This window comes from Acanthopagrus latus, chromosome 4, assembly GCF_904848185.1.
Source record: "Acanthopagrus latus isolate v.2019 chromosome 4, fAcaLat1.1, whole genome shotgun sequence".
Taxonomy (NCBI): Eukaryota; Metazoa; Chordata; class Actinopteri; order Spariformes; family Sparidae; genus Acanthopagrus; species Acanthopagrus latus.
Genome location: NC_051042.1, coordinates 10,841,297 through 11,129,654, shown reverse-complemented (window position 1 = coordinate 11,129,654; position 288,358 = coordinate 10,841,297). Strand labels below are relative to the sequence as shown.

Below are 288,358 nucleotides of genomic sequence, written 5' to 3'. Positions count from 1 at the left end.
TGTCGTCACACACATGGCTGGAAATTGTCCTGCAGTCTGCTTAAAAATATCCAGTGGTGTGACACAATCAGCAACTGTAAACACTCTTCCTCTTTGCGGATTAAATGAAGAATAGCCACTTACAAAGCTTCAATAATTCAATGATAAACAGGATCAATTTCCTACAAATTCGTAACAATAAAAGTCTTCCCGTTATGAAGTTATTCAAATGCTTTTATTGTAAAGCAGCAGATCTGGGAATTGTTAGGTTTCCACCAGCAGTTACTCAAACTGGAACTACAAACTGTAGTGCAGCTACAAAAGTACTGAGAGCTGAACCCACAGAGACGCCTCCTGCACAAACATGAGTAATCACAACAACACGCGAGACATCACTGCTGCCAAGAAAGGTTATGTTTTGGGCACAGCTCAACTCAACTTGGTACTACAGGAAAAGCCCAAATAGTCATTTGTTCTTTCATATTAATCAGTCTAGCTTTAAAGTTTTCGATGGGAGTTTCTCTGATTCCACTATGTTGATTTATCATGACAGCAGGCAGGCAGGCAGGCAGGCAGGAGAATTTGTGCATAGACAGTAAAAAGAGAGCGAAAAAAGGAAACACACATCAAGGAAAAAAACAATTACATCTGAAATTATTGAAAGTTTAATTCACATTGGATTGGACTCCGTTGTTACAACACAGTGGGTAATTTGAGTTTTTAGTTTCACTCAGCTAATGTGACAGATGTGATCACGATCTGAGCCACTGACAATCATGTGCAGCTTTTACAAAGGAACATCCTCAGGCAATATTAATTATCATTGATAACAGCCCAGTCATCAGAATGAAATGTTATCAGTTATATATATTTGTTCCCTTTGTATGTCATAGGTAGCTTGACATGATCACAAATTGTTTTATATCACGTTCAGATTACATGTTTATGAGCTTATTTTCTTGTCAAAAGGTGGAGGGGAAAGTGGAGGAGTTACAGGCTAGAAGGCTGCCAAGCCAGTGACCACAGTTCAAGACTGTGTTTCAATATTTTTTAAATGTTCAAATACTGGTTATTTTTTAAGAGGACTTAATTTCCAGCCATGCTAGGTGACCAAAACAAGTATTTTAAGGCAGAACATGATATTTTACAAACCCTGAACAAGTGTTTTTTTGGTCAAACCAGATCATAAGCATTGAATATTCAGGTCAAAGAATTGTAAAGTTGCAACTTAAGGAAATGTAAAGTTTACATATCTGTCATACGTGTGCGTCTCTCCCTTGTAAGATGGTCCGATACACATCTAGATACAGGGGCTCGGCCACGATTCAGGGACAATACATTTAATAACATTTATTTATTTACATTTAATTTAATACGGGATGATTCTTACAATTCGGTGCAATTTGCAATATCATTTTTCATGATAAATTAGAATATACTATTTCCATAAAAGTGGAAGTACATGGGGTTCCCTGGTCTTTTCCTTCATAAAAGGGCAGCATTGAGAATAATGATTAGTTGCACTGTCACTATTGTCCACATCAGGAATATCCTCCACCCACTGGCTGTTGCCAATAATTAAATTTGATTATAACTTCTGTAGTTCACAGACAAATAGGAATTGCTGCATGCACATACATTTTTACAATATTTAATATATAAACGCATCATATAAATTGTCTCACAGAGCCAGACCCAGGCGCCTTATTGGCAATTTTGGGTGAAATATTAAATGATTGCCTTATGATGACCTCAGAGCTTGCGGAGTTGTAGCAGGAGAAACTGTCTGATATCTGCGTCTGTGTCTTGAGTTTTCTTGCTTGTGTAATCCATCCATCCATCAGTCCTTGTTGCCTGCATATGTTTCATCACACCGTCTCTCCAGGTGAGTGTTTCCAGTGAACTTAATCGCTGGTCTACAGACCTCACAAACGACAAGACTTCTGTCCAGTTTTCCTTCCTTCTTTAAAATATAAATGTCTTCCAAATGTGCACGATGAACCATTAAAGCAATGTCAGCCCTGTTGGTTTTGGTTATGTAACACTGATCCAGTTAGCAACCAATGACGTTCCGATAGCAAATGAGGCGGTGCGCTAATGTAACTCTTGTTAAAGTAATGCAGGAGCCTCACTCTAAATTGTAATTTTGAATGAGATTTTGAGATGCCGTGCAGAATTAGCAGCCGATTATTAACAGTAGAACTGGAATATCATCCAATTCATGGCACATTTACATCGATGCAGGGCCAGCACATCGACATACTCACATTTCTAATGATATAAAACAATTTCTGATTCATCTGTCAATCCTTACATCCACAATATCTGTGGTACATTACTGACATTTACTTAGGTTTGGACCAGGACAAAGAGCCAATTGCCATTAAGGTGTTACATGAAACAACTACATTCATGGCTAAAGAAGTGCCTGATGTTCAACCACATGTTTAGTAATTCACCATTATGTAATCTTCTCCAGCCAGCTGCCGTTGTAGAATAACATATCCACTGGAAGCCTTTTTCTTACCCATTACAGTCCCAAAACCTCTTAATATGTCACATTTTTGTCATTTGAAATTAGAGTTTTTTTTTTTTTAAAACTACCCTATTTCAATGCAATCTTTATGTTCACGACTATCATTTGAAGCGGCACATGTTTGGGCACATGCAAGCCCGTCTTTGATGTTTTCCACAATCTCCGATGGCACATGAAAAAAAACAAACTTGAACCTGCATCTCAGTTTTCTCAAGCTGTCTGCTACATTTAAAATGCTAATATAAGACTAAACTGATTAATAATTAAACAATTACGGTCATGAATCAATAACTTCTGCACATATTTTTCATTAGTAAATTGCACAGAGTAAACAAAGAAGCAGTATTACCAATTCAAATGTGGATGAAGGGGGGTGGGGGGGGGCATTCTAATCGTCCTAACTTTGATGAAAAATAAACATTCGAGACAGTCACTCAAACAGTAAGGCCTCTGGTACAATTTTCCAAAGTAGATCATGTTGTTGCTTTAGATACACTTAGTTGGTTGATTATTCAAGTAAACATGGTTGGAACATTTTTAATGAAGTAGTCCAATATGAGAAATTCATGATAAATCTGGTGTGTGTCGTCAATGTACAGAACATTTGGACAGATTTGATGCCCATCTGAGCCTCCGTAAAGTTGAGCTGATTTCCGTGGCAATCTGTCTCTAGTTTGAGGAGCTGGGGTATTGCAGTACAAAGGAGGGACTTCCACAGCGAGCTCAGCCACAACTGTTAACGTGTTTTCTGATTAGTACAATGACTGCTTGATTGACTTAGCCGTGTCTGTCGGAGGCTAAATCCGCTGTAACATACAGTTTTTTTTTTCTCCGCAGCACAAAAACCACCGCGCTCCTGTCGCTTTTATCCATCAATGTCAGAGCGACACGTTCATGGATCACCCGTGTTTGTGGCTCATCGTGCACATACGCAATTTACCGTCTCCCTTCCCCAAATGCCAGCGTGGTAATAGCTGATGCCATGGCACTAAGTGTAAAGCCTGAGAAACAAGGATAAAAGCATAAACAAATCTGTGATAAGAAATATGACATGGCTATCAGCATGCAGAATAAGCCTGGCCCTGCGAGCACAGGCACCCAGATTAATGATAAATTACGAGGACCTAGGCTTGTTTATAGCACTCATTTTCCCTGCTGCACCTGCTCATATTCTCTTGGCCTAGAGCAGCCCCCTCTCTCTTTTTCTATTTTCTCTCTCCATCTCTCATACTCCTTCACCCCCCCCCCCCCATCCCCACCCACCCCTCCACCCTTTTTTTTTTTTTTTTTTTTTCCCTTTTCTCTGAGTAGGTGCTTATTTAAAATGATCCTGTGTTCCTAAAGCACTCTGCAAAAACCGGTGGGACACCCCGTGAAAACATAATCTGTGGGTGCATAACTCGTGGTAAAGGGAGGGAGAGAAAATATTAGAAGGTTAAGGTAAAGGTTAAGTAAAAAAAAAAGAGAGAGAGGGAGAGAGAGGTTAAGAGCAAACGAGAGACAGAAAATGAGACAGAGGAAAAAGGGGCGAGCAGAGAGAAATATTTTGATGCGTAACGTAAGAGAGAGAGAGAGAGAGAGAGAGAGAGAGAGAGAGGGGAAAAAAAGATAAAGGCAGAATGAGATGAGAGCAGTGGGCAAGCATAGCGGCCTTTTGGTAGCAGCTCTTGTAATAATACACCACCCGGCATCAACGCAATGCTTAATTTTAATATTAATTACAAATATCTCTCCGCACAACAAGGAAATAATTTGACAATCACTTTGGCCCCGAGTACTGTATTAAATGCAAAGTGAGGCTAAGGGCGAGAGCAGTCATATTGACTAGAGAACTAAAGTCTGAACCCCCAACCCTATCCTTTTGCGCCGCCCCCCCCCACCCGCCCGCCTTCCCCTCCATCCCCTCCTTCCCCTCACCTCATTACATGAAGTGTGAATGTTAATTCTAGTAGGTTTATTAGTTAGAATTAAGGAGGGAAAAAATGAGAAGAGGTTAGCATTTTTATTGTTCATTACAAGTGTCTCTCTGGTGGTACCTGGGATTTTTTTTTTTTTTTTTTTTTTTTTTTTTCATGTAGGGGCGAGGCGAGGGCTGGGGGATTTCTGTTAGGCCATGGGTGTGATAAAGGGGCAGTGGGTGGAGGAATGTTGTAGGGGGGGACTACGAGTGGCTATTGTCTGATTCATAATTATATTTTTATTATTGCTAAGCTCGGGGGCCCCCTCACACTGTACAAAGCAATTTCTAGTAGAGAGCGCTACGAGGGCAAAGTGTTTACATACCAAATTATAAGAATATACTGACAGCGTTTGGTTGTTAATAAGCCGTAATCACTTCCCCTAATTTAATCCGGTTGCTATGGTAAACAAATGACACTTGAGGCTGATGGCGGTGAAGGAGGAGAGGAAGAGGTGTGCCCAGTCGGAGGAGGGAGAGAGGGAAAAATAGCTGATGAAAGAAAAATGACATGCACGCGTGCACACACACACACACACACACACACACACCCTCCTCTGACAAGACACCTGCTGTCCTCTTCGCATCATCCTACATGTTAGGAAGGTTGTGTGTGATCTCTTCTAAGCATGTGAGGAGGGAGAGATTGTGCTTATATTTGTGTATGTGTGCCGGTCAGAGGCAGCTGTTTGTGCAGTCAGCAATGCTGCTCTCCTCAGAAAGCAGAAAATTGAGCGGGAATTGGGCTAATTGTACGGAATGACTGATGCTAGTGGAAACTACAGTACATTAAAAACACAGAAAAAAAAAAAAAACCGCACACGTAAGTGCGGGCGCAAACATGCACACACGTATGCATGCACACACACATACACACACACACACACACACACACACACACACACACACACACACACACACTGTCTGCTGCAAACAGCCCTTTCCCATAAAAAGGTGCACAGTTAAGACAGTGGTTGTCACAGCGTGTTGCTCTCCTGTTATCTTTTGTTCTCTCCTTTTTCAGGTGCTGTCACCATCTTAAAAGAGGACTTCATTCGGACTTAAAACATGTTAACGAAGTATGATACCGTTGATTTTAGAAATGATGACAGCCAGTAGTTGCTGTTTCGTATTAAGCTTCATGAAACAACAGTTTAAACACACCAGAAATGAATCAGTCCGGCTTTTATGTTGGTGAGAATATACTGTTGAAAAAACATCAACAAAATATGTGTTGGAGAAAAATATAAAATGAATGAAACAAAATGTAAGGTGATTAAAGGTCCTGTTCGTAAGAATAGCTGATTTTTGAGTGTCGTTCCTGACTCGTCAAATACCAACGCTTTGGGTTTTCCCAGCTCATCAATACTGATGCATTGGAATTGATACCGATCCATCCTATATTCCCAAAGTGTACCCTACATGATGATTTGGGAATGAGAGTCAAACATCGGAATTCTTAAGAATATGACCTTTAAAATATAAAATGACTATCGTCAGGTTTCCCCCCGACCCATCCTCTTCGTTTCATGTGTTTCTAGAATAGATTAATTAGTAAAGATATTACTGAATTGACAGAAAATTAAATGACAACCATTCTGAGAAATGATTGAACGTTTAAACTCAAATTGATCTATTTACTGCTTCTCTCCATTTTTATAACTTCGGAAATGTACCCTCTGAGGTTTTGGACATTTGATGATGTCACCTTGGCCTCTGGACAATCAGTTAATCAATAAAACAAATGAATTAAAAAGTAAACAGAGGCGGAAGAATCGATTACCATATGTCAGAGACACAAAGACTTAATGTGAACTACTGCTTGATCAGAATGTCCGGTCGTCCGCCTAGATAGTTAACTCAGTAATGCCGCTTGGTAAAGTTTTGTGTTTCTGTGACTTCTTCCAGTAAGAGACATGCTTTGTAACCCGGCTGCAATGACACGCCGAGGCGGTGATTGAGAATCAGTATGTGCTGATGAGTCTGACTTCACACGTGAGACAAACCAGAGAGACCAGAGACAAACTGAAACCTTTGGTAATGTACATTCACACGCTGATGTGCACTATCTCTTGTCACTTCCTGAACTTGCAACCAGCGCACCACGCTGTTTCTGTTACACGAGACACATTACTTAAAAGCGAATCTCCATGCAGAATGAATTGACTATTAGGATGCGTGTTCACTGCTGTCAGGTGGCGGTCTGTTTCTGTTTGGTCATGACTCCGGACCTTGTTCCTTTTTTTTCTTGGGTGTAAAAAACATCAAGTAGAATCCCAGGTAGTGTGCTCCATGGGCTTTATCTCCACAGAGTGGCTCCGGCTGATTAAATTTGACGAACCTAAAGGAAAATCTCCACTTCTACACTCTAATCCAGCAAACAAGAGAGACTGAAGAGAAAGGGGGGTTGAATGGTTGACAATGGCTTTCACTTGCAAACCCTATCAGAGGAGAAAATCCTTACCTGTCATTCTTTAGTACATGTTGCAAAGGTAAGATAATTACATTGCAATAGCATCTCTGTATTGTAAATCCAGCCTCCAGTAGGCCAATAATCAGCCAATCTTTAGTATTTCCTCGCAAGATTGCTCTTTTGATAGAAAGCAAGTTCTGAGATAGTTTAGTGGTGCCTTATTGGTGAATGCGAAACTTTACACAGAGGCCCGACAAATCTGGATCTATTGGACAAGAGAGACACAGAGTGGAAGAGAAGAAGAGAGAGACAGAGAGGACAGTCGTCTTTGTGGCTCTGGTAATGGTTTTCTTATTCTCTCTATCTTCTCTTATAGATGCATATCAATACATATCGCGGCGTCTGCATAGAGCCTGCCACATCCAATATCGCCTGGACATTTTACATAATTATTATTTTCAGGAGTCATTGGGGTCTCATAGAAGGGAATGTAAGTGACAGGCATTTAAAATGGTTTTTAAATCATGCGGGATAACCAGGGCCTTTCAGAAATAATTGTGTCAAACTGCTTTTCACCTTTTTCGCCAATCAATATGCACACTTATTCATGGGCCGACGACTATCCATCAAAAGGCAGCGCTGCTCTTTAATATACATTCTTGCATTTTAATGGGCTACTTTAACAACAATACCGGAGACAACAATGTGTTTCTGTGTAATATTCCTGTAAAAATTGATGATACAGCCTCTTTTTTTTTTACGTAAAGGCACGGCACGGGCTCTCTTGCTCTGGTCCCACGCACATATGCATGGGATGTACACACACACACACACACACACACACACACACACACACACACACACACACAAACACACACACAAGTCAACGCGTACATGAGGTGTGCGCACACAAACACACAGACATTTTGTTAAGTGGTGGCCTAAGTCGATGTAATCACATTCACTTTGTTACACGGCTCGTAAATGATTTAAAACTAGATTTCATGCATGCTTTCATACTAATTCACTCACTCGTATTTTTCATTTTGGCTGGAAAAACTCTGAGAACAATCAAGAATTACCCCATTCTCCAATTAAGCCTCTAAACAGGACCAAGAGAGGGGGAATCTATTCATTTTCTTTTGATTAAAATTATCGCCACTTGCAAGGAGCTTTGGGGTTTATATATTAAATAATGCATTATTTCATAATTATATAGAATATATAGATTTTTTAAATAGGATACTGGGCAAAACGGTGACTTTAATTAGATCGGTGTGTAAGACATCTCGGGGGTATGATAAAACAATGTTAAATATCTCACAATGACTGTAAAATATGTTCCAACAGATAATGAAACACAAATAGGGTTTCGCTTTGCCATGGCTCCTATTTGTCGAAACATCCCCGCATGCATTTTCAGAAAATTCATAATTACATTGAAAATACGATCAGTGGAAAACACAGCTAGGTGCTAAATATGATGCTGTCTGTCCCCCCCCCACCTATTCGCGGGCATACATTATCATCCTATTACTATAAGAACAAATTACTAGAGAGAGTTGACTATATTGCGCGCTGAGCGGGGAAGACGGGAAGGCAAATTCATGGTAGAAGACTCCCTTAAGATGCCGCGTTTGGTCCCCTGTCACACACACTCCCGCTGACAAACACACACACACACATGCACGCACGGTACATGTGAGCTAATAAACAGGTCTAGAAGGTCATTGGCGGCGTAATATCCACACAAAGAGGAGCTAAGGTCTAAGATTAGCAGAGAACTAAAGAGCACTTGGCAGAGTGCGAGGGGGTAGAGACGCTTTTACAATTAAAGCAGAATTAAAGATGCACTAAAACAGCAACACTTTGCCAAGCAAACAACGCCTGCAGCCTCTTTCAAAATTACAGCGGGCTAATTTGAAATGAAGGACAAACAGTGGCTGTGTGTGTGCATGTGTGCGTGTGTGTGTGTGTGCGTTTTCCCAGAACCTTCTCCTATTATGATTGCAGGCGTACAGACCCCTCATTTTGGTCTATATATAAAGTATGTAAATGTCGTCTGGCTGCGACAGTCAGAAGCGTCAATAGAAGTTGACAGCTGAATTATAACCGCAGCCGAATCCATCAGTCTTTTGTTTTAACCGGAGAATGGAGCGTTTTTAAAACTCAACAAAGGCCTTTAATCAAATTCTCAAGGTTGTTGGCTTTAGCATTGTATTAGTTTAATAGTTTCTGCTGCACCATTGATGTTAATGACACATTCCTATGTAAATATAATGTGGCTCCCAGAAGCCATCAAAACATTTTAAGGTCCAATGAATACAGTTGCATTTTTTTTTCTCCCTCTCTCCTCCCTTCCTCCCCATACAGAAATGTCTTTTTATTTAGCAATCTCCGCACAGTGCGTGGTGATACAATAAAAAGGAGGGGAGATTGATTAATGGAGACTTTAAGGTAGTGATGCGCAGCACTGATACAAATAACTGTGGAGAGACAGAGAGGAGAGAAGATTGTGCCTCCCTCCCTTCTCCCCTCATCTCCACGCGCACGCACACACACACACACACACACACACACACACACACACACACACACACACACACACACACTAATCTACACATACATGTAGACACAGAGTTTTAAAGAATTCACATATGGAACTACACACTGGGCTCGAATCACATATGTGGCTGTGCACACACACACATGCGCGAACACACACACACAGAAATCTAAATCACATGTACAGTTTAGAGGCCTTTGGCACAGATTCATCACCCACTATTGAAAGATAATGAAACTGCATATTTTCACACCATTCAGAGACTGATGAAAGCATTTAGAGCAATATAGCGGAATACATTAAAGGCAGTATCATATTTTGAGAAGCCTCATAACATGTTTCTGTCTGGGGGAGAAAGAAATGTGAAGACATCTTGACCCATATCTTAAGATACTGGTGATAAGCAGCCTTTTGTGTGCATTCATTTCTTAATCAACTCTTTGTATTTAAGTGGTTGCTGGTCATTCAAAAAAGGGGAGGGGGGGGTTGGGGATGAGATACTCGAGAGCTGGCACCACATTTGCAAATATGCTTGAACACACAAAAGTGAGCTAAAGGGGAGGGAGAGACGTAATGGAGATTTTTCATGCTAGACATGTATTTATTAGCTCGGAATCAGCATTCAATCATGACCTCATGTTCCGTTTTCTGGATTTTCTGTTTTCTTCATCCATTGTTTACTCGCCCAACAGACTCAAATTAGCTTCCACGTGTCACGTGTAATGGTCTGCGCCGCGCATTCTTTAAGCTCTGTTTCTAGCAATCCGTATTGATACATTCACACGATGACATGTCATTCATTCAACGGCCTCCCCGCAAGTCTGCCACGGAGAGAAATATTCATTCGTTAAATTCAAACTTCATTTTGAATATACATTTTATATCGAACTAATAAAATCATTTGAAAAAATGATTCAGATTCTTTACTTAAGGAAAAGCAACAGTGTCACACTCTAAAAATAATCAATTACAAGTCAAAGTTCTGGAACAAAAGTATTCCCAAAATGTACCAAAAGTAGTAAGTGCACATCATGCAGCTGAGTGTGTTAGGCGTGTACTATTTTTTGTTTTTAATTATCATTAATGAATATTAAACATGTAAGCAGGATTTTAATGTTGTAGCTAGTCATAATGCTAATTTTAACTATTTCTTATGCTGTTGGACACATTTATCTTTAACCACATTTTTATTTTGACTCGTCAAATTCATGATTTCAAGTATAAAGCTTCTTTTTTAAAAAATAAATAAATAAATAAATAATAATAATAAATCAGTTCATTTCACGTCTATTTTACCAGGAGGTCCCACTGAGATCAAGATCTCTTTTACGAGAGAGACCCGGCTGAGGGAACAGACATGCAGAATCACAACAGTGAGATGCAACATGTGAAACATGATATACAAACGAGACATGAAACCTGCATCATTTCATACATGTCCACAGAGTGTCAGAGTCTTATGGAACATATAGTTGTGACTTCGCCCCACAAAATATTACCCAATAGTTATGTCATTGTTCAGCATGTAAAGCATTTTACATTATGTACAGATTATCGTGATAAGAATTTGCCCATAATCCATTTAGAAAGAGCTTATTGTGCCTTATAATAGCATGTGAGCACCACTTGGAGAAAAGTGCTACCAAATAAAAGATCAAGTGCATTTGAGCATTTCCATTTTACACACACACACACACGCACACACACACACACACACACACACACACACACACACACACACACACACACACACCCACACACGCACACAGACTTTTACACACATTGCACAGATTTCTCATGCATCGTCTTCCTGTGTGCTCTGGGCTGTAACATTTGCTTTCTTAGTCAAGGAGAACAATCTCATTTGCAGGGAAACAAATTAGAAAAAAAGATGTAGCTGTGACAATACCTCAAATTCCATCGTACTTTTTTTTTCCTTCCCCTTTCTTCTTCTCCCTTTTTTAATTTACAATGCAAAGTGCAAAAATAAACATTGAGGGCTCAATTTAGCGTGGTTTTCAGCCGTGGCATCGAGGGAGAGATAGGTGGGCAAAGAGGAGGGTCCTTTTTGCATTTTGCGCGCACACACACACACATACACACACACACACACACACGCCCACGCGCTGCACCCTCAGGCCCCTAAGGGAGCCTCAGCAACACATACTGTACCCTAATCACACACACAGATTCTCATTAGCTATAAAGGCGTCCCAGAAACAGAAAGGTGCTCGGGAAAACACACACAACTGCACCACACACCACCGTGGAGAAATTGGGGGAAAGAGCAAGTCTCACATGCAAACAAAAGAAGAGTTTGTTTGTTTGACAAAGATCTCCACGCCGACAAAAACAAGTTTAAAAGCAGAACGCGGTGCACGAACAGGTGAAGGAGTGCCCCTGAGCCATGTGTGAGTCTTTAACCCTGTGTCTACTGTAATTCGGTTCATCCGAGCACATTTTGTGTGGCCTCGTGGAGCTAGATTCACTGCTTTAACAAAACAGAAGTTGGAGGGGGAGGGGGGGGGGGGGGGGGAGAATGTGTAATGTCAAAGTGTTTGCACCTCCTACACCAAACGTGAACGCGTGTGTATCACTAAACCAGACATGCCTGATTGTAGCCTGTTAGTCGCATCAGTCGCACGACAGGCCCCTGCACACACCTGAGCGCTATCCTGTGTGATCAATCATCCCCAGCAGACAGACAGGGAAGAGGAGCGAGGCAAAGACAGTGAAGTTATAGATAATCTTTTTACTTGCTGTTGAGTAAACATACAGTGTTTGTTAAGTCTGTTGCCATGGCCGAGCCAAGCGGAGAATGACGGATGCGGCAGCGTTAGCTGGCTGATTAAAGCCCTATCTTCTTCAAAGTAGGGGGGATTTTCACTCTGACATTTAAAGAACAAACACAATGCTCAGTTGGGTGGCATATTTGCCTTTTGTTCCTTTTTAAGATAAAACTTCTGTCCATGTGGAAGTTTAAATCTTCTTGGGTAGCTGTTGTGTGAATGTTTTTCTTTATGTCTGGACGGCTCAGCGCCTCTGTTCCCGCGCCTGTGTTTCTATATAGATGCTGTACATGGGTGTGTGCGTGCCCATGTGTGTTCCTGCATATAAACCCTCATTCAGATAGACCCCGGTCCAACTTTGGCGGTGGCCCGCGGCCACATGGAGTGGTCTGATAGAGCACTGGAGTCTACGGGAGTCGCACACACTGCTGTCGAATGGCGGGGCCTCTCTTATCGGAGCCGCCAGCACGGTAAGCTAGGATTAGCATCTAGATCTGCGAAGACTGGACGTCAGCATAGGGGACAATGGTGACAGAAGAGAGGAGGTAGCAGGACGAGAAGATGGAGATAGAAGGGGTGGGGGTTGGGGTGTTAGAGGGGATGGAGGGATGTCGTACTCACCAGCAGGGTAAAGAGCAACATTTCTGACATCTCTGGTGTGAGCAGTTCTTTCCGTGTCCTGCTCTTTTAAGCAATATTCTTCTGATTTCATTCACTCCTTTTGTCCCTGTGGACAAAGTGCATGAGAGCAGCATGTGCGTGCCCATGCCTACTTGGGCTTTTTTGGTGGTCTGATGTGGAGGATGTACTTCAAAACCACAGAAACATCACACTCATGGAGCAGGCTAAGTGGGCCCTGTTTTTGAAGTCTTTCTTTGAAATAAGCGAGGCAATCCCTTGGCCCAGGGATCATATTCTATTTACGTTCTCTTTGCCAACGACACAGGCGACGCTGGCCAAATTCACAAAAGAAGATCCACATTGGAAAATCCGGCTAATCCCTGATTGAAAGTTCATGTGTTGGCTTCGATGGATAAGCTCTGGCAGATTTTCCCAGGAAAGTGGAGTAAAGGGAAAAAAAAAAAAAAAAGGCAACAAAACTGGGATCCTTTTTGGTTAAAAAGTGGAGTCAATGTCAGTGGCAGGCAAGCAAAGCTCATGTCCGCTTGTCAAGAGCTGCCTTTCATGCTTATGGCCGCAATGGGTTCTCCCTTCCCAACGTGAAGGGAGAGGTTATGTCTCCATCTTCAGAAGTGGTTGGGGTTAGCAGGATGTTTTGCTAGGATCTTCCAAAGGTCGACCTCAGACACGGCAGTCAGGAATGACGCTACCTTAGTTTACTTAGCTGTTTTTCCTATTTTTCCTTTGTCCATTTATTGCGTCCTCAATTTTGCATCCACTCCTTCCTCTCTCATGTTCCCAGTCTGTCTCTCCTTCTTTTCCTCCATCCTTCCCTCCCTCCCTCCTTCCCTGGCTGCCTCTACCCTGCTGCCTTTCTCCTCTCTCTCTTCCAGGGGTGGTGGCTATGGCTAGAGAGCCTGCACAGATGGCAGGCCAGCTTGCCTTCAGGGGAAGGGCTCCACAGCTTAAACTTCCTCCATTTTTCCTCTTTTCTTCTTCTCTTTTCTTCAGCTCAAACTTTTGGCCTGCAACTTTTCACGTCTGGTGAGCCTTTATCTCAGCGTGCATGATGTGAGAGGGAAGGCAGGGTCCTCGAAGGGGGCGGGATATCTCAAAACGCATGAGCTGTCCTCAGATCAATAGGGGCCATCAGTATCAGTGAAGACCCAACAGAGAGACCAGTAGAGTGTCAGCGCAGGGCCATTGACTAGCCGATAATCTGACACTCGAAATTGTCACATTTCAAACCTAAATCCCATCATTCAAAGCGGTGCATCTTCCACTCCGTGTCGCATTGATTGAAAAATAGTACGGGCGCAAGTGAGGGCTTTCTGCTTCAGATTATCACATCCTGTGATTTTTCTTTTTTTTTTTCCTGCTTCTTAACATGCAAAAGCTTCACTTAGTCAGACAATGGGGGCATTAACAAGCACAAGTATTATTACAAGTCAGAGTTTCCTACTCTGTGTTAATAAGAATCCTCTAGATCAATGTCTTCCAAAGATGACCCCGTGATAATGGTGATATTACCTCTCGCTATCTCTCCACACATCATTTCACACTTGAGTCAGTGTGAACAATGTTCCTCTAATGGTTTGCTATACTTAAAGCTGTCACCGCCATAAGTGGTCTTGTTAGCCGTGGCCCCTTGCCTCTTCATGGGATCAGCCTAACAACTTGACCTGTGTCAAGTGATCAGCTGATAACCACCCCTCTGTTTTAGCCCTCCTCCCATTAAGCCCCGCAAGAGTCGTTCGACTCTCAGAAGTTCTGACGATGTACAGCAAATGATTTTAATTCAGTCCTAACTGAAGATGCCCTCAGACTTCACTAATGGTATGTTGTTTGTGTGTGTGTTTAAAGGCCAGGATTTACATTTACTACAATTTTATATGGAAACAACTACAGTTTAGGATTTAAATGCTGTTAAATGTTCAGTTATGCTAAGAAAATGCTCCTACATCTGAGCTCTAACTGAACTAAAGGAAAATCAAACTCATCACAGTTAAAGATACGCAGCTTTCCTCCTTTCATGAGGCGATGGAGCTACCTGTCTGCCTGAGGAATGCCTTATCTGCGGGGTGAAATAAACCGTTGAATGCTGTAGCAGCAAAGCTCATGTGTGACTAGGATTTCAGGCAAACATGTACATATAAAGGCTATATACATACATGTTTTTTGGAAGGTCAGCTAATCTGTTAGTCATAGACATTGCATTTTTTTTTTCTTTTACAATAAACAGAACAAAATGAGAAAAAAAACACAGGATGCCGAAAACCTGAAACTAAACACAATGCATAAGATCAAGGTTTGAGCTACTTGTCTAATAATTCTGCCTCCAGAACAATAGATGCAAATGATGAATCAAAATAGAACATTTAAAAAAACAAAAATGCTCATCAACACCTATGAGTAACACTCACACCTCCTTTTCTTTAAACCCATGACTAGTACTTTCACCTTTTGCATGTTTTATTTGTAAGTATTTCTGCTCTATAAAAAGTATTCTAAAGGTTTTTTTTCTTTCATATTTTTTTTTTCCAAGCTGTGTTGATCAATACAGCAGCTGTGTTAAAATAGATGTTAAGGGCTATTAACCGTGGGGTGAATGTGAGAATAAAGCCCTGAAAGGGAGGCCAGCACATAAGGAGATTTTGTTTCAGCCATCCTGTTTTTGCAGGGTAACGTCTCAGGCCTAATAATAATAATAGTACTTTTTAGCAGTTTTCATTAATCTAACTGTGCTAGTGTTGTCATTATGCCGCAGATGAGGTTTTGTGTGAGAATTAACACTCACCTTGACCTGTGACTCGCACTCTCAATTACGCATAAAATTCTAATTATATAGAGAGATTATAACGTTTTTAAATATGATTGCAGCATTTAATACACTTTAAAAGTTGTACGTGCTGGTAGACTGGCTGTTTTTTTTTTTTTTTTTAGCACGGTTCCTAATTAAAGCTTAGAGAGGATTTGTCATCAGTGTGCTTCAAGCATGTCCTAATTCTCATTTTCATAAAACATCTGTGAAATAGTCTATATTTAACGCATGTGATGGTTATTTAATGCACTTTTTATGCTTGTCTCACGGACATCTTCATGTGCTGAATGTGTACTATCAGCACAGCCGAGGGACTCGAGCACCCTTTTCAAACATCGATGAGCGTAGAGAGGTAGCTCCTGCGCTGATATATGAGAGACCGGCCGACAGAGAGAAAGAGATAAAGAGAGAGACAGACAGGGAAGGGAGACGAAGGGGATGAAGGAGAGTTGAAAAATGAATCCGGACTTCGTCAGAGAAATCAATTGAGGAACACACAGACACGGGCAGCAAATTGGGTGATAAGGCCCTCGTGTCCTCCCCCTCCTTAATGAGGAGCACTGAAGCATGAGGGTAAATAAAAGAGACATCTCTCTTTTTCTATCTTTCTTACATTTTCTCTCTTACGAATACTCTTGTTCAAGCTGCTCTGTCGCTCCCTCTTCTCGTGATTCTCTGTCTGTTTCGTTAGGTTGTTTTCTATCTCCGTCCCTCTTTATATCGATACATTAATGCATGTTAATCACAGATGACGGGACGGCAGGACCCTGCTCCGACTCCCGTCGCTGCACGTGCACACATTGTGCATGTGTGTGCAAGGATATAATGTAATCTGAGAGGCCTATCCTCTGTTACCAGGTTTGGGCGAGGGCAACCAGGGGTTGTGGCGGCATATGCCTGTACTTTGTGTAGAACAATGCAAGCAGGCAGGCAGTCGGAGCTCGGAGGTATTCTGCAGGTGTCTCAGAGAAGGACCCTTCTGTAGCAGTGTGTCTTGGACCCGATCTCCCGAAAGCTGTCTCTCTCGCTGCCAGATGGACCCATGCTTTTCCCCACACTCTTGCTCTCACAGCTAAGACCTAGGCTTTTCTCCCTCTTTTTTTTTTTTCTCCCCCTCCCTACAAAAGAAAAGCGCTTTGGCTGAAAGAAAACCACAGCTGAATTTTATGGTGCCGCTTCTTTTGCCAAGCTGATTTTACAATTCAAAGGGACAGAGTGCATGGAAATGCTGTTTTCGCGCTGCGTCGTCGCTACGCCTTTTTAGATGCAAGTTTGCATTGGCAGATATGTTTGCCACACTAATATTTCCCTTCCCAGTGTGAAATCTTGATAATATCCAGAGTTGCAGAGAAACACAGCTCGGTGTGTTTAGAGTGTGCTCGGAGCAGATCTTCTGGGGTGTAATTCCTACAAGGCCTCAATAAGGTGACAGCAGTGTCAGCGCTAAACGTGATCACACAGTCTACAGACATCATGGGTTACTGCGTATATGTGTGCGTGCGTGTGTGTGTCTGTGTGTGATTGTGTATTGTGCTGTGTACGTGTATGCCAGTGAATGTGCGCCAGCACAGACTAAATACTGGCACGCATTCTTTGGCACATATATCACCAAGCACAAAATTCATTAAGTTTTAACAACGCCCTCCCCGTACCTTAAGTAACTGAATGAGATGCAACACAACTTCAATCGCACGACCCCGATACAGCTACACCTCGCACTGAGCAGAGGGAGCACTCACTTACTCCGGGGACAGAATTAACATCCAATTTCCCACTTCTCATTACAATTCAATAAAAGCCAATCTGCTTTTACCTTTAGAGCACTGTTTTGGGTGGATGCTTTCAGGGGGCCCCACTCCACTCTGAGCCCAATTAAGAACATTTAAACATATTAAAATCTCCCAAGCTCTTCACTGTCCTGATTACTGCTTAAATATAATCTGCTTTTATATCCTCTCTCTGCCTCTTTGACTCATTTTTCCTCTAAAATTATATCCGTCAGTGATGATTTTTTTTTTTTTCCTCTAGAGGGGATTCAGGGTCAGGCGAATGAGTATCTCTACCTTTCATGCAAAGATATTGAATTGCCAAGTGGAGAGTGAACTCTGTCTCCCACTTTCTCACATATAGTCTTCCTTTCTTTACAATCAGCCCCCTAATGCACAGGACACAATTACACATTGCTTAACATCATCTCACATTCATCCGCAGCTCCTGCCTCTCATCTATTCCTAGCCTTGAGGATATGTAGTGTGTTGAGTAGGTTCATGGATAAATATTGATGTTTATAAATGTCTCTGCTAAAAAGGCCCCACAATTGCTCAGTTGTTCTGTCACATCCATCATGGCAAATCTACTTTGCTCATCTCCACAAGTATGCTGTCTGATGGGCATGGCTAAATGGGCCACGAGTAACATTCAAGGGTGGAGTCAAACCGAGTGCTCACAGAAATCTATGCTAACCTCTATACATACAGTACATGATACAGACTGTGGATGTCAAGTGCTTTGTAAGCTTCCCTGATAATAGTAACCCTGTGCTTTGAAGATACTAGCTTCATTCAGTAAGCAAAATGGCCTGCAGAGGTGTAATTCCACAAAAACACACAATACGATGATTCTTTAAATATAGGGACACAGCCATCTTTTATGGTACAGTCACACCAGAAAGTGGCACTGCAGAGTTCATCTCTATGTATATATGAAGTACTGTTGTTGACAGGCAATAGTCACTTTAAACATTCTAGTAAGCCAGCAACATGCTAGTTCTAGTCACTCACAATAACTCTCTGAGCTTTTTTCTGTTTTGCTTTGTGCTGTTTATTGCAACTTGGCATTTTTCTCTCTGGATTGTACATGATTTCATTATTTCATAGGGTGGAAAGTTTTCAGAGCTAGTTATTGACCATTAGCAAGCTTGTTAGAATGGTTGCTACTGGGACAGTAAGTTCACAGAATTTATTCACACAAGAGCTTCCTCCATTTTAGATTCTGTAGCTCTCTGTTCCTTCAAAGGTCAGTACTGTTGAGACAGCTTGTTATTGGTCAGTGTCATGAATATGCAAGTCAAAGTTCACTGAAGTTGGACAGACTTACTTCAAAATTTGTAGACTTACCTAATCACCACTAATCCAGGGACCAGGGTGATTACCTCATTTTCAACTTCATTTACATGCTTATTTTTTGCTGGTTTTAATGTTGGCTTGACCTTTTGATGATTTTAATGTCGGTTTGACCTTTCAACCTTTCCCACATTTTCACATGTAAAACACAGGTGTAAAAGTGATTATGTTTTTTTTTTTTTTAATTCCAGAGCCAGACTAAGACTAAGAACATTTCACAGACCTATGTAAATTGGCCAAGAAGTTTAGGGCTGGGTTTGACCCATGGGGGTTCAGCCAGGCACAGCCTGAAAGAAATACATGGAGTTGCCTCTTAGTTAACACATCACCAACAAGGATAGGCATAGGGATTGGCGACATTGAAGGCTGGGTGAAGGACAACAGCAGGTACCTGCACCACAAAAGTGGCTGAGATGAAGGCTGGAACCATTGTTTGTGCTTATGCAACAGCAAATCAGAGTGCCTGGCCTTAGTGGAGTCAGTGGTTCGTTGTTGTGGAAGGGACAGAGGAAGGTAAAATGTCTTGGCCAGAACAAACACCATGTTTGAACAGAGTGTGGTTCATGACTGTGCTTGGTGCCACCAGGGCAAGCTATAAAATGTATATTAAAATATTACTTGGATACTTCAAGAGGCTTCAGTTTTGTGAGACTGGCAAGAGTTAAATACTCCCCGTCCAGGATGTAGCATTACACAATGTTCTCACTTTTAATGTTCATGCCTATTGAGACATCCAAGTCTCCTGAACCTTCCTCATTAAAAAGGTGACCAGTTCTCAAGAAAATTTCCTTCACAATCACCACCAATTGTAAATTGGATCAGATGGTCTGAGACCTGGAAACCCAAACGTGTAGTAAGGATAAGCTTCAAGCATCTGGCGGACACCCCTGTCCAGTAGGTCCAGAAGAATCTCTCCCACAACTGGGGGAGGTTGGAAGCATGGAATCCGAACAGGCTGTGTTGAACCCAACCAACATGTCTATTGTGGAAGATTCAGGGGTGGGAGTGTCCAGTTTGGGGTATTGGCTTCATCAGACCACTGACTTCAGCACTGGGATGGTTTGCAGGTGAGTGGGAAGTGATTGGGAAGACACTAAGAACCTCCAAGTCTCAGGTCATCTTTGTCTCCCTCTCCGTTGGAAGTGAGTTTCTGGAGTTTAAGTATCTCAGGATATTGTTCCTGAGGGAGGGTGCTTGTCCATGAGTAAGGTCATGGCAGAGCTAAAGTGGAAACAAAGCTTTAGATTGACTAGTCGATGTATGTTCCAATCCTCACTTATGGTCACAAGTTTGGGGTAGCCACCAAAAGAATGAGATTTCGAATGCAAGTTTTTTTTTTGGTAAAGTGACTGGGCTCACCTTTAAAAAGAGGGTAATGAGCTCAGACATCTGGAGGGAGTCCAGAGTAGAGCTGTTGCTCCCTCATGTTAAAGAATCAGTTGGGGTGATTTGGGCATCTTATCAGGATGTTTCCTGGGAGCCTCCCTTTGAGATTTTCTAGGCATGTCAAACTGGTGGCAGACCCAGAACATACTAGAGGGATTAAAGTGTCTCATCTGGCCTGGTACTTCGCCATCCCCGAGGAAGACTTGAAAAATGTTGCTGAGGAGAGGGACACCAGCAATGCAGTGCCTGTTGCGACTGCAGCCCAGCCAAGGATTAGCCGAAGAAAATGGATGGACAGAATTCCTGGGCCCTTGTTTATTAGAAGCTGGTCTTACTTGAGTTGAAGGTAGCCATAATTACTGCTGTTAGTGACACATGGGCTTTTTCTGATATGACAAGACAAAATATAATCTGTAAAATCAGCTTATATAGAAAGTTTTTTTTTTTTTTCCCAGGGGTAAGGTTCACATGTATTTTTTGACACATGTGTTGGCAGGAATCATAAATTATGGTACATTCAGTCCATGTATATCACCATGTGCAGGGGGTTTTAGTTGACAAAGGATTTGATGCTGTTTTATGTATTAAGAAGAATATGTTGATTGCTTGTGTGCCTTCCCACTTAATGGTAATTTCACTGCAGTGCAAGTAAGCACACAGACTGATATTTCAGACGACATTCTCCTGTGGTGGATGGAGAGGGGTGAATGAGAAAAATTTGCACATAGATGTGGATTGTGACTTAAGTTTTCTATTGTTTGTACTTTCACGTCTTATTTAATGATTCATTCTTGTTCACACAGAACACTCAAATCAAGGAGATTAAAACTGCTAACAACCCATAACATCTGGGACCAACAAATACAAGTTCAGTGTAAATGTACTTCTTAATGTAAAATGGTATATGCATGAAAAAAACAAGAACAAATAGTCATGGTCAAAATTACATATAAAATCAGGTAATCAAAAGTTATGCTTACTACACTGACAGTTGTTGGGATATGACCCATATTGTGGCCCCACTGAGACTTAAAACAACATTCTGCAGGTAAAATCTACTCATGCAAAGACAGCAAAACTTGGGTTAGTGTAATTCAGAGCTGTGTGTATGTAAGTCAGGCATGGAAAAAAAAGGGCATCTTAAATTATACCATGCAAACTCCTGAGTCTCATTAATATTACAGGGACTATTCTTTGACTTCATTTCATTTAATTTTTCCGTCTGAGTGGGGACAAACGTTGAAGCAAGGAGGAATTATAAGGTGTGCAAATCACATTTTCGGGTTCAGTGTACAAAAGAACTACCAAATTGTTTTAACCTCTCCCTCTCCACTTCCCACGAACAGCTTTTAAAAAGTACTTATTTTTTTCTTCAAGACCATCTCTCAGTGAGAATCCCTTGTTATCATTATTCTACATTTTTTACGACAGCATGCCAGTCCAAAATGTTAAATCATATGTTCTGTACTCTTTTTTGAACAAGTTTTTTTTTTTTTTTTACATCTAGCTACATCAGCTATTATAAATTAGAGTAAGCCAATTGTATAAAAATACCATTGCTTACCCTCAAATAGGTATTTCATCAAGACCTAGGAAGACCAGGGAATTCTTTGTATTTTTCTTACCATGTCAATCTATCACTGTCTTTATCTTAAAGGTCCCATATTATGAAAAACGTGTTTTCTCTGGTGTCTACATATATAAGCTGGTCCACCCTTAGACTGCCAACTCCCAGAATGAGGAAATCAAATGATTCCTGCATGGTCTCCGCAGCCCACCCACTGGTAAAACAGCGCTCCAACAGGCTGTTCAGATTCAGCTCCTTTCATTATGTAATGAAAGGTGTCATTTTCATAGGCCGGCCTCCTCTGTGCGATGATAGATGATATCCGAGAGGGGGTGTTCATCCCTGAGATGAAGCTTGGTGTGTCCAGCAGTAAGATAGCAGTGTTTCACAATGTCGTTGCTCAGAGCTAGACACACAGATTGCTCTGTTGTTGGTTGTAAAAATCAGTACCTATATTCTGTCCCAGCTACAGAAGAACAGAAGAGACAGTGGTTGCATTTCAGTTTTAACGACAACGTGCCAGCTCTTGTAACTTTGTACCTGTGTGCTAACCACTTCACATCGGACTGCTTCAGCAACAAGGGTCAATACAAAGCTGGCTTTGCCTCGACACTGACCTTCGTTAAAGGATCAGTCCCAACCATATCGGATCCAGCAACTGCACCCGAGCCACAGGTAAGTGTAGCCACAGTTTGATAGTATTTACGGTTGCCTATGAGTATGGGCCGTATGGGTCAGCTGGAAACTGGCTAACTAGTTAGCTCCACTTCGGTCCGCTATGCAATGGTGTTTGAAGCGAGTTTAATGTTAATAATATCATGAGGGAGCTTGGTAGTCACAGTAAAAAGTCTGGAAACATGTGCAGACTGGAGAGAGGGACAATGCTAACAGTGTCCAAGAGTTTGGAGAGTGTGTTGGAGACAAACACAGCTTTCGCTAGCTGTTAGCCATTAGCTACATGGTAGTAACTGTAACAAGACATACGAACAAACTAACATTATTCAGACACACTAACCATTCTGAAATGTCCTGCTGCAGCTGCAGAGTCTGTACTTCTTCAGGAGCCTCTTCTTCTGGTTCCGACTCTGGGTCAAACTGGTATGGTTGAATGAAAGCATCTCCGCGAGCCATAGCAATAAACATGTATACATCCACCATAATATTGTACATGCTACCGCTAGCGTAAGAGGCATTGTCTTCCTGAGAGTGATGCGTCGAAGGCAAGGCTCTCCAAGTAGGCATTGACAGACAGAGCTCATTAGCATTTAAAAGTACAGACACAGAAACAGCCTGCTCTCAGTACAGCCCACCTGAGCGACTTTTAGACAGCTGAAATTCAGGACCACGGATGGGCCACAAGTGTTTACTACTGATGTCAAACTCAACAAAAGAGTAGACATTGATGGTTAACAGTGTGCAGTACTACCAGCAGTCACAGAATACAGCTAACAATAGCAACACGTTCAAAAGCAGACATGTCGTGAGTCCAGGTCCTGCGACATGATGACCTGTGACTGTCAAAACTGTTCTGACTGGAAAAAATGTTTAATCTCTGTGTCTTTTGTATTGGGTTTTCTTGCTAGTGTTAGCTTAGGCTTAGTCATATCTTTAACTTTAAACCAAATTTGCTAATTGTTGCACCCCTTAAGACTATAGGCTATTCAGATGGAACTCATTGATCAGCTTAAAAACCTAAGTACACCTTAACTTGATCATTTCAGATTGTAATGGTGTGGTCCTCATTCTTCAACACTTCTGCTAGCAAAGTGCTGTCCGAGCCACTTACATGGCTTGTGAGTAGTGCCAGGAAGATTGAGTGATGTGCTGCCACCTTATTCCCAATTTGAAGCACTAAAAAATATATCTCTCTGTTTTTTGAGTAATGGGCATTACACTCCTTTCAGGCCACAAGAGTGCCGTTATATATACATTTTACAGCAACTGTGTATCTTTTGCCCCCCAGTAAACAAATAGAAATTTTACCTACTCTTATGCATGTTTTAACATGACAGTAACAAGACAAGATTTATGTATTTAAATACATTTTGTGGATTTTTCACCCATTCAGTAATGAGCAATTTTTGCCTGCAGATTCTTCAAACTTAGTAACTCTCTGTTAACAAATAGTTAGATTTGTAATTTATTTTGTATAATCTGTGAGAAATCCTACATTTTTAGTCACTATTTGGTATGAACAAGATCACTGAAAACAAAGCAATAAAAGTGACCACAAAAAGACAATAAACCAACTAATGACTCCAAGGGGGCAGCTTGTGTCTAAACATTTTACTCATCATTATAAAAGGCTTTTATTTCCTTGTGGCTTTTACTCTATATATCAGGGCTGAGGTCATTGGCTCTCACATTAAAGATTCATAAAACCAGTACTAGGGATATGGAGAATTTATGAAACACTCACTCTGCATGCTTATAACTGTAAAATTGCTGATATGCCAGTGGGTGACAGTATAAGAAAACGATGATACATTTTTCTGCATACAGACGCGACTGGAGATGCAAAAGAGTTGTGTGGAGCGCTCAGTAATGGGGGGCATCCAAGTAAGCGGATAAGTATTTTGATGCTAATATTGCCAACCTGACGATCTCTCACATACAATACCAGTTTTACACTCCCTCACCGCCACCACTGTCTACGGAGGATCATTATGCATGGAAATGACTGGTGTCTGAGGGAGCTTGTTTAAACTGAGAGAAAACGGAGGCGAGGCTGTGCTGAGGAGAGATGGAAGGATGGAATAGATGAAAAGACTTAACCATTTACTGTCAATAAGGTGAGATAAATCCAGTGTCCAGAATTCGAAGAAGATAGATAGGCAGACAGATGAAGGGAGGGAGGACGCTGATAAGTTAAATGACCTATATATATGTGTAGTCTTACTGTTTATGAAATGGAACTAATGGTGTCAGAGGTAGGATATTCTGTCTTCTCTTCGATATGGGAAATTTCTTTTTCTATTCATGAAGACAGACTGATGGTCTGTGTGTGTGTCCAGTTCTATGTGCTCTTACACACTTGTGCGCCAGTGGATACTGTAGGTGTGTGTCCAGCTTTGTTTCTGAGCGTATTTGTGCCCATTGTGTGCAAAAGTGTGTGTGTGTGTAAAAATTAATCAAAGCGGGGGCGATGATGAACAGTTTCTGTAGAATTCTGTCAAAGGTTAAGAGCTAGTTATTTTTAAGAATGACATGAATCTCGGGGAGACAGTGATTGCCTAAATGACCACTGTAATTACCAATTACTTCTTGAAGCAGAGAATATATTCACGGCATGTAGCCAGCTAAATACAGACAGGCATTAGCCCATTTACGTACTAATGCACATAATTTAGATCCTGAAAAGGGCAGATGGGAACACAATGGAAGATATAATAGATACAGTCTAATATCATTCCAAAAAGAATATTCGATTCATAGGAGATGAATATTACTTTGTGTCAGATTGTTTTTCCATAAAACATTCAAAATATATTCCATCTTTCTTGCTCTTCTTCTTGCTTTTCTCCCTCCCTCTCGTTCCCCTTTGTATGCCGCCACCGCTATGCTGTGATCATTAACGAAGGGTACTGCAAAGGAGACTTGTGTGGAGCCACTTTCCGGTTCGGCAGCCTGTTATCCCCTCCTGCATTAAATGACAATGAGGACTTGACACATCTCACACAACTAGCCTGGCATCACGCGGTAGTTACCTGCCCTCGTCTGTGGCACACAGTTCAGAAGTTAAACTTTCGCAGTGATGCCTACAAACAACAAAAAGGGCGCAAATCAGAGAGAATATATATCGTTTCGGATCCAGGCTTGATTTCTCTCTGTCACCCGGCGACTGTGGATGGGGGGAAAACAAGGGAAGCTGAGGAGGAGATGGAGACGGGGGAGAACATAGGGTGGAGAGAAAAACAATGGCTGACAGGCCTGACTGGCGAAAGGATATTTACTAAATTAGACATAAACTGCAGCGCTCTGCATCTCCGTCAAGGAACTTGTAAAGTCTCATAAATAAGTAAAGCGAAACGACAGAGATGGAGCACGCAAACAAAAGTGGTGTACAAAATCTGACTGCGAGTGCGAGTGCGAGTGCATACTGTATGTGCGCGCTTGGGATGTTTTTGGGGTTTGGGATAATGAGTTGTCGTTTTGCTGCTCTTCTCCGCTCAACAACAACCTTCTCCCCTCTCCCTTATACTACATATTGCTCTCTTCCTCTCCACCCTCATTTCTAACTCTCACTCTGTCACCTCTGCTATTGTCAGTCTTGCGAGTCCCTCTTTGGCAGGATAATAGGGACACATATTTGCTCTCGACGTTATCTTGTCTGTGTTCTATCTGATAAATACTTGGACGAGAAGCTGATTATTATAGTTGGCGGTGGGGATCAAAGGGAGATGTGCCGAGAGAGGGGCGAGTGTTTTGAATCCAAACTTTGAGCATATGACTTCACCCTCCTCCTCCTCCTGCTCCCCTCGCCACATTGCTCACTCGTTACAAAGTCATGTCCGCGCCGGCCGCGACCCGTTTGAAAGGGATTAGCTTATTCCATGTGGGGTTTTTCTTTAGCAAGTGCTGGCACTACATAGAAAGCAAATCCATAGGGGCCCCGGGATTCACATTGTAATGGTAGTAATAGCTATGGGGAAAAAACACACTCTTGCTTCTGAGCTGTTTGAAAAGCTAGCCCTCTTTCCGCCAATATATTATCTCACACCCCTCATCCATACACAGCCCCATCACAGAATGTGTCAGGATTTAAAAAACGGGACAGGATATTTTTAAGTAGCAGAAACAAAGTGTGTTGACTGTTTATTTCTTTCACTTGCTTCCTGTCATCTCTTGCCAAAGCTGTTTAGCAGCAGCATTGTCACTCCTCTCTTCGCCACCGGCTCCATACTCTCACTTCTTCTTTCTCTTTTTTTCTTTATCTTTAAACAATACCTGCATTTTACAGTAGCAGCACTTTTTTAGCTGTGTCTTTATTTTCCCTTCGCTTTTTTTTTTGGCATCATCACTTTTTTTGGCAGTTGTCTTCAATAGTTAATGCCTCAATGAAAAAAAAAAAAAGGGGGGGGGGGGGGGGGGGGGTGAAAAACAACAAACCGTTGCAAAAGAGAGGTTTATTTTGGAAGTGAATTTGTCTTTCTACACCATGTGCATTAACCCTGTGCTAGGTGCCCTTTGGCGTGGAAAAGTCCACTAGAGGGTATCTGAAGTGATCACTTTACGTACAAGAGATTTTCTTTGTGCCGTTGGGTTAGGGTTAGGGGTGTCGTTTATGTTTTTATATCCCCACTACTTTTTTAAATTATCAGTTTTGTCCCGATCAGTTTTTAATTTGTGAAAAAACGTGCTTCTACAAATGTTTAAAACATAAAATTTGATGAAAAGAGTACTGAATCAGTCTACTATTACCTGACAATCCCCACATTACATCACCTTAGATATTTAGGACCATCTAGAACAGTTGTTTTTTTTTTTTTTGGCCATTATGTCCCCTCTACTTCTCAGCATAACGTGACGCCATTGCATTCCACCTTTGACCTTGGCCTTTTTTTGTTTTTGTAAGTATTTTTTTGCAGTAAAAAAGCACATTCTGCTTCTTACAAATTAGAAGTTCAATACAACACAGTGAAATAGACTCTGTCAATTCAACACACTCAGGGGTTTTTACTTCTGCAGGCTCGGCTGGAATGACCAGTAGTTTATCATGGCTAATTTTGGCAAATGTAAACTTTAGCCACAATACAAGGAAATAAGACAGTTTACAGATTTTTTTTCATAGCAACCAGAATGACGCGAGTCCCCTTCCACCTCTGAACCTTTTGCCTCGTGTTGCTGACGGTGTCATTTATGCATTTAAACCAACCCTAACCCTAACACGTCCCATAGATAGCAGCCAAAAACCTTGCTTGGAAAGGATTTGTTTTACAAGAGAAGGTGGACTACAATTATTATTACTGGATTGTGTCATTTCAGTCCACTGTGCAGAAGACAGTCTGCCACCAATGTTCACAGAATGTGTGAACCACCATCAGTGAAAGTTTTGGGACACCATTCCCTAGTGAAAATTGGTCTCAAAGGTGAACAGCAATGAAGATTTCAAAATGTGCACACCTCAATAAGTATTAGATCGATGTAGGCGATCAATGGGCATTTTTTGTGATTTTGTTTTGTTGGAATAACATACATCATGACTTTGGGAACATGTGATGGGCATTTCAACAAAGTCTATATATGGAGAAAATAATCAGCAGATTAATCAATGATGAAAAACAATTACTAGTTGAACTAGTTGTATGAAACATAAGCCATTTTGTTGAACCTCATTAATAGTTAGATTGAATTAGATTAAAATGGCAATTCTTGAAAAAAAATATGACAAAAAACTAAGCTTGACAGACACTGGTTTTCTTAGTACAAAACATCAACATCTTTCTGTCCATTTTCTCAACAATTAATGATTTTTGTATGTAATTATCTAGTGATTTGGTTTCGTGATCACATTATTGTGACTTCTGCATTCTCATCAGTTATCTGGATTTCAAGCTCAACGTTTGTACCCACTATACAAGATAAGAGTGTCTGATAAATGCAAATATGAGCGAATAAAGATCACTTGAATGCAACTCATCTAGAAATCAGAAAAAAAAAGTGAGAACACTGTTACCACCGCGGATAAGCGCGAGTGCAAAATGCTAACCCTGATATCCATGAGCACAGAAGTAAGTGGTGGCTGTGAAGCCATGGCATTTGAATGACACATTGATGGCCACGGCTTGTACGTGGCATGCCAAGAGTCCAGAAGATAGAACCAGTCTGGATCGAAGCAGGCCAAGAGCTTAGTGGGGAGTCCACAAACTGCTCAAAGCTGACATTTGTGCCTCCAGGAGGTACGCAAACAGGGATAGACAGACAGTCAGATCCAACTACCCTCCAACACCCGCCCCTCCCCCTGTCCCCCATCCCACCCAGTTGTCTTCATCTCTCCATCAATCTCATTTAATTGTTTTTCCATTGGAGATGTTGTACATAAATAACTCACTGTACATTATTCCTACTCCTCCGTTCTCTCCAGCAGAAGTGCCATTTTGAGAGCATGCCCTGTCTTTCGCTGTCTGGGGGACGGTGGGGAAACTGCTGATGTGCTGTGGATCGTTTTTCCTCCAATAGCGCTGGAGTTCATTTAATGGGCTCAGGTTCTTGTTAAATCACGCAGACTGATTGCTTTTATGTACTACCGCACTGACTTTTCTATTTTGCCACAAAATATATGAAATGTTTAAATGTGGAGTGCGTGGGGCTGGAGGGGGGAGGTTGTGCCTGAATATTAGAACATGGACAATTATAAAATTTCAATTTTCTGAGTAGAGCAAAAGGAATCATCAACGTATATTTAATGATATCATCATATCCCCAAACTCACACCAGTGTATTTTATGAGTGCAGGACACGGGGACTAACGCAAGGGATTATATTTTACTCTGAATCCTCAAGTTTTCTGCTCTTACTTCAAACCCAATTCATAGAACATTTATCAAAAACACATTGTGGCTTATTTGCTACCAAATACCAACTACAGATGACAGTGGGAAGACAGCTGTTGAGTACTTCAAGTATGTTAAACCTTCTAACAACTCATTTGTTATTAAGACCTAATAAAAGCCCCCCTGTCAACGCAACACATTATCACTGATAATATACACTTCACTAATGTTCAGACAAACACAGGTTATCTTCAAAAAAAAAAAAAAAAAAGCAGCTGTGATGTTGATGTAAGCCACCAGGTAGGGTCCATCTTTACCTACTCAAATATGGACAGACTGCATTTAGATTTATCCCTTATCCATTAGGCTCAAAAGGTTTGACCTCTCTGGAGATCACTGTATCCTGAGAGCAGAAATCAGTCCTGTTCCTACAGGTGAGCTCTGACAAGTTGACTTTTACAGGCACAATTACTGACAATGTCGTCGTAAAGACATGTCATATAAGATGTAAATTTGCCCAGGTCAGGGTGGAGTTCATTTCAACTTGCATAAAAAATTAGGCGAGGAAATCTGAAGAACAGGATTTTAAACCGGTGCCTACGTCATATATTGTATGAAATTAAGTTGCATATTGAAGTGGGCCTCCAATAACATGTAGGGTGGACTACAGTTTTTGTTGTAGTGTTTAAACAGTAGTTGTAGCATGGCTAATGTTAGTCATGTAAGCATCACTTTCTCCAGTGGTTTCTGAGGTTAAGGTTATGTCAGACTCTTAAAGCTGCTAAGATCAGGATTTGTTTGTGTGCAGTGGGAAGGCGTAAACTCATCCTTTACGCCCGAGTCTATTGACCCTCGTGAACATGCTAAATTCCGCCGTGATGGTGCATTTTGAAAATCATGGAGGTGGAGCCTCGTTGATTCCTTTGAAAGGTGCACAGTGGTGTTTTGATGCCAAATGACTTTCCGAAGATTATTGGAATGAATGGCTCAAATTGTGATATTAAAACAAGTCATTTCTTGCCTGTGTGAAGTGGGAAATGGGGTTGATAGATTTTAGCAGGTCAGCCCACTAAAAAATGCTTGTGTAGACCTGCTAATTTTGGTGGAAAAGTGATATTACTTGATACATTACAAACAAACAAAAAAAAAAAATCCAGTGTACAATCTGGGCCAGTATGTTTCAGTAAAACATAGTTAGCTGACCAGTTCATCACTACAGATTGGTGCTACACAGCTATTTAGTGCATGGTAAGGTTAGCTTCATCACATGATTGCATGAGCGCTGTTATCTGTCGTCAATATGTTGAACTCCTATTAATGTGTATTTTCAGACACATTAAAAAAATTGTAAAACATCTTAACTTTCAAAATAATATCAAAGAACAATTTGTATGCCCCCTACTCTGAGGACCACCTAGGGGTTTGGAGATCGAGGTTTTACCCCCGAGGGTACAAAAGTCAGTTTTTTAATGAAACCATTCTTGTTATTATCTCAAAGCTAATGGTATGATATGACCAGTATAATCTATTCTGAAATTCAGACCAAATCATGTCGCTGTCGGTGCAAGAAATACTAAACAGCATCAGAGTTGAAATAAATCCCCTATTCCTCATCACCTACACTCTTCATTCCCCCTAATTCCTAGCCATTGTGCGCTCATAAGATTTTGTTTTTCCGCAGTCCTCAGTTAATACAGACTGACGATGGACTCAGTGAGGGTTCAACAGAGTGGGATCTGTGTGATTAACAAAACTGTTCTGCATGGTGCCAGCCAGCACTGATGACTTTCATAAGGATGCTTTCCAACCAAATTATGCAGTGTGCCATCAAAGTGGTATGCATCCACTTTATCAAGGACTCTTTGTTTTAAGCTGTTGCTCGCCATGTGTCATTGACTTTAATGCCTTATAAATACCATTGATATATTAAATTGGTATTACACTGCCATATTTTTATCATCTCTGAGCTTGTTTCTGGCACTTTTATATCAAGAGGGAATGAGAGAAAAGAAGAAAAGATGAAAAAGGCTCTGCCAGTTTTTCCTTTTTCTTTTTTGTCAGAGAAGGCTGATGGTGAGTTCTGTTCATTTCACTCAGGGCACTTTGTGTTGATAGCTTACTGTGCACATAAGAACCGTGCAGTGCTAGAAATAATTGTTCTTTTCATGGTAAGAAAGGCCATATCAATTAAGGGTAAATAGTCTCCTTAGTTATTACAGTACAGCTCAGTGGTATGCCGTCAATTGTACTCTGTTTCCCTATTTTTTTCTTTCCACTGTCTATGCACAAACTGTATTTAAGCCTTGTGATGTTGTTAAGAGCATTTGAAATAAAACATACGCACAAATATGTGCTTATTTGTGAGTCACTGTGTAACGGCCATGCATAGAAAAGGAAGAGATAAGAATCTTTTTAAAAAAGGGTTCAAAGAAATTATTCATTTTCTACTTGTGGATGGCATTCTTTAACCAATTACACAGCAGTAACAGTTGGTCTGTCTATTGAAGGTTGAGTCTGCCTTTATATTTTCCATTTTGCTCTGAAGCTCAGGGGTACATACTGTAGGCCTATTATTTCTTATTGCCTGGGGAATTGATCTTGAAAGGAAACAGCCGTACTGTGTAGAATATAAGCAGCTAGAAATCATCTGGGAATATGGGGATATGTTTGAAATATCTACAAGTAGGTTCCCTTTTTGACATGATGTGATTATTTTACATTCTCAAGCATTTGCCGTAAAAAAAAAAAGATTACAATACCTTTTTAATCCCTCCATTTCACATTCTTCGCTTATGTATTTCATAATGAAGATGCATCACCATTGTTCCTCAGGCCTGTTGTTTGATATTCTAGAAAATGTTTAATGTATGTGCGGAGTGCCTAAGCTTACACCATATCATAAGTAAGACATCAGCAACCTGAACTAAACTCAATCCACTGTATAATCGAGCCACAATGGACATAACATTAAGCAACTAGAAAAGGGCAAACAAGCTCTCGTCTAATTGTTAGAATTGGGTCATACATCAGTCAGAGCCGCGATCTCAGGAGCAGGATGATGATCATTATTACTCGTATTAATGGATGAAGAGGAGTGATAGTGTTTCATGATGGTGATGACCTCTGACCCCACTTTTGTGTTCCTGTGTGGAGCTGGATCAAGATGAGTGGTTTGACAGCCTCGTGTGGGAGGAGGAGAATCTGAGTGATAATTAGAGGACAGAGAGAGAGAGAGAGTGATTCTGAAATGCTGATATAGTATAATATGTAACTTTAGCCTTATTTTGAAATTATGATTAATAAAAATGTCTGCAAGAATTGCGTTATCTGATTACTTCGTATAACATTGCAGTGGTGGAGGGAATCTGTCGCTTCACTTTAAATGACACCATGTCACTTAAAGACAAACACTGTACGACACACCCTCATTCTCTTCAATGCACTCAGGGGTTTAGCTGTTACAGCCTTATTTGGTCTGGTGTGACGGGTAGCTCGTAGTGGCTAACCTTAGCTAATGTTTGCAAACTACAGACAAATTTTGCTGTATTAATGACTTATTGAGTCAGTAAAATGATTTTATGGCTCTTCTGTAGTCAAGTTCATAGTTAATTCAGTGGTTATTGGCCGACTGTCCCTTGGACATAAGTCCAGCATTCAGCGCCATCATCCTACAAGTCCTGCACTCTATACCCACTCAGCTCACTGTGCCAGCTCACTGCGCCAACCCTGATCTGTCACTGGATCAAAAAAAAACAACAAAAAAAAAAAACGTCCTGACAGACAGGAAGCAGCAGGTGAACAAAACATCCATCACCCAAACAATCGGCACTGGTACCCCCCCCGGGTTGTGTGTTCTCCCCACTGCTCTTCTTCCCCCGATTACTACACCTCGGGTGACCTACCATGCGACATTCCCGAAGTGTGCAGATGAAACACCCCTAATCGGGATGGAGATGCGTCTGGATACAGACAGGAGGCTGAGCAGCTGGCCCTCTGCTGTGGTCATACAACCTAGAACTGAATGCTCACAAAACACAAAAGACACAAAATCTATTTTCTGAACTGTAGTGTTTTGAGTGACTATTGTAATTTTAAATCACCCCGAGTGCATTTATTCTGTATGTTAAACAATAGATACCATAGACCTACCTGCCTTTTAAATGTCTGTTGATTAATGGGTCTCTTCAACATTTTCCACGCATATTGGTGGATCATGGATGCATACAGTATGTCAAAGATGAGGCAGATGGAGAATTTTATAACTGATATTCTAAGAGTCAAGGGAGAAAGAAGGTCAGGGATTAGAAGTGAACAAGACCTTACTCTCATCACTAGATTGCTGTCCAACTATTGAGCCTGCAAGCACATGATTGACTGGTGCCAAGTGTGGCCTTATGCTTTCTGTCGTCGTGCCAGCTGCAACATCCCCTGGTAGGCCCCAAAATGATGCATCTTCTTTGATACATTCTTAAGTACACATCAGACACAGTCAAATATTAATCTGCCATGCTCGGAGGCCAAACAACATCTGTCTCAAAACATGAACTAACATTCCCAGTTTTTCTTCTCTGGCTCGCAGAAATATGCCCCTCCAACTTCAGAACATCCATCTGCAAAGCCGTGCGTACATTTGTGCATTTATTTACCAATTCATAAAAATTCAAATACTCAGAATAAAATGTAGCAAACACAAGAGCAACCATAAGCATGAAAACACATCAGATTTATTCTGCCTGCCTTGTTTACCGGTTCACGGAACACTGCATGCAAACAGAATGCAAATGCATTTGATTGAATCAGGTGATGCTGAGGTAATTGTATTTGGAGAAATGTCCAAGATTTTTTTTTTCATCATTATCGGCGGGGGGTTTTCTTTATGAAATCCATCTTAAACAAAAGCTATCATCACTCCCGAGCCTTGTGATCTTCCTTTGTCACATGCGGATGTGGATGCGTCTTTAATTTCCTTTCAATTAAAAGTAAATATACGCCTTTATTTTTTTCCCCCACTGTGAAATCCAAACAAGAGGAGTCAACATGAGCAGACAGGTGAGGAATATTCATTTATATCTGCCTGCCGGTTTTTTCCTTTTTTCATTGTTGATGCTGATGATGTGATTCAACAGGCAACACCGTGCCTGCATGCCTTCTATCAAACACACCCACGAGTTTGTAAACGAAGAGAAAAAAAAAAAAAAAAAAAAAAAAAAAGGAAAAGCCTCTCTGCCGGCTTGTCTTGTTCAGAGCTGGATGGGGAAGACAAACAAACACCAAACAAGTGCAACACAACACAAACTTTACTTCATCATTAAATGGCTGTTAATCCATGTCTCCTGTAGCTACAGCTACTTTGATCAGAGCAAAATTGTCACAAAGAAGCAGCTTTTTCATTCCTCATTGTCTAGTTACTTGTCACTGTAGATATAATGCAGTGACAGCAGTATTGCTTATTGACAGCCCACTGCTGTGAATTAGTTTAAAATCTGTGTTATTTTCCATCAGCCCAGTGTGTCGGATGATTTCTATGATAATGGGTAGGAAGGTTTTTTTTTTTTTTTTTTCAGAGAACAAATTTGTATAGTATTTACACAACATATTGAGAAGAAAATGTTATTTTCATTATGCTAAAAGTAGCAGTGCAACTATACTACACACAGTGCAGTTCCATAAAACAGTGGGCCTGCTGTGTGTTATGTTACTGTACTGTAATAACTGGTTTTCTCAACTGATTACATTAATTACATGTCTACTGTCTTATTTGGAGTGAGAGGCATCTTTCATATCGATTTAGTTTATGTGCAGTGCGTACTCATCTGGTCTTTGTTAGCACGGTGTCGTCGTTAGATCCAGGGTTTGGTAACTTGGAAAGGGGACTTGGTTGATGTTGGCACGGCTGCAGCCAGCGGACAGTGCCAAAGAAGTCGTACTCTCCACGGATGACAAAACTTAAGGTGAGGCATGGACATCTTCCTCATCATCTCCAGGTAATTGATTAGCCAGCTTGATGTGTTTTTGTTGGAGATGACTTAATTAATGGATAACTATTTTTTCAGTGTGGCACCCTCCCACCAGCACCCATTCGGTCAGTTGACGCCAACCTCCCGCCCCCCTCCCCCACCGGTGGTTTCTTTTCTGAAGCATCCACGAGTATTTCAAACAGCGCTATGTAAGTTAAATGTATTATTATTATAGTAAGGCTTCTCTCCTCTTGCCTCAACTTGAACTCACATTACTTTTAAAGCACGGGGACCACCATCTTCTCTGTAACTCACTCTTTTTAAATGTGCAGTTCTTCCCATTAGGACAACAGCCGAACTCACACTTTCATATCACTTCACCATCGACATCATCCTTAGCCTTAAAGGGAAGGTGCACCACATTATGCACTCCCTGAGGACACAGTGTAATGTATGAAATTACCATTTATGCAGATATTCAGATATCTGACCAAGGAATGAAAAGAAGTTATCACCAAAATGAAATGTATTCATTTTCAACAAAAAAACGACATTTTTGGCCTCGCAGAGATTTTAAGGTACAGTTAAAATAATACCAGCAGAAAATTCCAGGTATCTATAGCTACTAGTATTAGTTCAAATGTACCCAACCTGAATTCCAGAAACACAAATTCAAATGCATGTTAAGCTGTTTTGGGTCAACACAATGTGCAAATAGCATTTTTTGCGTGCTTCAAATGTGTGCAGCCTCTTTGGTGTTGTTTAAAGGTGCCTTTGATGGAGCTTTGCAAGCTATCAATGTTCAATTAGTTGTCATTTGACATTTTTTGAACAAAAAATCAGTTGCGGTCACTCCATGCTTCTCACACTTACAACATACATACAAATATCTAGTAAGAATAGGATAAATACAGCAAGACACTAGCAAAATTTACAATTACTTTACATGGATCATTAACACTATACACAGTATACACACATGCACTACATGTAGGCCTACAATATGTGCAGTGTCACTGTCAAGTGCCATATCATTTGTTTAAGGTAGAGTGCAGAGAATGAGTTGAGGATTGTCAGGGAAAAAGCTGTTCTGAACTCTGGTGGTACGGCACTGGATGCTTCTGTATCTTTTGCCAGATGGCAGCAGGGTTAACAGACTGTGGTAGGGGTGGGTGCTTGGTAGTGACCTTTGGGGTCTTTGCAAGCACCTCATCCTAGGACTATCAGTGATAAATGATGTAAATGATAAATGATGATCCAAAACACATGCACTTGCTGGCTCGATCATGATCTTTACCTCGGAAGACGGTGCTGAGTTTATCTACACGGGCCGTCGAAATCAACCAAAAGTTTCCTTTTAGCTTTGCTTTAAATAAAACAATAGTATTCGAAACAAGAAGTAATTACTGGTGATTTTACTGCTAGCGCTACTGCTGCTATTGCTATCATTAATCCCACCAATTCCACTGGTACTTCTGGAGCTAAAACTACCACCATTCTTTCTTGACCTATGCAGCTGCTAATATTTTCACTTGAGCAACCACTGCTACTGCTGCCGAATGTAATTCACTTCTTGGACGGCGTGTGCCAAATGCTTAAAATTTTTGGTGAAATCATTTTCCAATTTGGCTTCCGTCACACAAACTCCACAAATCCATGGTTAGAGCAGTGAGCAGAAAACAACAACACTGTATTCAATTATCTCATTCCACATCAGGAAGGACACTGGTTTACCTTAAGTAATACTGAGTCAAGGACTTGATTGAATTTCACTGATGTCATTACGAGGTCACATTTCAGTGTGTAATATGATATAAATTTAGTTATCCCACCCCTCCTCTCTCTGTCTCTCCTTGCCCTGTGCAGGGGACTCTTGTTTGTGCTTTTAAGCTAGCCTGGTTCCTTGCACCCTGTACAACATGATGGATGGTCCCATCCTTTACAAATGTTTTATTGCATCTGTCATTAGCCAAAGGTGGCGCAGGCATACTGTAAGAATATGTGTGTGAACCCACCACACTGCATGAAGGCTGCTAGGAAGACACACACACACACACACACACAATTCAATCTCTACTCTTTCGCTAACACTTTTACAGGTTTGCAGCCTTTTGTGAAGACACACTTAAAGCCGTACTTTAAATGTATTCCGTGCACCAACAGCGGCACACAAGGCTGTTGAGAGATCGAGGGCTGATATGTGCATTATAACAGGGGTGGCTTAATATCTCGATGCAGACAGGATTCCTTGATAAGTCACTGCACTGTGCTGTCCCAACTGTTCTTCAACAGGGAACTCCACTGATTTTTACACATGGCATTCAGTCCATTAGTCACGGGGAATCCTGCGTAGTCTGTGAAAAAAAAAGAAAAAAAAAAAGAAAGAAAGTGGACTGTCTTCTGCGGTTCCATAGGAGCTTCATCCCCTCTGAGAAAATAACCATAATGATGTCATCAGCTCGGGCTTGGAGGCTACAAATCTATAACAGCAAGAACGAGCTGCAGACAAAAGGTATGGACTTGTAAAGAGATGAGGCGGGAGGGGCTATTCAGTTGCATCATTGCAAATGTAGGATCCAGTTTTGCTGGTGTTTGACCCTTACTAGGGATTAATGCTGGGATTTCTTGGTATCTCTCGCATCAGTTTTGATAATTCAATTCAATTACAAAAACTTTATTTTGTCCCCAGGGTGCAATTGAAGGCATGTGAAGTAGTTGTACGTGGACAACACGTTAAGCACACAGTCAGAAATTTCTCAGTCTCCTGCGAGCCACTGATTTCTATGGCATCGCGGTACTAAATTGCCGGAATACCCCTTTGATAAATCGTTTGCCTTGCCTTTCATTACTTGCAGGGCACTATTTGACATGTCAGTGTCACCTAACATCAGCCATATCCAGCACTGAACAACAGTGCTTTCCTGTGAGGTGAGCCAAAAGTCACTTAATAAATAAAAAAAAAAGAAAAAAAAAAAGAGGAAAAACACTGGCACATTTCTGCCTGGTCCGTAAATATTATTTGTAGGTGATCAAACTAGAATTATTTCAACCCCAGATGGTCTTCATCAGTTAAAGAAATGAAGAGAGGCCTGTAATTATTTGTGACACTTCTTTACTGAGACCTGAAAAAGATTTGTATTAAAACATATCAGTCATGTCCACATTCCTGTATGCTATCACACCGTTAGCGTGGATATTTACATTAGGCTAGAAAGCCGGAACAGTTGCAGTAGTTTTGAAGCATGATATACTGCATGTACGTATGATCAAACTTATTACCACAACAGACACGCTTACAGCCCTCTGTCAGTGATGGGTTCTCTGATGTTCTACCGACTTCTGCAGCCCGCTACGCTGTGCACTGTTAAATCATCTGTAAATATTAGCGATTAGGGATTTGTGCCATACCCCTGCTGCTTTGTGCGGAGTCACGTGGAGGCGTGGCCGTGGCAGGATCGATGACAGGGCAACGGCAGACCTGGGGCCAGCTGACCACTCGCCTTGCAACAGAATGTGCACAAACACAGGAAATAACAAAAATAACAATTCACGAAGTAAATGCAACTCATTACTACCACCCCTCTGCCCTAAGGACGCTAAAAACCAACATCCACCCTCGCCTGCTGCTACCTGGCAAAACATGCGGAAGACTTCTGCTGCCGTACCACCAGACTACAGAGCAGCTTCACTCCTCAAGCTGTGAGACTCCTGAGCTGAACTCATCCTCAACACTCCACCATAAAAATAGTTGTTCTCCTGCTGTGCAAGGGGGCTGAAACTTGCATTTTGTTGTACAAACCTCTGTTGTACTAATAACTGAACCAGGAACCATGAATTATGACTGCTGGCTTTAGCACATGGCTAAAAAAGCCAAAAAAAAAACATGCCTGGAGATAATTTTTTGCCTTAGAGCACTTGGGACTTTGTATCTAGTCTTCTTAATACATCCATGACCCAGGCTCAGTGGGGTTAAAGCTCACGGGGAAGAGAATGTGTTTCTGCTTTCAGTCATGTCAATAAAAGGCACGGAATAAATACAAATTTTTGGGCGATGCAGCTTTGGCTTTTGCGTACACAAATCTAATAAAGCCATCCTGAGGTCACCGCATGGCCTTATGAAAGACTAGTAGACATGTGAAAGTGGAAACCAGCGGTTAGCAATAGAGATTTGGCTAAGCGAGAAGAGCTGGGGTGGCGACTTGTCTCCTCTTCCGACCTTTTCACTCCCTCTCTGTCTTTGCTCTGTCGCCGTCTTTAAGGCTGCTGCAGTAGCCCAAGGTGAGTTATAGAGTTACATGGGCCGCTGCTTCCTCCTTGCTGGTGGTTTGTTGTTCTGACCCCGCGCCGTCTGAAGAATTTTTGAATAACAGATCTTGCCGCCCTCGATGTTTTTTCAGGGGAGGCCTCATGCAAAATGAATAGGGGTGGCACATTTTATTGAAGTTTGATTTAAAGAGAAGGGGGAGTGGGAGGGTGGCGGAGGACGCACAGAGGAAGAAAAGGCATGAGAAAGAGAAGGATCTTGTCATAAATTATTTTATTCATATCCAGCGCTGCGATGTATGTTGGATTGGTAAATAATGCATCGCCCCAGCGCATAATTAGGACAACAACACTATTCTTTTCTCTCACTCACGCTTCGCGGATAACTATGTAGCTGTTGTTGATTCCCCCCTTCCTCTTAATGGACTTCAAGGCCACTTGATTGATCTGTGAAAAAAAGCTCACTAAATGGCCTTTAAGTGCTGCCGCTGCTCTTGCACGGTGTGTGCGAACATGCATCGCTTTCTTTCTTTTTTCAAATTCGTGTTCAGAACTAAATGATATAGGTTATCATGTGAATGCTCATTATCATTTAGACACCAAATAAGCGAAGGTAATGTGTCCTGGAACACAGGAGGCTCCCCGGTAATGTTTGTCGCCAATGATGTACATGTATATTGGCTTCGCAGATTCATTACTGCCTGAGCGCCGCTGCCGTTGAGTCTAACGCAATGTGACAAAATGCAAAGCGCAGTTAAAAGAAAGGCGGGAAAAAAAAAGACAGGAAAGAGGAGGAGGTTATTATTTAATATATGTGTCTGGGTGAGTGTGTGTGTGTGTGTGTGTGTGTGTCTTCCTCTCTCGTCTTTCTTCAGCAGGAGATAACACCTTTTGGAGGAACTGCCTTGAAGCATTATCCCCTAGACAGGATACATGGCTAATCTTCGGCTTTGAGCCATTACGCTACATTTATCTGTGACCCCCTCTCTCTTTATATCATTACAGTTAAAGTCCATAAAAGTGTGTTTAGACAAAGATGAAGGCATTACCTGCTCAGAAACCCCAAGTGCTATTAGAGGCTTAGGCCCTGGCCGATGTGCACTGGATATTAAATATCCTTTATCTTAAACTCTCTCTCTCTCTCTCACACAGCTCTCTGGGTAAGCTGATATCTCACCCTGCCCTGCCTTATATTGCCATAGGCGTAATAAATACACAGATATCAATGGGCCAAGTTTGTCCCGGTCTCAAACGATTATGTGAGGCATGCCTCCCCTTTATGTAGTGGGAGTAGCAGGAGAGGTTTTATTTATTTCCGTGGGAGGGTAAGGACAGACATAGTTACAAAGTCAGACAGAGTGGAGAAGCAGAGCAGGTTATCTGCTCAGCTGAGAGGGGCAGGGCGAGCCAGCTTGCAACTTGGGCACACACACACACACACACACGCACACACCACACACACAAGCATGCAAACAGCAGAAAAAAAAAAAAAAACATGCACACATTCGTACATTATTGTAATATACACCAAATCTTCCCCAGTTAATGACACTCCTCTCCAGGGCGTGGAAACTCGAGAAGAAGTCTTTCACCCCGTGACGTTATCCAACTGGAGCACTTGAGGATGGGGACCAAAGTTATCAGATTAAAAATAACATTAAGGTTTCTAGTTTAAGGCCAGTAGAATGGTGCACCTGGCCGACTGTTCAGCACATTTTTCTCTATTTTTCACAAGGACCATGTATACCATCGCTACGGAGGTGGAATGCCAAGTTTTTCTTACATTCTTGGAAAGCACAAGTGATGTGCTGCAGACGAAAACATTTCCCCGACAACATTTTCCCTTTCCCTTTTATTGTTGGGAATCAATAGGAAAAGGGGTAAACCAACCAACCATAATACTACCATGTAAAAAAACAAAACAAAACAAAACAAAACACATAAATTCTAACAGTGAAGCCTATATAAAAAAAGTCTGATAAAGACTCTACTGATAGACTCATCGATACAGTCGCAGCCACTTCAAAAAAGTCTTAGAAATGCTTCCAGGGCTTAAACGTGCCCGTGCACCGGGGCTTCACACGCCTTCAGCGATCAAATTCAATTACTGGGAAAAGCAGGTGCGACTCCACGCCTTGCGCAGAAAAGTTGGGAATAGTATTGAATTATAGATTTGTCTTATAAGTGCTAAAAAACAAACACGACAAGAGAGGAAGGAATATATCATGCGCACAGACATGAGTAGACAAGACCTGAAGTTCAACCCCTTTTCGCTTGGAGAGCGAAGAGAGGAGATCGCTGACAAGGCGCACTTCAATGTAGAAAGCTGCTGTCAAACGGAAATTTAACCAGATAAACCCTCGAAATGTTAAGTTGGATTCTGCCGCTGCGCCCACATAGTGAGAATCATATTTGTTTGGATGGAGCAGCTTCACACTGTTGCTAACTGCAAGTCACATATTTTCTCCGAGATCATTATGTAAATTCGGTTTTAGGGTGGATGTTCATTATGCCATAACTGTAAAACCACTGTCTTTCTTTCACTCTAATAAGGCTAACAAAGTAGACCCACTTTCTTCAGGTTTCCCTTCCTTTTTTTTTTTTTTTTTAACTCCCCCTCATTCTCGCTCGTGCTCTCGTGTGCTCCCGCTCCCTGCCGCGCGACGAGTCACTTTCACAACTTTCATTACCTCTCTGAGGGCTGGCGGAGCAAGCCGGCAGGGGAGGTGGGTGTGTATCTCCTAGCTATAACCCATCGTCCCCAGAGTGTGGAGGTCAATGAGATTAACCTATAGCTCCTTTTTTTCCCTTCATTACACACTCCAAATTACACCCACTTACAGACGAGAGGAAGAAAGAGGGAATCATATATGGGCTGATATCTATTTAAAATCTAATCCCTTTGGGTGAATTGCTCAGCCTTTCCATTTCTCTTATGTTTCTGCCTATTGCCTCTGGGCTCCGCTGTGCCATGGTGCGCTGCGGCGCCGTTCAGCAAGGTGCTATAACCTCGCCCCTGTTCGTATTAACTTTAGATTCATCTGCACTAATATAGGAGACACTTAAGATTATAACTCCCTCTTTTCTGTTGTTATTGCTCAGTTAAACATTAAAGACTCGGAGCCTATTGCTCTGTTGCCACAAAGCTCACCACTCAACTTACTCTGATTATTTACTGTGGATTCCTCTGGCTGCACCTTGAGGCACTAAAAGAAACATTATCAGCGTCAAGGCTCTCTTTTTTCATCCTCAATTTACTGCGCGGAGTTAAGTGATTTCGGAATGGCCAAAATAGTTGATGAAAATGACATATTTCTCCTTGTAGGTGAGGTTTTTCATAGCATTTGCTCCTAAACAGGCGGCCACACTGAGACATTTTACAATCGTTGACCTTTTTTTCCTGTATACATGTTCTATAGCGTGCGGTACGTGTGCATCCCCTGGCCTTTCACCACACTATTTGTTCTGTTCAATTCCGGCACGACGCTTCAGAGGCTATATGCTAATCAAATTTCAAGATTCCGACTTGGAATGTGGCTCGGTATAAGAGTAATGTTCTTCATGATGTCTTACAAATACATATAAACTGTTCTGACAATAAGGTAAACAACGTGCTATAAACAAGGTCTGGCAACCACGCTTTGATGTGCAGGTTTTCAAATCAACATGTGAAGGATAACAGAGCTTTGACCAAATCATCTGTGCCCAAACTGCAGGTGCACTGGTCCACGCAACTGCAAGTATTTCATATGTCATGGGCAGCAGTCTGGAAAATGACAGCATTTACAAAACAAGGGAAAACTGCTTAGAGAAGGAGGAAGTTGGAAGTAACCAACAGAGATATGACAGATGTACATTATATATACAGTGGATGGGGGGAATGACAACTACTGCTAGTTGGTGTGTAACCTTGCATAATTTGTTTTGCAGCGCTTGCACCGATGATTCACTTACTTCAAAGTCCCTCTTCGAGTGTTTACATTAATTTGTCTACCTCCTGTAGTTTATTTAAAAGGATGTTTATTGAATGCATTTGCGCATACTTACAGGCAGAGCGGCCGCAATGCCGCACTCTGATTGGCTGATTCAAAGGAGCCAAACCTGCTGACTGGAGGCTTTCCAGATCAAATGCTCCGAACTACCTTGGTTCAGTCTCAAAGGGTTCTCCAGTGGCCAATCAGGAGCAAGTCCAGCTGAGAGGTGTTATCCCCAGAGATCTCGGAAAATACGCAGTGACAGTTTGAAACTACAGATGCAGTTTAAAATTAGAATGAAAGCGCAGACTTCTGTCAAGGCCCAGCAATCCCTTTCACTTCAATCAAGCCCAATCCAACGTTATGTTATGGGGGTGATCAGATGTGATGAAATAAATGTCTACGGCCAGAAGTGGTTTGTAACTTAGTGTGTCATGTGTATTCACTCAGTTTGGCATTGTGCACCAGTTTAAAACACATTAGTGGGTGCCAACGATCACTGTAGGACGAGCATGCTCGACCTACTGTGGCAGAGGCATGACTGCAGATCAGAGGCAGAGCAGAACGTGCCTGTAGCTGGGCATGTTATTTAGCATGACTAAACACTACAGATGGAACACAAGGAACATATCTCCGTGTAGTGCTATGTTTCACTTGTGATCACTCAGTTTGGTATTGTGCCCCAACTTAAAACACACAGCAATGCCTCGCATCCTGTTTGTTGACTATTATTTCCGTGTGTTGATGGGGCTAACTGCAGGGGTTCCCAACATGTCACACATATGGACCATGCATTGACACTCCCACACCGCTGGATATGGCCTGGATCTACCATAACAGCCAACAACTAGGATAGTGCAAAATGACAACCACTGTTAAAACATACACCAATCAACATTAAAGCCACTGAGAGTTCAAGTGATTTACACTCGTCATCTTGTTACAATACAATGTATTCTCCTGCTCCCTGATGGCAGCGCCACCCAGAGGGACAATTGGACCTTAGATCGGGCCCAAAAAATCAAGCCCAGCCCAACCCGAGCCCGGCCCGGCCCGACAATAAATGTAATTATGAGCCCAAGCCCGATTTAAACCCGACATTTTTTAAATACGTGGGCTGTTCTAACTGATGATATTTTTGCTTTCTTCTTGCATCTCGGGGAGTGATGTCACAAGTCAAGTTTTCACCATGCTGACAAGTCACGTGTAAGACCATGCAGTGAGACAAATGCAAACAACAATGGAGGCAGAAGAGAGCTGCATGTTTTCTAGCTGGATATATAGTCATTATTTTGAGCTAATGAAAAAAACAAAAAAACAAAAAAAAAACACACTCACACGCAAATGCTTGTTCAAGGGCCCAGCCCGGCCAAACCAGGCCCAAGGATAGTGGTGGGAAATATTGACCTGACCTGGCCCATGGTCCGGCCAAGACCCATCCTCCATATAAACATGAACATAATCTTCAAAATATTCTTAAACATGTACTTGTTCATGTTCATGTACATGTACTGTTTATGTTAACATTACTTATATTACTTGAGATACACTACATTAATTATCATTATATTACATATGATAAGATAGTCATGTTTTTGGTGTGATGGTTAGCAAGATTATGGAAGAACTACAGGCCTGATTTTCTTAAAACTTGGTGAAATGGTGTTTTTCAGTTTCCTTAATGTTGCAAGGTAGAGCATTTGGCCTCGGCATAATGATTGCTTAAACTGAAATCTGGAACCTGTGGATGACAATGTGGTAATGTTAATAATTAGATCAGATGACTTGGGCAATGCAAGTTTTCACTTGTGGTGACCAACCCACAGAGAATTATCACCTCACTTCAGGTACCCTTAGCCTTACAAAGTGTTTTTAGCATCTCTAAAAATTGGATTATTCTTCACTCCCACTTATCAACCTGACTGCAGCAGTGATCCTCCATTGTCGGGTGTTTATGTACTGTAATGTTGCTGACTAGAGCTGAAGGGGAAATACTTGTTGGATGTAACATTACAGAGAGGAAACGGGGAAAAGAAGAGAGACAACCAGAGTCTCTAGTGAGTGCTGAAATCACCAAGTGAACTGTATGCAAACGCACAGATACACTTGCCCGCTGTTGCTTGCTGTTGCATGCTATCATACGGCCAATGTACAGTTATGTGATCTGGCTGTTGGGGCAAATAAACACTCATGTGGGGCAATGTGTATAAACCCAAATGATCCAGCAGTCAAACTTGCTTCTCCGGTGGTGAATACACCGTTAAACAGCCACCAATGCCAATGAAAATTCTTCTGACATGACTCACGTACAAATGTTCATAGATAAGGTCATGTTTAAATGCTATTCAGAACACGTTTAGTCTTCCTTCACAAATCTGACTCTCCTGGACAGGCGAAACACACTGTTACCTTGAGTAAACTTACTTTGAGTAAACAAACTCTTGGTTTGAACATCGCTGGAGACATTTATGAAAATCAAAGTACACAACTACTAACATGACAAAAGTCTAGTTGTTTTATTGACACTATAATTCAAAATTCCAATCTGTTATCTTAAAAATGCTTATTATAACCCAAACAATGATCAAATCCTGAAACTTACTTAATGGTTTTATTGCTTAAACTTAACCAGACTGCTGCCATTCCACAACCATGAAAACAAAGTTCAACTGACTATGGATCTGCTGGACAACAAACGCTGGTGAGAAGGATGGGCAGATCACCTGTGTGGACAAAGTGAAAGAGTGAAGTTGTGTCATTTGTACGCAGATTGAAAAAACTGGGTTTCTCAAACTTAACGCTCGAGTGCTAATGTTGGTCCGTGTCTGCTGCATGTTTGAAGGCAGCTGTGACAGGCTTGCCGTTTCAGCCTTATGATATGATAATATCACGTCATTGATCTGTAGGATTAACATATTAAATAGTAGTTACAGTAACCACTAGTAACAAACAGTGCTGCCAGATCAACCACAGCTCCAACCTTCAGGATTATAACATCGATTAACAATTCTTACCATAAACACTGTCTGAAGGAAAGATACATTTTCTTATGGGGATTTTTAACTCAGGAAAATAGTTCTATCATGAGCTGTGGCACACTGCATACCTCGGCCTTAGTTAATCATATGCTTTCAATCATATTAGTTTCTTTATCTATTCCTCTTATACGCTCATAGTTTAAGGATCTCATATCGATTTCTTTCACTTCATATAAATTTCATGTAGGCCCACTCATATGGAAGCTGCATCCACTTGTGGCATACACAAAACCAAGGCTTCCTCCAACAGAATGTAAAGTAACTATCGCCAACAGTGCAGGTCAGGGAACAACCCAAATCAAAAGCCGCCAGGAAACAATAGGAAGCGATGTTCAATATCATCTTCACAAATTAGTTTGCCGTTGAGCACATCTGGTTCATAAGCTGGAGGATGGTGTGACGGATAGAGCGTCATTTTGGTTGGTGTGACGGAGTAGGCAGCAACCCAGCTCATGTAACTTCCTGGTTATGAATAGCCTCTGTGGAAAGGTCAATGCCATGACAACCCTGTGATGGATGTCACTGACGTCCAATTAAATTCTTCTAAAAAAGGCGCCTTGGAGGCTCTTGTGTGTCCTTATTAAATATAAAACAGCTAAATCAAAAGTCTGAGGGCCTTCCTCTCTGCGCTTAAAGCCGACCAGGACAACCAAGAGCATTTCTTATTCCTCAATTATTCATGTTTTTGATGAGGGGGTCAATAAGGCGAAGAGCGCTCATTATGAATGTTTGGAGCTAAGCCCAAAGGTCACAATGCACAAACACACACAAATGCACATCTTTTTCAGATGTTTCGAACTTTTCTTCCCCTCTGCTCTATCTCTGGGTAAATAGAGGAGAGCAAAGAACAGTACTCCCGTGCTTTGAGGAATGCAAATATTTGTTGCCAGGTTGTTGGAGCTTTCTTTCTCTGATCTATCTCTTCTCGCTTGGTCCCCCTCTCTTACAAACACACACACACACACACACACACACACACACACACACACACACACACACACACACACACACACACACACACACACACACACACACAACCACACGCACACACACACTCACTCGCTGCTTTGAGGAAACTGGGACAGACAGTCAAGCCATGAATAAGAGGATGCACGTTTTCATTTGTGTATTTTTTGGCCCTTTGAAAACTTCCAGCACATCCACATGTGTATAGACACACACATGCCCACACACTCCAATCAGACATCCTCAGTTTCCTTACTCGAGTGCACCAGTAAGAGTCTCTCACTTTTTAAGCCTACCTTTGGTTGAACTTATACTTCTCTTTTTTTTCCCCATGTCTTGTGTATCCACTCTGAAATTATAGATGGGGATAATAATAATAATGTCATTTTGTACCGGAATCTTAGTCATTACCTGCAGTAAAGTGCTTCTAATTGATACCACCAGAGAGATAATGATTACAATGCCCTCCAGGAACATATTATTGCAATATTAACCTTTGTATATACTTTTATGCAGAAGACTCTGGCACATTAAGGGATCTCTAAATCTTACTTGTGCGGTGTAATGCCATTACAAAAGAATGGATACTCGGAGGTGTGCCCTTTTCCTGATTAAGTGTGTCCAGGGGTTTGCAGCCATCTCCTGGAGATGGATGACATGGAAGTGCAATTTCCAGTGTCTCTCTCTTGTTTTACTGGCTAAAGCTTTCTTTCTTTCACATGCATCTCTTTATGGCTGTGCACTGGAGATAACCTTTTTTTGTAATTCCCCTGTACATGTGTTTGTATGATTCTTATGTAGGCATCTGCACGAACGGTATCTTTTATTGCACGTGTTTGACTGTCACATCGGTGCTTATTTCTGTGAGCATCCCCAATATTTGACCAATACACGGCACAGCTGATGTGCCACACTCAGCTGGAACCCTTTAGCCCCCCCCCCAAAAAAACAAAAAAAAAACAGGACTGGTTCCAAAACAAAGGCTGTTTTTGGATACGATGCCTTCGCCATGATAATTGGCCCAAACTGAGGCTATGACGCTAACCATTAACCACACTGCAACCTTCCTGTCTTAATATAGCACGGGGTACCGTTGTGCATATGTGAAATGCTATGCCAAAGACAAAAAAAAAAATGCACATACTGTGTGATTCCTCGGCACACTGTGGTTTATGGCTGTTTGACCCAATATCTTAAAGAAGCGAGAAAGGCAGCAATAGCAACAGCAGTGAGATGATCTGGAAGATGAAATCCTGTGTGCAGATAGAGGGACCTTTGGTTCAGAGATCTTTTACACAGCAAAGACCAGAGTACTGCTGACAGAGGGCAAATGAAAACAAATTAATTCAGTGAGGACTGCGGTTATATGTCTGTGTTGGTGTGTGTGTGTGTGTGTGAGAGAGAGAGAGAGAGAGTATGCGTGCACTGGTGCGTGTGTCTAACTCATGACACAGTCCAAAACGGCTTCTTAAGACCTGATGACACAGGACAGGAAATTGGGATATCCGAATACTCTGGAGACCTCTTGGCTTGGCCTCACACACTCTCCCACCCCCGCACACCACCCACCTGCAGTAGCAGGTTTCAGCCTCTGGTGGGCATTGTACAAAGATAGGCCTGAGAGGATCACAGCGATATAGTCTTGGTACAGACGCTTCTTATTTATGTAGAGCAGTCTCATGTGGCAACTTTATTTATATGAAGCAGACATTAAGTTATTTTCACACACCATAAGTTGCCTCTTAAGCACCGAAAAGTTCTGGCAGTGGAAGACTTGTCGTGAAAGACTCTTTGTTACAGTGCATCTCTCTCACAGTATCTGGCAGTATCTGTTTCGCATTTACCACTGCTAAACGTATACTGTCCTCTGTGTCCAAGTAGAATGACAGCATCGGTTGTTTCGCCAGGCGTCTCAAAACAACATGCGTTTATGTTCCACTGACAAAGTCCTCCAGCAGTCGTAGCACTTATAAGCAAGGGGGAGAGTAAGGTGATGAGAGCATCAGCAGAAGGATAGTGGATGGATGGGTCAGAAATGTAATTTAAAATGTAAAATTTGGTTTTGATTGTTGGAGGTTTTAAATAATCCCACTGAACATTGGCGCAGTCTATGTGCTGCTTTCAGGGACTGGCTAAAGTAATTGAATATTACCTTTAATATTGTTGACAGGTTTGCTTGTACAGCCAAATGCCAAACAAGTGGAACAACACAACGACTAAAATTCAGTCACTCTCTCCTCAACAACAACTTCCTCTATATTCTTGCCTCTGTCACGATGTCCCCAAAAGCAATTTAATTTACAAGGTTAATTTCTACTTTTTCCCGCTCCTGGCCCCAAAACGTCCTCCAACTGGCGGTCCAAGGCTCCTGTGCTACCAGTCGTCAGTTAGATGGGCTAACTAGCTAGCTTCACGCTTCTTGTGAAAGATCGTACTTGCTCGACCGAGTTACATAGTGCAAGAACGCGGCGCTGACTGGGAGTAACAGAGGCACCATTCTGTCTATTATTATGAGTTAGTGTACCATCCGAGGTGAGTTTGAAGCTGTCATTGTACGGTAAAACAGTTCCATGAATGTTGCTTTAATAATGTACGAGATGACGTTGTGTAATGTGAATGGCGTGGCTTGCAGTGATGAAGTCACAGAGAATTCTAACTCAACTCAACGCACTGCTCATCAGAACCACAACAAACAGTTGAACACAGCTTTGAGTGCAGCTCAAACTGGCGGTCTTAAAGGGTTATAAACCCCCGTGTGACCCCGCACAAGACAACCAGCTACAGGTAATGGATTGATGAACCATGTTCGCTTTTTTTTTAGCTGTAGGAATACTGAAGGCTATCAACACCCATGAAACTTGACATTGTTTGGATTGCAAGGCTTAAGATGCATGTTGTCACTGTTTCTAATACACTGCTTAGCCTCATCAGGTTTAATCAGATATTGTCTAATAACCATAAACCTGCAGCAGCTTCGGTGACACACAACCTTGAAGCAAGGTGTGAGTCTTTGACCCGCTTTTGGGTCCAGTTGGCTCCTCTGGGCTTTTTTTTCCTGAAGACCTTGACTGTACAGCTTTCACAACAGACTGACTGAGCACCATTGCTCTTTTTTCAGCATTACCATACTGTGCTACGGTGCCAAGCCAGTGACATGGTCAAGGGTACAACAGCTGTATTTATTGTGTTGCTGGTAGTGCCAGTAGCATTTGTCCAGCAGTGTTTACTCTCCACTATATGTCCCCACCAGCTTCACTCATCTTCAACTCAATTGAGCAAATGTACCTGTTTCTCATTTTTCCAAGGCTAGAAGATGGCCTGGAAAGATAGATAGTTGGCCAGGAATTTTTTTTTGTGTGTGTGTTTAGTATTCATCTCATAGTTGTAACACAAGGCCCACTTGTCCTTGAATGCTTGTTACAAATAACCCACATAATTCCCACAGGCTCAGAGATAATTCACTGATAATTTAAGGCACTAGTACTGTGTAGCATTTTCCCCGAACACAAAAAAATCAGCACATTCCTTTGTTGTTCTCTCATTGTTTCCCTGCTGCTCCTGAGCTGACACTAACCTAGTAAAGCGTCTCTTTTGTTCTCAGTAACGGGAGACTGTTTCTGAGGTGTACACAGAGGTTAGTGTGACTGAGCCCTTTTGTGGTGTGGCAGCACCTTGCGCTTTATCTGCCGTTTAGCTTCTCCTTTCACCGCGGAGCCACATTATCTCCTGATTTAAGGAAGTGCCGCTGAATCAGGTCAAGTAGGTGCTGGCAATTGTCAGCAAGGTAAAAAAGGTGCCTCAAGCGGCAACACTCGCGAGCTTTTATAAAATGATTAAATCTATTCTGACACTGAAACCGTTTTTATATCCACAATCAGACCTCACATATGAATGTAGCGATGAATAATCTCTCGTAATGCAATTTTCCCAGGACCCACAGTATGGTGGAGTATTTTTGTACTAGGGCACCATAAAGAGATTAATTTTAGTGGTAGTTTTCTCACCAGGGAGTCAATGTAATCCTACAGAGATGTAGCGAAAAAAAAGAAGACAGGAAAAGGAAAGGAAAGAAGGGGAGAGTGCAAGAGAGTATCGGAGAACACAGGGGGAGAGGAGTAATCACGTGTGTCCGGCGGAGGTCACCACTGGTCTGCAGGTTCTAATTATGTGCTAATAGCCACTGAGGAGGTCATTTGGAGCCATTAGCCAGCGCCTGTAGGTAGTTAACGGCCCACAGCATAACCCAGCCTCCTTAATGTTCCCTGCGAGGCCGTTAGCGCTCTGTCACCAGCCAGCTCGCTGCCTCGTTACTGCGATTAGAAACCAATTGATAGGTAATAGTAAAATATGATCGCACACTATCCAGGAAATATGGACTGTGGTGGAAAGGTGAGAGGACAGGAGACGGCGAGCGGCAGTGCATGGGAGCGCCTACCCAGCCCAGACCGGGGGGGAAACGCAGACGTCGCTCTGAAGCTGAGGGCAACAACCGACTGATTGAAAAGTTGAATAAGATCTGGAACTACACTGAGATCCCCAGAAGACGAGAGTGTTCGAATGTTGACACTGCGGGTGAGTTGAAGGCATGTCGGGGTGAGTCCTCGTGAAGATGCAGTATGACATTTTACTGTTGGGGCTTCGAGTGCTGTCTCAATTGTCAACTCAGGGCTCCAACTAAGGAGGTCATCCTTCACAGATAAGTTTCACATTTGATGTTACGCTCTGTTGGCACCTTAAAGAACACAGAGACGCAATGCACATTTTCACAAATGATGTGGGTGATGTGTAGCCCCAGTTTGTTATTTTTACATTTGTGTTAAAAATGCAGTTCTTGAGAAAGACAGTTGATTGTTGAGTCCCACACCCATGGCGTCAAACACCGACATGCTTGGTTGCGAAGTGGAGCCAGCCACTAACCCAAAGCCTCACTTATTGACTTAACAATCAACTCTCTGCATTTTTACACCTCCAAAAAATAAAAAACCAGGGCGGTTATATTTGGAAAAACCCTAAACTTGGTACTCATTTCCCAACTGCTGCTCTGGAATAATTTCCGTTTGACCATCCAGCCAAAAAATATAATACTCTTTTGCACAATAGAAAACATTTTTAATCAATTTCTCACCTTGCAAATGTATTGACTGTCGTGATAGCCTTAATTCCATATGGTTTTGGTCATACGGTCACAAGGAAAATACTGCCTCATTATGGAAAATATGAAATATGGAAAATTAACAATCATACATACCAACATAGCAAATACAGCAGCCTGGTCAGTGGCCTTAAAGAGTTAGTCAGCACTAACTTCACCAGCCGGGAGAAGGAGCACTGTACTCCGTTTAGGTGTATGTGGCAGTTACAGCCACACTTGCGTAGTAAAAAAAGGACGCTGTCCGGTTTGGGGGAATTAGGTGCCAAAGGAAAGGGCTCCTCGGCCAAGTTAGCAACAATGCATTATATGCTATGTGCCACCAGACTAAAAAATAAAGCTTAATTACAACAATTCATTATGACATGTACGAGGTGTAAATTCACGATACTGTCGACTTCTGGTTTCACAATGGACGTGATCAACGGCCTCCTTGATGAAATTCTTGCGTTTGTTTTAACCAGCCATCCTCTCCAAGCTCTTTCCTTGTGTGGACACAGTCTCTTTTTACACCACATCACCTAACTCCCTCCTTTCTCACCGCAATAATTCCTATGGCCACCAGACGTCACTGCCTAATCGTAGACACACATTTATGTCTGTAATAACCTCTTTCAAAGTCTACATATATGGTAATCTGACGAAGATGAGCTGGTTAAACAACCGTCTCATTTTTCAAAGAACGCAATTTAATTATGTCTCGGAAAATCCGAAGCTTAGCCCTGTGGATGCACTGAAATGCTGTGGTAATGTGTGAGAGACACAAACTGTAGCTAAGTAAAGATATACAAACACGTCTATGAACACACACACAGCATTTCCTTTTCCCTTAGTGTAGTCATGAAATCAAATCAGCATCAAACTAGGAGTTTCTCGACGTACTATGCAGAACATTGTTCTTAATCAATTAGAGTCAGATGTTTTCATTTAGATATATTTCATTTCTGCTCTGGGCTGATGTTGATTCATATGATTTAAATTAAAATCACACTGGTTATAGGTCAAAGGCAGTATACTTCCTGCTGCTCCACATTCATCAAGCCCGGACAAGTTTGATCTTGAGTTTATGCTCTGTCCTGGCAAATAAAGAAATACAGCGCTTCAAGAGGAATCGCAGATTTGTCCGTGATGAAATCTCCAGGCTGGGTTGTAAATATTTGCCTGTGCTGTATTTGTGTGAGCGTTTCATTAACGATCAGAGCTGACAAACATGCACACTCATTGACCCCAGCCATCGGGGGAGAGCCTGAGACAGTAGTGTGTATTTAGTGTGTATTTGTTGAAAACGTAAATGCCTCACATGAGGGATTGATGTCACCAACGGAGGAGACGACGGCAGTGGAAATGAATCTGGTGTGGTAAACCTTTTCCGCAACCGGCGCTCCTGGCTCTTATTTAAGGCCATGTCAGAACTTGAAAGTGTAATTGATACAAATTCTAAAGTTTAATTTTTATAGTTTATAGCCACGGAGGGTTCGGGGCCTCAGATTGTTTAAAATTGCACTCACTCCCTTTTCATTAAAGAAGGATAGTCTGAAAACATTTGTTCATCAAAGGGTTGCTACAAATTAGACTTTGAGAAACTCAATTTGAAGTAAAGAAAAGTATTTCTTTTCCTCGGGGGGAAGCCAAAGACTCGGCTGTGTTTGCATTTGAATATAAACAGGGCACAATATCTGGCTTTAAAAGATGCATGCAGTCATCAAACACAAACACGCAGACACAAACTACACTTGCCATATGCACATTCGCACCCCCCCCCCCCACACACACACACAAAACTATATAATTTGGTAGCTCCCTCTAAACTGATACAGACAACAGCATGAAAACCCTGCTCATGTTGCGCCCATGCTCTTAGACTGTTGTGTCTACTCGCTAATAGTTGAAATTAGCAGTAAGGCCTCTGGAGACGCTGAGGAACAGGCTGGCATGTTGTAAATGTGGGCCTGTTAAACGGGGAGAAGAGAGACTGAGAGTCAGATAGAGATGGCCAGAGCAGTGGAATAACATCTTAATCTATCTGAGAAGTGAACAGTGGCCGGTCTGTTTTTGGAGCACGCTGTCTTGGATGACTCCCAAGCAGAGGGGCAAGGAGCAGAGCCATCTTCAGCTGCTAGTCACTAACATGGCAGTAATAAGGCAGTGATGACCCTCCCAGGACTGCCGGCCAACACTCCCTCTGCCTCCTATCCGTTCAGCGCAAACACACACACAAACACAGGCCGCGCACTTGAACAGATCCGCAGTGCAGCCCCAAATTTCTCTCTCTGTGATATATTGACTTCCCCGCCTGCTGACCAATTTCCACCCGTTTTGAATGAAATTTGATAGCGCGCTGTAAAGCACAGCAAGACAATCGGTAGGTTGAAATGTGGGTCACCAGCCCTGTCGCCGGAATAGTTGTTGGCAGGGTGTGTTTCTGAGAAACCGCAGACATGTTTAAACTTTGCTTTCCTTCGCTTTGTGTTTTTTTTCGGGATCAATTTTCAAATTTGTCTCTTGTCATGATGCTCCGCTCACGGTTTGGTTAGGGTTTGGGTACAAAAACCACTCTGTTATAACACACTGTGTAGACATGTCAATATGGCACGTACAAATGTGAATGTATCAGAATTGATCCTGTTTTTTTGTTTTTTTTGGTTTTTGTTTTGGAACACTGAATAGGGCAAAAGTTGAACAACGTTAAAATATGTTGAATGAATGTATTCACTGAAGTACAATCAAGGAGAGGAACACACTGGTCATCATAGTTTATAATCCCTCTGCACATGAAGAGGTGAAAGTGTACCGACAGAACAAATGTGTGACGTTGCCGCACCTGTTGCAGTCCCCCTGTCAGACCACTCCATAACTCGTATACAGTGCTCTACAAAATCAAAAGTGAAATACAGTGCTTTCTTGAATACGGTGTCACGTAGAAAAAACTGAAGAACTTTGGGACTTTACTTTTAATCTAAGGACTCTGTGGACTTTTATTAACATGCTAAATGGCAGATAAAGCTGCACACTCGCCTTCAAACGCAAATAAACACAACTGATTTGTGCAAAATCAATGCTGAGAATTGTTTGCATCCTCTTTGGTGGCCAAGTCCATTGTCAGTGTTCGTGAGGGGACAAAAGGAACCACTGTTCTTGCGAACATGAATCATACTGTCATAAAATGCATTTGTCTTTTATCGCCTTGTGTAGCTTAAATTACTTGAATTCTACTCACTCTGCAGAGTGAGTAAGCTAAGCCCCTCAGATCCATGTTTTTGCCTGTACAGAACTGCGAGCAAACGGTTCTGCGTGCCTACTTACACATACACTATATTACCAAAAGTATTCGCTCACCCATTCAAATGATCAGAATCAGGTGTTCTAATCACTTGGCCTGGCCCCAGGTGTATAAATTCAAGCACTCAGGCATGCAGACTGTGAAACAAGACATTTGTGAAAGAATGGGCCGCTCTCAGGAGCTCAGTGAATTCCAGCGTGGAACTGTCATAGGATGCCACTTGTGCAACAAATCCAGTCGTGAAATTTCCTCGCTCCTAAATATTCCACAGTCAACTGTCAGCTCTATTATAACAAAATGGAAGCGTTTGGGAACAACAGCAACTCAGCCACGAAGTGGTAGGCCACGTAAAGTGACGGAGAGGGGTCAGCGGATGCTGAAGCGCATAGTGCAAAGAGGTCGCCGACTTTCTGCACAGTCAATTGCTAGAGAGCTACAAACTTCATGTGACCTTCAGATTAGCCCAAGTACAGTACGCAGAGAGCTTCATGGAATGGGTTTCCATGGCCGAGCAGCTGCAGCCAAGCCACACATCACCAAGTGCAATGCAAGGCGTCGGATGCAATGGTGTAAAGCACGCCGTCACTGGCCTCTAGAGCAGTGGAGACGCGTTCTCTGGAGTGATGAATCACGCTTTTCCATCTGGCAATCTGATGGACGAGTCTGGGTTTGGAGGTTGCCAGGAGAACGGTACATTTCAGATTGCATTGTGCCAACTGTGAAATTTGGTGGAGGAGGAATTATGGTATGGGGTTGTTTTTCAGGAGCTGGGCTTGGCCCCTTAGTTCCAGTGAAAGGAACATTGAATGCTTCAGGATACCAAAACATTTTGGACAATTCCATGCTCCCAACCTTGTGGGAACAGTTTGGAGCGGGCCCCTTCCTCTTCCAACATGACTGTGCACCAGTGCACAAAGCAAGGTCCATAAAGACGTGGATGACAGAGTCTGGTGTGGATGAACTTGACTGGCCTGCACAGAGTCCTGACCTGAACCCGATAGAACACCTTTGGGATGAATTAGAGCGGAGACTGAGAGCCAGGCCTTCTCGACCAACATCAGTGTGTGACCTCACCAATGCGCTTTTGGAAGAATGGTCAAAAATTCCTATAAACACTCTCCTCAACCTTGTGGACAGTCTTCCCAGAAGAGTTGAAGCTGTAATAGCTGCAAAAGGTGGACCGACATCATATTGAATTCTATGAGTTAGGAATGGGATGGCACTTCAGTTCATAGAATGAGTAAAGGCAGGTGAGCGAATACTTTTGGTAATATAGTGTATATGGCGGTGTGTATGTGAGCGTGCAACCCTCAATGCTATGTATTGTTAGAAATTTGCATGCTTAAGTCCATATGGCAACTTCCTTTTGACCTGCTTTCCCATCCCAGATGCATTGTCAGGGCTGTCAGCCGATAAAGAATCACTTGACTTGCTATAACAAGTTCAAAAGGAGCTGATGACGCGCTGTTGATCCATGGAGAATCGGCAAAAGGAACACCCCTACTGCTTGCTGCTATCACTCCCATAGAGATAGCCATATTATTGATGGGGAATGGTTATGCTAATTTCTTTAGGGGAGGAAAACTTTTTTTTTTTTTTTTTTTTTTGTATTATTATTCTGGAAAATGCTCAAAAAATAAAAGAAGGGAAGAATAAAGAAGAATTTCATACACATCAAACCGAATTCCATATAACCATTTAAAGGAGCAGCATGAGAATCAGATTTTCATAGTGCATAATGAATGTGGAGTATCTTTTAAAGAGGGAAATGTGTTTTGTCTGGGAAGGGGAAGAAAGCAGATATTAAGGCTATCTATTAATGTCTCACAGAACACACACGCACATGCACACACACACACACAAACTGACTCAGCACTGTGAAAATATCTTTAAAGTAAAGCTCAAATATTAATTTAAGTTTCAACGGAGGGGAGAGCAAAAAAAAAAAAAAAAAGAGAGAGACAGTTAATATCAAGCCACCTTACACCTTCACACGGCTTATGATGATTGTTTACATGTGCAAAAAAGGTCTTTTTGATCATACAATTTGATAAACACACGGCGATGCATTCCTGAATCTGAGTTAAATCGTCATAATAATAATAATAATTCTAATAAGCCGCAAGGTGCGGATTATTTTCACCCACAGATGGAGAGTCATGTGCTTGTCTGTCAGAGTGACCATTTACATGTGTGTATCTGCCCCTCTCTCTCTCTCTCTCTCTCTCTCTGTCTCTCTCTCTCTGACACATACAGCATGGCACAAGCAGGGAGGGGGGGGGTGACGAGGGCGGATGGGTGGGTGGGAAGGGGGGGGGGGGGGGGTTACGCACAGGGCTGCTATGAATATGACCCCGAGATATTCCATTGTGGGCCCATGTCCGGTTCTGAGGACATTCGATAGCATCTCAGTCAGTGGCATTAATGTGTCTCTCGGTTCGACATTTTGAATAATCGGGGCTGTCTGCCGTCATCCTGCCACTAGCTGTCAGCAGCACCGTCTGTCTGTCTGTCTGTCCGTCTTATCGCACTCCTCTACTCATGCACTTACATTATAGAAAACAAGCTGTCCGTGCAAGAGAGCACTTGATACTTTTTTTTTTTTTATTATTACCAAACCGTTCCCATAATTACCCCATAATCATTATATAATCCTATAACAAAGCCTCTATTGAAGCCCTGTCTTTTGTCAACGCTGGGACACTGAATCTATAATTGCATTATTCAGTCTCTTCCACCCCCCTATAGAAGCATAATATATCAAAACCATCCCACAAGGAAGGTTTTTTTTTTTTTTTTTTTAGTTGCGTGAAACGCTTCGGCCTATGCGGGACGTCTTTTTCTGGTCGTGCGTGTATGTGTGTGTGTTTTATTTCCTCTCTCGCGTCGCAAAAAGTTGTGCCAACTTAAAGTTTAGAGCTCCTGTTGGAAATATTGAGGGGGAAAAAAAAAAAATCACCCTAAAAAAAAAAAAAAAAAAAAAAAGTCTTTGCAGGGAGAGAGCGCTTTCTAAAGAGGTGTGTGGAAATGCATTCATTCACAAACCGGACCGGTCGCATTATTGATATATCATATTTTTCCAAATAATTATCTTCATACCCTTTTTTTTGCGCTCCCAGGCAGTGAGAATACATACATAGAGGAGGGGGGGGGAAACAGGGCAAAAGCGAGTCCCTGAGGAGCGGTTCTGCGTTTGTATGCATGGGGATTGGCAACACAACGCGGCTTATTTACATTAAATACGCCACAAGGTTACAGTGCAGATAGATGAGCGTCATTTTTATCACTCATTACTTCTCTTAAGCGGTGACTGACGCTCAGGACGCACGAGAGGCAACACTCATTTATCCTGGAGTTTTTTTTTGGTGTGTGTGTGTGTGTGTTTAAGGCGAAGAGCAGGAGGAAAGAGACTCGAAACAGTTCACTAGAAAGGTAAGCACTTCTACTTTTTTTAGGGGGGTAGAGAATTTTGTGACCTGGGTATCTTTTTCTTCTTCTTCTTCTTCTTCCTCGTCTTCTTCTTCTTCTTCCAGCGAGCCAGTGTTTAACGCGCGGTGCTCTAAGCGGCGAGGCTGCCTCTGTGAGAATGCCTCTGTTACAAGGGGGGCACGATTTGTAAAATAAAAAGAGTGTTTGTGGGCAGTTCAAGGTCAGAAACAAAAGTAAGGTGGCTGGGAATCGGCTTTTTCCCCCCTTCTTCTCTCGCGCTCTGGCCACGGCACCACCAGCGGGAATGTAACGATAGGGGGATTATTTCTTTTAAACGAGGTTCAGTACACCGCTGGGCACACCAGCTGATTTTTTTTTTTTTTTTTTATCCCGTCAACGACGAATACCGCTAGACTCGAACTGTATCCAGCCACTCCGCTTTGCTTTTCTACAATGGAGTGCCTTTTTTTTTTCTTTTTTCTTTTTTTTTTTTTTTAACGGTACAATGCATTTCACCTACCAGATAGGGGGAGTCCAAGCTGAAAGATGAAGGGAATATGCTGATGCCTGGCGATCGGCATCAATGCAAACGTTTACCTTTAGAAGGCGAGCGACAGGGAAGCGAGCGAGGGGGGGAGACAAGTCAGAAAGCCGTATTTTTCATTTCAAACTCGGGATGCGCGGCGGGGAGCAGTAGTAGGGACGGGATCGAGGAGTGGACAGTCTTTAACAGGTCCGAAGCGCACTTTTCAACACCCCCGTCATCCGACAAGAATATGATCCGGTCACATCATATGGACATGCCTCATTATTCAATGAACACTATCTCTCACAACGCATCGTTTACGCGCAGGAGTTAGCCGGCGCTTCGCCAAATTTAAAAGGTAAGAAGAAGTGTGGCGCTTATAGTACACGAGTGGGTCTTTTTTTTTTTTTTTTACTGGAGGGAGGGGAGGGGAGGGGGGGCTTGGAGTGTATTACTCGCTGGGAAGTCAGTTTTGTGGAGGATTGGGGTTGTTTGTGCGGGTGCATCGCAGCGGGGGCCCCTGATGTCTCCCCAATCATGATTAGAAAATAACAGTGCAATTATCCGTAGCGAGTGACGATCGTAAAAAAAAAGAGAGAGAGAGAGAGAGAGAAAAGAAGAAAAAAAAAAACGGCGACAAAATAGCAGCTGGGACCAAGACACGGGCTGCGATGCTCGACACCTTGCAAACTCAACGCGACTCCCCCCCCCCCCAACCCAAAAAATAACTAGTTATTTGTTTTATTATTCCAGCAGAAAATGGTTAAGTTTTGTTTTGCCGCTGCATGTTTGGCTCTACACTAAATGCGTGAAAAAAAAAACCCTAAACAAAATAACAAACAACAACAACAGTAACAAAAAAAAAAAGGACAGGGACGTTCGGGGCGCACGGCTTTGCAGTATCGCTGCGTGCACATCAGCGATACAGTGCGAGACTTTGGAGGAAAGAAAAAAAAAAAAAAAAAGTCCAGCCGTGTTTCCGTCCAAAGTGTCCACGGGAAAAAAAAAACTTTCTTCCGCACTCGTGCTTGAAAGAGTGCGGGGAGGCGAGTCAAGTTTACCGGTGCCGTTTGCCACCATGTGTCAAAAAGAAAGAAAGAAAGAAAAAAAAAAAAACCAACAAACTTGTGAGATGGAAGAAGAGCCGGTGAGACCTGCCATTTTGTGCAGTGATCGACCTCTCTTATGAATAAGCAGCCCCCTGCACTGTGCTTTGAGGAGACGTTACGATGGCATTCAGACGAGAAGGGGTAAATATCATGCGTCGAGACACAGACGAGCAGCGGGGGGAAATTTGGCTTTTTTTTTTTTTTTTAGGCGAGGAAAGGGGGGGGGGGCAGATGCCACCTTTGCTCGGGTGGCTGGTGGTGTTGGTGGGTGCGGATGTGAGTTTTTCTTTTGACAGAGGGGGGATAAAGTTCGGGGCGAGTCGTTAAAAAAAAGGCTACAGGAGGCTGATAGACATCCCTTACAGTGGGAAATCTAAAATGACGGAGCCCGTCAGCCGGTGGTATTTCTTTTCTTTTTATTATTTATTTTTCCTTCCAGGGGGATGGAAGAGGTCGGGTGTGTGACATGCCAGCGCACTCGTGCTTTCGGGACTTTTGGCGTTTTCTTCTTTAAAATTACACCAGACTGTTCCTTTTTCCACGATCCAGCAGGTTGAGCGCGTTAAAACAACTGAAACCCCGGTTGCAGAATTCCCACGCCGAGAGGGAAGCGATGTCAGAATTTGTGCCTAAACGATGGGGGCCAGTATTGAATTATCAGTAATACGTGACAGGGACGAGGCTTGTAATCCCGTTCAAAGCCTCTGTCTCACCGTGCGTCTCGAGTTGGGGAGGACCCTTCTTTTTTTTTTTTTTTCTTGGAAGTCGAGCTGACCCCTGAGTGATCTGACCTGGGTGATCCAGCCGCTTCCAGCTGCTTACCAGCGCTGCACAATGGCCGTGAAGACGCATGTCACCCTTCCTAAAATACCCCACAATGTTCTGCCACGTCGTTTCCCACTGTTTCTCTAACCTTCCCTGAAAGTTGTCTCGAGCCAACAACAAGAAGGGGGAAAGAAGACAAAAAAAAAGAGAGAGAGAGAGAATGTTGCCTCTTCCTCAGATTCATTGTGCGAGGAGAAGGGATAAATAGATGTACTGTGCGAGTTGAGATGCTGTCATTGTTTAATGGTATGCACAGGGCGGATATTATGTCTGAAATAGTGTCTGGGCGTAAACCCTTTTTTGTCAACTCCTTGCATTCCCTTATTGGAGATGAAATAGCGACTGGATGACTGTCCCCCCCCCCCCCTCCTCTGACAGTTCAGACCTGCCTGCCCTGCTCCTGCACCTCTCTGCGCTGCTACAAGTTGAAATGTTGTCACCCTCTCTCGGGTTGAAAATATTTGGTAAGACAAACACTGTGTTTAGGGGGGGAAAAAAACAAAACAAAAAAAAAAGGCCCTGCTTTGCTCGCTGGCCCGTCAGAGGAATTTGTCTGGTGAATTTTTTTGGCGTCAGGGCCTCGATGGATTGTTCAGCACGTTTATTTAATATTCTTTAGGCCCACTTTGGATCTGTTCGTATTTCTCTGCAAGTCGGGATACTTGTTTTTTTGTTTGTTTGTTTTTTTTTTTTTCAAAACACTACGTTACGACCCCACTAATGAATTATCTAATTAAGTGCTGTCATTAAAATAATTATTCTAATAAAATATGCAGGCATTATTTATCTTCACTTCATGGCAAGTCGGATAGATAAATTCACAATGTTTATGGATGGGCTGTTTTATTTTGAAGTCGGCGTGAGATTTATTGCAGCAAAAAAAAAAAAGAAGAAGAAGAAGAAGAAGAAGAAGAAGAAGAACACACACATGCTCAGCGCAGGTATTCAGACGCTTTCCCCTCCTGTGCTGTACTTTCTCACCGACGTGGCTCCGGATCCGTTTCTGTGGCAGTTGCTGTTGATCTCGCATTAGTTGCCTTCCCACCTGTGCCCGTGTCAGCGTTGCTAAGGGGGCTGCAGGCCGTGACTGACTGTGGTGATACACATCTCTGAGCTGAAAACGAGGGGAGAAGGCAGTGATGAGAGAGGAAGGGTGGGGGTGGGGGTGAGTGGCGGCGGGGTGGGGTGGGGGGGGGGGAGACAGAGAGAGAAAGAGCATGGCATGCAAAGGATGGCATCAAATCAGTCCTCTTTTCACCAGGCTGTCAGTCAGTCAGTCAGCCACTCGGTTCACCGTGGAGTAGACCCACTCGACTGAAGCCGCCGCGTTGTCAGTCCGACTCGCTGTGAATCATTCGCACGTTGACATGTACACAATCAGGTTTTCTTAAAAAAAAAAAAGGGGGGAGAGGATAAAAAGGGGAAAAAAAAACCCCCCAAAACAAAACGGGATGAAAAATCACGCACTCGTTTAACAAATGCGCATAAGGGGAGGCGGACGTCGCAGTGCCATCGCGAAAACACACAGACCCACAGTGAAGCGGTCGCACAAATTACATAATGGAGCGGCCCGGGAAAATACGTGTGTATAATCAATGGGACAGCACATAATTTAAGCGATTCCTGTACCGTAGTGGTGATATATGCATGTGCGACGTGGTGCGGTCCACGGTCAGATAGACAGCCTCACTGTTGATCCCCTTCTCGTGTAATTATAGGGGAGAGGGCTCCAGCTGTACAGGCTGTGAGGCCAGGGCTCCCAGTCCGCTGGGATCAGGGCGGTGGTGGGCAGGCCAGATCAGGCCAGCTCTGCTCATCAGCCAGCCATTAATTGATATGTGCAGTCATTGTGAAAGCCCCCCCCCCACCCCCCACCCCTTACCTACTGGGTACAGGCTGTGGATACTGGCTGTGTCATTTCTTCACTTCCATTCTGCCTCTAATCTGCTCTCTCTTCTTCACACGGGCAACAGGGCAAGGCGACAGCGTGCATGTATTCCACTGTGTGTCTCTCTCTCTCTGTGTGAGTGTGTGTGTGTGTGTGTGTGTGTGTGTGTCCCGCGGGGGATGAGGAAGGTGTCGAAGGGGCTGTAACACACAGGCGTTAGTCTGGGTTGAGCCTTGTAGCTCCATGACCTTGATCTCCAGAGTTCAAGCCAGAGAGGGGGAAGATGTTGGCGAGCCGGGCTTGCAGTTGCAGCGCGAGGCTAATATGACAAGCACTCTCGTGCACGCGCACGCACACACACGCACAATTGAAAGCACCGAATCAAATGCGGGATGTGAACTCAAGAGGAGATCACTCTGACCACAAAACATCACACGCTAGATTACACACATTAGACAGAAATCTCAAACGACGAGATTTTTTATCACATGTGTTTGAATTTCTGTCATTGAATATGTGAGATTGGATTTATTTTCTTTTTCCTCTCACCACTACGAGCCCAGGGGGTGCGACGCCGAACGTTTAAGATGGAACAGCAATTGTGATTTATTCCGCTGTGGTGATAAATGGAAGGTTTGCCTGAATGACCTGGAAGTTTCATGAAGTTAGTGTCTCTGACCTTTGCTCATTATTAGGCCTTTTTCCGGATCTAATTTGGTGAAATGAATTTGTAAACTGATGGGACATAATTTATCCATCCTCTGCGCGGCACGACGGTGTCCGACAGCCGCGTCACACGTTGTGCTTGTTTTTCTTTGTCCGACTTTAAATGCACCGCTTTGCTTTTGTTAGGAAAGAGGAAAAGAAACTGTGACAGGATGTAAAGAAAATGCATTACCTCTGACTCAGTTATTGAATAATAGAAAAAGCAATAGAAAATGTGTAAGATGTCATTAGCCTGAAATGAATATGCTATCAATTAAATCTAGCTGTGTGAGTGATCAGATTTACTGGATCATTGTTTAAATGAGAGTTTATGTTCAGTTTTCCCGTCGCCGCATGGGTTACACTGTGCGAATGTCTCATCCTTTGCTTGTGAGCTGGAGTGGCACGGTATCTCCCCCCCCCCCCCCACCGGTATGTTCTTTTGCCTCCGAGAGCTCGATAAGGATTGGGAGTTAAAGGGTCGGGGGAGCAGTGGGTTAGATTGGTTTGGGGAGCGGTGGTGGTGCGGGGGTAATCGCGGACGTCATTTTGATCTAAGAATAAAGGGTGTAGGGCAGATGAGGTGCTGACAGACAGGCTTGACTCGAGTCCTTTCATACCGGGGTGCCATCGCAAGGAGCGTCTGCTTGTCTGGGCAGCCAGGGGAGCCGGGCTGGGGCGGTGGGGGGGCAGCTGGGGTTTGGACGGTTAAGAGAGGAAAGGGAGAAATCGAAGTGGTCTTGGAGGGAGAGATGACAGCGGAAGTGGGCGCGAGAAGGAGGGGGGGGGGGTCTTCTGTTTTTTGTTTTTTCTTTTTCCCACTTCCAGACTTTGATTAATAAATGAGAAGAGAATGTGCATGCGTACATGTGTGAGCAATTGCAACAATTTTTAGAACAGTGTGTACGTGAGCACCTGAACCTACACAGTGTGTGTATGTGTGTGTGTGTGTGTGTGTGTGTGTGTGTGTGTGTGTGTGTGTGCGTCAGCCTTGAGACAGTCCATCGTCCAGGGCGATGCTCTGGCCTTGCCCCTTCTCCTCCCCCCCAGTTCTGTGGAATCAGTTGACGCTCACGTAACACCAACAAGGAATGTGTCTTGGAAAAAAAATGCAATGAAAAAAAACAAAAAAAAAAACACCTTATCCTCACAACCCGTGATACTCCTCCTTTGTTTGCCCCGGCTTCCCTGCTGAGCTCCCTTGGCATTAAGGCATTATTGAGTTTGGCTTTAGTTTGGTGTTTTTCTTCCTCGAAGTTCATTAGCATTTTGGATTTGAGGATGCGTCATGCAATGTCAGGACCGTTTTCCCTTTTGATGTGTCGGAAAGACGCTGCGTTTTCAGCTGTGTCATTTCCGCAGACAACAGCTTAACACAAACGGGCAAGCACACATCAATCAGAGGTCCTGAAGCAGAGAATTGTTACTGCTTAACATTCAGTCACGCTCAGCTAAGACTGTGGTAAATACCTCCAGTGTTGATGAGATGGAAGGTTATACATGTGCGCGCGGCAGGTTATGTCTATTACCCACTTCACATATACCATCGCTGACTGCATCGCGTGTCATGTCTGCTCTTTAGCTGGTCCACCTCTCGGATGTGACCTCTGTAAACTTCCCCAGACCTCCGTTAATGAGCACGCCAAAAGGAGCACAAGATGGAGGGAGAGGAGAAGAGGGAGAGAGAGAGAGAGAGAGAGAGAGAGAGAAAAAAAAAAAAAAGGAGGGTGTGAGGATGCTGGGGAGAACTCCTGCACCTTTAATTATGATCAAGAGGTTTTCACCAAAGGATGGAGGCGTTGCAGTACTGTTGCGCTCGTAAATCTGGCCCCGGATGCCGTATATTGTGTCGAACGATTACTGTACACCATTATAGTGCATATTCAACTGCCTCTCCAGCACCTGATTTGCATAATTGGATCTTTAATGAAACTTGCCTTGTGGAACAAAAAAAAAAAAATACAAAATACAAAAAAGTGAGATGAAAAAAGTGGTTTGGCATGAGGGCCGGGGGGGTGGGTGGAGAAAATAACACGATGTAGATGAATGCCCCCTCAAATATTTATTGGACTTGGGAAAGGTGTTGATAGCTGGAAGAGTCAGGTAGACGGAGAGATAAGGGGGGAAAAAAAAAGAAAAAAAAGTGTGGCGGTGGGGTGACCTGCTCTGGCCCAGGCGCTCGCACATCAGCGGCAGTGCTACAAATAGGATGAGAAGTGACTGTGAAAGCTGTACATTCCCCGCCAGGTCTCGCGGGTTAAGACTACAATAGCGGGATATTCTCTAGCCCGGGGGGGATTTCGGCTCCTCTTCTGTCGACACTCATTGCACCAACTTGTTACTCAGGGAAGATGGCTCTTTTGTAGAGGAGCCGATTCTGCGCTCGCCTAGTGGAATTCCTCCGTCACAAATATTTTGACAATGCCTAATCAGGAGCCGTCATTTCTTCCCCCCCCCCCCTTCCCGCTCCTTTTCAGGGTTGCTGTGGGTTGCTCAGAGCTTTCTTGCAGTCACCGAGCGCGACTTTTTCTCACATATGTGTCCTTCTTCTTCTTCATGTGAATTAGGAATTTCTTGCATTTCTAGTAATCATTTAAACAGATTTTTTTCTAGGGTGCATCTGTGTGTGTGTGTGTGTGTGTGTTTGCCCAGAAATATGACGTCCACGTTCCCCGCCACTTCTTTGCGGCATCCGCCTGATTGCTTAATTGAATTCCAACGCGTTTGATGTTTCTCTCGGCCTTAAGGAGGGGCAGGTTAAACCCCTCCCGGTGCCACTTTCACGCCAGTGCGAGGGCCTCGGATAATAATAGCAGGTTATTTATCCTGTCCCGCTGAAGGATCCATTGCCTCAAAGTGACAGCGAGAGACAGATAAAAGGAAGGGAAAAAAAAACGAAAAACAAAAAAATGTTTTAATCAACGTGTCATGAGAGCAGACTATTAGGTAGCGCTCTTGTTTCTGCTCTGAGTGGCCCTCCATTCAAAAGTGGGACAGCCAGTTGTTAATCGAGTGCTAATGTTAAAAAACAAACCCCGACGCTGATGATGCGTTAAAGCATCCGTGCGCGCTTAGCTGCCCGCGAGCAGCCGTTTCTCCTCCCTCTCTCTCTCTCTCCCTCTCTCTCTCTCTCTCTCTCCCCCGTCTCTCCGAGTGTGTGTATGTGTGTTTGTGTTTCCACTCTACATCCGTGGGAGTGGATCATGTGTCAAAGCGGTTTACAGGTGGCCTGCAGGGCAGCAACTCTACAGAGAGGTGGAGGAAAGGCAGGCAAGGTTCAAGTACCTCAGAGGCTCTAACGGCGCTGAACTGAGCAATCGCAGCATCTGAGAGGACCCTTCAAAGGCCTCCTTATCACACTCCTCGCTCCACCGTTTCACTCTCGTTCCTGCAGCCTCTCTCCATCCTCCGTCCCACCCCCCCCTCCCCAGCTCTCGTGTCTTGTTCTTCCCAGCGATCGTTTCTTTTTTCCCCCCTTCTTCCTTTGCCCTCACTTCTCATTCATGCCATCTGCCGTCTCCCATTCACGAACCTCTATCATCGCTAAAATGACAATAAGTTGCCGATTAGTTATTGAGCGCCACACCCTGCAAGCTGTGATTAATTTTTTTTTTTTTTCTTTTTTCTCTCGACTTTACGAAATTGGCCGGGAAATCGCAGTAAAGTGCTCAGGAATCCAAACACTTGTCCTGTGACTGGAGAGAATTAAAGAGGGGGAAGCTTTTCCTCCATTTCCAGGTAGCCTAATTGTGAGATCAAATAATAAGAAGAAAGTTGTATTTGACGCTCTTTTAGCTGAAGAAGCTGGTGAGTTACTTTCTGACAAGCGTGCTGGTGTCTTCTTTTAGCACATGTGAATTATCTCCCTGCCGGTTGGGATGATTCACCAGTTTCAGTCTCACCTTTTTTTTTTTTTTTTTGACTAAAAATGAGACAATCGTGACGTCTTTTCTGGCCTGCCAAAACACTGTTAACTACCACCAGAGCCCCAGCGGAGTGTCGGTGGAGAGTTTGAAGCGTCCCGCGATCGGTGTGAGCAATACACACAAAAAGATTTCCTCTTTAAAATGTTTTTTTTTTTCTTCTTCTTTAAATTGTTCTTAACTCAATGCGACAGTTGGCAGCCAGCAAACATCCGTATTAGCCTACAAAAGCACGGCGCGCTCGTGGAACGGTGGATCCAGAGAGAAAAGAGATAAATACACAGTAGGCAGAGCGATGACAGGACGGAGCGGGGAAAAAACACTCGCAGAGCGAAGCAGCGAGCAGAAGGGGAGAAGGAGTGAGACAGAGAGGAGGGATGATGTACTTAACGGTATCTGTAGGCTTCCCTCTGAACAAGCTGCTGCCACAGATCCTGGGAGCCCGCGTTGATAAATTCGGTTTGATAAAAGTCACTGAAATGCCGGCCTGTCTGCACACCTCTATTAAGCGCTGGTACATTTGTCACAGCCAGTGGAAGTCAACCAAAGGGTTTTAATGTCACATCAGGCTGAATTAAAGACTCAATCGAAAGCCCTGAAAGGTTTAGGTTTTTATTTCAAGTGACAGAAGTGGTGGTACAGCTGTGGCTGGTGCTAAAGATTACTGGGCTCAAGTTGATCAAGGCAGTCATTTTACATTTCATATTTGGCTATTGGGAATTTTGTGATTATTTGTTGCTCATTTTAGCCTGGATGCTCATTTTGTATCTGATGACTTTGAGTGCGCGAGGCGGGTGGGGTGTGTGTGTGGGGGGGTTGGGTGGCGGTGGGGATGCGTATGTGTGTGTGTGTGTGTGTTGGGGAGTGAAAGGGGGTGGGGGGTGGTCGGGGTTGAGCTCATCTCAAGTCTGGCATTATTTTTCTAATTCATGTTTTTTAATCAAGAGAAATTAGATCTATGTTGCATTAATCATCCGCATTCCTTAATATAGCAAACTGAGGGAGCATTTAAAACAAGGCTGCATTTCAAAAACACACAACTTTCCCCCTGAGAAGCCCCTTTAATACCACAGTACTGTTCTCCATTTATGCAAAAGTAAATAAGTAAACCCAAAAGGCAAATGAGCATTCCAGGCGTTTAAACACACAGCCTTCTGTAAACGCCTGGTGCAGCCGCGACCACATCTCTGAGGCATAGCTGCCATGAGAAGCAAAGGGTTGCTACTGTGCTTTTTTTTTTTTTTTTTTTTTTTTTTTTAAAAGGTAAATATATGTCTACTTGTTTATTCTTGCTCTTATTTGAGGAAAGGTTATACAAAAACAAGTCCCTTTTTTTTAATGATTTTTATTTTTCTGGAATATTAGAACGGTGAGACAGTGAAAGGCCTCTGTTTAACACTGGAGAACGTTGGACGAGCCTCGCGACTGTACACAAGTCACTGGAGAGGGGAGGGGGTGTAAATCTCATTTTCCAAAGTTGGAAATACATAAATAAATAAATAAATGTGGCAATGCTTTATGATAACCATCATTAATACATGGTAAGCGAATAGTTGATACGCTGTTAATAGCAATGAAATGCTTTACAAACTATTTATCTGGTAGTTGTACAGGTTTATAAACACCAGTCGCCACTTTATAATGTTTAGAGATGAACCGCGCAGCATTTATTAACCGTTTATAAAGCATTATAAACATCAGTTGCGACTATTTTAAGCATTTTAAGCGACACACAGTTGCCTGGTAAATGGTTTATAAAGCACTTAATTGTTTGTTAACTGTGAAACAACAATTAGCTGTTTAATTAACGATACACGGAACATTGATTAATGACGGTTGTTCTTGCGTGTTACCAAGCACGGTAACACCCTTTCCCCCCCCACCCGATGTCTCTCAGTAACATACAGTAGTCATGACGGGGCGCCATAATAGTTACACCTCACCTCGCGGATACAAAGCAAAAAGTGATGCTAAATGTTGAACAGTTTACAAGTTTATATGAAACCCTTTGCTTCACTTCAGTTCTGTGTCTGTTATGCCGACCGGAGCGGCCGTAAATGTTTTCCTTCAGAAGCCAATAACTACCTCTACGCGCATTGTGTGTTTGCACGACAAACATCTGCGTCGTGCAGCCTCTTACTTTTCTGCACCTACACCTACCGTCAGTGACTGATGAAAGCGCCAATAACAAATACGCACATGATGAAATTCAGTCCCAGAAAATATTTGTGCCTTGCCTTCTCTTCATTGCGTCTTCTTTTTGTGTCCGTGCGCGTGCACACACACACACACACACACACACACACCGAGACGCACACAAACAATCAGTCGATCCCACCTGGTGTTTTATTTAATTAGGTATAACACACATTACATGTACATGCGCCTGCTTGTGTGTTTGTGTAAGTGCATTTGTTCGCCAAGAGCTGTCAGTCTTTCATGAACTACTTTAAAAAGTGTTGTTCAAGGTGGGAGCTAAATACTATTTATCTATTATTTATCTGCCTTATTACTGGGGTTGAATTCACAAAGAGAGCTCTCCGACGTGGGAGAATTCCCCCGGCGCCCGGCTCTTTCCTTTAATACCTCTTTTTAAGTCATAAGATGCGCTCCCACCCCTGCTGAAACAGAAACCTTTAACAGATCTCCTGCAATTTCCAACAGTTTTCTCAAATCGTCTTTTTTATTTCTATTTTCAAAGGGCCTACCTCATCATCTTCTCTCTCTCCTGCCCCCACCACCTCCCCCTCATCTGCCTCTTCCTCTTTTGTTTTCATCCTTGTCTTTTTAAAAAAAAAAAAAAAAAAAAAAAAAAATATTATTCTTGATCGTGAGCTGCAGTTGTTTTCTTTGGCTCAGAACTGCATTTCATCTCTTTTGTTGTGTCGTTCACACCAATCGTTGTAATGGGGAAAGAGTTAAGTGGAAGTGCCCGGGCTCTTGTTCGGCTTGTCTGCCGGCTGCTTTGGTAAACAGGACTGTCAGATCTGCACAGAGAGAGACGGGGGGCATTTGCATCCATGGTGTGGTTGATGACACTGATAGGCTTGAAGGGTGGGAGTGAGATCACCCGTTCACAATGTGTGTCCCAAAAACTGGAGGGACATTTTGAACAGATTCGCTGTTTCTAACCTTCTGTCACTCTGTGACACCCATTAAAGGAAGAATTGGAAGAGGACATGGAAGACTTGAATTTGTTTATTACTCCGTTCTGACCGAGCAGTGTATAATAGTAAGTCAAAATTGTGAGAGCTTTTGCACCGAATAGGCAGGAGCATCGCGTTTTTAGAGTTTTACATTTCAAGTTCAAGTTCACGACAACTTTGATCTCATGTTGGTCTTCCAGCTGTAGGTTGTATGGACCAAAGTCATTTGCTGAGAACTTGGAGTGAGGTGACATTGTTAAAAAGAAGTCAGACAAGGGGAGAAACCTGAGCAGTCAGACAACTGGACAGGTTTTAAACAAACCTACTGGGCTGTGTGTAGCATGGTGAAGCAGCCCTGCTGCCAAATGGTCTCAGTAACCGAGCACAGTAGTGCACCAACAAAATCCCTCATTGATTAAAAAACACAGAACACCATTGTAAACGCCACATATGTAAAATGTTGTCAATACACTTCAAAATACTAACAAATTAAACCATTATCTCTTGTGTTATTAATGTGTTGCCATGCATGGCAGTCGGGATGGCAATACCGTTTGATTGGTCTCAACAACTATTATATTCATGATCCCCAGAGGATGAAGCCTATCGACGATGACGATCCCTTGATTTTCCTCTAGCATCACTGATGTTTGTTTTTTGTGGAATGTCTTGAAAACTATTGGATGGACTATGAGGCTGTTCTGGAGCTGAACTTAGACATTAGACAGGAAATGCTAGGCTCCACGCGATGGGGTTGTAAATTTCGTAAACGCGGGTTGTACATGTAGGCTCTGTGCCATGTATACCTCCAATGTCATGCGACCGCACTGACACTGCACTGCCACAAGCTACGGAACACACCGTACATGCGGGGAATGAGTCCTCCAAGTGGCCTCCAGAGACTAGTAAACCGAACTACTGCGTGTCTGTGGTGTAGGTGAGAAATTACTTTTATGTGTTGCTGCCATCTCGATGTAAAGTCTTGTGTTTTCATCGGAATGATTGGATACTTGCTGCACTAGTAAACGGTGCGGGATCACACCATCGTTTCAGCTGTGCCGAGTATTTGTTGTTTTTAGTTTTAATTGAATTTTTTTCTCATATTGACAATTTATTGACTACTGATGTGTCTAGTTTTTGACTTTCTGCAAGTTCACCGATGTCCAAATTTTATCATAACAGAAGAACAACTATGGAAATGAGATTCTAAAACCTGGAATAGTGATTCTTTCAGCCAGAATTGTAAACTGCTGGAGGATTTCTTAAATAGTTGAATACTGATAAACTGTATTCTGTGCCACAGCACAGTAACTTGCACGCTTATTGCCCGCTTCCTGTCCCAAGTGAGCGCCTGCACACTTCACCCTCCCTGTGACCCCCGTGACCGAAACTTGCTCTGTCACAGGAAGTCCTTCAACTCTGTGCTCATATCCTTGCAAACACCCCTCATCCTGCCTACACACCATCAGGACGATCTCGTGGCAAAGCTGCTTCGTATTAGGCATCGGAGAGGTTTGCTCCACAAATCTGATGTTGAGGTGGAGTTTATTTCTCGCTCTCTCTCTCTCTCTCTCCCTCATAGCCTCCGTCTCTCTGATTGCCGATCAGCCCCCGAGGGCTTTGAGGCGCTCTTGCTGGATCCCTGTGATTAGAGTAAATGGCCTCCCCTCTGCTCACCGGAGATCAGGGTTGGTTTGCGGGATGGGAGTGAGGCGGACTGAGGAGGACGAGGTGAACAGCGCAGGAGAGCTGTGAGGGTCAGGATGTGGGAATTGATGGAGGGAAGGCAAAGAGTACAGGGATAAAAAAAGAAAGTGTTGGTCTGACAGCTGGTCAGTGTGGAAGCTCTCTGGTGACGGGATCCTTTAGGTGGGTATAATGCCATGCTTGCGTGATATCAGATTTGTGGTCAAACTGGCTTCCAAGTGAGGGGGAAAAGACATCACATCAGCCTTCTAGTGGTATTTTCAAATTGGACATTTGGGGTTTTCATAGCTCTGCTGTCTACCATGTAGTGTTACAAATGCTGTGGCCTGCAAGAATCAAACAAGCCAACAAATACAGCGTACAAGTATACGGAACAGCTGCTTGTTGTTGAGTAGTACATTAGATTGCAATTGATAACTGACTACCATCCTGGCGATCTTTTCCTCAAAACTGTCTCGAAGGTGGCGGCATGTTTGGAGTTATTTCAGGCTGGTGGATGGGTCTCCTCTCCGTGCAGTGTAGCTAGCTCTCCGTGTGTTTTTCCGGATTTGTGGCCTGTAATGAAACGTAACCCCTCAGATGTCGATTCCCCTACGTGTGTGTGTGTGTGTGTGTCTGCCGCTGCCTGCGAGAAGCGCGCTCTCCCTCCGTTCGCTGCCTCCCTGCCTCTACAGCATGTACCAGTACCTGTCGTGTGTGTGTGTGTGTGTGTGTGTGTGTGTCTGTGTGTGTCAGTTACTGCTGGGAGGGGCATTTGATCCAGCCATGGCTCGTGTTCGCGTGGAGCCCGGAGGAGAGCAGCGGAGGTCAGTCTCCTCCTCAACACCCCTTTTTCATCCAATTTCTGTGGCTGCGGGCGGCCGCTTGCCGTGCTTTTGTTGCCGGAGGTAATCTGTGAAGTGATCTTAATTATGGAGGTTCGGCCCGTTCCTCACTTCCCCCCCCCCACACCTCTTCCTCCTCTCTCTCTCTCTCTCTCTCTCTCACACACTCTCTCTCTAACTCTCTCTTTTCATTCTTTCTCCCTCTGTCTTCCTCTCCGTACACGCTTTTAATCTAACAGCGTAGTTAGCTCGTAATGAGGGCGAAGGGAGCACGTGCGCTTCTGCTTACACATGCTGTGAGGCTTCGAGGACGAGGAGGAGGAGGAGGAGGAGGAGGAGGAGGAGGATGAAGAGAGTGAGGAAGGATGAGAAGGGTGGAAAGACAAACCATTATACAGTTTCCATGACAGGTTTGTCAAGAAAATTATACAGCGGAGCAGAAATCTGGAATTTATTTTGAATTCTGTCAGACCCAAAAGTGAGTGGTATGAAAAGTACTGCTCAACTTTACATACCAGAATAACAATAATGACGATATCAATGTCTTTTGTTAAAGCCGATGCTCGGCGCTGTATCTACACAAATTTCATTAAAAATCAATGAAATTAATTTGACCTCGCAACGGGGCTTATCAGGGTGGAGAACCCTCTGAGACCACGTTCCAGTCGAGGTTTTCAAAGTTGCACTTTTTAACTCAAACATTAGCTCTTCGGTACGTCTTGCCTTTGTATTCATAACAATATTCAGTTGGTCCTACTTTTCATGGCCCTGACACTGCACATAACATTAGAACTGTATCTATGATATTGGAGCTTATTTAAAAGCTAAAATAAAATAAGGTAAAAAAAACAAGGTATTCCATTGAGGAGAAGTAATAATGGTTATGAAGGAGGGAGGAGGGGATGTTTGGAGACCCAGTGGGGGGTGGGGGGGGGGGTGGGGTGGGGGGGGGGGTATAAAGAGCAGAGGGGGCAAAGAGGAGCATGGCGTGGGGGGGGGGTGGATGGGGGGGGGGGTGTTGATGGGATCCATTACACATAAACAGCCTAGGCATTGATGAGATGATCCGACGAGGATTAGGCCGACAATCCTGATGGACACTGAAAAGGTGACCACACGGGGAGGGGCGTGTGTGTGTGTGTGTGTGTGTGTGTGTGTGTGTGTGTGTGTGTGTGTGTGCGCGCACTTGTGAGAATGTGTGCATGTGTGTGTATGTGGCTTTTTGATCACAATAGTATATGCCGAAGGCCTCTTTATGATACCACCCCACCAACACCACCACCACGCATATCCTCCTTCCAACTCCGCCGCCGTCGTTGCTCTTTAAGGTCTCGCTGGGGGCCATTTCCAGGTCACAGTGACTCCAAAGGGCAGCAGCTGCCAATCAAAGCACATGCCGCATGGCTTTGAGATGTTGCTGATCTTCATGTGTGAAGCGTGTTATGATATCACTTACATGGTTTCGCTTTGTTCCTTGCTTTATGAAGAACAGCTGAAACTAACGCTGCTACAATCGGATTAAGCGACAACAATTTTGGCGATCAGTATATATAAGTATTTGGGTTTAGTTTCTTTAATGTTAGCATTATTATTGTTTTATAGTTTTTTTTTTAAAAAAACATGGTCAATTGAATGTCTTAAGGTTTGTTTGAAATATCAGGCCATCTGAAGAGAACAACTTTGACTGTTAATAGATAAAAATAAATAAATATATATACATATATTATCATTGATCAATAATGAAATAATTAAGACCTGGGAAAGGTAGTTAATTTATCAAAACATTTTTTTGACAATCAACAAATCAATTGAGTAAAAGGAAAAAAAAAAAAAAGACCCAAAACTTATTAGTTCCAGCAACTCAGATGAAGTTGTTTTCTTCATAGTTTTTTTTTACTCCAAACTGAATATCCTCGGGTGTTGGTGGCCGTTGGTTGGAAAGAAAAACCCCCAAAATATTTAGATATGTAAACTTGGACTGTAGAAACTTGCGGTGACTTCTTCTTCTTTTTTTTTTTTTTTCTTTTTTGTGACCAAACAATTAATTGGCAAGGATCCTGTGCAGCTGTGAGTCATGTCAGAGTCATAGATAGGAATCTTATTTACTCTAAGGCTCACACAGAGTGGTCATGAAAACAGAGGTAAAGCAAACTTGTCGTGTGACTCTGTGGGCAGAGGGAGCTTTTTTTTCTGTCGGCAAGCTAGTTTGTGAGTTGTAAGTTAAATGAATGTTTGTGTGTTGTGTGTTGTGTGTGTGTGTGTGTGTGTGTGTGTGTGTGGGGGGGGGGGGGTTACAGTGAGGCTGGTAATTCCTTCAGGGTCAAGGGGAGGGGTCGGGGTTAAATGGTGTGACGGGGAGGTCACCAGTGATTAGCTGCCATCTGAACTAATGGCTGGATGCTGAAGAGGACAGGAGACGGAAAGAAGAAGAGAAGGGGCACTTGCATTTGGGTTACCACTTGGTTGAAATCTGTGTGTGTGTGTGTGCGTGCACGTGCGTGCGTGTGTGTGTGTATGTCATTGTTTGTACTCGTTTGTTCTCACCCCCACCATCCCCTCCTTCCCTCATGTCCTTATATTATTAAAGGTTGCCTCCGTGCTTAAGTAAGGCAAAGCAGATGGCCCTTTTCATAAATCATGCTTATAAGATGATTATAGGCGTCGCCGCCCACCATTCTCCCCTTCACTTACGATACAGTAGTGCTTACAGTTTTCCTCGAGGCCTGTTAATCTGGCTTTTTTAAAGCACAAAGCAACTGTTAAAGCTAAACTCAGATTATTTAACCGACCGGGGTAAAGGCCACAGTTTTAAACCCGGAAAGCAGCGAGAAAAAACAAAACAAAACAAAACAAAACAAAAAAACCTGCAAAAGGTGACAAGTCAAGAGGACAGAAATGCAAAGATAAGATCCCCTGCCCTGCCGGTGCTGCCGCCTTTCTCCCCCAGACTCTCGGTGTCACCCCCCCCCCCCCCCCCCACTTGTTATGTTCCAGTGCTTGGCGCAAAGTTGCTCAGAACAGGATGTTAAATATATAGCGCGGGGAGAGAGGAGAGGGAGAGAGATGGAAGAGGAGTAAAAGGAGGGGTGTGCGTGCATGTGTGTGTTGGATTATGTCTGTGCCGTTGCACTATTCCTTGATGTATGCACCATGTCAGGCAGTCATTGTCTCCTGGGTAAAGAATGATAGTTCAAATACCTAGCATCTCTCCCCTGGTGCTCCAAATGCTCGCCTTTGAAGTTTTTATAATCCATCTGTCATCTGCGAGCAGGGAGGGCACATGTTCTGTACCACTCAATTACCAAATTCTCTTTTTGCCAGCTACAATGAGACAGGAAGCAAATAATATGGGCGACCCTGAAAAAAGAGAGGGAGGGGTGGCGGTTGTGAGGGGGGGGGGGGTATAGAAAGAGAGAAAGAGAAAGAGGGAGGAATTGCTTGAAATCCTGCGTTCCTGGCTTTCTCACGCACTTGATTGTGTCCCCTCGCTGCCTCTCATAACAGGAGAACAAAGCCTGTTTGTTGTGGGTGGAATGCCTAAAATGTTTCCTACTGTTACAATTATGAAGAATTTGATTGAATGTGTATTGTTTCAAGGGCTTGGTGATTTTGATCATTTTTTAAAGTGCCTTAGATTGTTATTCTGCTTCCCTACTAGCAATAATAACCTACTAGCAAGACTCACCTAATCAAATTCCATTTGATATAAACATTTAATTTGTCATAAGGGCTGCTAGATGTCGCAAGTGGCTAGCGTCGGAGGGGGGGAGGAAAAAAAAAAAGTGTGTTTTGATTCTACATTATTCATTACTAACGCTTAAAGATGCATTCTGATAGGCTTTTTGTCAGCGGCTGGCTGGAGAATCTAATGAAGTTTGCCGCAGTTCTTGGTGTAAAAATCGTCTTTAATTGGCGAGCGCTTTGTTGTGCGCCGCTTTAAAGCTGCACTGAGGCGACCAGGAAAACTTCAGATAACCGTCTGAAAAATAACAACAGCAGCAGTTGCAAATTACGCCTCTGAAACAGATTTCATTTACATACGCCACAGGCCCCTTTTAAGGCGTCTACCTTTTAATTCTTTTTCATATTTAACACTCAATACGAAACAATAAAAAAAAAAAAAGCCTCAGATCTCTGTCTGTATCCTCGTTTACATTGAAAATCCCCGCCAGCCCCCCCAGCCGCCCCACTACCCCCGCCAGCCCCCCCCATCCAAAAGCATCCTCGCTGCGAAGAAGATGAAAAGATTGTTTTGAGAAACTCGAAAAGAAATTTGACATTCTTTGGTTGCTTCTGAAACTTCCAATATTCTGCCGTAATTGTTTCATACACGTTATATATCTTCATTTGGGGAGAATGGGGGAGATGAAGAACACGTCGGCTTCTTTCTTCCTGAATAAAAGGCAACAGAACCCATCTGGTTGGGTGAAACACGGCTGGCCCTCTCGCGCTCATCGCTGAAATAATACTCCCTCTAATGACTCCCACATATTCTGAAATCTCCCTTTTGAAATTGGTCTTGGCAGATTATTTGCAGGTACTTGAGTTGCATCTGTTTGCAATTTTGCAAATGTGGAAGACTTTAATGCCGGGCAGGGGCGGGTAGCAGAGAAAAGTCTATTTTAATCCCTGGGATAACACCGGCTGCCAGTATGAACGCGCCTGGGTAGCGGCCTGCACCTAAACCCAATTCTTGACCTGTCTTTAGGTGACAATATTTTGATGCCACGTTTCTCTTCGTTTATGATTCATAGCTGTCCGTACATGGGACCAGGACTGGTTTTAATCTGAGCGTCCTTTGGGGGCTTCAAGCGGGTGGTGTTTGCAGGTTAGTGTGAAAGCAGGTACAGTGCACTAAGAATACAAAAAATGTTCAAGCAGAAGGATCGGTGCATCAAATCAAGTCGTTTTTAAGCACGAGTAGAAAGAGACTAAGCACTTAACTTAAGTGCAAATTGGAGTGTTTTACCTCAGAGGGAAACATCTCACTCCGCTCCACTTTTTTGACAGCTGCTGTTGTGGCTTTCCTATGAAAACCACGTATCTCACTGGTCTGGTGATTTTGGATTTCACTCAGATAGACTGAGGAGATCCTTCTTAGGTTGAGAAATGTATCCAACTTCTTAAGTTGAATAAAATAAAATAAAAAAAGAAACTTCATTTCCCGACACGTGGCGAAAAAGAGGAGATACATGGTTTTCACGGGCTAGTGATGAAATTAAGATTGCATATTAAAGTACAATCAATTCACAGCATAGAATGCATTATGGCAGTGTATCACAGTATATGAAGTAGTTCCTCCACTCGACCAGCAGCAACAATAAATTGCCACTTACACATTAATGCACTAGCAATAATAAGGTAATAATATAGGATAACACCAGCTTTGAGTACTTCATTTTGCAGCTAATACTTACATACTTTACTGTAACATTTTGAATGCAGGACTTGAAATTGTGTATTTTTACCACAAAGTTTACCTTCCAACTTCATAAAAAAAGACACAAAGCACCTCCAGCCCTGCACATCCGTCTCACACACACACAGTCGTTTAACATGTATCCCGCAGATGACACGGCGCGGCAGTGTGTCAGGTGTTTGTATTGTCCGGTATAAAGTACAGTGATCAGCGAAGCTAAACCAAAGCTGAAATGATTGTGACTTCAGTCCTTATTATTTCTACCATGTGGTGAGCAGCTGACCGGCTTAAGCCTCCCCCGTTTTTTCAGCCCCGCGTCTCCCTCCCTCCCCCTTTTAAAACTGTAATAAGGTGCCCTATTGTCCTATGGCAGGGTGTACCGGGGCCACAGCCGAGCCCACCCGGCTGACTGTAATTGCATAGGTGGTTACAATTACATTAATTACATATTTCATCAACACTGTTTATCCAGCCGCACGGTAAATGAAGAAGCCAAACTTTTAACTCTGTCTTTTGTTTTCTGGCCCCCCCCCCCCCCCACCCCCCCGCGCCCCCCACCTTTTTTTTTTTTTTTTTTTTTTTGTGTGTGTGTGTGTGGTTGTTTTATTAGGAGCGAGGGGAGGGGAGGTGCCAGAGGAGGAATTATGCTGAAAGTGTATGCCTTGCAACTTTTCCCCTCCCTGTTGGAAATGTTTATTTGAACAGTAAGCTCATGATTTGAATATTTGTAATCCATGCTTAAATTTACAGGCCAGATGAACTTTTTGGCACAGAATGGCAACCATAAGTAGGATTTTGAGAAAAGCTTTACAAAATTTTAAGCCATGTGCAAGGCTTATATAATTTAGAAGGGGGGAAATATGCACAAATAAAACAGGCTCTGTCTTATTTACTTTACACGCGCTGAAAAAAACTGCATCATATGGCGCCTGACGTATATATGTTAGTTATGTCCTTCTGTCCACACTTCCAGAAAACAGAATCTAAAGCTAACAAGCAGTTGCCTGTGAACGCTTGACGGAAGACGAAAATGCTCCGGAGGCACGGGCACTTGAGTCGTTCTCCTGTGTCAGATGTAAATGAGCGTACTTCATATTGACTTGTGCTGGCGGGGATGCCACCCATATTGTAGGCCGGGTGGGTGGGTGGGTGGGTCAACCGGGCGAGTGGCAGAGAGAAAGCGGGAGAGAGAGAGCGAGAGAGAGAGAGAGAGAGAGAGAGAGAGAGCGAGAGAGAGAGAGAGAGAGAGAGGTCGCTGAGGCGGGCAGAGAAAAGGAAGACTTTCTTAAATGATGCTAATCAGTCCGGAGGGGCCTGGCCCTCTCTCCCTCATCAGCCTGCTGTAATTCAGATGTGCCGAGAACCTGGAATTAAATATGTCACTGTGAGCCGCGTGTGTTCCCGTGCATGTGTGTGTGTGTGTGTGTGCGGGCGTGTGCGTGCCGGCGTCTGTTTGCCTTGTGTCCACTTCTGTGTGCGTGCATGCACGGGGTGTTTAGGGGTTAAGTAGAACCAAATTAGTCGATGGGAGAACTAACAGCAGCAGTAGCTTTCTGTGTGGCTACTTCTTGGTGAATGTCAAGATGATTTAGCTGCTCTTCTGCTCGCCGTCTGTCTCTGAGCACTGGCCCTCCAATCACCGCTCGGAGCTGTCTGTTTTGTGGCCCTCCTTGCAACAAATGAATATTAAATCTGCGCTGGGCAACTTCACACACTGGCAAGAGGTTACAGACTGAAATATGAGGACGGCGAAGCCCAGAAATTCTGCAAGGTAACATCAGTAAACTGTCTTCTTCCGTGGTGTCCGCCGCCAGTGAAGGAGGTACTGCAAAGAGAACAACTTAGTCTGTATTTATCCGGTCTGGTTGCTTCCTGAGTTTCGCCCGTCAGGTCAACAGGGGACTCCCTTGACTTTTGCATGCATAAACCTGTATAATCCAGCTCATGGAGCTTTAACTCATACAAACCACACTAGATCAGTGCTGACCAGGGCTGGAACTTTAGCAATGTAATAATATATAGTCTAAAATTTGCAAAACCCGTGATTTCGATCTCAGTAAGCACTACATGCTTTTCCGCAAGTTTCTCCACATTTCATTCTTGAACAAAAACATACCGAGGTTCGATGAGGAGCTCTAGCGTCGATGAGTGCGAGCTCACGAAGGTGTCTGTGCTGTCTCTCTTTTCTTTTTTGTGCCAGTGAAGGGTGTATGTGTGTATTCTTGCTAACATATTGTGTGTGTGTTGGGGGGTGTGTGTGTGTGGGGTGGGTGGGAGTGTGTGTGTGCGCGGGGACGCCAGTTGGGCTAACAGCTGAATCATGGCTCAGCCGCTGCCCCTCGTAGTCCTTGGCAGTTAGCGGTGTGAAAAAGCCTTCTCTTTGAGGGCATTATATAGATTAATGTGCTGTGCCTCAGGCAGAGACACACACACCTCGCCAGGGAGGGATCCTGACCGTGTGTGTGTCTGAGTGTGTGTATTGTGTGCATTGGGGGGGTGTTAACAAGAGACTAGGGGAAGGTACCGTGAGTAAGCTGTGCGTGTGTGAGTGAGCGGGCACAAAAGAGCGAGGCAGAGAAAGAAGCCTGGGTGGCATTCAAATGTATTCCCCGTGAATTTTTGAATGATTTCTTGATATATTTTTCATGGTTTTACACTTGTTTGTGGTGGAAAAGTTATGCCGTGATAATAGAAATGATGCAATAAATAACACATTCCGTCATAAATAAGTAATGGCGGAGTGTAAAGTGTAAAAGATTTTACTCGTAGCCCGGCTCTCTGATGCGGCTGTACCTGTCTGCTTCACTTCCTTAACCCAGAAATGTGGCTAAATTCGCAGATATCAGAGTGCGTCCTCGCTTTCTGCTTGATTAAACTAAGAGTGTGTGGGCAATAAATGCACCGGAATACTGCACTGAATGCACTTGTATTAAACCTGCTACCTTTTTATACACCTGAATCTACATGTGTCCAGGGCTGCTGGGTGTCTGCAGGGGCAGATGGGGAGTCGATAGCTTTCCATCAAGGTATTTTTATGTGAATCGGAGGGGTGTTTATGAGGCCCGGGCGACCTGAGAGGGGAAGTCTCTCCTTGCCCCCTCTTTCTTACTGTCCCAACACTTAGCTGAATTAGTTCTCGGCTTAACCAAGTTAAAATCAGGGTGTAGCTGAGCTGATAAACGGTATCACAACAAACGCCGCAGCTGCTGGAAGCAAATGCAAATGGAAAAGTACAACGCAGTTGCCGCTCAAGTTAAAGCAAAAACCTTGTAGGGCTAAGCAGGACACTTTTAAGGCTTTTCTTTCGCTCTCTTGGTTTTCATGATTGCTCATATCTTTTATGTTTCCCCGTTGCTCATTTTCCTTCGCTTTGCTGAGAAATACAGGGGAGATTTTCCTTATCAGGATTTTAGCACATTCCATTCAAGGTTAGGAACATCTGTTGTTTTGTGTATGTGCTGGTGCGTGTGCGAGTGTGTGCATGTGACTTCAAGTTCTGAGGTTACTGGTTTGAGATTTTTATTTATTTATTTATTTTTTGCATCTTTGACATAATACTGTAGCTGCATAGCACGTGTTTACATGCACATACATGTACGTGTGCCCATGTATGTATGCGTATGCACATGTGTGTGTGTACTAATATGCAGCTCTCTCCAGCCAGCGGTCTAAATAGCCTACTTTTGTCTGACAACGGCATCAAGTCATGGAGGTGCACATATGCAGAAAGCTACTTGGAAAGGCCTCCTCGTAGCTGTCAGCTTTTATTATGCGCTGAGGTGTCATGTTTGTTAGGAAGCTGAGTGCAGATGGCAGAGTGGAAGAAATGGATCACTAATTTTAACAATGATTAATGAACAGAGATGGAAAATGAATTACATCGGACTATTGGAGGCAAAGAATATTTTCTCTGAAAATGTTAACTTCGGCTGCCAGGCAGCCGGCCGTGTTGTGGGAGTATATTGAGGAGGGGTAGGGAATGTGTGTGTGTTGGTGTGCATGTATGTGTGTTTGTTTGTATGTGTGTGTGTGCGTGTGTGTGTGTGTGTGTGCGAGCTAAGGTGCAATTTTCCCCCTGCATCTTTTGTAGAATCAACACTTCACTGCTCTTGCCTATTACTTTACTGTTCGCCTGCTTAAACACTGCCGGCTTTATACACATTGTTTTCCCCCTTATGTGTATTGCACTACCAGTTAAGGCACACACTCTTTAATAAGGTAAACACAGGAAAGGTTAGACTGTCTTAAAATGTTAGCTTTTCCCATTACTCTGCAGTGGGTTTTGATATCAAATCATCGATGTAGCAGATTCAATCAAGTGTCAGTAGCTTTTACAAGGTATTTCACTCCGGTAGAACAATAGCCAGCCTATATGTATATATATATATATATATATATATATATATATATATATATATATATATATATATATATATATATATATATATATATATATATATATATATATATACACCTTTTAGTGTTTGCAAGCCGTTTTTGTGACTCCACATTTAGTTTTGATCGTAAAAAAAAACCAGCAATAAAGTATGATCAGATCATCTTTTTTTTTTCTTCTAGTTTTCAAGGCAAAACAGCCTTTTGCGCAGTGTCCAGAAAATCAACCTGATGGATTCTGAGCTGTTTGATTGACTGATGGACACCTCATCAATCACACCGCATCGCCATGTTCGCGCGGGTTCGACATGACAGAGGAAATCAGTGTGTTTACCTTTCATACATCAGTGCTGCGATATCATATGGCAGTATAAAAAGCCGACGTGACATTCCTCATTGCTTGTGATCTGAGAGGAGTTCCTCATAGTTGCTCTTCTCTTCCTACCACTTTCTTTCCTTATAAAAGACAACCTGTCTCTTTGTTCCCCCCCCCCCTCTTCTACCCCTCCACCCCACCCCGTCACCCTGCCTGCCTGTATTTGTGTCTCTTTCAAGGTTTGCCTGGTGGGCGGTTGGTGCAACACGGTTTAATAGGTAGATGTGAACTATTTTGAATTTAATTAAGGGCCTGGTGGGAAATACGTAAAGGGAGAAAACAGAGCAACTTCTTGCGATGTTGTGTGTTTGTGTACATGTGTATGTGAATGCAAGGGAGACAGAGAGAGAGAGAGAGAGAGGGAAGGAGAGAGAGAGAGAGAGAGAGAGAGAGGGAGAGATCTCAGGTTACGGCAGCATATGCTAAGCACTCAGAAAACATACACAATGCCTTTGGTGAACAAGGTAGTCGGTATGCCCTTGGGAGCCAATTTAGATTGTGACTTAAGGCGATGTCGTGGCTTTGTGAGTGAGCGCGCGTGTGTGTGTGTGTTCTCTGCATGTGAGTGTGAGTTTTACTCTTAACGCTCCATTGAAACGGTAGTGGTGGGTAGGTCTGGGTGGCCCTCCTGCAGACCCTCCACATCTGTGTGCCTCCCCCCCCCCCCCCCCCGCTGCAGACTTAGCCTGCCTCTCTCCGTGACTGGCTGCCGCTCCACATCCACCAGCAGTCGCGTGAATCCAGTAAGATCCGCGCTTCTTTGCCGCTCGGAAAAATTTCAGCGAAGGCGCGCAGGAAAGAGCCCCACCTATAGGGCGTTGCGGGAACTCACCAGCTTTTTTCTGTCAGGGGGAACCGGGGCCCCCGGAGTAGCCTGATAAACACATCGTCCCTGCCGCACCGCATCGCTGTCACTGCGACTGACAGTTTGATCTCTGGGTAGCAGAGAGCAGAAACAGCACCGCGCTGAACACGTAACGCTAAAGGTTGAAAGCAAACACACATAGGCAAGGTCTCGCAGGTTCACCATCCGAGCAAACTTCGACAGATTTGAGCAAACGTTCTCAAAAGACGGAGGGTCAATCAAATCAGTTCTGCTTCAAAATGCTTCTTCAACAAAGACAGAAAAAAAAAAAAGTTAAACTTCTTCTGCTTTAATCAAACTTGAACACGTTTTTTTTTGCAGGGTTTATCTTTTGTAATTCCCCCCCCCCAAAAAAAAATCATGACTCATATTTAAAGTCAAAGCCCAGTAGCTGTCAGTTTCTTTACATCTCTCTGCGAAGCTTCTGCTCAAATGCTGTGCTACATGCTTGTTTTAAAGGGGAGTGGCAGTATCTCACTGCACATACTTTGTGTTGGCTTGATTATTTTTCTGGTGTTAAGCGGCCTGGCTTCAAGGCTGGAGCAGATAACATCCTGTGCTGTGCTGCGTAGGCTCTAACAGTTTTCTGCTCATGCTTTCTGAGGTTTTTTCTTTTGTTTTGTTTTTTTTTTTTTTTTCTTTTTCCCTGAACATTGCGTTTTAACACTCAATTGATAAACCTTGGCATTCTCGGTACGTGTCCCAGTGTGATTCCCTCGCCTTGATCTGGATATTATAGTGTCAAATTATAAAGTAATAATAATAAGAAAATGAAAAAGGGTTCGAGATTGATATGCACAAGCAATTATAGTTCATATATTTGTTAGATTACTCCGGGATGTGTAAATGACATCACGTCCTCACAGGAAGTCCTGAGGAAAAATAAAGATGTTGGGGGGTTTTGAGGGGGGGTGGGAGGGGGGGTGTAGAGGATCAGCGCACGATATTTTAATGGGCATTTCTCCTCTGTCTGTGTGGCAAACTTGTCAAGCTTCAGATGTGGGTAACTGTGAATTTCCTGGTGTGTGCGCTTTGTTTACAGGCTCTTGTCGTCCTACCTTCTGTGGAGCTGTCGGCACTCTTCCTGACATCCGGCATTCGTTCGAGCGGCGGCAGTCACACAGGTACGATCACACCAATTGATCACGGGGAATGGGGAGGATATTAAAGGTGTCTGTCACACTTACACGCCCGCATCTTTTGTTTCCATTTAAATCTTTGTTTATCCGGGAAAGTCAATTGAGCGTGCAGTTGTTAAGCAGTGCCATGCTTCCCGCTAACACTGCCGAGACGCTCGTATGTGGGAGCTGCCCCTTACAGCGTCCGTTGGTAGGTCAGCGGCTCGCTTTGGAGTTTCACAAAAAATAGTGAAAAGAGAGTTAGTTACCATCATCACTACCTTTTTTCCTTCCAGGCAGATTAAACTGAATGGACATCCAGCCTGTAATAAACCCTTGAGGCTTCCATCACACAAGGCATGAATGTTTTAAGTGTTAGAATAAATATTGGCATTTCACATTTCTGCAAAATGACAGATAAAATGAAACTTTGCATTTGACGTGTTGAAACACAACATTTACTTGGTTATAGGGTTCAGAAAACATCATGTTTGAGCATACCTGATTATGTTGCTACAAACGCAGCTGGGAAATGTCGCAACATTTTGTTTAAAATATCCACTTTTGGTGCCACAAACACAGCTGGAACATTTCCCAACGTCTTGGAAGAAAATATCCATTGGACGCAAATGTAAAAAAAAGTTATTCAGTCTTTTTCTCGGCAGCCTCCCTCAACTGACTGTAACGCCACATGACAAGTGTTGTAGAAATGTTATTATGTTTCATGCGGATTTGAATCGTGGCTCGATGTTTGAATCCTATGTTTAAGTTTCAGTTTATGTTTCAACCGATTTCAAGAAACTCATTTATTCTATGATAAAACTCAAATGTTCAGTTGAGTTGCTGTTCACACCTGGTAGCTACAACCTCAAAAAATGAGATGAAATGTTGATTCAGTGTATCAAACAACAAATGACAGCTGTGGACTACTTGCTTTTAAAACATTATTTTTCATGAGCTATTTGCTCCAAATATCGGATGTCTAGATTTGAGATGATTGGTTTGGTTTTAGGTCAAATTGACACTTTGTTGCTCTACAGAGCCACCTTGATTTTCTTCAGAATTTTACTCTGAGCGGTAATTTATGACGCTGAACACAATGTGATATGGTAAAATCCCAATTCATGAAATAATGTTGGCCTCACCAGACCCAGCTGTTATTTTTCTGTAAACATCGCAGGTGGGTGAGCTAAGTAAATCACTACAATGCCCAGTTTTTTGTTTCTACAGGTCTAAAATATGACGTGGAAATAGAGCAGCTGTTTCTCTTTTCCGCCCCAGTCATTGCTAGGCTAAATGTGTCTTGTGTGACCGATCACCTCCACTGAACACAGTCCTATCATCTCAAGTCCAGTTAATACAATGAGCAAGTCATGAAAGGTCTGATTTCGAAATACTTCTACTGCTCAATGAAATTAATATATGCCGTCTTGAGTGTAAGATGAGACTTCAAAACCTTCATTTTTTTTTTTCCACAAGTTGACCAAGCGACACAAAGTACTGCTCATCAACACATGACAACACATTAAGTGACTTCCAAGGAATTAAATACCATTATCCAGAATATAGTGACATTTTGACATGGGAAGCAGGATTAGGGCACGCAATAATATATAACTCCCTTTACTACTATAATGTCCTTTTCACCCACGTGTTTAAGAAATATTGACAGGTGTGTCATAAAAAATAAACACTAGTGTCCTTGTTTTCTCACTTCCGAGATTCGGTGCCAGTCGTTTCGGCACATATTGACTAAGGATACCAATGGGCAACCATCCCACCACCCCTACACACACACACACACACACCCACCCGCCTGTCGAAAAAGCCACAACACCGTCAATTCCTCTCCGTGTAGCTCAAGGAGACAATTAACAAACAGAGGTGACATGGTAAACAGGTGCAAGCCATTATTCCTGGAGCTGGAGGAGCGTGGCCACCCCATCTCTCACGGTGATGGGCTGTTATGGTGTGTGTACTGTACACGTGTCTATGTGTGTGTGTTGGTGAGTGATGGGGGATCACATGACAAGCACAAGTGAGGGATACGTCTGCTTCGTGGGGTTAGAATGCTTCAACCGCCTGGTTGCCTGTAATCAGTGTGTTATCGTCACCATCACTATCACCACCACCGTCATCATCATCATCATCATCATCATCATCATCACTGCTGTCACAGTGCCCATGCAACAGGAATTGGACTTTCTCTCGCTCATACACATCCCTCCAACATCAGTCTGCTTCTTTTCTTCCTCTCCTATTAACTGCGCCTCTCGCTCCTCTATACTGTTTTAATTCATAAACCGTCGTCATCCTGAGAGTTGGCTTCCTGAGAAAACACAGAACGAGACGAGGGGGTCAAGCGGGTTTGTAAAAATTGATTGCTTGCAAAGTGCTAATCAATGGAAACCTTTTCTCTCGAAGCTGGAAAATGCACGTTATAACATTTATTAAAGGATTCGGAGCGGCAGGGACCGAACATACTGTATATGGCAGCTGTCCTCTGCAGGACAAGCTGAGACGATGGCCTGTCTGAATGATCAGCCGGCATCCACATGTGCCTCACTAAAATGAAAAAAAACAAAAAAAAAACAACAAAAAACGAAAGAAAATGAATACATATTTAACTGCCAATGTAACATTCAGATGATGTCATTTCGGATCATATCTGGTTTCACGCTCCGCACTCAGATATTTTGTCTTCTTACCTTAATAACGATAATATGATTCCACATGTCTCCAGACAAGCCATGCCTTGGAAATGGTCTGTTGTTTTGAAACACATTTCGCCGGCTGTAGTTTTATTAATCAAATATAGCATGGGTGAGTCATGTCGTTTTGGCTTGTGTCATATCAGAGGTATGTGCCACAGATTTCCCTCATATTGGAAGCAGAGCTAACACATGCTCCCCTTGATGCATTCTCACACCATTTCTCACACGAAGTGGTCACACACAAACTCACAGATGCATACATCCAAACACTCGCGCACACACACGCACACACACACACACACACACACACACACACACACACACACACACACAGGCAGAAGACTTGTATAGTACGGGATTCATAAACAGACCTGCTCACACATACACACATGGTTGAGCATTAACAGACACACACACACAACCGAGCCACCACTGAATCAAAGGGGACCGGCTGTTGCTTCCACTGTATGTGTATCTATAGCACAGGTCTGAAGTCAAATCTAAATACATTTGATAAATGACTGTACCTGTCACGCGTGATCTCAAAAAAATGTTGGTCACACCATAAAGGTTCAGCAACAATAATAAAGTAATTAGTATAGTCTCAGATAACACTGACATGGGTCATTCTGCTGCAAAATGTGGACAAACTATTATAGGCCTAGATTTCTGAAAATTTCTATATTGTGTGAACTAATATTCAGACTGTCGGCCTTTGACTTGAAACAGAGTCATTATATATTGTGTTATTACGACTTTTACTTAACTATAAGCAGCTGGAAAATAAGGTCACCAAAACACTGCTTGAAGTTTGAAAGGTGGCGGGGCCTGCCAAATAAACATGTGTTTTATGGTCACTTTTTTTTTTTTTCAGTCATGAAAAGTGACTAAAGAGTTTCTTTACTTGGTTTGTTGAGGCATAAAAAGATTATCAGTCGATGAAGATCTTTCTCCTCTGATGAAGAAATGTCTTCCCCTAAACTATATAGTGCACCTTTAAATAATGTTGATGTTGTTTGGGCTTTTAATGATAAAGTGTAAAATACTATTTTGGTGTACCCACACAGCCACAATTCTCTGTGGTGATGTCCCAGATTGCCTTTTAATGCCCCCTAAGGAAAGGGTGTGAGCCTTTTTGCTTCTCGTATTTAAGTCCATATATTAGTGTAGGTCAGTAGTCAGCTAATTTGTGAAGAATGGAGTGATGTTTTTCACGATCACTACTTTCACTCAAACACGGCTTTCTTTCTGGCTGCCGTGCATTTGGGACTGTTTCTCTGAAGTTGATTTCCTCCAGTGTCACTTTGAAATTTTGAACCAAATCTGGTCGAGACAGACATATTTCCTTTTTTTTTTTTTTTTCCACACCAAAACCTGACATCAATTACACTGCTGGAAATACCAGCGTGATTTCAAACAAACTACAAATTGTAACCTACACTCCATTGTAAGCTGTTTTTTTTTCTCCTTCCCTCCGAGAAGATGTAAAAAGAACAACATAAGGTGCAGGGGTGGTGGGTGGAGAGGGGTCAATTTTCCCACAGTTTCCTCTTCAGTGTTGTTGGTTAAGATTGTCACTGTTGTGTGCTACTCTACCCCGCTGGTATAAATAAGACATGATTGGCATCACAGCAGAAGAAAAAACTCTCTCTCTCTCACTCTGTGTCTCTCTTTATCTCTGTCTCTCTCTCTGACAGCCTTCATTTGCTGGAGGAGTGGCAGACTTGGTGGGAGTTAATGATTATAATTATTTAGCTTTTTTTATTTCTATTTTTTTTACATTGTGGGATAATTATTTAAGAGGTTCGTGTAGTCATTGTTGTAATCAGTAAAGAGAGATTACAGAAAATCCGCATGCCAACAGATGGCATTTGGCTGTTGTTGTTGCTTCATATTAGACCCAGTGCAGCACACGCGGTAGCAGGCAGGCAAGAGTGAAGGGACAATCAGAAAGGGCCAAATTATAAAACAATTTGTCCTTCATCATAAATCAATTTATAATATCACTCCATCCCAGAAAAGAAAAGGAATCAAAAGTAGTTAGCCTTCTGTGTGCGTGTGTGTGTTCAATCGCACACTCATCTTCCCAAAGTGGTTGGGTTTGGGGCACGGTGGTTGTTGGTGGTGGGGTTTACAAAAAAAAAAAAAAACAAAAGCCCTTCAACGCAACAAACAGTATTTAACCAGAGAGCCCAGACCCCATGACTTTATCTATTAACACCACAACACGCTGCCATGGTCGTTCACACGCAACCCAATTCACAAAGAAGGTCAGCGCTCGTTAGCTTCGCTCCTCCGGGACACCGGCTGCTTCATCCACCTCCTGGACTGTAAGCTGGTGCCACTTTCACTTCATGCATTACATTTGCATATTACTCCTGTTTTTGTTTTTTTTGTTTTTTCTTTTCCAACTCTATGTCTAATTATGTAGTTCTATGTATTCCTTGACAAGTGAGAAAGAAAGAGATAAATACAAAGTGAGACGAGGGCACTTGCTATCCAGGGTCGGGGAGCAGGAGGAGCACCAAGGCCGCTGGCCTACATTCCTGACTAATTGTATAATTGGAAAAGCTCTCCAAATGAGCAAGCAAGCCCCCCCTCGAACCCCCCTCACCAACCACCTCACCCCTACTCACTTAACACCCCACCCCCCACCCCCACCCACTCACCCACACACCCACACACACGCACGGCCTTCAAAGCAAATCACAAAAGAGCATTTTGGGAATAATAATAATTTCAAAAAGCGTCCATTATTAATCCCACACACTAGCATCCCTGGCAGCGGCAGCTAGGCTGGTTAGCACCGGCAGCCCCCACCACCCCACACCATCCCCACACAATCACAATCATTATGTTAAACAGCAGTTCGATCTCAGCTGGCGTTGCACTAGTGTTAAATAAAGTTAAAACGACGATGTCCACTGAGAAAAATCATCAAACCCAACTTAATTTATCAAAATGTTCAACAGGACTAAAAGACAGTTGGGTTTGTGGCAACCGAAACAGGTAATTCAAGCCGAAATATAATCTTTTCCGAAACCCGAAGAAAGGCCAGTTTGTGCTAAACCTAACCAGCCATTAAGTACAGTTGTCACAACCTAACATATATAATTAAGACTTTAGTAGTGCAAAAGTTTCAACATATATGTGATACATTTCCAGCATATATTCTGGTGACTGGCTTGCTGTATTCACAGGCTCTATAGCACTCTAAACTGTACTCAGCAAACCAAATTGAATTTGAATTTCATGTGTAAAATTGTTAGAGGAACAAAGCAAATTGTTTTGAAAAGGGTGAAAAAGAAAAAAAACAACCTATGTAAACTTTCTTTTCATAAATAATATGGGATGACCTACCTGTGTGCTGTGTTAGCGCTCCTATTTTACTGTTAGTACTGGAGCTCATGGTCAAATTGGATTTCCTGATTTATGGCCCCTGCCACGCGCCGTTCATTTCCATGGCTACTGAAGGAGGGGTGGTGGTGGCGGGGTGGTGGTGGAATGATTTCTGAGGTCGACAGTGGTGTCTAACGGGATTGTGGGGTGCCGTTAAAACGAAGCCGTTAATTAATGCTATTGATCAGCAAAAAATAGAGGCAAATGTGATTTGCATACAGCCAAAGTGATCAATGCATTAACCGATTTTTTTTTTCTTCTACCCCCCTCTGAAATCTGATTTCCTGAGTTTTCAAAGTGAAAGAGAGGGAGTTCAGACTAATGTGGATCGATCGGGCGTCTCTCAGACAAGAATACAAAGCATTTTATTAGCCGGTGAAGGGTGAAACATACCGGGAGGGAAGACGCAGGTTGAAGTTGGGTTATGTATTAATGTCTCACTTCAACGAGAAGACATCATCTGCCTTTACATGTTGGTTTAAACTGTTATCAACATTGTCATGTTTTGTTTTTTTTTTTCCCTTTTCGCACACTGTACAGACAAACATGGTAATAAGGTGATATTTCTGCAGGGCTAAACTCAATCTGTTTTCTAAAAGGCAACAATGTAAAAAAGAAAAAAAAAACACATTGATGACAATAACAACAGGGGCTTGATAAAAAAACAAAAACACAAGAGGTGTTAAAAAAGCAATATGTTGTTTTCCCCCCCTCCTCCTCCTTTCTCTCCCTCTCTGTCAAGAGCAGCTTATTATAGCGTATTGATTTATAAAGCTTTAAATGTGATCCTTCATGTCCAAGTCAAGGGCAGGGAGTGAAAGAGAAAGGGAGAGAAGAAGAGAGGGAGGGAGAGAAAAAGAAAGGGGAAAAAAGGCAGAAAGACAGAGCAGACTGAGGCGAAGGGAAAAAGGCGTCTGGAGACGGATAGAGATAGAAAGAGAGCGTCCACGACATGGGGAAGTGACAGCAAGGCATTTTCAGAGCCGCTCTGGAACACAAAAGGGTAATTGTTTTAGCCCAGATGTTGCTTTCGCACAACAAGCAGGATACAATGTTCCTACTGAGCTGATGAGCCCAATCAGTGAAATGATTAAAAATTGATTTTGTCCCTGTAATTACAGTATGTAAACTACTTAGCCGGGATTGCAAAGGAAGTGATTTTCTAATTACGTATATACTCTGGTGTCTAATGATTGGTTTTTTGAAGTAATGAAGAGAGGGTCCTAACGACTCCACTGTGTTCTGTTGTTGAAGGGAGAAGGCTAGAGAAGGGGAGTGTGGGGGGAGTTGGGGGGGGGGGGGAGCATCGTTAGGGCAAGACAGCAGGCTTGGATACAAAAGGGGGATGAAAATTGAATTTTTGCCAGCCAGTGCTAGCACGCTAACACGGGGGCCCTGTGTTCGTTTGCATGGGATCTGGAAGCTAAATGGAGGCTGTGACTTCTCATGGGGGTCACCAGGCCCTAACCAGCCCCGGCAATCTGGACCCTGCAATTATAACCTCATGGGGGGGGTCAGGGTCGCACAGGACACAAGCACACAGAGATAAGAATACAGTCGGCCACTTCTGCTCTGTGTGTACTTCAATCGAGTAACTTCTGACAGGAACCGACTCCTCAGGATTAAAGCCCACAGCGGCAGCACACTGAGAACGATGCTGCAGTTGGAGCTGCGTCTGTGTCCTGTGATGTACATGTACAGCGATACAGGTTTCATTTTATTGCGATTTACACGTCTGTTAGACTGATCTGAGTCTAAATGTTCGGCAAAGTCCAACCATCTACTGGCTCCAGTGTTATATTTAGCACACAGGCACGAGAGTGGTATCAATCATCTTATCTAACTCTTGCCAAGGAAGCAAATGATCTTATTTCCCAAAAAAAGTTGAACGTTTCCTTCAAGAACTAAATTGAACCCTTGCCCATATCGATGCCGCAGCACTATCCTTACTTGGTCTCGTGTGACGAGCACCTGACGGCTGCTAATCCGAGCTAATATTAACATACTTCATATAAATCTGTGTGACTGGCATCACTGAGTTTTGCTGACTGACTTCGTGATGTACTCTTATGCTATGTTGAAACGCTCACCATTATTCAATAACATCGCCGGATGAGGAAGTTGTATAGGCTGTTCCATATTATTTTAAACCTCCTTCTAAAACTGAGCAATTTTGATTTTTCTTTCCTTTTAAATGAATAAACTTCAAAATTAACTATATATAAACTGCACATTGTTTCGAAAATGCAACCACACATCGCTTCTTGTCTAAAACTCTTTGAGATCCCCAAATCAGGGATTGCATTCAAAAAAAGAACAATACAATTTAAAGAAAAAAAAAATACCTTGTTGTGCCTCTAAATGTTGTTCAATATCACCAAGTCAGATTCTTTTTTTTTTTTTTTTGGATAATAAACAGCAACAAACAGAGACCAGGGCCCTAGTTCCTGATATTGATGTTGTGAAAGCAGTGAAACGTCTTAATAAAGGAGTGCAGGCGCACGCTGCCAAGAGCTTCTTATCATTTACTGTCCGTGATACTGGAGATGACACACGAATACACTGAAGTGTAAAACCGAAAGATAAGCAAGCAAATCTGACGCCGCCGTGTTGTTTTTAATGCAATTGTTAATAAACTAGCGTCAGTCATATTCTGGTGTACACAGGGATGTTGTTGTTTTCTTTTGTGGTACACTATAAAATTAAATTGCATATGTACCACTAAGTTGTTATAAAACTTTTTTTTTTTTTTTTTCACAAAACGGCATATGCAACAAATTGTAGTTGTATAAACAACACAAGAGATAAAGAGATAACAGACCTAAAATAAGGCAGTGGCACTTCCTGCAAGTCTCATAGAAAAATCAGCGACGAGTAGATTGTTGAACATGTGTATTTTCACTTTTACTTATTCAAACATTAGCACTCATTTTACATCAAGCGCCAACTCAAGAACGTCGTGCGTGTGCTCACGCCAAAAGTGTGGACATAAAAAAGTGAAACAATGAAAAATTAAAACAGACGCCTCAGACGCCCCTCGCCTCCTCAGAGTGCTTATGATCATTTCTCAGAGTATCAACAGTTACGTTGCTTTTGGGAAATACCTCCGCAGCTTACGATGGTTCACGAGACGGATTTTACATTCATTTTAGCGTTAAGATGCTTTTGGGGAAACAGGGCGGCATAATGTCTGAAAATCGCGCTTTCAAGAACAGTAACCATTTTAATTAGGATAATTCATTTTCGGCCTCAAAAAAGTGAATGATTGACTTCCTTTATGAAGGAAAGCGTCTCCGCAACTCTGCTTCTCTCACGTCGTTTCTCTTCCCTTCTCTTTTCCCCGGGTTCTTGACGCAACCTTTGACTCGGGCTGTAAATAAGAATCAACCGTCGAGTCCAGTACACAGTGTTATTTTGGTGATGCATTGAGACAAGTAAGGAGTCACTCTATCAGACAGGGAATATAGAGATAAACTTACAGGGTCGCAGAGCACATAAAGAGCACATAAATCATATCACACAGAATGAGTCACTGCCTCAACCAGGGCTGCACTCGCCCCTCTTCTTCTCTGCTCTTAACATATCTAACAGAGCCGGACGTATTTTCTTATCCTTATCTTCTGTTCAATATTCAATATTTAATTATGACTTTTTTTTTTTTTATGAAGATTTTTTTTTTTTTTTTTTTCTGAAGAAATAAAAGGACCTGAGTTAAGCCTATGATTATTGGGAGGGAAAGATCTGTGGTTTTTAGTTCCTTGGGAACATTAATAAGTGACAGAAAGCTAGATTAAGAAAGCCGGGATGCGGCTGGAAAGAAAAACGACAAAGCTTTGAAATGCTGCCAGTATCACCAACTGCACTCTTCTGACACAGCTGATTGTAAGAGAAGCCGATAGCGCAGACGGCGTAGCCCTTTAATAATTCATTTAGTTAGGCTATGATCTATCATTTTGTACCTTTTGACATGCGATATTGAAATTTAATATTGCATCAATACAAATGATATATTGCCAGTCGTCAGAAGAAAGGATGTGGATTGCAGAAAGATCTCTGCAAATGTCTTTTCACTCCTCTCTCTTTTCCCTCTCCAAAGCTTCATTGTACTGTAGTAGAAAGGCATAAGAGAAACATCTGTCTCCCCCCCCCCCCGCTTCCTTTTCTGCCCGCTTTGATATGTGTGTTTAAAAAAATGACAACTTAAAATGCTCAGGGAGAAAGTCTCCTGCTCAAACCAGAGTCAAGAGAGGCTTGGAGAGAGAAAAAAGGGGGAGTGGGTGAGAAGCAGACGGAACATGACAGCAGTGGCTGAGGGAGACGTCACGCGTTGTCAAGGTCTTTGACATGACTCTTTAGTGCGGTGAAATCCCACAGGCGATATTCGGGCTGCAAGCGGAGCGTTAGGTGCTGGGAACCAAAGGCTGCTGTTGTGGTGTCAGTCTAGCCTGGCTCACAGACTGCTTGGTGTACGCAGTCTGCGCAGCGAGATAGGGATGCATCGATAGCAACACTGGCTGATGTCAGTCTGAAGTAGATTATATGTGTCAGAGGATTTCCTCTCCACTAAATGCTGCTACTGAGGGAGACAAGGCGAAAAAAAAGAAGAAAAAAGAAAGAAAGTTGATTTTCCACATTTTCTGCTCTTTCGCATAGAAGATAAAGATTTCCGTCGTTTTCCAGCGATAACCGCTCAAAGTTCAGAACTTACCGCACCGTTCGTGTTGACCAGGACGAAAATGATCGCGAAGATTTGCGTGAGAGCTCCTTCTGGGCATCGCTAATGTGAAGGTGCTAACACATCCGCAAATCCTTTTCTTTATCCTGAACTGTGTTGATGATGACAGTTGGAAAGCGCAGGTCTACAGTCAGCCCAACCTGCAAACCATGGAAATGTTGAAACATTTCTTGTTCCTCTTGTCACAACACTTATGGTCTGGTTAGATTTAGGCAGAAAACAAAAAACAATCCTGGGTTAGGGTTAGGAAAAGATCATGTTTTGGCTTAAAATACTTGCTTTGGTCTACACAAACATGGATGGAAGTTGCCCGAGGTCGCCCTTAATATATCACAAAATTTCACACCTACAAATGCTGAAACGCAGACTTGAGCCGCGGTCATCAGCTCAGGGGTAAAGCCAGCGTCTTGTTATCTGAAGGCCGCTGGTTCAATTCCCCTGGTCTGCACGTGGGCAAGATACTGAACCCAAACTGTTCCTGATTTACTGGTCGGCACCTTGCATGGCAGCCGCCGCCATCAGTGTGTGAATGTATGTATGAATTACTGTAAACCCAAACACCCTCTTTATCTCTCATCCTACCAGTTCATTTTTTTGATTTTCAGACTGAAACATCATTATGCTTCAGTCCCCCCCTGCGCATTGTATTGCACCTTCTGCGGTACCCGTGCATGCAACAGTATGGTTAAGGACCCAAAAGATTTCGGTTGCGCATCTCTTCTCACGATATGCAAATGATGAACTGAAGTTCTCCGTGCTCCTGAGCTCAACTAAACTGCCGAAGACAGTGTTGGTGTGAACGTATCCTAACACCGCTTCATCACCATCCACTGACTGCCCATGTCACACTCATTGTAAAAAAAAAAAAAAAGAGAAAAAAAAAATATGGCTTCTGATGGGCTTGATGATTACTAATGACGGTGTTGATGATGATAGTGATGCTGTCAGTGGCGGTGATGATTACAACAATATAGGAGGTTGTCATTGCAGTGATCCTTTGAATCATTCTTCACTCGTGAGTTGTTGCACATTCAGCTAAGACAGACCTAACTTTTACAGCTCTGACGCGTTTGCTCTGTAGGTGCAAATATATTTCGACGGACGGCTCAAAATGAGCGCGTGTAATGTGTGTCTCCATGTCGACTCGACAGCATCTTTTCACGAGACTTCGGGTGAATCAGAGACGTTGACCTGTTATTATGTGTGTTCGTGCAAACCCCGTGTCACTCGTGTTCCAGAGAACTGATGAGTGTGTGCAGCTGTGTCATTAACACCATGTTTGTCTCTGTATATTTGCATTTTTACCACTGATATACGGATGTCAATTAAACAGGAGGAAGGAAAAAACAGTTTAGGTGACGATCCCCGCATGCATTTGTGGGGCTATTTATAACAGCCCCTCCTTCATTTCCTCATGGTCTGCTCCTCGAGAAACAGCACTCAACACTGTTTCCGGTAAGGTTGTCTGTTTGACGCCCACCGATTCCTTGTTGATTGCTTTTAAAAAAAAAAAAAAAGAAAACAAAAACCTTGTTTAAAACTGCGTAGTGTAAGATAAAACACCACATTGTTGTTAACTTCTTCACAGCTTCCAGGAATGTTGACCTTTAGCTGTGCCCTGACACTGCCCGGAACAAGTAGGAAGTCTGCCATGGTTGTAGGTGTCTGGGTATGTTAACAGTGGGGAAGAAAGACATAGTGAGAGAGAGAATTAGGTGCAGTTAGGTGGTGCCTTGGGTTGCACTGGGTCGTGGTGTGCCTCCCCGCACTCTGCCTTATGTCAAGGCTTTATTATTTCACGTGCCAAGGTCCCGACCTGATACGCTGGGAGCTGCCTTTCTTGCACTTTCCAAGTGACAGATTGTTGGAAACCTGTGTTAATGCGGGACACACCGAAAAATATTGGACCATCATTGACAGCGTTCGTTGTAGTGCTAAAGGAATAACTAAATGCGATTTGTCACTTGAGGACAATTAAAAGTGGTTTGCATAAGGCAAATACATTTTACAGAGAATGTTTTGAAATAAAATTGTCAAAAGAGAAATCAGTTTAGATATCAGTCACCTTGGGCGGGAAATTTAAATTTGCACCCAACATTATTTTCTAACATTTTGTAGACTTAACAATTAATGTATTAATTGAACAGAAAAAAAAAAAAAAAAAAAGACTGATGAATCAAAACTGATATGAATGCATTACGAATGAATCAGCGCGTTACTTGAAGCCCTCTTCCATGGTTTGTTGAAATTGGGAATCGCTGGAAAACCCTTCCTGATGTCACTTTGGAAGAGGTTCCAAAGCTAATAGGACTTTCTGATTACCCATGATATCACACTCGCACAATTTCTCTTGGATTATATTTGTTATCCTCTTGATTGCTACTTCAGTCTTTGCTTGCCGACTCGTTCGCCTTCTTTCTCCGTCTTCCCGTCCCTCCTTCTTCCTCCCTTTCTTCCTCTTGCCTCAGGGGTGCGTTCGGCAGGTCGACACCTCAGCAGGTGGGTTGTTGTGGGCCAGGTGACCTTTGTCTGTCATTGTTTTGCTCCTCACACCTCACCCAGGGAGAAAGGGAAGGAGCTTAGTGCCTTACACCTGCCACTGGCTTTACTGTCATAGCGCTGGGGTGTCTTGATTGTGGTGTGCCAAGGATGATAGAGAGGGTCCCACATGATTTATGTACAGAGCCAACAGATATCAGAAGCCTGGTAGTGGGTTCACTTCATGTATACTGTGGATACACACAATCTGATATCAGCCTGTTGGCGTTGGTGCAAAGTTATTGTTACTCCAGGACCATTATTTCATCTGACCAATCTGTTTTTTATAATGCCATAGCTAAAACACACCTGAAAAAAAAAGCACATGGGGCAAGTTGTCTTTTCAAGCACGTGCTTGAATTTGTGATAAACCATGTTTTCCTAAACCGGAACGAGTATTCTTGTAAGTACATCTTGTTCAGTTGAAATGGTGGTGGACGAAAATGTATGATGAATGTAGGAATGACACCAACACACTGGTACCAGACACTGCCTTTGGATACAGTGGCTCGAAGCCGATCGGATCCGGTGGTCCTTGTATCCGTTGTTTGCTCAGAACGACGCTCCGCCATGCTGAAAAGAACCGAGACGAGCAGCTGCTATGTAGACTACCACGACGAATGTGACGTTAGATTCAAAATGCGATTTTGCGCTCATGCGCGTGAGATAAATCAAACGCACCTCAAGTGAGTAAGGGGATGGAGATGAAATGAAATACCCAAATGCTGCCTCCACTGGGGCCTGATTGAGTTCAGGTGGCTGGAAAGTGTCTCACCCAGGGCTAGTTGTCAGTGAAGTATCTGCTGTCTTCTCATCTGTCTGTGCTGCAGGGCTAACTGCTGAACATCGGGTGTGTTGCTTTGACTGATGTTTGTGTGCCTCCTGTGTTGCGGGGGGACGGGCCGTTGACACACTTCATATTTCAAAGGCAAGGTCTGAGGAGAAAATGAAGATTGATGCAGAAAAATGGCGCGGCAACTCATCGCCCATTCGATACATATATTATCATTTACACATACGTGACACCTTTGTGCTTGTCTATATATCTATATATACATATGCATGGGTGTGATCCAAAGGCGCCACACATATCCACATGGGGGGGGGGGGGGGGTTTCCTCTGTTATTAGAGCCATGTGATATAATTGCATTTGATCTCCAAATAAACAGGGAATCAGTCCATCTCCTTGGTGGAGATGGCAGATGTGATGGACGAGCACATTAGCGGCGAGGACAACATTAGATTTGCTCAAAATTATTGATCTTTTGTTTGTGAGCCAAGTCGGCGATAAATAACAGTGCATGGGAGATGTGACTCATTATCACCGTGCCAAAAGCCCGACAGACCTCTGTCAAAACACACTCTCCTTCCCCCCCGCCCCCCTTCCTCCTTCCTTTCATCTCCGTCACTACAAACCAATTTAATCTGTTTTTAATCCTTCCCTCTTTTCTGTCGCCGGTGCCTTTAATGCGAGGCCTCACTGTCACTATCTGATTCCCTTAAAATTTTAATCCTGCACTGATAACCCTGTATTATTACATGCTACACACACACACACAGGCGGCAGGACACTCGCACGTTCATACACATATACACATGCAAATATGTACACACAGCATTTAGTGGCTCTCTCAGTGTTTTTATTCCTTTTTACCTTCTTAGTGAAGAAAAAATCCTTTTATCACACAATGGGTAATTTATATCCATTACCAGCGTTTTCAATCCTTTTCAGCGCGGCTGTCACTGCCTTTGGCGCACTCATGATTAATGTGATCTAATAATAGTCTGCCATTATATTTCCTTTAGTAAAACATGTACCAACATCCTATTCAGCTCCACGAAATTCATTGCCCCTTAAAATATTTTTTCCCCTTTTCGTTTGAAAGACAAGATTGCTGTTTTTTTTTTTTTTTTTTTCCCCCCCCCTCCATCTCATTGCCTCCCAGGAGGTGATTATTTGTTGGGGAGGGAGGGTGAGTGAGTGGGGGGGGGTTGCATGAGAATGATGAGAGGTGCCATGATTCAAAGTGGTTTGCACGGATGCATTTGCGTGTGTCTGCAGGTCGGTGTGTCGGGAGTGTGTGGTCCTCACGCATGGCCACATTGTTGAGGGTGAGAACAGTTTTAGCGAAGTAAGATCTTGGTATAAGTTTATCTCGGCAAACTCAAAAGGCTTATATAAGCCCACATTTGTTTCACTTTCACATGGAAATTCCTTGTTTTTGCACTTTTTTAAAACATTTTTTTTTTTCATGAGAAATGCATGTGTCGTGATTGATGTGTAAGTGAATCATATAATTATCACAATTTTAGTCCGTAATCACTGATTTTCAATATTAATATAACAATTTGACTGTCCAAAGCCCAGATCATAAATAAATTCTTTTTTTTTTTCTTTTGTCTTTCTTTCATTTTTTTATTTTTTATTTTTTTTATTTGAAAGCAGGTAGTTTGGACTGGGTGATGGAGAGGGAAGATTCTCCCCATGGAATGTGCATAGGATTAGGTGTATGTCTGTGTGTGTGTGTGTGTGTGTGTGTGTGTGTGTGTGTGTGTGTGTGTGTGTGTGTGTGTGTGTGTGCTCGTGGCGCGAGTGTGTGTGTATGTGTGCGTGTGTGTGCCGGGGAGGTGGTCCAGCAATGGGCTCTGTTCCCTCCCAGCCGGACAGCCTGAGCCAGTCTGCCACTCATGGGGCACGTTTCAGACGGGGCGGTGCCAACCCTCAACACACACACACACACACACACACACACACACACACACACACACACACACACACACGCGTGCACACACATGCATGTATGTATGAAGTTGTGCGTACACACACACACACACAATCCTGGCTCCCTCCCACAAAGAGGGTTAACCCTTACTGGGTTCTTAGACTTGTATCCAGGATGAACAGGTGGTCCCACAAAACATGGGCATCCATTTCCTCATGACTTATCCCAGTGTGTGTGTGTGTGTGTGTGTGTGTGTGTGTGTGTGTATGTGAGGAGGGAGGGTTAGACAGAGACACTGGGGGGGGCGGATAGATGGAAAAAAGAGTAGACATGAGTGCGCAGCTTTAATACACCTTTTGTATTATGTGACGGTGTTGCTCGGTACCGGGACGGGTGGCACGCAGAGCAGCTTGTGGTGGGTCCCGTCGCTGTGTGAAATTGACATCAGATGGCCGTCGTGACAAGAACAATATTACATCCAGCTTCCATTTAGCAGGGGACGGCTAATATATGTGTGCCGTTTGAACATTTGTTTGTGTGTGTGTGTTCCTCAGTACCTGACCCCAGAGTCTGACCGCACCAAACACAGCTGTCAACACTTTACATCCATGTTTTTTTCCCCCCTCTCAGCTTTTTTTTTTTTCCCCCTCATTTTTTTTTTCCCTTGAATCCCTCCATCCAGGATCCTTCCATTAAAGATAACTTGTATTGAGCCACATCTTATTCACTTCAATACGCCTCCCCCTCCTGTCTCAAGTGATCCTTTCCCAGCAGAGAAAATCGAAGGTAAACCACTTCTAAGGCAAAAAAAAAACAAAAAAAAAAAAAACGGCGCGCTCCACTTTGGATGTTTTAAATATCACCCTCTGATGGATGAGGAGATGCGGGGTTGTGATGGTTCCTTTGGTAGAACACGTCAAAATCACAAAGTTACACATTTAGCACCTGACCGGCGAGATAATGTAAGTTACACTGAGCGGCATCCGGCTGCCACAGTACAGCGCACAGCTGAGACCTCTCTGCCTTTGATAGCTGCAAGTCTTTCATGTTTGGCGGAAAACGCTCTGCTTTACTTCACTTTATTTGTTCTTTTGTGATTTTTTTCTGCGGCTCAGCCCCTCCGAACCCCAGACACATGTGAAATAGACGTTTTGGAAAATATGAGTAAGTAAGCAGAGAGAAAGAGAGCAAAGCAGAGCGAGAATGGAGCTGAAGGAGATAAACATAAACAGAGCGCAGAGAAAGAAAGAAGGTTTCTCTCTGAGTCAGCGGGTTTTGGTAAAGTCTGATTAAACGAGGTGGGAAACCGGTTGGGGTAGTAAATAACAGAGGTGTCAGAATGTTGCTTAATGACCTGGATATCTACTCCATGAAATATGTAGCTGCAGATCTAAGCAGGAGCTGTAGATTTTTCTGTTTTTCTTTAATGCCTTAATGTGCACGGGGAGTTCGGATGTCTTAAACGACTTGCTGTGAGGGAGAAGCAACTCGACTATAAAAGCTTTGCATTTTAGCAAGAATATGGCCACACACAACATCGTCATTAACATTAACGTGTGTTTATTCTTAATTAACATACGGCACATGATGCTTTTTAAGGCCTGAACCTACGATTGAAAGGACATTTTCAAGTTTGTTTGACTTGGCTTCTTCATAGTGCAATTTTCTTTCTCTGTTTGTTTTCGTATTCTATAATTAAAGCTTCTTTTGCATGTCACGGTTTCTTCTTCTTTTTTTTTGTCAACAATGCAGACAATGTTTTTTTTTTCACCTCATCTTAACGCCTAGATGTGCTGTAAGAGTGGACAACACTTTGAGGCAAAATTGTGGCTCGCGACTTTGGACAATACAAATAAAAATCAACTTTGCCTTGTTGTTGTTATTGACCTGTATATGAAAATAACAGGCCTGGGCACATCTCTGTTGGTAGTAGGATCTTTTTTGGTTATTTTTTTTTTTATATATACATTTGCCATATTAGAATATATGAATCAGTATCACAAGTATTGTAAAGGTGATCTCAATCATATTGCTAACCTCTACGGCATTAGAGGTAACAGTAAATGAAAAAAAAAAACAAAAAACAAAACAAAAACATCGATAGAGCATCAGTACCCATCTCCATGGGTTATTAATGACAAGACCATGACTTTGGAGGGTTGAGAACAAACCAAGACTAAGACCACACCTCTACAAGTCCCAAACTCGCATGACATAAGTCATGGAAAATGCAAACTGTAGGCTCTCCTCAACTTGATCTCAAGGATCCCCCAACACCCCATACAAACACACAGAGAAAAGAAATTAAGATGCTGCTTCATTTCCCTCTTTTATTGCCCTATATGCAGCATATGTGTGGGACCTAGACGAGACCAAGATCTTTAAAAAAGTAGTCTTGTGACCGGTTGCAAGGACAGGACCGGCCTCGAGTACCACAGCACTGTTAAAAAAAAAATTTAAAAAAATCTCACAATTTTGATTTGGAGGTGTACGTGTTAGAGTAACTGACTGCTATCGGAATATTATACACATAAAACAGCAGAAAATGTATCCACCAAAAAAAAGTGAACAAAACGTTTAAAGGCTTGAAGAGAAGGTTGAAGAAAAGCAGGTGGATGAACAGGAGGAGGAGGAGAATGAAGGTAATCGCAGTGCAGCGGTGCAGCAGTCGATTCACCTTCCCCTCCTCTTTCCAGGGGGGGAAACCCCTTCCCGAGGAGGGGATGCTCGAAGCAAAGGGAGGGGGGGCAGTGGTGGCGGTGAACTCAGCATTTTCCTTATCTTCTCCCTCTCTCTCTCTCTCTCTCTCTCTCTCCCTCTCTCTCTCTCTCTCTCTCTCTCTCTCTCCCAGGGCTCCCTGATCAGTGGCGACCAGAAGCGGAGCTGAAGCTGAAGCTGGCTTAACGGGGCTAAGCACACTATCACGCTGTCTAAGAAACTACCCACACCCACCGTCTGAGGTGACTAAGGGCTTTCAGGGTAGGGGAAGTGAGGGAGGGAAGGGCTGGTCTGTGTGTGTGTGTGTGTGTGTGTTGGGGGGGGCATTTTAATATTCAGATATTTATTTGTAACTGTAGTCTTGCGTGAATGGGTGAAACACAAGTGGAGGAGAGAGGAAGGAAGGAAGGAAGGAAGGAAGGAAGGAGGGAGGGAAGAGGGAGAGGAAAGAGAAGGACTGTCTGATGGGCCTGTGCGGCAGGTATGAGTTACCCACAGTATGATGCAATCTGTGCACGGTGATGATGACGAGCACCATGATGATGAGGATGATCATTATAATGACACACACTCAGACAGCAGTTGGCCGGGGCGTCTGTTGTAGATGGATGTACAGAGGGCCTGCATGGGCATATGAACAGATAATTCCTATTTAATCCCATCAGTGATCCGTCGTAGTAAGGTTACTCCGTCTATCTTTACATCCGAGCCTGTCTGTCTCTTAGCTCTTTTGTCGCTCTTCTCTTCAGTGTCCACCCGTGGAGATTGCGTACTGGACACAGCCCGAGTTATGTAATATAGGCATGTGCGCGTTTTTGCTCGACCTACGTTTGAGGGTTTCCGGTGCAGGGGAGGGGAGTGCAAAAGTGCAACTGAAGTCTAGGAAGGTGTGAGGGGAAGTTAGAGTCGGAGAAGTCTCTCCGGCATGGCGAAGCGGAGAGCCCTGCAGGCCTGACGCCCTGGCATGCTCCGAGGACGAGAGGTTAGTTCACCTAGCAGTTATTTCTTGTCCAGCTGTGGAAATGCCTTAGCCATCATATCAGGAATATCTAGCCGAGGTGCGGATGAACATGTTGCATTTATCTGTTAATAGCAGTGCCGAAGACATGTAGCCATGCGTGATTTATTTCAGTTGATATTAAAGTGTTGGTTGATTGTGATGCTGGTTTTGGCAACCTAATGCAGAAGCATGACAGAGTCAGTGAACTCTTCTCCTCTCGCAGCACCTTCTCTCATCCTTTCCTTTGCCAAATTTGGACACTGACTCTAAATGGATGTGCCATAATTCAGATGGGAGTGGGAGGATATATATATGTGTGTGTGTGTGTGTGTAGCTGTGTGTGGTTGTAAAGTGAGGCATTATGGCAAAAAATGCCTGAATAATTTAGCACTCACATTATTTTCTAATGCCATTCTTTAGAATCTGACTGCGTCACTCTAACAAATGCGTGTGTCGGAAAGTTCAGGGGATTTTGTAGGGCGCCTGTGAACAGTGAGTGATGGCAACCAGCCGACTCTCAGCTCCCTCTGGTCTACCAACAGCTCCATGTGAGCCCCGTGCACCATATTCCTTTTCTCAAAACTAACACCATGGTGAATCGAAACAAAAAAGGCCACATATTTTATTTATGTGTCAAAAGTGCGGTGAAAGGAGGGTAGGAAGGAGGGAGCGGGGGCATATCACTCTATCCGCTGGTTGATATCATTCCATCCTTGCGGATCAATTCTCCCAGACAGAGGGAGATGAGAAAAGAGCGAGCACAAGACGGGGGGAGGGAGGGAGGGAAGGAAGGAGAGCTGAAATGGTGGTCATATTGATTTGTCAAAGAAATACAGCGTTGCGTGTTTTGCTTAAACGTCCACATAAACCTGAGCTGTCAGAGGTGGGCGGGCATGAACTGACATCTGGCCACACCGACACGGATTGGGAATTTTTTGCTTGGCTTGGCCGTGCGCAGTCCTACCTGTCAGCCTCAGTGTGGAAACGTGGCAAAGTAGACATTCGCAATTGGTCAATTTCTTTGAGCTTTTACACTTTTGTGTCAAAAAAAAAAAAAAAAAATAAATAAATCTCACGTCATAATCCACTTCAGCTGTGCTCAGACTGCGGGCAGGTCAGGTTGTCTACTCACGGAGCAGACGAGTTGTTCTTTATCTCTGTATTGTCTTCCATATGGGCTGTTTACATTTCTTAAAATCAGTTTGGATACTGTCTGGATGTGCCATGAACCAGATCTGGGCTGGCAGTCTGAGCAAGGCTTTAGTGTCCTTTTCTGTAGTTCTTAACTGCATCCGTCAACATCTCGTGAGCAGATTTAGCCTTATTTACCATTTCCTATTTTACATGATCATGCTAATAGCCTGCTGTCCTTGAAAATGTTGTAGACTAATGCAAAATACCCGATTCATGAAAAGTATGGGGCACTGATCAATGATCTTCTAAGGACTCCCACAGGTAAGTTGACTTGACTCTGACAACGCTCAGGTCACAATAAGAACCAAGAACCCACCATGGCCATGTGTCCGCAGCAGCTACATTTCTCAGTTGTGAATAACAACCTCGGTAAGAGTGAAAGATAAACACACTGCAGTTATAGCTTAATACATTTTGTTAAGATATAACCTCAATTAATACCAGCCGCACAAATTAAGCTGATCGTGGCGAAACTCTCTCGTCTCAAAAAAGACTAACACAGCAACTTTGTGCTTAATTCGTTCGAGGAATTTGCCAGTGATTCCATCGTGTTTATCTACTCTCAAAAAAAAAATGTAGTTGACCTGACAGTTGACCACGGGGCAATGGGGAAAAAAAAGCCCTCTTCCAATTCTGCATACTGCATACAGTACCTGGCACGAGGACAGGAGTGAGTGTGTGTGCGCGTGAATTAAAGAGCAGTTAAAGAAAACTGGAGAAAAGAGCAGAGAGTGTGCACAGGGCCATAAAAGGGATAGTTTAACCATTGATCGAGAGCAGTGGTGGAAATGGCAGCTGTAAATCAATTTTATCTTGGAGCAGCTAAAGAGTGTTTTCTAATGAGGTTAATGCCACATAATGGCTAAATTCCTCTGCTTAAAAGATGCCCTCAAGGTGGTGGCGAGAGATAGATGTCGCCATGGAAAGCTTAACACCTCACCATTCAGCACCAAGCAGAGGGATGCCTTTTCTTTTTTTTTTTCTTGCAGGGAGATCGTATCTTAAATGCTGTTAAACCTTTATTCATTACAAGGTTTCAGGGGGTCAGTATATCATCCAGTACACCTTTGTGTAGACAGCTTGTTTCATCGACACGCGGACACATCTGTGGCTTAGATTGAGCATTTAGTAAATTATTCAATCTGCGTGTGATGAGTTCCCCTTTGAACACATTTCGGGAATAAGTGTATCAATCAAATCTGAACAACTACCAGTCGTCATCCCAGTGCCAGGCAGCTGACAGGCTAGCATGTCAGACTGGGACAGGCCAGGTACAGCCACTGAAAAAGACATACCGACCCAGCACTAATAGATTATGAATCATGTCGGCCTCTTGCAAATAATAGTGTTCTTTCAAGTCTTTCATGTTATGTTATTGGGGATTAGGGGTCTGAGTGGCTGTGTTTGTCCCAAAATGCATGCGTGTTTGTCCACAGAAATGAACATGTGCACAAGGCTTCAATTAAAATAGTTTTTTTTTTAAAAGGCCAATAAACATTCTTTTTTTTTTTTTTTTAAGAGGTACTGGTATTTTCATTCATCCATCCACTTTTAAGAGCTATTATCCAAGTAAAGTTTGGCAGCTTATCTTGCCCCCAGCCCTCTCATGCATGAATCGGTAAATCCCAAAATAATCATGAAACAGTCATGTCAATTCTGTGTAAAATAAAAAGTAAAAAAATCTTAATTTGAAGAAGTTACATACTGTAAGTATCTGCTGCTGTGGACAAGGTGCATGAACTTCATGATGTTGACAACTGTTACATCCTTTTATTCTCAGAAAACCGGACAGATAAACATTATATTCTTCGACTGAACATGAGATGTAGAATAGTTTTAACCATATTTTGATAACATTTTTCTGGCTCTGTCAATACTGGACATAAAATAGCGAATGTCTCCAAGTGTTTACTCTATTAAGTCTTCCTGCAGGTGTAAGCACATGATACACAGAATAAAACAAGCTTCTGAAACTAACTTTAAACAAAGGGACATTTGATCAATTTTGTTTGGATGGTTTGAGGCCTTTATTTTTAATTTTACAAAATTGTGTAATAGCAGAGGTTCAAAAAGACTAATCTAATTTTCCTAAAGAACTCCCAACCTCACCCAAGGGTAAATTCAAAGACAATGTTTCTTGTGTTTCTTGAGCAGACCAAGATATACAGGGCTTCAGTGAGCGAATACCAGCCTGAACAGTTGACAGTTGTAGAATTAAATGGGTGGGCGAGTTTTCGAAAAAGCCAAGAATGCCGGTTCCAAACCGGAGCTTGTCCAAAGGTAATTACAGTGTGCGAAACACAAACATAATGCAAGCAAATGTCAGCTACTGTTGGTTTGGCCAGCCAGCATCTTTATTTTTACAATTTTGTCTCCTGAATTTGCTCTTGTACACCTCTTACTAAGTTGGGATGGGGGAGAAATAGGGAGGAAGCTTTGCGAGTCAACAACGGATATAGCCACAACCGATACGTGCAGGGATTCCCAAAGCATCCAGTATCAAGACTAATCATAAGTTAGCTAGCTAGCATGTCAGCAGACGTGTTGAAATATTACATTACCCAAATTGCATTATACAATAATGGAAGCATAAGGAATCCTCCTTGTCTTCAGCGAGAGTGATCCGAGGAGTCTGTAAGCTGTAAACTAGACTCCACCACAGGGTTGTTGACGGAAAGCCGCTCACAATCAGCGAGTGTCTTTTAGTGATGCGGAGAAAGTGTGGGTGCGTTGCATCGTGGGAGAGGCTTGGAGGACTCAGGCGAGGTAATGCAGACCTTATACGTCTCTAACATCGAGGTATTCTGAATCACATCCATCTTATTGTTGATGGATGTTGCACTGATGCAACCTGTTTAAAACTGGATTTAGTCCAACACTGACCATATGTATCGATCCAACCGTATCATACTCATTGATGACCAGCATCAGAATGGCAAACCGATGAAACAGATGGATACGCAGACCCATATTTAAGATAATGATATCATGCAACACAGTGCATTGGAACCACTGTGTGTGTGTGCGTGTGTGTGCGTGTGTGTGTGTGTGTGCGTGCATGAAAGAAATGAGTACACCCAGTGTGCAGCATGAAACTTAAGGAAAGTTCATCTCCACAGACCTCTAGCATTGATCACTGGGGCCCTAAAGCTATTATCATGATCTAATTAGGTTTAACATAAGTCTGTGTCACGGCCCGGTGCAAGGCTGCCTTGTCCCCAATTCCACACTTTCACAGCATCCCTATATAAAAATAGCACACATGTGCCACACATACATGTGGTGAATACTAATACTTTTTTTTTTTTTTTTTTTTTTTTTTCCGGTGTTATTGAGATCCACTTTAATCTCAGACTGAGGTCTAAGCACGGAGAAACGGCGCAATTCATGTCAGTTAACAAGTGCGAGGCAATCTGCCAATGCATGTTAATGAAGTCCACTGAAAATAAATTGGTGTAAATTTGTGGGAAAATAAAAGCAGCGGCTAGTTTTAAAACTGGAAGACTGGAGGATTCTTGTTTTCCCACACTTCACTATATATAAACATGCATACTGTAACTGCAGGAAACACAAAACTTTGGTGTTCTGGCTTTAGAGAGATATATTATATGAAATAGCAATGATTTGATTAAATACCACTCAAGTATTGTTGCGAGTGATGGAATAGCTTCCTAATCGTTGTGTTTTTTTTATAGTTTAATAACACACAGCTTTTCAGCGTTGTACATTTTACATTGTATGTTCTACATGTATATTGCTGTATGGAGTAGTTAGGACAGGCACCAATGCAGGCTACCATGATGGGCCTTTGTGCTTGCCGGTTACTATTTATGGATACGTAAGTGGTTTTTACGTTTAAGTTAAGTCAGCCTCTAAAATGTAGTGCAAAATTGCAAGGTATGGCCTTTTTTTCACATTTCATTAATTTCTCAGGGAACAATGCATGGATGTGTAAGCATATTTATATGGCTGATATCAGTGAGTGAGTACAATTTGCTGCAGATCTTAGATCTAGTTATCTTCAATTATGATTAAACAGTTATGGGGGATTTAGAATTTAGAATGCATAGTTCCATATTGGACCTTGTTGGGCCTGTGAGTCGGAGGTGATCTGCATACCCCAGGCCCAAAACAGTGTAAAGGGTGAAACACGCAGCCAGTGACCTAATAAGAAGACCTTTGAGGAGTGGCCATTAATAAAGCTGTCATAAATATCCTACAACAGAATATTGTATATAATTTAATTTGTTGTATGTACCTTATATCTGGGCTGCGGTGCTTTAATACAGCTGTGAATTAACTACTCTGACACCTTATTCATTTTCAACACGATTAGCAGCAGTGGTGTGGATGGCTGGCGCAGTGGGTGGTTGTGGCCCAGCGCACACACTCATGGGCTCATTATGCCATCGCCCAGGTGAAATGGAATGCGCGCACACACACACACAAACACACACACACACGCACACACACACACACACACACACACACACACACACACACACACACACACACACACAGACAGGGACACATACAAGCCTTGCATGTACGAACTCAAAAACATGAAAGCTTGCACACACACTGAATACTGTGGGTCCTCTTGGCCTCTTCACAAAGCAACTTTTTTTTTTTTTTTTTAATGTTGTACAATCTACGCATCCACTACAGTCTTATTATTTCAGGCCCAGGCTGAGGAACCATGCTTCAGTCCCCATATAAGGGAAGACAAGTCTTAAAAAAAAAAAAAAAAAAAGGTGTTAAGAGGACTCCCCTCCCTCTCCACCACTCCTGTGTCCTCTATTATTATGAATAGTGGCGGTAAGAGAGAAAAGCATATACTCCATTCGAATCTGTTCATGGTTCCTGAAGGACCACTCTCACCAGACGAGGGCCCTTTTTCTCCTCCTCCCCCCCCCCACCTCTTTTGATTGATATGTGAAATCCGTCTCTCTGCGCAGCTCTAAAGGCAGTCCCTGTGTGTGTCTGAAAGGTGCTCATTGTTGAGTTGAGACCACTTTGTCAAGAAACAATCCTGTTCCCAAGGAAGCCGAGAATGTCTTAAAAAAGATACAGGCCCTTATTGTGTACATTGGGGAACTTTAATTTTGTGTGTGAGGTCATTTTAATCCTGATGAATTTTTATAGTAGCGGTTGTAGTTCAATGGCTAGTCGCCCTAATGCTCTAAAGAAGGAGCAAAATAAAAGGAAGAATGGGGAAGAATGAAAAACCCACCCACAGGCCTGTTGAAGAATCCTAAACTTAAAGTGTCACAGAGTGCTAGGAGGAAGGGTAGAGGCCTTTGTTTATGGACACATTGGGATGTATTTAAGTTCTACAAAGGAGATTCCCTGAATGAAGACTTGGTTTCTGCTACAAGGTTTGAAAATGCGTGCTCTAAGGATAGATTTGCCACGGGATAAAGTTTGTGTAGGGTAATCTCTCAGGCTACAGAAGCTGATGTGAGTGCACCACCCAAGACATCGCCTCTGAACTGATGCCAAAAAAGGGAAAGGCAACAAGCTTGAACACAGTCGTGCATCTATGACACTGCTAATGGTATGATTGAGCATTCTTAATTGGCATATTGGATTTTTCCAGCCCCGTTTTATCACATTTGACCTACGTCAACTTTCGCAATAAAAGATTTGCCATGTGAGAGTCTTACACTCTCTGATAATGGATGGCTAACCTCTCAGACTTCTTCTTTTGTGCAAGCTAATGGTCCTATTTGAGCAGCGGTTTGTCTTTCATCTGAGCTGCATGGCTGTTTTGTTGTCAGTCCGGCCTCTGGCCTTGTGTAGGTTCAGACTGGATGTGAGCCTATTAGGCAGCTGAGTTGAAAAGTAAACACCGAGAAGCTGAAAATGCGGCCATCCAAACTGGGTAAAGTTACTTGATTTCGTACATTTGAGCAAATTAAAGCACTAAATAAACACATGCCTTGTTTTATTTTGTTGCTTTGCTCAAAAAATGATGCACGTCGCGGGAGGCTCGCTCATCACCATTGTGTCTAAATGGAAACTGGATCTTGTTTGAGAAACGGCAGGGTGAGACCAAACAGCGTGATTCATAATGGTTATTTATGTACCATGTAGCTGAGACTCAGCGGGGGGCAAAGGCATGGTCTTTACTAAGTACATATCTCCCTGCTTAGTTTCTCCTCAGTTGGTCTTACAGCCTGTCTTCCAAATGAATATTTTTCATATGGATACTGAAAATACATCATCTCAGTGTTTTGATCATCCTCAAAATAACAAGTGTAGGAGTCTGTGTTCTTGTGCAAAGAAATGAGGTGCAAGTGTTCAAGTTTTTGCTGGTGCGTCAGATCGCACACAGTTTGGGTTACCTCTAGTTTAGTGACAGACCCTCAGATTCCCTCAGATTCCACTACCTAGAAAACACGCACACACACACACACACACACACACACACACACACAAACACACCGCCACGGACACAGTTCCCTCTCTTTCCTCTAACTGTCCTTTATTTCTTCCTCTGCTTTCCCCATCCTCCCTCGTTTCCCTCTGTTCCGAGATGCAGAGATCCAAGTGCGCGGTGGTGCATTACTAAGGACACCTGCTCTGTTGATGTGGCCAGGCAGATTGACTGTGTACTCGCGAGTGTGTGTTTGTGTGCGCTCATCAATTTTTAGGCTGAGACTGGGACCAAACCTATCAAAATTGTTCTGAAGTGAATTCCTGCCTCGGAATTATGCATAATGGACTTTTAATTCTGTGCGATGCAACTATAGCTGAAACAAGTGCCCTTCTCAAGGTTTCACACCAAAAAACGATAAGAAACTCAAACGGTGCAGTCAGTGAGTATCAGATGATGAGGTAAATAATCACAACTAAAGCATAAATTGCATTAAATGATTATTTTTCTATAACACATCCCCTCCTCATACATTATGATTTAGATGGTGTTTGAATTATTGATGAAGAAAATACAAATTGTAAGGTTTATTATCAGCACTACTAAAAAATGTTAAACGTATAGTTGATTGAAATTAAGTGAGGAGTTCTTTCACTGTCAACAAACAATCAATTGCTTTATAAACCATTTGTTAAATTGCTGTTTGTAATACTTACTGGTTAATAAATAATGTGCAGCTCATCCACAAACATTATACAGTTGCAAATTATGTTCAGGAACCTTTACAGTTGCCTAATGGATGGTTTATTAAGATTTTTTTGTCATTTGTTGACGGTGAAGTAACTATTAACTCAAGTTTAATTCACTATAAATTCACCATTTATTCATGATGGCTATGATGTGTTATATCAAGTGTTCCAATGAGATTCAAAAGGGCCGATAAGATGATACTGTTCTGGGAGTTTTGGTGAGTTTTGGTGGTTTCACGCTCTGCTACATCCTTTAGACATATATTTTAAAAAATAAAAATAAAACAAAAAAAAAAATAGGCGCCCCCCCCCCCCCCTCCACTTGTCATTTCATTAATTCCTGAAAAAAAAGAAGAAAGTCCTCTTCCCAGGGGGTAAAAACGAACAAAGGAGGGAGAGTTCAATGCCCAGAGTTCAATGCCTAGCAGGTCACAATATGTTCTGTTACACTACACTGTACTTTCTCTTTTCAGTCTGGCAGGAGAAAAAGAGCTCTGCTCACATCCCCTCCTAAACCCCCCTGTACCCCCACAGCACCCCAACTGACATACAAAAAAATTCTTATTCACTTAGTATGTAGGTCACATTACAGTGATGTCTAGCTATTGGACATGGGCTTAGATAACTGTTTGTCGAGTATTAAATGCTTTCGCTGCCTCAGCAGCCTCTGCCACTGGTATTTCTCACACAGCTGTGCAACTGAAAGGAGGCAGCGCCGCAGCAAAAATCATGTCACATACATACACATGCACACACACACACACACACACACACACACACCATTTCAACCTCTGACGCTCTTTGTGTATCCTTAAAAAATTCTTGTTAGCATAAAACATTCACTTTTTTTCAGATAAATGCCTTATGTTGGGTTGAAAACAGGTTTATGAAAGGGAGTTAAAGCAGCATCTGTAAATGAGGACCGTGCTGCCGTGAATAGGAGGCAAACCCATTGACCTGAGGTGCTAACTCAAGCAGATGAATCTTTGCTTTTCTTTCCTCTTATCCCTGTTTGCTTTGGGTGACCTTGCGCACCAGCCTCGCTGCAGTGTGTTCACATAGCACCGGCCTAATGGCTTAGATAGGCCCCAGCGTGGCCAGTACTTTCCACTGAAAACACCCCTCCACGTTCGACCATTCCCTCCTCAATTGCATGCTCGCTGTTCACAACAACCACCGCTACCTCTGATTTGGAAACAGCCGGGCGTAGGTGCGGGGCAGAGGAGGAAATTGCACCTGCTTTTATACCAGCGGGAACCAGGTGAGGAGTATTCTTAAGAATCGACTTAAAACAAAAAAGCCAGGAGACAAGAGGGGGCATCTCACTGCTGTACTTTTTTGCCCTCTGTTGTCTTTGCATAAAATGAAAGATGCAAGAAGTGTGTGTGTGTGTATGTGTGTGTGTGTGTGTGTGTGTTATCCTCCCCTCCCTCTGTCCTTTGTATGAAATGAGCCCAGATGGTGATTGATTTTTCAAGTGCTGACATCCCTGCTTGAGAAGCACCCCTCCATTCTACACACACACACACACACACACACACACACACACACCCTTCTTTGTGCCGAGCAAGTGAGGCACACTAACATCTCAGTGCCATCATCATCTTTGTGACTGCCAGCAACCACCATTGATTGACAAAAGTATGCATGCAAACAAACAGACATACACACACACACACACACACACTTACACGTACACAAGACCCCCCCCACACACACACACACACACAGTCATCCAAACTCCCAGGCACAGAGTAAATTAAACAAAATAATACATTAAGAATGGTACAGTGATTATACTTCTACTCGAACACTGTTGAAAGTATTAGTTGATACATTGTTTAGTTGATTGACAGAAAACTGATCCACAGTCCTGATCATCGAGCAATTCATTTGATCATTTATCAAGCAACAAAATGCCAGTTTCTGAAATGCGAGACTGTGGTGATTTCGTCTGGTTTAGATCATTGTACGTTAAATAGATTGGATACTGTTGGCTGGATTAAAAAACAAGCGATTTGCATAGAGTGTCACTCTGGGCTCTGGGAAAGTATCCATTGCACTGTACTTTCTGACATGGTTTAAAACTGTTCGCAGTTTATCAATTCATCAGAAAGATATTTAAAAAAAAAATGACTTAAGCACAGATGAGCCATATATATGAAGAACAGACTACAAAAAACATGCATAAATTCAAACATTTTCAAATTAAAGAGAAAAACAATAATTGCCAAATGACATAAACAACTGTTAGTGGCAGCACTAGGCTCCAAACGATGGCCTTTAAAACCTTTAAAATGTCATTCTCATATGCTTGAAGCGGACGAAAACAGGCACAAGTTACTTTTTCATGTCCGCCTAAATGTTGTTGAAGAAGGTTACAAATAGGATGTGCTTGTGAATTAAAGGAGAGTACAGCCTGCGATCGCAGAGGCTGTATGAGAATGTTTGCACGGCGAGAGGCTGACAGAGCGATGGCAGGCAGGGATCGGGTAAAGTGACAGAGCGCTGTACGCCACAGCAGCCCCATTGAGTTAAAGTGGCTGTGTGGCTAAATGATGTCATTGGCTAACTAGGCGTTCTCAGGCCATTGCCTCTGTTTGCGTGACTAAATACATACAATTAAGGCCTAGGCACTTCTCAATCTCTGTGAACTCATTGTTATCCCCGGGTTCAAGTGCACTGATAATGGGGGCCAGAGGAAAACAGGCGTAGCAGCGAGAGAGACAGAGAGCTGGTGGGTAAAATAGACATCTCATTATTAGTGGCATTCTCTTTCACCCCAACAGCGCTACTAAAGCCTTGCTCACTCATCTGTCCCCTTTTCTGCCTGTTTTCCTTTTTCTTTTTTCTTTTTTTTTTCTCCCTCGGCTCTTTGTCTCACTTTTCTTTTCTTTCTTTCTATTTTTTTTTTTTACCTTTTTTTTTATTCTGCGCTTTGCAAAAAAACCCAAAAACTCCTTCCTTCTCTCCACCAATTTTTGCTGTTCCTGTGTCTCTCATCACTCAACTGCTTTGTTGTGTGAGGGCGCCTTTGTATAATGCAGTATTGGCTCCCGCGCAATCGGTCGCATTCGCGTCGGGGCTGAGCGCGACACACACCTTTCAGCGGTGTGAACGCCCCCTAATGCCACCTCTAAATGCATCATTAGTCGGTTAGGCTGCTGTGAAAGTGGTGGGACAGTGGATGGGCAGGCAAACCAAGAGGAAATAGCTTCAGAGTGAGATTGTTGAGATTTGTCTGCTCCCCCCCTCCTCCAAAACCCTAACCAACGCTGCACACACACTTTCATCTTACTTATAAATCCTGAAGCAAAAAAAAAAAAAAAGCGTCCTGAACATGTATAATTGGTTGAATGCTTTAAGGGAACGATGATGTTAAATTTCAGCTAATGACTTCACTTCACTGAGCCCTTATTATTTTTGACTTCAGTTTCTGTTTCAATTTGTTGCAATCATCCGTGAATCCTAGGACAAATCTGAAAGCTGAAACACACACACAGAAAAAAGAAAAAAAAAATGCAAAATGATGCATAAAGGAAGTGACTAACCCTCAGCGGAGCCCATCTAGAGCAGTAGAGGTCACGTTATGCCCCCTCCCCATGACACACACACACACACACACACACACACACACACACACACACACACACACACAGGCACACACATACCAGATTGAGTGTAATCGTCTAAAGCGAGACTTCCCCTGATGGCCTCGACACTTGACAGTGATGCCCTCAAGTCTCGGAGAAAACTCTGTAACCGGAGAACGATTGCTTCTGTCTGTCTTGAGTTACTTGATCACCAGGCCGTCCTCCCTGCCCACAGGCACACACACACAATCACTGTTACACATTCATGCGCGCACACACGCGGCACACAAACACGTAGATTTGGTTTCAGTCAGACACGCGCGGGCAGACTTACAGATAGATACTACAAACCGGCGAGGAGCAGAAGTAAGTTCGCACGCACGCGCAAACAAACGGCCAGTATGCACGTGCGTGTGTGTGTGTTTATGTGTGTGTGTAAAGAGATGCATTTGAGGCATGCCGGGGAGGGCGGCCCGTTCTCCTCCAGTCGCCGTCGGCGGGGCGCGGTGGCGGTAGCCTAGGTAAATGGATCTTATTTAGCGACGCGTCAACACGTGTAAGGGGGCTTACGGCTCATTAGTCTGGGCCCGATCGTCTCTGCTCACTCACTGATGGATGGCAGGGGCTGCTTGGAGGGGGTGCAGGTGGGGAGCGGGAGAAGGAGAGCAGGATGGACATCGACCCCTCTTGCGTAGCTTCCTCCCTTCTTGCCCTTCTCCTTTTCAACTGCTCCTCACCTCGCTCTGCTCCACCCATTGGATGGACACATTGCCTCTTCTTTTTTTTTCTTTTTTTCCCTGCTAAAACTGCATTAATCGCAACCAATTCATGAAAGCTTCTCCATTTGCAGATCGAAACATATTTTGGGTCATTCCTGAGAATTCATCCAACCAAACAACCGAGTGCACAATTACAAATCTTACGAGGACAGGTGTCAAATGCTAGAATGTACGATAGACCTTTGACACTGCTGGTGATTTGACATGGTGCAGTCAGAAAAGCATGAGTGTAATAAATGAATGATGGCCAAACTGAATGTAGCTGCTTCATATTCAGGGTCCTGGCAACCGCTTTACAGTCACTGTGATGACTTACTGTGTTTATTCTCCAAGTACGTATACTAATGTGTATATGCGGCAAATTTGTGGCTATTTAGATACAACGTTTTTAAAGGACCAGTGTGTACGATTGAGTGGCATCTAGCTGTAAGGTTGCATAGTGCAACCAGCTGCATAACATCTCATTCACCAAGCATACAGGAGAAAATACGGCGGCTGCTAAAAATGTGAAACGACACAAAAAAAGGCCCCCTGTTTATCCACTGTTAAGTTTGTCTGTTCTGGGCTACTGTAGAAACACGGTGGTGCAACTCCTCATCTACATAGTGGACAAACCATGTAACTACAGCATCACACAACTTTTTTCCAGCGAGCTTTTATTGTAAAAGAAGCGGCTTTAGAATTGCTGGATACATTTTCGTTGCGCATCCCAGCAAAACGACTTGTTTCATCATCAGAACACATCTATTCTCGCCAATAGCAGTTTGGAAAGTCTAGAAGAAAGTCATCAAGGGCAAGGCCGCAAGTTAGCAGCTCAGTCAGTGGAGGCCTCTCACAATGCGGGGAAGATCCCTGTTGAACTTTTTTATTTATTATTCAAATACAGTTTGTTTTTACCCAGTGAGGCGCTGTGGTTCTCCTGCTTTCCTACTTTAGTGAAGTGAAAAAATAGTAGTCTAAGCAAGCACCTAAGCATGTGCATAAAATAGCCATGATTTGTCGCAAGACAATACACACTGGACATTTCTTGTGGATAAAATGATCAAAAAACTGTTTTTTCTACAGTTTTCTACAAAAACATCACACGAACACCAAAGCATTACAAATTCCAAAATGAATTAACACTAGCATGTACCGTATGCATGTATAATGTTAATCTAGACCACCCGAAAAAAAAAGGAAAGTAGCACCACAAATAGTAATTACACATTCCTGACTTCATAATCATAAGATCGAACCAAAAAAGAAAACAAACATTTAGTTCACAGAGTGCAGACGGAGTGCAGAACTTTTCCTATTTCTAATTATCGTGTCAGGGAAACCGCAGGACACAGCACATGGATGCGCCTTAAAATGACAGCAGAAACTTTGACTCTCCATACCTGTTGCTCTCGGGAGGCTTTGGGTGGGGGGTGGGGGGGCTTGTAGTGGGCTCAATGTGGGTAAATGTTAGGTCAAGACCGCTGCTTTCTAACTCGACCCAGTTCAAAAACCAACCAGTCTTCTGTATGTGGTGAACTTTTAAACCCTTACATTAGCTCACTGACACCTAATTGTTACCAGCACACAAACCTGCACTATAAACGCCTCAACCATGACACACACAGACACACACAGGCACACACAGATACACACACACGCACACACAGTGCTTCCAAACACAGAGTCAAGTCCCTCTCTCTTAAGCTCGTAAAGCATTCCTCTCATTCATGGAAGCAGGGCCCTCCTAGTGAAGCGCTTAATTGGCTGCAGATTGCTCTTTAACCTCAGGGTTACACCGCACACAAACACGGGTGCGCGCGCACGCAGACAGAGGTAAACACACACACACCCAGATAGACACACATGCAGACACACGCACACCATTTGCGCAGGCTGTTAAAGTCTTAGGGGAAATGGAGTGTGGTTTTTACAACTCAGCGGGCAGGTCAGAGGTCAACAGATTTGTAACAGTCTCTAAGGATCTGTCAATCAAGACTAAGATGCCAAGGCGACTACCACACACACACACAAGCCCTCACAAACGCACGCTTCCCCAGTATGTTTGGATCCTGTCTCAAAGTGTCTCTTCTTTACTGATTTAGAATTGCATAATCGATGGGAACATTTGTAGTGTAGTTCTATCAAACGTGCTGGATTGGATCACATGGGACCTGCATGGCTTCGGAGTCGGTTCAGCCAGTTTGGGTCTCAACAGTCGTCTTGTTCCCAACCCTGAGTTCTCTGCTTAGCAAGGTTGTGTGTGTCAGTCTGCCTACGCTACTGGGGCGACTGTCCTGTCTTCATGCTGTCATTGAAACCAAGCTGCGGCTTGATAGGAAGCAGAATTTGTGCTTTTGCATGCCTAATAGAAAATGGTGAGTTGTGGCAAATTGTTAATAAGCAAATGCAGGTTTAGGGCTTTGTTTGGACATTTGATAGTAATGGTATGAGACATTTCTGACATATATCCTTATTTACGATGTAATTGAGATATTTCCGTTTTGTGTGTGTGTGTGTGTGTGTGTGTGTGTGTTTGAATCCATGTGCAGGCGTGGGTGTGTTATTCTCTTCTCTCACTACACCCTATTGTTTATGATACATGGTGAATATGCTTTTCTACATGACTCACTCTCCTCCTCCAAAAAAGAATTAAGATCTGTGTGTTTCTCTCCCGAATTAGCTTTTTCACTTGTATCCAAGTGCACCGAGGAAGTTGCTACTAACGTGATTGTGATCGACAGAAGAAGAATGAGAGGGTGAGATTGAAAGAGGGACAGAGGGGAAACTAAAGGGGAAGGAAAAAAGAGGGGGGGGGATTAGTTATTTGAAGCTGTGAGTCAGTTAACGTTTCAAATGCTGTTTTTCTAATGAGCTTATACTGCTTAAGGAGAAAACTCAAGTACAATTTATAGCATTAAGACATTTGATTTTAATGAATGATAGGTTGAAGAGAAAAACAGTTAAGATTAATTTTTCAAAAGGAACAAAGGGCCCTGGTGGAGACTCAGTAGTGCCTGCCAGTCCTCCCATTGTACAGGCTTATGAATGATTAAGCTACTGTAGCAACAAGGGCAGATCACATTACAGACGCCATTTTGTCAGTTCCCCCTTGCAATCTTTCATATCTCCAGCAGTCGTTTACCGGGTTTACTGCAAACAGGATAGTGACGGTGTGTGCATTTATGTATGCGTGTGCGTGTGCGTGTGCGTGTGCGTGTGCGTGGGGGGGGTGTTGCAGGCAGGGTGGCATGCTCAGAGTCAATGCCACAAATCGTTGTTAGATGCAGGTCTCCGTCTGCCATGCGTTTTGGACAGGAAGGTAACGTGATTGGCTTTGTTCAGTCTTCCTGGCAGCCAACACCAGCTGACATCTGTTCCCTCCTAACCACTCAGACTTATCTCCATCAGGGAACACACACACACACACACACACACACACACACACGCACACACGCACACACACACGCATGCACGGGCACACACACAGATACAGATACAGGCAAGCACACGCCGTCACATGTGCGCACATTGATTCACACGGTCATACACACAACCATACTTGTGCTCACTTTCATGCACGTGGGCTAATTTTGTGATAATGGAGAGTTCAGTGTGCCAGTAGTATGTGGGAAGCACATAAATGCATTCACATATGTGTAAAATGGTACAAAATGGAGTACGAGCAGATTGCAAAGTAATGCAAAGATGTCGGAATCCAGTCAAGACACATACACACTATAAGCAGAATACACATATATAAAAGCATTATCAGATGTATTAAATCTCCATTGTATTGAAACTGTTACGGAAAGAAAAAAAAACAAAAAAAAAACGTGGCATCAGTTGGAAAAGAGGGGAGAAAGTGGCTGATTTGCTTATGCTTTCGGGGCTGATTGTGGCGGCGTTGCAAATCTTATTGCATTGCTAATTTATATTATTGGCGGCTGAGTCCCTGGCACAGAGGCCTGGGCGTATATCTTAGACATGTGGAATCTGAAGGCAGAGTGGCATGAACACTTTCCGGGTAGACAAATTAGGAATTTCAGTCAGTTTTGCCTCGCCTAAGCAAATAACCGTCTGCAAAACTTGCCGGTGTATAAAAGACTGCCTTTTTCCCTCAGAGATGACAGGAGGGGGAAAAAAAAAAAAAAAAAAGAAGAAGAAGGGCGAGTGGAGAAAGAAGGACAGAGGTCTGCGTGTGAGAGGGGGAGGCTGTTTGAAATTAGCCCTCCACTCTGGGGTCCTGGGAAATGAATGTGACACGTCCAAATTTGGTGTTTTTGTTGCAATTACCAGAAAACACCAGATGAATTCTTTGCAAGCCATGTGTGCTGGTTTGTGTATGCATGAGTGTGTGTGGAATATGGTGGACGCACTCTCATATGGATGTGTGAGCATGCATGTGGGTGTACGTTCATGTCTGAAGGGTGTGCGTGTGTGTGTGTGTGTGTATATGTGAGCAGGTGGCGGGCATATTTGAAGATGACAGTAGGGGTCTGACCCATGCCAGGCCCAATAAAGCGACCTTGTGATGGAGCTTATGTGACACACTATCCCTTGGGCTCTGAGGTCTCTCACTCCCTCACACACATGTGCACAACACACACACGCTCGTACACACAGTGCCTCGTGTCTCTAGTGGTGCTCCCCGTCAGATTGTAAAGGCAGCGCTCTGATTGCTGCGGGTAAGTGTGAGGCCTGTGTGTGGTCTAATGATGACACACTGTACACTCAGCACTAACGCTATTGATCCCAGTCGTCACCTCTGCACACCGGTACTCGGCACAGCAACTCATATTTCCAGCTGCAAGCGAACAACCACCTACGTCTGTTTTGAAATGTTTTGAATGTTGCTTTCACTTGTAAAGTCGAGTTGAATCACTTGAAGTGCTGTGCGTCATGCTAAACTGGAAAACCACAACAGGATATACACAATACTCATGCGCACAATCATACGATAATGAAATTTGAAATGCCGTCTCTGAGAAGTTTAACCAGACTCACATTTTTTTTTGCCTTGGTGTTCAGAAATCATCTGCTGAGAGATTTACAGTCTAATAATACGCAATATGTCCTTTAAGTTATACTGCTGGAGTGTTTGGAAACGTTTTTCATCATTCTGCGCACGCTAACCTCAGGCCAACATTCTCTGAATACCCTTTAAAACCGAGAACTAGTTAAAAGTATCCTTCATTTTTTTCAGAACTTAAACGGTTCACAAATGGGCCTGCTTCAAGTGTTGAACATACTGTCTGTGCATACAGTCATGAGGCTAACATGAGGAAGGGAAGTCTGAGTGGTTCCATCATAGACTAGCTTGACAGTAATGCTGTGAGGCAGACACAACTGTCTCAGAGACAGAGAAGAAAACAGGTTGGATGTTACCTGTCAGAGACACACAAATCCATCTCATCTCATTCTCTCTGACGCTCTGTCTCACTTTCTCCCTCTTATGTGCTGCTGGGAGTATTCCATCAGGTGAGGGCAGAGGAATGGCTTTCTGTGAGTGTGTGGATAAAATAAATAGAGAGACCTTTGCACTTTAGTGGCTAAAATGGCAGCCACAGACATAGAGCTAATTGTCAGAGGTATGCTTTAGTACCCAGCATACCTGTAAGCTGATTTCAGTCAATCAGCTATTTCCTGTACGGTATACTCGTGTGAAAAGCTGAATTACCAAATTATACAAAAGTGTAGAAGAAGTGTCTTATATCCAGCCCATCCTCATCAGAAAAAGGAACATTTTGGTCAACTGCAAAACTGCCTTATTATGGGACATATTTACGTTGTTTGGTGGCGTCCTCTAGTGGTGTAGTAATTATTACCTCGGCAAAGGAGGAAGTTAGGTAAAGTAGTAGTAAGAACAACAAATTATGCACACTGGGGAGGTTGTGATAGTCATTGGTGAGTTATATTAACCTACTGATGTAGTAGGATTGAATCGAGTACATGACATAACTGAAGTTACGCATGTAATGTAGGTACATTTGTACCTCTCCAGTGTTTGGAGGTAGATCGGTTCAGTTCCGTTGGCAGCCAGTACCTTTGTCTTGAATTGGATGTGGGCTGCTACAGGAAGCTAGTGGAGGTCACGAAGGAGGGGGGTCACATAGGATAATTTGGGTAGATTGAAAACAAGGTGTGCTGCAGCGTTCTGGTAACACTGCAACAGTTTAATTGCAGAGGCTGGGAGTCCAGCCAAGTTGTTGTAGTCCAGACAAGAGATGATCAGTGCTTGGACCAAGAGTTGGTCGCATCCTTTGTGGGGAAAGACCGGATCCTGAGGATGCTGTAGAGGGCAAATCTGCAGGATCGGGCCACAGCAAGGGATTGCACCTATGTTCCCTCGCAGTCGATGAAGGCGATACTGTGACGTTCTTGTCCTGACATGTCCTTACATGGGAGTTCAGTTTTATGAAGGTTGAGCTTGAGGTGATGCACAGTTGTCCAAGCGGCGATGTCTGCCAGACATTCTGAGACGCTTTGCAATGTTGTTGTCAGAGGATGGGGGAAAAGAGAGGCACAGTAGTGTCGTCTGCATAGCAGTTGTAAGAGAAATCCATGTGGTGTAATTGCTGAGCCTAGTGATTTAGTGTATTGTGAAAACAGAAGTGGTTCTAGTATTGAGCCTTGAGGGACACCAGTTTCCAGAAAGCAGAGAGCCATTCCATATGACTTGAAAGGTACAATTTGTCAGGTATGATGTGAACCAGGTCAGAGCAGAGTCAGCAAAAGTAGGAAGCGAGAAACATTTTTTTTTCTGCTGATCTGGCAGTAGGTGCCACCAATGACTACGCATTTCATTGCTGGTCCAATAAACCAAACGAAAAACAAGAGACCTGATTCATTTGCTGACCTTTTTTCAGCAGTGCATCTACTGGAAAACAAGCACTGCAAGATAACATCAACCGACTGACTTCGTGTGGTACACATGCATGCCCACGTTGCTACTGCAGTCATCCATTTCCTCATTTAGGCATTTCTCGATACGTAAAACATGGGGGTGAGCACATATTGATTTTCTGTTTTGACTTCCCTCATTGTCTCCTGTGTAATATCTTGTGTCCGAATATTCGTTTAATTTCAGTCAAAATACAAGTTGCAGTCTGTGGATTTTGGAGACAACTTGTCATGGGTTTTAACATGTGGTTGCCTTTTTGTTTGTAGAAGTCTAAAGTTGGGAAACCAGAGGGGTTTCTATCTGAGGGTGTGAGCGTGGGGATCTAATGTATCTAAATAAAGAGCTTGCCTGATAATGGCATGTATGGATCAATATACACTGTGTAGAGTAGGCTATAGCCAAGCTAAGAGCTTTAACTAACAGACGAGACATCAGATCAGGAATACAATCTGAGCTTTCTGTTTCAAAATAACAATTAGTTCTCACTGTTACTGATAAGATGAAAGGTGCTTCGTCACATGACTTAAATCATCACTTTCTATTGATTGAAATGGAGGTACATTTCATAGAGAGAAAGAGATAGGAAGAGACAAAGAGAGGAGAGCCAGGCCAGTTAGAGAGAGGAGACATTAGCAATCAGGTAACAATGTGGCATCTTAGTGCCACCGCAATATAGAAGAACACATTTCCAATCACAGGAAATATACTTCTCGGATTGGAAATTTGTCTACAACTTGTTTGTTTTCTTTGCTGATTAGCTTAAGTCTACATTCATATGTGCTTTTAAGAGGAGCCGTGCTGAACTGGCATCCAGAACCACAAAAAAAAAAAAAAAAAATGCCAACAAGTCATTGTCAGCTTTCTCTGCCTCTTTATTTCTCCCATCCTTGCTTTCTTTTCCTGTTTCCTTTACTTGTGTTACAGTATCGATGAATGAAAAAGTTAAATTAGAAACCAAAACATAAAGGATAGAGCAACTATAAGAGTTAACCACTACTGATAGTTTGCCCCAGTTTGAGTGAACCCCGGTGTTCTGTTTTAAATTAGCATTTTGTACATAAAGCTCTTACTCAGCATGTTTACATTTATATTAACATCTCTCAAGATCATCCTTGTACCTGTTTTTTTCCCCTCTTTTTTTTCTGAAGGATTTGTTCTATTTAATTTATGAGACTTCAGCGAGTGGTAAGCGATCTTTTTAGTGTCAGCCCTGTACTCATTTATTTCGATAGTAATTTTACATTTTAATATTAGCTAAACCACAATTTGACTTCAGCTCATATCACGAAAAGTGTTCAGGAAGGATTACAAAATTAGAATCACACTTTCCTACGTCTCCAACACGTCTATCGCTCTCTCTCCCCCTCTAAGCTCTCTCGGTGAAAAAGTGTGAACTAACAAGCGTCCAGCAGCTTGTAACACAAAGGGCCATCTACACATGTTATTCAAGAGAAGCAGTGGAGTCTGGCCAGATACTGCTGTTATAAAGAGTGAGTGAGAGGGGGAGAGTGAGTAAGCAAAGCTGTATAGTGATTTGCCATTTATAATTGGCCTGCAATGGTAGATGCTGGCTGGCAAGGACTGCCTTTTTTTTAAAAACACAATCTGTGCCTGCGGTCGGGGCGATGCATCGCTAATGACAGAAAGCCAGAGTGGTGTGGAAGCACAACAGCGCCTGGTGGCTACAAGGCCAGCACTCGCAAATATGTTCACAATCCCATTTCAGATATATGGACGGATGATGTTTTGCGGTAACAGATCATAGATCTGTCTGGTTTCTATTTCAAGTGCTTATTTTCACAAGTGAAAAATCATAGGCAAGAGTCAGATTACACATTAAGGACATTAAGTACAATGCCAAATTCTTCTTTATTCATCTACTAAAAGTCCTCCTTGCTCTGACCAGTAACACTAATCTAGTTACACACAGTCTTGCTGGTAGCTGCCCATTAAAAAATACTGAAGCAGGAGGTGCAGGTCTTTTACAACAGAATTGTTGAAATCTTATCCAAAGGGAACCTCAAGATGCTAGTCTGAAATATACCAGAGGAGAATCACCCATTTCAAAATGTGGGCAACCCAAACAAACCCATGATAGGGGTCAGCCCTGTACCATTTAACAAGCATCTGCAGACAAATAGTGCTGCAAAGCCCTGCAAATTAAACAACAACTGATTTTTAGGATGTATTAAGAACTTTGTGGTCAGAAGCAAAAGACGAGCAAGTTCTTTCTTAGTCCAACGGGAGCTCAGCAAAGTCAACTGCATTGGTTGATTCCCAGAACAACATAGGTTAGGTTGAGGCAACAAACATTTTTGTAAGGTTTAGAGTTATACATGTACGTTATACACATGTCATCTAAGTGACCAAGTATAAAATAAAATAGAGAAAACTCATGTAAATATTGGTAATAATAACCCCACTAGAATGGGACCCTACCCAACATGATTACAATGGAATTTGGACCCTGCCTGACTAGCAAAGCAGATTTAGTCTTTGTTACAAAAAAAAAAAAAAGTTGACACGTGACTTCTAACTGGGGGTTGAGTATTATCTGCAAAGGGCACTATGGTCCCTCAGTTCGGAAAATCGGACCAACAGCCACAGATCCAGATCAGACCCTACTTGTACTGCAGGGGAAGGTCCTCTGTGCAGACAGAACAGGGCCAAGATGCACAGCCATGGATAAGGTTTTTTTTTTTTTCTTTTATATAAAGAGCCCCCGCCACTACCTCACCCCACCTCTTCTCCTTCCTGATGCCTCCTCCATAAACAATGAAAAGTTAATGAAGAGGTAACTTAATGATGTAATGAATATAGCAAAGCCCAAGGTCAAAGCTGGCTACAGTCTGGGCACAAGACAGGGCCAGGTGATAACACATGGTTTTATATGCCTCTCTGTCTCACACTCATACACACACAGTCTCGGTCTTCAGCCAGATGTAGATCTAAATATTATTTGTCAGCTGGCATTGAGGGAACAGTTTGATTTGTCTGCAGTAATACATTTTATAGCTTACACGTGTGCATCGGTAAATGGTAAATGGCTACATTTATAGCACTTTTATCTAAAGCAAGGATTTTGCAGACCGTTCCCCCTCCGACACATCTATAGTAGTGGGCAGCCCTGCATGGAGCTGGCCTGACCATCAGGAGAAATTTGGGGTTCAGTGTCTTCTGTCCCAAGGACATTTGGAGACAGGAATCAAAGTGCCAGTCCTGTGATCAGTGAACGACCTGCTCTATCGCCTGAGCCCCAAACACTCACTGTGTGTCGGGTCTAATAGAGGGAGATGTGTGTACTTATGTATGTAGGGACTGGGGGATAAGTGTGTTTGAAGCACTGTGGGTAGTTAGAGTAGAGTGATGTTTATGCATGTTTTTTTTTTAAGTTTCTCTGTGCATTTGCGGCTGTGTGTGTTTGTGGCTTTTGCATTCTTTCCTGTGTGCACTTGTGAGTGTGTATGTGTGTGAGTGAGTGCATGTGGGTATGACAGTACAGGGATTTGTTCTGATGTTGAAGCTGTTGATTAAAAATTTAATAGGTTGGAAAGACACAGTAGAGAGTTTGGCGGAGCCAGGTACGATCAATAGAGCTCTGGTGAATGGCCACTACCCCTACTTGTTGGGCTGGAGAGCACTTGGGAATGTGTGTGTGTGTGTGTGTGTGTGTGTAAGGCAGAGAGACAGTGTGTGTGAGGTGTGAACGTTCAGCCTTTAAATAGTCGGTAAACCAATTCCATTTTAAAAAGATGCTATTTTCCTCACAGTGTAGCGCTTTTGCTTTGAGTTTTTTTCTTTTCTTCTTTTTTTCTTCTTCGAGCACCATAACCACTGTGCCGGGAAAAAAAAAAAAAAAAAGTTCAGATTTGTGTGAGTATCTATCTGACATTGCAAACCCAATACATCTGATGTATTGGGAAAATAACTACGCAAGTAAAATTGTAAGAGGAAGGGGAAGTATAGCATAGGAAGGCGGGAAGGTGATATAAAAGGAAGGAGAGGATAGGAGTTCTTAGTGTGTGGGTTATCCAGCAGCCAGGTGCTTTCTGCCTTCGATCTGTTTGGCCTCCACCAGGCTAAAGAAGTGTCTACACCTCACTTTATCCCCTTATAGCCTCTCACACCACAACATACAGGGGAGGGGAAGAGGAGACCGAGGTAGGGCTGAATGGACAGGATGGAACAGGAGGAAAGGCAAGGAAAGGATGGTAGGAAGGACAGAAGGAGGAATGAGGAAGTGGGAGGGAACTAGGAAGCGACAGATTATCGCACAGAGTTACTGAAAGCCAAAGATCCTCACAGTACACGGCATGGCAAAAAACAAACTGCAGTGGAAATTCTGACAATGATTCTGGCTAAGATCAACAGACTAGCAAACTAGCTTTTTTATAATTAGAGCTAGCTATCCGGTCAGAGGCTATGTGCTTAAGTAAAAAGTAGCGCTGCATTGAGGCGTCACAGTGAATTGATGCCGCCGTGTAGCTACAGTTAGTGTACGGTGTACAAGCTGGCATGGGTTTATGCTGGTGGATTCCTTTCAGAATAAAATCATTTTGCAGATTCCTTCCCTCTCACTTATATCCACAGGGAGAATACAAATCTTGTCTCGTCTGTATTTGTATTTGTCTGTATTTCTCATCATGATGATGACACCGAGTTTTTTTTAATGCAGTGCAGCTTTCATTGGTGGCAGTGTAAAGCCTTGTCTTGTTCTGGTTATTTTGTGAAGAGATTCTTTGCCTTTAAAGATGTTTAAAGGTCACAGTTTCTGTCCCTGTGCAAGTTAGACATGAGGGTACCAGCAGCAACGTTTTACAATCATTGTTCATTCGAATGTGATACTTGAAGCAAGGATCTGACCTTTGACCCCTTCTGTTCTGAATTTGGTGAATAGATTCTTGGGCCCTGTTTTTCCTGGATACGCAATATTATCAATCTGATTATCAGGGCTGATATTTGGCATATTCCCCATTATCAGTATCAGTGTTTTTTTTTTATTGTTGTTGTTTTTAAATACATGAATTTTAAAATGCACTGATTTGGCTCTGATACAGTTTTCTTTCTTTGTTAGTAGCCGTCACTCATCTGTCACGACTAATAGTGTAATTTAGAAATTTAAAGTAAGTAGTTGTTAAATGTATCAATAATGGAATCTAGTGGAAGTCTTAATTAGCAGAAAATGAAAATTCTGCAGGAAAACACCTAAAAGTTGTACATACAGTATGTACATTACTTTAGTAAGGTGTAATTCATTCCATTCAACTGGTTATTCTCAAACTAAGATTTTTATATATATAAAAAAAAAAACACATCGTTTGACCCCTAATACTGGCCCACAACCTTTTTCACAAATCATCCTCGCCCCCTCACCGTTTTTTCCTGTCAATCTCTTCCGTGTGCTAAAAGCAGAATCTACTAAACTTAGCATCCCCAAGGCAATCTGTGATCCATCTGATCCGCTGGACAGCAGGCATGGTAATGCACTGGCACTGTAGAGCACTGTAAGATATTATATCATAATATTATAAGCATGGATGCCCTATTATTAGATTATAAGAACAGAATATCTGCGGTGAGTGTTTTATGAAGGTCAAAGAATTGAATCAGAAATATTCACCACTGACCTAGACCATTTTACATATTATATATAAAGATATATATTTATAGATGCATACGTGGTTTTGCATCCTTCATTCAAAACCCTTAATTGCAGCCTGAATGTGGTTTCGATATGCATTCATGGTTTGTGTTTTATTGGGGACGCTTTAACCAAAATGTGCACAAGACCTCACAATGATGATAAGATACATGAGCTGTGCTGTCTTTGTTTTTAATGTAGGCCTGTCTTCCAGCCAGGGTAACATACAAAGAAAAACAAAAGACAGATGGACAGGCAAATTAGAAGTGCTGTAATGTGTGAAAATGTCAACCCTATAATGTACGTTTCTGCAAACCAGGGAAATGTAGAAATTTTGTGTTGCGACATCACTGTGGCTATGCTCAGCTTAGATTTAGGCCCAGATACCACTTGGTTAGGGTTAGGGAAAGAACATGTTTTGAGTTAAAATACCTGATTTGGTCACCACAGACGTGGCTGAAGATGTCCTGACTTCCCTTTAAAAAATAACTGCGGTCATTGGCTTTGTAGCCTGTTACTGCCTTTTAGTTCTCACCGTCTCCTCCACCTCCCAATAGGATCAGATCATAGACATGTAATATGAATGTGATAAGACATGTTTCCTTGAAATGTCAATATTGTACATACCCTATAACAAGTACAAATGTGAATACATTAGAACACATTTTATCCTGATGCCTGCTAATGCTAATGAGCCGATGGCCGCACTTGAAACAAAAAAAGTTGATCATCGTGAAACCACTACATAACCATGATCATATGTTCCGCACATGACATGAGCTCTAGAAGAAGACAATCGCATAATGCAGGAGCGTGCTCAACACATGTAGATTCTGATAGGATGCTCATGTCGCACGGTTCGAGCTTTGCGTCGATAGCCTGCGAGAAACGCCTGTGTATGCTGAGCGCAGTGTTAACTCTGGGTCATTTTGACAAGTGTAAACACTCAATCTCGCCATCAAATTCCATTAAACACAAACACACACTCCAAAAAGAAGCCCCCAAGCAGCGGCATTAAACAAGTGCTCTCATTTGGACATAAATAGTGTGATCTTACTCTCATAAATCACTCTGAGATTGTACATTTGGCCTGGGCAAAGGCTTCAGGTTTGCACACCCCTTCTGTAAACAGGTTCTCTTTCAGCCTCTCACAACTTCAGTACAGAGTCTTTGTGTGTGTGTGTGTGTGTGTGTGTGTGTGTGTGTGCAAGGTTACCGTGCTTGATCCATTTTAAAAAGAGTCTTGCTGTAATCAAAAATAATAACCGCTCAAAGCGTAAACTCTTCCAAAGCCCCCCCCCTCTGCACCCCCCCCACCCTCCCCTTGAAGTATGAAATAATATTCTGTGTGTGGGCCCTGGCCGAACGCTGAGAACGCAAACATTTCACAATAAAGTTGTTTAAATAAAGGCCTTGGCATAGATGGCTGGGAGATAGAGGACATGCTGCGTTAATTACAAGCGCCCGTTAAAATAAACCGCCGGTATAAAATATGACTCTCTCCCTCTCCCATTCTTGGGGATTTGAACCTATAAAATGTCAGCGAGGTGTGTACCTCAGATGTGCTGTTTGGAGACCAAACACAACAGCAGCCCTTCTGGTTGGAGATTGGAAAAGAGAGATAGACAGACAAAGAACGAGAAAGAGGGGAAAGGGGGGGGGGGGGCAAGATCCGCAAAAAAACACAACAGATCTCTACAATCAACAAAGAAAGCAGTGTTTACTCTGCATTTAAAGACTTATGAATTCTTCTCGCCCCCGCCTTGCCGTTGCGTGGCGTTAACTGAAAGGGAAAATAGCCCAGTTAAGCGCTCGGTTTATTATTCTTCAAACTCTTGTCTGAAAAGTAATATGCTTTAAAGGCACAGCGAATGTACTGGTGCTCTCCCCTCTGTATCTGTTTCAGCCTTTCCCTTACCAAGCGCTAACGTGTGTGTGTGTGTGTGTGTGTGTGTGTGTGTGTGTGTGTGTGTGTGTGTGTAAGTGAGTAAAGTTACATTGCAAAGAGAGAGGCAGAGAGATGGATTATTTTTCCTGAAGCGTGGACTTAAGTTTCTGCTCTCTGCTGCTGGGTGGCCCACTCCTCTTTAGCCGTGTTAACATAAGAATAGAGGGGTGGCCAGGGGGTGAGGGAGGGGTGGGGTAGCCGGGTAGCTGGTTTAAATTATTCTGCGCCTCCGCTGCTGCATAGCAGGAGCTGTTGTTATCCACTTAGAACATCAGACGATTTGTTCCTTCTCCCTCTCTCTTCTCTCCCTCTCTCAACCCTGTGGGCGTCTTTATCCAGGACCCTTTGTACCAGTGTTATGTTATAACGCCTGTCCTGGCCAGAGTGCGCCCCGTACCCTGCCACTTGTGTGCTTTTCCTATTCTGCAGTTTTTATTTCTCAAAATAAAAAAAAAAGTAATAATAATTAATGAAAAAAAAACAGACAAAAACGACTCGTGTTGCTTGGAAATGTGGTCCTGCCCTGAAAAAGGGCCCCATATCTGATTTTAAGAGAGAAGTTTTGTTGTTGTTTAGCGGGGTGATGTCCAACTGAGCTAAACTAATCAAGTGAAACATTCAGCCCCCGTGAGGATTACCTCAAAAATTTAAATATCAAATGTTAACTCTCCGTACCGCAGGCTGTCATCCAAGCTCAGTGACGAGCGCTGTGACGCTTGCAGGCCCAGATGAGGAATGCAGTTATGAGGAGATATTTGTATACATTCAGCCTGCGCCTTGGAAAGCAGAGATGGTGGTTGAGCACAGCTTAAAGACATCTGGATGCGATGAAATGCCATTTGTCTAAACAATCAAGAGTCTTACCAAAGCCACCCAACGTGCGCTGTGCTTTTAGTACATACTTGTGCAATGTGCTTCAACAGAAAGTGTTATTGACAAATATTTCATTGCGACAGCCTCATGAGATCTCAAAACGAGTTTTTCTTTTTTTTTTTTTTCCCCTCTCTCCTTCGCGTCATTCCAGCTTTCTGCTGTAAGCATAAAGCATTAGTGACGGCTGTGTACTTGAGGATAGATGGGATGCGGTGAAGTTCATTTTAAAGGGAGGAAGGTGGAAATAAAGACACAAGTAAAACCAAATGGCTTTTAATTACATGTAAGGTAAGTGAGGTGAATCAGTGAGATGGTAATCTAAACACTTTAATGTACTTCTTATTCGCATTCTCAAAAGGGGAAAAAATATGTTGAATAATAAATGATCGTCTTTTGTGGTTGGCCACCAGCTATCATGGCAACAGAGCTTTCGAGGGAGTTTGAATAAAAGTGACTTGCAAAAGACACAAAATGTCAGAATGGATTTCTGTGCCGGCTGAAGGCACAGCGTCGCCAGACAAACACCCAGATAGAGAGCGACGCATCGTCTGTCAAAAGAAATGCCACACCTATAGATGTATTTTCTCCTTAATTCCATTAAACCAAATCGTGTGGGCAGTCATGGAAGCCAGGGCTTCTGACTATGCCAGTGGCGTGTGTGTGTGTGTGTGTGTGTGTGTGTGTGTGTGTGTGTGTGTGTGTGTGTGTGTGTGTGTGTGGTGGAAGTGAAGGGGGCAGGCAGACATGACTGGGATAATAAGCGTCATGGAATCTAATCAGATTTCTAAGAGGAATTGATTGTTGTGAGGCAGCCGGTGCAGGAGTGGGGTTGACAATAAGCTGAAATTTAAGTGTTAATTTTTATGCTAATCCTCTGGCATCTCTGTGTGATGCAATTTGGTCCAGCAGCCCCTCGACTTTGCGCCGCAGATATGAAATTGTCCCGTGCACAGAGAAAATGTCAGCTTGCCAGACCCTGAAAGCTCGTAATTTATTAGGTATGTTTCTATTAGTATGTGTCACAGTTGTTAGGGAGCCACATGCGCAGGCAGGCAGCCACACCACCTTGTTCTCTCCCTCCCTTCTCCTCTCTCTCTCTCTCTTTCTCTACGTCTTACTCTTACTATTCCTCCACCTCAACTTGCCTGGTCCTGCTTCCTCTTGTTTGAATCCCTCCATCCACTTCTACGGCACAAACACACACTCACGCACACACACACATGCACGCACGCACACACACACACACACACACACGGTGGCACACACAACGCATGTTCTTAAGATGGTCTCGGCTCAGTGGCTGCAACACTGGGGCCTTAATGTATTATCATATATCGGGTGGTCCTTGCCCCCTGGACAAAAGGCTATTTAATACAATTTAATGACATTCCCAAGATTGGGGGGTGGGAGGGGTGGGGTGGGGGGGATAGAGGGATAGAGAAGAGCGAATAGAGGATGGAGGGAGGGAAGGGGGAAAGGGAAGAATAAAAAAAAGAAAGGCAGAGGCCCAGATGAAAATAGCATCTGTGTTTTTCATGGCTCACCCAAGCAAACATTGGAGTGTAAAACACGTGTCTTTCCCTAGTCTTCTGTCTCTACCTGCAGAGTTCAATGTAACTGGGGGGCTTATAGGGGCTAAGTAGTAAGTATGAGTAGACTTTCAAAATACCTTTTATGTGACACAAGCAGTGGAGGAAATAATCAGATTTTCTTCTTTGGTAAAAATGTTAACCACCATGTCAGTAGAGCCTCCTCCATTGTACCATTACTCTCAGCAAGTCAAAGACACTCAAACTTTAATTGTTCCTTATATCAAACCTCATTTTTTAAATTCTATTTATGGCCCCATTTTTTTAAGCAATCCGCTCAATGTACAATTTTTGAAAAAAGTATTTTTCATTTCCACTGGTGATGTCTGCCTTTCCTGCCTTTTTTTTTTTTTTTTTTTTTTTTTTTTAATTATGTTTTCTAATGGGCGCCATCCTAGCCATGCAATAGACTAGGGCTAGGGGATATGGCCCAAATAATATTAAGCTATTTTAAGGCTATACTGTGAAACATGATGTATACTTGATCTTTTGAAATCTTACCTTAAGCACTTCACAAATACACACAATTTTTGACCAAATATCTTGTCTATCTATCTTATCTAGCTATCATATATATATATATATATATATATATATATATATATATATATATATATATATATATATATATATATATATATATATATATATATATAGCAGTACTAGAAGGTTCAGAAAATATAATCACTTTACTGTATTAAGCCTTTAAACCCTTTATTAAAAATCTTATAAACCAGTCTTATATCATGATAACATTATGTTATCCATATATTGCCCAGTCCTACAATACACACTAATTCAACACTAGCTTCCATCTGATCCCGCCTCCATACAATACCTGCAAGTGAAGTGAAAGGGTGCAAAAAGGGTGCACCCTAAAACTAACAGCTGGATTCATGAGTGAATACGCACCTCACAAAAAGGTGCTTATTTGTGTTTCACACACTTTCCACTTTTAAAGAAATAACATATTAAATCAGGTCTTTACTATTTTCAAGTCCGGGGTATGTTTTCTATTTTCTGGTTCAATTGTAGAATACATTTGACAGGCATCTACAGTTGGTGTCAGACACTTCGAAACCTTCCGGTGAATAAAAACCGGCCAAGACCGATGGGTCACCAAAACTTAACCGTGTTGAGGCTGAAAAAAGATTGAGGTTTTGGTTAAATATTGTCAAAATGTTGTTGATTTACGTTTGACACCAGACCAGACATTTTTGCTTTTTGAATGTTTAACCAAACCACATCTATCACTAACCTTAACTGAAATGTTTTTTTTTTTTTAGCTCCATGTATCTAGATTGTTGATGCAACAGAGGGCATGCCAGGTCAAACAAATTTACCAGGATGCCTTGCTTACAGTTTCAGAAGAAAACAACCAACATGAGTAAATGGTGGATAGCCTATGCCTATACATACATGTTTTATATCCGGAATAAAACCTAGGGAAAAAATCTAGAGTGTTACACAAAACCAACCGTAATAGTGACTGACAACCAGGGAAAGTGGTATGTATAGCTGCTGGCTTGACGCATGTTGAAAAGGTTGACAGATAGGGAACTTTTAACCGAGCTGATTGAGGATAATAAGCAGCAGAAGAGAAGGCTGGTGAGAAGGAAAGCCCGGATCTGTCCCAGTGTGCCAGCAGGCCAGTCCAACAGTGGCTAGCATGCTAACTTAAGTAGATATCACTGCAAAATAGATGCAATTAAATAGATGTCATAAGGTCACTGTTCATTTTTCACATTCTCTGGATAATTTTAGTTTGCACTTGAAGGTTTTAAACTCAAATTCTTACATATAGCACCTTTAATACACGCTTGTGTGTTTAGTCTTTAATAGGTTGCCTTAGTGACTGTACATACTCTCCATCACCACTTGTCAGTTTTGGTAAAGCTGGCATCAGTAAAGGAAAAAGAACCATCATGTGTTTTCATAATTTTTCAGTGAGCATTTATTCTCCCTAGTGTTCTATTCTATTCTATTCTATTCTATTCTATTCTATTCTATTCTATTCTATTCTTTCTTTAGTCTTCCCCCTCTTTATGTTTAAACACTGCTAAAATGGCTGTGCTCTGTGCTCATATGTTGAGTGGTACTAGAAAGCCAGTCAAAACTGTACTCGGTGGGCCCAGAAAACACACTGAAAGGTTTGGATGCAATTCACATATAGGTCAATTAAATGCACCAACATCTGCTCTCTCCCTACCATTTGCATATGGCATTCATATGTTAATGATGTCCCTTGTTTTTTTTTTTTTTCTTTTTCTGCATGTGTGTATGTGCATGTGTGTTTGTGTGTGCTATTTGTTTCTCTCTGTGTGTTTTTTTTTTTTTTTTCCTGTACTTCCTCCCCTCCTCCCATTCTCTTTGTATCGCCAAACAAAAAGAGATGCAGAAAATTTGGATTCATACTTCCCTTTTTGAGAAAAAAAAAAAAAAACAAAAAACAAAAACCCAGAGATACGCCCGTCCTATTTTCACTTCCTCTTGCATGACGATTAAAGGGGAGGTTAGACGAGTGCCACAGTTGTTCCATTGCCGTGCCCCTGATTTCGACAAGAAGCCCCTTTAACAGCAGAGAAGGCAAGGCCCTCTCTCTTCCCCAAGCAGCTTAATGCCTTATAAATCAATGATGACACAGATGGACTAGCGATAATCTATTTAGAATGCCTCACAGCAAATATTGTTGTGCAGATGATTAGACAGCCAGTTATTTTAACTCAGACCCCTAAACCCAATCTTCCGCTTATCATAATGCTCCTCAGATTTATAGTGGTAATTTGGGATTTGATATTTTTTTTGTTATTCGAAACAAATCTGGCAACCACGACATGTACAAAATGGGAGAAATTAAAAGTGAAATCAGGTTGTGTCGGGGGCCGCGTGCGCCTCCATGTTTGTTTGTCTCCGTGCATGTGAGTGTAAGACAGAGGGTGTGACTTGGGTGGCATGGGCAGCTTGTGAGACAAAAGGCATGAAGAGGTGGTGGTGTCTCTGCCAAGGCCATAATGATAAGGCATGTTTCTTTAAAGCAGGGGGAGACAGACCTTTAGCAGAATTGTGTCTCCAGGGCATTTTGTGTGTGTGTGTTTGTGTGTGTGCATGTGTTAGACAGTCTAGTGACACGAGGGGGGTTAATGGCAATCCAGGGTCTCTGCCCCTTTTCATGGTCGATGGGTCTCAATTTAGCGTGAGGAGGAGGAGGAGGGGGAAAAGAAGAGGAGGAGGAAAAAAAAAAAAAGAGCAGAGGAGGAGTGCAAAAATGAAGTGGAGGTTGTCAGACGTGGCAGCTGCTCGGAGGCCCTGATAAATATAAGCCCTTATTGATCGGTTGAAAATGAAAGATCCCCGAGTGGCGTGCAGTATTTAGCTTCTTGTCTGCCTCGCGTCAGCGGTGGCCTTGCCCTGGAGGGATAGATTTTCAGCTGTGCCTCCGGGCACCGCAGCGCGCTGGCTTTGATTTCATCTTTAACCTTTTTCGGCTGCGTTCCCTTGACCTCTGCAGCACCGCTCGCTGAATTTGTTAGATTTTCATCTTGACATCGACCCCTCCCCACCCCGTCTTCTTCTTCCTCCCCACCCGTCACTGTCCTCTTCTCCGTGCTGTATCCCCTGTCCATCTTCCCCCTCGCCTCCTCGGGTCTATATTTCACTATCGCCTCCCCTTCTAATCGCCCCTCCTCTGTTTCTCTCTCTAGGTGGCCATTCCAGCAAGAAGTAGTCAGTCAGGAGTGACAGTGAGAGGCCACTTGATCCCAACAGACAGGTTGCACTCCAGTATGCAGTTGGAGTGTTAAGGTGAGCACTCGCACAGTTCACACCTCGGCAGCAAAAGAAAATGTTTTGCCCGTTTTTTTTTTGTTTTTTTTCCAAACCCCGGATGATGGTTTCTTCCCACACTGTAATGATAAAAGAACAAGACACATACACACAAGTAAATGCGCACATCCACTCACACACTCCAACTGTTCGTCATTCACTCACCATTTAGTCTTATCCCCAAAGGCACTCTGTCTTAAACTAAAACACACACACACACACACAGACAGACGCGCGCACACACACACACACAGACAGTCACACAGCTACAGTACACTGCTGCTATGTGCGCAGACAGAACTTGTAACAATCTGGATTGTGATAATCTATGATAATCATCCACCACATGCCACCTAAAAACGCACATGGGTGGCATTCAACACCCACACTGGCACATTGCTTCAGTGCATCTCGTCTCCCTCTGCCGCTCTCCCCAATGTCACTACCTCCAGCGTCAATGTCACCACTCTGCTCCTTATTTCTCTTTTATGTATGAGGAGGCTTGCGCTGTAACACAAGGGGGGGGGAAAAAAGGAAGAAATCTTGAACAATTTATGTTTGGCATTAGTGTAATTGAATCCCACTCGTATATCAAAGTAAGAAAGTTGTGAGGTGTAGGTGATATAAATGCAAGGTAGGGATCCATGAAAACACAGATCTGTCCCTCCCCTTTTCCTTGTCTTCTGAACAATGTCTCCCATCTCTTTTTTTATTCTCTCCCTCTCTCCCCTCCTTTAGCGAGATGGACGATAAATTCCCAGCCAGAGAGCCAGCAACAGCTGTTGGCAGACAGGCCTGATATGAGAATAGCAGCATAGGATGAGCAGGCATTAAAAATTAATATGCTATTTAGCCTAGGTGTATTTTAGGTATTTGACATTTTCATGTCCGGGACAGACTAAATTTATTCATAGTACAGAAAAAAATAAAAAAAATAAAAAAAATAAGAAGAGAGGAATGGGTGTAGGGAGCCGGGGCAGGGGTGGGGGAGATGGTAAGGGATGCAGGGAACGCTAAGTGACGGCCATTCTGGTTTTATGGTCACCCTGTTTCACCTTGCCTCCCACCACAGTGATGAGCATGGGGTGGTGGTGGGGGGGATTACACATCTATGTCTGCTTCACAATTAGCCCATGACGAGGCTGGTAGTAATGATCACAGCACACACAAGTGGAAGCCGTTGGCCAGTGAAACTTCTTCACCTGTGCGAAGGTCTAGATCAAACGTCGGAGCACGTGCAAGCAGTCCAGTAGGCTAACGTTCAGATGTTGAAGGGATGATGATGCAGTGTTCTGTGTTAGTGTTGAAACCATCTCAGTGCTCCGTACTCCCCGCGCTGATCCCACCAGTACCCATTGCAGCAACATTCATGGCGGATTACATAATGTGTTTTACTGTTTTACTGTTTTTTTCTTTTCGTGAGATTTTAATATTCTTATTTTTGCTGTTGGGGTCTAACCTCAGTGAAAAAACGATTGCAGTATTGCTCTCTGTTCAAACACCTAAATCCACCTATATTTAGTTCAGCTTAAAGGGTTTTTATCTGAACCTTGGCAGCAGCACTTTAAAGGAACTGTAAAGAAAATCCATTTTTTGTTGAATCAGCGGCCCCTGTGAACAAAAGTTGCGTCCAGAGAAGGCCAGCGCATGCATTGGTTGTGGAAGTGAATGACACACAGAACGCATTTTTAACACTTTTTTACTTTTTTACGCAGCTGTTTGCAGGATGCATAGCAATGTGTCAACGTATCTATTTGTGGTGGTCAATAACTGTGAGATGATGATGATTAAACAGAGTAACATTTGTTTTGGTGCCGTTCATGAACCAACCCAGCCGGCCACCAGCGTCAGTAGAAGACGATACTCGTAGGTTGTGACGTCAGGTGACCAAATTTCCATTTCAGGACTAACGCCAACATCAAGTTGACATATGATACTTGGAAAATCTAACATTGTTCTTTTGGTTGGACTTAAGTCATGGTATTAATTCATTTTGATGCAGAAAAACGACATTAGGAGTGATGACCAAAACACGATGTCTGCTAAATGTCATTGTGTCAGCTACGACACTATGAAATTCGAACATCATCAGACGGTAGTAATTGGTTGGGTTAAAGTCATGGGGTTAAGTAACCGAAATTCAACGCTCGTCTTTCAAACATCTCTCCACTGTTGGAGGGTGATGTCTAGCCACGGTTGGGTTTTGACGTTTACCCAGTTTTCATTTCCAACTAAAATGTAACATCTTTCCTACAGTCCAACGTCTTTCTGACGTTTCAAGCGGTGCCAGCTAGGTGGCTCACATGTAAGCCTACGCCCAACAGATTCTGTTGCTCAGTAATTATAATTTTGTTGAGAAAGCTATAGTTATCAACCTATCAAGTCTTTTTACAGGTGTTAGAACAGCACACATACGTCACATTTTAGTTTGGGTCGTCACTGAACCTCCTGCAGGATAACAAACGTGTTACAGTCATTTTGACAGGTGACAATGAACGCCTCAAAGAACTGGAAGCCTAACGCCTAAGCAGACATTTCGAGTTAGCGATTTTGCATTGGTTTGACTCTTTTGGAAAATGAGGAAACCAGGATGGACAGAACGGTTGAGTTGCATGTTGATGAGGAACAAAAAAAAAAGAAATACTGTAGATATAGAGTAGCAATACCCAGCATTGTCACCCATCTAGATTAGAAACTTAAACGCCAGCTGTCAATACAGATAAGATACTCAGCAATGTCAACTTTACATTCTGTTCAATTGTAAACATGACAAAATGCCATTCTTTTGCAAAATACACCGTGCACACAGAAATGTCTCAGATTTTGGTCATAAACTGATACCATTCATTTTTATGTTGTATAAACTCCCTTCCAATGGTCTAAGATTAGGAAACTTCTCTGCTGCTGCTGGTGCTGCTGCTGCTGCTGCTGAGCCACTTTCCGAAGTCAAACGTAAGACCCCGGGAGGTCCAGACAGCAAAAAGTCCCATGCTGAGCCATGCTAGGACAGTCCTCTCTCCTTATCACTCCCTTTCTCTCTCTCCCTCTTTCTCTCTCTCTCTCTCCCTCGCTCTCTCTCTCTCCTTCTCCCTCCCTCCTTGGTGATTAATGGCTAATGCTGCTCTAGTACATCTCTATATCCCTCCTCATCCCTCCCTCGCTAATCGTTGTGAAATCTTAGACATGGCCTGGATTTGGCTTCCTGGCGAAAAAGGGGGGTTCGATTGGATTGGGGAGGGGAAGAATTTCCACCTCCCAGAGCATCCATGTCTTCTTTTTTTTTTTTTCTTTTTTTCATATTTGACTTTGTTGTTCCTTGCTATGCCATTGACTTCCCTTCTTCACATACCTTTGAAATAGCACATATTTTTACACTTCACACTTTGATCATCATAAGAGATATATGAGTTTGCATAGACTGCTGTTATTTGCTGATCAAGGGTATGAATTCCCCAAAATAACACGAAAAGACAGCCTATTCTCACACACATATTTCAGTATTTCAAGTATTTCTCTTGCCTGAACATAACCGGACCCTAACCCTAACTCCTAAAATGACAAGTGTTTGTCAGCACGCATTATTTTCTCTAAGTCTAACTGGACGCTGCATTTTCAACAGGTTGGAACACAATGACTTGACTTCAGGGATACATTCTTAGAACTTTTGATGACCAAAAACAATACAAACATTTCGTACTTACCGATGCTAAACACTGTCCTCACATTTCTATAGCATTTGAAGAAACTGAATGCAATGTGAGGAGTGAGTTGAGACCACTCCAGGAGGAGCTCAAAGAATTTAAGTATTCTTTGCACATTATTTATAAAACACTCATGCAATGAAAAGAAAATGCATTTGGTGGCAGACAACTAACTGCTGAGATGTACCGTGACGCACAAGATGTGTCCTGCTTTTATTTTCTTCTCCACTGACTCAAACAGCATTAACTGACCTGAATTCCTGCCTCGGCCTTGCTGCCTAACAGTTAACCAGGAGAGAGAGAATACGTCATGATAACTGAGCTTAAACAACACAGCTAAGACGCTCATGTAACATTCCCAGCAAACTGACTGCAACTTACTCTGCTGTGGCAAAATGTGATGGAGGGTGGGGGTGAAGGTTGGTCAACAGGTTGGTGGTTTCCCCCCCTTTTTGGGGGGTTTCTGCTTCTTCCTCTTCTTCTTCTTCTTCTTCTTCTGAACAAAAAACAGAGGTGAAGGTTGATTGGCTGGGCATTCAGGAAGTGGTTTGCATTCCAACAATCAACAGTGGTTTATTAAAGCTTGATTACAATTGTTCTTTAACCCTTATCAAGCAGTTTTAGTTGCCCAAATTTGACCAGACCTCATCCAGATATTGGTTCCAAAACACTAGAGAAGTTGAAGTCACAGAGCACTTCTGAAATCAAGTCTGCTTGCTTTTTTCCAGCATTTTGATGGTCCCACTCAAATGTATCTTGAAATGTGTAGTTCACAGGACCTAAGGTACTGCTAAGTAAACCGTATAGCCAGTAATTCTTCAAGAGAAAGTATTAGTGTATGAAAGGGCTGAAATGACTAAAAGCTGGATTTAAACCCATGTAATTGGGACCACGGTGCGTGCACCTGTGCTCACACACCAGCCAGCATGTAACATTGTCACAGCATTGCAAAATCAGTATCAGCAGGTATTTCACCTTCCACCTCTCTCCTAATCATACCTTTCATTTCTCTCTTTTCCACCCCTTCGTCTGATAATTATTTCATTTCCTTTCCTTTTTTCCTTTTTTTTTTTTTTTTTGCTACATTCCACCCCGCCTCTTGCCTGCTTCCCTCCATCTCTGTTTCTTCCACACTTGGCAGCAACTTCCCGTCACCATACAGCTCAGTACTGTATATACACTGACTGTTATTACCTTGGGGAGCGTTTAGCAGCTCTGTGTTTAACACCATATAACCTCCGCTACATCAGCTGCGGCAATGGAGAGAAAAACCTGGGAGGTGGAAACCAGAGACGGCTCGTGTTAGGCGAGTTTTCGACTGATCACCACAATAAAGACGAGAGCGCAAGAGAGAGAGAAAGAGAGAGAGAAACGGGGAGAGAGGGAGCATGTGACAAGCCCGCTTTATTTCAACCTATTGGATGATCAGTGACTCTTAAGGGGAGGGATAATTTCCTGCGATATCTCTCACTACAAAGTAAATAGAAATCAAAGCCCTTCACGCTCCAAGACAGAAGCACTATATGAAAAAAAAAAAAAAAAAATCTTAACAGCCTCCTTCATTTCTGCTCTTTCTTCCGTCTGTACTTCCCATTGATTTCACGTAACTGGTGTTAAGTGAAACTATTTAAGAGGCAATGAATCCACTTGACTTTCTGTCTCGGAGATTGGCTCGCCGTATGGTCAAATAAAGCATCCAGTTAAACTAGTACTCGTGTTTTTTATCATTCCCAATGATGTGATCAGACTTTCTTTGATGTCCAATCAACAAAATTAAACATTAAATCAAGACATCAAGTTAAGTTTCCTTTTTGTTTCCATCATTGAGTTGCTCACAGTTTGTGTGGCGTTGTGGTTTCGTGAAGTCCCACAATAGCCAATGTGCCTTTGAGTGAGAGCAGCCTCCTGGCAGATTACTGTCACTCCCTATCATTCAAATATCTCACCCACCCTTTGCTAACATATTGTACACATCAACCAGCCACCCAACCCCCCCCGTCACATCCCCACCGCGGCCCGCTCATTCCCCCTTTCTCCCTGATAGGGATCTGTGGGCGTTGATGCCAGTCTCAGAGGAGCTCTAGTGGGGGCAAGGGGGGGAAACTTGACAGATAACGGGAGCACCCGAAAGAGTCAAAAGCCGAGTCGTGTCCGTGTCCATCAGCGTGCTTGTCCACAAATCAGCGCACGTCGACCAAACACGGACAGCAGCTCGGGGAGAGGGTTATTATAATGGTGATTATAAAAAAGAGAAAAAAAAGATTTAAAGAGTGTTCAGTGGGATTTGGCACTCAGACAAGAGCTCACACACACACACACACACACACACACACACACACACACACACACACACACACACACACACACATCTGCACAGAGGTTTCTCTCTCCGTCCCATCATCCTCCCAGGATATCAGGTTGTAATTGATATATGGGCTTGGCTGTCACTCCCCCTCCACGCTCTCTCCTGTGTGTGTGTGTGTGTGTGTGTGTGTGTGTGTGTGTGTGTGTGTGTGTGTGTGTGTGTGTGTGTGTGTGTGTGTGTGTGTGTGTGCATGTTAAAGTAGACTTGTTTAGATAGCATCCATGATTCGTCCCATTCGCCTCTCTTTGGGCTGACCCACCACTTCCCCCGTGCACGACGGACGGACGGAGGAGTATGGGTGGAGGAAAACACTTAAGAAAAAAACGGAATAAAAAGAAAAAAGAAAAAAAAAAAAGAAAAGAAGGTGCATCATTTCACGATTCCACAAAAGGCTTAATGTGTTATCAAAGTAACTTCCAGCATATTAGTGACAAGAAGCCCCAACCCCCTCATATCCTTTGTCCCCCCTCTCAGCGCCTGCCGCCTCCCTCTCCTCCTTTGTGGCATTGCTCGCTCGCCTCGGCAAGCTTCCTGAATTAAACTGCCGGCTTCCTGTTCTTTTATATGCACGGCCACATCTGGGGCGCCCGCTCGCAGGGCCCCGCCGCTTAATAACAATCACCTTCCCTTTCACTCGGCCCTGATTGTTTCTAATTCGCCCTGACAGATAGTAGCTGACAAGCCGCCCGCGCCTCCCTCCCTCCGTGACCCGAGCTCACTCAGCACACTTATAAGGCCTGTCATTTTTAATATTTGATTTTCACTTCGTAAAAAGTTATGTGTTTTAGAGCTGCCACAACCACAGCCACCATCACTCCCCCCCCACCCCCCCACCACCTCAATCGTATGATGAAATCAGTATTTAACTGAATCCACGTTCGATGGCCATCCCTCCCTTCCCTCTCCCTTCTCGGCTCGTTTTTTTTTTTTCCTAAGCCTCCTGCTCTCCATCTCTTCCTCCTCTTCTTTCATTAATTGTCTTTCTCTCTTTCTGCCCTCATCATTTCCACCCTCTCCCCCTCTTTCTGTCTCTTTTACTCAATCTCTTCTTTAGTTTATGAAGACAAAGCAAGTGGCAGAATGTAGCAGCGGGACTGTACAGATTCACGTGTAAGCCGGTGTCTAACCCGTAGTGAGCCACCTTTACAGCCACATTCATCCAGGCGTACACAGCACAAAGCCGCGCGGCTGCGAACAGAGCTGTGCGTATTGACAAATAACCGGCGTCCGCAGCCGTCCGTCAGACATTCAGCCCACTGGCTTTCCAGTGTTATTTGCTTTCCATTGATTCCCATTAAAGGTATATAGAGCCATGTAAAATGCATATCAGGTAGACCAATCATTAAATGGGAGGATGGATTCATCGACAGCTTGACGGATGACATTTTGCCGAGCGATCCATATGGGCCTTCAATAAAAACACAATTTGGAGCTTAAGACAAAGGAAGGAAAAAAAAAAAAGAAAAGGGGGCATTTTAAGATGGAGAGGGAGAGAAAGACAATGATTAGAAGATGGATTCACCACTACACAAAACCCATCTTCACTACTGTTGTGCTTCAACACGTTGACACAGTCTCAATCAAAACACCGTCCTGACCACCGCCGTTTTCTCTCCATCATTTTGACTGATGTTGATATGATATCCTGGTGCCATCAGTGAAAGATTGGACAAAAGGGAGAAAAAAAAAAAAAAAAAAAAAAAAGGACTGCAGTGATTATCATAAAGTACACAATGCTACGTGTGGCTATTCGTTCCTACATTGTCATCCTGCAGAGCTTTTTGACATTTGCTTTTATTTGATTGTCCGTATTGAAACTAGACAGGACATGTTGTTTGAACCTGGCTAGGAATCAAACTAGCATTCAGTGCTGATGCAGGGAGTCTTTCTCCATTTCTGAAGCTAAACAGAAAAAAAAAAAATGAATATGTTAAATGTAATATTTTAAATGGTCAAATTGGTATACAGTATATATACCTTTTAAGCATAGCAATATTACTTTAAATGGAATTGTCGCCTACAGTATGGGATGAGTCTACTTTGTATTTTCTTAATGTATTATTGTATCTATTTTGTATTGTCGTATTGTCTTAGATCGTGGATATGGATAATATCGTGTTGGCAGTTTTTCTTTTTTCTTTTTTTCCTGGTTTTAAAGGCAATATAGTGAAGTGATGTCATTTTCCAAACTCACCAGACAGACCTAATTGTTCCAAAACTTGTCTTTACCCAATTTACACCCTACCGACTAGTGATTATTTATGGAATACACACTAGCTTAATACACGAATGGGTGAAATAAGTACACAGAAGGCAGCATCGTAAGAGTAACGGGACAAAGAGCGGTTGACTCAGTAGCCTCTGTGTAGCCTCTGCCCACTGTCTTGTGAGGGAATAGCTTCATAGATACTCATGGTTAAAAGGTTGTTTCTCACCTCAAGCACCCTACATATCACCAGTCATCAAGGCAGCTTAACACCGCGCCAAATACAAGATCATCATATCACGAAAATCATCCACCAACTCTGCAAAGACTCTTTTTTTTTTTTTCTTCTGCCATTGCAGTCAGCTTTGTGTACCCAAACACTGTCTCACAAACCCCCACCCCCCTCACTCACCCACACCCACCCACCAAGACATACTATTTCGGGACCCCGAGGTGCCCGGGGCGCACCCACTGCCATTCTCCGTCTTTACCCAACGACAAAAACACAACTAATTGGAGTACCATTGCATGTTTTCACTAAAGGCACAATTTAATTACATTTGAGCTGGGAATGAGTATTTTGGGAACGTCTGTATGTTCATTCAAACAAATCGAGCGAATGAAAAGCAATATTTGTTTTGCTTTGATTAGCAAACGGGCAGGGTAATTTGTTAAGGAGAAAGAGTGAGGGCAGGAAATGTTTAACCCCAAGCTTTCCAGTGGTGGACTGCTCTCACGCACGCATACACCCATTTCATCGCCTCCCTAAACGATTGTGCCCTTTCAGTCCCAAACATTAATGAACTTCTGCTCCTGGCTTTGACCTCCCTTTTTTTCCTGCCCTCTTTTCCTTATTTCTTCCCTTTTCGTGTCTTCCTTCCTTTCTCCCTGATCCCCAGCCTCTGTCCTGTGGTCCTCCAGTTCATAAATCCTTTATTAATAACTCAGTGAATAATGTAAAGAGTATTGTTTTCTCCAAGGTTGTATTAATAAACATGAATGAATTTATTTGTCTTCACCAAAGCATGATTAATGCACATTAATGTCTGGATATTGCTCACTCTGCCCTGCATCACCAAGCACATATCACTCCCACCCCCACGCCCACACTGTCTCTCCCACCAAAAAAGAAAAAAAAAAAAAAAAAAAAAAGACCTATCAACATTAAATATTTATGGCATAATATTAATGGTTTTGTAAAGAAAATAACAAGTTATTAATCCTCTGATTAACAACTGATTAACCTTTTTTATTAAACACGTGATCCGTGCATCATCGACTCAGGATATGTCGACTGACTGCGCTGCAGAATAATTATTTTTGTGTCTTTTCTAATTGCAAAAACCGCTTGGCTGAACTATATGTGTGTGTATGTGTTTTTTTTTTGTTTTTTTTTCCCTTTGCCTTGACACATGCACAGATACACCACTCACACTTGTTCAAACAACACGAGATGTATGTAGCCCCAGATTACGATAAGGGATAAAGGAGAGGAAGAAAATAAAACATACAAACATAACTGGCGCATTCTTTCACAGTGAGGGAGAACAAGAACAGGGCCTAAATTTAGCCGCAGATCTTTTTAAAACAATGGGGTTTAATTCACATATCCGTTTATTCTGCAGTCACTGGCATGGGGTGGGAAAGTGGAGTGAAAACATGGCTGAAGGACAAAACATTTTCTCTCATTTTTTTGTATGCCTCTGCTCATCTCAAAGCTATTGTCTGTGTATTTTTAGTTCTTGTCAACTGAAAGACAATTATGTTGTGTTTTCTGACATAATGACACTGACTTTCAGATTGGAGACGACTGAATTAGACACAGCTTGAATCTGTAGTTTAAATTTACCTCCTGTTTTTTTATTCATTTATTTATTTTTTTTTTAAATTTATTTTATGTTTTCATAGATTTTAAAATGGTTCAGTGTTTGACCGCTTTCCAAACACAATTGCTTATAAATACGAAGATAAGTGGCAGCTGAAGTTCTGATGGCAGACATCTACCTCAGCTCATCAATGCACCACCGGTATTCCACCAATCACCAATCAATCTGTGTTCTTAAAGGTTCAACACGTAGGATTTAGCATTTAGTGTTGGAACTGGTGCTAGGGCAGGTGTGGTTATTAGAAAATTGAAATTATTGACACTAATTATTTCAACTTTTCAAATCATTAAAAGGGGGCACCACCCTGGAGTCAGGGAACAATAACCGGACCGAAAACAGTCTCAAAAGAAGGGTTCACTTTAAATGCAAATATTGAGACATATTTAGAATCAACGGAACAGTGGAGGAAATAAATCTGAGCGCTGACCAGAAATTACCACAAAACGTGCATAAAATAATCACAGATAACTGCTCTAGAATTTATTAATACTTTATAACACTTCAATCAACAAAAATAATCATTCAACTACAGCAGCTACACTATGAAACTAAAACACCAAGACAAACTTGAGCAACAAACAAGCATGCAGTGTGTGAGTGTGTGTGTGTGAGTGGATGTGTGTGTGTGTTTGTGTTTGTGTCAGAGAGACAAAGATAGAGAGCCAAGAAGGCTGATGTGATCTCTTGGAGGATGAGGTCACGTAGTGTTCGAGCCTGTTCGAAGCTTCAACAAACCATGGCGGAACACCGTTGTTCTCACATGCTCTTTATAATACAGGACACTGTTCCAAAAAGGTGGCGGCATTACCACGGGATAACTCTACCGACGTTAGGCTTGGCGCACTTTGCTTTGCTTACCAGGCTTTTTAAGTGCAAGGATGCCCAGTGGGCTTTGGACAACACACCGGCCGCTCTATTTTACAGAACCATGTGGTGAGGGTCCCAACACATGTTTCCAGAGTAGCCTAGAAAGGACAAACGCTGGCTTGAGCGCGGGCCTTTTTGTGTTTTTTGTTTGTTTGTTTGCTTTTTTTTTTGCATTTTTAGCAGCTACAGTGGAGGCAGGGTGAGACTACAAGTGTTGCATTGGCTGCAAGAAAACAAGAAAACATCGTATTTTGCCTGTAATATACCTGTTTTTGGTGCCCCAAACTCAACTGGAACTTTTCCCGATATCCAGAGGTTTCACGCGTACAAATGGTGAAACACTGGCTAGTAGCCTTGTTGCCTGTATCTTTCAGACAAATAGAATCAGTGGGCCCCAGGAAGGTAGGGATAACATTTTTTTTTTTTTTTTTTTTTAAATTACAGCACTACTCCCTTCAATCTTTGTTGGAATTGTGTTTAGCTCACTGCAGAGCTGTGCACCTACACACACGGTGTATAGAGTGCCTTATCTACAAGATATTTGTGTCCTCATTTGGCAGCACGGTGAAGGTAACAGATTTATTTTGGATTCTTAGTCATAGTTATATTAATAAGAGTTAATACAACCAATATGTTAATTAGTCTCTTTTGCTCTGATGGTGAAAATCACTTTCAGAGGGAGCTGTCTTGACGCACACGGAGAGAATAGATGTGAAAGGCATGCTGTTTGGATGTTCCGTCTGTAAAGGGAAGCATGAAGTGTCAACACACAGCTACATTTCCTGCAACATTTTTCCCTGCGACTTCATAAAACTCAGCTCCTCACATCAACTAGCCCCTTTAATTCCAGTCAAATCTTTGTTTAAGCTTGCCCCCTCAGCCATTTATTTTTACTTTGTTTTCATGCCTTTCTGCCCATGCACCCTTTGCTTGCCATATTTCAAAGCTAAACTGGGCTTTTCATTGCTTTGTTACCCTCCCTCCTTTTTCTCATTTTCTCCCTCTTTTCTTTTTGTCTCCCCCCCGCTGTTCCAACCATCAACAACATCCTTCACCTTCTCCAAACCATACGTCACTTTCTTACTTTTTCTCTCTTTTTCTTATGTCCATTATCTCAGCATTAGATGTTCTCCATTCTCTCTTATAAAGTACATCTCATACTCTTTTTGTTATATCTTCTAACTTCCTGGGAATCCTCACAGGCCAGTAACACACCCAGACTAAAGGAACTCAATTCTTTGAACTCTGAGTGCTGTTTGTCCTAATTACAGATCGTTTTATCCCTTTAAAAGAAATCTACTTTTTTTTGTAATGTTGCCCTGGATGCTGATCCTACTGAGGTCCAACCTTATTTTACTCTCCTGGAACTCCCCTGTAGACCTGGATTCATCTCATGCATTCCCCACAGGCTCTCCTCCTGTGATCGCTTTCTTTTTTCTTTCTCTGTCTCTTACCAGCTCTATCAGTTCGTGCTGCCTCCAGATTTCCTCTTTTGCATTTATTTTTTTTTTGTTGTTGTTGAAGATATCGTTTCTCTGCTATCACCATGATGAGTTACTCTGATTCCCCCCCCCAAAAAAAAATGCAGAAGGACATATGGTTTGGCCCAGTTTCTGAGAAGGGCTGGGTCAGTCGTTGGTCATTCTGTGTCAGGAATGTGTGTTTGCATATGTGTGTGTGCGTGTTAGTGTTCATTCATTTGCAAGTTGGATTTTCAGGGCCTCTTGGGAAACTAGAGGGTATTTAAAGTGCTGCTCACACAGAGGTGGACTTCACAGTAATTAATAAAGCAGTAAAGGTGGTTAATTCTACTTTTCCGATCACTTTTTTAATCTTCTGTCCCTCTGTTCTTGAAATACATTCACACGCGCACGAACGCACACACACACACACACACGCACACAGACAAAGCAGCAGGTACATGAGCCTTAAGCCTCTTATGACTCCTTGTCTCCATGCAGTGCAGACACAACAGTGTGTCAGGGAGAGGTTTAGGCATGGTGCGGGCCTTCCTTAATTACTGGAGGATTGCTAAGCAGATACGACTGTGCTTTCACTGCAGTAGGTGCTGGGTCAGTGGCGGCCTATGGGATTAATTGTACAAACCAACTTCCATCAGGAAAAAAAAAAAAGGAGACACGTTCCAAAAGAATTTATAGAGCTTCAGCTTAAGTGTAAGGCAAAAGGATGGAGTTTTAAAAGGTACACCATATCGAGTTTTGATTGCATTTACAGTATTACCCATTAATCCAGTGTCACAAGTTTAGTACGAGAAGTGTATGTTGAAAGGACTTAACCTAAGTTGCCTTCAGTATCTAGTGGCATCCTCTTATTGTTGCAGAGGTTTTTAGATGCAAAACACACACTTGCGTCTTGAAATCTGAAAGGTGGCAGTCAGAGGCTGTGCTGATTGCCTTTGACTGCTTGTTGATGAGGGTAGCCAACTTACTTTTAAAAGAAGCTGGTAGAAAACAACGTATGTTCTATATAAGGGCCCTGGCACACCAGTGTTGTGGCCATCAGTGAGTAGCTGCTGTCCTACCGTTGGCGCTAGTTGATCCTTATCGGTGACCTTTGCACCAACTGAGCACGGTGAATCACTTTGGTGAGAAAAAAAAAAAATCAATCCGATTGGCGGTTCTCTAATCTGTTGACGTGGTATCTGTAATTTCACCCATCTTCTCTTTCTCAAGAACAAATACGGAATCGTCACCTTTTGGTATGGAGGATTATTTCTTCTCATACAGGCACAGGATGTATGAGCTAGCCGGCTAAAGTCTGTGTCATGTGTTCAAATGCAAGGTTAGCAAATTAGCTTTTGTTATAGCTAGGTCTCTGACGTTAGGTCGGTGTGTTTGGGTCGTGACAAAGAAACTTTACATTCAGCGCTTACCATTTTCAGGGTGACCATGACGGACCCTTTGGACAGCACTCTCGACCACCATCAGCAAACACCAGATGAGGGACTGCTGTTTGGAAGAATGGTTTAATTCTAGCAGTGGTCAGAGACTTTGAGAATATATTACAAGAGGTTCTAAAGGCGAGATGGTGGCTGACCCGTCCTACAAGTTCAAAGTTTTTGTTGAGTTGGGACTAAGACTCAATAATCGACTTTTCTTGTAAAATTGCACCTTTCAGCCGAACAATAAAATTAACCTAAACTTAGCCCGATTCCAACAGTAATACGTGTAACTCCCTTCAAAAAGTTTGGGGCACGTCGTACCTCTCGAATTACACCTCCCCTCTCATGAAGTAGAGAAAAAGAGGGTGAACACACTTTCCTCATCTCTGTGGAGCACAGTGGTCTGTCACTCCGCTGTGCACACATTAGATTTGTCACTGAACAAATACAGAGACACGTCAGGCGCAGTCACAACACTCCGAACCACCGCAAGTTTTCGGTGGGAGGAAGACATTTTCGCCTCCTTGTCACCAGCGTGAGTTTGGACGTACCGTCACAGGAGTTTCGGTGACAGCCCAGTGAAGGCTGCTTTGTTTGCCTAACTCGTCTCCATTCCTTTTAATGAGCCATTATGGTTATGTTTTGTCTCAGTCGTGTTCGTTGGCTGGCTGCGTTTCTGAGACGGCAAGACAGAGGATAAATGGGTAGGGGGGCGGTGTTGGTGGGGGGGAGGGCCCCTGTCTTCAAACCTCCGCGCAGTGTTTCAGGAAAGAGAAGTTATTGAAAAAAAAAAAGACACTGTCAGGGAAATTTTTAAAACGTTTGGACCAATCTATTAGAATTTTATCAAAAGCTGGAACATGTTAACGTTCTTCATTTTTGATATTTTAGGACGATATTGACATCGAAATCCTCAATAACAAATGTGAGACTTTCAGTTGGTCTTAGCTTCAAACGACAGCACTGGTGCTCTGACTTTGTGATGGCCACGATGAATGCTGTGAGTTCCTTTAGTAATATTAAACAGAAGCTAAAGTTTGGAAGTGGTTAGGCCTGTAGGCCTGGTCAGAGGTTACCGTCCCATTATGACCCAAAAAAACTTTGCTCGGTCTTTTCCACTTCCACGGTGCATTGACAAGAACATCACCACTGGCCCTCAAGGAAGTCCTACTGAACTAGTCCCGCAAGACAATTGTAGCAACTCCTCACCTATACGCGATAACCTTTTCATCATCTGTCTTGTCGCTCTTAAATGTTTCCGAAATCAAAGCTCGAGCCTCGAAGCCAAGCTCCCCTCTCTCTTCCTCCGTATCCTCTTTATCCTCCGTTTCTTTTGTCTTCTCCATTTGCCTGGAGGTGCCAGTAGCTTCCTCTCCACAACACGTGGTAAACTGTGATGGGATCTTGAAGGGGGGAAGATGAGGGGAGTTGGGTGGCTAAGCAGACACTGTGACAACCCACCTGTCAGCAGGTACTCAGTATAATTGGTAAACGAAGGCCGCGGGATAGTAGCGGGGCCCCATCTCTTCCTTCTGTCTTCTGCTCTGTTCTTTGTTTGACAAGTATTTGAAGTCGCCAGGCAGTCGTTGGAAGCTTGTTCCTTCCTTGTTTGGTTCAGAGAAATACAGCGGCCAACCAGGAGAGAAGAAAACGGGAAGAGGTGAGAGGAACACGCGTGAAATCTGAATCGCAGACGTGGAATGTTCACGGAACGTGGCGAGCCAAAGGAGCGGACAGCTACACCTGTACATTTCATTGCGGATTCTGAATGGATAAACGTGTGTTTTATCCATATTAGACCCTTCCTCCTCTTTCAATGCCAATTCCAGCCATCAGGCTCTGTTTGCCCTCTAATGAAACATATTCATCTTCATCACGCTCTCTCGCGGCTCTCAAACTCACTTTACAGCATAGTCAATTAAACCCTTAGGGGCCACTCTGTGCGGAAAAGGATATATAATGCTTTGACATTTCAGCGAGTCCACATTAGGCCCACCCATAGAGCATTCTGCTTTGAGCTGGATGAGAAAGAGTCATAGCCAAGCCTAGAGGTAGGGGAAAGCCAGTCAGAGGGATTGGGTCTCTTATAAGCTAGTTAGCTCTTTGGATTCAGTTACTTATGCTGATGTAATAGGGCAATTGTAAGCTGATACTGAAGTCTCTCTGTGACCCCTACACTGGCTCTTGTTCTCATATTAGGCTACCTAATATATACTTATGCTTATACACTGTAACGGAAGACTAACTGATAAATAACTAAAGTGGACTGAACTCAAGGAGTGTATTAGTGTTGCGGACCACCGTAAAGACTCCTTACATTTTCGTATGGACTTTTTATTTATGTACTCTGTCTTGTGCGAATCTGTGATTGTCTGCTTTGTTTGCTTGAGTTGGTAGCTCTTAGACATTCACACAGTCATCTGTACAACTGGGGTCAGCAGTGTAACGATGCAAAGCAAGTCTCATAACAAGCCCGCTGCTCCAGGGCTCAGTGTGTCTGTGTGTCTGTCTCGCGGGCTCGGAGTTGATCCTGCATCTTGATGGCATGAAACAGCTTGACAGAGCCAACTTCTCCTTAAGGCTGAGCATCGCCCCTTTCCCCTGTCATATCCCCTCTGACCTGGGGGCTATACTCGGATGTGTGTGTGTGTGTGTGTGTGTGTGTGTGAGTGTGTGAGTGTTCGCGTGTACGTCGGGAGCACACTTCACATGCTTCTTGGAAGGCAACTCCGCACCCACTGAGGTTAATCTTAACAAAGTGATGTAAGTGACGAAATACAACAACAGAAAATTGTTAATGCTTTAGCTGCTAGGAGCGGATATTGCATTGCAACAGGGAGACACAGGGTTGCCTGATCGTAAGCATAACTCAACCCTTATACCAGGGGTCTCAAACTCAAGTTAGCTTGGGACCACTGCTGGTGTTGCCTTCTGGGAGGAGGATCACTACAAGGTTCAAGTACTACAAGAAAGTGCAATATTGTATTGTTATTTTTTCAAAGTATATTTTATTTTGATTATCAACATAATCCCTAAATACAAACAGCAGTTTATATGCATTTTTAGATGATTGTTTTTTAACAGTAGGAGAAATATATTTTTCCTACTCCTAAATAACTTATTGAAACCTTGCACATAACTAAATACAAGACACGTGCCAGACACCTGGCGGTGCTGCTAATATCTTGTTCATATTTGACAACAAACAAATGCAAACAACTTGTTTCCCTTTGAGAACAGCTTGTTTATTTAGTTATCAGGAGATATTTATCAAATGAATATGTCTGAGTTTGTCTCGTGACCTTACTGTAACTATGACCTTTCTGACTTTGAATTTCTTCCCCAAAACTACATAGTTCACCTATAGTCCTTGTATGTATACTGTCGGAAATCTCTTTTTTTAATTGCAAATTAAGTACAGAATGTTATGTTTGCACTACTTGGGCTCTAGTGCAGCTTGTAATATGCAAAGTAACCATCAACTAAACTTATCAAGTAAATGTGGTCGAGTAAAAAGTATTCAAGTAAAGTAAGTGCCTCAAAAGTGCAGTACTGAAGTTAAAGTACTTAATTGCATTCCATCACTGGCATTTATAGATAAGTAGAAATTAAAAATGTGTAGAAAAAAAGCAGTTACAGCAATTAATGTAAAAAAAAAACAAAAAAAAAAACAACTATTGAAACAATTTTTTATTGAATGTAATCTGGAGTTTTACAAAATGATCAGTTAACAAGGTTTTGGTTGGCAGCGGGTTTGCGTGTTATGTTCTCATTCTTTGTTAGCTACATTACAGGCCTGAGAACGTGATCGTGTGGTGTCACCAGATTTCTTTATTAGATATTATGAAGTGGCAGATTTCATCAGACGAAAGCAGTTTTGACCCAATTTAAGCTCAGAAGGTGTGAGGACTTCTGTTGAGTGGTTTATAGACACAACTCTAGAGGTGATATGACTTTTAGAAAAGTTAGAATTTTCCCTTTTTTAATACTAGGATTCAAGCCATGGTTCTTAACTTCAGCATTATTATATTCCTTCAATTACGTCCAGCTGTCACGTCTGACGGATCAGGCTTTTAATTCAGAGCGAGACGTCTCCGATTTCCTATTGAAACAGGGATAATACAGTTGTAATTTTGTCGAGGATACTAATGTCGTCTGTTTTATGGTGGATTGTACGTGATTCCTATTTGTTAATTGTGTTTGTTTCTATCAATAGATCAATGCGCGCGCGCGCGTGTGTGTGTAAAGATGGGTAAACTCTATTTGGTATGCCCAGCCACCAACATGAGGAACAACAATGCTAGGCTTCTATTGTCTTGAGCTGCTCTATAGGGGTTAGCTGGCAGCGCTTATGAACAGATGTGTTTCAAATCATTGTTGTTATTTACCAGTGATAGGCTAGAGCTCAAGAAAATGTCCCCCTGTTCTGATTTATTCATTCGGACAGTGGATTTATGCAGAGATGCTGAAAAACCTGGATCTTTTCTGCATGGATAGACGGGCAGATTTATTATTCATGAAGCTAATGCATTGTTTCTGTTGCTTTATATCTCTTTTTTGTTCTCTCATCCTGTTTTTTTTTTTTTTTTTCTTTCCTCCCCCCCCCCCCTTCCTCTCGATGGATGCGCTGAATTCTCTCAGGCAAAGGTTGGCAGTTAAATGTCTGTGTTGAAATGAGAAGTTTGAAAGACGAAGCGCTATCTCTGTGTATATATATATGTGTGTGTGTGTGTATGTGTGTGTGTGTGTGTAAACTGATTTAAATCGCTCTTTGAGCCCTACAGAATGGCGCTTTAAATGTTAAATGGGGGTTGAAGCCTGCCTGAACTAATTTGTAGGGCTTTGCACCGTGTTGACATTTAAATGTGATAAGAATAGCAAACTGTACTGCCGACCTATTTTGAAGATGCTTTCGGAATACATTCACATCATCTGCGGCCTATAATTAATAAAAAAAGACAGGCCTCCCTCGCTCCAGATTTGATTATAATACAACCTTATAAACACACCAGGGATAGATGAGAGGAGACGAAGAGGAAGAAGAAGAAGAAGAAGAAGAAGAGCTAGGGGAGGGAAGAAAGGAGAAGAATTACAGGAATAAAAACAAGAGAAATGATGGGGGCAGGAATTAAGAGGGAGGTGGATTGCGAACACCTGGTCTTTGAGGCAGATTGCGTTGGCTGGCTGCTGTGCTATCACATTACTCTGATCCTGCCTCTCTTGTTTGTCAGAGAATTGAGGAGAGAGAGGGAGAGAGAGACAGAGGAGAAGAGAGGGAGAGAGCGGGTGGCGGCGTTGGGGGGCTGGGGTGGGGGGTGGGGGGGGGGTCGAGGTCTGCGAAATCAGCATGCAAATAACACCACATTGTTAACTTAATCAGATACAGGGGGAGAAAATATGGAGAGGGATGGGAGGAGTGTGGTGGGGGTGAGGGGAGGATGGGGATTGCCAAGGAGGTGAGGCAGAAAGGAAGAGGGGTTTTTTGCGGTGATGGGAGACGGCAGAGGGCGCGCAGATTATAACCACCCACACCCCAGCTCCACCTCCCACCACTGTCCACATCCAACACCCTGGGGCTGCTCCTGAACTGTGTGCAGATGTGTGTGTGTGTGTGTGTGTGTGTGTGTGTGTGTGTGGGGAGAGAGGGAATTTGAGGGAAACTGATGCGGCCCCTTCGCCGCTCCTTCAAGTGCCCAGTATAAGCAGTTAGCTGGCGGTTCGAGCTAGTAAGCTAGCTCGAACCGCTGACCACAGACGTTTTTCAGAACGCTACTGTAAATGTCAAGGTATTTCTGTCATAAACAATAAAAGCCGAAAGGTCCAAGCGAACCTTGGCGACCTCGAAGCACACTAATGACAGGAGCCGTGCCTGTCCTAAACACACACCGCTCCTCCCCCGAAGGCCACAGATGAACACTTTTGGGTTGTAGTCATGTATTGTTTTAGGTTAGCAGCTTATCAGCTGGAGAAAAAAAAAAAAACAAAAAACACTTCCCTGCTCAGCATGCAGATGTGTTTGTTTCACCTATTTTAATATGAATATGATTTACAGTATAATTACATCGTAACATAACCCACACACACCGAGTGCCTCCACATACAGCGTCTGTAAGTATCTGTGCATATGTTTGCGTGGATGATGTAAAGGGAGAGTCAGACAGGAGAGTCTCGTCGGTGTCAGTGTGAATACAGAAGGCTCGTGCGAGTGCGTGCGTGTGTGTGTGTGTGTTTCTCAAGGGAGAGGTTCATACAGTGTACTACAGCGAGGTCATTTTTCATTATAAATATCCAATGCCTTGATGAACTTAGCCCCCCGCCAGAGCACACACTTACAAAGAATGTGTGTGTTTATGTGTGTGTGTGTGTGTGTGTGTGTGTGTGTGTGTGTGTGTGTGCTGTATCTTTTTAATGAGTGTGTGTACTGTAGCCTTTGTAGTAGAAGATACGTCGGTGACGAAGCTGAAGGTCAGGCAGGGCAGAGAAGAATGAGAGAAATGCAGTGTTGGCCGGGACAGACAGCTCTGAGCCGAAGCTCTGGTGCAGACAGACGCAAGGGATCTTGGGACACGTCCAGTGCATACCTACAGACACTGATACACACACACACACACACACACACACACACACACACACACACACACACACACACACGCTCACACCGCACATCGGTGTTACAAGTCTAATCTTAATGATAAATCTTTAACCTTACTGTAGTGAGGGCTGGAGCGGTGAATCCCAAACTTTTTTTTTGTTCTGACAGACACTACCTGTCATGTTTCAAACACACTCATTTGAATTAGTTTTTAAGTGGATGTTTTTTTGAAATGCACATTATATAAAGCACATTGTTGGGCATTTGAACTATGAGAATTACTTTATGACTTGCTGTTAACTAGTTCAACATTTCTTTCTTTCTTCCTTTCTTTCTTTCTTTCGTTTTATTTAACTTTTAACTAACCATCTAACCATTTTTTCCCTGTTACCAAACAATGAGCTGCTTCGTAAACCATTTGTCAAACTGTGAAGTTGCGGCTGATGTTCATAATACTTTGTAAATGGTTGATAAGCACTGCGTAGTTGATCTGTAAACATTATTTAGATGGCAAAGTTGCACTTTACAATTGCTAGTAAATGGTTATAAATCATTTCATCATTTCATCAACTAAGGTTTAATTTACTGTTATCAGTTTATAAATTGTTAATATAATTCTTATAAAGGGATTTTTTTGTTTGTTTGGTTTTTGTTTTGTTTTCAAATTGGTTGAGCTATTCTAAAATAACCCACATACTCCCCAGAGGTACGATCACCCCTGGTTAAGAATGACAGCTTTAAAGGACTAATCTTTCAAGTTTTCTGAGGACAAAATGTTCACACACACAGATTTAGACTGAGCTGTAATTTTAGTGCGAGCCCAGCTGTGGCAGCCTGAGTTTTGCACCAGCACTTCTCTGAGTGTGTGTGTGTGTGTGTGTGTGTGTGTGTGTGTGTGTGTGTGTGTATAACAGTGTGTTTTGTAGTCCGGTTCACAGAGAAGCCTGCAAGGAAAAAAAAAAAAAAAAAGAAAATGCTCCTCTGAGGTTTCACCCAACTTCTCCTTCCTGCTTTAATCACCGCTGCTTTTCACTGAGGCGTTGGCATCGATGCCAAGGCTGCCTCACTGGCATGTTTCTTCCTCTCGCTCTTTTTCTCCTTATCCATCTTTCATTTCTTTTATTTCCTCCCGTAAACCTTTTCATCCTCCTCCACTCCTCCCAACCCCATCTCTGATCTTAAGAGCAGTCACCACAGTGTTTTTCTGATAAAGCCTGATAGATAAACATGCTCTCTTATGTCCCTGAGGCCCTCCGCCCTCTCTCCCGAGAGCACACCCCTCCAAAGCACTTCCTCTGCTACAATTAGTCTGTAATAAATACACCCTGGCCTTAAAGTAGATAGTGCTCTCTCTCTCTCTCTCTCTCTCTCTCTCTCTCTCTGTCTTTTTCTTTCGTTTTATATTAAGTGCCACATTAGCTCGCCATACATATCTGACTTTGAGGTTAAAGGAGAGGCAGTGCGGTGATCTTTTCCTCTATCTCTTCTTCCCCAGGCACACCGAAAGCGCGTCAGAACAATAGCAGTTAAAAACACCGCTGCGCGATATTGTAGCATATGCAGAGAATCACAAGCATTTCCACTCAAGTCTGAGCTGATGGCTTTGATAAGATTAGTTTGCTTTCTTAAACAGGAAGTGTGCTGCTTAAAGAAGAAAAAAAAAACAACAAAAAAAAAAAAACAGCATGGTTGCATAATAAGTTTAACTACTTCTCAGAGAGCCAAAGTTCCCCTTCAAACTCTTCAGATTAACACGGAAAGAGGAGACGCAGGAGGAAAAAAAAAAAAAAGAAAGTGGGAGAGGAGAGAGATAGAAAGGGGGAGTTTATCAAAGTGATGGAATAAAGAGAGATTTAACACGGTCATATTAAAAAGACATGCGGCAGTTTCAATATTTAAAAATCCCATTTGCTTCGACAGAAGAGCTTTTTCATTCAAGAGCATATGGCAGCGGTACCTGTATCCAGCCTCCCTCTCTTATCTCCCTCAAAGACAAAGAGAAAGAAGGAGTAAAGGGGTGGGGGGGGGTGGGGGGGGAGGCTGAGGAAAAAGAGATACTTTCAAACAGACATTCAGACATTGAAGAATCATTCAATTATCGGCAGCATGATGTAAAATAATTACCTGACTCGCTTCCTGTAATGAGTGCTGCTAATTAGCCATAGACTTTTGTTTTAGTTGAAAAAAGAAAGAGAGAGTCCCAAACTCCCAACAGCACAGAAGCTGTGAAAAGATATGTCGTATGTTGAAGTAGCACCCCATCTTTTTTTTTTTTTCTCGCTAAACGCAGACACACGCTAGAAACACACACACACACACAACACGCACCGTGACTCTTTACCATGGTCCCGCTTGGCCCGAGCGCACAATTTACCTCCCTATGTATGCACACACGGCTCCCAGTAAATAGTCGATTCAAAAAAAGATCCTTCTTCTCTTAATTAGCTGTGTAACAATTAAAGTCTCCTCTTAGTAAATTGAACCTTTGTCTCCCTTGCCTCCCTAGTTTGATTTCAGCACCTGTCACAACAACCCCTCCCTTTACCACCACCTCCACCGCCGCTACACACCCACCACCATTACCTCCGCCGCCACCCCCCCGCGACTGTAGTCATTATGCAAAACTCTACCAGAATGCGCCCAGCATGAGCGGAAGAAAACAGCAATTATTTCTGATATTCTGTTATTTAGGCCGTATTGACATTCAACTACTTTCCCTTTCTCTCTGTTTGTCTCTTTCTCGCTGCCACCACCTGAGAAACAGAGTGAGGCTGAACTTGACTTTGTTTTAGTCTCAGTCGCGAATCTCGCATGTCATCGCCGCAGTCACTCCGCGAGAGGCATGAAGGCAGCGCTGGCCCGTAAGGGGACCTACGCATTTCTGTGTGTGTCAGTGTTTGTGTGTGTGTATGTGTCAGTGTTTGTGTGTGTGTGTGCCTGTTTGCAGCATTGACATGCAGCGCAGAGGGTGACCAGTGATGTAAGCTATGACAGATACACAGTGGTCATTGTCTCTCTGGCCTCTTTCTTCCCGCGGTCTAACCATGCGTGAGCTCTCTACACTGCCATATTTGTTGTCTAACACACACACACACACACACACACACACACACACACACACACACACACACACACACACACACACACACACACACACACACAGGCGCGCACACACACAGAGAACATTTTCAAAAGGAGTTGTGGAGGAACTTTATGTGAGAGGCCACTGTCCTTAGGTTTTTGACCATACAAACTGAGAGTTGTACTCTGTACAAATAAAACCACAACAGATTTATATAGAACAGTACATAAGCATGAAGAAATACAGTAACATAACATGTTTAAGTCAAGCAATAAGAGTTAAAATCTGGGCCTGGGAAGATTATTAATTAACCAAGAACTAAGTTCATGATTTTCTGTTGAATGCCTATATCAGGACGATAAGTAGGGACCACAGTGGTGGTTTTTGCATGATTTACATTAAATTGGCAAAAAAAAAATGTCTTACTCTATGTTGCCGATATTGGCCCAGCACGGATGTATCGATATTGATGTATTATGTTTCAGTGCTTCCCATAAGTTAACGAGACTCTGGCGGCCCGCCATAGACTTGTTTTGCTGCGCCATGGTCGCCTATTGATCCATACATGTTTTTTTCACCTCTCATAATAGCGCTGAGGATCCCTTAACGTTTTGTGTCCTTGCTTCAAACACAAGCACGCGCACACGCACACACACACACACACACACACTCCGGCCCGAGGCCCGCAAAGTACGCCGGCCTCCCCCCTCGTATCAACGCTGTGTCAACAACTTCGGGGAGGTGGAACTAGCTATATCTTCTGGTGAGGGAAAGAAAAAAAACAAAACAAAAACACAATAAAGACAACTTCCAGGTTGATTTGTGGTAACGGTAGCATTAAGTTGGTGTGCTGGGTTGAAGTCAGTCTGTCTGTCTGTCTTGTTAACCTTGCCGGACAGCGCGTAGCCTATACCTCTGTTTGTGTACTGTTATTTATGCGCCCACTTCCAGCACCATCCTGTGACTGTGTGCCTGGAAAACACACAAGACTGAAATAAAACTTTGTTTTTACGTTTGATAAATGCCAACGGGCAGCGTGTTAATGAACCACAGCTCGTAGGGATAACGCTTTTAGGGGTTTTACGCCAACTTGTGGTGTCCATGCAAACTTGAACGCATGCTGCTGTCAAAGCAAAAAGGGAGACTTACCAAATACTAACATATTCTGACACTCATAAAACAACTTCAACGATTCAGCTTTTCACTCGAAATGGTAAGCTGCCTGATATCATCATTAATAATAACCAAAAACAGCATAGCTTTTAAAACAAATGCAAAATATATATATATATTTTTTATTTTTTTCTCCCTGTTTTACATGTGTATGTGTGTGTGTGTGTAGGTTTGATAATCGATGTTTGCAAAAAAGAACATTATCAGCAAAGTGATAAGTATCTATTGAATGCCTAGTGTCACTGCCAGTTCAGTGGCACACAACAGCAGTGGCAGAATGAGCCGCAGTTGCTGTTGCAGTGTTAAAGCAGGATTGATGCCGTGTTATAAGCATAAGACGAGGCACGTTCACCATCATTATCACGTCAATTACTGTAATTTTTTTTATTTATTTTTGCCTTTTGCTACTGTCACTGCGCTACGCTAAACAGACAGTGCTTAACAAATGTTTGCCGCTATTAATCCGGTGCTCATCGTCGTGCTTTATTCAGTGCTGCGGGGGTCTGTCCGCGCCACTGTGACCACTATTGTAGTGTTCTCAGGAGGGGAGAGGTGCTCGCAGATGTACACGCACACACACACACACGTGCACGCACAACATGCACGCACACACAGACACACACACGCACACACAGACATCTGCAGGTCACCATCATCATAGTGGGAATAATACCAGGGATGGTTATCATAAAGGGAAGCTTTGAGCTCCCGGCCGTCTTGGGAAGATGATTTGGCTGGCCCGGAACAATGAACTGTGGGAATCCGCTTGTCCTGCATTGATCTTCCTCCCATGGCATCCCCTGCAAGGCTGTCAGAGCGACGGACAGATAAAAAGACCCACAACATTTTTCTTTCTCTCTCTCCCGCTCCCTCCCGGTGTCTTTCTTTTCTTTCTGTCAGGAGGGCTCCCACTGATCAGCGGGGATGAGCTGAAAGTTGAACTACCTGTTGACAGGACCTCTTAAACAGCCCTCAATGACATATTGTGCGAGAGAAGGAGGGAGAGGCAGAGGCTCCTGTTCATTCATATTTCTAACGGATCTATTCAGCCCGTGCTCTTGACAATCCCTCGCGCCGTTGCTGTTATTTTCTCTGCATTAAAGCGGAGCAGGGCAATCTGTTAATCTAGTGTTATTTATAACCTTGTATTTCTGGATGCTCTGTCTGTGTGTGTTTTTTTTTTCCTTTCCGCTATGAGGCTTTAGAAGGTGTCCACTACAAATCGGTCCATAAGAATGTGTTTGGTTTGTGACTGGTGTTGTTGGCCAAACAATCAGGGCTCTGGCTCTTTCGTGCCACTGGAAACACCTCTCCAATGGTCCAGTAGTCTTTTGGGAGAAGTGGAATATTTGAAAATGATTGCAAATGAAGCCTACTTTTAGTTTAATCTGTCTCGTGCACATATTTGTAAGAAGAAACATCAGCCCCACTTAAAACCACAACCAGATGAGATTCGATTTTGATCTTGACTGGAAGTCAACTTTTTTCCCCGAGTCAAGACAGAACAATCAATCTCTGAAACATCCCATCTTTTTGATTGTGCGGTTATGAGTTTTGATCAAGAGGCTGTAGGCATGGGATGGAGTTAGGATTGAATCTGGCAGGGGTTGTGTGACTGTCTTCCATGTGCAGTTCAGAGTGTTTTTGCCTCATTACAGAAAGTAATAATGCCGCGAAGTCAAAGAGCGAGAGAGAGAGGAAGGAAAACAAGGCAGATTTTTTATTGGATTAATTAGACGCCTCGCAAAGACCACCTGCAATAGAGGCAAAACACAAGCCAGAAAGAAATTCATATCTGGTCTGTTCTACCTACTAAGCACTAACTCTAACTAAACCAACTTTACACGGAGGTAATTGATCTTTGGAATCATGGGGAAGCTCTGTTTGTACTTTGAAAACACACGTACGTCTTTTGAATGGTTCTGACTATCCGTGCTGCCTGTGTGACACAGAATATTCAACATTTAACTCTCAATACATGTAACATATGGCGACTACTCACATTGTCCCTTAAACATCAGATTGCTGTAGCTGGAACCCCCCCCACCCCTCCCCCCCATCTCATTAACGATTTGGTGCAAATATGATGGAATTCAGCACATTGTGAATAATGATTGATTTGTTTAATGCAATGAATTTGTTCATTAGGACTTAATGAGGTATTGCTTTGTGATTAGTCGATGGCTTTTGTGTCAATACATGTCAAAATAACAAAGTTCAACTAATGGCTTTTCGATCCTTTAGTTTCTCCACATCTTGTCTTAAATGTCAGAGGAAAGTTTTGTGACAAAACTCAGGCCTGACAGTACTTTGTACATGTATATTCAAAGGTTTGTTTGAAATTGTTTATGTTAATATGAATTTATAATTGGTAGCCATCCCTAGTACTGACACCACCTTTCATATACTTCAGTAATTTATATGATTATAATTAGAGGGAAACACATATAAATCCCTTTAGCATTTATGATGCATAGTACTATTGATAAGACCAAAATGAACCAAGCACATTCAAATGCTGACTGAAATATACTTCCATTGTGTTACAGATACCACTTATAATTAAGCTGAGGCTTGAAGAGAAAAAGAGCAGAGAAGAAAAATGTATTTAGTGAAACTGAGTGAAATCAGTTTCTGTGTGTGTGCGTGCGTGCACGCGCGTGTTTGTGTGTGTGAGAGTGCAGAGGATTTGCCGTGTTTACGGGTGCACGTGGTGCTTTGCTGAATATTAAACCACAAACTATAAAGACAACTGAACCGTCGTGAGAAAATGCTAAAGGAAGTCTTTGTGGTTTTAGAGGTATCAGAGGAGCCAATAGTTTTAATGAGGCAGCATTGCTGCATATGCCAGGAAATGATAAGGTTGTACAGGTTAGAATAACGGCAGATAGATACTGTACTAGTGAAGCTACAGAGTGGATGTGTTGTTCGTTTTCGGAGTCTACACGGGCTACGCAGCCATGGCAGAGACAGTCAGACATAGGGACAAAGTGGCACCAAGTGTTTCTGGTAAGAACAACAAACCTGAGCCTTGATCTTCTAAAAAAGCATGGTACTGTTGCATTATTGCAAAAACTTGTTTTCTTCTGTGCATTTGATGAATGTTTTGAGGCTCTTCGCATTAGCAGTTAGGGTGATGTCACAATAGAGAGAGGTGTTGATGTGATTTCTGTGGGCAGCCATTTGATAGTGCCGGGTGAGTTGCAACATACTCACGGTGTCTTTTAGAGGGCATGCGCATACTGAATTGTTGTCTGTAGTCAAAGGGTTGTGTTTGAGTCCGTGTCTTCGCCTGTGTGTGTATGCGTTCCTACTTGTACACCACCCTCAAATTCCCTCGCATGTGTGTGTGTGTGTGTGTGTTGATATGAGCAGAGGGGGGATGTCACATAAGAAATGTCCTTTTTAATCAGGGGAAAAAATATAAAATGACTCGGGAGCAAGGCGAGCATATTAATGTGCCTCATTTGCATACGCTCGTCAGCCAGGATACGTTTATAAAAAACACAAACTGGATTCGTCAGTTCATTTCACATTATTCCATTGTCTATCTGCCTTTGTTATATGTTAAAGATAAAGGCAGAAATCAAATTGAAGAAAAGGGCAAGCTGCTATCTCCCCAAATGAGCAACAGCTCATCAGCCTAGTTTAAATCACAGATTTCTATTCCAAAAGGCAGCCGCCTCTGTAAAAAGGGCCCATTCAAACAACGTCTTCTCTGATATAAGCACGCCTGGTGATGGAAGCTGGGGTGTCACATAAATACAATTTAAAACCTAAGCCATTTAAAGCAGTCCAACAAAGTTTTATCTTTCCCAGCAATTCTTTCCCAACTTAATTCTCACGATAAACGTATAAATATAAGGTATGTAAACATATATATTTTTATTCAAGTATAAACCTCTAGTTGTGGGCTTCTGAGATCCTTTATTATGAAGATGAGTGAGGCAATAATCAAGTCACATGACAACATGATCATAAGGTCAGTTGTACATTTAAGTGGGCTTTTGACAGGGGCTTGTTTTGCTGCTACATATAAGCGTGCAGAACATAGAATGCTCTTTATATTCTTGATGAATTCAGTGGAATTGCTTAAGATACTTGTGGAGAGAAATAAGGAGAATTCAAAGGGCAGCCCACAAGTGTCACATTCCTTTGAACACAAGTGGAAACTGGTCACAGTGTCTAATTCATATCCCCGAGATAAGAATCCACCATTGACAGTGTGTTGGAGGGGCCAGTGGCTAAAAGAACAGGCACCCCTTATGTCTACTAACCTCCTACTGATGGGAGAGAGGGGGGGGGGGGAAGAGTGAAAAAAATCAAATGAATGTGAAAACAAATAAGCCAAGCACAATGTCGACTGCTCCATGCTTTAGGAACATACTGGAGGGGGAGAGAGTGAAAGAGAAAGACAGGGCCTTGAATCTTGCAGAGCCTTAGCTGTCCTTCATGCTTGTAAAATATATACTGAACATGTGTGCACATATGTAATGTGGGTGTTCCCTTTTGCTGCCAGATTGGGTCCATTAGCTGTCTAAAATGATCCCACTTTCTCTTAAAAGTGAACTCACCTAATGTCAGTGCTTTACACAGCCTCTCCATGAAAGGATTTTTTGATGATTGAAATCATGCGTTATAACACAGTGGCTGCCACTGTTACCAGGCAGCATACTAATCAGCTTAATGAGATATTATACAATATTTTGTTGACCAAAGCAGAATTGTGGTTATTGTTTGTGAGGGTTTGACCCCTGCCAGCAGCAAGAGGAAGTGTGCAGATAGATGTTCATGCCTCTCCATCTGGAGAGCAGATGGATCTGCATTAAAACCAATGTTATTCTTTTTTTAAATTTTTTTTTATTTTATATTTATTCACTGATGTTACACATATGAATACTTTCACTGGCAGTACACCATGTTCAGAAAATTTTGATATATTTCAAGAGCATTCCAGCAACCCAGGACTACAACATTATTCTGTGTCATACCGTAGGTAGAACAAATAAAACAAAGTAACTGCTTCCTGCTTATTCCTCTCAGACTTGAGGGTGTGCTTATCTGTTATCTATTTTTTTCATCAACCAATGCATCTTTGCCTGCACTGGGAACCCTTTCAACACGGGCAACTGTTATTTTCTCTGTCCCAGAAACTGAAAAAAGAGTTAGGTAGAGAGAGGAAGACAGACAGAGAGAACTGGGGGAATAGAAAGCAGCGGAGGGAGAGCAAAGTGATTCACATCAAATGTAGTGCAGCTCTTTAATGGAATTTTGCGCCAAGACAAGTGTCGTGGCAACAAGATAAGAGTGTTGTGTTTACTGGAATAACCCCTTGGTTTTAAGTGCTATTGTTAATATCATAATTGTAGTATTGCGGTGGCTCCCCGACAATGCCGTTGCTCCGTTTCATTAAGGCGTGTAATTGGTGGAATTCTGATAGGATGGGCACAAGTAGCTTAATTATACACTGCTCACTGTGTTTACAGAGTAATTATTCCATCCAAAATGGTGTTACATTTTGAAAAAGTTCTAAGGAGTCACACCATTTCTCCAGGCCCTTGGTGCTGACAATTCATGCAGTGCTCTGTGCATCAAAGACAGTACATTTTATTTCCCTGCACTGGGTGCAAAGGCACGTGTTGTCTTCCTGGATGAAGTAACACGTTAGGCTCTGTACTATCTTCCATTTGTAATCTTGGAGGAAAATGAAATATTTCTTCTGTTATTTTGATTATTGTTTCCTTCTTTCCGTCTGTTTTTACAGGATGGAGGACTCTAGTTTGTGTCTTGGTGTGTCATCAGCGGTGCCTGACGCTGATGCCCATCTGAGCAGTGCAGTGTTAAATGGGCGCTACCCCATCAGTCAAAAGCTTCATCAGCTTACTGCCCAGCTAGGACACGCCTTTCCTGATCTACACCGCCCACAACAGATCCCTGAAGAGAAAGCAGCCACGCCTTTGGACGAGAAGACCCACCACGCAGCCCTGGCTAGTCAACCTATCAGCAGTCAGATGGCCCTGCTGGCCAATCAGCTCAACCGAGACATTGATGCAGGGGCACTAAGTGGGTTGAACGGGCGTGTTGACCTGCAGCAGTTCCTCAATGGCCAGAATTTGGGCATCATGTCCCAGATGAATGATATTGAAGATGATGCCCGCAAGAATAGAAAGTATCCCTGTCCATTGTGTGGCAAGCGCTTCCGTTTTAACAGCATCTTGTCACTGCACATGCGCACACACACAGGAGAGAAGCCCTTCAAGTGCCCCTACTGTGACCACCGAGCAGCTCAAAAAGGCAACTTGAAGATCCACCTCCGCACCCACAAGCTGGGGAATCTCGGTAAGGGACGTGGCCGTGTCAGAGAGGAGAACAGGTTGCTGCATGAGCTGGAGGAGAGGGCCATTCTGAGGGACAAGCAGATGAGAGGGAGCAGCAGTCTGCAGACAGCTCCAACACCACATCTGGGCATCAACAGCAGCTCTAACACCCATCAGCAGCAACTAGGCTCAGCTTGTGGCCTCCTTCCCCCCTCTGGTCTAGCAACTCCAGACCCAGTTTCTCAGCCTTCCACTTCACCCAAGCCGGCTGGCGCCCAGGATGAACTGTCCCTGAACCCAACTACAGGCTTCCGCTGCACCTTCTGCAAAGGGAAGTTCAAGAAGCGCGAGGAGCTGGACCGCCACATCCGCATACTCCACAAGCCCTACAAATGTACCCTGTGTGAGTTTGCTGCTTCTCATGAAGAGGAGCTGATAAGTCATGTGGAGAAGGCCCATATCACAGCCGAGACCACACAGGGTCAAGGTGCTGGTGGTGCCGGCGGTGCGCCTACGGCCACTGAATTCCGCTGTGACGTGTGTGGCCAGGTTTTCAGCCAAGCTTGGTTCCTCAAGGGCCACATGCGCAAGCACAAGGACTCATTTGAACACTGCTGCCAAATCTGTGGCCGTCGCTTCAAGGAACCCTGGTTCCTCAAAAACCATATGAAGGTGCATCTCAACAAGCTGGCCATCAAGAGCAAGCCTCCACAGCCCAGTGAGCAGGAAATGGCTGCCGTCAATAGCATGAATAGTCTGGCTCAGGAAGCTCATGCCAACCTTTATTCCCGCTACATCTCCTGTCTTCAGGGAGGCTTCCTTTCACCAGACAAACAGGGCCTGACTGAGCAGCACCAAATGTTGGCTAAAGCTGGCATAGCCATGAAGGAAAAGGAGATGTTGGGGAAATTGCTGGGGCCAATGGCAGGAGGTATGGGCCATGGGCTGGGCGAAAATGAGAAACGCTCACTCTTGGGTTGTCTCAACCTTGTGCCACCACTCAAGTCAAGCTGCATGGAACGCCTCCAGGCAGCCGCAAAAGTCGCTGAGATGGACTCCCTCAATAGCTACCAAGCTTGGCAGATAATGGCACGTGGCATGGCTATGGACAGGGCTTTCATGCCCAAGGAGCAGCAGCAACACCAACACCATATAACCCCTGGGCAGGAAGATGAGATGGGTGGTTCTGGAGCCTTGGCTTCCTTCTCAAAGGATAAACAAGACTACTCCTTGATTGCTTCCAACGATAGCTCCAAGCAGAAGCAGCTCTCGGAGGCCTTGCAGGGATCCAAGGCAGGAGGAGCCATGATGCCCATGAAGGAGGATGGACGGGGCTTTGACAGTCACCGTGACTTAATGTCCCACCATGGTAGTGCTGAGGCTCCTGGAGTCTTGGCTGGCCTGGGAAGCCCAAACATCGACTACAGCCTCTCCAGCCTCTCCAGCATGAAGGAGAAACCTTCTGAGTGCCCTGACTGTGGCCGGGTCTTCAGGACCTACCATCAGATGGTTGTCCACTCCCGAATCCATGGCAAAGATAGGAGAGGCATTGAGGAAGCGTTCCAGCAACAAGGTTTGGACGAACGCCGGGGATCAGCCAGTGACCCCGAGTCCCAGTCCATCAGCCGCTCCACCACTCCTGGTTCATCCAATGTGACAGAAGAGAGCGGTGCTGGAGGAGGACACTCCCAGACAGGAAGCGTCCAGGATGACAGCCCACATCCCTCCTCCCCATCCTCAGGTAAGAAAAAAAGTCTGAGAATGAATGACAACCACTTGTATTCTTTGGTCAGTATGTGGATAAAAGGGATCAAAATGTTATCCCACCGACATACACTGGGGAATAATGTTTCATTTTCTAATTTAGTGCTACTTACCATACCATCCTACAATTTTACCTACATCATTTCCACTAAGAATCACTTGAGTACATAGATGTGTGTATAATCAATGTGTCAAATCCATCTCTTCAAAAGGAAATGAAAAATAACCCAAATACCCAATGAAGAATCACAGCCACACATTCCTCCCATAACTGAAATACTTAACATCTTTCTTCAAATACTCACACACCGTCAGAGTGGTTTGCTTTTATAGGATACTTTAACACAGAAATGCCCGTACATGTAATGATAGGCTGCATACACATACAGCGTTGTATTGGATTGAAGTGTACACACTGCACTATAAATATCATAAATACTCAGGTATTAACAGATAGATCTGATCTTACTTGCATTTTTTTTTGGTGCTGGAAATAGTACGAATTGTCTACTGACACTGCTGTGTTCATTCGCATTAAGCCAAACAGAAGACTCCAGAGAACACAATCCAGGAAGAGACCTTCAGCATTGCATGCATGTTTGCAGGTTAGCAGTCAAGATCCCTGTGGAACATGAGTAAAGACAGGGAGCAGAGGGACGTAGTTGTTTTAACCACAGCGATTAATAAATGTCTTTAATAAACACGTTAGAGACAACCATACCCCTCCCTTCCTCTTACCCAGCAAACACAGGCCGACCGGGGCTAGATAAGTGTATGTTTAGTGGGATTAAGGGAGGCTTGTTGCTAATGATTACACAAGTTTTTAAAGGTAACTTTCGCTTGCTCCTCAGGGCACTATGCTACCGTTAAGAAGCGCGCGCTGTAATTAGGTCACGACTATGCGATAATCAGTTGGTTTAAGCTAAACAAGACACTAATTAAAGATATACATATAAAGCAGGTCAAAAAAAAAATGGTGAACTTCATTTGCGAAAGAGAGGATGTGCTTTTAAGTCTTTTGAGAAAATATATAAATAAATAGAAATATAAATCAGAGTGGCTTAGCTTAAGGCTGTAAGCAACTTAATTCCACCAGTGGAGACGAAATTGTTTATTTATTCACAGAGGCATGAAGTCCTTATCATGCCCGTGTAGTGTGATGGGTTTGAACATGGGACAGGCTATGTTTATTTTAATCTAAGAAATAATAACAGACAACCCCCCACCCCAATTAGGAATTAATGAAAATGAGAGTGAGATAAAAACCTATTTTCTTTATAGAGACTATTAAACATAACACTTTCTCAACAGGGTGGGGGTGTAGCCGATGTAATTATCTTCTGAATTTTAATGCTGGAAGTTTCTCCCTCCATCTCTCTCTCTCTCTCTCTCTTTCTCTCTCTCTCTCTCTCTCTGTCTCTTTTGACTCAAGCACTTTGAATCTGATGGGTTCAGCTTGTGGTGTTTCAACAATGTCAGAAGTACTGTATTAACATCCAGTGCTTGGTATACAAAAAGCAAAGCAAATTAAAATAATAATTGACAAATAAAACCAATAGTATTTACCACCAAATGCTAACAAAGCACAAAGAACTGCATTAGATTTAGTTGAGTGGTTAAATCTCACCCTCCAGGCACCATCTGTGGAGAAGGAGGGTATGATTAAAGACAAAAATATAAATACAAAAATAAATTAAGATAGAGTAGCAGCAACTTTGCAGAAGAACCAGAGCCTGCTGATTTCCAGAAGGCCTTGGTGTTTGCCCTTCCTGCTGTCTTTGTCTAACTGTTTTTGTGTGTGTGTGGTTTGCACGCAGGTAGCCTGTCTCACCCTTAGCCGAGTGCTCAGTCAGAGGCTCGATACGTTGGCACAATTCAAGCTCTTTGTCAGTCTGCCACTCTCATAACTGAAAGGTTCTCCTAGCATTCTTTTTATTGTAGCGCTTTGCTTTTTGTGATCACGCAGACTAAAAGTATTAGAGGACTGGAACAGACCGGCGTGCATTTTTCACAGGCAAAGCAATGAGAGAAATAACCACTGAAAATGTTAGATATATGTCTTCGCTACTTCCTGTTATTTAATCAGAAGTAGCGAAACTCGACTTTCTTCACGACTTACACAATGTGATTCACATTTGGAGCTCGGGGACTCTCAAATTAGAAACTTTGATGTGTGAGAAAAAAACGTGTCTGAGTCTCATGTGGAGAAAGGTGTCATGCTTGTTCTCTGCATGCATGTTTGTTTTACATGCGCGTGTGTGTATGTGTGTGGGGCGGGGGGTGGGGTTATGCTTTACAGTATGTGTGTACATCACTCTGTTCTGTAGTGAACAGGATGTGGCTACTGTAACGTTCTCTTTATCTTAATAGCTCAGCTTTAAGAAAAAGGGCTTGTTACTCTGTGTGTGTGTGTGTGTGTGTGTGTGTGTGTGTGTGTGCACTTGCAAGTGTGTACCTGTGTACGTGCGAGTCTCTGCCCTGCCACCTACCTACAGCAATTTTGAGTTAAACTTGAATTATAGTAATCAAAAATAACATCTCAACTGTGAAAGAAGGTCAGCTTTTGGGCTTTTGTCTTTCGAGACAGCACTTGTTTAAAAGCAATGAGTGGAAAAAAAAGGAGAAGTGAGGAAGAAAAAGAACAGAAAAACAAAGGCCTCTGTCACAGATGTCCTTTAAAGACCTTCCTTATTACAATATAGCACGGCAGCTAACCTTGGGCATAAGATTCTTTATTCTTTTACAACAAAGACGTAATTACATTTATGCCCATCACCATCATTTTTTTTGTTTGGTTATCCTTGGACTGACTTCACTTCACTGTTGCTGTTTCTTACCGTGATTAGGCCTGAAAGAAGCTATGCTGGGAGAAAACACACTGTGTTTCGCAGTGCGGTGGGAAGGTGCAGCAACAGGCAACAGACTCGACTTAAACGCAACTTATCACATTTGATAGGGGGCTTTAGAAAGCGTTGCCTTTTTTTTGCCAGCTCTTACACGCAAATAACCCACCATTGAAAATCCCTATTTTGCAGGCAAATGTGGCTGAATGTGAAAAAAATAGGCTTTGCTGCACGCATGTAAGGCCTAAAGCAGCAGAAGTCCTCCTTACATGTACCTCTGCAACCTTCCCATTACGCATAAACCCCACTCCCACCTCTTGGCTCCCGGCTTCTTAAAGACTCTATACACTCCCTCTGGCTCGCTCTTTCTCTTTCTCTTTCTCTCTCTCTCCCTCGCTCTCTCTCTCTCTCTCCAGAGAATCCCCCCCGTGTCTACATTTTTTAAGAGGAACAGCATTTTAACATGGCAAGGATTAGCCCGCATATCCCTGGTCTTTACCACGGCTCAAACAAGCAGGCAAAATGCTCGCTCCATACAAATTGAAATTGGATTTGCCAACTTGACGCCTTAGGTTATAAAGCGTGGATATTCATCTAATTGCAATGATACAATGGGGGCGTAATTACACATGCGGACAAACTGTTGCAGTGTAATTACTGTGTCATTAACGGGCATAAAGTGGAGTTGAACAAGATGCGGACTGCTATGAATATGCATGCTGACATACCCTATATAGTTTGCTGTTCTCAGCTAATTTCAGCCAACGTGTCGTCAATACTGGCAATGCCAATCATGGATTAGTATTGCTATTCTTTTTACTACCTATGGCAGTCCAGCTTAACACATTGTGTAAATCAACCAAAGCCAGAATACTGTAATAAACAGAAACATGGCAGAAAAAAGAGAGAAAATAAAAAAAATATATATATTTCAGATGGATTATGTGTTGAATGATACACACTGCACTCTCAACTGAGGTAGGACTTGCATATCTCAAACATAGGACTGCAAGCATACAGTCTGACAGGATTAAGCTGATAGGTTGAGCCCTCCCGACTTCTGTGCATGCGCATACATTCCTGTCAAATTCAGTTCGCACAGTCGACAAGACATGACCTGGAGAATATGCCTGAGCAATACAATCAGGCCCCAGTGTAAAATACAATTTAAAAAAGGGGTAAATAGTCCACCTACAGAGCATTTACAGAGTGCCTGTGACATTTCAACAGCTTGACAGTTGAGATTCAACAGTGCAACTGTTTTTTATTTCTTTGTTTATGCGAAAACTCAATCTTTTCAAAGAGGCCTTCTGCGAAACAGAGCCACCAAGATATAAAGCAGGACTCATTTTAGATATTGTACTTCAGTTACACAAATTTCCTTTGAAATTAGTAACAGATCAAGTTATTACAATCAGAAAAAAAGAACACAGTTTAATTCTGTCTTCAAATCAGCAATAACAAACATGCAATGTCAGCTGACACTTGGCTAGGTTTAGGAAAAGATTGTGGTTTGGCTTAAGATAACTATTACTTAAAACAAACACCGGCGACTACTGGCTTCACCCGGAATTCAAACCCTGTGCCCAACCAAACCTCTACCCTATGTGTATCATATAGCTCTTTTACTGCGTTTGTCACCTGCGCTCGTCATTATGGCCCCCTGCTGGTACTGCACCTTCATACTGGCGTGGACTTGTCATGCCAGGGCGAGGAAAATGTGACACTCGCACTCTATGCCGGTGGACTGGCTTCGTCATGACATGGGGCTAAAGGGTGGGACACGGACCTAATATTTGTCCCGGGGCAGCCGCGTTTATTCCAGCGTAGGTTATGATTGTGGGTAAAATGTAAATCAGGTGCTACACAGGCTCAAACAAACGAATGTGCGCACTGAAATCAGCCAGGGAGGACACGGCTAACCCGTTGCCAAAGTCAGCCACTTTTAGCATATGATTTCTCTCTATGTAAATAATCATCTCCAGAATAATATACCTCCTTACTGTATGCTACGTTGCTCCCACACCACCTCACACTCTGCAGCTAACACTTTGAAATGAGGCCAGCCTTCTGTGAGTGCGCGCGCCATAATATATGAGTGTGAAACTATGTGCATTAAAAAATAATGAATTATGTCCCTCATTTTTTCTCCCCTCTGCATAAATTACTTTTTTTTTTCTTTGTAATTGACATCCGTTCCTCTACTACTTCCCCCCTCGCACTATTCTTCTTTTCTCTATAATCAGAGAACTCAGTGGTTACAAAACCTGAGCTTTCTACCCCCCACTCATTTGCAGAAGTCTGGCCTGTCATATCTGTATTTTTTATGTGTCACCAAACTTAAATAGACAGTCATTGTGTTAGAGGCACATTCATTCCCAGAGCTGTATTTTTGTACAGTAGGTCAGGACTCTGGTGTCTGGTAAATGATAAAAGTTCTATTCAAACGCACTAATTGTCAGTGTGCTGCGCTGATTGACATGTCTCGGATAAATGCAGACTTAGTATTTTTGTACACGCTTGCACAATATAAAAGGCCAATTTATTTCTCTGTTCTTCTTTCTCTTATTTCTTGCACAGTTCATTTGATTTCTCTCTTCCTTTCTTGCTCCCTCCCTCTCTCTCCTACCCAGTCTCTCAGACTCAATTTGTAAATATTACCCATGGTGGGAATTAGCCAAGGCTTTTTAGATATTTTAAAATTCCAATTTTATTCCGACGAGTGTGTTTGATCGAGGGAAGGACTGTGGGCCTCGGTTTGCTCGTCAGTATTCCTGGGTGGCTATCAGTGGCTAGCCTTGTCCTTATGAAACATTTATCAGCCTGTTTTATGTCTTAATGATCACGTTAGGATTCCCCGCTCGGTTATGAAGCCGGGACAGAGGAGGAAGGGAAAAAAAAAAAAAAAAAAATGGACTGTTGAGAGAGTGAAGGAGAGGCGATGAAAAAAATGACATGGGCAATCCAGAAGGGAGAGACTGAGTGGAGGGAGAGATGACAGGGCATCACATTCCTCAGTAAACAGCATCACATTATGCCATCCACTCTTTTCAACTCCAAATCTTTGCCAAAACATAGCTTACCTTTCTGCTGGAAGAAGCTTCCTTGGCTCACACGCACGTGCGCACACACACACACACACACACACACACACACACACACACACACACACACACACACACACACACACAAACACACGGAAACACTCACACACACATGCACACACACATAGGCGCACACACACACACACCCCTCCTTCCTCTTCCTCTGTCTTCCCCATTCCTTTTTATGTTTTTATAATTAAAACATAATATTTATCTTTCCATAACAGAAGGCTGCCTTACTCTGTCAGGTAGACTGTTTGCATATTAATATTCTTAATACATCAACAAGCTATCTTCTCCAGTGTCACTGCTAAAACTGAGCAAGAATAGAGAAAGAGAAGGTGACTCAAATACAGCTCTTTACAACAGTTTTCGGAAACGCTGGAGAAACTTGATTGAACATGCGGGAGAAGAGGCTCAAAAGTAACGGGGGAAGCCTCAAAAAAGAAAGAAGAAGAAGAAGAAGAAGAAGGAAACGCGACAGAGAGAGAAAGACATAAATTAACATCACAGTCACAAGTTGTGCCGGTGCCTTCAGGATGCACATATAAAATGCGCAAATCCAAACTAAACAAGCGTTTGTTCCCCCTTCAGTCAGAAGCAGCGAGGAAACTCTCCGTTGGGCTTAAAATGTTTCTCTCCTTTTTGATTATGTGTGTGCTTAACAGAGGGTCCGAGGGACGGAGGGGAGGGCAAAGCTGAATGAGGGCGAACGCCAAGTTCCTTTTCTCTGTCTGGTGACAGCTGTCTGACTCCGTCAATGTGGGATTCCTGTGAAATGAGGCAGGGCTCTCAGACAGGGAATGCAAATGGACAGCGCTGGATGGTAGGCGGCTGAGCAGAGCCGGGCCGGGCGGCGGGGATGGGGCTGTGGAGTGGGTGGTGGTGGTGGTGGGGGGGGGAGTTTTGTTTGAACAAGTTAACTTGGGCATGATTGGGGTTTGTCCTGTGTGTGAAAGAGCAAGAGAATACATTGACCTTTGCCTCATTAAAAATGGAGGGCCAGCCATGTGATACCATGACTGAGGAATCTCTTGCTTGTTCTTTTTTTTTTTTTTTTTCACCCCCTCGTACTCCCCCATTTTGAGATTCTCCCCTCTTTCTCCTCTTCCCTCGCGCTGTCATTCTTTAATTTTGCCGCCCTCCCTAAACCCCCCCGTTTCAATCTCCTCCTCTTAACCCCATTGACAGGTCACATAAAAAACCTTTTGTACAAACATCAGGGTGCTGACATGAGAGCAGAAAGCGACATGAAAAATGTGCTTTTTTTTTTCTTAGTTGTAGCTATCTCCTCATCACAAAAGAGACAGTAGGGGGAGAACGAGGGGAGAGAGGGGGAGAGAGCGAGAGAGGGAAGGGAGAGAGAGAGAGAGAGTGGGAGAATTGAAAAGGGTGGAAAAGTGAGGGAGGGATTAAATCCAGGGATTAAGATCTCTGAGCTTTCGTTTTTTTTTTTTCACTCTCTCCCCCTGCCACATTCCAATTGTTCTTAAAATATTTGGCAATGTCAATTAGTAAGTGAGCAGAGCTAGCTGATGAACACAATTTTCCAGGCGACTGAGCACCCTATTGTTGTGGAGCGAACAGCAGATTTCTGAGGTCATTATCATTCCCTGTTAGCCGTGCCCAGCTGCTCTCCTCTTGGCTGTAGCCAAACTCAGCTCTCCTCTCTCCTCTCTCCTCTTTCCTCTTTCCTCTCCTCTCTCTCCTCTTTCCTCTCTCCTCTCCTCTCCTCTCCTCTCCCCCTTCCTGCGCTGTTTCACCAGTTCAGAGCTGGTTGATAGCAGGCAGCAACAGGGGGCCTTCAACAAGAGGAGGGATGGGAGGAGCTGGCTGGGGGAAGAAGAAGGGAGGAGAGAGTGAGATGTATATAGTGCAGGGGGGGGGTTTATACAGTAAAGAAAAATGAGCGGGGGGAGGAGGGAAAAAAAAAAAAAAAACAGAGAAGGGCACGGGGGCAAGCAGTACATGGGAGTTTGCAGGCATCGGATCAGGCGGCGATTGAACACAAGAGGGAGCATGAAAGGGGTGAAAGAGGAAGGGAGGATGGAGACAAAAAGAGATGATCTGATGCAGCACTTTAGACGTGTGGTGAAAGAGATGGCGCTTTAGAGGAAGTGGGGAACATGGTGAGCATCATGGAGGGGAGAGAGGAACAAAAGCGGCCCTTTTTTTTCAAGGAGAGGCTCACTGAGCCTGACACTTCGCACAACAGTCATCAGACCTACTTGATGTTTACAGTACATTACATCGCATTTTACCCTTGTGTGCAGCACTTACTGTAAGTGATATGGAACACTTTGGCACGACTGCAGAGAAAAGTTGGTCTAACCAACGTTATTGCCATGAGAAATGCTCTCTCTTTCAAAGAGAGACTTTGTCTACAGTGACCTCTATTAGCAACATCATACAGTCCGTATTTAAAGCTCTTTTCAGTAAAGAGAAATGTTACGGTGAAAGCACAAAGGATCAAGGTGTCCGCATCGAGTCACCCAAAGCATTCTTTCTTTTCCTGCTTTCGGAAATAACGAAAGAATACTTTTGGTGAAAGTACAAAAGGACAAAAATTATGAGCGCGGAAAATCAAAAATCTCTGCTTTTTTATTTTTTATTTTTTTACTGCTTAATGTGTTCCCAGCAGCCTTTTCACCATCCTCCTCTTCTTCTTCCTCTTCTGTCCTCCACTTTATTTGCACCCCTAACAACAGCACCCAGCTGATTTACACACCTTGGTGTGTATTTTTAAACCATTGTCATTTTTTGTTTCTTACAGTGTACTAACGAAGCATTTATAAGCATCTCTCCGCTCCAAACCATTAAAACTGGGTATAAGCGGTGAAAATCAAGAATTCCCCCCAAAAAAACCTGTGAACAGACCAGCAGCATTCAGCCATGACTCTTTACTACACACTCAGCTCTGCCTCCTGTTTCTTTTGTCTCCCTTGTCCAACCTGTAGAAAGTTTGCATAAGTTAGCAGTGGTTGGTAGCTGGTGTCTGAGTTCTTCAGAGTGTGTGTGTGTGTGAGAGAGAGAAAGAGAGAGAGAGACAGAGAGGGAGCGAGAGAGAGAGAAAGAGAGAAAGAGAGAGAGAGAAGGAAGACAGCAAGAGAGAAGTGAAAAAGGGTGAGCGGCATCAAAGCGTTGCTCTCAGCTGCAGCTGCCAAGCTTCCTCGTCCCCAGTTAGCAGCCATCCAGCTGTCAGGCTGCGCGAAGAGGAAGAGAGGGGGGAAATCTCTCACCAGCCATATGGTCCCCAGTTCTGTCGGAGACACTCCACGCTCCGTGGGCAAATGGCAAACTCATATATCTAATCAACACTCTTAATATCCAGACCTGAGACCAAGTATATTTTCAGAGTCTTGCCTTTCAACAACATGGTAAAAGGGCGTATATGGAATATGACCTGGCACTCAGAGCATGTGTTTGTGGTCCGATGCGAGCTTTAATAAGCACTGCACACAGGTTACAGGGGTTATGGGGGAGTGCTATGTGTGGAAAGGCCTGGTAATGTGGCTCTTAAAGGATGAAGCTGGTTTCATTCAACATTTCTACATGAAATGACCCAAAACTTGTTTATTTTGTTGGGTTGTGTACTTGTCCTAAATGTTTCCAGCAACACTCAAATCCAGAGAAATCCGAAAGCTGACTCAAATCAATTGTGTTTAAATTTGGTTATATGATTTCCTAAGAAAGTGTGGTTCCATAGTAAAAGAAACAAATAAGAAAACAATAAAGAATCTATACGTAGTTGTTGACAATTACCATTCAAACAGAAGTGATCAGTGAATGTTTGTGGCCTACTGTAGTTTCTGCTGTGGACTGAGCCACAGTTTGGTGAAACAATATGTCTGCTTTTCTATACACTGACTTGTAAAGAGTACAGTTTTTTTGTGGTATTTATTTGTAAAAACGTAAAATAAAGCTTATCCTGATAACTTTGGAACTCATGATAATAGCATGCAGACTTCCCACATGACGCCGAGTCCCTGGGCATGCCTTCTTCCATGTGAAACATTATCATGACAGTATTAAGTGCAGTGGATTGACTTGAGCCCTTCCTTTAGTTGAGCAGAAGCTGTTAGCTGTAGCACAGCTAGCCCCAGAGAGCATGGGCTTGAATATGGCTTTGTGCTGTATCTGTTAGCGGGATGCTACACCTGCTCATCTAATCCTGGCAGGCCTCTGCCTCCAGTCTCTCCGGCTGCGGAGTAACGGGCGCCTTATTGCACAGCAAGCCGCGCTGAATTGCGGGGAGGTTTGTCGGCATTACAGCGACATCGCTGTGTAAAGCTTGGAAACAACCGTCGCCCCCTCCTCGTCGGGACTGAAGAGCACAAATCCCTCCCCGGTTCAGCAAACAGCTATTAGTGTATGGATGGAGCATGTAGCCTGCAGTGGAGGTTGTGGATGTAGTAATTGGTATGTGTGGGAGAGCAAGATAGACAGAGGCAAAGACAGAGAAAGTGAGTGCTGTGGAGGAAGAGAGACAGCGTGAGAAGGAGGAGTGGAGAGAGAGATTTAAATGCGATGGAGAGGTATGGACGGGGGCAGCTGGGGTAAGAGGGGAAGAAGGGGAGTTATCCAAGTCCCACAAATCTTTGCTCAACCCAACAACCTGAAGCAGAGGCCATTAAAAGCAGGACGCGCTGGGCGAGATAGCAGCCGAGATGGATACGGTGGCAGCGATGGTTTGGAGGGACAGTAACTTTAATGGCCCCACTGGGTTTTTAATGAGTGTTTTGCCCCAAACAAAACAAGCTAATTAGTGTTATCATCCATATATCAGACCCTATACACATCCATTCGTTTCTCGGGCAGACGCATTCGCACTCCGTTGTACACACACTTGCGAAAACCTGCTCAAACAACTCCGAGCCTCTTTATTCTCTGTGCCGCGTATCCTCCTCACGCGGTTTACATGCTACTTTACTTTCGCGTAACTGAGCTTCCTCTTTTTTTTTTTTTCTTTCCTTTTTTATCAAAAGTCTAAATTTAACCATCAGTCAGTCAGCTCATTCCTTTTTTTTCTGTTTTTTTTTGACTTGATTGTCTCAACCTATGCGGCCGCACTCTCGATTCACTTTCTATTTCATCCCATTTCATCCTGAAGTGAGCCCCCCCCCCACACACACCCCACCGCCCCTTCTTCCTCCTACACACAATCACACACTTTCAAGCACGTAAGGCCGTGCCCTGTTTGTGAGAGGAGCGATTATGTCTACACTGGTTTAAAAGCAGGATAACAATGCCACGAACGGGCATTTAGAAAAACAGAAAGGGGCTCAAGCCAATATCCCGGCATTTGGACTCAAGCCGCTGTTACCTGCGCATAAGCCGCGTGTTTGTCACGCCATCGCCTCTGGTTGACCACACCGCCCCGCCAGCCCCACACTTTATTTCTCTTGCACTAAGCCTATTATAAAATCAATAAACAATTGAGCTTTTTTCCAGTCCTTTTAAATCTTTTTCTCCTCTATATATCCTCTGAGATGAAGGGGAAGCATGCAGTCAGCGGCAGTGCGGAGAGAGCGCTAGGGGGAAAAAAAAAAAAGAAAGAAAAAGAGTGAAGGGAGGGAAAAAAAAAGGAGAAGCAAAACAGCTCAGTAACCCCTTGCTTTCAAATTGTTGAAGTCGGGTGACTTTTTAACCAGCTGGCGCTCATGTCAGAGTTATTATCCAATTGCGCCTTCTTCGACCTGGCTCTGACCCTCAGTCATGGGAAAGGGCACTTCCGATGCACACATGCGAAGTGCGCGCTTTGGTATTGAATGGAGCCTTGTGTACAGACGGGAAAACAATTTCCCTGCGTGAGCTGATACGTGTGCGATGTGCGCACGCGGTGTGTTGCGACTCAGAGACAGAAACCAAATTGCCCATTTATATTTTGACCCCACGCTGCCGGATGAGGTTCAGAATGTTCCGCCGGATTCCCATCCACTTCTGTCACGTCGCTTTATGCGTTATCGAGCTGGTGTTGGTTATAAGAAAAGCTCATGAGAATGATTGAGGGATTTTTAATTGTCACATTTTCGAAATGTAATAACCCTTGAGTTGATAAAAATCAACAAACACCAAACCCTGACAGCTGATTTTCAAATTAGGCATCAAAAAATGTTGCGTTTACAGATTTTAATTCCCTCTGTCAGTTTAAACTCATATTTCAAACTCAGCGGTAGGGAGATGACAATATAAACTTCTCTTTATTCCACCAGTCACAGTGAAGTTGGAAATTAGAATGTCTGCTACAAAGCTGTGCCCCCCTCCCCCCTTTCGTTCTTTCTTTCTTTTTTTTTTTTTTTTTTTTCTCCCCCGTTTCCCAACTTCTCACTTTGTTTACTCCTCGAGTCTTCTTGGAGTGCAGATACAGTAATTACCAGTGATCAAAAACAGCGCAGGTTTTTCTGCTGATGCTTTTGATGTATGCATGACACTGTGTGTCACCACATCATCAGTAACACAGAAAGCAAGCAATTTGTGGGGAATAAGCTTTTGCCAGACGGGCTTTAGTAGATCCTTTGTGGAGAGGATACAGTATATTCCACAGATTGTTACTAAAAGTGATGATCGTCTTTACAACAGCTGCAGATGATGAGATATAGTCGCCGTGGCGCTTTATTAGTGTGCGATAGCACGGCCTATTTAAACACTCGCTCAGCTTGTTGTTCTGCAGGCGTCGGGCCTACACTCATCCACCAGGCTTGCTGTATACAGTGGCCGCACTTTTGACTGCAACAGATTTCAGCAAGCTGTTGATTGCGTCATCTTGGACTTTAATCTGCTAGCGAGCCTTCCATCTTGGCTGACCCTCCCCTCAACACGCCTGCTATTGGCCGACCCCCCTGCTTCACCAAGTTCTCATTGGCCAGCAACTACGCCCCCCCTGCATTGAGCCAGGCCCCGATTGGATGACTTAAACGATCTCTGGACAGCTCTCTTCAGGATGGTCTTCATGAGTATGGATGTGGACCGCCGTGGTTAAATCGTCCGCGCTTTCCCTGGCTGCTATTTGGTCCTCGGAGACGGGGCCCGCGGAACACCCAGGGTGTGTCAGTGCTGGACAAGCATTTGGCCGGCTCGCCGCTATTCCCAGGGTTTGTCCCCCACAGAGACCCTGTGTGGGCCGCTGGTGGTGACTGTGCTTCAGGCAGCATGGTGTGGCCATGTGTGTCACATCCCCCCTTGTCATCCCACCAGACGGAGGGCTGTATCATGGCTATCGTCCTGTCACACTTGGATGATGCTTCTTCGCCTCAGAGTTTGACAGTGACTTGCCTTAGTGACAATTACCATCAGAACCAGCTTTCTTATCCACCTGGTTCAAAAGGTCCGTGTGCTGGAGATTGGCAGGCGGCTAATTTTGCCTCTTCCACTGCTGTCATGCTATGCCATTTATTTCACTGCTCCGTTTATGTTTTTTTTTTTTTTTTCCCCCCTGCTCTTCTTTCATTATGGCGCGTTAACCGTTCGGTCCTTTTCACATCGTGATACTTAGATGCATGTAGCGTCCCTGTGCGAATAGCAGGCGACCACGGTCCCTGTATGTGGGGCCTTTTGCCACCGTATCACACCTCCATTCATCAGGAGAGTCGGAGAGAGAGAACGCCAGTCTGTAGCATCCGCGGTCCCTCCCTTTACTCTCAGTGTTTTGCTCCTTCTTCCCCTTATTTCCACTGGGAGGAACACTGACCTCATTTGTGAGGACAATAACCCCCTTGACTTTGGGGATTAAGACATGAAACCTTTGTGGATTAATTAGGTTCAGAGCTGAATTCATTTTGTGTCGCCATGGAAGGCAAAGAGAGGAAAAGGAAAGAGGAGGATATGGGCTGTAGGCTCCATTATGATTTCGCTGTTTGCCCAGATAGATATATTAAAAACAAATGTTGGAGCTGATCACATTTAAATCCTCCAACAGAATGGAACCGCATTTGTTCACTGGGCTAGGCATTACGGGAAGTAACAGTAACACAAACTGTCAAATCACAGCAAGCATTATAGAGTCTTATACATCAGTGCTGACTTCAAACCAGGATTTTGCAAGCGAGGAGACAATGTTAGCCCGCTGAGCTTAACTCTTTGGCAAGGTTACGCATGCAAATATGGTTTGCCGGACTATCTTCAATCCGCAATAGGCTGGAGCCTGAATCTGTGCATTCACGCCTCTAGATCTACTCTTAAGCTTGTCACACATAATGTAGCAAGTAGCAGTCCTGACAATGCCGCAGGAATCACATTATCTCAGTTGTCTTGGTAACAAAGCAAAGTGTTTGTTTTCCAAGATGCGGTGCAATTGCAATTTAGACGGTTTACACCTATTGTGCTTTTTTTTTTTTTTTTTTTTTTTTTTCTCCCAGTCAAGAGCATATGTTGTTTGAATGTATCTTTAGCTCGCAAACGGGGCTGTTAGTTAGATGTTTTGTTTACAAAATAACAAAGGTGTTTTTTTCACCAAAGGCACAACAGAAGATGTGTTAATGCATGTTTCATGTCATCCCGTGCTCGCTGTAAATAAAAGCGACTGTTGTCTTATTAGAGTAACACCTTCTGAATGCGACAGCCCCAGGTATAGCTCCCTTATGGACCAAGTGTTGAACATGTGCTTGATGAGATGCCTTCCTCGCTTTCATTTACAGCTCGTCTAATGAACCACCATCCCGCCATGTCTGCCGACTCCCTTATATTATTATTTATTTTTTTTAATCTGCCCTCAAGTTAACATTGCACGGCGGCCCACACAGTGAGCATATGTTTATGGCGACGATAAGGTGGTTATAGCGAGAGCGGGCGTCTCTCTTATCCTCTTGCTGTTGACTTGTAAAGCGTGAAAACCTCCTCGTGAGGATCTCAGACTCGAGTCGTTCCCCGGACCTAGATTAGGCCTCGGATCCCTGCGCGCAATACGTGTGGAGATTCCTAGATCTTCCTGAATCAGAGGCCACTTAAAGTTTTACAAGGGCACGCGTTTCATTCAAGGACATTCAAGCAAACCGTTTCAACTGTGTTTTGCCTCATCAAACCTACTAACCAAGGACACAAAGGTTCCCTCGTTAAGACTCTCCGTTCAGCCACTTTTTGAGGTGCCATCTTTTAACCCCTGGGCCGCCATCCAGCCGCGAGAAGTTAGCTCTTCCCTCTTGAGGACACAGGTTTATCCCGGGCTTTCATAGAGAGAGACTCGCATTCCTCCCCAGTGGTCTTCCTTCATTCCTCCTATCCTCCGTCTTAAGACATGGAGCTAAGTCGAGGCTAAGCCACGAGTCACCCTCAGGGGGGGCCGGATCGGCCAAATGCCACCTCTCCTGGCAGGGCTTGTAGGTAGGGTGTAATCGTGCCGGCGCAGTCCTCTCAGGACCAGAATCAGGTATTTCCTATTAGACACAGAGCTGAGGAGTGGATTTTCCGGGGGAGGATAGGAAAGCTGTTTTGGTCAATCCTCCCTCCCTCTCAATGTATCAGTCCTCGCCGCTGCTCTCTGCCTCTTTTGTCCCTCCTCACTCGCCTCCTGATCCTTGTGCCCATCCCCCTTACTCCACATTTCTACCTGTTTTGCTGGTACTTGACAAGACAGGATTTTGTCTTCCCTGGCATCCCCTCTTTTCATCTTTTGGAGAGAAGGGCAAAAAGAGGATGAGGGATTGAAAGTTTGTGGAGGAAAGTTTTTGGAGGACGTTTCTGGATTATGTTCACAAGGCACAAGCTGCTCACAGTGTGAACATGGCACGTTGTCAATGAGATCTATTTCCATGACGATTATTTTTATACTCCAACAATCAGGGAGCCGACAGCACAGTACCACAGGAGGAAAAAAAAAAAAAAAAAAAAAAAAAAGTCTTTCTTCCAATTCGATACACACTCTGTAACATTTTAGCTGTAAATACTAACAAAGCCATGAGGGAGAGGATAATGACAAGATATCAACCCTTTTTTTTTTTTCTGGCGTCACAAATTCACATTCTGGTTTAACTAAGTGTCCTGTTGAGTTGTCAAGTGTAAGTGCACCGAACCTCAGGCTGCGTGCGTCTCCTGATCGGATGCTCTCCACTGCTCAGTGTTGCGGTAAATGCAACATCTGATGGCTTTCTGAAATCCAGCGCGTTGGACAGGTGAGATGCTGCAGCTAGCAGCACTTTTGAGATGCGAGTTAGCACCGTGTCACCCGTCCCCATCTGTAAGCTTTCAAGGCTGTGTGTTCGGTGTCTGAAGTCTGAAGTTATTCAAACTGGTTTTATACACCGTGTGTCCAAGAATTGTAATGGAAACTCTCGTTGAAAAAAAAAAAAAAAAAAAGGGAAAAAAAAAAAGAACATTTGTACTTTCTATCAAGAATATGGCAACGGAACAACTGATTCGGAATTCACTGCCATATTCAGCGTCACTATTTGACTTGGTGTTTGGCAGACTCGAACAGGGTGCAGATTGAGAGACAGTGTCACAGGGAGAAGGAAATGTCTTGCCTCCTTCATCTGCCGTTTAGATTGCTTCCATTTATTGCTTCCCTAAGCCTTTCCCTGTTATTCAAACCCGAAAGAAATGATCAGTCGCATTCACCTCCTACTTTACATGAAGTCGATGACAAGTGACAGGACATGTCAGATGTGTCAGTACGTCTCAATGCATGTATACGACTCCTCTCCCGATGTCTTGTGTGCTCAGTGGGCTGTTGGAGGGCTTTCTGCAAGACAGAAGGGCTTGGCTGCAGAGCGGGGCGAGAGCCAGCCATCTTGATGATTTTTTTTTTTTTTTTTTTTTTTTTTTCTTTCGGGGTGCATCACCATCTCTCTGGAAGTGCCAAGTGTGCACCAAGGCCATGCCATTCACTGTAGAGAGTGTGTGATAGGGGCACGCCATCTCCCATCTTTTCCAGGCATCTTTTAGTCTCGGAAACAAAGATGAATCTGGTTGCCACGTTAAAGACAAACGCTCTGATTTCTGCGAGCAATAGAATTGTAATTCAGCGAAGCTGTAATGAATGCAGTGAAATGGTTGTCTAGTGAAACATTTTGTGAACTCGATTAGAGGTGCTAAACCATTTATTTGTGAAGTCTGTTATTGCAGACATAATTTGTGGTGGCAGCGCAGTTTACCTAATTTTATTTATGTATTCCCCTGGTCAATGTTGTTTCTAAATGAATGTGAGATTTTCGTCTTATTGCCGAGCACTAATGCTCGGATTTAGTCTGTAACCAAAAAGAGTCACATGCAACTGTCTGCTGCGTATTAACTAATCCATTCAGTTTACTGTTTCCATGAATGCAAGTCAAATAAAAACATGCATAGATTTAAATGAGTGCAAATTAAGCTGTCGGCTCAGATTTTTCATAGTGATGAATTGTCCCAAAAATCAGAATCTTAGCGTTAATGTCTTACATGAGCGGCTCTGTTCTCCCATGATTTGACCTGTAAAGCAAAGCTCATTTCACCAATTTTTCCCCACTTCTTCTCTCCTCCTCCTCCTTCCCCCTCTCCCCAGTCTGAATTAACGCCACATAACACCGATCAATGGATCCCTGGTAATCGCGTTAGACATTTTGTTTTAAAATACCAGCACCCAGCTGGTGACTACTCGCACTCATCTGTTTGTCTCTGTCTCTCTTTCTCCCTCCTCTCCCTCTCTCTGCTGCTCATTTTCTACCCCAGTCCATCCATCCATCCATCCATCCCTCCCTCCTTTTCTCTCTGCTCATCTCTATCTCTCCTCAGTGTGTTTGCTTTACAGGCTGGAGGGAGGGTTGGGTTAAATTTGGCCCGAATCCTAGGTATCACATATCTGACCATATTTCAAGCCCAAATGAAGCATGTTTCGAAAAAGAAAAAAAAAAAAAAAAAGGAAAAAAAAAGAAATCCCTTTTTCGCTTTAAAGGTCAGACATTAGTGCTGGTAAAAATTGATCTGTGGATTTATGAATTTAGCCCTGTTGTTGGGGCTCCTTTGTAATGGAAGATTCAGTGGGGGAAGCTTAACATTGCATTGTTTTGCTTTGACAACGCAGCCACGAGAGCCCGTGCAGCTGTTCCCCATGCTCACAATGGCAGATTAATTAACACAATCATGTGGCGCTGGCTCGGGCTCAACAGCCAGGTCTGCTCAGGGATAGATAGGTAAATCCTATACATGCATTTCCAGACTACCACTGAACATTCTTGTGATGCTGCGCCATAACTAGATAGATTTGGTCGCTGACTGGTCAGCAGTAGCCATAAAATAAATAAATAAATAAATAAATAAATGAAGGGTTGAACAGGGGGATCTTTCGCTAATTGCACTGATGTTGAAATTGCTGTTTGTGGTGTGTGTGTGTGTGTGTGTGTGCGTGAATTTTGATGCATTTCTTTTTTTTTCCTGTGGTGTGTGGCACCTGTGAGTGGGCAGAAGTGTGTTGTTTTTTTTTGCTACATAATCTCTCCTATGTACTGATGTGCACAGTGTGACAATGAGCCTATATATATATGCATTATGCCAGTTTGTATGTGTGTGTGTGTGTGTGTGTGTGTGTGTGTGTGTGTGTATTCCTTCTAGACACTCCTCCCATCATCAGCCGGTCTGGAAAGCCGTTGCCATTAGACACAGCCCCTCTAATTAAGATTCTGCCGGTCGACCCGTCTCTCTTACTTACTTAGTTCCCTGACATTTTAAACTGTCTATTATGCCGCCTGGCTTTCAGGTGCAATGCTGTGTAAATGGCAAGTCAAAAAATTATGTATCTTTTACATACAGTTATCCATCAGGGGAGTTGTGGGGGGGAGGGGGGTCGGCGGCGGGTGACAGATAGGGCCCGCTGTTTAAATTATTACCGGACTCTGTGATCTTTCCCGATTGATCATATCACTTTACGTCCTTGCTGTCACTCTATTAGCCCCTCTCTTCCTTCCCTTCCCTCACCCATACTTCCCACTCGCGATTTTTAATATTTCATCACATTCTGCCACACGCAAACACACTCCTCTCCTCGGTGTTTTGCATGAACATGACCGCAGTTTGTCAATATTTTACCCTTGGCCCATCCCCTGTGTTGATATAATGATCACTTAACAGTCAAGAGTAAGGCGAGGAGGAAATTAGGGCGTCGGCAGCAGAGAGGACAACAACACTGAAGCAATTATGTTTCTTTCAGCCCAAGCATTCTCACGTTAATGAAATCCCTTATCGTAAGGGGAAGAGGAAGGTGGGGAGGGGAGGACAGGTGCACGAAATGTACGTCGTTCATTTATCTTATTCTCTGAAATGAACGGAAGGAGCGGCAAGAATAATGTAGAGATAAAGTCCGGGCAACAAGTGTGTGTAGTATTTTTTTTTTTTTTTTCTTTTTTTCATATCGCTGGCCCTGCATTTTGCAATGACAGAGGGAGAAAAGGGAGAAAGGGAGATGAGTTTGTGAGGCCGATGAATGAGAGAGGAGGAGGGGAGGGGAAGAGGGAGGGCACGGTGTATCACACGTTAGCATCTTCCTAAAGGACAAATCGAAGACACTCCCCATGCTAACATTTGCAGTATTTACCTTCCTGCAAAATGTCTGCCCTTTTCCTTTATAGATGGGATCAGTCACAGTCTGGGAAAGGCACGGAGATCCTGAAGACTTCACGACAAAATGGAAGTGATCACGATCTCTTTCATGACTTTTTTTCTGTGGCTAACAAAGAATCTGTAGCCGAAATGGTCGTACGGGATAATTTTTTTTTTTTTTTCCCCCTTCAACTGAAAACTGTTACGGAACTTTAGAGTGCTGTGCCACTTCACTGCGTGGCCCGAGAAGCTTTTAAAATCGGGGGAAGGTATTAAAGGTGACTTATGACGGTGGCTGGAAATTCTTCAATTCTCCTCATGCGCAGTATCGAGAGAACAATAACCTGTTTGTGAAATTCCACAACAGATTCTCTGAAATTGTATAATGTTGCCTTGCTGCAGATTCCATGGAAAGTATCATAATCTGAAAGGAACCCTGGATAGCCTATATAATTCTCGGCGGCGATTAATTTGTGTGTGACTCATGGTCAAGAGCATATTTTTAGACACCGCGCATGAAAGCAGGTGTGGAGCGAATTTTCCATGAAATCCTCAGAGAGACAGGGATGATCTCACTGCTAAGATACTTTTGGGATGACAATACATAAATAAATAAATGCCCCAGTCCTTGTTAGCTGCTGCTATTAGTAGCGTGGTTCTGCAATGACACTAATGTCTGCTTTGGGCTGCTCTGCTCGGCTTCTTTCTGTCTCTCCTGTAAAAGAAGGCTATCTGATTGGAAACAGATCTGGGGCACTGGGGGGGCTTGCCCCAGCTCGTTGGATTTAATGACCCATTTCCTCAGCAGCCTCGTGCCACAAGCAGTTAAACGACAGTCAAGGTGCCCAGAGGTTCCCTACCATGGGACTGGGGAGGAGGGGGGGGGTGGGAGTACCGAGTACACTAGCTGTAGAGACAGAGTGAGTAATAGAGAGAGACGTACCCTGGCTACCAGGCAGCAAATCAAAGCCTATTTCCCCAGCAGGAAGTTAACTAGCACCCACCACAGACCCGAGTCAGATGTTTAGTGCATTCCAGGAGTTATTTGGTGATCAAGTGCTGGATTTAACTCCTTTTGGTGCAGCCATGCTTTTTGACAGCCGCACAGGAAAAAAAAGCAGCTACACTTTGCATCCATTGCATTTATAAGACCTTGACCGACAGCAAGTTTCCTTCAGTCAAGAAACTCAAAATGAATTTTTTTTTTACGGCTATTCCCAGTGGGGACATACTTTCAGTATGACATATTTCTCCTTGTTCTGATCAGTGGCAAATGGAATATAAAAAGGCCCTCGTTTCCCAAAAGCAACTTAAGGCCGCGATCTTAGAGATTTTGATATGTGTCCCAAAAGAGTTGCAAGTGAAGACACTTACCTATACAAGTATAAATGTGAACGTGTCATTTGCAAAATATGATTGGTCACATGGTTAAGATAGGGAAAAGATCATGTCTTGTCTAATCCCAGTTCACACCCTGCATCTTCACAACATTATGGAAAGTATGGAACACTTTCATATGTCTTGGTCAGTCATCGGTGAAGTGGTTCAGCACTTACAAATGTGAAGACGCTGTCTCATACAGTGACATTTTTTCTGCATCTGCCCTCTGAATTTTTTTGAAACGCTTGAGACGGAAATCTCTGGTAGTTTGGTGGTTCACCTTGTATGGACATCTGCAAAATGGTCACTCTGTAAGGAGGCACTTATTCTTGGAAACCTGACATTTATCATTGATTTATTATTTTTTTTTTTCCTTCTACAGTTAAATGAGGCAGAAAAAAGCTTAATGTGGGAATTTGGCCAGCACTAAACAGCACTGAAACCACACACAGACACAGTGTGCAAATGATGTGAGCCTTACTCGCCACTGATCATAAGAGACCCCGCCAATTTAGCATTGCACTCCCGTAACATTGTTTGATTTACAATGGACAATTAAAAAAGAAATAAGAACCAGCGATATCATCTCGTTCGTGCTTCAAAAACATGCCGTCTGAGCTACCCATGGTGCAACTGGACTGCTGACAGTTCAAGTGGAGATTTGCTTGTGTTATGCTGGCAGCCGCTAATGCAGCGTCCAGCAGAGATGTAGAGTGGGATTCAAAGGTCCGTTAGCTTCATTTCTTTTTTAACGCCACACAGCTGAACTTTTTTTTGAATTAAGGAGTTGCAGTCTACAGCCCCACCACCCTGTGTAATCTGGTGTGACATCACCGGGTAACCTCACCCGCCAGATAGTTTGTTTCAAAAAAGGGTTTGTTTTACTAACCATCTGGAAAGGCACCACCAAAAACTCAAAAAGGGCAGGTACTTTCAAAAAAATATCTGTCAGGTGATTAGAAGAACCGACTGGATATCACTATCTGTGATGTTCTAACAACCATTCACATCAACAGTAGGAGAGAGCTAGCGCTAGCATAGCCAGTGAGCCGTTCAAACTTTTATCAATCAACATCTTCATCGAGAAAAGCCGTCTTTCAACGGAATTTACCCCCCAGTTCTGATGCTGTAGAATCTACATTAACCTCTTGATGAGCCAGCCAGCCGTTCGCTCAAAAGGACACTAACCAGTTGAACTGCTGTAACTTTGGCCGCCATCACACGGCTTGACGCTTGACGAGATGGATTTGCTAGATCATGTGATTCTGATGATTTGATTTTTGCAGTGATCGCTGAGACCAATTGATAGTATCTGATTTGTAGAACTGACAGAGTTCTCCTTTAACACCTGACGTCTAGGTATGTATCATGATGCTTAACTGACAGAAACTCCATGTGGCGAGTGCAGCTATCAAAAAGGCCGATGTTGATAGCTGTTGCATGTTCTGTGTGTTTGGCACGACGACGTGGCTGCCCCCCTAAAATTCACTCTGACTCCTGATTCATCATGTGGATTTTGATGGCTAAAATCGTCTCGCGTGCTCTCAAAAAGCTCGCAAGAGACAACTGAACGACACGATACAGCCAGACAGACAGCGCGTTACATTGGTATGACCTCCTTTTGTTTAGGGTAATAGTGCTCCATTTATAACAATGAGCCCACTTGACCTTCTCCACAAGTACAGCAACAGTGCTCGAGACCCCAAGGAGAGACCTAAAATGGCCATCAAATTTCCACCACTAAAAACTTAAGCACGCTCTGCCCTATCAGGCTAATGATCAATTATTAATATCCACAATCCTCAGCCTTGATGTGGCTGCTTGGATATAGAAAGCAGGCAATTATGTTCTACTCTCTTATTTGGGTTTTGGCTGCCTCCATCTCCGGCCTGCCTCTCCCTCACCATGCGTTGAGCTCTCCTATAAATATATAACAGATAGTTCCTCTTAGCACACCACAAGTTCTTATTAGGGCCCTCTCATTGCAGATATCCAGATCCAGATTAATTTGTAATTAGTCTTGAGTTGTTGAGCCTCTGAAAGATAAAGGATTCCAACTCCCATTCTATTCGCCCCAAACACTGACGATCACTTAAAAAGAACAAACGCTCTCGTGCTTGATAAAAATAGCTTAAGCTCGGACTTATTTGTTTGGCGACAAATGCCAGACACATATGTCTGAATGGCTTGGGTGATGCTAAAGCAGAAAATAAATGAGTTGCTCGATAATGAAACTTGTTATTGTGTCTCTCTGACGTCTCAGTTTTTTTTTATTTATTTTTTTTGTGTGTGTGTGTGTGTGTGTGCAAAAAACGGGGGGGAAAACGCTTAACAATTCATCAGCTCAGCACAGGCAGCACAGGCAGCCCTGGCGCGTTTTCTCAGCGCAAGACATCACTGCAAAAGCACAGAGGGAGAAACAAAAAGAAGAATTGAAAAGCTGTCTGCTTTACTTTTTTACAATGTAATTGTCCTTCCAGGAGATACCCCCGCGATGGGTGTCTTTCAGGCTTCCCATTAATTTGTCTCCCAAATTTCACATATTCCTCCACAGATGAAAAAAAAAAAAAGAGAAAGATAAATGGGATACAGACATATGGGCTTTTTGGGGGCTGTGTATGTGTGTGTGTGTGTGTGTGTGTGTGTGTGTGTGTGTGTGTGTGTTGGGGGGGGGGGGTTAAAAATACTGGAATAGTTTTAGTCATTTAAGAGGACAGGGGGTGTAGAGGCAGGGGGGGTGAGGGTGGGGTGGGGTGGGGGAGGCTTCAGTCTATTAATAGTTGAGTCATCAGTGCCTCAATGTTCTGAAATGGCAAATTGTTAGATCCCCAATGGTGATTATTACTTGCTGTCAATGACCTTCATAACAAATTAAAATTATGCGACTGGGACAGAGCGTGCTCTTTAATAGGCGTTATGCATGGGATTGTGTGTGTGTGTGTGTGTGTGTGTGCTTGTGTGTGTGCGTGTGTGCGCGCGTTACTTTCTGCATGTAAATGCGTGTGTGCTTTGCATGTGGCTGGCCAGAGGGTGAAGGCCTCTAGCATTTAAAGACTCCCCCCCCCTCTCCCCTCGCTAAAATCGGGGCCTTTCTCCCTCATTTTATTCTTTAAGTGTGGCTCTATCTCTCGCGGACATTGTCTCGTGCCCACACGGAAAACACGCCCTCGCACATACCGCGCGCACCGGCGGGATGTTTGCAGCAACAGTATAAATCTTTTTATTTCATTTTCCGAGACACTGGACAAGTTCATAGAAGAGGAAAACGGGACACGTCCTTGGTCTCGGGATTTACGGCCTGACCGGGCTATGGTAGGAGCGATAGTCTTTCTCACTTACTCACACACACACGCACACACAAACACACACATACACGGTATATATGCATGACGTGCAGCAGATTTACCCACTTTAGCTCCCCCCCCCTCCTCCCCTTGTTAAAAGTGTTCATCGCCCCTTGTGGTAATATATGTCTTTAAGTGCACATTTATGCACCCGAGCTATTGATCACTGTACATTCCCCACCCGATAATTACTCCAGCTTAATATGCACCCTTAATGAGGCTTAATTGATTCATTTTCATTGATGAAGAATAACGCCACTAATGGCTGCGGTGTGCAGAGCATTGATGCCACGTACAGTATAGACTGCGACCAGTGCCAGGTGGATTGAGGGTGGGATAGAAGTGCTGGTACTGTAGCTCAGTTTGATGATTGGCCTATTGTGCTTGCTGTTGATTTAGCATGCACAGGAATGAATAGGAAATCAATGGCGGCTCAGGGAGGAGTTCTACTTTATTTAGTGTTAAAGGGGCAGTGCGACAGGGTGGCTGTCATCTTTCGATGACAATCTATATGTACAGTGTTTGAAGATTCGGTAGAATGTCCTGTCATGTCCTATCCCCCCTTTTCCCCTCTTCTTTTTCTCATCTTTCCATGTTTCTTTTAAATTGAGTGTTGTTTTGTTGTAGGTTTTGCTTCCCGATTCCTTGATTTCCTAATTTGTTATTCTCATTTCGTTTCCACTGGTTCATTGTTTTTCTTCACGGATAATGATATTCCTCTTAATATTGTCCAAACTGTGGACATTCGTCTAAATTTTGTTCTGTTCTTTTATTAAGTATTTGCCTACTCTCCCACATGTCCCATCATCTTTCTCTTTCCTTTCCAGCTACTCTTTTCTCACTTCCTCATTCTTTTCCTCCTCTTTCCTTTCCTGTCATCCTTTGGTTCTTCAGTGTATTGTTTTGTTGACTCTAATTTAATCATACATTTAAACGTGTCTTTACTCTTCATCGCCCTTCTTTTCCTTTCCCAGTATCCTGTCCTTTTTTCTTATTTTCACTGTACTCTCATCCCATCATCTCACCTTGTCATTTCTCTGTTTTAAACTCCTTACCTTTCTCTTAGACATTTTCCTTTCTCTCCTATCTTTTCATATGTCATAGTATTTCAGAATCCTGCCAGATCCGTGTCCTATCATCTGTTCCCTTCACTTCTAACTCTTTTTTGTCCTTCTAATTTTTTCATCTCCTTCCTTATATTTCCTTTTGTTCCACCCTGTGCCATTCTTTTCCAGTTATTTGTTTACTTTAGTCTCTCTATCCCATCCCCTTCCCTTCCCAATATCCCATAGTGTCCTTTTCCATCTTCTCCCTTCCTTTTCTTTCTTTGTTTCCTCATTACACCTTTCCACTTGTCTTAAATCCTTTCCTTCCATATTCTTGCATTTTTCCATCCATAGAAAGCCAGCAGTATTCCAGTCAAAGAGACAGAGACCTAGTCATCCTTCACTAATGGTAACCACACCACTTCCTGCCAACACAGACTGAGAGGGGGCATGATGAATATACACCCTGATTATTATAGCACTACACACACAAGCACACACACACACATTGGCAAGTGAGTGTGTGTGTGTGTGTGTGTGTGTGTGTGTGTGTGTGTGTGTGCGTGTGTGTGTGTATACACAAACGCACAAACACATTAGTAATTGCTCTTGTCTTCATGTCCTAAAAGACACCCACCTCTGTCCCCATCTGCCTTTTGTACTCTCATGCATGCATGCAAACAGTTGTGGACAAAACACACATAGTCCCTCTCTCTCTCTCACACACACACACACACACACACACACACATACACACACACACACACACACACATACACGCCACACACACTCATACACCCTCAAGCATCATCCACAGCCTCTCAACGGGGCTATGATCACCCTGCTAGAATGATAAAGTTAGTGAGACATCAGTGCTCCCTCAGACATTTGTATGTGCATGTGTGTCTCAGTGAGTGTGTGTGTGTGTGTGATTGTGTGTGCGCATGTGTGTGTGTGTGTGTGTGTGTGTGTGTGTGTGTGTGTGTGTGTGTGTGTGTGTGTATGTCTTTTTCCAATGCTCTTTGAAGCCTGAAACAGACTTGAGGAGGGGGGGAACAAAGGTGGGCCGGTGCCAGGGAGAAACTTATGGCACCATTCCTCTTCCCCTAGCTGGGCAGAGGCATAGCCTTTACTGAGGGAGAGAGCCACCTTCTGTCAGTCTGGGAGGGGGGGTGGGTGGGTGGGTGAGAGGGAGAGAAGTGGAAAGAAAGGAATAGAGAAAAAAAAAAAGTCGGCTTGAGTAAGAAACCCCTAACAGAAGAGGCACTGGTTAATCCTGCCCGACATTTCCACCTGTACGGCGATAAGGACTCAGGTTTGGCTCCTTCAGAAATGGAGCCATTTGCACACACCTTGTCTTGTTTTAGGCTGTCTTTTAAGACAAGTGTTTTTTTTTTTTTTTTTGTTGTGGCAGTGCCCTTCATTCGATAGTTTTGGAGGAATTATCTCCACGGCGTGAAGATCACACCGCCTGAACAGATACCCTGCACTCCACACCCCCTTCATTCAAGAAAGTGCTTTGAACAAACAGCTTTAACACAATTCAGCACGACGAAAAACCACTACCCTTTCATTACCCAGGTTGAAAAAGAGAACTCCTCTTTTCTCCTCCTCCTCCTGTTTTTTTTTTTCCCCTCATTCTCTCTTCTTTTTCTTTTTTTCTTTTTTTTTTTTTCTCCCTCCTCCACAACTCTAGTTTTAGTGCGGGCGTTCACTAATAAATATAAATGTTTGTGATTAGCATCTCTGCAGCACAGGTGCATGTTTGTTGCGAGGGGAGGCTTGTTCATTAATTTTCAGCCATGAAAAGTGCAGCGCGCCATGAACGGAGAGTCCAAATCACACACACTGATAAATGAACGCACAGATTGTTAATGTACCATTGTAAGGCTGCTGCCTCCACCAGCTTTGAATAAAAGGGCCTGCTGCCAAAAGCAGGGCTATGAGCGTACACGCACACACACACACACGCACGCTCGCTCACACGTACACACACACACACACTCATAAACAGTGGGTCCGAGAGGTGTGGCAGGATGCTATTCAGAGGTCTAGATTAAACTGAATAGAGCTTTTGAACGGGTGTGTTTTTTAATCCTTATACACATATAGCCAGGGATTATTTAGATTATATAGACAAGACACCCCCCGGTGTGAGGCCTCTGGCTTGTGTTGTCTAATTAGATTTGGTGGAACCGGTATCTGCTGGTAACCGCAGCACTAGGAACCCTGCGTCCTGTTGTAAGGGTGTGTTGGAGCCCTCAGCTGCGTGGACTGGGCCGCTCAGATGAAACGTTTGCCGCTACAAGTGACTTTGCTTGCACTCTAATTTGGGAAAACTGTGGTTGGTAATCCTCAGTATTTATTTATTTTTTTCATTGTCATCATGATGGTCATAATCATGATTTCATATCTGGATTAATCGCCCTCCGCCACCCCTCGGTCTGGGCTGACATATTTGCTTGGGCGTGGACGCGACACGTGTGGCATTATCGGAATCAGCACATACCGTATATTTTAATTAGATAATGCACGCTAAATGTAGAAACCGATCCTCAATATGTGTTTTTTGAGATACGGCCGTGGACTGCGCCCGTTCACAACAGGAGAGAGGAACACTGAGGAAGAGTAAACAAAGAGAAAATAAATAAAATCTGCCTGAAAATGGGTTGTTTTTCAGGAGCTGCGAAAATGTTTTAATAGGGGACTGCCGAGCACCTGCCTTAAAATGTCGTTTCAACATCTCCCGAATGCCATTTTGCTTAATTGACTTGGAAATGGCCCAAATGTATTGCTGAATGCGATCTAATTAATATTAATAATAAATGCCATTATTAACATCAAAGAACATCTGGTGCCCCTGTTTACCCCACCGCCTTATATGTAACACATTCTGCTGCTGTTTTCATCTCACAAGCATTGCGCGGGTAAACAACAACTTGCATTTCCTTTATTTTTATTTTTGGTTGATTCTTTTTTGGTTTTTTTGTCTTTTTTTTTTGTTTTGTTGTTGTTGTTCTCGCAATTTATTTGGTCTTTGGTCTTATTTCCGTTGCTCGACGGGGTCAGCAGTGAAACAACAAGTACGAGGTGGGGATGCTGCGTACGATTTGGAGCGCGGTTGCTCTTTTCTGGTCCCCCCCCCCCCCTTCCTCCTCCTCCTTTTTTCCTGCTTCTTCTTCTTCTTCTTGGTCTAGACCTGGTTGTTGTAATACCTTGGAGACTTCTCAGATCCCCCGTGTATCCCATCGGAAAAAAAAAAAAAAAATACAGAAAAAAAAAAAAAACAAAACACCAAAAGCATCTGTACACTAAAAAGAGCCCTGCATTAGGACTTTCTCAATGCCCATAAATCATGGACCAAATAACTTTAATCTAAAATTTCATTAAGTAGTCCTTGTCAGGTAGTAAAAGGAGGGGGATAATGCAGTGGTGTTTAATGATAATTGGTGTTTGGTTAATAAATTCTGCGAGTTCAGATTACGTTTTAGCAGTGGCTGGAATGCTAGCATCAGCAGTGTAACTAAACCTCAAATTGATTAACTCGCATGAACCAGACGCTCACAAAGATGGCAGTGGTCCAAATCAAAAAAAGAAGGAGAGGGGAAGGGGGTGTTGGGAGGTGTGTGTGCGTGTGTGTGTGTGTGTGAGAGAGAGAGAGAGAGAGAGAGAGAGAGAGAGAGAGAGAGAGAGAGAGGGAGAGCAAGCGAGCATCAGGCCGGATGGTGTTGTGTTGCTCTGGTGTAAGGAAATCAAGTCCCCCCGGGCGCATTTTTAAAAGCCTAATGCCTTTCAAATGATGTCATCACATTTTACTCTTTCTCTCCCTCCCTCCCTCCCCTCTCACCCAATCTCTCTTAATATCTTTCCCCTTTTCAAACTGTTTCCGTCAATCCCCCCCCCCCACACCCCCACCCCCCCTCCCCTTCCTCCTCCCACCCCCAGTTATTTGGCTACAGGGAGAGGGCCGGCGGGCTTCGACGGGAGTCACGTGACGCATTAGAATAATGGCCGAGCAAGAAGCAAAACATCTTGTGTTTTTATGACTGATGTGCTTTTTCCCCCCTAGTTTTATTTCCTGAAAGTGATATCATACTAATCAAAACCACAGAACGTTTAGAGTGCAAAGTGTGATTGAAAGAGCACCATTAAGGACCTGGCAAACTCCCCCTCACCCCCCCCCCGCCAGGCTGCACCATATATGCACACGATCATTGGCTCTATTTTTTGCTGTTGTTGATCATTTTTTTTTTTTTTTTGTCCTCCAAATTGGGTGTGGTTGCTGTAAAGGAGTCGGCAGCGTGCCCTGCCCCAGGGGTACCAACATGAACACCGACGCACACACACGCACACACACACACAAAAAGAGATCCTTATCAATTTATATATTTGTCAGTCAGTTGTGAAGGCTGCCCCGGTGGTGTATCCCCACGGTGGCAAGGCGTCGGTCGATCCGTTGCAAGATCCTGGTGACGTGCGGTCGGAAAGGGAGAGGTGTCTCACACTCGCACACTCACACACACAGTTGCACTTTCGCACACAGTTTCTCAGGGGGGAGTGTGAGTGCAGCAGACAGCAGGCAGAGTGACTGATACTCAGCCTGCCTCCCAGATGGCCTGCTCAACTCTGCTCCAATCTGATCTCAGAGCCTTTGTTCTGGCATGTTCCATTACGCTGCCGTGACACCAGTAAAGGCAGAGGGGAGAGGAGCTGGTCTCAGATCAGATATAGCTGAATTATACATGTATTTCTCTTTTTCTTTTCCCCCCTCTGTGATATTCTTGTACCGGCACAGTCACAGTTCTGCGTATGTCATGTTTTTTTTCCCGGGGCGGAGGTGAGTGAGGGGGTTCTGAGACGACAGATACAAACTGTTTGGGTGTTTTTGAGTTTGAGAGGGGAGAATTTGGGTAGCGAACGGCGATGATGATCGCGATAATAATGATAAGGGTAATGGTGGCTTAAATGTTTAATTAAAAGGTAATCTTATGTGATTTTATTCTTTAATTGTGATCATTTGTGGGGATTAATGCCAGGAAACGAGGCTGGCTAAAATAAACACGTCAACTCAGCAGCAGCCTTCAACGCTTTCAACAAATTCTGATGATAGAGATGCATGGTTGTGTAAATATGCGTCTTTATTTAAAAATTAAATGTTTCTAGAGTGTTTCCCTTTTCCGTGGTATGATGAAGATTTAAAGACATGTAGCAATCCAGTCATTTAATTCATTATATGTTTTAGTAAATCATCTGTTCAGTTTTCTTTTCTTCTTTAAGTCTTGTGTTACACCCACAACATTATTGGTCACTGAATAGGTATGGATCACACAGAATGGCACAGTATGGGCTTTTTTGGTGCGTACAAAAATACAAAGTCTTCCTAATTGTATAATAGTGTGAGCAAAGTGAAAGCATAATCGTGGCTGTCCTTTACAGGCTTTCATATAAAAAGCCAAAGGCTCACCTGTGACAATCACTTTAATGTTGCATGTCCTACAGTGAATCTTCTTTGCATAGAGGAAAAAAAAAAAAAAAAAAAAGAGAAAAAAAAAAGATGAAAGCTGGGGAAGGAAAATCAATACTCGGAGGATAGTTACGGCCGGGTGTCAACAAGCGATCGAGAGTCTCTCCCCGCATCACACACCCAGCTGTGAACGATGATGCCTAATATACGGGGTGACCTTCAAAATGTCATAAATGTGTTGTGCAATAAAGTGTCAATATTTGTGGTTATATGGAGCAGGATGACTTTTACAGTAATTGGAACAGCCGCATTAAAAGCTGCGGATCAGTCAACTGATTAAAGACAGGCATGCTGGACAACCCGGCTACTGACGCGCATACCCAGACGTGGGCGTGTACGTAGGTGCATGCATATATGCTCACATGAGGAGAAGAGCGAGGGAGAATGCCCAAAGTTCTGTTTTACCTTTCTCTGTAGTGTGTGTGTGTGTGTGTGTGTGTGGGAATGTGTGAAGTCATTTATTATTGAAGGGCTGTTATATGCCAGGAGAGCACACTCTCATCCTCTCAGTAGTGTGTCTTCCTCTTACAGGAGCACTATTAACCCTGACACACAAGGACGTGCGTCTGTATCTGTGTGTGTGTGAGCGTGTGTGTGTGTGTGTGTGTGTGTGTGTGTGTGTGTGTATGCGTGCGTGTGCGTGACAGAGAGAGACAGACACGCAGAGTGTGTGTACGTGCGTGTGCCTGTTTGGGAGTGTGGTCTGGTGTTTGTCCTGCTTCTAATCTGTGTTTTGGATTTTTTAATTTTAGCCCCATCTGGGGTGGGCAGGTGGGCCACTGTCTGTTACACGATCTGGGGAATCTTTGCCAAAAAGGGATCTGTACAGTAGACCGCTTGAAATATGTTTATGAGGAGGCGACTATGGCTACAGTATGGTGCAGTCCTGGACTAGGCACTGGGGGAATTGTACCAGCTTTTATTTATTTATTTCCTGTCTACGCGCCGTCTTTTAAACACATTCAAATGAAAATGGAAAAGAAGAGGGTGGGGGGGCACAGTTGATTTTGATATTATGCAGGAAATTACATTTTCACCTGTGATAGTGTTTTTTTTGTTTTGTTTTGTTTTTTGCATCAAGCTATAGAATGTATTCTTTTTTATCATTCAGGCCAAATTTTAGTAGTTTTAATTTGATAAAATGTTACTACACAGGTGGAAACAATGGACAACCTTGTTCATCCTCCCCCCCCCCACCCTTTTCTTCATCTCTGACTCTCTGTGCAGCATCACACATTGTTGAAAATCATGTGAAAATCAAGATAATTTTAAACCAAGATCCACAGCCCAACATCTGCTTTTACTGCCTCCCGGCTCCTTTCTCCTCGCCACTACGTAGAATTAAACCACACAGTTGCCAAGCCCAAATAGAGGCAGCTGGTATGTAGTATCTGCGTATTGTCACAGACTTACATTTAGGTTGCCTTTCAGTTTCAGTTGTGATAAATAGCCTTCAGCCTGATAGCGGCGTTTGCTGAATGGAGCTGTGTGTTTAGTGTCAGCGTGGAAGAGGACTTGCTGACTTGGGTCTTTCCATTCTGTAAACCTTATTTGACTCCCCGACAGAGGAGGGGTGGAATGGGGTGGCGAGGGGGGGGCGGGGGCTGGGATGGTGGGGGCGACAGAAAAGAAAAGATTAGGCTACTGTTAAAAGATGTTGCTTATTGTGCGCCGCGGTTGCCTAAGTGGGTTGCTCGATTTTGATTCTTTTTTTTTTTTCTTTTTTTTTTTTCTGGCTTCCCTGGCTTCCTCCCCTCCTCCCCTCATACACACCAAATCGTGTGCCAGATTAGGGAAGTAAATCACATTTTTAACTGTATTCGTGCTTCTTTGGGTCACGCTCGTACTGACATGCCAAATGTTGATGGTGTTGCCGTGGAGGCCACATGCTCTGTTTGCGATACGATATAGTTTATCTGTACATCTGTTGGTCTTCTTTCTCTTCTTTTCACGTCAGCGAAGAAGAGATCGTTGTCGCCGGCGCTCGCGACCACAGGTTCATAACTGCTCGTGTTAGTTCCTCTGCCTACCAGCGCGCTCGGACGGATTTGCTGATATAGATACAGAAACCCACGCAACAAAAGCAGAAATGAAACAAAAGATTCAATTTTTTTTTTTTTTTTTTTTACACATGAATTTTTATGAAATCCACAAAAAAAAATCTTCGGTGACAGTTCTGCGTTGTGTGGGTTGATGTTGAACCTCCTGCACAGTGACGTCCATCAAAAGCCATTGGAACTGGTACAGATATTTTTAATTTAACAGCTACACAATGCAAGACATATCAAGCATCTGTTGTGTTTCCTTTCTGCTCCTTTCAAGTTCCGTGTTTTGAACTTAACTGTGTTGCTCGGCCCTTTAAATTCTGCACTCATGACTGTCAGCACATCACAGGCTCTTAACCATCCGTACAACAAGGCCACTGTGTACAATCTGATGATGACACCCTCACCTCGGATTGTGCTGCTGTCAACACATTCCCAGGTTGTCGTCAGTCATTTCAGATTCATATTCAGGGGGTGATTGTGTTGATAACAGACTGCTGTTGCACTAAACTGTGCATCATCGTTTTTTTTTTTTGGCGTGCGGAGGAAGCGGCAGAGGGCGGGGTCAAAACCGTTATCACCCTATCATATCTCTGACAGCTACCTGTCAAAATCAGGTCGCAGGAAGAGATGTGAGGAGATCCTGCGATGCTGACATAGCCAAATCTATCTCTCTCTCCTTTTTTTTTTTTCTTTTTCTTTCTTTCTGCTTTCTCTCTCCGTCTTATTTTGCATTGTTAATTTTCACTGCAATCCGGCATATGCTTAATAGGAATGACGATGATAGAGGGGATAAAAAAAGAAAAACAGGAGGAGAAAGGGAAAGGGGGCGGTGGTGCAGGTGGTGGTGTCGAGGGTGTGTGTGCGTGTGTCTGAGTCGGCGGGTGGCGGGGGGGGGGAGGCGGTGTATCTCAGGACTATGGTGTTTCTAAAGAAACTGAAAAGCTTATGAACTGTCAGCGTTCTGTCAGGGAGGAAAATAGCGTGGCCCGTGAACCCGTTTGATGCGTTTGACTTTGTGTGGCGTTTGCACATTTGAGCAGGGGAAATGAGGGACAATGAGAGACGAGACAGACGAGAAAGGGGGGAAAAAAAAAAGAAAAAAAGAATGTGTTGTGATGTGTGGAGGGGCTGGTTTGAAGTGGCACTTAACACACCTTCCATTTGTCTCTCCCTCCTTGTGCTGTCTCTGCGCTCCAGATGTTGGGGAGGACTTGGGGAAGGCAGCGGGGAGCATTCAGCCGTCTCTGTCCCAGCATCGCGAGCGGAGCCTGGGCTCCTCCTCCAAGGATTGCCCCTACTGTGGCAAGTCCTTCCGCACCTCCCATCATCTCAAAGTCCATCTGCGGATACACACAGGTCAGTACATCCAAAGATATCAATTCTGCGTTGCATAGATTGCATTTCTCCGGCAATTAAACATTTATTGTACTTCATGTAAAATTCACTCTACTGCTTGTACTGACATTGCTTCTGGGGTTAGCCTGACATATTGGTTTATGAATGCTGGCCCTAATCAGACTGACGGATATGATGCAAATAAATTGATTGCATATTAGTTTTGTAATTTATACGGCACTTGTTGTCTCTGGGAAGCCCTTAAAGGAACAGTTCCCCCCCCAAAAAAAATGAAGTTTCCGTCATTATTCTCTCAACCCCATACTGATGGAAAGTCGGGGGAAGTTTGGCAGCCCACAAAACATTCCTGGAGCTTCATGTCAAAACACCACTGCAACATTCTCCTAAACTTTTCAAAGAAATAACAACTGAAAAAAAAACAACCTTAGATTACTCTTTACAGCTTGTCTGCCATAATCCAGGTCTCTAGATCTCACACTGATTTGAGAAAAAAAAATATGTTATTTACACTATTCTTCACTATTAGCTGCTAAACAAGAGTTGTCAGCATGCACCCCATCTGAATCGGGGGCATCAAGATAACATATTTTCAGACAATGTTTGAGAACTCAGGCTTCTGGAGAATCGGATTTACACCATACCAGATGTAGGGAGTAATTTCCTGTTTTTCTTTGTGTGTTTTTTTTTTTTTCCAGTTTTTTTTTCTGTCGCCAGCAACTTCAGTTGTTTAGTAAAATCTTCAGTTCCAGAAATGATTTGTGGACCGTAATAGCTCTGATTTTTAAATGACAAACTAAATAAGAATATGTCAAAAAAGATAAGTAAATCAAATTAGGGGGGTTAAGAAAGAAAGAAAGAAAGAAAGAAAGAAAGAAAGAAAGAAAGAAAGACTTCCTTATAGTACACACTACCTCCATCAAAATTAAGTGCACAGATGGTCACAGTTCCCAAATCACAGTATCACCATGTCCTGAAAATAAGCACTACCATAAGAACCCAGTGATCCCAGTTCATCACCAACCCAAACTGTGATTCTCACCTAAACCACTATCCCGTTTAGTCTTCAAATACTTTCTATGCTGTCTTATCAGATGCATTTTCTTATATCTGAGAGAAATACAAATACATACAATTGCAAAGTACAAGTAGGAATAAACAGTTCTTAACAGTGTCCCTCACTGGGGCTTAAGGCTGTTATTATTCTGTTTTTTTTTCGTTTTTTTTTTTTCATACTCATCATTTCATTGAGCTCTAATTAACACAACAAGGGTTCAGTGTCCTCCGATGACATCACTCAGAGGGCAATTTCACACTCGCTAACTCTCAATAACTTTCAAGCCAAAACAAAGCCGGCCTGTCCACAGTTTGGGGATATGCGTGAGAGCAAGTGTCTAATAGATTTAGCTTTATATTTCAGCCGGGCATCCCAGCCCTCGTAGCTCAGCCCATACATCTCGCCAACCAAGGGCTCGGGCAGCCCTGTGACAATCTGTCCGCTGGTTGTTACTGCGAGGTTAAGGCTGCAGTCAGAGTAATGATGTGGACTGTGGACAGTAGCCAGGGTTCTAACCCTCTGCAAGGTACGAACGCCCCACTGCCCATCCAGGTTAAAGTCACAATTAGACCACGCAGAGGTCACCTTACAACAAGGACACCTGCTTTTAGCTGGTGGGCCTTGTGTGTGAAGAGAAAGTTTCTCAGGTGGTTCTCTGCCGCTCAGTTCGTCTCACAGGGAGACTAGAATACGACTTAACAGTGATATTTGGACATGCACCAGTCTAAGTGCCGGAGAAAAGTTATTCAAACCAACAGGACATATTATATATGTTTCAAATGTATTCATTATTACGTTTCTCAGATTCTTGATTTGACCATCCTGGCCCTTTAATTCTACCCAGGCAATAAGTACTGTAACCCATTAGTTGTCCTTAATAAGGCTCACGTACTGTACTTCCACTCTTGAAAGGAATTAGAGGAAAAAGCTTTGTACTACTGCAAGCTTATACGTCTGCTCACATAATTAGCATCCCTTTGTTGAATAGTGCATCCAGGTCACAGCTAGGGATGGTTGAGATATTTGGGGGGGGGGTAACTGTTATCTGGTGGGGGAGAGAGGTGAGTTATGTCTGCTTTGAGTAGTACAGTAAGGACCCATGAGGGCCATATTTCATCATGGAGGAAGCAGAGACCTCGGCACAGGCCTGGTGTGAAATCATTTGGCAAAACACACAGACAAGCCAGTCCATCAGATTTCATCCGCGCAGTTTATTTTACATTTATCCGTTCGTATCTTACAAACACAATCAAGCACAAGGTCGATCTTAAGCTCTCTACACAGCGGAGGAAAAGGTGGGAAAGGTAAACGGGGAACGTTGTCTTTTGGACTGGAATGTATCTCTGGACGTGGGCCTATCTAAGCACAGCGTAGTCTCCCTTACGTGGAGAGAGAAAAACAGCTTGATGCATCCCCAACATGTGGCCTTTAAATCATTCCTATAACCTAATCATACCAGCTCCACTGTGACATCCTGATTACATCCACGAGATGACTTTTACAGTGGCTAAAGATCCTCCTCTGTGCTCTGGTGACAATGCGCAGAAATTCACAGATGACAGCCGAGCTCCCCTTCATCCTAATGCAATGTGAGTGACACAATGGAGTTTCGGTGGAGGCGGCATTGTGCAACGCAACGCAGAGATTAATGAGCGGCTAACACCAGCTTGAAAGGAATGAAGTGAATTTAAATTTCTCCAAAAGTTAAAGAGCTAATGTTACAGTATTAATTTCCTCTTGAACAGTGAGTGGGAAAATATCCATTAGCAAAATTAACCACAGTTTTCTAGGTAGCTAACATTGTGCGGCTGTGGCGCTACAGTGTGGGGCCACAGCTAATGAACACACTGCAGAGGGTGATATTTCATTATACAAATTAATGCTCACATTTTAATGGGAAAGTCACATAATGAATCTAGGCTTCAGTGACAGCAATTAGAGGCCCAGATTGTCCCCTTCTGGACAAGGCACTATTTAGCAGTAAGCAGCTGTGTGTAAAAAATAAAAAGGTCCTCGCTCTTGACAATAGCCACACATAACTTCAGGCAGGGCCGCATAACCAATAAGAGTCCCCGCTCACCTTTAAACGAGGAGGGGGGGGGACAAAGAGAGGGAGGAAGAGAGAGGGGAGAGGCAGGACTTGCCCATGTCACTTAACCTTAACCTAACCTTGTAATCAGGATGAATCAAGAGGGACCTGTGATCTCCCTCTCCATTCCTCTCCACACTTTACCGCCTCCTTCTTCCCTTTTCTCCTCTTTCATCTAGCACGTTTTTCTCAGTGTTTCCTTTATTCATTTTTTTTTTTTTTTCCCACAGTTGTTTTAATCTGTCCTGCAGTATATTCAATGTAATGACACTGCTACATTTAATACATTACATTTACCAATTGGTGCACGCTGATACACAAGTCCATGCCTATATTACGCTCATGTGATTTCCCTTCTCAGTGGCAATTGAGCTGTTAATGCTGACAGTATTAGCTGTCACTCACCACTAACCTCTTCCTTAAAGGATAAGGTTGGCAATATTATGTATATATGATTTTCATTGTCGACAAATCCCATGAAAAGACCAAAGCCACGAATGAATTGATCCCACTACCAAAGCCTGATCTGTCTTATATTCCTCTGAGCGCACAGCTCTATTGTTGTCCAAACACTATTAAAACACATCAGTGAGACACACTGTTGCACTGGATGACATGTTGATGACAATGAGCACAGTCTCTGTAATATATTTTGAGCCAATCCTACGTACACCGCCCTGATGATGTAAATACTAGAGTACCAAATATGTATTAATCTAAAAAGAGTCTCCATCAAGTGTACTATTTACCCCTGAGCAACATTTGCAAAGAGCTGCCGTGCAAGGGCGGATATTTAATTTCACTGACGCCAAGAGAGCCGTTGTGTCGTATATACAGAATAAATGTTGGTATTGTTCTACTGAGTGCAAGTTAGAGGTGACAAGGCTTCCAATCCAGTGACCGTGGTTTGAGTCTGCATTTCAGCATTTGTAAATGTGAAACTACGCAATGTTTTTGACGAGGACCGTGGCATGCCAACATTTATAAACAGGGCACCCCTGGATATTTTTAAGGAGACCCCATGACTCAAAACAGATATTTTTGACGGGAAGTCGGGCTATTTGCAGCTTTGTTTGTGACAAACAAAACATCTGATCTGTTCCTAAGCCTATCCGAGTGTTTTTTGTGCATAAACCTAACCAGATCATAAGCACGGAAAAAAATGTATTATTGAACCTAAAGAAACATAACGTTGCAACACAGAGCAATGTGAAGTTTTAACTGTTTCTGTTGTTTTACAGGAATACCAATATTTATTCTGGTTGGGTTGGGGTTAGCACAGTGGACTAGACCAGTGTGAGGCATTGAAAGGGGGGAGCCAATCTTTGAAAATTCAAAAAGACACAATTTAATGTGTATGGTATGTATTTTCAATGCATACATTCATGTAGTTTAAGATTATACATTCACAATGATATGCTTTTTAAATATGTACATCCTCGTCACAAACCAATGGCCTGACAGCCACAGACATGATAGGGAAGTAGGAAAGCACTAAGAGGTGAATATTGTTGGTTTTGTCCTATTCATGGGATGTACTTTTAATGATAAGAATACTGAAAATACCAGCTTTAACCTTTAATGTGCTATATTTGACACATTGAGTGGATTTAGTTCCTTATACTGTGCATCTCATCACTTTCCCCTCTGAGTTAAATGAACTCACTTAACATTGACAATATAGAGGCATTCTCAATTCACCACTAACCACTGACTAAAGCAGATATACTTAAACCAGATGTAAAACAGCTTTAATCCATTATTCATCTCTCAAACGTCCAACTGGTGTTTTTTTTGTTTGTTTTTTTTTGTTTTTTTTTCCATCCTTCCGTCCAAATGCGTCTTCTAGTATGTCATATCTATTAAGCCATTTTAATTGCCCCTCTGAACAGGTTTGGGGTATTTATCTTTACTTGTTTCTATGGCGCTGTCACAATTCACACAAAGCCAGATGAAATCAGTGCATGAAGTGCAAACATACTGCGGAGGAGCTGATCCCAGTACAGCAATCAGATGACGGAAGATTTATAGCCACAAAGGTGTCACTTAGATGTTTATGAGCTGTAGTTTTTCAAGTCACAGCTAAGAAGGCTGCTGCTGTGCATTTTTTGCCCCTCTGTCGTTCACTGTGTCTGGAACAAAATGTCCAAAGTAGCTCGGCAAAGCCAAGACGGACAACAGCAAAAAGTTTACCGTTCTATTTTTAACTCCCAAATAGCAATTTTCTGGTTTTGTGGCGGCAGTGATCTGTCATGTGGCTGGGAGGTTGTGCTGTTTGCGCTGATATCAATTAAAAGTGGATTAACGGGTACATAATGACCTTTAGCAGTAAATTGTGTGTAATGTTGCAAGGCAGGATACAGTATATTCCCCAGATGTCACACCAGGCCCCTGACGTATGATGGAGCAGATGTCTTAGCCAGTCCAAATGGCCCTCTAAGACACAAACACACACATACATACACACAGGCTCAGGCCTACGAGCATGCATAAACATGTGTTCACACACATTCCAAATGGTGCTCGCGCACATGCACACACACAGACACGTAGATGCAGAAATGTACGTCTCGTCGCCTGTCGCACTCGCCCGAGATATATTTAAATGCTTAATTTTAATGCAAAACTGGAATAAAGCGCCGACTTTCTGAGAGCATTTGTATTTATTTTCAGTTTGCCTTACTCAGTCAACATCAAAGGAGAGCGTCAAACATATAATATTCTGCGCTTTTCATTCTCATTTTAGATATGTAGATGGTACATTACTCTTTATTTTCCCCTCATGAACATTAACAACCTCTTCTAATGGAAGAAAAGACAGAGGAGGGGGAAAAAAGATCAGATCAGTCTAATTTCTGTCTAATTTGGCTCCTAGAATATCATTTTGTCCAGTTAGAGGAATTGAGAATGATCATTTGCATCAGGGACGTTTCCTTATTAAATCAGCACTGAGCCTCTGTTCAGCAGCTCACAGGAGAAGCACTTATTGGGTTAAAAGCTCATCTCGTATGGTTTATTTTAAATATACTCTATGCCTCATAGCCACTCTAGCGTAAGAGAAAAGATATCAAATCACTGTCTTTCTATCTATAGTCAGGGCTATCTGTCTCCCCCACCCCACACCACCCCACCCCACTCCTCCACCCCCTCTCTTATTCTTTGTTGCTCCTCACTTCAACATTTCCACCTTCAATTTTCTTTTGTATACCCTCCTATCCTTTTCTCTCCTGTATCAATATTGTATTGAGTTGGTGTTTGTGGCCCTGTATTTGAGAACTCTGCAGTAGGTCTGCAGATCGCAGAGTCTTTTTCTGGAATGGTGCCCTCTAAATAATGATAAATTACTTGAGCAGTATGCCATTTGCTAATTATATCCATGATTTACTACACAGCCCGACTTAAATCATTCAAACCAGCCTTGCGTAACAATGCCTTTTTTTCCTTTTTATAAAATGGTTTCCATGTGTATAATCTAAACATTTTATGGCCATCCAGTGTATATATAGAAATGTGCATACACACAAAACACTTAAAGAATCCCTTTTTATTTCTTTTTCCACCGGCCCCTCTCTCTTTTCACATAGTCACCTTTAACAAAGATTCCACTCTTGGAACTTTTAATGTGCATATTATATATATATATATATATATATATATATATATATATATATATATATATATATATATATATATATATATATATATATATATATATATATATATATATATATATATATATATATAAATCAAGCTTAGCATTTTTTCCCCCCGTGTTCAGTGTTTAATGAATCCAAATCTGGCTCAGACTCCAAGCCTATTATAATTGCTAGCAGGATGTGTTCTATTTCAACATAAGTATCATTCCAAGGGAAGATCCACTTCTGGAATAATTCAGAATAATGCTGGTGTTATACCATTATCAAGAATATTCATGAATATGGATGTGCAGCATAAATAAATATATGTAAATGTTACATGACAGATTCACCCCTCTTTTACCATTATATAAATATCTTTGATCTGTGTGTCCTGTCGTAAATCATATTGTTCTTTATCATAGTGCTTCACTGCAACAAGCATGTGGTTCACATATGTTGCCTACACATTTATTTATTTATTTTTTTATACTCATTGACTTATTTTTGCATCGTAGCGTATCAGGCATATTTTGCTCTCGGTGCACCACAGTGTGGCAGTCGTCTGGCAAATATTATGCCGGGCCTGATTTATGCTTCTCAAGATAAACTGCAAATAGGGAATGTCCGAGAAATTGCGCTCTCATCGCCAAGGCACAGGACTCACAGCAAACAAGGCCAGAAAAGAAGCATGATGACCCCACTGCAGGCACACATGCAAACACACACACACACACACACACACACACATACACACACACTTACACAGATGCACAGAAACACACACATAAACGGAAACTCAGCCGCACCCTCATCCCCAGCCCTTCCTCGTGCAAACACAGATAGCATCGAGACAGTTTTGTTGTCAGTTGAAAATATTATCTCTTGTAGTGGACTGAAGGCACCATATGGTGAAATGTTTTTTATGGTGTTGATGTGAGTGATGGCTCACTTGGCGGGGCTGGATCGAGCTGGATCGACCCATATTCAGATGCCTACTCCACACCCCCACCCTCGTTCTAATGCACACACACACACACACACACACACACACACACACACACACACACACACACACACACACACACACACACACACACACACACACACACACAGACACACACACAGACACACACACACACACAGTAATACACGCACACATCAAGAAGAACAGAGCTGGTATCTGTCGAAGATAAAATACATGGGATTGTTGATTGAACGCTGGATTGTGTTCATTATCACTTAATGTGTGTGTGTGTGTGTATATATATATATATATATATATATATGTATATATACATATACACATACATATATACATATATAGTGTATTTCATTCAGTTTTTTATTTATAAAATTCTATTTATTTTTTTTTTTATTTATTCACTTGTCTCCTCATCCTTTTTTTAAGGAGTTGATCCCAACTAATAAGTGAGGCAATTGCAAAATATCCTCTTTTTTACATTAGTTAATGAAATGCATATCTTTTTGTGAGCTCTACCCATTTGACCTAATTTCCTTTGTTCAGGGAGGTTACATGACCCTAGGGTCCACATTCCCTGCTCCAATAAATAGATTTTGATATCCAGTCAATCTAATAATCAGGTTAATTATTCACTGTTTTCCCTGTCTTTCCCTTTGTGTTTCTCTGTCTCTTTCTTGGCCTCTCAGGAGAGAAACCCTACCGGTGCCCTCATTGTGACTATGCTGGCACCCAGTCTGCCAGTCTGAAGTACCACCTGGAGCGCCACCACCGCGAGCGTCAAAATGGCTCCACCTCTTCAGGCCCATCCGCCGGCCACACCCCTTCTTCTGACCACAAGGAGGATCATGGGAAGGCAGCCAGTGGTGGCATCTTTGCCCGACCAGATGTCTTACGTAATGTTTTCAAGGGCATGCCTTCCAACCTGGACTTCAGGGCAGGTCCGTTGCTGCCACACCAGTGGGCATCGGCTGGCATGATGTCTCCGCATGACCGAGATCGGGAGCGGGAGCGTGGAGACCGCCGTTTTGACTCCGCCTCCTCAGCAGAGAACATGAAGACTGCTGATGGCCCATCGTCCATGGTCTCAACAGCAACAGATAGCTTCTCTGACTTAAGCAGGGCTTACCAAAGCATGATGGGAAATGGGGTCCACTTTCAAGGTTCGCTCCAGGCCTTCATGGACAACTTTGTCCTCAGCTCAATGAAGAAGGATTTGAAGGACAGCCAGAGTCCAGTCCAGCTCCAGGCCCATCTCTACCACGATAACGGTGAGCCCAAGGCAAAGCGGGCTGTCTCTTCTGACCAGGAAAGAGAGGATAAGGCTGAAGCCAAACAGAACTCAGTGCCTGGCAAACCTGGGTCCCAGTATGAACCACTTGATCTGTCTGTGTCAGTCCGACCTGAGTCTGCATCTGGATCTCTCCCTGGCTCCTCAGTCACCATCCATGATAATGTGGCATGGCATGGCTGTCTCTTCTGCTCCTTCTCCACCTCCTCATTGGAGCTCATGGCTCTGCACCTCCAGGCCAACCACATGGGCAAGGCCCAACCGCAGCGGTCTGATACAGGCAAGGAACTTCATGGCGAAGCTTCTCCCATCACTTCCACCATTCACTCCTCCAACACCAAGACCACTGGTGTGGCCCCTGACAAAGATGAAGACAGAAATGGTGAGAAAAGCCAGGGAGGCTGGAACAACCACATGGACCAGCCCTACAACCCATTCCAGAGTGACTTCTACCGACGGTTTGGTGGTATGTATGATGGATCCCCGAGGACAAACCAAGGGTTCATAGCCCCACCAGAGCAGAGTCTTGACCTACCTAACCAGGCCTTTGGAGGAGCAACTACAGCTGGGGATGACCACGTTGGTGAGAGGGGCTCTTGTGGAGATGCTGAAGAAGACCAGGTTGGATCAGATGAGGAGGCTGTAAAGGCTGGTGCACGCAGTGCCAGTGATACCCCCTCAACCACACCCAAAAGACAGCAGCAACAGAATCACTCTGATGAAGAGGAAGAGGAGGGAGGAGTGGCTGAAGAGGAGGAAGAAAGAGATGAACATGGGCCAATGGACATGGACAGAGAGGAAGAAGAAAGTCCAGCTTCAGAACACCTGCAGAACCACCCCAAACAGCTCCAAGATGACTCCTGCCTGCCCCCAAGGAGTGGAGCTGGTTTGGCAACATCTTCGTCTGCCATGACACCGCATTCTCTGGTTCCCCATCCCAAGAACCAAGCTCTGGCACTGGAGAAGCAATGGCAGCAGGGCCTGGGCCTCCTGTCCCCTGGTGGGCCTCCAGGACTGTTGAAGGCTGAGCAGCAGACCCACCTCGAGCAGCAGATGAACATGCTGTCTGTCCTCAGAGCCTACAGCAACGACAACCTCCCCGCATTCAACGGCCTGGGAGGTGGAGCATCCACAGGGGGCATGAAAAGGCCAGATGCACCTGGTGAGTGTATTTAACCCCCACTGTCACTGTAACTGCTTTAAAGCACACAAATATATATTTACACCAGCAACCCCACACATAAAAAGCCATGAATACACACATGTTAGAAACACAAATTACATTTTCTCAGTGCTGCATAGACATAAACACTAGACACACCAGACAAACACAAATAATTTTTTTTTTCCTGACACCCACAAAGGAATCTCAGACACTCGCTAAAGGTCTTGAGATTGGCTCTGAAGTGATTTCAGCCTTATTTCAAGCAAGTTTAGAAGCTATCAGCCTGGCGACTAGCAACAGATTAATCTTTATTACACGTTTATATTACTGGGAGTGCAGCGCCTCCCTCCCGCTCCACAGCATGGAGGGAATAACCCTGGATGAGTCAGAGCAGGACCTCAGTTCCCTGTGCCACCTCCTGCACATGTCTCTTAACTATCTTAGCTCTCATAAAGCTGGCTCCCAAAAGCCCATTACTTTATAAGACTCGTCGATCTATGACCCTGTGAAAAATGAACTGTCAACTTTCATGATTCTGCTAAGGTTACAGCTGCTCCTTGAGACTGAAGAAGGAAGCTCTTTTTTTCCCTCATCTTTTACAAGGCTCTTTCACTGTTTAGGGGTAGTTGCTAGAGTATCTCTATAAGAAGAAAGTAAAAGGCCAAAGTTGGTGTTGAGCTTTGAAACGCTGACTTATACACATCACAGATACTTTTCTAAATCTGATACGCAACTATCCCATTACTGGCATCTTCTTGCTATTACACACTGAGGCAAATGAATGAGTATGCAGTCACCCTCTACCTAATAAATACTAGCTAAAATAATAACACACAAAAAAATGCAAAACAGGTTGATTTTAAGTGCCTGATGTGCCTGATGTTGACTCTTCCGTCAAATTGTTGAGATTTTGTCAGATTTAATCTAGAAATCCCATTTTTTAAATCTTTATTTTTGGTCTATTATGGCCACATAGATAATCAACATTCATACATATATTTCTATTTATGGATTACAAAATAATTGGACATTTTGCCTACAGAATGTAGAGCTCATGTTTACAGGCTGAGATTCATAAACATAAAAATTGACCCCCCAATAATAGTGACCTCTTTGTTAATGAAGCAGCGCAGCTACATATGTTTATCTGACCTTTCCGTCTGACAAAATATTGTCTGTTGTCATGGAACCATGCTCTCTGCATATCTTAACATGGTGAAGGCATTTTAAGCAGATGAGATTGATATATGTTTCATTTAATGTAGAAATGCTTTTGTGTGAGAATGTCCTACTTATTGTCTAATCAGAATGCCTGTGGAAGCAAACTATGTAATGTGGGCAGTTCCCTCTGCTACTAGGAATGCTTGACCTTTATAGATAAGGCTTTCTCTGTGGAACAAAAGCCTTTCTTACATGTTGGTAGTTTGTCCTAGTCTTAGTCAGGCATTCATTGCAATTAGAAAGCCATATGAGTTATCATGTCTCCAAATTTCAAGACATAGATATTCAACATTCAGATCTCTAGGATGGCACTGCCATTAAAAAAAGAGACTGATGAAGATAATGATAGGTCAAATCAAGACATGCTATGATGTGCTGGAAAATGAGTTGTACTTTAAGAAAACTCACCCTGCCAATCTCCACCTCATCCCAGTCACCAGCTATCTGTGTATACAATACGATGATACCATATAAAACATTAATGTATCTATGGATGAAGAAGCATTGCAATTATGGCTGGGAAATTCTAAATACAATCGACAATGTGTTCTTCTTTGATAATAACCACTCTTTGTGTATTTAAACACTGATCTCTTGATGCTTGCATGCAATTGCAACTTCTTTTCTGTTATAAAATCAATGACTGAAGTGGAGAGGACAGCTGTGGTCGAAGTGCCCCATATGCATTCTCCAATACACTTCATACATCTACTAATCATTTCTACCACTGTGACGAATCACCACTCTGTGTGAGCAAATCCAGCATGTTAGCTGTATAAAATCATAATAGCTTTGTGGCATAGAGACAGACCTTTAGTGCATTGCCAAGCTTTGATTTTTAGTAAGTTAACAATTTCCTGAACATGTTCTCGTCACAATGTGTGACCCACCTAAACTCAGCCACCTGGCATTCGGGCATCAATGACTAGAATGTTAGCAGCACGGTTGTGTGTGTGTGCGTGTGTGTGTATGTGTGCTATGACAATCTGTCTTATTTGCAACGTTGCAGTGAAAACATGGTATGGGATTTTTGATTTTGGCATTCTCCCAGTAAGCAAGTGGAATGGACCACACAGCTACCATTACTGTTTTCAAAAGCTTCATGTTTTCACATCGTTGTAGTAAAGGACAAGGTGAATTCTCTATGAACCAGAATGATAGTTTGGAATGAGGACACCAGAGTAGTGTGAAGGCTCATTCTCACCACATACGGTATGTAGAAGCTCAGGTTTCTTCACAGTCTATTCAAGTGGTAAATGAACTGAAGACTCTTGGTTGCCTGTAGGCCTGTAGGTATGAGTGTGACTGTGTTTGTCTATCAGTGTTAACCCCGCGATGGACTCGATGTCTTTATTCCAAACCAAAGCCATAGCGATAATCATTATTAGTAATTTTATGATCACTTTATGATTGCCACTATTACAGACTCTTCACTGCCACTCTGCCAACTGATGATTGGCAGCAAGATGTATTTCAAGTAAAGCACTGATGTACAAGTATTATGTAGCAATATTTTTCCCTTTCTATATGATATATTTTGACATGATATTATTGATACTAATGCATGGGAATAAATGGCAACACTTTATAATGAACATCATCAATAAATTGCAAATGTGTAGTTGATTAACCTTCAGTAACTTTAATAGTCATTTCACTGTCATCAAATACTGAAATGCTTTATAAACCATATTAAGCAGATGTTTATTGTAGAGTTGAAATTGATGTTTATAATACTTATTGTAAATGGTTAATATATACTGTGTTTAGCTCATTCATAAACATTTTAAAGTTACAATGTGTTAATAAACCTTTACAAACTGTATTTAAAATATTACATTTTTTGTTGACTGTCAAATAACTATTAACTAAAGTTTAATTAACTATACATATAACATTTATTGATGACGGTTATTGTAAAGTCTTACCAAATATGTTTAAGTAAGCCTACTGTATTCTCTTGAGTAGTTTTATAGCCTCATATTTAATGAACTTAAACTGCAAAAAAATAGCCTTGTGAAGGGCTAAAAAGATGCACAATGTTAAAGAGTATATTTGCCCCTAAAATGTAATTGAATAGAAGCATAACACAGCATTAAATGGAAACTGTATCTAGAATCGCTACCAAAATTCATTACTCGGGCACTTCTACCACTGTTGTTGATATCACCATTGTGACTACTGGCACCACTCATACTGTGGCTGCTACCAGCTCTGCCACACATACTACACTTGTATGCTAAAGCTTGGATGGGAAAATAGGCGCACTTGTTTCATGGTAAAATGCACTTTTACAGTCCCTCTTTATGTGTCCACTTGTAAACTCCTTGTGTTGGGGGTCACCCGCAGCCTGAAGAGCAACAGCCACACATTCCACTGTTATTTGGTGGGTGGAGAAGGTGGGGGTAGCAAAGACGTCCGCAAAACTCAATTCAGACCTGGCAAAATGTGATTATCTGGAGTGGGTTTGCATTAGGTTTGTATGCAAATACAGCATAAATCATTAATATCGAAATTCTCCCCTGAATCTGTGGGAGCTGTTGTAGGGCACGCGCTGTACGTCTGGAGTGGCCGTCTCTTCATTAGTATGCCCAGAGGAGGGGAAAAGGGTTACAATGCGCATGAATCTACTTGCACTCTGACACATAACAGATACACACATACACAGATCCACACACACATATTCACACGTCTGTAGTATTAAACCACACCTCCCTAAATTGGCCCAGGAATTGGATTTATCAATAAATGTCATTAACAGCAGCAGTGGCCCTGAGGTCTCTGTAATCAGACAAGGTATCTGGTTACTGAGGTACAGTACGCTGTGTAAAGATTGATATGAACCCGCACCATTTGCTGTACTGTAGATGTGCTTAACGCAATCAATACTTGGCTGCAGTGGAGACCTATCTATAGCCATGCATTATCAAACATGAAGTATTACATTATTCAAACAGTGCTGTACATGCCACGACTGCTTGCGAACATTGCTCCTCACATCGTATTACTTACATAACCTCAACCCCCCCCCCCCCAACCCCCATTCATTTAATATATTAAATGTGGACCAGGACTTCAGAAGGTTGAGATTGACAAGCTGGAGAGGAAGGCTCTGAAAGAAGTGTGGAACTTAGATGGGCACGTCGAGGATTCCAGAGGAGAAAATGGCAGAGCTCACAGCTGAGCACCTCTCGCAATTTGAGAAGTAGGCTACATAAACAGAGAGTTAGTGGATAGGAGGGAGAAAGGAGAGAGGGAAAGGCTCTATATTCTCACATCAATTAGACCCATCACGTCCAATTCACAAGTGCTCTCACATTGTGCTCGATAGTTCTCCTCATAAGTGCTGTAGTTTGTTGGTGTTTGTTGCTGACAAAAACTCTCAGAGAGTTACCTACTGTACATGTATTTTAGACAGTGAAAACAATCTAATTTTGAAGACTTCAGAGGATGAATACAGTATGTATGTTTTCCAACATATGTTACGATTTACAATTAGTTGGAATAATATTTTTTTGGCAGAAAACAGTATCAATTTGACATTTGTTGGGTCTGCATCAAACAGACATGTTCTCCTTCATCTGGAAAACAGGATTCGGAGGCCAGGGCTTCTCTATATCTGTGTTACACGTTCTATCTTTATCAAAAAAATACTTCTCGGGATTTGGATAATATACTCGGCTATATTGTGATTGTGACAATATTTCGATGACAGCACAATTGTTGTGTGATGCAAATAGGGTGACAGAGGGGTGACACTGAAGCAGGACAATGAGCGAACAGTGGCTGAAAGCTCAGGAAGAACTCTAGCAGGCCTAAGTCCACCTTGTGACATGTGTGACTCATCCCAAAACACTTCTGTCAGAAGTTTCTGTCAGAAACACCAGGTTTTCCACAGACCCTGGCTTTAATATTTTTTTTTTTTTATGTAAACAAGGGTGTGGTCGTCATTAACATGGACCAGTGATCCTGACTACATTGCGTGCTAGTTACTTTGAGGTAACCATACCCACATTTGATTGAAATCATTCGCAGCACATAGTTGTTGAGAGCCATTTTTGGCAAAGTAGAGAAAATTTAACTGAGGAAAACAGTATCAGAGCAGACTGTGGAGACGAAGGCAAATTATAACAATTTAGTAAAAATTAACTCTTGAAACGCACTGAAAAGAGTAATAACAAAAAATGATGTTGATTTTTTTTTTTACTTTAGGATGAAAAACAGCTTTGCTTTGCTCAAAGATTCCTGAGAGCTCTCAAGAAATTTTAAAAACTGTGAGGTTAAGGCAGAGACACAATGAAACACTTGTCTTCCAACCCTAAATTGTCTGTAACTGTGTAAGTTGTGTGCACATGAGTGTGTGTGTGTGTGTGTGTGTGTGTGTGTGTGTGTGTGTGTGTGTGTGTGTGTGTGTGTGTGTGTGTGTGTTTGTGTGTGTGTGTGTGTGTGTGTCTGCATGTGGGCGCACTGGGTTAAGGAAGTTTTCATCTTAAATACAGTACAAACTGTGTCACTAGTGGCCAATTACCCTGTCAGAGGGAGTGCACTCCGGCCTGACTTCACTGTGCATGAATCCATGAGTGCTGAGGTCATATTAGAACAAAGTGCAAGAAATGTACAGACCACACACACACACACACATTGCTACATCTGCGTGCTTATGGATGAGGCAGACACATGCTCGCGGAGTACAGTGTAGACAAATGTGATAAAAGTCAGATACTTGATTTGTGTGTGTGTGTGTGTGCGCGCGCGCGCGTGTGTGTGCATGTGCGCGCGTGGTGCGTGCGTGTGTGTGAAGTTGTGTAAAGCACTGATTGTAATTAAAGACATATGGTGGGATTGGTGGGCTCACTGTGAAGCGCAGATGTAGTGGATCACAGTTGGCATTACTGGTGTAATTTTCACTTTCTCTGGTTTAAGTGGAAGAAAGGTAGGCACAACAATTGAAGCCTCGCACACACGCGCCGCACATATGCTGGTGTCAGTATAACACAGAAACAGTAGCCAACATTGTCTCTTCATGTAAACACACAAACAGCACTCGCAATTATGACACATTAAGGAGCCTGGGCCTGTATTTTTCAAACTGCCGAGCCCAAATATCCACTAAACTGATGCGCAACTAATTGTCATTTTTATCTCTTTTCGCAAACACATTAAAAAAGCTATCTGTCACATTTATTTTAACTTAAAATACTCCTAAATTTGAGGCCTACAGTGGTGTATTAAAATGTTTAAGAGCAGTTCATAGATTACACCTTCACACCATACCCGAGACACTGTTTGCCAGGGAGATTTGTTCACAGTAATTCACAATAGGTTCAGTTAACCGCACTGTTTGCATTTGATTCCGAACATTTGATAGGATTGCACGTCACTTTTTATCAGGGCTGTAAACACTAACAATATGTTTTGACACTGATTCATTTGCAATCACTTCCTATGCCTCCTCGTTGTCGAAATGCTCCCTATTATATGATTTCTCAGATGCATGTCGTCTACCAGCTGCAGAAAGTTCTTCTGATCCAGTTTCATTTCAACAATTTATTTCATAAAAACCTTTGTTTTTAACCCAACTTATTATATTATGGGTACAGTATGTTTGTTGTTGATTTCATCCCATTTCATTCAAGTAATAACTAAATGAAATATGAGGACTTCACAAAGACTTAATGAACTTTTTGAAATTGTTCTTGTGTAAGAACAGTTAGTAAATTAAGGAAGTTGGGGCAAACTCTTGTCAAAGACTGGCTAATATTGTTATCTATACAGTATATATGATTAAAATTGTTCTACATAAAGTTGCACTTGAAGGTTTTTTTTTACTACCAGGTTGAGTCTTTAGAGCAACTTTAGATATACGTCTTCATAATCCGATAAATCATTTTCCTTAAATGTAGCTTTATGGGGGAAAAAAAAATGTGAAAGACATTAAGACATAAAAACAAACAGTCTGCTTTGAACAATAATATGTGTCTGATATGTTGAATATGTATAATTTTAACACTGGCATTTGTAAAGAAGGCATCTACTCCTTCTTCCTCATTAAAATGGCCTAATATTAATATGCAAATTTTGGACACAAGATGTTTCCTCCTTCACAGTTTCCACATCCCGCTTGTGTACACTGAATACACACAAACTATTTGTGATGTCAAAATTCATGCTGTCAGGCCGGCCTTTTAAAATCAGATTTTCAGTGAGCACAGAAAAAAAAAAAAAACAACATTTTGAGCAAAGGATGTAAAAACAGCTAGTGTCAAATTCTGCACATGTATCATTCTACACAGTGAAGCTCAAACATTTAACTGGGGGAGCCAAACCAAAAAAAACCCATGAGTTTTAGCTGGAGGGGCCGCGGCGTTAGTGACACTCGCCATCACTTTCTCCATTCAACGGGACTCCATCCTCAAAAAACACCACTTTTATTTTATGCAATGTGTGTCCAATCAAGGCTCACACACCTGTATGCGTGCATTTACACTCACAAACACACACATGCACACGCACACAAACACACACACACACACACCCACACGCACACACACACACACACTTAAACTTGTGATAATGCAAAACCTGGTAATTGCCAATAATACTGTCCTCATCAGGTGGTTAATTACCATGAATTTGGTTGCTGTTTGTCTCCAGCAAACATGCGCTCACACACATAAACACTCACGCACATAAACACTCACACAAAATGCTTTGACAAGTGCAAAAGAGCTCGGGTACTTATTGCTCCCAGACACCTCCGTGTTTACTAATGAGCCAGACGGATAGCTTACCTGCGCAGCGGAAATTATTTTGTACACTTAAATGTAGGTCTGAAAGTTCAGCAGTTTGACACCAGAGGATCCTGGTGGGGGCAGGCGGTGTCCATGCTCACTCCACACCACAGACCCTGTATTGAGGATAAATTAAGGCCATGGATAGGTGGGTTTCAAAATTGCCATCATTCATTTGCTTAATAGACTCAAGCAGTTAAATGGTCAAGGGTTAAAAGTCTATTTTCAGGTGGTGTACACAAAACCATTCATACTTTTGTCCTTTCATTGTGGCTGCCCCATTATTTCTACTTCCTTCCCATGTTCAGTGTAGACATGTCGACAATACAAGACTACACCAAAGCAACAAGGACACAAAGTCCTGTATATCCGCACGGTTTGCGTTGAGAAACATCTGAAAATCTTTTGTTCCACCTCTGTACTCCTTCGCTTCAGTAATGTTGTCAGCTTCAATAGGTTACACCGTTGCTGGGATTCTTCCGGCAACTACTCATCAGCGACAGCGCAGAGATACTCAGGCAAAGAGCAGGATTGTCATCTCTTAGTTAATGATCATTGTGATTTATCACGTTCCGGCCCTTGTTTTTTTTTTTTTTAGTAGCTATATGCTCACATAGTAATGGCTAAAGATCTGGGAACGCGGCAACATCCCTATAACAAAGTCTCATGGGGCAAGAAACATGAGCAGTTGTATAAGCAGACGGATTATAAGAAGAGCATATAGTTTACAGCAAGGACGGTAAGTCAGAGTCGAAACAGGAAGTCTTGAACTTAACAACTGAGAGTTTTGGTAGCGATTGTTTAGCTTGCGTGGTTTTCCCCTTCCAAAAGAAAAGTAGGGATGTACACAAATCTATGCAGCGATCCGTTACCATGTAATTTAGTTATTTAGAAAGAGGACCCCGCTGCATCCCGGCAGTGTCCTAAACACCTGTATGCAACCGGAATCTGAAATTATACTGCACAGGTCAACAGTATCCATAAACAGCGAGCAACTTGTGCCACTTTGAGCATATACAAAATGTAACATCCATGCAGTGTTAGTAGTAAACATCTGTGAAAGAATGATACATATACAAGTGTAGTTCTTTTTGAACACACTTGTATTGGAACAGTCCTTGGTATCGGCAGAGGTTCAGGTATTGGAATATATGGAATTGGAAGAAAAGTCTGTTTAAAAGGAGATTATATACTCTTTGTTGACAGCCACCGTTTTGCCAAAAAATGCCGACAAAAAAGGTGACCGCAGCAAAAGTTGGTTATCTATTTATCATCTATTTGAAGATCGCTGACATTTGTCATCATCTGCGCATTGGTAAAAACAGACCAAGGAAGGCTGTAACCCCTGCGTGTACTGAGCTGAGCAATAGTATGTTGTTTTCCCTTAATACAGCCTTAATGTTCAAGAAGAAGATTGTGTAATTTTGTCTCTAAAACATTATAACGTCTGTGTTAAAAACGTACTGACCTGACTTGACTCACTGTGGATTCATAGTCCAGCCTCATTTCTTTTGAGCTGCGTTCCCAGAGCTAAGCAAATAAGTAAGTATAATTATGTTATTGAGGTATGAATAATGTTCAGAAAAATAACATTAAGTTCTAAATTGCAGTAAAACAAAACTCTGATTATGTTTTCTTACAAAAATCTTGCAAAACTCCCCTCTGTGATCGGCTGCATTGGTTTTGGGTCAGAGAATGTCAGCGTCAGGTCAGGAATCCGCCTTGAACTCTTGGTTATGTCAGAGGACCAGACTGTCCAGTTAAATCATTTATTCATGGCAAATTGAATTGCAGGCCTGCAAAGGTTCTTGTAAACAGCTTAACCTGATTAAAACTTCAACCAGAGTTTGACCAATATCTGACTTTGAGTGCATGGAAACTCGACCACTGATGGCTCTCTGTTCAGACCAGACCCGAGTCCATTAGCACTTCTTCCTCTCCTCTTGGATCTCTGCGTTTCACTTTCCCACACTCCAGGATCCTCCCTTTCCTTTATCTCTCGCTCTCCGTCTTTCTCTCCCTCCCTGTTGCTGGAGGGCACGGGCTCCTCCAGTGATTAAGCCGTCTGGAGGCCTGTCGGTCTGTCTTTAACTGAGAAGAAGAAGACGACTGTTGGTGAAACACTTCCCCAGGCTCTCATTGTGTGCCTCCGCCATGCGGAGATGACAGCTTTGACGGCTGGCGAAGGCGAGGTGCTATTTCACATGTGCAACAATATTACCAGTTTAACTTGTGCAGAGGTGAATTATCACCTTGTCACCCAAAAGTGCAAATAGCGTAGTTTTCAAAGAGCAATTAAGTGTAATAGCTGCTGTCAAGCCCTAAGGATGGTACCTGTTGCTCACTCTCCCGCTCTCCCTCTCTTTTCTCCTCCGCAGATGTGATAACTCTAAAAATATTTTGACCTCGCTAATTCCCCAGATATTAACTGCTGCTCCTGCTGAAAGGGGCTTTTTGAAAAGGCTTCGTATTTTTTTTTTCTTTTTTTTTTTTTCCCCCCCATCCTCTCTCTCTCTCTCAACCATAAGCGGTAATGCCGTCAGTGATATTGGCCACATCACGTTTCCTGGAAGTACAGCGCAGTGAATGAAGGGCAGTATCGAGTTGCCCTTGAAAAGGAAATAGAGACGAATGCTGGATTATTGCGAAGTTACATGACAATTATTCTATTCATTATTTTGGAAACAGGATGGGGAAACAGAGGCGAAGACAGCGTGGGAGCTGGGGAGGTTACCGGCAGCTGGAGATCACATTCATACGCTATATATGTGTGCGCGCGAGTGTGTGTGTGTGTGTGTGTGTGTGTGTGTGTATGTTTGTGTGTGCTCACGTGCAAAAAAAAATAAAAAATCAAGTGCTTTTATGTATATATGCAAGTCTGCATACCCTTTCCCCCTGTGCACACTCATAGCCACGTTAGTGCGCATCGCATTCGATATTGAAACACATGAAACAATGGGTTATAAATTGGCCTTCCAACCCGATATATTTGACATGATCTCTGCTTCCCATCTCGTTAGTTTGCTGTTTGTTTCTTTTCTTCCCTGACTCCTGTAGACTTTGTTCAGTTTGAGTTGCTCCTCTTAAGAATGCAACGTTCCCTTCCCCAGGCGCCCCGGAGATGTGAGGAGGATGCCTCAGAGGAGTTGTACTCAAAAAGCTCGTCATCCTCCGAGAGAGAGACGGAGGGAGAGAGACAGTGGAGATGGAGAGAGAGAGAAAGGGAGAGGGAGAGAGAGAGAGAGAGGGAGGCAAAGAGAGAGAACAGTACCGCCAGGCAGAGACACACAGGCATAATAACTACACTTACACAGCTAGTCGACACATAATGAGACAATGCCGCAGCAACTTCAAGGAAAAACACAGATATATAAAAAACAACAGAGAGTCAGGCAGGCAGAGAGGGAAACAGGGGGTTGGAGGGGGGGTAAGAAAAAAAAAAAAAAAGAAAAAAAAGAAGAAACTATGTCAACTTTTATTTCCTCTGTTATTCCACATCAATGGAGGCATGCAGCGATACTAATAAAAACAAAAAAATATACACAGGTATAGACACATAGGCGGCAAGTTGGCGTGTTTGAAAAGCTCTGAGGCAATTAAAGACAAATAACTTGCATTATTTCCCGTAGTGAAGGATGATCCCGACCACTCGCTAAAAACGTGTTTGATTTAAACATCAAAAAGCGCCGAGAAAACAAATAAATAAGACTCAAATAAACAAAGTTGCGCGCGAGGAAAAACACGAGAGAGACGGAGAGAGCACAAACCGCGGGGGGAATAAGGAAAAAGAATAGCGAGCATCGAGACAAATAAGCCAGCAACGTTATAACATTAGCAGTTAGAAAATACACTTAATTCCTCGGCAGAGATGGATATAAACTGCATTGTTGCGTTGCAAATCCCAGCGACCGGATTTAAACTGCGGCATTGTTTTATTAGGGAAATATGGGGGTGGAGGAACACTGCTTGTTCTAATTACAGTGATTTAATCAGGATTAGAGAGGTTACCTGGATGAAGCGAGGGGGCATCCGTGGCAAGGGCACATGCTTTTAGAGCGACTGGTTACATGCAGTGGGATGTTTCACAGAGCCGGCCCTTATCAAAACTCATCTGCAACAATGACTTCAGCTCCCGAAAACAATGACTTTCTTTGCTCTTGCATGAGTAAACAGTGGCCTATTGTTCTGCCTCGCTTTCCCTCCTCGCTCCGTCTTTATTTCTTTTCCCTTTTTTTTTTTTTTTTTTTTTCCCCTTCCCTTCTCCCCCTGCCTAGTTAAACAGCAGGCAGAGGGAATCCATTTTAATCTGATTAATAACTTAGTTGATCACATATAACCCAATTTTCATTCAGTGCCGCCCTTGTCCGCCCGGCCACACCCACAGCGACCTTTGGAGTCGCCACAGTAACAATAAAGCACAATAAGCACCATTGTGCTGTCAAAAAAAGCTGAGGATGTTTTACATCATTACAAAAATTTTATGTCCCCATCTTTTTAAATGAGATGGTTTCCACAAAAGGCCAGGCCTACAATCGAGCGAGTGTATGAGTGTGCATGTGTGTATGTGTGTGTGTGTGTGTGTGTGTGTGTGTACGGGGGTTATTACAAGTGGGATTCGAGTTTCCTGGGTCGCAGGGATGGGAACAACTTTCTTCATGCATTCACAGTAATATGAATCGTCCTTTTAAAACAGATATGGTTACATATTAGTTTTGAAAGGTACAGTAACTGGCTCAGCGTTAAGCTGCCCTCCAACACTGGAGTTCTTTGTTCCCGGGCCGAGTTAATAACTGGCCCCTGATCCTCATCTCATACTGGTTGCGGAAGAACACTCTCAACTTTTTTTTTTTTTCTTTTTCTTCCTCCATCTTTTTTTTCCCCCCCCTGAATGTATCTTTGATTACACCGTTATATGAGCTTCGTTTTGTCATTTCAATTTCACTCGATGTGTTTAGCGCTGAGAGATTTGTATTCAGGATTGGCAATTATGATTAGAATGCCACAAAGTAAGCCTTGTGAGTTTTTGCAATGACAAGTGAAAGAGAGAAAGAGAGAGAGAGAGAGAGAGAAAAATATCCTTCCTCCCTTTTTCTCCCTTTTCTTCTTTTTCTCTCTCTCCTTCTCTCTCCCTGTCTCTCTCTCACACATACACACACAGGAAATATGAATCAAATATTCATGAAGTGGGCTGAGGTTCTCATACACCCATATGCTTCCTCATTCAAGCAGCTTGCAGTGGACAGAGGCATCCATCCAGCGTGTATGACACAGCCGAGTGTGACAGAGAGCATGACAACACCCCTCCGCCACCTATCACCACTACCGCTGCCATCGCGATAATCATCAAATAGGTCATAGCAAACATGCACTCCTCTCCTCCGCTCCCCTCTTCTCCCTTTGTCCTCGCTGCCCTCCGCTGTACCCCGCCACTTCCTCTTTCACTTAATAATCTGTTGTGCGAGAGATGAGTCCTCCTAGTTCCGTGATTCACTGGCCAGGAATCCTTGTAAAATCAGGGCGCCGTGCGTTTGCCAGTTTCCAGAAATTGTAAGAACTTTATGGTTTATAGTTTTTTATTATCCCTCGGCAGGAATGAAAAGGGTGCTGCGAGGGGAGGGTCTGGGAATGGGGCAGGGGGGGGTGGGGGGGTGGGGGGGTGGATTAAAACTGGAGGGATTAGCACCATACTTTAAGATAAATCTTTTTTAATGTGAAACCTCATCCCCGCTCATTCTGGGGTAACCACTCTTATTAACTGCTTTTCTATCACTCCCTTTTGTGCGGCCTATTTTTTTTTATTCTTCACCGAGCAAACTTTAAGTACGGGCTTTTGGACACGGCCGCGCACCGCCAACTCTGCCAGTTACACAAACAACGTCCCTTTTTAAGCTTTTAAACACAGAACAATGGCAAAGCACATAGCTGCGCACATTAATGCTTTTGTATATGGGAGGGGAAGAGAAAAAAAGCAAGAAAGCAGAGAAGAAAAGAGATAAGCAGAGCTTGGCTGCGCTGCCCCTCCATCCCTCCATCTCTCTCTCTCTCTCTCTCTCTCCTCTCTTTTTCCTCACTCTATCTCTGTGGAGAGAAAATAAAAAAAAGAAAAAAAAAAAAGGAATCTCTCTTTCCATCATCAAATCCAGGCTGATCTGTATGTGTCGGGGGCTAAACAGACAAACATCATATTCTCAGTCTCCAGACTCTAATTGACTGAACAAGGATTGGTCACACTTTTAAGAAGCGTTCCATAATGGATTTCCATGTTTGTGCCTCTTTTAACTGGCAGCGCGAATGGAAGGCATAAATGTTGTCTTTATTACCGAAAACAACAGCCCTCTCTCTTTCTGTCTCCCTCCATCTCTCGCTGTCTTTTTTCTTTTTTTTTTTTTTTTCGCGCCGTAAAAGATGATTTCGGTGCGACGGCCGGCATTCATTGCAAGGTCAACGCTGCCTGACAGATGACAAACGATCTCAAGATGGCCACATCATCTGTCCTGTAGTTGTCGGGCGCAAAAAGACGGAGATGAAGGCATCTATTTTTTTATTTTTTTTTCTCTTCTTCTTCTTTATTCCCTTCCACCTCTTTAATTTCATTATCGCGTCATGGGGGGGCAGAGCGACAAAAAAAAAAAAAAAAAACAGCCACCTGATTATCCATGGCACCGGCTAGAAGTGCTTCCAGGCCAAAAGCAAACGAGGAGTGGGGGGGTTGGAGGGGGGAGGAGGTTGGATTGGGGGGGGGGCAAATGAACAAGAAGGGAATCTATTCAAAAAATCTGCACTTATCGTGTTTCTGTATCAAGAAGCAGACTTGGCAAGAGATGGGGATTCAGTATTATGGACAAGCTGCTCATCAGATGGGAGTTGGGTTTATTTCTGTGGCTCACCCTCCCTCCCCCCAGCTCCCCTCTATCCATCCATCCCTCCCTCCTTCCCATCCACTGCCACCCCTCTTGTTTGCCTCCCATCCAAGACATGTCTCATTTTCCCTGACTGGACAGCTACATCAGAAATGCCCAAAAGAACTTGGCATCCTTTTGTGGACAGAACGCAACTTTTCATTTAAATTATTTGATTGATTTTCTCGCTGTTTATTGTTTTGGGGTTTTTTTTCTTTTCCTCCTCTTCTTCTTCTGCCCTTCATCTTTTTCTTTTTCTTTTTTTTTTTTTTCCTTACTGGGCTCATTATCTGCAGTGTGGAGCACGGGATGGAAACACACGCGTGTACACACACGCACACACACACACACACACACACTGAGCTAAACTCCATCTCTCTGCCAGTGACGGCCACTTTTGACAAAACACTAAGTGCATTTCTTAATTATCTGACTTCTCTCTAATACTGTTGTCATCTCGCAGACAATCCCTCTCCTCGCTCTCTGATGTTGTTATTATGTTCTCATTTGGACGCTGGCTCTCTGCAGGTAGTCATCCCCCACCACCCCTTATCACATCCCCCCTCCCCTTCAAACACACACACACACACACACACACACACACACACACACACCGCTTCTACTCCTCCTCCTCCTCCTCACTCGCCAGTCGTTGTTAAACTTTGCTTCGTCCCTTTACATACCATAGAAAAAATGGAAAAGATCAGCGGTATAAGGTGTCAGCATTTGTCAAACAACATGTCCAGAACTATAAAGTTATCTTTTTTGGGGGGGCTAAAAATGAACTTTTGTAACGCACACACGCACGATACGATCAGTGGAAGCAGTCAATAGGCTGAACGGGTTTCATGTGGATTAGCAGACTGTACAGCAGATAGAGGGAGAGGAGGAAGAAGAAGAGGAGCACAGGAGGAGGAGGAGGAGGAGGGGGGTCTTCTCTCCTCCTTTGCTAATGAATCCTTGCAGTGATCAACACCATCCGTCCATCAACGACCACCCCCACCCACCCCCTCCTTCCTCCCTTCATCATCTGACAAAAAAAGAAGAAAAAAAAATGGCTTGGCTTGTTAATTAAGAAAACAAATATTCAGCAACTTTATCAAAAGTGAGCCAGCGTGCACAACTTTTTTTTTTTTTTTCTTTCTTCTTCTTTCTTCGTTCTTCCGGTTTGCGAAAGAGCGCCAGCAGCTTACCTGAAGTTGTGGAAGAACACCTCTTTCTTTCGAACGCGGTGCGCTGATTCTTTGGTATCTGGGGTTTCCAGCAAGGATTCAAACTACCATCACTTGACGCAATTTCAGAGTTTTCTTTTTTTTTTTTTTCTCAGTGTATGTTTAATCTATCCAGTATGCTCCTGCACTAGATTCCCTTACACAATAAAGTGAGCCACACCACAGTCTATCGGCTTTTTGGGGCCTTGAATGCAGAGGTTGCAGTATTGGATCTTACACCTATTGAAGCTGACGCAGTATAACAAAGCGTGCATGGCCAAAAGTAATGATCATATACAAATATCAATATGAGAAAGAGTGTGTGCTAAAGAAGACGCATTGCTATTGATGTTTAAATAACTGTAGTGTCAGAGAGATGGAGAGAGGGGGAAAAATGCGAATCATATTTTCTCACTGTGTCTTGTGAGGTGGAAAAAAAAAAAGAAAAAAAAGAAAGAAAGCAGTTAATCGAACACACCTCACGAGGCTTAAACAGTGAAGCCAAGGGCAAGATAAAAACAGCACCTCTCTGTCTCTTCCCCTTTTTCTCCGCTCGGCCGACAAAACTACAAACAAATACATAATCAGGCAGTTTGCTGTTTTTTTTTTTCCACTGCGAGCCGCATTATCTGCCGGTGTTGCCGCTCTCTCCGTAAGGAGACAAAGACGGGAGTGTTTGACAATGCAAACTCTGATGATAAAAACCGGTAAAAATGTACGTCTTCAAAAGTGTTTTTTTTTTTTTCTTTTTTTTTTTTTTCTCTCCTACTCCTGTGTGTGTCTTTTAATTTGTCTGGGCAAACGCAGCTGTATTTGCATTTCAAATACTCATATTTGAAGAGGGTGGTTTAAATGCCAAGACGCGAATTGATGACAATCACCTCGGCTCAAAAGCATCGGCAAAAGGAAAAAAAAAAAACAAAAAAAAAACCCTTCTCTCCTCGCTGCTGACATTAAAACTAAACCAACGGCCGCAATGCAAACACAATACAAGTATATATTTATCGTCCCAGCCTCCCTTCTTCCTCCACCCAACCTTTCTCTTCCCTCCGTCTCATTATTTTAGTATCACTTTACATTTGAATATCAGTTTCTAAATTCGCAGGGCAACAGTGTGCGAGCCGCCTCTAACAAACTAAAATAAGAGAATAATCAGCGGGGTTCAGAGTGAGGAGGAACTGATTCAACGGCAAACAGTCGCGGGGTGCATACACACTTTCACACACACGCACAGCCTCCTCCCCTTTCGCTGCCTTTTCATCACTTTTCCATATTCATTTCTGTAATTTACAGTAAATCCAATAGCTGTCAGTCACACATACACACACACACACACACACACACACACACACACACACACACACACACACACAAACACACACAAAAGGAAAAAAAAAAAGGGAAGAAAAAAATGCTGTAAATTTACAGCTTTGGGAAACAGCTGCTGCAACATTTACAGCAAAGACCACTCTAAAATATTAAAGATGTGTCATCACCGGCGCTCGGCCCCTGCATCTGTAACCATCTGCTTTCTATTAAAACATTACACCCAAAAAAAGCACACGCAGCCCGCTCGCTCAGCGATGCTATTTCCAGCCTTTTTTTTTTTTTTCCCCTCCTTGCTTTTTTTTTTTTTTTTTTTTTTCCAGATCTGCTCGATCTGGGAGGAAAACTGCATCGGCACAGACAAACAACCCTTTTGAGTCCTGGCGAACTATGAAAAAAAAAAAAAGAAAGAAAAAAAAACAAGTTCCTGAATATCTGCTCGAGCTGTTGTATCCAGCGGCTGATATATAATACAACAGGATACCGAGGGATCAAAAGATACGCGAGGTCACAGGTTCATGAGTTTACTGTCCTCTGAGTTCACAGACACAGCTCACCACCTGTTTGGACTGAGATGAGACAATGCGCACTGCCTCTTACTGGTGTTTGTTTGCATGTTTTCACGTTTTAATCTGAAATAAGCTTTTTTTTTACTCTCGCAGTTGTGCTCTCCTTGATGATGAATAGCAACCAGAGGTCGCGCACACACACAGCCCTCCTTTTTTTGGATGTATTTTCCTTGCACTACCGGTCCCGTCAGCGTGACCTTGAGCGAGACACTGAACCCTCAAGATGCCACGACTAAGAAGTATCAACTAAACGTCTTAAATGTAAAATTACAGTCCTCCCTCCCCTGATGTCCTTGGGTTACTCAGGGGTGTGGAGGCGTACAATGACTCAGACTGTTTGGGGCGATGACATCTGTCCTGTTAGAACAGATAGAGAGAGAAGAAGAAGAAGAAAAAAAAAAGAGAGAGAGAGAGAGAGAGAGAGGAGTGTGAGAGCTGGGCTTCTGAAAGCAGCGTCGCAAAATATTATGTTACAGCCGAACAGAGAGATGGGAGGAGAGACTTATGGGCTGAGTCAAAGGTAAACAATTACAACATCGTGACTCACTTTTTTGGAGAGTGGCTAAAGGAAGATCATCTCTCCCACTTAATAGGTAATTTCCTTTGTCTCATGAGGATCATATCGCATGCTGTTGCCTTCGACGGGGTGGTCCGCCGAGGTAGACGGCGATCGAGGAAAAAAAAAAAAAAAAAAGGGGGGGAGAGAGGGAGAGAGAGAGAAATTGCAGAGTGAAACTTGGCTGGAAAACTTTCACAACAGCGATCCTTGAGAAACATTCTGTTCAAATTAAACAAGTGCCTGTTTGTGAGGAATGTAACAACAGATTCGGGGGGACATCTCCCAGTTTCTGTCTGGTTCTTTTTTTTTTTTTTGATACTCCATGCTTTCTGTCATCTCGTCTGCGTCGAGCTATAGCTGTCCATTTCGAGGCACGTCTCCTTCGTTCGCAGACACCACCACCACCCACCCCCCCCGCCTCTTGTTTTGCCTTCCCTCTCCGCGTCTCTCCGTTACTCTCCCTTGTGATGTCACTATCTCGGCGTGAATCATTAGGATATCAGTGTTCAGCCAGTGACAGAAAGCGCATGATTAACAAGCTCTCTTGTTTTTCCTCTCCTCTTTATCCTCCTTCCTTTTTTCTGAAACGAGGACTCCCGCTGCTCCCAACGACATTTCTCCTCATTCCAAACCCCCCCACCCCCTCCTCATCATCCCTCCTTCCCGTCTCTTCCTCCCTGTCGTGGATGGCAGGGAGTCACAGGTGTGTGACAATAATTACACATACACTCAGAAAAAAATAATGTTGTTTCCTCCATTTAATAAGTTTGCAGTAAAATAGGCAGGGAGATAGAGAGAGAGGCAGAGAGCTCAAATCTTATCGGATACCCCAACCTCTAACTTAATCATATGGCTCTTAAGAGCAGCCTGCCACCAGCTGGGGCTCCGTAATATGCGTGCAATGTGTGTGTAAAACGATACGCTTTAATTTTGAGCCCACTTTAAGCAGCAACAAAATCTGTTTATATGGGAGACATTTAAAAAGAAGAGAGGGATGGAGGGAGGGCGAACAGAGGATTGGGTTAACTCTTGCTCTCCAGGCCTGACAAAAGCCATCTGTCGGGTGTCAGCTAGTATCACTGTATACCGTAATGTACAGAGAGTGCAGAACAAATGTGGGGGGTGGGGGGTGGGGGGTTTCACTTTCTTTTTTTTTCTATTTTTTAATATAAAAGCGGGTGTAAACTGGGGCACAATCCAGCATGTCTTTTAGACTTCCGTTTTCCCCCGTTGGTCTCCTGAAGTTGCCTTAAAGGCAGGCGCAGAGCTGACTTTTGAAATTAGAAAGCAAACACTCTTTCACTCGCTCGATACACCGACTGGTTTTGTGCGCCAACCCATCTTCCCATCTGGTTATCCCATCTAGTTACGGAGGCTAATGTTGGCAAAGAACCATTGATACACATTTCTGTCCAGCTTATTGTGAGTCTGTTGGTGCTCTCGTTTGCTGTTGCAGGTCATATAGACATATTAGTGTTAAAATGAGAGTTTTATTTCCAATTAAAAACCCCTTGCGTTATGTTTGAAGAGAGGGTTGTGGTCCTTGTGGGGGAAAAAAAAAGAAAAAAAAAGTAGCACTTTGGGTTAGCTGGCTGTGAAGTCATCAGAGTTGATGGTCACGGTCCCGGCCGAATGTTGGGAGGAAGTAGGAAATGAGCCACATTCTGTTCGGGTCAAAGGTTTCGTGATTTGTTGACCCACCCGCTCGCCCCAGCCATCCCGGACCTTCTGAAGAATTTGAGTCAGTATGGCACCATGCTTGTCCAGGCTGTAGCATTTATCCCAACAGCGGCACAGCTCACGTACTGTCGGAAACATTTTCACCGACAGAACAAAACGCTAATGTATCGTACACATCTTGCGTTGACCATGTCATCGTTTTAATTAAATGTTTAGAAATATCCAAGCTGATCAGCGCTACAAGTGTCAGGCCGACGCGTCCCTCGCCCTGTGTACTCGCAGGGAAATACTCGAAATCAAGTTGATGATGGGTAGCGACGCGGGTTTTGGGAGTCTCCGGGGGCTGGAAGTGGGGTAGACAAGCTGAGCCGCCGTTTGCTCCAGTCGCACCAGCTAGTGTGCCGACCCAGAGGGGCGGGCGGGGGGGGGGGGGGGTGTCACCGAAGGGTTTAGAAAGAGAGAAGGACGTCAGAAAGCAAGAGTGAGGCATTCAAGGACAAGGGAGGCAAAAAAAAGGCTTTCGGGGGAAGGAAGGAGTAGAGGGGGGGAAAAGAGGAAAAGAAATGGAGGGGAGGGCCATGTGTAAACTTCAAAAAGCCTCTGACGGCTGCTGCTGCTGCTGCTGCCGCCGCCGCCGCCAGCCCTGACCACTCCACAGATGCTTTTGTTCCCCGCTCTCTCGCTGTCTTTTGCGCCCTCCTCTCCTTAACCCCCCCTCCTCGCCTTCTCCTCTCTTTTTCGACTGGTGTCTTTGGTGATCCAGTGTGAGAAGAGCGGGGGCTATCAAAGCCACCGCTGTCTGTTACAGACTTCAAAACCCGGGGCCCCCGTCCGTCCGTCAGCCCCAATCATCATATCTGTGAGGCCCCAGCGGAAAGCCTCATACACTGGAGGAGAAATATTTGATCTGTCCTCTTTGCAAGGATCAACAGTCACACAAACGACAGGAGCACCCCGGCGTTGCGAAAGGAGGAGGAGGAGGAGGGAGGGAGGGAGGAAGAGGAAGTGGGAGGACTGGAGGAGGGTGGCGGGGGCAGGGGAAGTGAGGAAGGGGTGTCATAAGGTAGTGAAGGGATAAAACAGACTGTAAAAAAAAAAAAAAAGAAGTGCAGCCCTGTTCCCCAAACCTTAGAACACTCCTCGCAGAGATTGCTTTCATATTTCATATTTGTATGCTTTAATACGATTAATATTTAAGCAGGGCCCACATCCGAGGCAAAACTGTTGAATATAGACTTTATAAATATTGAGGGAAAAAGTCGGTTGATATTTCATTATTTTCATCAGCGCCAGCCATTTGTTTTTCCTAATCGTCTTTGTTTTTTTGTGTGCTCGATCCTCTTCGTTCTCTTCGTTTGTCGCTGCTTTGCTTCATTATCCTTCATTAATCCGTGTATGCCGTGTGCAGTCGCATTGAAATAAACTAGTGAGCCGCGTTGCAAAGTAAAGCTACCTCAGCTAATTTTAGGCACCTTTTTTTTCACGCCGTGCCGTGCTCCTTCCGTTGAACTTTTAAATACCAAAATTAAAACTTGTGAAGTGACTACACAGAGTTGTAACCGAAGTATGTTTTCCAGGATTGGATATGAAGAGCCCTTGAAATATTCAAATGAGAACTTTTCTTTTTTACCTTTTAAAACTTCATATTTGCAGGGACGAGGTGTGGAAATAATTTTTTTAACTAGTGTAGCGTTTAACCGTCATTAAAAAAAACTTTACAATTGTTAAACAAATGTTTTTTAACGCATTTATTTGTGTTTTAACAGTGAAATAACTGTTTGAGAAAGTTTAGATCAACCATTCATTAATGATGGTTTCTATAAAGTGTTCCATCAATTAATTTTGATAGAGAATTAATAATTGATAACCACTGATGTCATTACCAACCAGTAATAACCAAACACCGCTGGCTCCGGCTCCTCTTTGTGGCGATTTGTTTTTTTTGTTTTTTTTGCTGTTGTTGTTGCCGCTGTTTATCATGATCTCAATTTGATTTACTTTACCTTGGGCTCTGGGGAATTTGGGGGAATGTTCACAATTTTCTAATATTCTATAAACAAAACGATTAAAAGTAAAACAGGAAATGATGGGCCGATTCATCGATTATGAGAGTCTCGTGTTCCGCGGTCTCCGTCCCATCAAACAAAATGTTTGCGGCGACCTGGCTTTTTATCCGCCGCCACGTCATCACATGTGCGGAGCTCGGAATAGACTAATAGGCCTGGATCTATCCACGTTTCTATCAATCTATTCAGCGGTCTATCTGTCTGTCTCACTGTCATATGACTGTTATTTATAGGCATCACTGTGTGTGTCTCCAGGAGGCGGCTGGTATAGTTAGCTCTTAAATCCTGTATGTGAGATCAGACTACATAATTACCTATCACATTAAGCCCTTTATGTCCACCAGACTTAGGCCTCTTTCGCTGTCTCTCTCTCTCTCTCTCTCCCTCTCTCTCTCTGTCACACACACACACACGCGCACACACACACACATGCGCACACACACAGAGCAGCAGCAGTGGAGCAGCTGGTAGCATTATTGACACACAGTGTGCCTGGGGGGGGTGGGGGGGTGGGGGGAGGCAGAGAGAATGAGAGAGAAAATCAAATGGGGAGAAGACGAATATGTGATTGGAAGGAGAGTCTATGTTAGTGTAGATGACTAACTTCAAAGCATTTTGTGTTTAATTGACCCGCGCACACACAGAGCATACCGCAACTTCCTCAACACACACACACACACGGACACACACACACACAAACACACGCCAGCCCCTTTGGAGTGAATCTATTCAGACAGACTGCTATCACTGATGCAGGCATGTCACTCATCACCCCATTGCATCCAACAGAAGAGTCAGCAGGACATCGTGTCAGGCTTCATGGAACACGCACACACACACACACACACACACACACACACACACACACACACACACACACACGGGCGAGCACCACCAGACTCGAACGCACGTGCCAGGCTGCAAGTCCAGGGTTCACGAGGTTGAATGTTTCCAGAGCTGATCAGCGCACGTCTTAGGCCTGAGTACACGGTGTGATGGAAGATTGTACCTGAGTGGACACCGCTAATCTGCCTGCAAGTGTGTGAGCGTGTGGTTCTCTTATTGCAATATGAAGAACATGAGGGATGAGCCACACAGGTGCACTCTGGATTTAAACCGACACGGAGGCGCACACGTCACACGCGTCGGAAAACGTCTCCCAGTTGTCTTTAAACGGAGGACGTAATCGCCGGCTCGTTGTGCCCCACTCCTCTGTTTTATTCTCCGGATTGTTCCCATCGTTTATGCTCGTCGTGCGCTCCATTTTTCCAAGTCTATGAATTTATCATGTTTTACTAGAAGCGAATTTTGGCAATGAAATTCCCCCCCTTAAGTTCAATATAAAATATGCATGTCCATATGAATATCACAACAACTGTTATGCTTCTTTTATTGTGAGTGCGCAGAATTATTTATGCGTCAAAATTTCAAGCCATGGCGATGAGAATAACAAAAAAAAAAAAAAAAAAAAAAGTTTTAAGGATGGTTTTGATGATTGATCATTGGCAGTCATGTCAGGTCTCTAATCAGTGCATTCGAGGATCGGGATGATGCTAATGGGTCGAGGAAGTGGAAGTTTAAGCAACCCTGCCTCTTTTTTTTCTTCTTCAAAAAGAAGAAGAAGAGAAAAAAAACAAAACACAATGCATGTTCAGTTTGACAAGTGGAGACAAGTCCAAATGTGAGTGTTAGCGTCTCGGGGGAGTCGGGTAAAGATGGCAGGTGATCTGCACTGTGTGTGCATATACGCCTGATTGTGTGCCGCTTTCAGCAACAATAAACAGTTCTCTTTTTTTTCTTTGAATGTAGAAATTTGGGGTGTCACTCTGCACGTGTTTGTGTGTGTGTGTGTGTGTGTGTGTGAGTGCCCGTGTACGCGAGTGTGTGGTAACAGATGTCCACCCAGTGGCTGCTGGGACGGCACTTCACATTCGACATGTGTTAAGTGACAGTGATGGACAGCAGGTAGTCCTTTTAATAATTCAATATATTTTAATCTTCTCTCTCCTCTCTCTCTCTCTCTCTCTCTCTCTCTCTCACCGTATCCGTCTCTCTGTCAGAAGCCAAATAACACCGTTGACAAGGATATGATTACACAAATTGGGCACATGTGACAACACATTGTTCCTTTTTTTTTTCTCTCTCTCTCTCTTTCTTTTCTTTCTCACACACTTTGATAAAAAAAAAAAAAAAAATCCATTCTTTTATTTGATTTTATCGGAGCTTATAATAAATTTAACACAGACACATAAATGCACAGCAGGGGCGCGTGAATAAATGAGCTTTTTCTGGCCTCCACACATGTATTCAAAATATCACTCCGTTTTAGAAAAGACCAATCAAAAGACAAAAATAAAAGGCAGTGGCAGAGCGAATGAGCCAGATCCAGCCAGCCAGCCAGCTACTCAGTCAGTCAGTCAGTCAGTCAGTCAGTCAGCCACAGACATAGACATTTCCCCAACACCAGGACGCGGGTAAGTGAGCCTCAACTGACCAGAAATGATTTGCCTCTGTCTGTTAGACACGTAATGGAGTCATTTAACTAGTCAAATTAGGAGCCGGCGAGATGCCGCATGCTTCATTACTGGGTTCCAATGGGCACCACTCTACATTTACGTCAGAAATGATTTCAGGGCAAATTAATGTTTTTATTGTCTTGTTTAAAAAAAAAAAAAAAGAAAAAAAGAAAAAGAAAGAAAAGAAACACCCACGTACACACGCACAACGCAGACACAAGACGACTCTTACACACACACACACACACACACACACGCATGTCTACATTCTTATGCACACACGGCTCCGAGATCAAAATGCAATACGACAACACGCACAGGTTGTTTGCACATACTGCTCTGGCTGTCACACCGGCGCTTCTGTGCAGACTCACGCACAACTAAAAGATCAGCACCATCTAGAGGTCAGAGTCAGACACTGTCCTCGCCTCACAGATGTATTAAGGCTCTTATTCGCCCCCCCCCCCCCCCGCCACCCCGTCTTTGGATTGAGAAATGTTTCCTGCAGCATGATTTGTTACACCCAATGATTGTTTCCCCTTAAAGCCATTTATTGAGAAAAAGGGCATTCCGTGGCCACAAGTGTGCAGCCCACGGATTACGGAGTGGGGCTTAACATTTGTCGAACAATTGCAACATTTTCTTATAGGAAAGAAGTCACGCGGAATAGGTGGAAAATCAGCCGGAGAAGAGAAAAAGAAGGCAGTGTTGTCGGGCGTTGGGGGGGGGGGGGCGTTAAAACAAATTTCAGCAGCAGAAAGGCAGATAGTTAGCAGTGCTGATGATGTGAGTGACAGCTATTTAGCCCGGCTTGATCCAGCACTCCCTCCCCTGACCTCTAAATCAGAACCAGGTGATGACGGAAATAGGAAATAGAATATATCCACTGGGGAGAGATCAAAGAGTGAGTGTGCATGTGTGCGGAGGAGAGGAAGGGTGGGGGGGGACTGAACATGCAGATCTGCTCCTTGTCGGCAGGGAGGTCTGACAACTGGGATTATTGATGAGAGGCAGAGCCCTGTTAGAGCCAGCAGAGCACAGACCTCTGGGATTTCGAGTCCTCCCGGTGTTTACAATGTCCGGCGGTCTCACCGGCCACCGGCTCTTTTATCAGGCCCCGAGCGAATGAGGCGGCGGAATTCCACCGGCAACTTTTCACAAACTTCGCCCTCGCTGAGGGTTTTTTCGGCGCAGACCGGGCGAAGTCGCCTTTAATGGTCAGAGCGAGACCCGGTTCACTCAGAGCGCTTTTTCCTGTGGCAGTTTCTTCAGGCTGCCTGCAGCTGCTCGTATTTATGTTATCATAGATTACAGCTGCATTGTTTGAAGTTGACTGACAGCCAGTGATATTTATGCTTATGCGCGAGTGTGTATTTGGATTCCTTTGTTTTTGACGAGGCACGCGCACGCGCGCACGCATAAACACACCAAGATGCACCGGTGTAATCACGCTGCACGCATCCCCAGCTGTGCGGACCCACACAGACGCACACGGCGCACACTCTCCCTGTTGGTTGTTGTTGTTCTTGACATTCTGTCGATATCATTGTGTCCAAAAAGCCGGGTTCGTTTGATGCCGCTCTCAACTGGCGCTGGCCGGCGCTCTTTGTCGCACACACAGACACTTTGTTCTAAGACCTATGTAACCGTCTTTCTGTCTCTCTCTCTCTCTCTCTCTCTTTCTCTCTTTGTTTCCGTCCCTCTTGCTCGTCGTCCTCTCTCAGACTTCATCACTGTCCCTCTGCGATAACAGAGCAGCCCAGCCACAAGGACAGATCGGTTTCATACGCAGTCAGAGAAGCATGTCAACAAGGCACTGTCGGGCTGAAACGCAAACATGTTACCATATACTTAAGCCAGGGGGGTGGCCATTAGAGATAAACACAACACCGTATTTGATAGGGGGAAGAGAATGTGCTGTCGAACGGGTTGTAAAAGTCAGCTACGAATATGTGCACGTCCCACAATTCTCGGTGATTCTTGATTTTCAGTGATTCCTTGTGCACGAAGTTGCTGATTTGTTGTCGAGCCTGGTATTGGCATATCACAGATGCATCGGTGTTAGCATCTATATCGTGTGTGTCAACATAATTCGTGCATAATGCAGAAAAAGATGCTGAGGATACTTTGTTTTTGATGCACAGATGTCAAAACGTGTTACTTCTTAAACAGAAGTATCAGCATCAGCCCCAAAAGTTGAGTTCTTTTTTTTTTTTTGTCAGGGGCTATTTGAAAGAATGATTAAGAAATAAGTAGATAAATAGAAGATAACATGTCAGGGCTCATATTGCTCTGATTTCCCAGTCTATGTTTTACATATTTAGATATTTCTATTTGCTCAAGAAAAAAAAGAAAAAAAAATCTAAAATATTAAGTTTCCATCCCTCCTCAAGGTGTTGAGGAAGATTGTTTCGTCTCAATGCATGTCTTATTTGTTTGAATGCAGAGATGCGCAGATTGATTTCTTCATCCACCTCCTGGTCAAGCGAGGCCCGTCTCGCTCTCTCTCTCTCCCCCCCCCACTATCGAGTCAACACAGGCATTTTATAGACACAGGCCCCGATGCTGAGATATTGTTTTTGACTCTCCCTGTTATGTATTGATCACTGGCTCGTCTGTTTATCAGCACGGTTTGGACACTTATAGATGAATACGGGCGCGCACACACACACACACACACACACACACACACACACACTCCATCACACGGCGGAACATAAAGGCACATGAGAACATGGCCTTTCAACGATGCAAGAGATCTTCGTCGCTGCCGTGTTTCAGCGAGAGAGGCGTGTGTGTGAGCAACATTCGAACATCAATTCCTTGTATATCTTAATATTACCCCTCCGTTCTACACAGGTGCAACACTGTCGTTGCATGTTTTTGTGTGTACACGGTCAGAAACTTTGTTTCTAATTGCAGCTTTTACACTTGAGCGTCGACACCAAGACGTAGTCAGTCTCTTTGTGTTGGCTTCTCTGGAACTCAGCAGGGCAGGAAGTTTTCAGATTTATGCTCTTCCAGCCTTCGGACGGTACATTTTTATGTGTCGTGTCAGTGGTAACTTGTGAGAGCGGGTATGGCGAGGAGAGAGAGACACGGGAACGTCATACAGAACTTTGTAACTTGCCAGCGAGCGAGTTTTGAACTTGTTGATTGTGTGGCTGCAGCAGCGTTACTTTCTTTAACAGCAGTGGTTTCAGATGTTTTGTTGTTCTTTACATGCACAGCACAACTGGTTGTTACAGTTAGATTTTGCCACTTTTGCCTCAAATGCCTCTATTCAAATGCTAAATTAAGTGTCCAAATGCTTAAATATTATTTTGAAAAGACTGAAAAGTAACTTTAGAGAAACTTGCACTTTACTTGAGTATATCTATTTTTTTCTGCTGCTTGGTACTTCTTCTCCACTATGTACTTACTTAGCATTATGTAAAGTAGGTAAAATAAGCCCCACCTTCATATAGGATCAATGATAGGTGTAAGTAAATAATAGTAGAATATAAATGATGATACATCACTCTAAAAGGAGTCATTCTGTATAATGAGTACGTTAGTATAGATCAGAGGTGCCCAAACTTTTTTTTTTTTTTTTTCCCCCTTGCTGGGCCAAAACCAATGATGGGCCACTGCCAAAAACAAGCACATTGTCTTGCATTGTTAAGATGCTGAATGGTACTAAGATCCCGACTTCCCTTAATTCACTGGCTTCTTGCACAGATTATGAGAAGTCAGGGATCCTAATATGCTGATGAGTATAAAGTACAAAGTAGTTGTGATAGTACAAATACACCGTAGAAGTAGAAAACTAGCTTAATGGACAAACGGCATAAGTATCTCAAAAGTGGACACAATACTTGAGTACTTGCATTTGGTTCCATCCCAACAGTGCCCTGTTCCGCCTTTTCCCCGCCGTTTCCTGACACGAACAAGATTCTTCCTCTGTCTCCTCCCTCCTTTGTCTTATTTTTATGCATTTCTTTTATTTTTTGCTTCTTACACTATCTGCCTGCCAGAATCTCTGAAAGCTTTACCTCCGTTCAGACTCGAAGGAACGGCCCCATTATAGCTGTTTTGTGTTCTAAAGAAATCTCTTTTTTTTGTGCCATAAAGCAGCCTGGCACACAATGTAAAACACGTTATAAATGCCAATGAAAGCTGCCAGTCTTCATGGTTGGTTGTTTGTGGTAATTACACTAATGTCTACAAATGAAGGTGGTAATGATTTATTGATGTTACAATGCTACATGTAGTACATTTGACAATCAGAGGTTTTGCTGTAGTTTCTACAATTCGATATAGAACCACCGCCCTAACCAAAGAACCTTTGAAGATCCCCCTTTTTTCTGGGTGGAGCAGCGGCTGAATACATGGTTGAGTCCGAGCACCGATCGAGTCCTGGCTCGGCTGTCTGCTCTGTCCAGAAGGCAACTCCGCAGGACGTTAGCCGGCTCAGCATTCTGGGATAGCTGCCCAGGGGTCCCGGATGACCTCAAGAGTTAAAAGCAAACAGCGGGAGAGATAGACGAAGGCATGGAGGAAGCATGGAAACTGACAGAGAGACAGAGAAAGGAGGGATGGAGGTATGTGGATGAAGGCAGGGAAGGGGGGGGGGGGGTGAGAGAGAGAGAGAGAGGGATGGAGGGTGGGAGGTTTCTGAGAGAGAGAAGAGAGACTGAAGAGAGGGAGGAAGGATGGTGATAAAGAGAGAGACACAAGGAGGATAAGACAGAGACAGAGAGAGGGGACAAAAAGGACTGTGAAGGTGTGCTGCATTACCAAAAGTATGTGGACACCCCCCGCCTGTCTTTCATGGCACCACCAGTGTTTTAGGTCGTTCTGAACAGTCGAAGGTGGGGTAAAAGGCCTAAATAACCACTTTTAGATGGCAGCAGCAGCATCTCTCTCCTGGAAGGAGCATCTGGCTGTACACTCGAAAAAAGTTACAGCAACTGACGTGTAAAGAATGGACAGAGAACACAAGAAAGAGCATTTCGGAACACTCTTACTCACACACCTGGGCTGAAGTGAGCCTGAGAAGGTCGGAATGTTACAGATATCGTCAGACATGGTAGAGGTGTGTGTAGAGGGAGTTGCAGACAGGCAGTTGAAAATATACCGACCACTCTATTGTGTTATCGCCAGTGGACGACCTCATCAGTGCACCCAAAGTCTTGGGGAAGGCCTCAAACTAGAAGTGATTAGTATTCATTTTAAAGGGGTGGGACTTATGAACAAAACTCGTCGTATCATGTTCACATTACGTGTTAATGGCCTGACCTTCAGTGTCCAGAGGTGGGGGGGCGGTGTTGAGAAAAAAATTAATTCTTTTTTTAGAAGACCTTAAGACATCTCCAACCAAAAAAGATTTAAGTAAGAAGAAAGGGAAAAAAAGACCTTACCAAGTGTTTTTTTTTGTTCCTGCGCTTAATCAGAGCATTAGCACAGAACATTTACACTAAAAGAAACTAAAAATTTGCAATGTTTTGCAGGCAAAATACATTGCCAGTACTTATTCTGATTGAGATGAAAGAAGTTTTTAGCGGAACGAGCGGCCCCCGGGGTTTTGAAGCTAACGAGAGGGATGAATTGAGAATGTCGTCCCTCAGGTGGACCTCGCGAGCGACACGTCAGATCCGCCGTTTCACTCACTCACTGGCCCACCTGCTTTCCCACACTCGTCTTCTCCTTGGCCTGATAATGACGCTTAAGAAGGTAATGGTGTAAATGAAAGCTGCCCCCCCCTTACTTTCTATCTGCATGTCTCTCTATCTCTCTCTCCCTCTCTGGGGAACAAAGAGGCCTTATTATACCTCCCTGTCAGCGTCGCTCTGTGTCTCACCACTGTACAATCACTGTTTTCAGCAGCACTATCAGCATGGGGTAAATGGAGAGAGAGAGTGGGCGAGACAGGTAGAGGGAGAATGGGAACGTCTGTCTCCAGTGGCAGTATTCAACACTAGTTATCTAGAAGTGCTTTTTTAGTTTGAAGCGCACCGCTCGTTTGTTGAAAATGTCTTTGTGTGGAGGTTTTTTTGTTTTTTTTTTTCTTAAAGCTTGAACAGGCAGTGTAATTTATTTGAGGCGCGCGTTCACATGGCACACACAGGAACACACACGCACACACACACACTCCTTAAGTCGAGAGATATCTTCTTATTGGGGAATCTTTCAATAAATCAATGTGACTTTAAACACATTTCCCAGGCGACGCGGCTGACCTGATAAGAAGTGAACTAATCTCTTTTGAGGCTGCCGGGAGAGCTTTGAACCAAATCTACTGTGCATCTATCACCAAGGTTATTTGTCAATGGCTGCTAATCCCAGGTAAATTTCCCTGGTTTTATATCAGGGGTTCTCATGCCTGAAGTTTCTCGGCCTTGGGAAAATAAGAGAGCAGGCTTACAGAAAGTAGGGGAACAAAAGAAATGTTATGGATTTCAGCAGGAAAACAATGGGGCTGGGAGGGAGAGGGAGCAGGGAGGCACACAGAGAGAATGTGTTTGGACTGCAACGCATGTGTCTTTATCAAGTAGTTTGGGAAAGTAACGCGCGGATGTGAGCAGTCTTGCAATTTTATGAGAACCCACCTGATGCTGAAGTTTTAATCTTTCTTTAATCACCCTAAAAAACACAAATGACAAATCTTTCGTCAGGGTGGATTTTTTTTTTTTTTTTTTAACATCTAGTGCATAAGACATACTCTACTCAAAATCTTGTGAAAAGAACAAGACAAGACTAACCTGAAGACAGTGTGTGTTTCAGATGACATAACCATAAAAAAAATAGACCCATAATTAAATGAAAAAAAAAAAAAGAAAAAGACATGCAAAGTCAGTTTTCTTGTTAAGGTGCTTAATGACAACAAAAGTTAGCGCGTGACATTTTCCTTAAGATGGTCGCATATAACAACACAGTGACTTACTGGATAAGAGTGGTGCAGTCTTTGCACTAACTCCTGATGTAGGACTAAATCAGTATTTTCGGGTGATGTTTCGCCTCGTGGTTTTCTCAGAAAATGTTCAGTATTTCCTGTAAATCTGAATCCAAACAAACCATTTTGGCCAAAGTGTCAACTTTCACTGTGTTTGAATGGATTACATGGAAAGATATCCATGAAACAAATCCCTGTGTGTCATTGAATATACAGCGGAATGATGTTAGATTGATCATATCAACAACAATTTGTGTTCATGAAACTTTATTTAATATAGCGATATTCTGTTTTGTTTATACACCGATTAACACTTGATATTAACCATCATTGAAACACTGAATTCACAGTTAGTTAAACTTAAGTTAATAGTTATTTCACTGTTAATAAACATGCATTAGTATTTATTAAGCAGTTGTTTATTGTAAACTTGCAGCTGACGGTAATACATCTACAGTTTATTTAACTATAATTGTAACATTTTTATTAACTGTGGGGTTTTTTTTGTTTTTTTTTAAAGTTACCAACAATTGTAAGCAACATCACATTTCCCGTAAATCAGTGTTTCTGTGAACTGCTAGAGCATGTCACAAACTAAACCAACTCCCCCCAAACATATGATTACCTCCCCTGGGAATTTCTGGGCCCAATCATACTCGGTGATCTGTCGCTAGAGATGCCTTAATAAGTACAGTTCATTTTGCAACGGGACATCACACCCAGAAGTGCGCTCTCCCAAACGTCAGAGAGGCCCCTCTAGAGGTTAAACACACAGCTGAACTGTGTGCTCACAATGTTTCAACGTCATATGTCACGTCTGCACCCGCTCAAGGTCGGAGCAGAGATCCAGGGAGTCAGGTTTTGGTTACATACGTGTAATTTACGAGCACACAAACGTAACGATTGTGACCACGGTCCTCCTTCACCTCACACGCGGCGAACGGTGTACACACTGTAAATAATTGAGCGGCCACATTATTAAAAGTGGGAAGTTTCTGTTTTTACCATTTGTTGTGTCGCAATACCTCAAGTGGAAAAAAAAAGAAGAAAAAAAAAACCCCATTCTTTGATTTTTCATCTCATTTTTTTTCATTTTCATTTTTATCCTGCGTTCCCCCGCTTTTTTTCTTTTTTTTCCTCTCTCCATCCCTTGAAGTCCTCCCCCGAATGTGCGCAGAAGATCATGGAAAATCTCTTGCCATATCTGTCATCTGTCACGCTCTCTGATGAACAGTTTTGATCTCTCGCTCCTCTGTTTATGGCCGTTGTCAAGCGAAAAGAGTCGTAGCCGTAAGTGCTTACACCAGCGCGTAAATAGTTTGACGTGTGGCTCTGTAACAAAGTTGTAGGAGTAAATAAGGAACCAAACAACCGCGCGGAGTTGCAATTAAGCCGTACGTCTGCATTATGAAATGTTTGGAGCAGCGTGATTTCTGCTCTCTCTTTTACGTTTCCGAGTCTTGATATCAAAAGTGTGTGTTCCTTTGTTCCAGGAAGACTTGTTGGCTGTGAGGGATCAAAGGGTAAGCAAAGTATATTATGGATAGCACTCAGCTCCGCGCGCACACACACACACACACACACACACACACACACACACACACACACACACACACACACACACACCACACAGTGGGATAGCAGAGGGATATGTGGAATATAATGTGATTGCTGCTCAATTCTTCCATTGTGAGGTCATGGTGTTAAGGTCCAAGTGAGACGGAGGATTTGCTAGAGAAGAAGACTTCCACAGCTGAGTGGAAAAGGCTTCAAACAATAACTTGCACAATTTTATACATTCGCCCGCACATTTTTGGCACTTTGCGACAGTTTGTGATCCCTGCTGGGATTTCAAATAAAGTTACACGGCTTTGAACAACATTTGGCTGCTTGGCATTAGATTGAAATGGCGCGAGCTGCTGCCTACGAAGGGTTTTTAACTGTGCCTTAAAGTATTTCATTTTTTAGACTATAGAATACAAAAACTGCTAACAATGAGAGGTGGTGGCCTCATGGATTGTTGTTTTCAAGAATTCTCCATGACATCCCGTGAAAGAGATATTTAATCTCAGTGAGGCCTCGTGTGGTTTAATAAAGTTCGGTGAAATGAGGGATGCAGTGGGAGGCAGCAAAAAACAGATGTATTTCCAGTTAATATAGCGTTGTTTCTGGTAAGACAACAATTACAAAGTACAGAATGAGCAAATATAAAAAGTCAAACTGACATTTTTAAAACTCAAACCAACAGCTTTTGAAGCGACTGAGCGAAATTCTTCAACACAGACTATTACGGAGAGCCAGCTGGAAAACAGTCAGCATGTCAGTTTATTGTGCTGAACATTTTCTTTGTAGATGATTTGATCGCTCGAAAGTAATAATGCAAACGTGGCCTCTGAACGGCACACAATTCCACTTTAAGAGTTGTTGAGCATAAAAAGGATTTTTGAGTATCAAATGAATTGTAGTGGCTGAGGACGAGCTTGACTCGGTTTCAGAGAAACATCTGTCATTTCGACAACCTCGGACCAAAAATAGCGGTGTCAATATTGCCCCTCACTAACCCACATCAGCGGGGTCTGAGATAACAGCTAGTCGGACACGTGAGACACAAATCAGCGTTCCCGTCCAGGATTGACAACCCGGAAGGCAGAGGAGAGGCCTGAGAGGAAAACGACTGAATGAGCGACACAGAAAGAGAGAAATGGATAGAGAGTGAGTGATTCGGGGAGAAGGCAAAGACGAGATGGAAGAGGAGGGGTGTGGGGCTGTGGTGGTGGTGGTGGTGGTGGTGGGGGTTGGGGGGGGGGGGGGCTGATCTTGGAAAGGTTTAGTATATCATAATTATCCCGTTAAGTAACGGCGGAGCAGCCTCCCCGGGGGAATTTGTCTTAAATGGAAGATTTGCAAGGAGAACGGGTCAGAGAGAAAAACGGCTTCCAGTCGGCAGGAAATCCTGTTTACATTTACATAATCATATCAACACTCACTCCTTCTTCTTCTTTGTCTCTTTCTTTTGGGTGCCTTTTCAAAAAAAAAAAAAAAAAAATGCAAAGAGACAAACGAGGGAGGGCTTTAGGCTGCTGCTTGTTGAAGTTTGTTGTTGTTGCTCCTTGTATTTTTTTTTTTTTTTTTTTTTATGCTTGCTCTTATTTTCTTAAAACTGCTGCCAGTGTTGGCAAGGTTGCCTCTTTTTTTTTTTTTTTTTTTTTTTAAATCTCTTGCCAGCGCCTCTTTTCAACATCTCTGTCTTTTCACCTTGTAATGTCCTCTTTGAGCGGGGGCTTGTCAGACCTTTTTGGCCTCTTTCCCTCGTGCAGGGGGGGGAAAAAATGAAAAAGGGGGGGGAGCAAAAAGCAAAAAAAAAAAAAGAAAAAAAAAAAAAGCTTAAGCATAAATAAAGTATGGCATGCCCGGCTGTGTGAGTCTTAATTGAGATCTGCTAAGAGCAGGCAGCAGATGTTTGTAGCAGCAACTGTTGAATCATCAGAGACCACTGAAAGCCTGTGAAACCATGTTAAAAAAGAAGCCAGGTGCTCCACATTTTCTATTTCTCACTTTCTCTGCCTTTTTTTTTTCTTCTTTCTTTCTTTACATCACGGAGAAGCAGAAGTGACGACGTGGAGTGTGTGTGTGTGTGTGTGTGTGTGTGTGTGGTGAAAATAAAAATGAGAAAACACACATATACGGGTTATTAGCAATGCTAAACTGCTGTTAGGTGTCAGCTTCATGCATCTGCCAACGAAGAAAAAAAAGAAAGAGGAATAAGAAATTTGATTTGAAGCTCAACCAAATCATGGAGCATTGACTGATTGCTAGTAAGATATAATAAGCATCATCAAGCTTTATTTGAAATGGACTGTATAGTATAGAGGTAGTTTTTTTTTGTTTTTTTTTTAATAATGTTATCTATTTACATTTAACTTCATTCATTCAAAAACAATGTAAAATGTGTACCAACTGTTTCACATAACGATATTGCTCTAGGTATATAACCCAATTATATTATACCATTATGCAGTGAGTCTGATTCGTGAAAACAAAAAAATACATTAAAAAAAAAAAAAAACAACAACCAAATAACTGCACAGATTCAGGTTTGCCGGGTTCCAATCCATGAGACAAAGCCATTCTTAAATACCAGTGTCCTGGGAAAGGTTTGTTTTTGTTTTCAAGACCGGGGCAGTTGTTGGCAGTTTAAGGAGCATGTTTTAGATGCACATGAATTTGGTGTTGTTTGATTGATAATAAAGGAAAAAAAAAAAAAAAAAAAAGTTTGAGAACTACTCATTAACATTGCCATTAGGCCATAACACACCACCATCCCTGCATCCCCCAAGTTGAACAACACCTGGCACCACATGTTCAGTGTCAGGTAGTGTGAGCTAGTATAATTAAACAGAGTAGGATAAAAACCCTGGATTGATCTTGATACAGGCCCCTCTTCATACAGGGCCACACGACTAGTTGACAATGCAGGATCTTCATTATATGTTCTGCATTAGGAGTGCAAAGTCCTTAACAAATTTGCAGGCAATCAATTAATGTACATCTGGTTGGTATAAAGTCAACGTGGGACTCTTGGGGGCCCATGGGAGTTTACAGCCTCAGGGCAGTTGCCTGTTTTGTGATCCAGTCTTGTTAACTACATTCATTCTTTCATTCATTCCTCCAGTCCCTCACAGTTTGTCATCCTAGCCCCTAGTGGCTAGAAGTTTACGTGTCCACACACAATCAACAAGAATCAGTAACTTGGCTACAGTGCAGCACAGTGTGTGTTCTTCGAATACATTTCAGATTTCATATTCAGGTATTTATTTCCTGATCAAGTTAGTTTTGAAATAATAAGAAATAAAAGATAATGAATGAAGCTGAGCCAGCGACAGGTTCTCTGTGATTATAAGAGATAACTGTAGCCGAGGCCGGGTAGCTATCACTTTTTTGTCTGTCAGTCGTGTTAATCTTCCGCAGAGGCGTGACTTCTTTTCCTCGCTGCATATACACATATTACTGAGATTTAAGGAGGAGCCTCCAGAGGTGGAGAACACTGACTCACCAGCAACTATATTTAGTACAGGACCTGACATTTTGGCTTCATTATTTGAAGTTGAGATTTATCACTCGACTCATATTTCCTGTCTGTGTCAATCTTTACGACTGAGTTTTATAGACTTAAGCAAGGCAACACACTTAGTGGTGCCCTATATATGCATATTGCCCTATATAATATTGCCCTATTTGCGGCTGTGTCTAGTTCATTTTCTCCTCCCTCTGCGATCCACTGAACGTATATCCTCTATACTGTGTCGTCACACTCCTTCCCTCCGTCCTCTTCTGCTTCTTCTCCCGGTCAATTGTATAGTTGGTGATGGGGACACATTTCAATGGCAGATTAACAGACTCCTTCCTTCCCGTCTCCCATCTGGCCTAATGCCACACCGAATTAGTAACCAGATATGTCACCAGCACAGCGCTGGTGTGGTTAACACCGTACGCTTCTGGGAGGGCCGTGGCTTGCAGATTAGCACCTACAATTAATACAATTGACTCGCAGAAAGGCCATCTGCTCTCTTGTGTTCGGTAGTTCATTGGTGCTACACTTAAAAAAAACAAGAATCGGCCGAGAACTTTGCAAGGCCCAGTAAAAAAAACTGTTTGTGTGTGTATTAGGATCAGTCAGCGCCAAGGAACTCATGATGGAAATTTGATTTAAACTCCGAGGGTCATGACAGGATGCCATAATCAAATCATACACAGCATATCACTGTCCTGTTTTACGGAGTCAGAGTCGGGTAAAAACTGCCCTGAAATTACTCTTTTCACTAAAAGTTTTAGTGTTGGATTGAACATTGCTTAAAATGCTCCATCAGTTCCTAAACTCCCTCCATTACATCGCCGTCCTCCTCTTCTGCTTGTTATTTGTTGTAGAAACAACCCAATGGTGAGAATATATGTTTCTTTATGTAGCAACTTTATGGTTGTTTAGGTTCGATTTTCGTTTTTTATGTTCTCTGTCTATGCTCCGGTCGGATTTAGGCACAAAAACCAGTTGGTAAGGGTGAGGAAACCATCAAAGTTTTTGTCATAAAATAGCTGTTTGGTTCCCACAAATACGGCTGGAAACTGTCCCGGGGTCTCCCTAAAGATCATCCTGTGGTTTCAAACGTACAAATGTTGAAACACGGTCAGGAAACGTGGTCGCTGGCTCAGCAGCCATCTTGCCTGTTTCCGCACCACCATTCCCCTCCTCCGCCTGATATGAAAGTCGGGTCATAGACACGTAATGAAAATGTGATATGACGTGTTTTGTAAACTTAACAGTAGGTAAGTAACCTATGACACGTACAAATGTGAGCTTATGTGGTTTGCGAGCGCAGCTTAAAAGCACACAGAGGTACTGTGAGTTGAAGCATATTTAATAACAATAATCATATCAAAGGACCTCTGCAAAGTGAGATTTAAAAGGTAGCTGTAGCCGCACATAATGCTCAGGCAGGTCTTCTCGAAGCCTACAAGCCCTTATGGAAAAGACAAACCCAATTTGTTGCAGTGCGCTAATACAAACACCCACTCGCGTGGCCTTTAGCCTCTGCCTGTATCTCAGAGAATGAGGGAGGATGTTAGTTCACGTAAGCAGAAAGCTGGCGTCCCCTAAAAAAAAAAAAAAAAAGAAGAAGAAAAAGAAAGAGAAAGCGATTGGTGACTACAATCTGTGCAGACGAAATGACCTCACCTTATCCTGTCCTCCCCCTGAAGAAAAGCTTCCTTCTCAGCAGAGGATGGATGGTCATAATGGTTTAGGAAAAGCTCAGATACTCGACTTCCTTGCACTTGAGGACAACGTTGAGTTACAGAACGACAGAAACACACACAAAGTCGCAGATACACATCACCACCCGCTTTGAAGAGACAAAAACTCAAAGACAGACAACAACTTCTGGTGTATAACAGCCTCCGTCTGACCGTGATAGGACCAGGGCTCATGGGTAATCTGGCAGTTTTCATGATTCCCTTTTTCCCCTTTTTTATTCTGCCCTTTCCCTCTCTCTTCTACATTAGACGACAGGCCTTTTTTTTTTTTTTTTTCGAAGCACAGTGTGTCACAAGCATTTAAGATGTGGCCTTTTTTCCCCGTGCACATTCCAACACCATTATGCTACATTGTTGCTGAATAAAAGGCTGTATTATGTTCCAGCCCCCCCAGTAAAAGGGCAGAAGTGGACCCAGTTTTTATCTGCTGAACGAATCAATCAGGATTATGTCAGCTGAAAAGAATCACAGACAGCAGTCGCCAGGCACTGTGTCTCTGTGTGTCTGAGTGTGTGTAAGTGTGTATATCCCCTCTCTGCGCGTAAACGGATGGGAAATGTGCAATGGAGGGAAGCACTTGTTGGTTATGAACATGCCCGGCTTGGTGACAAAGATGTCATTTGGGGTCTAAAAAGCGGATTTTTTTTTTTTTTTTTGTCTATTTATGTATTTACCCACTCCCCCTCAACCCACCCCTTTCTCCTCCTCTGTGGGAGGATTGGAAGGGCACTAATTATCATTTCAGCAGAAATGATTAGGAGATCAAACAGGGATCGAATGCCATTTCCTTCCATTAATGCAGGGGGTTTAGAGTGCCTGTCATGGCTTGGCTTGTCCTAGGGCCTGTGGAGAGAAAAAAAAAAATATATAACGGGGGGGAGAGAAAGGAGGGAAGAATGGAGGATGGAGAGGCTTAAGAGGAACAGAGCGAGGGAGGGACAGGAGTTTGGCAACAGAAAGAGAGAGAGAGAGAGAGAAGCGCTATTCAGTTAAAAGGCCAGTGGATTTTTGCGAAATGGAAGTTGAAGACCAGAAAGCCGTCATCACGGCACAGGGACGGACGGGTAGAACTGCTGTGACTTCTTGTGTGATTTGGTGAGAAACTTGTGCAGACACTGAACTCAGGAAAAGGGATGATTTGAGAACTCCAATCGACAGGGGAGCTGCGATGGTTGGGCAAATAACCGATTAGTCGATCAAAAGGGAACTTAGTTGCTGACTGTTAAATAATGCAAGTCATTCGTCAAGCAAAATGTCCAACATTTCTGGATGTTCTTCTCATTTATCACCATGAGTGAAGAGTCTTTGCATTTTGGATGGGTGGTCAGAATGAAGAACCAGTGTAAAGATGTCACTTTGGGCTCTGGGAGATTATTTTATTGGTATTTTTCTAAGATTTTATAGACTAAACCCACTAAATACCCATAGTACTATCAGAATGCTACATTTCACAGCTGAAAAACCTTTTCTGAAAGGTTATTTGAAACAAGTTTCGTCCTTCCTTTAATAGTTTTGCGTCAGCCAGCTACACAGCATGTGCGTACGTCATCCGTGACTAATACGAGCTAAACTCAAACTGCGATGGGGGAGATAGTGAAGGGAGGTGAAATGGCAGGTTCAAAAACACTGCGAGCGTGGCTTCAAACGGGATCTATCGGGAAGAGAGGTAGCAGGAGGAGATTATTTCAAGCAGCCCTGTCGAAATTGAGGCTGACAACAGTGAACGGAGCACGAGTGCTATCGGCTACTTAAGTAGCCCCCCTGTGGCGTTCACAGCATCTGCTAGCGTTAGCAGCAAAGGGCGCAAAAACAGTGTGGAGATATGACGCAACGTCAGTCATAATGCTAGTACCTGCAGAGCCTAATGTTATGCCGTGTTCCGGGTAAGGCTCCAAAGAGGCTTTTTATGATGTGAGAAGTACTCCAGATGACTGTAAACAGATCTTGATGCGTAGACGGAAGCGGAGCACCCCTTTAAAAACAGGCACCCCACATTTGTTAAGAAAATATCTTCCTTTCACACGACCTTTCTTTAAAAATCAATTTCTCAGTGATGCATACATGCAACCTAGCCCCCCGCGAAGACGAAAGTTTGAAAGTTCGAGGCTAAACACGAAGCCGGAGCACAAACGAGCAACGCCGAATCCACGCCAAACAAAGTTCGACGCTTTTCCATTAAAAGATCAAAGACACTCGAGGTGGATATCTGCAAGATTAGCGAGAACAGTGAAGCAGAGGGCGCCGAATGGAGACAGCGGATGAGGTTGTGATTGTTTCGGCACGTCAGATGAGAGAAATGTCAAAGAGAATGTGAGAGATGACCTCTGCGTTCATCGCCCATTAATGACCCTGCAGCTCCCAGCTTCATTTTCCCTCTCATCAAAAACATTAAAAAAAAAAAAAAGAAGCATTTCCTCCTGTCTCCAATAGTCATTTCCCCCCGCATTGTATTTATGTATTGAAAAAAAGGTAATAGATCAAGCACATTCCATTATTCTCTTATAAGATCATTAGCAAATATAATTAGATATGAAAGAAAGTAATTTGGAGAGGAGAGGGGAGAAAAGCGCTATCAGGCAGAGAAGACAGATTGTAGCATCAGAGTGTTTGGGCTTAAATTGCTCAGCGGAGGTATTATCAAGCCGGCAATCTTTTAGCCTCAGAAATAGTTTTGGAGTCAGAGAGCGAAAGATAGAAAGAGGCCACTAACATTCACTTCATTGTGTTCCACCCCCCCCCAACCGCAATCTGCATTCTTTTTTACATTTCACTGGCTTTCCTTTTTCATTCTTTTTTTTTTTTTTCTTCCACCGCCGAATCCTTCCATCCTGTCACACGCATCACCTCATATTAGACCTGAGAGTCTGCAGCAAAACAAAACTGAGTGTATAAAAAGAAAACAAGTTGACATGGAGTCATCACACACAAAAAAAAACACATTATCACAGACAACAGAGAGCAGCTATCCTTTTCTCACCCGCCTCTTGCACATATTGATTCGGCTTTTGTATTATTTTTGCAACTTTAAAAAAAAAAAAAAAAAAAAAAAAGAAATAACACACAAATTGCATCCCGCCTTGAAGTCGCTTTCGTGAGGAACCTTTTTGCCGCTCATCTTGTCTCTTCTCTCTCGCGCACACATGCAACCCCCCCCTCACCGCCGCCGCCGCCGCCCCACTCTCCACCTGCGCGCAGGAGTTTTTGTCACTCTTTGTTGCACCTTAACACCGCACTATGTTTGTCTAATAGGGATCTGAGTCGAAAGCAGACTGAGAGCACAACAATCCTGCTGCGTTCCACCACAAATTTGCTTCTTTTTTTTTTTTTTCCTCTTTTCCCTCAACCCTTCTTCTTCTTTAGTAGTGCTTTGAGGGATTGTGGGAGGGAGGGGGAGGAGTGTGGGAAGGGTGCAGCGGAGGGGTGGCAGGGTGGATGTGGATTTTTCTAGTCTTTTGTGTGAATCACAGGGAATGGTAACTATAAACATCCTGTATTCATTAAAACCATCTAAAAATACAATTTTGGAAGGGGGGGGGGGTGTGTGCGTTCACTTCCTCGTCGCTCCTCCTCGGTGTATACAAGCGGGCCGTGTTATGCCTGGTGCCGCTCATATTTACATATTTATAAATACTGGGCTGTACAATGAGACGGGGCTGTGCCAAGAACAACACTTTCTGCTAGTGCAGGGCTCGGATGCCTGAGTGGGGGAACAAAGAGCCACAGCCACCTTCAGTGGCACACACAGGGCTCACAGAGCTCGACTTTACACCCTCTAAAGTCCATGTGGATAGACGCGATGACAGACGACTCACTGCACACACACTACTTTAATGCCTGTTTTCTTGTTTTCAGACTTTTATATGAGACTGATATATTGTGAATATAAGACAACTTTCATCAATACATGTGTATCCAGACAATAAGCTGCATCCCGATACAGTGGCGTAGAGAATCTGAGTTCAGGGCAGTGCAACCGTTCCTCATCCGGCCTTAAAGGAACAGTTCAGCCAGAAATTCAAACTCAGCCATTATCTACTCAACCTCAAGCCGATGGGGCAAACAGCATTACAGCAGCCTACTAACAGCTGAAGTAGACAGTGACTTGTTTAAAGAAGAACATTTAAACAATAAGAACATAAAAAATGGTTCCTCTTGAAGCTAGGAGATCCCAAATTGATTTGATCATTTTCACCCCTTTTAGAGCCCAAATCTTCATGGTAGCTGTTAAACTAAAAAAAAAACTAAATAAATTGCGTTCATCAATTTGTGACAAATATGTCACGTGACCCTCAGTCCAGCCCGGTGCTCTAGTAGTATATATTAATCCAGATAGATTTGGAGATAGTGCCTCCACCTTAATATAGTGATACGGTGAGTAGAATTTCAGTTGTGGGGCTTATCTTATGAAAAATAAAAGAATTGAACACCGGTGTGTTTGCCCAACAAACAATATGCTTACTCTGGATAATCCACAGAGCTGGCTTTGAAGAGTTTTCACAGAAGTACTCGTGAGCTACTTTACTACAGAAATGATAATAAACCGTTGACAGTGTGTTCTGTGGAGTATTCAGAGTAACAGGAACACCATTTTAACAATGCATTGCTGTGAGCACCACAGACAGTGTGTAGTGAGTGGAGACAGACATCTCTGAGGCCGTTTCAGCATCTTACGGAGCCTTTCACAAGCATGAATCGAAACTGGACACAAAATGTCAGCTGGGGGCAGGTTCATTCTATCTTCGAATACCTACTGACCTCCGGAATATCTATGGGGTGAACCCCAATGGTCATCAAAAATAGAAAGGATGGAGTAGGAAACTGCTGAGACAGTGGCATCAGCATTTCTTAGTCATTAGTATGTTTAATATGAAGAAACGCTGCACAAATGTGCCACTGCAAAATGCCAGCTTCCACTTGGTAAGTGCCTGTTGTGTGATGTTTTCACAGACTGCTATTAATGTGAGGTGATGCCTCTGAGACCGCACACTCACACTTCCTCACACACACGCGTGTGCACGCACAGACACACACACACACACACACACACACACAGTCCACTGTATCCCAAGGCGTTCTCCGACACATGCTCAGAGTGCAGTGTTATGCCATTGTTCCATCCTCCTTCCCATTTATCCATTCTGTTAAGCATGACACATGTATTAACAGTGGATGGATCCTGGAGCTGTGTGTCCTCACACCATATGTTTTCCTTTCCCGGGCCCTCTCCTCTCCAATAACCACCACTGTCTCCATCTGCCGTCTCGCAACACACCACTAGAGGGCGCGCTCGCTCTTTTATATTGTGTTTTCAGAGCATTGCAAAGATATAAGTATCAAATGATAATTTACTTTACCGTTGTTAAATGAGAGAAGGATAGTGAGAGAACTGTAGATGAGGATACACTTTTATCAATATCATTTTGCCACCGTGTATGCACACCGCATCAACCCCTGTGAAGGGCAGACTCTTTGAAGGAAACAAATAAATAAGCCGTGCATGCAGCCTTCATGTGATAAATGAATGCCAGGCAGGTTCTCTGTGTCTGTGAGGTGCATCTGCCGCCTGCCCGAATGGGAAATTAAAAACTGCGAGGGGAAGTTATGCTAAATCTATAAAGTTGGCCAGGAAAATTCCCCCCCCCCTTCGCAGCGGCAGTTGTTTGGGGAGAAGGAGCACCGTGCTTAAATAATAACATTCCAGGTGGCTTAGTTAATGAACAGTGAAAATCAAATATGGAGCCTAATCTGGAGCTCGTTACAGGAAGTTTCTTTACAGGGAAGTCAAAGGCAGGAAGTGCCCTCGGGGACAGACGAGAGTCTTTTTGAAGCTTCAGAACAGGGAAACTTTATTTTTGTTTTATTTTAGCTATGGTTGGCATTATACATAACATAAAATCGTCACAGTAAATCTCAGGGACATGGACAAATGACAGATGTGTCATGTTGGCTTCTTTTGCTTGTTTTTTTTCAGATAAGTTAATTAGCCTCTCATTTAATTTTGACTTTTAGCACAGAAATGTTGAAAGTGATTCTCCAATGTCTAAATGTATGCAGAGGTATGCTCAGCTATTTATACATAGGCATATCCATTGTCTCATTCACTGTGTTAGCTTGCCATCTTGTGGCGGAAGTTGGTCATGAACTCATATCCTTCACTGGTGAGGGATCGTTATCTGAGATGCACATATGATGAGATAACACATATTAGTTTACGATAAACGAGACCAGCCCTTCAACGTACATGGCTGTACACTCACAACCAGTCACATTAATGATGTCTTGTATGATATGCGATATTATAAGTGCACATTAAAAATCTGATTTAATCTTCTATGCCCCAGTTTTTTTCAATGAGAGCTTCTACCAGAATCATCAGAATTTAAAACAAGCTATTTGTAGTTATCCTTAGTATTACTGGAAGCGTCCGCGGTGAGTAACACGGAGCACTAACAGCAGAAGGCCGTACGAGACATACGGTGGACTAAGTGTCGGTCGCAGCGATGTGGGGTTTGTATCGCAGTGTGCACAGCGGCTGGAGAGTTATTACCCAGTGTTGAATCTAAGAGATGTTTTATCATGTTATTAGCTCTTTATTTTCCTTCTGTTACGGCGCCACTTCCTTTCATTTTGATATCCATTTCCGTCCCCGCGAAAGCACAGCTCAAATAAACCCCTGTTTTAATTTGGTTTTGTCAGATTCATAACACCACTTTAAAAGAACATGACATGCAAATGTGTTCAGCTGTGTTTTATTGCAAAATAATTTTCTAAGAACTTGCTGAGGGAATGGAAGTGTAGAAAAGGGAGGGGTGGGGGGGGGCTGGGGACAAGTTGTATTATTTAGCGGCCGCTGCTGTGGGACCTAATTACAGTTATGCATTTGTTACTGTCTCACCGAGTCTTAAAACTTTTTTTTTTTTTATTAGAATTACTCACTTCACTTCTCACCCACGGTCACACTCCCTGTCACACTTATTGAGCCAACCAAGTTGCTTGTAACAAGTATGAAACTACTCCAGTTGTCATAAGCGTAATGTGTTACAGTGGCGTCTCAGATCATTTTAGAAATGATTATTTTGCAATCTCACTGTGTAAGCCCCTGTGTATGGAAAACGCCAAAATAAAATTAGGAATGAATAAATGCAGATTTGTGCAGTAGATGTAGCAATCTACTGAAAGCTCTGCTGACCTGGCACATATAAAGATCAGCGTCTCGCCTTCCTAATAGTTATTTACAGTGATTGTTGGAGGATGTGACGGGCCGGACAGAATAACAATTAGACCTTGGAGTGCAATACAAAGCACAATACAGTAGTGCTGCAATAATGAGGTTAACTTTTAACTTCAAGGGCCTGAACTCCATTATACTGTATGGATGTGGATAATCTGCGTTAAGCATTTACAACACATCAGATGACTTTAAAAGCAAAAAGGTTTTTCTGTTGCTAGTCCTAGTTGTCTCGTTTTTGGTTTGTTTGTTTTTTTCTTAAATAATAGGCGCAGCTCATGCACGGTAGAATCTGAATCCAGTGGAGTGAATTTATCACAGGAACAGATCACTGACTTTGCTAACCTTTTGATTTACATTTCTAAAGTATTGTGAAGAAATTGTTTGGGAATGAAGTAGAAGGAAGTTAATATGTTGTTACATGGAAATTAAGTTGCCACAATATTTTGGTGAAGTGATGGAGAATGTTGAGTTGTTTGGTCTAATTTTTAAGGCTCAGTGCGCCAACGTTCTTGTTGCACAAAATAAACGTAGCAGCCACTACTTTCAGTTTTATATACCTAATGTATCTGTAATTTCCATTTCAAGGTACTGTACACTTGATATCCAGTGTCCAGTGTGTTACTATGTTGATCTCTGTCAAATGCAGATTACCTGCATGTTACTGTAAAAGAGTAGGCAGTGCAAAAGTAATTACCAGTTAAAATGTGAGACCTCACAACTTCAATTATCAGCTGACAAACTGTGTTAGGGATACAAATGCTAAATACTAATAAACAAAGTATAATGGAAGCTTAATTCCCATGTATGTACCAACCAAACCTTTTTATTATGCATTGTCTTTTCTCTGTAATTACCCAGGTCTTTACAGTAATACCTGCTAATTCTACTACTACAATCCTACAGTCATTATATTAATTTAACTGATTTCAGTGTTGGAAGCAATTTCCTCATGTTACTCCTTTTATTACATCCCTGTAATAAAACTGATTGTCCATAGACTTGTTCCTGGATAGTTTTCACTGGGACTACTTTATACAAATGAAATAATCCCCCCCCCCAAAAAAAAACTGTTGACAGTTAGATCTATGGATTATCCAGCACGGCAAATACAGCTGCATTTTTAAAGGTCCCCTGAGTAGGATTAAGGCAGAAATGGAATACAATATTCAGAATTATGTTTTCATTAGTGTATAATCACCTGAAACTAAGACTTCAAGATGTTTTTGTTATCTTATATCGAGCAGTTTATATCTACAGAGGGAGCGGGTCCCCTTCCACAGAGTGCAACATGTTGAACTACCGTGTTTCTACATCAGCTCAAGGCAGACAAAGCAAACATAAACTCAGGAGAGGGCCTGTTTTGATTTTATCACATTTTTAGTGACCAACGAAAGGGAGGGTAAGGTGAAGCAAGTTTGGTTGGTTGCAATCTGCATCCACACCACTAGATGCTACTAAATCCTACACACTAGATCCTTAAATGTTTTTTTTTTTGTTTTAATGATGAGTCCAACACAATCAAATTCATCATCATTCACCTCCTTTATATCAGGTCAGAGACACACACTCAGACCCTGGATAAATTAAACCAAAATTATGTTAAAACCTAGCTATAACTGCAGGTAAGTGAGAAAAAAAAAAAAAAACAATCTCTGTAATTTGGGTGAAATGATACATTTTTAGGTTTGACACAGTAGGCCAGGGAAAACTGTGAAAAGTTGACTGAATCTATCAATTCGGCCCCTGACCGTATAATGCATTGATGTAAAAGTGTATGTGTGTGTGTGTGTGCTGCAGGGAGGGTCTGTGTGTTGGGTCCGTGGTGCTAATCTGCCTCTTGTTCTCTCATTGGCCGTAGTGCATCTCTGGGTAGGAGAGGAGGACCAGCCCATGACCCATGACCCCGCGCTGACCCACGACCCCAACCATCTTAACAACGACCTTAACCACCCTAACAACCATAACCTAGGCGACCCCGAGGGGCTGGACGCCCACGCTGTAAACAAAGACTAACGGCCCACACCGGAGCAAGGCAGGATGATGATGAGGAGGAGGAGGAGGAGGAGGATGATGATGATGATGAAGGCGATGAGGAGGATGATGAAGGATAAATGAAGGAATACACTATTACAAAGACTTTATTTAAGATGAAAAAAAAAACACATACTACCGTCAGAGTCAAGAGAAGGCAAGAACTATATGAAGGAAAGTTTGGGACAGTTTTTTTTTCCTGTGGGGACGGATTTGCGAGATGGACCTAATGACTTTTGCAAGTGATGGCAACTTTGCTGTTTTGTCTCCTGTGGTCTGAATGCCCCTTGTCTTCGCTGTCTTCTCTCTTATACAATGTTTTGGTTTTGTTTTCTGTTTTTTGTTTTTTTTTTTCTTTTGATGAAACTACCTGTCTGATTAGCACTTCCTGTAACTGGCACCGCAATCTCTGATACATTCCTTGAGCTAGAAAGGTGTGTCTTTTTTTAATTAGGGTTGAAGTCTAGTACTTAATCAAATGCTTTCAAAGACTTTTGCTCCTCCTGTTCAACGAAGACGTCAGTTGTGTTTCTCTACGGACCACCATTATATTGTAGCTGGAATGTATTCTTCTGTAGAATAGAAAACTCAACTTTACCGGACTGTTGACAGAGACCAAGCACACTACCTGTCATAACAGCCACCTCTGGCTCTCCTATCAGCTGTCATATAGTTACTATTTATGTCCCACGACCATGCATCACACTGATTATGGTTAATAAAGGACAAGGCACCATGTGACAATCTACAACACACACTTGTCTCCAGAATAAGATGGCATCGCTGGTGGAAGAAACAAACCCATAGACTTTTGATGATGGTGGTGCTAATGATGATGCGACAAAGACAAAATATATTCAAACTGCCCTAAATGTACTTATAATACTATATCCCCCATAACCAGGCCACTACAGGCCCTCACCCTGCTATATGACTCCCTTTGTCTTCTTTTCTTGTACTGTATCATTCAACACGGCGCCCGTAGACGCTTAATGTACATAGAGAGTTATACAGTAGTTAAAAAAAAAAAAAAAAAATGGGAAAAAAAAAAGTTTTAAAGCATTTGTGACGAGGACAAGCAAAGAAGTGACAGTAGTTTACACGGCCACGTTCTCAAAAAGGTAGGCATTCTTCTAGAGTTTGACGGAGAAAATCTAAAAAGAAAAGATCTCAAAAGCAAAAAAAAAGGGGGAAACAGTTTCTTTCTTTATCGCCCGCCACCCCTTTTCTCTCCATCTCTCATGTCAACCTCAAGGACTCTAGTGTTGCAGATGTTTCTAAAATACTGCCACTGATCATTGTTGCACAGTGTTACTGACTACTGAAAATGGTTTGATGTATTTACTTTAAGATGAGAAAAAAAAAAAACACAAAAAAAAAACGAACAAAAAACTGGAAAAAAGACATATTGTGTATAGCCTTAGATACCAGTCATCTGTTATTGCTTCTACAAAGCTATGTAGCTGTGCTAGACCGTAGGACGTAGGGTTGATTTTATTTTTAATTTTTATATGTACTGTACATTAATGCCTTCTCCATTTACTGATCAAGAAAAAAAAAAAAAAAAGAGGAAAAAGATGACAATCGTCTCCTGTGCTGAAAACATATTTGCCCCCATATATACAGAATCCATTATGCATAGCGGGACTTTATCCTTTCTTATTTCTTTCATTTGTTTTGGTTCTCAGAAGTATTTTGCACTGTGATAGTATTATAAATCCAACTTATACAGTACAAAACTAGCTAACTAACTAAACTGAAGGTGTGTGTCTGTGTGTCCCTTGGCATTGTGAAATGTTTCTACGTCATTTTTTGTGAACCCAGAGAAAAAAATTCTAATGCGGTATGTACAGTTCAAATATAATACTTCTTTATTTTAGTTTGATCAACCTCTATACTGTATGTGGCTTTGACAAATTGTTACCCCGATTTCTTTTTGTATGCTAATACCCTTTTTGACCTGCAGCATAGGCCTGTTACTGCTCCAGTGATGATTTCCAGCGCTCAAATTCCAACTTGAGGAGATTCCGCTGCAGTACAGCCTGTACTTTTTTTTTGTTCCATTTTAATTTGATTCTTGTAGATTACAATTAACCATTCTTTCAATTTCAATATGCCAGGAAAAGAGGGGAGTCAAATCTAAAATAAGAGTGAGACATATGAAAAGTGAGAAGTAATGGTTGTAGGGAAATATAACAGGGTGTTTGAAGGGAGGAATTCTGGAAATGGGGTCTGAGTAAACCAATCAGACGAATCCTGCAGGAGGCACTGACCAATGGCTTTGACCTCTGACCCTATCTCTGTTTTCCAGGGGTGTAAAGATGAGAGATTAATGGTGAGAGTCTCGCTTGGACTCTCTCCTTCTCTGAACCAGCTATAATGAGCATTCCACTCCACATATTATGTACAAAACCTGTCTTGTGAGCTGAACACTCTTTATGTTTCGCTGTACCCTCATGGCAGATGCTTCGTTTTGTAACTACTGAACTGTACTTATAGTAAAAATAAAATGTATTCAAACTAAAAAATGGATTGTCACAGTGTGCAACGGTCTGTTTCATGTTTTTAATTTCTTCGTTTCTGACAGACTGGGAATCAGGAAGGCGAGCTGGCATGTCGGAGTGCCACTGTGTGATCAGATGTGGGTAAACTATTTGGAGAGCAGTCCATCACTTCAACACAAGTTATTATCTCTGTCAATTTGATGGCAAAGCTTCACGGGCTGTGATCATGATGTCGAATGCGCACAACTAAATTACTGTCTGCAACACTTTGTCTCCCAAAGGTGCTCTTAAAGTAGCTGCAGGGAAAATACGGAGATGATAGCAGACACGTGAGTGTACTCAGAGTGTCTCATGGCGACATGTAAAGGGAAGATTCAGTTTCATTTAGATGACAGAAAATCAGCCACAGATTAGAAACGTGTGCCGTGTGCATTGTACATCTTTGTCTCTTCTCTCAACTTCTCTCAGGCCCCCCATCCAATATATGGTAATGTTCTTTTCGGCTGCAATATTCTGTCAAGATAGAAAACCAGCTGTAGATAACATGACGACATGCATCAGTATATCAGATCACAAAATCTGATCCATTAGCCAATTAGCCAAATGGTCATTAACAGATCTACAAAAGGTTGTTGCACACAGGGTCAAGCATTTAAATTCAAATATGCAGGTGGAAGTCAGACTCAGATCTGAAATGAAAGTAACAGTGTAACTGCATTCCACATCTAGAAAAAGCATGGCTATATTATCAACTACAGATGAGTAGATGGGATCTCACCATCAGTGACGCCCATCAACAAGTTAGGTGTCATTACTTCATGATTACATTAGTACTAAGTCGTCATGAATACATTATCACATTATGGGTCACATCACACCCGTCATCATGCTGTCTTCATTTTTATCTCAACCACACACCTGTAAAGTTAAGTGATAAATCATGCGTCTTTGTTATGGTATCTGGCTAAAAACAAAATCTTTCCAATGACAGACAGGCAGACAGACAGACAGACAGGCATATAATCCCAGCTGCAACAGGTGTCTCAGAACAGATCTTACCATGATAACACACACACACACACACACACACACACACACACACACACACAGAAACACACTACCAGTCAATGCTGTCATGGCTGCTGAACAGAAGTGACTGTGAAATGTACTCAAAAATACACAAAGCCGTGTCACATTCTCTGCATCATCATGCCCTGATTCTGATAAATAAAATAAACACACACATAAACACACTATACAATTCTGCACGGTAGCAACTGGGGATCGATAAAATTCAACCCTTTCTTTATGTGTTTTTAAACTGGTGTCAACTGTTGTTAAACCTTTAAAATCCATTTGAAAATCTGAGCGCAATGACTGTTTGGATCAGATGCATCTATTTACAACATACATTACTATGATGCTTGTGATAAGAGAAAATGAGAAATTACAAACTACATCCATGACTCACTTTCAACCTTTTAAAGACGGTATGTACAAGCCAAAGATAATCTGGTCCAATTTATTCCACAACCCATGATAATCAAGACCAGCCTAATATGTGGTTACGAACGTTACGCTGAGACATAGAACACGACTTCATACACTGTGTTGCTGTGTTTGCTCTTGTTTTTTTTTTACAGATATTGTCAGAGAGGAAACAAAATAAATATTAATCACAAAGGGGATTTTATCAGTTAATTTCAATACATTTTTGTGGCCTTAACATCGAGTTAATTCGGGTTTATCCAAGGTAAACTCAGTGATTCAATTAAGGCAGAAATGAGTATCAGTTCATTGTTTCAACAAAGGGTGAACGGGAATCTAAGTAATCTACATGTTTATGTATATGTATGTATATGTGTGCATGTTCACTTTAAGTACAGTATATCCTTTTGCATAAAATCATAACAGTATCTAAAAAAAACACTAGAACTCCCCCACACATCAAAGGGTAACGCCAACACAAAGTTTCCTGCCCTCACTGCCTTTCAAAGGAGGAAATATTACACAGTTTCATTGACCCCCTCTGTCGCCTGAAACCTGATCCGCGCCACATTGATGGAATCCGTACTTGGGTTAACCTCGCGTCAGGACCCTAAAGACTGTTGAGCCGCTGGGAGGCTGCCCAGGTCAATGCCTGACTAATTTTTAAACGGATCAGCTGCATCGCACCAGATGTGGGAGGCCTCCTGCCACGAATACCCCGAGTCTGTTCCCAATAAAGCTCACATCCGGAGAAAGTAACTGTTTGACTGCTTGCTACCCACACACACACAGACACACGCGCGCTTACACACACAAGGTCGAGGATGTTTCAGATTGCTGGATATGAGATTGAACCAGAACAATCAGGATATTACTGGTTCTGCCAGTGTGTGTCCGTGTATAAGTTTAGTGTGTGCATCATACTATGTATTTTGGGTGCATGTGTGTGCTTGTATGTATGCCACCCATACACATTTGAGTGGACGTGCATCTCGATGGGAGAGTACACGTGTGTCTGATTAAAGAACACATTAGGTCATCTTTCATTTAGTCTGGCCTGTCTGTGTGTGTGTGTCTGTGTGTGTGTCTGCGTGTGTGTGCATGTCTGTTGCAGTTCGTTGTTCAGCTGAGTAATTTTAACATTTGAAGCAACCTCTTTCACAGTGTGAGGAACACAGCTCTTTGCCCTTCATTTAACTTCCTCTCTCATCATTTTGTCTCCCTCTATCCCCTTGTCTTTCATTCCCTCTCTCTCTCTCTCTTTCCCTCTCTCCCTCTCGCCGGTATCCATTTCCCCTCATTTTCCTCCATTGCATGTTATGCAGTCGTGTGTGTAAGCACGTGTTTGTGCGTTCCAGCCGCCGTCTTGTATAATTGTCTGCGTACTCGTCTACGTGTGGATTGATGTGTTTAAGATGACGCTCTGCAGTGGTTGCAGTTATGCCAGCGTTCACTTGGTCGCTGGGCAGATGGTGACCTGCAGATGAACTTGTCTTTCTGCTCATTTGTTCAGCTGCCTCTAATTTTCCCTCCTCCTCTGGAAAATTAGAACGGCTGGGCTCTGGCAGTGCAGCTCCACGGCTGACCACCAGAGGGCACAGCAGACCAGGTTTTGGCGCAGAGCCTGTGCGGAAGTTGCGTGTTGCATTGCAGAGGGAAACTGGCATTGACTGTGTTCAGGGAATTTTAGGCTTTAGGGAACCATGTGTTGATTAAACTTAAGCAATTGCGGGCAAACAAAATCACAAATTAATTATCTATTATTTCCCAAACTGTATTTGTATGTATAAGACTTTACACCAACATTTTAACCTTCATTTAAAGGCCAAGTTACTGATCAGTAAGCTGAAATCATACAATAGCAAATCAACTAAATGAATGATTAAATGTAGAAAATAATTAATGGAGACTGGTCAAAATGTTTTGGGCTACAGGGGACTTGGACATGGCTTCCTGCTCTTCAAAGGGAGTGCCAGTGAAGGACGCCTGCAGCTAGTAGGGATTCAGAGTCTCGCTCAAACGCGCTTCAAAATAAAAAGGATGATAAGTGCTGAGCTTTTGTGCTTTTATGTCATTGTCCATTTCCTCCCTCTTTGTTTTCTGTACTCTGCTATTTTCAACCATCCCAAACTAATTCATGCTCTGTCACATAGATGAAATTACTGATTTTGGGACATAAATCTACAATCATGCAAAGATACAACGTAATGACAGAATTTTCAAAGTCTACAACGCAAAAAAAAAACTATCTGATTCATGGGCGTTAGTGTAAAAGGAAAACCAAAGTCACAAGTCATTATCTGTTGGAAAAGTCAGGTGAAGCAGATGGGGACTTGTTCTAAAACGTAAAAAAAAAAAATACCAACAAAAGAAAACGTACTCCAAACAGCTCGTGTGGCATAATCCAAGTCTCTGTGAGACCCGGGATCTCAAAATGATTTGAAAAGACAATATTTACAGCCTTGACGACCCGTCGAGCTCATGTACACACTTTATTTACATGGGGTGCGTATGACAATTATTTTAACTCAGCAGTAACAGTGAAGATTCTGGCTTTGTAAATGTGTAAATAATATTCTTCAAATCAATTTGAGATCTCTGGACTTTCCATGACTTGGATTACACCGGACAAACTGCACGGAGCCATTTGAAAACAGTGAGTAGATGATGACTGAATTATGTTTGAGTGAACTTTAAATGCCGCTGAAATGTATCGCTGTTATTTGATTGTCTTTAGGTTTTGGACTTTTTTTAAAATTGAATTCGTTGAAAAAACAACTGATGAAATGGCCAACTAAAAAAATGTTTTAAATGTTAGTAGCAGCCCTAATATTAAGCAGAACATATACAAACAAAGGCTAGTGTAACAGCTTGTCCCCTCATTCCTATGCATCCTTCTGTTTCCTGCTAAGCATCTGTTCTTATCTATGTGGGTGTGTTAACGTCTGCATGTGCGTCAACGTGTGCCCAGCAAAGTGTGTGTGTGTGTGTGTGTGTGTGTGTGAGCTTTATGCAGGGCGAGTGTGCTATGGCCTTCCCTCTTTCTCTCTCCTCAGCTCTTATGAATCGATGATCATGTGGTGTAAGGGAGATAGATGGCCCCCAGCTCCATCTTGTCTCCTCTAATTGTAAAATATTAGTTACATTAGACTCTGGCCCATGATTAATGGAACTTATTTGGAGGGTGGACTCTCACGCACACACATACTTTCTTCTCTTTTTTTTTCTTTCTTCCTCTCTCCTTCTCTTGGTTACCAGGGGCCTCCAAAGTCTCTTCCTGAAAGAATTGAGTGATTTCACTTAAAGCGGACAAATAGGCTTCCCCCGGTGGAGAAAGCGAAGGAGGAAAACACAGGGAAGACAGAGGAGAGAGGAGGAGAGGGAGAGGAGTTGGGGGAGGGGGATAAGAAAAGAGAGGAGAGCTTACGAACGGGGGTAAATAACGGCTCTACCGGGAGAGGTTTTAAAAAAGTTATGGTGTCGGTCGGATCCGACGGGATTTAAGCTCCCTGGTAGATAATTCTGAGTTAGATTATTCTGTATGCAGGATCGCACTCGCAAAATGCAAAACACGATCAAGACTTGATCGTGTTTACAAGCTGATCTCTGTGAAAAAGGGATATTTTCGTCTAATGCTAATATTACCTGCCTTGCAAAACGCTTTTCCATAGAGCAGTTGATATGTTCAGACAATGAAAGAATCCTTAAAGTTTAACACTGCGGCACAGCGGCAAGTTTTCTTCTGTTTGTCTGTTTGTTCTAGTCATCTGCAAGTGAGAGAAACACATGCATGTACACACACACACACAGTGTGTTAGTTCCTCTTTTCCTGTTTTGCGCAAATTGGATGTGTGTCCTTCAAGAGCTCCTGGTCAGGGCTTACGTGACCTGCCCTAACACACACACTCACTCACACACACACACACACGCCACTTCAGTCTGTGTGCTCTTCTTCAGCTGAAGATTGTTTCACACCTGCCACAAGCAAACAATATCATTGTTGTTAAAATAATATACAGGCACATTTTAAGTGGAAGTTTCCAGCGTGGAGCAGCAATCACTCATAATTTTTAGAGAACACACAAATTATAGTTTTGCTATTATAATAATACAGATGTTTCCGTGGTCACAAGGGCAGGGAGAGTGACCGGTTCCACATTCATACGAAAAGAGTTAAATGATACTGACATTTATTTCAAATGCACGCGTATCTTGGTGTTCCTTAGAACAATCAACAAACACATTTTAAATGAGCTGTCCACGAGGTAACGTTAACCTTATTTGTGAAGAGGTTTATTACTTTACGTCCTGCATTGACAGTACATGTGGTTTCTCCTGTAAGCAGGTGTTTACCGCAAGCAGGTAAATTGCCGCTTGCCCACCTTTCGAAATCTGCCACCCACGCGAGATCAATCACAAACAAGCCCTCCGTGTAGTGAAGCATTAGGGAGTATTCACAACATTTACGGAAGTTAAGTGGCGATGCAAAAAAAGGAGAAATATCCAATTACAGGCCGAAGTCTTCCCTTCAAATCTATGTTTAACTAAAACTACTTAAAATAGGTCTAAAAATAGAAGTGTTTATTATACTGCATGCCCCTGTCATTGTACAGTGATCATATTATTAGATTATTGTTTGCACAATTTCATTTTTGTGCCTGGTTGAGGTGGGAGGGATTCAGCCCTGTCACTTGCCACTTTGCGCCCCAAAATGACAAATACAACAAACCAAACAGATATTAAAATTCTGACTCACCTTTAGAAACTTTCATGAGAGCAAATTTTTTGACTACATCCCTGAAGACCATTTTGAAAGAATAGCACCCTAAGTCTTCAAAGGCCCACCCTCTCCTGATGCTTTTATTTTCTTACTTTTGCACAGGGGCACGAGCCTCTTTGGTTGTCAGGTAGCTGAGGCGCTTCATTGTCATTTTAAGCCTTGTGGAAAAGTCCAGCTAACTTTGGTATTCTTTAAATCCAAATCCCACTGTCTCATACATATAATACATTCAGGCCAGTGCTTTTTTTTAAAGCAAACAAGTGAATGTTAAGTTGTCAGCCTATAGGCCACTAGTTATCTGTGATGTTCAGTTTAAATGTTAGCAAAAACTATCTGGCTTTTTATTTTTGTACGTTTGACTCATGCTCCATAACGATGCAATAGATCATGTTTATTTTGGACAACAATGAGCTGAGATAAACTTCCCCCTATTAACCACTGCGGTCCTGGCTATCGCTCACAGAGCCTGGTGGCGTCAGTGCCTCACGCCAAGTAGTGTAGCCAAGAACGGCTGTTTCACCACCCAGTTCTCCCTGCTGTTCAGACCCCATAGTCACAACGCTGCTTTGACCTCTAGACTACTAAATGCTTTGATTTATTCAACATCATTTTCCTACAGATGTACTCACTATAGTATAAACAGTCCTGTGGCTTAATGCTAAACATGAAATAAGCATCCTCCCGGGGTCCCTGTTTTCAGGCTGTTTCCCGAAATTTAAGCTGTTGTCGTTGTGTGTCGAGGTCAAAGGAAGTTCATGATGATTAATGCAGCAGAGCAGCCGATGCTCTTTGTGTCAGAATGTGAGTGAGAAGCAGGTGGCCGGCATATCTATCAACCCCCACTGCCCTCCATTTTCTTTTTTCTTTTTTTTTCTCTTTATTGCTGAGAGACATGGATGACAACCTACACACATGCACGCGCACATGCACACACACACACACACGACTCACATACAGTTGGGCATCCATTATCTGTGAACAGTGACAGGTCAGCAGCAGATTGTGCCTCCCTCAGTTCAGCAGGGACTCTGACTGAGGAAAAATAAGGCAAGGTTGGGCATTCAGTCTGCACATACACACACACACACACACACACACACACACGCACACTGAGGAACCCCTCTGAGTGAACACGTGAAATGTAAGAAAAACACAAGTGAATAAGTGAAGGAAAGGGAAAAAAACAAAACAAAACAAGTGAGTCAGTGCCCGAGGGAATGAAGCAGTATGTAAGCTAGGGAGTGATTGGGTGAAATAAGAGTGGTGAGTGAACGAGTGAGTAGGAACCCATGAGAAAGTCAGTGAGCGAGTGAGTGAGCGAACAGACGAGTGAAGGGATGAGAGTGTGGAGAAACTTTAAGCACAAGCAAAAAAAAAAAAAAAAGCAGAAAAAAGGCATAAAAAATGTGGAAATAGAACAAGAGAAGAAGACAGAGCGGAAGGAGCTGCTATTTTGGGTTCTTATTAACAGGTCCTACTGGTAGAGCAATTAATAATCTAGTTCAGTATTTAACATGGGACCTAGTCCCTGGTGGGGACGTTTTAGCTAGCTTTGATGCTGAAAGAGCTCCTTCCCCTACACCCCTCCTCCCCCCGCAGTTCCTCTCCTCTCCTTAAGTGCCTCCCCTGGTGTTATTTGCGTGTTGGTTTTCTCTAGTTAAGCTAGGAAACAGACCAAATCACTATTCCCCAAACTTCAGGCCAATTTTCTATCAACACGGCGGTTCGTTGAGGGAAATGCTCTTAATTCATCAGAGGGAATCTAGAGAAGGATAAATTCCCCTCAGGCTGTTTGAAGTAATGTAAATGTATTTATTTTTGGAGGGGGCTGGGGATGTGGGGGGAGTTTAAAGAAAAAAAATATATATTACAAAAAAAAGGAAAAAAAAAAAAGTAATGGACACAAAGCCACACATTCATGCAGGCCAAATTTATCACAAGGCTCCAACAGAGAAAACAAGTAGGCTACAAGCTCTCATACTTACTACTTTAACCTTGACAATGAGTTTGACTGGTTAGGGTTGTACACTTATATAAATATATTCAACCCAAAAATAATTGGACTGATTCTTCAATACTGTCATCTCATTCCTAATTTTTCTGCTTTTGTATGTCTGCAGATTTCTTTTTTGTTTGTTTTTTTGTTTTTTTTTCTCTTGCGTTTTAAATAGATTGTACTACCTTACTGCATGACTGTATTCTATTTTTATGACCCAGAAAGACTAGAGGCATATCTATGTGCTTCTAATGGGGATTCCTGAACATAAACATTAACACATATTGTTCAAACACAAACAGAAAGTGTGCTCTGCAGGTACAAACTGCAACCACATTTTTCAGGTAGTAGTTTTTTTTCTTTCCCACCACAGAACAGTCAACCAATACCCTGCTAACACAATTTTGCCACGGCAAACCACAGGCAAACCTTATAACTTCACATCTTGGCTCACAGTCATCAGATTTAGTGTTGTCACAATACTGGGATTTCTAACTCCGACACAGAACCTTGAGAAACATCAATGTCAGATACCGTTTTCAATATAACGGGAATAAAATTGACACAGCACTGAGAGCGTAAGATTTTTGGTTTTAGGCTGTAAGAAAAACAATGGGGTAAGACTTTCCATTTGTTGGCTACAAGCAGAGAACAACAGAAAGACGGTAGTAAACATTAAATATCACACCGTTTTTTAAAAACATTTGTTTTTTTCCACCTCAGATCAGGCCTGTCAAAATAATGTATAGGGCTTCTGCCAGAAAAGTGGTTAGGCCCGGCAGCCAAGTGGGTCGGGAGGTGTTAGAAAAGGGAGTTGATATTCATACAAGAATAGCTGGTCCACCTTAAGGGTTAGTCCACCTTGTGAGCCTAGGCTGAACCGCCTTCATTTTAATCAGCAGGTGGGAAACGAGGCAGGACTTTGACCGGGTCTTCGGTCTTGATAGCCTTTTTTCATTGACAAGTAACCTAAACTGTACAGACACCGCGCTGTTATGTTCACCTCTGTAACGTTTCTTTAAACCTCACACTCACTGTCTCTCTCTCTCTCTCTCACACACACTCTCTCTCTCTCTCTCTCTCTCTCTTTCCCTCTCTCTTTTCTCAACATACAGTAGGCCAGGCGACTTGCTGGTCTTGCACACTTGTGAAAAACTTTGCAACGTGCAAGCGTCCACTCGCTGTTACCTGCATGCACGCAGAAAATGAGTAGCGTACTGAAAAATGTTCAAACATTCGGATTTGTATTTTATTTTTGACGATATTTCAGATTCAGATTAAGAGTATTTCTTTTGTATCATATATGATATAATAATACCAGTGGTCAGTTCAAAAAGCAGCTGCTAGTAGCCATGATAACTTTCCACATTGTAGATTTGCCAAAAATGTAGCTAGAGGGTAAAAACAAAGAGCTGTATATAGTTTATTATTCAGGCATTCTGTTAATTTTTAATAACATTCCATTTTCTCCACATTCATAGTGGCAGATAAACGCTTGAGTCGTGCATTGTTGCCATTCAAGTTATTTGTGCCTCATGATCAGATAATGAAGTCTGGTGACCTGTGCAGACTGACAGTAAACAGGAATTGACAAGCTAAGCTACTTTCTCTGCATATAATTACAGAAATGTCTTTATTATTTTTTTCTTTCTTCTCCCCCCCACCCAATAAAATTGTCAGATTACTTTATTTTGATATGAACCTCACCATATTGCATGCCCATCAAGTTTAAAATGACGCATTATGGCTGTATAAGCTATTGTAGTCTTATTTTCTATTGAGCTCAGTCCCTTAACAAACTTAATATCCATCTGCGCCTCCTCCCATCGATACACTGTATCTACCAGTGACGGACTGGGAGCAAAAAACGGCCTTGGTCCTTTTGACCCACTAGCGGCCCGGGGGGCGCATGCGCACGCTCAACTTTTGACGCACAAGAAAAACACGCAGTGTTAATAGCCCCAGTGGTGGTGAACGTAAACTCCCATGCTAAACACAACTGCACCAGAGCAATGCACAACACCAATGCACAAAACAAATTAATAAATCATCAGAGCCAGCCGCTCCATGATAAAAACGCGTCTTACCCGTCACGCTGTTATCCATGTCTACCTCTTCATCCTCTTCTGGCTCATATTCCTCAGCGTCCTGTCTTTCTCCCCGGTGTGCTGGCTCAACTGTGTCGCTAACATAAGTGCTAGCAGTGTTAGCGCTAGTGCTAGCTGAAGCTGCACTTGATTTTAAAAACGGAGCAGTAAGTTTGCAGCATTTTTCACCGCCAGCCAACAGTGCTCCCTGAGATTTCTCTTTCTTTTCTTCGCTCCCCACTTGTGTCGCTCGATGCCTCGATTTTTTTTTTTTTGCTAGCTTAATCTCGGTCAACTTCCAGCTTCCAACTTTCAACAACCACGCAAACGGTCCACTCAAATCATCATCGAAAATCCCAGAAGGCATTGCTTCATTTTAACTTTTGCAAACAAATACTCAAATAAAAAAAATGCAGGTAAATTTGTTTGATTTCAAACCATGCACGTTTTTGAACATCTTAATAAGAAATCTGGCTACAAAACAATGCAGAATTAAATAAAAGTCTGTGACTGTGAGAGGTAACCATGACTGTGATAGAGAGACGCTTTGTGGTATATAAATACTGATAAGATTTCTTATTGTTTTAGAGAATATGGTAAATGTGGCTTATATTCAACAGATCACTTACAATAAGAGTTTTAAAGTGGCCCATCAGAATAGATCATTTTGCTGCTTCCTGATTGGTCGGTCGGCCCATAAGGCCCATGAGGACAAGCGCCCCATTAGCAACTACTCAATTTCCAGATTACCAGTTCATCACTGGTAGGTTTTTTTGAAAGCAACAGCATGCAGTTTGATCCAACAACACTTCTGACTTATATTTTCCCACAATTAAAACCTCTCATTTATTTCATTTTTTTTTTCAATAACATAGTTTTTAATCAACTCCGTTTAGATTTTCATCACAGTGTGGGTTTTGTTATTCACTGAATCTAGGTTAATGGCTAAAAGACTATATTTTGCATATTTTGTGAGTAACTAAAGTCAAGTATATACACATGAGTAGTTTTTTTTTTTTTTCCAATTGCTAACACACTAAAATGACATGTATAGCACACATATTGAAACTGGCACACAGAGAGCAAAACCTCTTCTCAAGTCTCCCAAACTTTAAACACATTTTCTGCTTTACACACTTTTTGCAATTCAAAATGACACTTTTTAAATGCACTGAACACGGTTCTCTGCATGAGACACAACAATCTGACATAAAGTCACATGTTTACCATTTCAAAACACCGCCATTCAAAATGACACTACATGAGCTAATTACCCACTGTATGTGTCACCTGGCCAAACAATTGTTACTGTAACTGTTACCACTTCAGTCAGGAAGTGAGCACTAAAAGACCACAGGTGAGCAACTTTTTCTCCAACAACAATGGAAGACGTCGCAGAGAGAGGAAGAATAAGATGGAGGGTGAGAATGAGAGGGGGAGGAAGAGTGAGAGGTAGGGGTAGAGCTGGTACAGGAGCTCATGGCCAAAGAAGACAACAACTTTCAAAAGAAATCATGGCAACCTTAGTTGATCATGTCATCAACCACGGGCTGACAATACAAGAGGCTGGACAGAGAGTGCAGCTTCTCGCACTGTTGCATTTTTTTCCTGCAATTTTCTTTTTCAGTTTACTGTTTTGTGAGCATAGTTTTGTTCACTCTAATGTAAATAGATCTGCTGTGCATTTGATGCACTGACTTGTTTGGTGAAAAAAAAAAATGTTTCAACAGCATCCGTGTGTATCTGCGAATATTTCTGTGCATGTAAACAATCTGAAGAATTCTCTACAATTTGAATTTGATTGTAGTATTATGGCAAAGTATACTAAAGATGAGAGTGCTTTTCATTATGCCCAACAGTGTGTAGCTGGTTCGACAAAAATCTGGTAAACAAATGAAGTGTGTGCCATTCGGTGCAAAAGATTGATTTGATTTTGATAATGCTATATGTAGTTTTGGTTGCAGTGCTTAATTTTCCCGAATATGTGAGGTATTTTGAAGTTTGGGTGTGTGGTTTTGTGAATTGTGTTAAGTATTTTGATAAAATCAGCCTACTTTGCAAAATTGTGTTTTAGCAATTGGAAAAAAAAAAAAAAAAAACTGTAAATCACAGCAGAAAACAATTTAATACAGGGGATATAGTAGTGCAGTCGCATATTTAAAACATTAATGGGTTAAGTTATGCTCACAGCAAATACAAAGCCAAACACAGATATATTTGAAAAACAATAGAAGTATGAATTCAGCAGTGAAGTACCTCTGACAATTATTTTACATGGTGGGTGCATTGACATTGTCTATGTGTGTGTGTGCAGGTGTGTGTGTGTGTGTGTGCGTGTGTGTGCCTGCTCCCGCCAGTGTGTGTGTGTGTGTGTGTGTGTGTGTGTGTGAGGGTGTTGCTGCAGTTTGCTGAGTAATCTGGGAGCCGCAGCATGCATGCAGGTTATTGGACAGATGGTTTAGCACATTTAATTGCTCACACCTTCTGTGTGTCTCTGTCTCTCTGCCTACAAACTCTCTGTCTGTGTGTACCTCAGTCTATCTCATATTTTCGCTGTCTTTTCACACAAACAGCTCTCTTAAATAGTCAAGAACTTACTAACGTACTTTTTTTACTCTACTCGGTTTACACTGTATTTTTAGCCTTGTATCTTACTGTATAATGTGCATTATGGACACATAAATGCATTTCTCTGTTTTTCTGTCAAATGTTGCCGTGTGTCATGAATTCCAAACAGACACCCAAATGTTTCCCCAGATTTTTCCCTCCGATTCACTCTTATGTGTTTTGTACACACCGACACACTCAGACTGCGCAGATATTCTCAAACTTTTACCCGAATCCACACTGCGGAGGCATGAATGCACATGTAGAAACAGATTAAAGTGCGTATTAATGTGCACATATGCACAGGGAAACACACTGCCTCACACACACACACACACACACATACAGAGGCACATAAAGACTAGGAACAGCGTGTTGGCATCCAACCAAAAGCTTCCGTCCTTAAATGCCATTTGATGCCAGCACTGCCATCTGTTGCCGTCTTAAGATAGCTCTCCTCACAAGGCGCAGGCGAGACAACACTTCTCCAAGAGCTCTGCTGTACTTTCCACATATGGCCACACGTTCAATATAAGACAGTTTGCAATGAGCCCCCCCTCTCTTGTCCTTCCTGTCACTCCACACTGTCACTTCATATCAAATAAAGACCCCATCACCACCGCCCTAGCCCCGAAAACTCGAGCTTTCTCGGCCCGAATTGCAACTGATCAACATATCTGAATGCATGGGAGAGAATAAATCTACGTGTTTCTGAAATTATTTTCAGACTTTTGACGCGGTGGACGCATACCGTGTGTTTATGGGTGAAGATTAAATAATTACAGTGAGCAAGGCGGGTGATGAGGAGTAGGGTTGGGGTGTGCATGTTTGGCAGGTGAAGCGTGGGCAGGTTTGTGGCAGCGGTGCGATACAGCCACATGTGCACACACACATGAACACACACACACACTCCTCCACCCACTGAATCGTCTCCTCCTGCCCTCCTCTTCACTTCCTCTCTCCCTTTTCCTCTGATCTTCATGCAGAGGGCCTTAGGGGGTTAATTAACAGGCTTAGATAATGCCACACTAATGAAAACAAGACCACTGTTTTTCTCTCTCTCTCTCTCTCTTTCTCTCTCTCTCTCTCTCTCTCTCTCTCTCTCTTTCTCTCTGTCTCTCTATTTCACTCTTTATTTCTCTATCTATGTATATCTTTTCATTCCTTCTCTCAAGTCTTGAAGGCTTTCGGCAACGAAACCGAACCACAGTGTCTGTGCGCTTAACAAAGCGCTTGCTCGCATGAAGAAAAGCAAAAGTGCAATACAAAGACTGTGTCAGTGTCACTGGTAAACAACATATGCGTGGAGCTAAATAAACAAAAACTTGGGAACATGGGCAAATTGGGAATGTGATCAATTTGAAATAGTCTATGGATTGTTCTTGCCAGGAAAGAATCTCAGTATGGGACCACTCAAAATTCTAGATATTAATGGAACATGATACAAACATTGGGGGTAGCAGTGGAGTCAATTAACATTTAAAGTGAATGTGACATGATCACAGGTTTTGCGGAAATGCCATTAAAATATGTAGTCTATTAATATTATCCTGGCAACTGGGCTGAAAGATGTGTCTTTTATTTACTTCTACATTAGAACAAAACATATTTGCAGCTATGACTGCATTTTTTTCTGCCTATTACCTGATGGTTGAATCTTGTGTGTCAACACCAGCTGCATCTTTTAACATGTTGATACAAACCTGACATTGTATAGCTTTCATTATACAGTATGGGTTGATAGTAGGCCCATGCCTAGAAATCAGCACTTCCTCTTTGTACATTTAGTATAACATAACTTTTGGACGACACCTTCGGTGTCCCCCTCAGGTACTGCTTTTGAGAAATTCTTCTGATTATTGAAATATCTGTCCGTGAGTACAAGGAATTTATCATTAAACAGCTCAGGGTAGCATAAAGAAATAGCAGTTCATAAACTCCTTCATGCTACACAAATCACAGAACATAGATACATCTTTTGAATTTAATGGCCTTTACATCAAAAGTTGTGACATCAGGAAAGCAATGTCCATCCATGACTGTGTGTGGACTCTAAGCATCGATGTTGTAAACACAGAGTCCAGTCCACCTTGTCCTGTGAGTCCTGTGCTCTGTTGGCCCAGAATGCGGTCCGCCGGTCGAGTGCAACAGCTTGATGCGAGATGTTGTGGAAGAGACAGGTCTCTGTAAAGAAGTCGGTACAACAGTCTTTGATTTCACATTGTTCGGTTAGCATGACTCCCATTTATCCATTTCCTTTCCCAGCAACCGCACATTAGCCAGGAGCAGCACCAAAACTAAGCTGGATTAGCACGGCTCTTATCCCGACGGTCGTCCTCCCCGCGCCGGTCGGGCTGGCTTGTCAAAAGACGACGCTGGCCGCGATGGTCTCAGGTCCACTGCTCTTAATGCAAAACACCCGCTTTCTTTTCCAATGCTGATGAAATCATTTCTGCAGTGTAGTTAAAACGGCTGTGACCAATGTAGACGTAGGGAAGATGGGTGAAGGAGATTTAATGGGTAAAACGACAAAAGACAAGAATAGCAGAAAATAGTAAGTTTACCAAATGGCGGTTGGTGTGGATCTGCTGGGCGACAGTCAGCATGTGGGCTACTCTGGTGACATGGATTAATGATGGCAAATTTGGCCATTTTGAAGTAGCTGGGCATGTGGATCATCGCCTGTGTGTATGTGGGAGTGAGTGTAAGTGACACAGAGCCCCTCATGATTTTTTTTTTTTATCCATAACAAAGTATAGCCTGTGTGTCTCTAAGTTGCTCAGCAGGCGTCAATGTCAATTTTTCGACCCTAACTCAAGCTTATACATTCTTTGCAAAAAGTTTTCCAGTTGCGTTTTTCAAGCCACACTTTCTCTTTTTTTTACCTAAATTTCTCCCCAGAGATAAAACCAAGCTTGATCTGTATTTATTTTCAAAGTCCATGGAGACAAACAGTAAGTAAGCAGGGAGAGGAGGTGGGGAAAGGAAAAAATAAAAAAAAAGAAGAAGAAGAAACGAGTTGAGTTGTTTGGGGGCATAACTCGCTCTCGCTCTCAAAGTGTAAAATGGGATGGGATATTCTGCCTCTCGGACTTAACGTAATGTAAGAGAGTGTGAAATTAAACTGCACACGAATAAAAGAGACCCTTCATTGTGTGCCGCTGACTAGCTTATCTGGAAATTCAGACAACTGGAACATCCAAAGCCTCCAAACTTGTAGCAATCCCCTTTGTGTGGCTCCGGAGCAAACAATGTAATATCAGAAAGCCGGAGAGGCTCCAAATCCTGTGTCAGATTGCCAAACACAAAGTAGCTGTCTCTGTGCATCCTGCGTTGCCTCACTGCGTCCTTGCATCACGCCTGTGTGTGTGTGTGTGTGCGTATGTGTGTGTGTATACTTTAGTGTGCATGTGTATGTCTTTATACAATATAAGTAGAGTGTGCACTCACTCCCTCTAACCCCTTGAGTATGCCGGTGAGTGCTTCAAATAGATTGTTTCCTCTTTAATTCCTGGCCTCTTACCTATTGATATTCCCTGCACCTATCCCCACGCCTCTTTTAAACCCCATATGTTAATTTGATTTAGAGCATCTCAAATTGAATAAGAGATAAAGATTAAAAAAAAAAGGGAAAAAACCAAACGAGGGTAACAGCAAATGTACTGTTATTAATAACCTAAAGTACCACAGAGGGCTCAAACTCTCTTCCTTCATTCTGCCCCTCCCTCCTTCCTTCCTTCCCTCCCTCTCCATTTTGTTTTGTCCTCTCTGTCTGTCTGTGAGTGAGTGAGCTAAGTGAAGTGGGTTATGATGGCGGTGTAATCGGCATCCCTCAAAGAAACGGCTGGTGCTATTAGGGGCCATTGTGTTTGCTGCAGTGATGATCAGATTCAATCTAGGGAGAACATTCTGTGCTGGAGCTGTGGCAAGGGGGGGGGGAGATAGAGAAAAATACCTTGCCTCGTTCCGCTCAGCTATTGTGTTCAGGGGACTAGATGTATGCACACTCTTCAAAAGATGCATATTGACTCGGGGAGCTGCAAAAGTTTAGTTCAGATGAATTTGTGGGAGCTCTCTGACTGCACAAAGTGAGGCGAGTATTAAGTGTTGGGTAATGTTTTCAGGATGTATTTTGTTTCAATAAGGGGCTCTGCTGTGCTGCTGGGCTTGTGCAGATGAGAAAATCACTTTCCTCCTGCTCTTTGTCCTCCACTCTACCCTCTTCTCCCGGTCTCTATTTCTCAGGCTAATCTTTCGTGCTGTGAGCGCACCTTGATAAGGTCCAGTAGAAGCCTTGAGGCCTGCCAAGTTGACTTGTGACCGTGAGGGTGGAGGTTCAGATTAGGGTAACAGGCCAATATATACTTTTATTGACTATTGGTCAGTATTGTACATTGTTGACATGATGGAGGGGGGGTAGGGAGGCGAGCCTCACAAGCCTTTTTTTTTAAACAGCAACAACGCAATATTGCTGTAAAGAAGGCCTGTCATTTCCCCTGCTTTGCTTTTTTACCCTGAATTATGGCGATTTAACGCTGCCCCGGTGTGTGATATAAGATATAATGGCAGCATCCCAGAGGCAAAAGAGACGTGACGTATAACACAAGGGCGTCAAAGTCTACAGTGATGCATGACAGCAGTGCTTCCCAGACAATAACAACGGCTGGTGAAATGAGTGTCGAGGTCTTTTGTTTGCTTAAGGTGCCTTTGCACATTGTTGGCCACCCATTTGGCAGACATTCTCTGATAGCGTTCTTCTCCTTTGAGTGAGCGGCTAAATGCTGCTAGTTGCTTTTTAAAGCAGTGGCGGGTCGTTCACATAACACATCATCAAAAAAATCACACCCCTCTCCCTTCCTGCCAAGCCCCCCAGAAGAGCACCAGGCTTTGGAGCCAAATTGACCTAGTGGCCAAACGTCAGGTGTCGGACACTGGCCCAAAAATAAGTTGTCCCATAAGCTTACACTGTGAAACAGGAGGCTGTTAAATGTTGGATACATTATTTTGAGCATCACAGCCCCAATTAAATGACTCATTTCACAATCAGAATTTGATAACATTTGGAAAAGTTTAGAAGGGCCCCACAATGAAATCATTTTATTTCCCTTTTATGTTAACTAGGCGCTGAAAAAGAAGACACTGTATCCAGTCACCATTATACATTTGGTTTGTGCGGTATTCAATTTTTTTTACTGTTAAAGGTACCCCAGATTTTATGTGTATTGTATTACCAGCAGCTGTATAAGGTATCACCACCAGCTCATAATAAATCACACTGTAGGGTTTTAAGGGAGCCCCTAATCACTGTTATACCATTTTCCACCACAAGGTGGCTCCACTGCTGTTGGACACTTCAAATGTAATTCAGTTCATGCCTAGGTCTACTTTTATGTGAAGCTCTCACTGCAATGTAACATATTTGTATTTGTTGGAGGTCCAACTTGCTTGCATTTGCCATACACACGTGGCTTATGCCGCAGCGAGCATTTATACATGTGTGCTGGTGTGTCTGTACTGTTGGAGGGGTTAGCGTATCGCTAGCTGTATTTTTCCAGGTAAAACCAACGCAAGATACCCAAACTGCTCCTGATGTGCTGGTCAGCACTTTGCATGGCAGCCACTGCCATCAGTGTATGAAAGCATCTGCTAAATGCCCTCAATGTAAATGTCATGCTACTGATCGACAGGTGATGGTAGAAAAATAAGAAAAGTAGCAATGCAGCAATATGGGTTTACAGTGTATTAAAACCTTGAAACAAGGTCTGAAGTATGTGGTGCCAAACGCTGGGCTAGCTAGCTCAGCTGACTAAACTACTGACGCAGTTGCCCGGTCTGGGAGGGTTAGTTGGGTTAGGTTTGTTGTGGGTTCATCTGCCTCAAAGACCTTGCCTGAGACCGAATAATTTAGTTAAAAAATGGTTATGATATTTCTCTTGCTCTGTTTCTCTTTTCAGGCCAGAGACCGTTCAAGTGCAGTTACTGCCCCTACAGCGCTTCCCAGAAAGGCAACCTGAAGACTCACGTGCTGTGCGTGCACCGCATGCCCTTCGACAATAGTCAGTACCCTGACCGACGCTTCAAGCGCTCACGTCCTGAGTCAGATGTCCTGGAGAAGAACCCCGATGACACCATCGGCGTTACATCTTATCAACCAATGACAGGAGCAGATGGAAGCCATGGGAGTAATTTTGGGCTGTTTGCAGGGGATGCCTTGTCTCGTCAGCAGGAGTGAAGCCATCACGAATTGGACTGGTTAATGACATTCAGGGGTTCAGGGGTGTTTCCATAGATTTGTACCATCAAAAAAAAATGCTCCCTGATGCACCTGAATGTTGATCACTGTAAGAATCATTTCCTGCAAACCTAAGCTGAGGACACTGACCAAAAATCGACAAGACAATGAGATGAACAGACGTGCTTCATGACTGTGCTGTGAATAGACCACACTTCCTACATTATAAACACAATTTAAACATACTCTCACTGTGTTATTAGAAGTCTGTGAACATTCACAAAGAACACTTTATAATCTATGTATTTTTGTGAGGTGATTCATCTTTTTTTTTTTTTTTTTAACTGAGTAGATTATGTGTAAGAATGGAGAAGGGAAAGAGTGACAAGCTGTGGCTGAAATCATACTTTTGATACAAATCAAGGAAGGAGGAGGCCTGATGAAGCAATCTGAAATCATTAAAGAGATGTTTCTCCGAAAATAAGGATGTTATCAGAACAATGATCTGTGGAAACGATTCAGTATAACAGTTAGTGTAGGGAAGATGTAGGAGGAAGAGGGGGGGACTCCTGAATACACACTAGCAGCACAACAGCCACCCAGAACACAACACCAGTGGCTGCCAATCTCCCAATGCGAGCAATGAGCGCTGTATGTGTGTGTATGTGTTATAGGGTCAGTAGCGGCGATGGTGGCGTGTGTGTGTGTGTGTGTGTGTGTGTGTGTGTGTGTGTGTGTGTCAGGGATAGAGGGGAAACAAGAAGGAGGGGGGGAATTGGTGCCAGCCTGACTGGAGCTGTCATCGCAGAGGAAATCAATTCAACAGCACACACACACACAAACACACACTCAGAGTCCTACAGTGGTAACCCGACTCTGGACGGTACACAAGGGGGTCAAGTTGAGTCCCATCAGCTGGCCAGAGCCCCTAAAGTCACCTCTTTCTCTCCTGTATCCTTCCTTTCACTCGCACTCTCTCTGCTACAAGCCCAATCCATTAGAATGCCTTCGAAAACACAACACAAATCAATCGGCGTATTTAAAGCACCCATTAGCTGCGTTAAGGCTTGTTTTGCTCCAGTTTTGGCAATTCAACGTCTGCGGGTCACCTTACAGGCTCCACATCAGGGGAGGAAGGGGAGTTTGAACCGATTGTGTTTTAGCTCGCACCACTTTAGGATGACAGATACGCACACCACCATTGCCACTGACCCTGCAACACCTACACTCACATACAGTGCTCATCACTCATACTGGGAAAGCACTGGTATTATGTTCTGAGCGGCAGCGGTGTGCACTCAGAAGCACTACTTTGTCCTCCTCAACCCAGTCACAGGACTAAAATGTTGGCATTTTACCTTTCTGCAACACACTGATACGTGCACATATGTACGTGTCACATATACCTTATTGATATTTACAAGGTAGTCATACGAGTCAAGACTGTCAAGCCCCTTTTCACGCTAGGTGCGAACATCAAATCAGCAGCCTGGTTTGACACTGTAGTTTTGCCTTCAACATCACTTCTTGCAGTAGTCTAAAGACCAAGAAAAGTTGAGTGCAGCCGGCTTGGTTGGGTCATACACTGTTCCCTCTAGAGACCAGGGTTTTTGTACCATTTGTGAAGTCAAAAAGTGATGTTTTTAAGTTATGATTTAAGTTATTTAACTTGTTAGAAAGGCGTAAGTTATGTAAGTAAGATAAGATAGTAAGACTGAACTTATCTTAATACAAGGTATTATCTTCTCTTAAACATAAAGTTTTTTATTTTTTATTATTATTTTTTTTTGTGCATGAATCTAACCAAAGCACGACCGTTTGACAATGTTTAAAAGAGTCAGTAGGTGCTGCATAGTTAAGACTCGGGACATTTCCAGCCTTGTTTGTGGTGGCCAAATCATGATCTTTGCCAAACCCTAACCAAGTGATTTTTGTGCCTAAACCTAACCAGATATAAACACAACTTTGTTACAACATAAAAGAGAAAATTTAACCCAAAAGAAATGTAAAGTGTTAACATTTCAACATTTGCAAAACCGTAAATTGCCGATTATTTAGTAATTATTCTGGTGATTGTCTTGTGCTTTCAGAGGCCCTCCTCTTCTTCCTCCATCTTCCCGACACTACAATGTCTGACTTAGACATTTACAGATATATATATATTTTTTTTCTGATAAAACATCAACTCTCCTCTGAA

General features: G+C 42.9%; 1 protein-coding gene across 7 annotated transcripts; it reads left to right on the top strand.

Moving 5' to 3' along the window:
• Positions 1–58,696: 58,696 nt before the first annotated feature.
• znf536 (zinc finger protein 536) lies at positions 58,697–266,999 on the top strand. 7 transcript variants are annotated; one of them, XM_037095378.1, is made up of 9 exons: positions 58,698–59,309; positions 78,714–78,787; positions 86,057–86,138; positions 105,094–105,202; positions 139,290–139,389; positions 169,949–172,242; positions 206,252–206,410; positions 214,860–216,623; positions 264,295–264,449. In XM_037095378.1, exons 6-9 carry the CDS (start codon positions 169,950–169,952, stop codon positions 264,447–264,449), a joined length of 4,371 nt encoding a protein of 1,456 aa, XP_036951273.1. In that variant the 5' UTR covers positions 58,698–59,309; positions 78,714–78,787; positions 86,057–86,138; positions 105,094–105,202; positions 139,290–139,389; position 169,949. The 7 variants fall into 7 exon arrangements, with proteins under 7 accessions (XP_036951278.1, XP_036951273.1, XP_036951271.1 ...); XM_037095377.1 differs by lacking the exon at positions 58,698–59,309 and adding an exon at positions 59,737–60,190; XM_037095376.1 differs by lacking the exon at positions 78,714–78,787.
• Positions 267,000–288,358: the final 21,359 nt, after the last annotated feature.

Bases quoted from the DNA above. Each gene is read 5' to 3' on its own strand.
- znf536 (XM_037095381.1), top strand. From the start codon at position 169,950: ATGGAGGACTCTAGTTTGTGTCTTGGTGTGTCATCAGCGGTGCCTGAC. The intron at 172,243-206,251 runs GTAAGAAAAAAA...TCTGCGCTCCAG, and splicing joins TCCCTCCTCCCCATCCTCAG to ATGTTGGGGAGGACTTGGGG. The intron at 216,624-264,294 runs GTGAGTGTATTT...CATTGGCCGTAG, and splicing joins GAAAAGGCCAGATGCACCTG to TGCATCTCTGGGTAGGAGAG.